We start from the raw sequence: 243,793 nt of genomic DNA, 5'->3' as shown, positions 1-243,793 counted from the left end.
GATAGTATTTTTCCTCCAAAGTGTCTTGTGACATTGCTAGTTCTGTATCAGTGAGAACCAGCTGCTTCTCTTCAGATTTTGCTCTATTTTAGAGCCCGTGGATAGCCCTGCCCCCTCTGCTCCTTGTTACTGTCCCACTCACTGCACCCTTGTGCGTGTTAAGGATCACACGTGGATTTAAAGTGACAGCTATCCAGGAAGCCCTCTGATTCTGTGTCACCTCCCCTTCCGCCCCCATCCCTGCTATTTCCAAAGCAGCCCTAGTGAGCCACACCTGCTCATATTCCATTCTTGTGTAATCCCTTCCCCCAAATCTATGCTGGCCCGATGTGATGACTTGCTCTTGACCTGCAGTGTGTGGCAGGGATGACTCTGTGTTACTTGGAAGGTCACTGAGGAGAACCATGCAGCATTTACAGGGACTACTTGCAATGTGAGCTCTGGGGGAAGCCAGTGCTATGCAACAGTCTGACCACGTGGGACCACCATGTTATGAGGAAGCCCAAGCTAATCGCATGGACAGAGATGCCCAACCAGCAACCAGTTGTTCCCGTCATCCCGGAGAAAGAGCCGGACATATGAGTGATGGATCCATCTGGAATATTCCACCCTGCCAGGCATTCAGATGAAGCCCGAGCTGCCATCTGAGAGCAGCCATGAGACTCCAGGAGAGAGCGATCACCCAAGCCCAGCCAACCTACATACCCATGAAGGATAGTAACTTTCCCTCCGAATCAGTAAGCTTTGTTACACTTTGTTACATGGCAACAGATGACTGCAGGACGCCCCGGTGCAGGACAGGATGGCCCTGAAGGGAGCTTTCCATGTCTCTCTCTGGTCAGTCTCCTCAGCTGAAGTGTGAGAACACACAAGACTTTCTTCTTTTCACATGAAATTTAGTTCTACGGATGGTCCTGAGGACTAAGTCATTCCATTCAGGGTCTTGATTGTTGGAGCATTTTGAAAACTCTAGAAACCATGCTCTAGAAAACACTCGGACCCCTCCCTTATTCCTCCTCTGGTCGTGCGGCAGTGTACTTCCTGGACATCAGATCACCCACTGGATGTGCCCAGGGCAAGGTTGGGGAGGTGCTTTGGCAGCTACATGCATCCAAGGCAGATCAACTTAAAGACAGAGGCAGTGTGAGAAAGGGGCTGAGAATCAGGGCGGGTTGGGTGGGGTCCACACGCTTGGCCTCTCCCATCTCTTGGCACCAGCTCTCCCCAAGGTCTTTTCCTAAGATCTGACCCTCCCACTGCCATTTCCATTTTTTCAAGGCATGTTAATTTCCTTCTCCATCCTGAGAAAGATGTTGAAGAACCACCTTCCCCCCAAGTTCAATGAGACAAGATTGGAATGTTTCAAAAGGAACATTTACTAGGAAACTAAAGGGAAACCAAACAGAATGCAAGAGAACAGAGGCAGAGTTGCAGATAGGCTCAGGGAGTTCAAATTCAAAAACAGCCTTTGGCCACAGCTGGACTGGCTAGGCAAAGCTTTCTAGACACAAAGCCACCTGCCTGCTATGTAAACAGGCTTCTTTGCCTGCTGCCCCTACAAAGCCACCTTCCGTTTTGTACCAACAAGCCAGTAACATGCTCAGTAGTATCCAGGGCTGCTAGCTCTCTGGGCAGGAAGATCTTTGGGGGGTGGGTGGGGGGAAATAATAGGCACAGCTGCCCCAGGATCTCCTACCCAGGCTCTCAGTGCCAAGGACATCTCAAAGTTTATTGGGATGGCTGCCTGATATCTCTCGGGGCCAGTCTGTTTCTCGGGGACCATTCTTCTGGGCTCATCTGCCTGGCTCTAGAGACAGTATTTCTGCTAGCTGTCCTGCTGGCACAAGTCCGTCATGCTTTGGTTCGAAACACTGCTATGGTGCAGGATGTGTGATGGGGAGGAAGAGGCAGGGTGGAACTCTGGGCAAGGAAAGATGAATTCTTCTCATATGGTCAGATATAGGCAGAACCTTAGCTTCTCTTTGGAGGCCGGTGGTAGAAAGCCAATCAGAGATGAAAATGCACTAGGCAGGCTGGGGAATGCGGGAAGCTGGAGTATGGTAGCACTGCCTCACACAACCAAAGGCCCCTTTCCTTTTTAGATGTGAGATCAGTGTCTTTCACCAGGCAGCTGCAGCACTAAGAACTTTCTGAAGACAGGCAATGATCCTGCTTCCACCCAGGTAGTCCCACAATGAAATGTTAATTCAAATGAAGACAATGAGCTTCCTAGGATGTTACCTTGGAGAAGTGGTGCAATGTGTGGTTGGGGTACCACCCATAATGGGAGAGAGGACCACTAGGTCACAGCCACCCCTCTTCCCCTGCCCCAAGGTACGCTAAGGCCTTTGGTTTCATTTGGATGGAGGCAGAAGCAATGAGGATGAGGAGCAGAGCTGGCAGTGGGCTGGCTGATGTGGTCACAGAGGAAGCTGAGTAATGAATGAGATACCCGGGGAGAGCCCTTGACCTTCACTCTTGTAGGTATTTCCGTTCCCCAAGTGCTATGAAAGTGATATGTGTCTGGAGGTGAAAGGAAGCTTGTCTTGGCTGCCCAGGGCTAATGCCTCCGGGCTGCTGCATATGGAAATACCCCAGAGAGCACAGAGGCCAAGAAGGCCCCAAAGCTGTGCCTTCCTCAGGGGGAGGGTTGTGTTACCTCTCCGTCAACTTATCTCATACAACAGTACACCTGTTCCTGCGGCTCTTCCCCCCATGGACAACCACCATGCCCGGGAAAGGGTATTCCAGAACGCTTATGCCCTTGAGACGTGGGCCTCTCTAACAGAGACGGCAGGTAACTTTCGTTTTAACATTGACAGCAGTTGCCGGGAAGTGGCTGCTGACCATCTAGAAAACACTGCCTGGGGTTCTGACTCCTCAGAATGTGGGTTTAGCACAAGAAAGGTTTACAGTCAACTGGTACTTTCTGCCATGTGCATGGGAGGGGGCAGTGAACTTGCTGTGAATCAGCCCTCCTTGCACTAGATTTTTTCCAGGGGAACAGCCTGCTTCTCCTCTTACTCTCCTGGGGCTATTCCTTGCAAAGCTGGAGCACTTCTTGGGGTAAAATTATTTTCTGAAGACAGTTATTAGCGCAAAGGTAGTCCAGGGTGAATTAGATCTGCTGCCTGTTTAGCACCTGGATATATGTTTACAGATTCGGTCCTTCCAGGGCATTCAAGCAAATGACATCGTGTCAGACTGACCCTGCCAGGGAGGGTGCTGTGACCCCATCACCAAGGGCCTCATGTTCGTCACTAAGAGTCCTAGCACTCCAGGGTACTCTTAGTTTTCCCACTACATCAGGTGGTTTCTTCCGTAGTCCGACCTTGGTTCTTGGCCATGACTATCATGCTCCCCCCCGTAGCACACCACCTTAGGCCACTGGAAGATGGCCAGACCATTCACATTCACCAAACCTAATCCAGAAAAAGGGCCAGTTATTGCTGTGGTTACAGCTCAGCATTTGGTCACTGGAGTCGTCCGGGTGTTGTTGGATGGGAAAAGTTACTTAAGATCTTTGTAAGGTGGGTGTCCCACTGTGTCCTTGGCACAAAGAATCTTCTTACCAATAGTCATCGTTTCTGTAGGAAGAAGAAACAAAAAGAATGCTTTGGTTTTCATCCATATATATATTTTTATTTTTTAAATTGAAGTATAATTAACATATAGGGTTATATTACTTTAAGGTGTACAACATATTGATTCACAATTCTATGCATTACTCCATGCTCACCAGGATGCATTATTTTACTATTCTGGACTATATTCCTTTTGCTGTACTTTTCATCTCCATGACTTCTTTATTTTATAACTGGAAGTTTGTATCTCATAGTCCTTTTATCTGTTTCACCCATTTCCCTACTACCTTCCCCTCTGGCAACCACCAATTTGTCCTCTGTATTTAAGAGTCTTTTTTTCACTTGTTTATTCATGTGTTCTGTTTTTTTAGATTCCACATATAAGGAAAACCATATGGTATTTGTTTTTCTCTGTCTGACTTAATTTCACTTTGCTTTGCTTTCTAGGTCCTCCACATTGTCACAAGTGGCAAGCTTGACTCTTTTTTATGGCTGAATAGTATTCTAGTGTGTGTGTGTGTGTGTGTACACACACTTGAGCTGCTTCCATATCTTGGTTATTGTAAATAAATCTGCAATAAGCATAGGGAGGCATATGTCTTTTCAAATTAGTATTTTCATTTTTCTTTGGAATTCTGAAATTTTCTTTGGAGTTTAGTGAAATTACTGAATCACACGGTATTTCTATCTTTAATTTTTTGAGGAACCAGCCTACTGTTTTTCAGAGTGGCTGCACCAGCTGGTATTCCCACCAACAGTGCACGAGGGTCCCTTTTTCTCCACATCCTCACCAACACTTGTTATTCCTTGTGTTTTTGATTCTAGCCATTCTGACAGGCATAAAGTGGTATTTCCTTATGGTTTTGTTGGGATTTCCCTCATGATGAGTGATGTTGAGCATCCTTTCATGTGCCTGTTGGGCAACTGTATGTCTTCTTTGAAAAAATGCCTATTCAGGTCCTCTGCTCACTTTGTAATAGGATTATTTGCAGGGGTTTTTTGGTGCTGAGTTTTATAAGTTCTCTATATATTTTGTATATTAACCTATTTTTGGACACATCATCTGTAAATATCTTCTGCCACTCCGTAGGTTGCCTTTTGTTTTGTTGATGGTTCGAAAACTTTTTACTTTGGTGTAGTTTCAATGTTTATTTTTGCTTTTGTTTCCCTTGCCTGAGGAGACAAATCTAGAAAAATGTTGCTAAGGCCAATGTCAAAGAAATTACTGCCTATGTTTTCTTCTCAAAGTTTTATGATTTCAGTTTCACATTTAGGTCTTTAATCCATTTTGAATTTATTTTTGTGTATGGTGTAAGAAAGTGGTCCAGGTTCACTCTTTTGCATGTAGCTGTCCAGTTTTCCCAGCATTCATTTACTGAAGTGACTATCCTTTGCCCTTTGTCTATTCGTGCCTTCTTTGTCATAGATTAAGTGACCATATAAGCAAGGGTTCATTTCTGGGCTTTCTATTCTGTTCCATTGAACCATGTGTCTATTTTTGTGTCAGTACCATACCATTTGGGGCTTAGAGAGAACATACGTCCACATAATAAAGGCCATATCTGACACACTCAGAGCTAATATGATACTCAGTGGTGAAAAACAGAGAGTTTTTCCTTTAAGATCAGAAAGAAGAATGTCTACTCTTACCACTTTAACTAAACATAATAAGAAAGTCCTAGCTGTAGCAATTAGACAAAAAGATATAAAAGGGGGCCCCTGGGTGGCTCAGTCAGCTAAGTGTCTACCTTTAGCTCAGGTCATGATCCCAGGGACCTGGGATCCAGCCCCACATTGAGCTCTCTGGCCAGCAGGGAGCCTACTTCTCCCTCCTCCACTCCCCCTGCTTGTGCGCTCTCTCTCTCTGATAAATAAATAAATAAAATATTTTTAAAAAAAGATATAAAAGGAATCAAAATTTCTAAGAAAGAAATAAAACTTTCATTATTTGCAGATGACATATCATATATAGAAAACCCTAAAGACTCCACTAAAGAAACTATTAGAACTGATAAATTATTTCAGTCATGTTGTAAGATACAAAATTAATATACACAAATCTGCTGCATTTCTATACACTAATAACAAAGTAGCAGAAAGAGAAATTAGAAAACACTCCCCTTATAATTATGCCAAAAAGAATAAAAGACCCAGCAATGAACATGACCAAGGAAGTAAAAACCTGCACTCTGAAAATGAAAGCACTGATGAAAGAAACTGAAGACAACACAAACAAATGGAAAGATATCTCAGTGTTCGTGGGTTGGAAGAATTAATATTGTTAAAATGTCCATACCATCCAAAGCCTTCTACAGATTCAGTGCAATCCCGATCAAAATACCAGTAACATTTTTCACAGAACTAGAACGAGTAATATTAAAGTTCATATAAAACCACAGAAGACCCCAAATAGCTAAAGCCATCTTGAAAAAGAAGAATGAAGCTGGAGGTATCAGAATGTCAGGTTTCAAGATCTACTGTAAAGCTATAGTAATCATGCATATATTTTTAATGTGTAGCTAACAAGTGCCAGGCACTGTGAAAGATGCTGGGGACACAGTGTTCCCGAGATGCTGGAGATGCCACGTGTAAGACACATACCCCACTTTCAACGGGTTTATCGGGAGAGAAGTTATAAGGTGAGAAGCTGAGTAACAGGCGTGCAGAGAATGCGCAGGAGCAAAGAAGGAAGAGGGTTTGAGGAGGTCCATAGAGAGGACTCCAAAAGATAAGTCAAGCTGGGCCATTCAGGCTGAAAGGGAGTCTATCAGGAGAGAAGAAAGGAAGGTCATTTGGGGTAGAGGAAAGAGCCCGCACAAAGGTACAAAGGCAGGCGAAGTGTATGGCTCACTAGAAGAACAGGCAGGCTTCGGGATGAGGAGTAGAGGGGGAGGATATAAGGTTGGGGAGCGGAGAGGGGGTATCTGTGGGGCGCAACCCCCATTCCTGGTTTCTAAGCTGTGAAGATGGGCTCTTCCAGTGGAGCCCGGCATTAGAGCAGCCGGATCTCTCCTGTTTCACACTCAGTGCAGCATCCATTTAATTTCAACTCAGGGCACGTTCCAGTACAGACTAAAAGTATTAATGCTGCCAGCCCAGAGAGAAAACCAGAGTCACTGCCAAGGACACAGCAATAACCAAATAGATATATATTAACCACGGGAAAGCCGCAAACATTTTGGAACTGGAATCGGTGGACTGCATTTCACAGATCAAATGCTCACATGTGAGGCTCCAACTTAACGAAAGCCAGAGCGGACACTGAAGACTGACAGCTATACCTGACTGTACCCCTCGACTCGGAAGTATGCCACTGGCTGTGGGAAGGGGAATGTTCGAGTCTAGAAGGAAAAGGTGAATGGATATTTGTCTTCTATTGGGATTCGAAATGACCTTCCCAGGCCAGCTAATGTTCTGGAGCACCCTCAGAATTGCCCTCTTAACCAACCCCCGACCCATATCTGGCAGGATCTTCCCAGAGCCCCTTCTCTCAGCTGTGAGACCCCTATCTGCAGGCCCAGCTTGTCAGTCCCTCAGTCCTTCTTGTCTGGGAAGGCAAAATGTCCACAGGCTTAGCCACCCCAAAGAGTTCGTTGTGCTGCTATTATTCCTTCAGTGTCAGTTCCTATCATGATAGGATATGAACTTTACAAATCCTTAAAAGGGCCTCATAGAGAACCTATGAGGTTTTTTACTGGAGGACACAAAGATACAGGAAGATTAATTTGCCCAAAGTCACACTGTTACTAAGTGTCAGAGCTGGGATTTGAACTTAAGACTTCTAACTTCAAAGTCTATGCTTCAGCAATTACATCATTTCTAAATTCACTCTGTAAGACCCGTCTATACATATGAGCTTCTGCCTTGGTTTTCTAGGTACTCTGAATCAGATGAAACAACGTTAAGCAACACCATTCTGAGCCAATAACATGCAGCAGGTGCCACAGCCCTCTTATGGCTTCCAACTTAATTATTCCATTTCTCTGGATTGCACCAGCTAGTGACCTGCATGTGTACCTAATTTGCACCCTCAGCTCTACGCACAACGTCAGTCTTCCCTGTTCTAACATTAGTTTCTTCTTTCCATTTAAGCAGGTCCTTCCCACTGCTTTGAGTAGGGCTTTCCCCAAATTCCCAGCCTTAGGGACCACCTCTGTACCTGATGTGTTCTGGCCTTATCTGAAGCCTGCTTAGATGGCTGGGCTGTTACTCTAGCCAATGTTTTACCAGTCTCCATTCCCAGGGCTACCATTAGCAGAGACCATGCTGCCAGGGGCCAAATTATAGTACAGCTCTGACTTGACCTCCATAGGTGGGTTTTGCTCACCTGGTGAGTTTCCTTGTACATGCAGTTAGCTGGAATCAAACTCAGTTCCTGGGAATAGTGTGGAGGGGCCTCTTCTTCTTCAGCTGGGTCTCCCTCTTCTTTAGATGGGTTTATTTTTTGGGCTCTGATCATGGCTGGTCCTAGTATCCTTTGTGTTCCTACTCTAGACAGTGACACCAGGACTCTAGAATATTTTTGCCAGCCCACAAGAGGATAAGACAAAGGAGTTTCAAGGTCTGGTGGAAGGGTAGGGTCATCTCTATCAGAGGTCTTGAAAGAGAAGCTTCTTGGAAATGAACTTCTCCTAGGGCATGTCAGATATACAATTCAGGTATGAAAAAAAGTAGTTGTTACAGGAGAAGGGCAATTTTGAGTGTGGCATGGGTAAAGTGTGCTGGGGCCCAACCCCTTCTGTCTTCTGCGGGGGGAAATACTAGAAAAACCCAACCAAAAACAAACAAAACAAACAAACAAACAGAAAAATAAGCAAATCACAACTCCTTTCCAAACTCTTATAACGGAATGGGCTGTTTCTCAGCCAAGATTCCTGTAAACTGAGGTATAAGGAAAGATTTTCTAGAGTTCAGAAGAGCACTGACCCAGTAGGGTTTTGGTGGGGAGATGGGGTGGTTACAGACTGTGGCCCCAGCACCAGAGAGAGCAATGGTGGTGTCAACGGGTGGCCAGAAGCCTGGCCTAGCTGGTTCGAGGGCTGGCACCAGACCCATCTCAGGGGGCAGAAGCAGCAGCGACCTTGTTATCTGACCTCCCAGGCAGCGCCAGGGGTTTGGAAGGCATCAGGACCTTCAATGGCATCAATAGGAAATAGTGGTTACAATCTTATCAGAACAGAGGGGAACTGAAGTGAATTCAATTGTCCGGAGACATACAGATCCCGTTTGAATTAAATTGAATTGAAACCAAAGATGAGAACAGTCTCAATGAAAACTGTAATGTGAAGTGGCATTTCGATCACGAAAATGACAGCTGATGTGAGACAGGCCAATGAAACTGACCCCAAATTAAGAACATGAAAAGATTGGGTGGATCATTAGATAATATCTTCCTGTGAATTTGAAAATGGGTTTTGATTACAGGAAGTATCTAAGGGCTTTGAACTAAGAAGCTTGTCAGAAATTGAAGTGACTCATTACATGATTCACTCTTATATGGGCTCATTATTGTTACACTCATATTTTCAATTTTTATTTAAAAACCATAAAAAGTCTCATGATTTTGTTGACTATTACTTAACCCAGTTTTGCAAAATATATTAGGAATCCTCATGCCTACCCCCTCTCTCCCTCCCTTCCCCCCTCCCCCCACTTAGAATCTGATTAGCTTCTTTTTCTTTCTCCAAAGAGGGCATTCTTTGTTCTTCATTGCCCCTCATCCCTTTAAGAATTGTGTTAAAGAAGTGCGAATGTGATTGTACTGTCAGTCAGGGACTGGGGCGACAGCTGGAAAAGGAGATCCACTTGGGTAACAGCTTCTCTGTGTGGCGCATTCGGACACTCTGCTCTACCCTAAGAGCATAGCTGATGCATAGCTGATCTCGTTCGATGTTCGTCTGGACCTCTGTGATGGACACTACACTTACGTTCTTTCAGAGCTGAGTCCGAGAAAGGCCAAATAGCAAAGGTAGAGAACAGCAGAGCCGGCATCTGCCATTGTGTGTTTATGGCTCCAAATGTACGCTTTAAGGACCATGCCCAGGATGGCAAGTTATTGCTCACCCCAACTCCATTACAGCATCTTTCCAAAAAGGATTTTCAATTCAGAGAGTAACTCGGAATAGTCCAGACTGTGTAGGAGAGTGTACTAAGACCCACTGTCAAGTCAACCTTCAGGGGAATGGCAGTGAGTATTGGTGTGTGTGATATGTATACTGATACTGAGAAGCTCCTCAGAAACAAGCAAGAAGTGGCTGTCTGTGATGGGTCATTAAAGAGGTTCGCAGCAGGGGGTGCTGTCAGAGTTTTCAGAGGGTGGGGCAGATCAGGGAATTGCTGCAAGGCAACAATTACTCTGCCTGGTGGAGTTGTATATTTGGAGTTTGTTACTCCAAGCTTAGAATTTATTACATTTACTCATTAATTCATTCTGCAAAGATTTGTTGAGCACCAGGCAAATGTGTGGACCATTAGAAACACAAAGATGACTGCCGCGCACCCTACTCTTGAAGAGCTTGTGCTTGTCGGTCAAGGACCAGAAAAACAGGACACTGAGCAAGTAAAGAGAGTAACTGAAGTCTCATCAAGAAGCTGGACTGTAGGGACACCTTCGTGGCTCAGTTGGTTAAGAGTCTGCCTTTGGCTCAGGTCATGATCCCGGGGTCCTGGGATCGAGCCCTGCATCCGGCTCCCCGCTAAGCAGGGAGTCTGCTTCTCCATCTTCCTTCCCCCACTGGTGCTCCATCCTTCTCTCTCTCTCAAATAAATAAATAAAATCTTTAAAAAAAAGGAAAAAAGTTATAAAAACAATTGGGTCAGGGTGAAAGTTGAAATGTTCCTAGAATATGTGAGAGGCACTGGATCGTGAAATGAAATCCCACAAAAAAGGCTGGCATTATCTCCCACTGACAGCACACCTGGCAGAAGCCAACTAGAAGAAGGGACCTGCCTTGTGAATGCACAGCTCTGGTGAAATTTTCCAGGGAGTAATCCAGCCCTTTCCCATGTCTGTGCACAGGTATCCTCCCTTTGTGACTGGGCACTTAGACCCCCGAGGGGTCATCCATCTGTAGTCTCAGTTGCTACTGAAGAACTGATAAATCTCTTCCTGCTCTTGGGAAAATTAACTTTATAACAAGAGAGAGGCAAACAAACAAGAATTCTAAATGTGAAGTAATAATGTTTTTGTGTAGGTTATGTTATGTTATGTTATTTATTTACTTGTTTAAATTTGCAATAACACGTTTGTGATCAAAATTCTGTTTTATGTTTTTAAGGTAAGTGCTTAATAATATGATACAGTAAAAACTACTGGATTTATGATTTTAATAGATACATTTAGGATAACTTGACTAGTTACATTTATTTAACCTTTAAATGCTCAGGAAAATCCAATATGCTAAGTTTACAAATTTATTTTCTAAGATGCTGAAATGCTTAAGGTAATTTAATCTCTATGCATAAGATTTTTTTAATATATTCGCATTATAAGAGTTAATAGTGCTTGACTGAAAATCTTAAAGGCAGTGAAAATACTCTGTATGACATATGCTGTTATGTGATGGATACATGTCAGTGTGTGTTTGTGCAAACTCAGAGCATGAACAACATCAAGAATGGACCATGATGTAAACTACAGACTTCTGGTGATACTGAGAGGTCAATGCGGCTTCGCTGCCTGTAACAACTGTACCGCTCTGTTGGGAGATGCTGATAGCAGGGAGGATGTCTGTATGTGGAACCACTGGTTATATGGGAGCTCTCTATACTTTCTTTTTAAAGACTTTATTTATTTATTTGTCAGAGAGAGAGAGGGAGAGAAGGAGAGAGCACAAGCAGGCAGAGGGGCAGGTAGAGGTGGGGAGATAAGCAGGCTCCCCGTTGAGCAATGAGCCCGATGTGGGACTCGATCCCAGGGCCCTGGGATCATGACCCAAGCCGAAGGCAGCAGCCCAAATGACTGAGCCATCCAGGCATCCTGGGAACTCTCCATACTTCCTACTTAGTTTTTTTGTATGAACCTAAAACTGCTTAAAAAAAAATAAAATTTATTTAAAAAAATAAGGAGTTAGCAGTGATTGAAAATGATTCTGTTTAACACCTACTGTGCTGGATGTTTGTAGTGTTGGACATAATCACACTTTAAATTTGTGGCTTCAGTTTGAAATGTTTAGGAAATTTAGCCAATCGATTCCTGAAACAGAGCTTAAATATTAAGAGAATTTTCTTTGCTAGATTATAAGGTTTTTTCCTTTAATTTAGAACATTCAAGAGAATTTGATTAAGTGTGAAATTAGTGTTTAACAGTTTAGGGAAATATAATCTGTCCAGTTAATGAGCTAACTGAGAATTAAACAAAGAACAAGTAAAAATGAGTGTTTTAATTTCAAAACAAAATGACGGGATTTATCAATCACTGTAATAGTTAATATTACATAGCACTTGGTATGAATTATTCTAAGACCATTACATCTATTAATTCACTTGTTCCTCACCACAGTTCTCTGAGGTGGTTATGCTATTATTATCTCCATTTTACAGATGAGAAATCAAGGTACAGAAATGTAAAATGACTGCTTTATCGAGTGCTATAGAATGAAGTTTGTACCCCACAAAATTCATATGTTGAAGCCCTAACTTCTAATTTGATGGTGTTTGCAGATGGCACGTTTACCGGGTAACCAGGGTGAGATGAGGTCCTGAGAGTAGGGCCCTCACGAAGGGCTTTGAGCCCTTAGAGGAGACATCAGAGAGCTGGTGCTTGCTGTCTTTCCACCCGCCAGGTGAGCACACAGGGAGAAAGCAGCCATCTGCAAGTCAGGGAAAGAGTCCTCACCAGAACCCAACCATGCCAGTACCCTGACCTTTGACCTCCAGCTTCCAGATCTGTGAGGAATAAATGCCTGTTTTTTTTTTTTTATTTTTAATTTTTTTTAAAGATTTTATTTATTTATTTGACAGAGAGAGATCACAGTAGACAGAGAGGCAGGCAGAGAGAGAGAGAGAGAGGGGGGAAGCAGGCTCCCTGCTGAGCAGAGAGCCCGATGTGGGACTCGATCCCAGGACTCTGAGATCATGACCTGAGCCGAAGGCAGCAGCTTAACCCACTGAGCCACCCAAGCGCCCCTAAATGCCTGTTGTGTAAGCCCCAGTCTATGCTGTTTTGTTACAGCAGCCCAAGTCAAGGCACCAAGTGCATCAGGGTCCTCGGGTTTCCATAACAAAATATAATAAACTGGGTAGCTTACAACAATATGAATCTATTCTCTCCCAGTTCTGGTGGCCAGAAGTCTGGATTCAAGGTGTCAGTTGGGCCGTGCTCTTTCTAAAGACTCTCCAGAAGAATCCTTCCTCACCTCCCCCTGACTCTTGGTGGTTGTCGGCAATCCTTGGCTGGTAGCCGCACACTGGAATCTCTGCTCCCCCATCGCCCTGCACTCCCCTTGTTGGCTCTGTGTCTTCACCACATGGTCTTCTTACTCTAAGGACACTAGTCTTTGGATTTAGGACCCACCCTCATCCAGTATGATGTCAATTTAATGTAACTGAATGTATCCGCAAAGATTCTACTCCCCAAAAAGGTTCTGTATAGATAAGAATTTTGGGAGGACACCACCAACCCAGTATCCCATGTCACCAATATCCAGCACATGGATAAACTCAAAGTCAGTTCTCAGTCCTCATCCTATCTGACCTCTTGGCAACACCTGAGATCTGATCATTTCCTTCTCCTGGAAACAGTATCTTCTCTCTTGTCTTTGGACGCTCCTAGTTTTCTTACAACTTCAATGATTTTCTCCTTCTCAGTCCCAGTTTTTAGTCCTTGGATCTCTTCTCTTCTCCATTTATATGTCAACCATCTTTACATCAGCTTGACCTTTCTCTGGAACTCCTGATTTTTGCATCTAACTTCCACTTGATGTTTCCCTATAGATACCCCCAATAGACACCTCAAACTCAGTAGGTCCAACTTCTGATTGCCCTGCACAGATGCTCTACCTTCTGTTTTCCTCAGCTCACTTCTAGCTGCTCAGGCGTAAAACGTTGAAATCATCCTCCACTTCTCTTTGTCATACCCTACATCCTGAAATCCTATTCTGTCTCCTTCCAAAAATGTATACAGAATGTAACCACTTCTCATCATTACCCCGCTTTTATACCAGTCCAAGACTCTACAGTTTCCATCTGGATAACAGCAGTAGACTCCTAGTGATCTCCCCCCCTTCCAGCCCTGCCCCCTACAATCTATTCTCAACACAGAATCAAAGGAATCAGTTGTAACCTCAGGTTATGTCACATCTCTCTATAAAATCCTGCAACAGCTTCCTCTTCTCTCAGATTACTAACCAGTCCTTATAAAGATCTATTAGGTTCAGGGCGCCTGGGTGGCTCAGTGAGTTAAAGCCTCTGCCTTCGGTTTGGGTCATGATCCCAGGTCCTGGGATTGAGCCCCGAGTCGGGCTCTCTGCTCAGTGGGGAGCCTGCTTCCTCCTCTCTCTCTCTCTGCCTGCCTCTCTGCCTACTTGTGATCTCCATCTGTCAAATAACTAAATAAAATCTTAAAAAAAAATCTATTAGGTTCTATGTAATCTGAGCCCTACACACCTGTTAACTTTCCTGATCTCATCTCCTATTTTTTTACCTCACTCTGCATCCCCCACATCGTTCTCAGGACTCCTTGTACAAATGTCCCTAAGGTCTTTGTACTGGCCACCTCTTAGCCTGCATATTTACGTGGCTTCCTCCCTCATATCCTTCAACTGTTTACTCAAATGTTTCAGTTTTCCATGAGACCTACAACACGTCTATGAAGATCATCTCCCCACTTTAAAAAAAACTAACCAACCAACCAACAACAACGACAACAAAAAACCCACTATGATACTTCTGGTCCCCCTTACTTACCCTATTGTATTTTTCTTTTCATTAGTTAGTGATTATTACCTTCAACAACACATAATATACTCATTTACAATGCTTATTTCCTGGTTTTCCCACTAGAATATAAACTCAACTTGGGCAAGAATTTTTGTCTATTTTTTCTCATAGATGTATACCCATCATAGGTACTCAATCAATATTTGTTGATAAATAAATAAATGACTGAATCTGCCCCATCCCTCTGCAAGGTGATTGTTTCAAAGGAAACTTGATTGAGCACCACCTGAACAGAATGCCATAATATCGACAATGAATGATGCAAATAGTGTGAAGAGGCATCTTGAAAGATTGTGGACATAAGCAGCTAGCATGAGGAGCCCAAACATGAAGAAATTCTGGAGAATATGGTCATGGTTCTTCTGACCAGTTTTTAAACTAAGATGGTTTCCTGCCCAGCCCCTTTTGAGAACTGTGTGGGCTTTTTTGTTGCCACAAATCCCATCTGAACAAAGACTGGGCACTGTGGTCATTCTCACGGTGCTGACTTGCACTTGGAGAACTGTGTGCTGGAAGGAAGGTAGAGCTCATTTGCTCTTCAAGAAAATAGAACTTCATTGGCTTTCAGAGTGAGCTAGCCCTGGGTTATTTTTATACATTAACAGAACCACTGTAGCTATAATTCTGAAAATATGATATGCAGAGTCCATCTAACAAATCAACTATCACTTCCTAAGTTGTAAGATGGAAGAAATTGGAATTCTATCCAACAAGAATTTATTCAACGCTGACTTTGTGCCAGGCATTTTGCCAGGTACTGGTTAAACCAACAATGAATATTAATTGCTATCCTCAAGGAGCAGTTGGATGGGCTGTGGATGACACGACCACGGATAATATCAAGTGGCACCAACCGCTATGGTAGGGGTAGGCCCAGGGTACCAGTGGGAGAGAACATGTACAGAAGACATTGAACTCATAGTAGGATGATCTGCAGAATGCCTCCTGAAGAAGGTGATAACTGAGGAGATGCTTAAAAGATGAGCTGGATCCGGCCAAGCAAAGAGGCAGAGAGGACAGCATGAAAAGAAGTCAAAGCGGGAGGAAGGGCCTGGGTGAATGAAAAGCATGAAGCAGACCACCAGAAATTGGGCATGGCTTCAAAATACAGTACAAGGAAGAGATGGAGGCAGGGTCACCAAGGACCAGGAATGGCAGGATAGGGAACCTGATCTTGGTCTGGACAAAGGGCAGCTACTGGAGTAGGGGAGGAGCATGGTCAGATTTGTGTTTTAGGACCTGGAGCCTGCAAGCAGGGCAGAGGCTGGACAGGAGAGCACACAGGAGAGCAGGAACCCAGGGTGGAGTGACAAAGGAGCAGCTGAAGCACCCCTCTTGCCTTCAGAGTCCTCATTCACGCTGGCCCTACACAAGTGTTGGTCAGTAAAGATGGGGAGGAGGTGGCTGGCTTTGGCTCCTGATAAGTCTGTTTGGCTGGTCCTCAAATAGGACTAGAGTATTTAAATTAAGCATTTCCTAAATAGGGACAAATGGAGCTCTGAAAAATAATGAAGGGCTACAAGCATAAATACCAAAGAGACAATGAAGAATCATCTATCTGCCTCCCAACTCACCAGTGTTTACTATACAATAAAATGGAGGCTCGATCTGTTCACCTATGACCTTAACTCCAGGATATCACCACTTATGGATGGTAGGCATTTTCTGGCTAAAGAGCAAGATTCCAGTATCCTCTAGCTCTCATTTCCTGACAATGGTAGGTAGGCGCATTCAGCCTGGTGTGTGTGTGGGTAGCTTGCCCCCTCCTCTGGATGCTTCTACACACTTTGAAGAGCCAGATGCAGACTGCCAGTGTCTCAACCCTTGCTTGGGACTGACTCATACCGACCAGTTCCCTCCTGCCTATTGAGGATCACATGCTAGAAACTTTTCTATGGACCACAGAGGAAAGGCTCAGTCACCATCTGTAGCGAAGGTCCAGCAATGAGCTCATGTCAGCTAAATACATCAATTGAGAGAACAATGAAAGCCCCTGCTTTTCAGCATGGGGAGGAAACGTAATCTCAGACCCTAAGGGCTTCACAGTCAAGAGAGAAGACATGAATCGCACTGTAAAGCAAAAAGCTAGAGGCAGTAAGAGACCAATATGAATCACCATCAGAGTATCCTGGAAGTACTTCATGCTAAGTGGGGTGTCGTTCACCGAGGCCTCACAAAGGAGTGGCATTTCAACTGAACCCTGAGGATTCCGTGGCATTTATATGGTAAGAAGGGAGGAAGGTGCTGTCGGTTAAGGGCACATCAGGAGAAAAGGTGAAAAATAGAAAATTAATTTAGGGAACATAAATAGCCATGGCCAGCCTATGGGAGATTTGGAAGGAGAGAGACCTGGTAAGATCTGAATTATCTTCCTAAGGAGGGTGGCTTAAAAAGAGAAGGAAACAGCCAAAGGGCTGCTGATGCTGCTTCCGCAGAGTACCTGAGGGAGAGATGGCAGGCCTTGGGGGCCTCCTTCCCGGACACCTGCGGGGACCAGTCTCACCCCAACCACCTGGTTGATATTCGCATTAGCAGATATGCCCCAGATGGTCATCCAGGCCCAGAGTTTACACAGGCCAGAGAGCACAGCTTTAGAATCTCTAGCTGGTGGTGATGCCCTGAGAGAGAAAGCGGCCTCCACTTACCCAGGCCCACCATGCTCTCCTTCCCTTCTCTAGGCGTGAGTATGGATGTGTTCCTCCTGGGAGAAATTCTCAGAATAAGCTTAAACTCTGGAAGGTTGATATATGGAATAAATACAGCTAACAGGTTGAACACAAACTCATTTTGAAAAGTCAGTTAGGTATGTGGTAATTTCAAAAAATGTAATATTTGCAACTTGCTTTCCTGTGTGTGAGTGAGAGAGAGATCCTCAAATGTGTTTGTTGTTTGAAAAGACTGTATGATAAAGATGCCTGGGTAGCTCAGACAGTTGAGTGTCTGACTTTGGCCAAGGTCATGATCTCAGGGTCCTGGGATCGAGCCCACCATGGGCTCCCTGCTCAGCAAGGAGCCTGTTTCTCCCTCTCCCTCTGCTCATGCTCTCTTTCAAATAAATAAAATACATATTTTTTTAAAAAAGAAAAGAGGATATGATAGAAGATACTTTCTTTCCCCCAAGGATTTAGAGGGCTTATATGAAGTTATAAATAATATCAACATTTTGGGGCATTATTTCTACCATTAACTTTTCATCTCAGCTTCCCACAATGTCAGAAAAAAAAAAAACCCTGTCAGCACAATTTTCTTTTATCTGAGTGTCTGTTCTCTTCTGAAAAATCTGACTGATAGTGGGCCATGGAAAGTATCTCCCCACAATGCTGTTAACACTGGGCCTTTGCGGGAATTAGAGACAGGAGCCCCTCCGGGCACACTCACCTCTTGGTGAGTGGAAAGACTGCTGACCTCAGCTTCGTGTCTCCCTCAGCCCAGCTCCCTGCTGCAGGAACCACCTAGAGAGTGTTTGTGAGGTTCTGAGGAGAAGCTCCTGGGGGCAGGGGTCCCTTGGGGGACTTGGATTATCAGGTAAAGCCCAGAACCCATCTTGGCCTGAGGCTGACATCACAGGAGGACATCATTATCCTGAGTAATGATGTGGTGTCTCCCTTGCGGGCAGCCTCCCAGGGGCAGGGACAGCTATGAATTGTGGCAGATGTTGCCTTCCCTGGCTAGCGAATTTTCAGGTTCCTATGATCTGTTTGTCTTGCAGTCACTCATGTCACCCTCAGCCCTTAGGAAAGTTTCATTAAATGCTGCAGCCGGGCACTAGCTGGGCCTTGGGGAACTCCAGAAGGGTTGGGCTCAGGCTGGGAGTAAGCAGCACAAGAGAGGCTGGCAGCTTGAGAAGCAGGTCTGAGACCTCTGAGGAGGACCAGCAGAAAGACCCAGAGTGCAGCTGGGGTTAGGAAGGATGAGCCACAGCAGGACTTGCGAGACAGGGACTTGCCAAGCCGTGTGGGGAAGGGAAATCATTGAGGGCGGACACAAAGTGTGGGGGCTCAGACAGGCCGAAGAGGAGGACCCCGGACTTGCATCAGGGGTTTCCCCGCTGGAAACATGGGGAGAAGGGGGGAAAGTGATGGCGGATGGAGCCAGGACAGGGGGAGGCAGCTCTTCCTGGGTGAATTAGGGGTTGGTGTTACCTGTGGAGAAGCTGAGCTCTCAGCTCTGCTTGGAGCACCGGGCCTGGGAGATGCGATGAGCTGGCAGAGGGGGCAGGCAGAGGAGATCAAGGTCAACTCCTGGCCCCTGGGGCTCCTGATGAGGGGCAGGGGAGCAGGGACAGCCGCCCTCCTGCCCTGGCCCTAGACTCGCTGGGATGCACGTGTCCTAGCCACACGGCCTCCTCTCTGCTCTTCCCAAGTCTTTGTTCTGCTGTCTGCTTCTTGTCCCAGGTTTCTTTCCCAGGTGTCACTTCCCAACACCAAGGTGGCCCCATTCACCCCATCACATCTCTCTGGTGTATTTTCATCCTTGGACTCATCATGACCTATTTCTGTTTATGTGTTTGTGGTTGGTCTGCCTCCTTCTGCCAGAACGCGAGTTCCACTCTCAAGGCTGCAATCCCAGTGTGAGGAACAGCATGTGGCCCGTGGCAGGTGCTCAGGGAACGCTGGCTGGACAACTGCGGGAGGGCAGACATCAGAACAGCCGAAGACTGCTGTGGGAACTGATAATAAATATGCTGATGGCCAGCCCCTGGGGATTGGAGGAACAGGGTCTGGAGGGTCTTCCTGGCTCACGCTGACAACACTCTCTCTTCTCCTATCACCTGCTGTGCCCCCCCCCCCCCCCTGCAGCAGGGAGTCCCGGAAGCCATGCTTGGGAGACACGGCTCTCCCTTTACGTCTCCCACCTGCACCCCACGGTCTCAGCTGTCCCGGCCACAGCGGGCACCCCACCCACGTGGGGGAGTGAGAGATCTGCGATGAGAACGTGGAGAAGGGGAAGAAAGAGGGAAGGAGAGAAATGAGGATTTGGAGGGAGACGGAGATGTGTATGTGCGCACGTGTGGACTGGGGGGGGGGATGTAGCGGAGGACAGGGCCGGAGGGAGAGAGGGAGAGGTGGGAGGGAGTGGTGCGGTAAAGGTACAAAGAAGAGAGCAGAGTAAAAGAGAACATAAATGTCCTCTGGTTTCCCAAGAGTTTCCAGGTGCTAGACCCAGACGTTTCTGGAACTTAGACACATTTCTGCTCTTGAATTCTAAGAATTTCCCTCTCTTTCCAAAAAATCCCAAGCTAGCTCTACTTGGTTTCTCTGACCTGTAATGAGTATCTACTAAAAGAGGACGACGCTTGGCACTGGCACCGTCCACACGCCGAGTGCCCTGGGCTCCCAGGCTCCCTGTAGCAGCCTGCACCTCCCGAGTCAGAGGCATGAGGGGGGGGGGCTGACTTACCCCCCTGCAGCCCCCCCTGAGCTGGGCCACCCTGCTCACCTGCAGGTCCCAGGGCCACCTACTTGAGACTGGGGCCAGACTCAGGCTGCCGCTTCTGCCCAGGGACTCTGCCTGTCTCTGTCCATCTTGAAACTTGCCCCTGTGGCCTGGGCCCTGTCGGCTACCCTTCCTGCACCGCCATCTGAGGCTCCCCACTCCAGCTGCCTGCTGTCACTTTTCTCTTCACCTTGTTGTGCTGGTCAGGTGCTGGTCACTTCCACCCTGAGCTGCTGAGTGTTGAGATGCTGAGTGCCATCAAGATGACCTTACAGTGTCTGAGGCTGTCTCTCCATCTCTCCCTCCCTCCAGACATTCAGACAAGGTCACCTGGACTCATGTTCATTTTCTCCACATTCTGACTCAGCTCTGCTTTGTTTTGCTCCATTCTGGGACAGGTTCTGTGCAATGGCGACATAGCAGTAGTGATGCCACACCTGTATCCTCATAGCTCCAGGCCCAGTGGGAAGATGTGACTCTTCCTGACAGTTCCAGCAAAATCCCTGGGCCTTAATTGGGTCATGTCCTCATCCTGAACCAAAGCCCGAATGCACCAACCAGCCACAGCCTGGGGCACCACAGATGTGCTCCTGGAGTGGAGGGTGTGGCTATGTCCCCCCAGAGCACAGGCACAGAGGGAGTGGGGTGGGTCTTTGAGGAAAACGGGGTCCTTTTGTCAGAAGGAATGCTGCAGAAGCAGAAGTTCACACTTCAGAACCTTTCACATTAAGAGAAAATCATGTTCTTATTTATAGAAATAAAGTCTTTGCTGCTACGAAGTGTAGTCTCATCAGGATACAACATTTAAAAACACATTTGTGGAAAAAACCCCATAGAACATGACATGATGGGGCGCCTGGGTGGCTCAGTGGGTTAAGCCGCTGCCTTCGGCTCAGGTCATGATCTCAGGGTCCTGGGATCGAGCCCCACATCGGGCTCTCTGCTCAGCAGGGAGCCTGCTTCCTCCTCTTTCTCTGCCTGCCTCTCTGCCTACTTGTGATCTCTGTCAAATAAATAAAATATTTATTAAAAAAAAATAACATGACATGATGGCTACAAAGAGTCTCCCGTTAGTTTTTAGTTCTTTTTTTTTTTTTTTTTTAAGGGTTTCAGTTAATCAGTTTTACTGCTTATTGTTCACTGCGTGTCCTACTGGTTTTTGAAAATTATGGTCAGTAGATGATTAGGTGGGGAAGAAGTGGCAGAAGCAACACAGCCAAAAGTAAATTAGTAAAAAAAAAACCTCTTTCATGACAAATCATTTGGCAATGTGACATCATGCGGGAGAGGGAATTAGTGCCAGCAGGATGAAAACAGAAGAATTTTGCAGAAGTTCTTTGGCATTGTTTGAGTTCTACATTCTTAACTGAGCTGAGTGCTAAGAGCACAGAGGGACAAAGCTTTGGGAAGCAGCAGAGCTGTGTGACCCATACACTGGCTGATGATGCGCAGGCGCCGCCGCCTCTGACAGCCACAGCTGCGTCTTCCGAGCTGACAGGCAGAGAAGTGGGTTTGAGAGTTTTGCTATGTGTAGGCACGTGCAGATTTTTTTCTAGGAAGAGGGCATAGGAAGAGAAAGAAGAAAGCAACTGGAACAGCTGTAGGCTGCCTGATTCAACTTGATGAGGAAAGGAAGACAGAGCCTTTCCTAAGCACTGAATGGGATCAGAAAAATCTGTACGAGTCAGCTTTTGCCGTGGTAACAGTCAACTCCCCAGTCTTAGCTGTTCGCAACGATGAACATGTATTTCTTGCCCGGGGGTCTGTGGGCTGGCTGCAGCTCTGCTGGGCTCAGCCAGATCTGGCCCCAGCCAGGTGGAGGTTTGCTTCTGCTTCTGCATCTTCTTGTGCCAGGACCTTGGTAATTTCCTGACAGAAGCCAAAAGCTCGAGGGGATGAGTAGAAACACGGATTGCCTCTTGAAGCCCTCACTCAGAGCTGTCACCCCATCTACGGATCAAGGCAAGTCAGAGGCCCACCTCCAGAGTAACCGGAGTGTAAGAGCCTCGCAAAGTATAGACAGGGCACGAAATGATGGACAAATAACACTGTCTGCCTCAGGATGCTCACTCTACCACTTCTTTGCCTCCAGATGCTGGAAAACTGAGTCAAGCTTCAGTGTTTTCGTCTGGGGCGATAATACTGATTACCTCCCAGAGTGAGGGTGAGATTAGATGATGCACGTACTGTGCTGAGCACAGTGCCCTGGACAGAGTCAGCGCTCGATGCAGGGGAGCTCTTAGGATGCTATCCCGCATCTGAGGCACCGTGTTATCGGCAAGGCACGCCCGCTTGTTAGGAGGGTGATGACCAGTCCAGGGAGAAGGCAGGACAGTGACAAACAGCTTACATGAGCACAGTCCAGGAGGAGGGGAGATGGGGGTCAGGCAGGCAGGGAAGGGTTTAAGGTAGTGGAAAGGGCACGGGCACACTAGACCCAAGACGCACAAACACCAGGTGATGAATGATGCATGGATGAGAGATGGCTCAGGTCAAGTCCCCCATGAATAGCTCTGGGAGGGCAGTGGGTCTGAGGGGGGGTTGTGACTTTATCTTCCCACCCCAGGACAACCTGGTCCTTCTGCCAGGGGAGGCAAATTTTGTTCCCTGGGGCTGGACCTGTCAGGCCTCTCTCCTTTGCCTTCTGCCCCCACTGTCTAGTCAGCTCATCTCTCCGCACTGTCCCCCATATCCTGCCCTGTATTTCCCCTTCCCCAAAGGAACGCCCTCTTTGAATCGATTCCAGCTCTCCTCCGGTGCTCTCTGCGTGCCTCATCTGCGTCCCTGACTCTCTGTTCACGTCTTCCACCTGCCTCCCCTGCCATGGGTTCTCCCTTGGAGCCACAACTCTGCAGCCCTCTCGGCAGAAGGCAGTTTAGGCCTGTGCGACCCCAGGCTCTCAGAGTTGGGTGGTGGCACTCTTGCTGCCCCCGATGCCTCTGCTCCTCCACCTTTTTGTCAGACCTCCTGCCTCCCCTCGACCTCCCTTCCCTGCTACCACCAGGAACATCCTTGGCCATCCCCCTTCATTCTATGGTGGCGAAGGCCCCTCTGCCCATCGCCCTGCACCGATAACCAGTCCAGGTGGGGGTCCCACGCTGGTGCCAGCCCATCCCACTGTGGAACCACAGCCGGCGGCTGGGGTCAGGGTGGGGACAGTGGCTCAGATCTCTGGAAAAGCTACAGGGAAGGGGCCTCTAACTCACTGTGCCCCCTGAAAATGATGTTGGAGGACTCATAAAAGGTGAGTTATTTGAGAGTCTCAACACGCTGAAGCAGAGATTTTGCCGATTTGTCAGATGGTTTCAGTAATTCTGGAAAACAAAACCACATACAACACAGCGCTGGAGATACAATGGGCACAGCTGCCGTTTTCAGCACAGCCTGAAGTGGGATCTCGCAGCACGGAAGTGTGGTAACTCAGGCCTGTCCAGTTGCTGAAGCTAGCGCGAGCACATGCACAGGCTGCTTTCTTCTTCAGGGCAGATCTCCGCCTTGGGGGTAGGCACCCTTTCCACAGGTGCCATTGAAGGCAATGACATGTCCCCCCTGCCCCAGCCTCCAGCCAGGTCCCCCGCTGAGGATACACATCAGACGGCTGGGGCTGTTGGCAGAATGGTCTCGGATGCCTTCCTGAAGGGCACAGCCTCTACCCACCACCTCTCCATCTCCTGCCTCCGCTGCCTCCTGAGCCAAGTCACCAGATTATCTCGAAGTGTGAGCTGCCCTGGAGTTGGGGGGGGGGGCCCTGATGCCCTGCTGTATTTCCTCGTAGGCCTTACAGACCTTCCCTGAGAGCCCCTCCACAGAGGGAGAGCCCACACTCTGGAGCCAGGAGGGGGATGTTGCCAGGGAGGGCTTCTCCATTCGGCTCTACAGTGGGTTTATGTGGAACCCTGGCTTCTGCTGAGACCACGCAGCGGCTGGCCATGAAGGACACCCAGCCTGGGAGCCAGGGAAGGCCTGGACACCTCCCCGGAGCACGTGCAAAGCTGGGCCCTCTGTCTCTGTCTCAGCCAGCCAATACCAAGCACCCACTCACTGCCGAATCCTGGGGACTCAGAGAGCCACTCCATTCTCAGGGAGTTCATGGCCTATTCTGGAAAACAAATACGAAATGGCGAGATCACATTTTGGGAACTATCACAAAGGTACAGATATGAGGAGAGGAGGTTATGTGTGGGCTGAATCCGAAGGAAGCACCCATTTGCGGGGAAGTTCTGGGGAGGCATCCCTGGGAGATGGAACAGCACACGCAAAGCAAAGGGACATCACAGAGCACTGTGCTCACATTCTAGAAGCAGCTTGTGTGGTTTGGCTGGGCATAAAACATCAAGGGGCGGTGAGTGCCTGGGCCTCCAGGCAGGGAGAGGGGCCAGGGTGTGAAGGCTTCTGTGTGCACACTCAGGAATTGGTGTTCTCCCTGGAAGCCTGGGAGAGCTGGAGGAAAAGACAGCATTGGGGTGAGGTGCCAGGGCGAGACCCGCTGAGGGCAGGCAAGTTCCCGATGTGTTCACTGGAGCACAGGGAAGCTGGCTGCCTCTGTCTCCTGCTGCGAAGGGGGCTCTGGGTACAAGATTGACACTGGTCAGGTCAGACCCCAAAACACAACATCCCACCGCACTGAATGGCCCAGTTCCGTCAGCCAGTTACATGTCCTGCAGCCTCACATACACTTCACGTGACCAGACCCCAGAGGTCAAAGCAGAAGGACACCAGGATATGTGTGCCCTTTGGCCCCAGGAGGACAACTGTGTTGCAGGCATGGTCAGGTTTTCTGCTGGGACCCAGGGTGGGCATCCCAGGTGATGCAGTGTTAAGGCATGCCCTATGCTTCCTCCTATCATTCTTCTCAACGACTGGGTCCTTCCTGTCCACAGGATAGTCATTTTATTATTCAAGAGTCATTGTAAGAAGCCTGGGAGAGGGACCGAGGTCAAGGTGGGCTCACAGAGGGAGAGGCAGGCAAGGCACCATCCCTCACATTAGCCAGGAAGAGGGGAGAAGAAGCTGAGAGGTACCGGCCTCGCGCTCCTGGATGGGGAGCTCACAGAACATCCTGCTCCTGCTTCTCCTTGAGGAACTCCACACAGAGGCCATGTGAGGGGCAGTGTTGGGGGAAGATGGGCAGGGAAGGCCTTTCCTTCTCTCCCTCTGGGCAGTGTCAGGATCCAGGTTCCTCAGGGACGACCCTGTGGTGCCTGTGATACCAAATGCTGAGTTTAGGGATCGGGAAGCTGTTGCGAGGACACTGCTTGGACACTCCTGGACAGGAGGACCAGCCCTTCCGACGGTTCCCAAAGCATGAGGGTCAGGGTTGGCCCAGTGTTTCTAGCCAGGACTGTGTAAGCCACGTGGAACCTGGCTTCTCCTTTAACAGTAAAGACAATGGGGGTGGCTGAGTGGCTCAGTGGGTTGAACGTCTGCCTTTAGTTCAGGTCATGATCCCAGGGTCCTGGGATGGAGACCTGCCTCAGGCTCTCTGCTGTGCAGGGAGCCTCCTTCTCCCTCTCCCTCTGCTGCTCCTCCTGCTTGTGTGCAACTCCCTCTCTGTCAAATAAATAAACTCTTTAAAAAAAAATAATGACAATAATAATTCATGTCTATTGAGAATACACTAGGCATCAGGTACTCTTATAAGAGTTTATTTGTAAACTTATAAAACATTTATTAACTCATTTAATCCTTAGAACTCTAGAAGGTGGTTAAAAAATAATCTTCACTTTGTGTCCTCTTAATAATAAGCACGATCATCTGTAAATGTCAGGACTGGACACCTCGCCCCGAGCCATCCGTGGGTGGGAGCTTCTTCCTTTCCTGCAGTCCTGGCTGTACAGCTGTGGATCAGGGGGTGTCCTCAGCCAGTCTGGCACCTGGATGGTGTTGCGCCTGGGGCTGCTTCCCAGCTTGGGGCTGCCACATAATTGCTGCTTACGCTGGGAGCAAAGCCAGCCCTGTGGTCAGTGCCCTGCGGGCCACATGAGTTAGACTTTTTAGCAACTTCAGGAGAAACGGCACATCTAAGCATGGAAGGGCAGGACGGGCTGAGCCCAGAGGCTGGAGAGGAGTGGGGCAGCAGTCTGAAAACATCGGCCTCTAAATGAGGGACATCCCCAGGGCCCCGTGGTACCCACAGTGCCTCTGGGATCCCTGCTTTAGGTACAGAGTCTCAAAGGCTGGTTTGGTATGAAAGCCCTGCCTATTAAAAGAAATATCTCTCTGGCCTCAGCTGTCCCACAAAAGCTGCTAGGTGTGGCATAGAAGAAACAGAAAGTGGCTTAAAACATAAACTTGGGCATGACTGCGTCCAATGGTGAGCCCACCAACTTACTATAGGAGACACAAAAGGGCAGTTAGAGGCGTAGGAGAAAAGCAGGCTAGTTCTGAGAGCCAGTGGGAGCCATGAAAGGGCAGGTTCAGCACAGAAGGGGCACAGAGGGAGGCTGCCATCAGGAGCTCCTGACAATGGGTCACCATGGAGTGAGACTGAAGCCTGAGGGCATAGCTGTGAAGCCCCAGCTGGGAAGCACAGCCTGAGGCCAAGGGCCACCTGCTCTCAGAGGCCACTGGACCTAGAGGGAGCACATTTTGGACAATCTGGTTTTTCCTTCTGCTTCTCTCCTTCCCCTGGGCATACTTGTATGTTAATTATCAAAATTTACCCAGCATCCATTAAGGGCAGAAACTGTGTTAAATAAACATGCTATGTGACTGTCTCATTAAGTCTCAAGCTGCTCCATTTGGGAAAGTTGATTACTGTGCCGTTATAGAGATGAATAATCTGAGGCTCAGAGAGGTTCAGAAAGATGCTCAAGGACACACAGCTCAGAAGCGGTGGACCCAAAACAGGAGCCCAGTGGTCTGACTCTCGAGCTTGTGTCTTTCATACCATGCTCTCCTGGATCCCCCCAGTGAAAAGACCTCAATCCTGGCCTTCAGTTAGTGGATGGGAGTCCAAGACTCCCAAAATATCCTTCCTGGAAGCCTGTGGGAATATGAGCCACCCTCCCATCTATCCCAAGCAGCTGACCTCTAGGTCCCTGTAGTAATCTTGCTCTAGAAAATCAGGAACTCCATGGCAGATCAAAGGCAGAGCTGGGCATTGCCCTCATGTCCACTCAGCCCAGAGGTCCTGGTCCCAGGTGGGACTTCTAGGGAGGCAGGACCAGAATATCCCTGGCTCTGCCTCCACCGGGGCGGGGGGGGGGGGGCACACACACAGGCCTCTATTCACTCTGGAAATTGGGCAATTTTTCACTTAAAACCATCTGAAAACAAACTTCATGCCTTCAAAATTATACATTCACAGAACATTTCTAGACTCTGGAATAGGATTAGGCGGTAATGATTTAATTGATGGTTAAGTGTGTAGATAAAATGAATGTGCTGAATCCTTTCTGTAATTATCTCTCCAAGGAACCCTGGCGGATGTAATTACTGTCTGAGGCCAAAATTACAAGCCAGCTGTAGATTTAAGCAAAATGTGTTGAAGCTCCTGGCAGACGGAGTGAAAGTCAGTTGTGAGCAGCCCAGGGGCCCCCTAGGACTCGTCCAAGGGAGCACAGCCCTTGCAGGGAGAGGCTGGTCTCCTGAATCTGGGGAATGTGTTCTCACAATCACACTGCACTCCTGGCCCCAAACTACACCTACAGCACCGGCTATACCCTGCTGGAGGCCAAAACACCAAATTAGGTTATAAATCCAGGTCTGGATTAACCAACATGGCCATCTCCACTGATCAAATGAGTCCAATCATGACTAAATGCTTTGCTTTGCGGAAGCTAAGCTCCTGCCGGGATAATTAAGTGCAATTCACATACTCATTCAACAACCACCGCAGAACTGGGGAGTGCCTCCTGTGGGCCAGGTGCTGCATGAAGGCCTGTGTATTCACAGGCGAACAGAGCAGACAGACATCACTCCTGCAATGGTGGCCCGTCCTGCTTGAATTATCCTTGACCTGACCAGGAATGTGATAAAGATCTCACTACATCTGGACCTGCCCAAGGAGACCAGGAGGGTGGGGACAAGACCGTGTCATGAAAAGGTGGGTGCCCGGAACTGAGAAGGAGGACCAGGAGCTGCTGGCTGCAGCATAGACAGTTGGAGGCAAAGGGTTTGGCTCTTAGGCTTCTGGTCCACAGCCTTTGTCAAGCATTCAGCACCTCCCGAGATGCTCACTGTGTGCACAGGCTGTGCTCCTCTCTGGTTCATTCCTTCTGCCCCCAAACTATGGATCCCATACCCAATCTTTGCTGTGCAGGACTCTTAGTAGATGTGAACAGGGTAGAACACAGCAAAAGGTAACGCTTACACTAAGTGTTATCAAACAATCTGATTACTCACTTGTGTCTATATCCTTAGACTCTAAATTCCATGGGGAATGGGGCTAGCATTTCCCCCACTTTATCCCTAGCGCAGAATGCTTGGCACATGCTCAGAAATCTCTGGTTTATCAATGAAAACAAACCATCACATGCTAGGGAAGAGGGCAGACAGGACTGGCACACTCTACTACTGGAGGAAGGTTAAAGGTCCCCAATTCCAGGCCTAATGGGGAAGGGGTGTCAGTTGCCGGTTCCCAGCAGTGGAGTCTGTGGAATGAGGAACAAATCCAGGCTTCCCCAGGGGTCCACTAGAATATACCCATTCCCATTCTTTTTCTCCCTACTTCTCCTCACTAGTCTGTGCTCCTGGAGAGAAAGTGCATGTGTTTTTATCGCTGAATCCTCAGTGTCTAGACATTGCGTAGTTCAGAGTGGCCCTAAATAAGTGTTTATTGAGTAAGAGCATCAGCAAAGCCATGGGAGCGCTGAAAGCTTTCCTGCACTGTCGCCGATGGCCAGGGGAGGGCAGCAAAGGGCAGCAGAGCTGATGGCAGATGCCCTGAAGAGGGAGGTTTACCCTTTGGGGATCACTTGGCATTAAGGCAAAAGTCCTATTATTCATATGAGTATTTGGGGACACTTGGAAGCACCAAGACAGGAGAATATTGCTGACTAAAATCCAATGAAGCCAGTGTCCTAAAGGAGGGAGACCAATTTGAGCAGGTGTCTAGAGAGACTAGGGGGGTCGGCGCCAGAATAGAGGTATGTGGACAGAGCGGCTATATGCGGGATCCCAAGGGAAGCAGTCCAGACTTGCAGTGCTGGCAGCATGAACCCCATGCAGAACAGCTCCCAGGGCTCCAGACCTACTCTTGGGGCTCTAGTTCTTAAAGTGACAAGTGTCCTGAAAGTCAGGCCTGATACCACCTCCCATGCTGGTTTGGGCTCAGGAACAAGAGGAGCAAAGGGCCAAAACCAGACTGGGCTGTGTGGAAGGATGCTCTGAAGATCCCCCATAGGTGTGGGAACTCACAGACTGCCAGACCATTGGAAGCGCTCCTTGTCTCACTCGATTTTCCCTGGTGCACAGCGTGTTGAGGGCACGTGCAGAGATGTGATAGGAAAGCAGGTGGGGGCACCAGCCACGGCTGCCTGACAGGACTGCCTCTCACCTGGAGAGGTTCTCAGTGGGGGCTGCTAGTCCAGCAAATGCGGGTTACAGATTTGATTTGCTGTGCTGTGGTACCCACCATAGCTAGAAAATGCTGTGTTTCCAGGACAGTGGAGCCCTATGCTATTGTGGGCGGACCTCAGGGGCATCTATTCCTTCAGGGGCGACAAGGAGATGGTGTTTCCTGTGAGTATGAAGGGAGTCTGCCTGAGGGTAGAAAACAGTGTCCTCCAAATCAAGGGAAGGCCTTTGTGCCTTGATCGTGTGACATGGCCAGTTAACCCAAGTGGAAGGTAGGACACACACACCCTTCAGGGTGCTCTGAGTGTCAAGGGCTTTGGGAGGTCCTTAGCCAGGGAGAATATGAAGAGGCACATAACCTTAGATTTTATACCAAAGCCTCCATGGAAGCAAATTTGCTGCACAATACCTCCAAGTGTCTGGGTGTGAAAAACAAGTGGCCCTGGGTCAAGTCCATGGTTCCTGGATGAAGCCCAGCTTCCTAGTAGAGAAAGAAGACCTGATTTCTAAGTACAGGTCTGGGACGGGCCCCTGTAGGGAAGTGGTGAGACAAGTGAAATCTATATTTCTAGAGAGTGGAAGTGCAGTGGAGAGGCAGAAGAATGAGGACTGTGTGAGGTGGTGAGAGAGAGAGACTAGGTAGTAATACAAAGACAGGAGTGCACCTTCCCTAAGAGTTTTTGTCAGCCTTTGTCCATGTCCATGTGGAACGTCAGGAAGCATGTCTTCCTCTGAGTCCTTCCTTTCCTATCATTTGTGACTACACAGTCAGAAAGCATTGTAAAGAGCTTTCCCAATATATAGAGTCTCTTCTATCTAGGCACCCAGCAACTGAAAATGCCTCCCTACTTTTTTTTTTTTTTCTGAGTTTTTGAAAATCTTCGTTTGAAAGCAGATGCTAGAATCTGACCATATCCAAACATAATCTCTTTTACTACCCTGATCTCAATGATGATACAGTAACTTTCCTCAAGGGCCTAATTACTCCTACTTTGCCAAAGAATTCTTGTTTTTCTACGTTTTCTTTCTTTCTTCCTTTCATATACATTTTTTCTGACCTGAACTCATGGTCTACATTTATGAGAAGATGTCTTATGAAGCACACTGTTAATTCCCTGCTGAGCACCCACTCCTCGCTAATTTCCTCCCTCCTAAGTGAACCCTGAGTTTGCCAGGTTTCCATTTCTCCTCATGTACCCATGTATCTCTGGGGAAGGGGACCCATCTCTGGAGTTTGATCTGTTTGGCCCACCTAAGCCCATTCCTTTTGCCAGTGACGGATTCAAAAATTGGCTTCCTCTGGCCAGTGACATGTGCAGGGAAAGTCTGTTGAGGGCGTAAGGAATTCTCCCCTTGCTCCCCAAAGAAAGTGAGAAGTGCATTCTCCTGTGGTTATTTTTATGTCTGGACACAATGCCTGGAGCTGCTTCCATCGTGCCACCAACCTGAAGATGGACAACAAAGGGAAGATGGCACAGCAGCCTGGAAAGAACCAGAGTTCCTGACCTTGTCATTAACCACTGGAGGGAATGGACAGTCCCTGAGCTCTGTCCAACTCTAACTCCTCAGGCAGATGATCCATGTCTCTTGAATTCAGTTTGTGGCAGGATCTTGTTCTTCACCTCCAAAGTCTTCTGATACAATCTGCCAGCAAAGTAACTCCAGAGCTTGCTAGATCTTCTTGTTTTTTAACTGAAGAAGACTTCCAGGACCTATCTCTTTGGTGGGCTTCTCCCTCATGAAGAGATTCTGCGTCAGCACTCATGTAATGATTTGCATTAGGACAGCACTGCCTAGCTGTGACCCTCCCTTGGTGGGCTCACTCTGCTAAGCTCCACATGTATCCTTCTCCATGAGTTTTTGGCCTCAGGTACATGGCTTTCCAGCTAGGTGCAGCACACGGGCCTGCCCGTTTCTAGTGGTCTCTGCCGTACCCACATGTCTGCGGCCCTTGCACTGGGTTATTATGTTTGTTCTTGGTGTGGGATACATTAGAACGCTGGAGGTCACTCAGGGCTGGGCTTCCGATCTCACTTTCTGCATATGGCTGATACTCCTGGTTCCAAAAATCTTTTCCCCACATCCTGCTTAATATCACCCAGGGACTAGTCTGGTATATTATCTGTTTGATTGTGTTGTTTCCCTTTTCCTCCATGAAGTCACTTTTAACTCCTCTTGATGGGATTAGCTAATCAACCGCTAGTTCCCCCAGGTCTTTGTAAGATCTGCATTCTTGGCTGAAAATGATTTCTTCTGGTATGTTAAACCATGGCTCACAACCTCATCTAAGTATCAGCCTGATTTTGTGAGGCAACCATTCGTCATCTTTGAGGCATTCCTACCAGAAGTAAGGAAAATACCACTTACGCTCTCAAGTCCTTCATTTTCCCACCCCAAAACCATTATCTCTGAAGATGTATCCATGTTTGGCCCTCGTGGGTTGTCTATGGTTCATAAGAAACAGTAAATTTGACCAGTCTCTGCTGACTCTCTATTACACCTTATTCATTATCAGGAAGCCATCTTGCCATCAGATTGTTTGGGTTCATCTGAAGCTGCCTCAGGACAGGGAATCACCAAGCAGGGTCTTTTTATGCTTCCCTCCATGCAGTTTTCTTCACACTCAAGATCTTGGGGTTTCTCTTTCAACTGTGCTTCTCTTCTGGAAACTGTGGCTTCTCTCAGTGGGATAGATCTCATTTCTCCTGCTTATTGTTCTAATCATTCTAGCTTCTTCTCTATTGAGGGAGATTTCCACCATCCTCAGATTTCATCTTAAGCACAGCTAGACTGTGGAAAAACTGTGTGACAACAAATGGAGTGGCCCAAATCCAACATCTGCCCAATGTACTTTTGGGCAGCCCTAAGTCTGCTTACATGTTCTGCTGAGTCTTTGAGTTGCAAGGAATAAAGGTTCACTCGAGGTAGCTCAATAAAAAGGTTTAGCCAGGGGTGGTGGTGGTGATTTATCATGAAAACACTCATGAAGCAGTAATGGAAATGGATTCTCACAGAAGATCAAGAGCAGGAACCCTGGTAGGCAGAGGTCCTATGATTCTATGACCAGTTGAGCAGGAGTTTTGGGCCCAAGGTAACTCCTAGAACCTCTGCAGCACAACTTCTGGATCTTGACTCTGGTCCACTATGAACTGAATTCAGCTGTGCTCTGTTCTCTTTTTACCGACTGGCTTTTTCATCTTCTACTGAACATATACTTCTACTCACTACAATTTCTGTGCACTTAGAATGTGGTTTTTCCATGGCCTGCCAAGACCTCTAAAGCCTCTATTTTATAGCCCTGCTGATGCCTCCTTTTCTTGACATATGCAGGGTCACTGGCAGTATCTAATGGGCACAAACCACCCTGGGGTATCATGTGACCATGTTGTAGGTTACTAGGCAGCCCATAGACTGGGTGCTGGGAGCATGTACCCTTCTTGACCCAGCATCTGTGGCCAAACGGTGGTGCTTAGGACTGCTTCTTCAACAAACAGTAGGGGTGGAGCTGTGTGTGCATTCAGGGGCAGCTGAGATGGGGCAGGCACTGTGAGCAACATATTCAATGCAATTCCCTTGCCAGGCTCTGCTTCCCACCTGCTCTGTGTCCCATCCTTGCTTCATTTTCCTGACCTCCAACCTTGAAGTCCAGCTTCTTGGTCTCTCTAATCTTGGCTTACAGCTCCACGTCTCACTTCCTAGCCTGTCTTCTGACTTACAGTTGCTTGTTCAAAGCTCCTGTGGCTTGGCCAGGGGGTCCATTCCCATCAACGTTTCCTCCCCAGCCTTGGTAGGGAGGACCCACTGAGCCCTGGTGCCCCGCAGGCATCAGCACAGGCTACATGAGATCAAACATGCTCCTCTCTATCAGCCCACACTCAACTCTGGCACTGGGTCCCCCTAGCCTTCTTCTCCTTGTTTTTTGGAACACAGAACCTCCCAAGAGGGTTAAATTCACATTCTAGGTGAAGGTTTTACACCATCAGGAAACCCCAGAGACAGAATGACCTCTCCCCTTGTATGATGTGTGTGTGCCTCTGTGCCTCCACTTGCTTGTGGGATTTCTTCCATTCTCTCCTGCAACATGGTCTTCTCTATTAAGCTGGGTTCTTAGAACATTTTTCAGGCTATTTCATCTCTTCCAGTGTCTCTGAGTTCATCTGATTAAAGCCCAAAGGGCACAGCAAGTGTTTTATTCTTAGTTGAGAGGGGCAGCCTCTTGCATCAACTTTGAGCCCTTTAGGACTTTAGAATAAATACTCAAAGACTGTCCACAGCAGGACCTGATGCAAGTGAATGGAGGTGGGGCTGTGATTTAGAGCCAGGACAAGAGGACTTAGCAGGAAGAAGCTTCTGCTTCAAGGGCTAGGCTGAGGTGTGGCACACCCATTCAAGTGTCAGGGGTGGGGATGTGGGAGGGACAGGGGGAGGACCGGGTGCAGCTGATCTGAAGGGTCAGTTTCAAAGTGAAGAAAATAGCATGGTGAAGAGGCTGGGCTGTTCCAGATAATCTGATCAAAGTTGACAGAAGAGTAAGAGCAAGGTCCAGACGCTGGCAAAAGTCTCAGCAGGATCAGAGGTGGAGAAGGAGGCCCTTTCCAGGTGGAGCCAGGTTGGAAAGGGCAGAGCTGCTTTCAGGACATGGAAGTGCACAGGGAGTATACAGAGGACACCTGGGGATCTGAAGACCCAGGAAGAGAGGATCCAGGGCATCATCTGCGCCCCAGTGCTGGTCATTAGGGAAGGTAGAAAGGGGCACTGCTTAAATCCTGGGTGCTCTGCACAAAGCTATTCCTAGCCCTGCCTGTGGAGTGACATCTGCTTCCATAGCCACTGGGGCAAGATGGAGCCATGCTGTGGCCAAGCCAGGAGGGAGGAGCATCTGTGGGCTCTGCCAGGGGAGCTGGGCATAGGCCCAGGACCATGTGTTTCCAGGTGAATGCCCACACATCCGTCATCCCTTCTCGCCCCTGTATCTTTGACCTTTCCTTCCCCACTGGCCTTTTCCTCTGCCTATAAAAATGCTCAGATTCTTGCTTCTGAAAAAGAAAATCTCACTCTTGAAAGCCTTCATTGTTGTCTAGTGACTGGCCAGTCTCTTGCCTTCCCATTTCAGCCAAGAAACATGAAAGAGTTGTTTGTGTTGATTAACTCCACTGTCTCCAGGCTGGATGCCAGCAGATACCACCACTCTGCTGAAACTGGTCTCCTTGAGGAGAGGAGACATGTAGACATAAGAACTCAGGGTAGTCAGCTCAACCAACTCATGCGTAAGGAGCCAAAGAGAGCTTTCTTTCTCTCAAGATATTTGAGAAATTTGAAGCAAAGCAGAGAGAGGCATAGTAGTAAGGAATGATTTTAAAGTATCATCAAGTTTAATTTGACAATGAATTGAACAGATTTTGATAATGGCCCAAATTTTGTCTTGGCCTGCTCCAAGGCTTGTCCTGACACCAGGTTGACACTAACTACCTTACTGCTACTCTGTCCCCTTGGGCTTTCTCCAGTCCTTGCTCCCCTACCCACTCCTTGTTTGGAGGACATCCATCTGTCTGAGCCCCTTGGTGATGGCTGTTCCAGAATTATCTATTCAGCCCTCACTCGAGACCTCAGTGGGAGAGGGCTGCACTAGAAGTCTCAGCCATGAATAGACAGCCTTTCTCTTCACAGTAGGTTCACAGTCAAGCTGGGATTCCCCAGTACTGATACACCACCTACTTGGGAAAACCTGCAACCTCCTTCAATTGAGGGAGAGCTTTCGATGGTAAAGCTCAGAGCTTTTGGACATGCTCTTCCTCAAGGGACCTGAGGCTTAAAACTCAGGCTAATTAACCTTTTTTTAAAAAAATATTTTATTTTCAGCATAACAGTATTCATTATTTTTTCACCACACCCAGTGCTCCATGCAATCCGTGCCCTCTCTAATACCCACCACCTGGTACCCCGACCTCCCACCCCCACCTCTTCAAAACCCTCAGATTGTTTTTCAGAATCCATAGTCTCTCATGGTTCACCTCCCCTTCCAATTTCCCCCAACTCCCTTCTCCTCTCCAACTCCCCATGTCCTCCATGTTATTTGTTATGCTCCACAAATAAGTGAAACCATATGATAATTGGCTTTCTCTGCTTGACTTATTTCACTCAGCATAATCTCTTCCAGTCCCATCCATGTTGCTACAAAAGTTGGGTATTTGTCCTTTCTGATGGAGACATAATACTCCATAGTGTATATGGACCACATCTTCCTTATCCATTCGTCCGTTGAAGGGCATCTTGGTTCTTTTCACAGTTTGGCGACCGTGGCCATTGCTGCTATAAACATTGGGGTACAGATGGCCCTTCTTTTCACGACATCTGTATCTTTGGGGCAAGTATCCAGTAGTGCAATGGCAGGGTCATAGGGAAGCTCTATTTTTAATTTCTTGAGGAATCTCCACACTCTTCTCCAAAAAGGCCGCACCAACTTGCATTCCCACCAACAGTGTAAGAGGGTTCCCCTTTCTCCACATCTCTCCAACACATGTTGTTTCTTGTCTTGCTAATTTTGGCCATTCTAACTGGTGTAAGGTGATATCTCAATGTAATTTTAATTTGAATCTCCCTGACGGCTAGTGATGATGAACATTTTTTCCATGTGTCTAATAGTCATTTGTATGTCTTTATTGGAGAAGTGTCTGTCCATACCTTCTGCCCATTTTGTGATATGATTGTCTGTTTTGTGTGTGTTGAGTTTGAGGAGTTCATTATAGATCCTGGATATCAACCTTTTGTCTGTACTGTCATTTGCAAATTTCTTCTCCCATTCTGTGGGTTGCCTCTTTGTTTTCTTGACTGTTTCCTTGGCTGTGCAGAAGCTTTTGATTTTGATGAAGTCCCAAAAGTTCATCTTTGCTTTTGTTTCCTTTGCCTTTGGAGACATATCTTGAAAGAAGTTGCTGTGGCTAATATTGAAGAGATTACTGCCTATGTTCTCCTCTAGGATTCTGATGGATTCCTGTCTCACATTGAGGTCTTTTATCCATATTGAGTTTAACTTTGTGTACGGTGTAAGAGAATGGTCGAGTTTCATTCTTCTACATACAGCTGCCCAGTTTTCCCAGCACCATTTATTGAAGAGACTGTCTTTTTTCCACTGTATATTTTTTCCTGTTTTGTCGAAGATTATTTGCCCATAGAGTTGAGGGTCCATATCTGGGCTCTCTACTCTGTTCCACTGGTCTATGTGTCTGTTTTTATGCCAGTGGCATGCTGTCTTGGTGATCACAGCTTTATAGTAAAGCTTGAAATCAGGTTACATGATGCCTCCCGTTTTATTTTTGTTTTTCAACATTTCCTTAGCGATTCGGGGTCTCTTCTGATTCCATACAAATTTTAGGATTATTTGCTCCAGCTCTTTGAAGAATACCGGTGGAATTTTGATCAGAATAGCATTAAAAGTATAGATTGCTCTAGGCCCTACCAAAAAGGAGAATTTCAGACCAATATCACTGATGAATATGGATGCTAAGATTCTCAACAAGGTCCTAGCAAACAGGATCCAACAGCACATTAAAAAGATTATCCACCATGACCAGGTGGGATTCATCCCTGGGCTACAAGGATGGTTCAACATTCTCAAATCAATCAATGTGACAGAACAAATTAGTAAGAGAAGAGAGAAGAACCACATGGTCCTCTCAATTGATGCAGAAAAAGCATTTGACAAAATCCAGCATCTGTTCCTGATTAAAATGCTTCAAAGTATAGGGATAGAGGGAACATTCCTGAACTTCATCAAATCTATCTATGAAAGACCCACAGCAAATATCATCCTCAATGGGAAAAAGCTTGCAGCCTTCCCGTTGAGATCAGGAACACGACAAGGATGCTCACTCTCACCACTCTTGTTCAACATAGTATTAGAAGTCCTAGCAACAGCAATCAGACAACAAAAGGAAATAAAAGGTATATAAATTGGTAATGAAGAAGTCAAACTCTCTCTCTTTGCAGATGACATGATTCTTTATATGGAAAACCCAAAAGACTCCACCCCCAAACTACTAGAACTCATACAGCAATTCAGCAACGTGTCAGGATACAAAGTCAATGTACAGAAATCAGTGGCTTTCTTATACACTAACAATGAAAATACAGAAAGGGAAATTAGAAAGTCGATTCCATTTAGTATAGCACCAAGAACCATAAGATACCTGGGAATAAACCTAACCAAAGAGGTAAAGGATCTGTACTCGAGAAACTACAGAACACTCATGAAAGAAATTGAAGAAGACACAAAAAGATGGAAGACCATTCCATGCTCTTGGATAGGAAGAATAAACATTGTTAATTAACCTTTATCAGCAGATTACGAGCATAGGTATTTTCACTTCAAAACTGGGAGAACAACCCTGCCTTCTTCCCATGGCCTTGGGCCCAGATTAGAATCTGACTAGCTGTCTGCTAAGAGAAGGGCAGGAGGTGGGAGCACAGTGTGCACATGCGTGCATGAGTGTGCGTGCGCATCTGTGCGAGGGGGAGGGGAGTGGATGGTTAAAATTGAAGTCACTTAGTGGTGAACACTATATATCTTCCAGAGGAGCATCCTTTAGAATGCCCTGTATCAAAGGTCACTGTTCTTGGCACATGTACTGAAACTCCTTCATCCCCCTCTCTCCTTGTCAGCGCTCCATCCTCTCATACCTGCCCCCCAACACCCTCTTTCTTCTCTACCATTCTGCATCCGCCGGTCAGCAGAGCCGCCTGGGCGTCACCCCAAACTCCTCTCTCTCTCTGGCCTTCCATAAACCCCAGCAAGACTTTCTTCCCACCCACCCCTTTATTTGCGCCCCCTTCAGGCCTGAGCACAAGCACAGCTTACCCGGACCCCACAGTCTCCCCCAGCCTCATCCCTCTCGTCCATGCTCCTCCAGATGATGGGCACGATTCTCTCGAAGCACGGATTTGGGTAAGCTGCAGCTCTTTTTAAAATCATTCCAAAGGCCCCTACTATCTACAGCAGAAAGTTCAAATTTCTTATCATGGATGAACAAGGCTTTCCCTCTGTTTCCAGCCTCATTTCCACCTCCATGGACCCTGTGTGTGAGCCATCCTGAACTCCCGTGCCCCAAGTACCAGCTGACCATCAACATCTCCATGACTTTGAATACAGTGGTCCTTCCTCTCCTTGCTCAGCAGGAAGATCCCTACTCACTTTGTGGAGCCCACCCCAGTGGGCCAGCGTATCTCTCTCTGGCCAGCCTTCTCCAGTGGGTGGCTGGGGACGCTCATCCACGCTCCCTTCCACATTTTGAAAACAACGATTATACAGTCTGTTGCCAGACTCCCCCACTAGCCTCCTTAAAAGTGGGTACTGGGTCCTTAGCACTTAGTTAGGACCGTACCCCACACCCAGCAGGGGTGAAGGAGTCCATGTGGACACAGTTACCCTCAGGAAACTCTCTCAAAGCAGCCACTCGCTTATCTAACACACTCTTCTTTCCTTCTGTGGCTTTACACAACAATCTTCTTCAGTTATAAACACACAGGTAGTATCTCTGTGCTGTTTAAAGCATTGCAAGGCTTAGTGCAGCGCCAAACCAGAGGGTTAAATATTTGTGATTAAAAATAACCTGTCTGTTCACACACGCACGTGAGGCAACACCAAGTCAGGCCTGCAGCATCCAATGCAGAGACGCTAAAGCCAGCGAATGGTGGTGTTTCCTGAGAAATACATATGACAAAAAGCCTAAAATCCAAGTCTTCTGGATGGCCTTAAAAAAAATGCATGTAGCTGGTTATGATTCTGCATTTCCTTCCTAAAACTCCCACACTACATCAAAATCGCAGTGGCTAAACGTGCATATCTTGTACTGCATTTTTCATAGTGTGAACTGTGACCTGTTGTGGGGTTGTAACATCAGTTTAATGGGTTGTGACCAGTATTCTTTTGTTAATAATAACAATTTTACAAAAAATGCATCACATGTGTAGTATTTCGTGAAACTTCTATTTCAGTTTTATATCTGGAAGGTCATGATATAAGATGTATTCCTTACTCTAAATTAGCTAAGATGATTTGAAGCCACTGCTCTATTCTAGAAAAATTGGGAGCTTATTGAAATATGGTGCTACCCCTTGTGTTCTTGACATTGAAGTCTCTACAAAGCACTGGAAATTCCAAAAGCCAGAGAAACGACAACTTGGAACATCCCTAGGACCAGTTACCTTATTTGAGCACGGCAAGATATTCAGCAACTACCAGGAACTGAAAGGCTGGGTGGGGTTGTGTTTTCCCACTTGTTCCATACTCGCTGAGCATCTTTCCCTGCTAGAGACTACGCGGGGCGTGTTCATCTATGCTGTATCATTTAATTGCTACAGCGGTTACTGAGGCAGTTCATTTCGCCTAGGAGGAAGCTGACCTGAGAAGGAGTAGGTAATTTGCTCTGGTGCAGAGTACCAGAGCTCTAAATGGCCAAGCTGGCATCAGGCTCTCCTCCCTGTTAGACTCCAGTAATGCAGCACAAGCCCTCTAGCCCACCGGAAAGTGGAACTGGTCAAGCCTTCCTCTTTGATTAAATGATTTTGCTCTTTGCCTCTTCTGTCTGTTTCAACCACAGTAGCGCTTACATGTATCTGTTTTACTCATTCAGTTTCCAGATCAGATTTGACTTCAGGAAATAATTCACCAAACCAAACCAAACCTTGCCAAACTGGACAGCCCTGTGTTAAACAACTCATTGAAGCCTTTGGGTTTGCTAGGAACTAATTTCTGAAATTTGCACATTTATAGGTGCATATAAAGAGCGGATTACAAATAATTTAGAATCATGTAGAAACTTCTATGGACTCTCCAGTGAGCCCCCCAAACCTCTCCCCAAGACCTACCCTACTCTTCTTTGAGCTGCTTCAACCACATGTAGGGCCCTTTTCCAACCTATACCACCCCACTCAACAGCTATTCAGCAGGTAAGACCCACTCAGCAATCCAGATCCTTAAAAAAAGAGGTTACCTAATGTTCTCCTAGTATGGTGGGGTGGGGATGGCGGAAGCTGCCAGCCTTAACCTTCCCAGCCCTCTCCTTGGATGTGAGTGGGTGAAGCCTGAGTCTGATCTGATCTGCTTATTCTTTCACAGCCCTGATTCCCCAGCACTCCCTGGCTCCTGGAGTCCCCTTCTGGTCTTTGCAGCTGATTCACTGAGCAAAGAGTTCGAGCAGACTCTGTCTGTGGTGGCTCAAAGACTCTCATAAGCTCAGAGCCATCCTGGCTGACGACAACCCAAGGCTCAGCACTGCATTTCCAGTACTGCTCCTGTTCTTAATGCCTTTCCCCGGTCCTGCTACTGAGGAAGTCCTTTATGCAGCGAGGCAGTCTCCTGGGCTCCCATGAACTCCGACACCATCTGCAGACAGTGAAGGAAGCTGCTGCATCTGTGCTGGGGGCTTTAGAGAATTAATGGCTTAAAGCAGTAAGAAGAACATCTTCTGGGCTGAGTAGTCCTTGAAGACTCCCATGTGATTCAGAAGTCCTTTCCTTGCCCATTATTTCCTTTCTTGCTTTCAAGCATGTTCTCTGGCAGCGGCAGCTGGAGCTAAAAGCTATTTCCCTGTAACAAAGCACAGCTTTCCCAAGGCCTTCGCTATTAACACTTTGGTGCCCACTGACGTGGGAGAACAGCAGTGGGATGGGAGTGGCGCAGCGGGCGCGTTGTGTGGGCCGGCTGTGATTCTGCTGGACTCAGTGTGCGACAGCGGGATCCCAGATTTCCCCTTGTCGTCCTGAGAGTGTAGGGCTGCCCTGAGTTACTATTTCTTTCCCTACAAGGATCCCTGGATCCTTAATCCTGATAAAAGGTTTTGTACGAGGCATGCCCACATTCACACCATACTTGAGAAGCAATGGAACTGTCACATTATCTTTAAGTAGGATCTGAGCCCTTAGTGCCAGTCCTAGGAGCGGCCATTTTGCAACTTGAAGGAACAAAAAACTTAAAATGCAAGTGAGAGATCAGATTCTGTCACTTCCAACTATTCACCTACGAATGCACTGTTGGCTTCACCTGCGGCTCCAGGGGGAGAGGCAGAACTGTAGCTCTGTGGCTGCCTTATGTGCCTTAAGGTCCTGTGATGCCATCTCCCAAGGGCTTCAAGTATCAACACATTCCTGGACCTCAGTGCAGAGCGGAGCCAAACTCCCACACCCTCTGCTTTCACCCCAGATAGACCCACCCTGCCAAGCTGAGATCCTGCTTGCATCCTACCTCAATTCTAAAAGTTTTCCATGAAGAGCTCTGCCATCATTCTAAGAGAAGCCCATCCTGATCCTTGCTTTCACTCTTGGCTTCTTTGGAAGAGGTTGAATCTGCAGTGACAGTCACTACCCCCGGAGGGGAACTCCGTTTATGACCCCTGTATGGAAGCTTCCAGAACTAAGAAGGGAGCACTGGTCACTCCACCTTGCAGTCTTAGTTACAGACCCTAAAGGCTCCATGCCCATCTTCCCCTGCAAATAGGTGTTGCCTGTTCCATTCAGCTCTGCTCCTCAATGTGACCATGACTCCAGGCAACAGAGAGGGAGAATGCAGGTAAGGACCAACTAAAAACACTCCGAATATGCATCTCCACACCCCCTTCAGGGACTTCATTAAGCACTAGTATTAGGAAGGACAATTCCAAATGTTTACATTGCTTAGTTTTAGTCAATTTGAATCTCTTTGAATGGCATTTTGTTGATTGGCTTTATGACCTTCTAGTAAACTTTCTAAATCTGGACACTTACCATCAATATGTACAGTATTTAAGCACACGCAGATCCTCAGCTACCTCATTCATAACTGCTTCTCCTTCTAATAGTCTGAGCACAACTCACGGTACCGCACCCTAAACCTTAGAGTTAAAGTCGCATTTTGTAATTACTCAGTGAGTTTTCCCCCCATTTCCTTATTTCCAAACATTTGAATGATCAATGTCATCACATTTCATGTGCTGAACTTGATTTGAAATGGGGAAAAGTATTTAATTCTACCACCACTGATCACAGGCTTTAAACATATAACTGAGCTTTAGCTCATAAATAAAAATAAAATAAATTAAGAATGGGATTAGACGATAATGTTAGAGTTGCTAAAATACTGTTATTAAAAGAGTAGAGATTTTTATTTTCATTCTTCACAGAGGAATTGTAGCACACGATAGGGACATCAATGGGAAACGAGAGGCATGGGACTGCTCTTCACCCTTGAACAACTGTGCCTTTATCAGCCCGAGGGGCCACCAGTTGCTACGGAGCAGCCCACAGGTCCTTCAGGTCCATACGGAGTTTGAATTTCCCTTTACAAAATAGGATACAAATACAAAAAGAAAGTAGTTTTCCCCCTAATGTTTTTTTTCCAAAGATCTCATCTACTTAATTGAGAGAGAGAGAAAGCGAAAGAGAGAGAGAGGAGCTGGGGGAGAAACAGAGGGAGAGGACAGTGGGAGAGCAGACTCCCTACTGAGCAAGAAACACAATATGGGGTTGATCTCAGGACCCTGGGATCATGACCTGAGCCAAAGTCAGGCAACCCTCCCCCTAATTTGATACAGTAATATTTGTGCCTTATTAGGAGTGGAGAGTCTCTCGTTTAGCTATAACTATTTCAAGAGATGAGCTAATCAACAAAACACTGATGATGTTTCCTTAGGAAAACTTCACTCAATGTCTACCATGTGCCACATACTTTGGTAGGTCCTAGACATACCACAGTGAGCAAGACAGAAGAGCTGATCTCATGGCAGCTTCGAGAATGGTTCTCTTCATTCCAAGGGAACACAAAATGGGTCAGGAGTAGGGTGGGTGTTTACCAGAGTCCAGTCTCTGTTTCAGACAACAGAAATCCTATCTCATATTGCTTACCCAGCAAAGGGAATTTATATGCTTACATATTCATAGTGGTTAGAGGTAATACTATATTCAGGAAAAGCTTGATCCAGCAGCTCAACCATAGGATCAAGGGTCTGCGTTCTTTTTATCTCTCTGTTTTGCCATCCATGGGGTTGAGCTCACCCTACACCTGGATCTTCTAGAGCTGCAAAGGGCCACAGCTGCTGCTGGGGTATATGCTTCTTAGTTTACATCCAAGAGGAAAGATAGCATCTATGTCCAACCACTCACACCAAATGTTCTCCAATGCTCTCTGACTGAATCAGTTTATGCAGTGCTAATCCCCATGGTTGGCTTGACTGGTTTAGCCTGGGAACAGGTCATAGTTTCATCACTAGAAGCAAGGATGGAGTCAGGCTTCCTAGAATCCCCAGTGAGAATCAGAGCTGTCAGAAAGAAGGGCTGATGTTGGGCAGGCAATTAATAAATGTTCACACTGTCTGTGGGCACCTATAGAACTGGGCAAAATTCTTGTCAGCTCTCCTGCTTCTTACTCTTGGGGTATGAGAATTAAAGCCATCTACCCCAAGACAGTTAACTGTCTAAAGAATATGCTCTATATTAACTTGACTTTATTCTTCTACTGTCTTCATTAACACAACTTTACTATTCCTAGAGACCTTTGCCAAGTGAGATAAAACTTGCAAATAATATCATTGCTCATTAAATGGAGTTCTCAAAAGACCATTGGTTGGTTCTTCCTTAGAGAGCATCAAAAGACAAGTTTATACTCCAAAACTCCTCTTCCTCCTCCTCCTCCTTCTTCTTCTTTTTTTTTTTCTTTGAGACAGAGAGCTCACAGGTGAGTGTGTAGGCTGGTGGGGAGGGGGTAGGAGGGGAAGGGAGAGAATCTTAAGCAGCCTCCACACTTAGCGTGGAGTCCAAGGTGGGGCTTGATCTTACGAACGACCCTGAGATCATGATCTCAGCTGAAATCAAGAGTCGGATGCTAAACCAACTGAGCCACCCAGACACCCCTACCCCCAAACTCTTTTGATCTTGGCCTCACAATCCTCACCTTGCTGTGTTTACTTAAACTATCACATCCTGATCTTTACCCAGTTCTAACCAAGCTCCCCTATTCTGTACCAGGCAAGCAGCAATAAACTCAGCTTTGCCCTACCAAACAGGTGATCTCGTGATATTTAGGAAGCAGCATTCAATGGGCGCAGCTCCTGACAGACCTCCACGTTCAGTGGCCTTCCAGATACCCGCCATCCTTTGCCAAGATGCACTATCCCTGCTCTAGGCCCCTTAACCCAGGAAGTTCCCTTTTATCCCCTCTTTCGGAAGTTGGCAGGAGGCATTCATTCTAGCACATTGGTCTGCAGGGGGGAAGAACTGGCCCACTGGCCCACTCTATAAACCATCACCTCTGAATGCGATTTCTGGGGATGGAAGATTGCTGAAGGTCCAAGCCCATTGTTAACCATTTTCTGATTTAATTACTATTCAAATGTGCAGCAGATGCACTCCAGGGAAGTGACTGCTGGGGCGAGGTCATTTTTGAATGAGAGGAGAGTCAAGATGCAGTTGACTTTTTGTTCAGGCAGAAAATGTTATTTTCTAACACATTATTATCTCCTATATCTCTAGAGTTGCTCCCAAATGTTTTCATGTTTTGTAAGATTATTATCTCTACAGATACTCAGAAGAATGCTGAGTTTGCATCCCAGTTAAAGGTAAGAAAATATTTGGTGTCTTTTCTTTCTTTCTTTCTTTCTTTTTTTTGTTTGGTATAGCTAATTCAATACAAGAATGAAGACTTGCTTGGGAGCTACTGAGTGCTCTTGCCTTTGTCTGCTGACTATTTTCCTTCACCAGCTGGAAATCCGATGCCCCATTAACACTAACCATGCCTACTTATCCCAGCGACATTCTGGCTGCTTGTAACAACTGGCACAGATTCTAAAAGGTTTGTTAATGTTTTTCAGATCCCAAATATGTAGGATATCTTCATGTTCTTTGCAATTGGTTTTGCTTCAGTGACCCTTTAGGTTTTATGGATACTAGCATGCTAAATCTCACCAATAAAAATAGTCTATTTTCTGAAAAACAATCTGAATTAAAAGTCCTTTATTTTGTCTAAAAATATTTTTCTGCTATTTTTTCCTCTTTTTTATCATCACAGACACATGGAGCGAATCATTACATTGTATAAAACCACTGCTAATGTGTTTCCCTGGTGAGAAAAGCCAACTATGGACTCACATCCTTGTCCTCCCGATCAGTTCTCATTCACCTGTTTACCACTCATCATAGATGTCTTTGTGGTGTTTCTGCTTCCTCTGTATCTTATATAAAGAAGACTCTGAAGTACTCTAGCATCCAGCTACCTACTCAGCTTGAGGGGCCTTTCATGATTTACTCTGGTGCCTCATTACTGTTCTGAATATTTCTCAATTGCACTCAAAATTATCACCAGATGGCAGTTAAAAAAACACAACTAAAGAAACAATAGGCCCCAAATGGAGTCAGTTGTGCTAAAAGCCCCACATCAGCAAACTAAGACTTAATACCTAACCTAACTGTAATTTCAACCTCTCCCAGAGGTTGTGGGTCACATCCCAGGGATGTGACCTTTAACCAGTCAATCCGGACTGACCTGGTCAGCACTCATGACGTAACGTGCCCAACCCCTCTCTCCCCTCAAAGGAAGGCAGTCTTGCTGGAAGCAATCCACTCTTTGCAAGAACAACTTGCTTGCTTCACCTCCTTCTGCCTCGAGAAGGCTTTCACTCAGAGCTCCTTTCCATCTGCCAGATGGGGTGCTGCCCAATTCATCAATCACTGGAAAAAGTCAGTAAGATCTTTAAATTTACTCAATGGAATTTTGATTTTTTAAATGGTGGGAACAAAGGGAGGAAATGACCTCTTCTCATATCCTTCTCCTAAATGGAGAAAAGTTAATCAAAACTTGGAGTTTAATAAGGGCCATTTTCATTTGAACAGCCCACTGCAAATTCAGCGTCAGTACCGTTTACTTCTCGCCCTGAACTGACTTCTACTTTGGACTCTGTTGAATGGAAAATTGTGAAACTTTAGAACTAAAGGAACCCAGATTCTTCCACTATATGTCTCATTCTTTCATTTACTCATCCATCCATCCATCCATTCATTCATCAATACTATCAATACGTATGTGACAGAGGCAGTTACATCTGCCAATCACGTGGTTCCAAGCAATGAATCCATGCCACGTATTCCTATAAGCCAAGGGCAAATAACACAATGTCAATCATCAGCAAGTCCCTCATGAAACAGGAATCTGGAAAGCCAGGACTTGTTGAGAGACAGGAGATACATCTAAATTCCAAATGTTCCCATGTTGGGAGGAAACCCTGGATGTCTGAACATAAGGCATAAGTGGAGAGGAATCATGCTGGATATAAAGGATGTGTAAGCACAAGGAGTCAGAGGTGCCCCCCCCAACCCCGCTGAAAGAAAGACAAGATATAGCTTCAGTGACCCAAGAGAAATCATTTTAGGTCCCCAGCTGTTTTCCCTGATCTACCATATCAGCCCACTTCCTGCACAACTTCCTAGGAGGTGGCAGAATTGGAAAGAAATGCAAAAACCACTCGTGTCTACCAGATCAGGAAACAGCCTGACCATATCAGAGACCATCAGTCACTGGTAAAACCCCCAGTGCTGTTTCAAAAGTAAGCAAGGCCCTGCTCTGTGCTCCAAGATAAGGAGCCCAAGACTCCAGTCGGCTTATATTGCTCTTGTGGCCCAGGAGCATGCCCACAGCCCCTTCTCCTTGTCTGACAGTTACCTCTGCTTCACTAGCTGATACATCAACGTATCAGCCCCTAGAAGGAGCACGAGCTTCACTAACACAGGATGAATGTATAGGCATGTTTTCTAAGTATGTCTGCACAACCCGTGTTCGCTTTTACAAGTGAGGACAAAGCTCCCCTCAATATTCATCCTAAACTTTATTTAACTTATTTTTCTTTTTATCCTAAACTTTAAATAAAAAGAACCTCCTCATCCTTGCTTGGTGGGGGAGGGCTTTGGAAGTTATGCTCTATGATCTTATTTGCTGCAAATGAAGTTTGCTTCACGTGACCACCCCCCAGGGTGTAGTCTCCATCTGTAAATCACCAAGGAGCAAACTCACATGAGTTTAGTTACAGAAGTTTCCACTAGCTGGGAGGAGAAAGTAGTCAGTCTTTGGCAGAAGAGATAGGGAGAGGGGAAGAAAGGCTCTCATGTGAGGTCCTGATTTCACCCCTCAGGCCCCAAATCCCAAGTTTCAGGTGGAGGAGGCTAAAGGTAGATGTGGTCCCTCTGTCAACACGGGGCCAGAGGAAAACAGAGAAATGGCCCCATGGGGTGCCTGGCTGGTTCAGTGGGTAGATTTGTGTGGTTCTTGAAATCGGGGTTGTGAGTTCAAGCCCCACACTGGTCATGAAGCCTATCTAAAAATAAAATCTTAAAAGAAAAATGAAAATAAATGGTGACATAACTAAATGAGCATGCAGAGGGTGCCTGTAGTGTCATCAAGACTCCTGTAGCTCCCATGTGTCCCCGATGCTTGCAGGGTGTGGAAAGGAGGTGACTGTTGGCTGCAGGGTTCCCCAGCAAGTGGGGAAGTGACCCCATACCAAGGCCTGCAAAGACTTCCCAGGTTTCCTAGGCCAGGCATCAAGTGAGAGACAGACCTCAGAGATCTATAGGGCTGGTAAGAGCCAAATCTGGGTTGGGTTAGTCTTGAAGGGGCCATACTCCCAAGAAGCAATCATGCCTGGCTTGTGCTGTGAGAACAGGTCACAAGTTCCATGAACACAGATCCTTAGCACAGACAGTGACAGTGGCATCTGATGGCCAAAGACAAGAAAGACGATATCCCCAGTGAGATGAAGGCGTGCAGTCTGCCCCTGCCACTGCGGGCTTCCCTACACCTGGACACCAGCTTGGGAATGATGAAGGAGAAGAGGCCTTGAGGAAGAAGGGAAAAAGCTATGGTAGAGAATTTGAACATGACATTTGACTAAATAAGCCAGGGAGAAATAATCTAGAAAAGACCAGAAACATTAATTAGCAATATCAAGATTTTTTTTTTTACTTCCTGTTCCTTACCAGGATAGTATTCGTTTTAGAGAATAAAGATATTTACATTTTTGTACACTATTTTCATGTACTTTAAAGGCTCCTTGTTCTCTCAGTTCCCACCCAGACCAAGCATCTTGTTTTAAGACACTGAGAGCTTCTGTAGGATTATGTCTGGGGGAGAGGAGGGTCACAACATGGGGAAGAGACTGTGCTAGCATGTAGCCCTCCAGGTGCCACTCCTTATTGCCTCCATTACTGCCCCTGACACACGCATTAGGCTCATGCTCACGGACCCAGTTCCTGAGCCACCCCTTCCGAAGGCAAAGCATGTGATCGCCAGCCTCAGTTCATTCCCTACTTATCAGAACTGGATTCATGGTATTTCCAAAGACCTGCAAGGGGGCTGCTATAGGCGCCTCAGCTCCTTCTGAGTGGCAGCACTTTCCAGCTCTCTCTGTCCTGTCCCTCAGCCCACAATCCACCTCTCCTTCCCCCCAACTCCCCACAAGCAGTCTCAGTTTCCTTCTCTGCTGGTCTAGTCCTCACTGGCATCAAGCCCTGCAATAGACCCAAACTCCTTTGATAAGAACCTGATCTCTTGCTCAGGTCTTTCCAGCCAATCCCTCCTCTTTCTGGAGAAACACTCCTGTTTCCTCAAAAAAAAATTTTTTTTTTTTTTTTAATAACAATTTGCCCAAAGCGCTAAAGCCTCTTAATTCTTCACTTCAGGCACTGGCTTATATTTCTATGACCTCTGACCAATGGCAAAGCAGGCCAGGGGAGACCCAACCAGGGTGATCAAATGGGAATGTGTGTACCTCAAAGACTCCAGGCAGGCTCTGCTGGGCACTTGATGAACACTTCCTAGAGCTGGTTCAAGGGCCTGTTCGGGTAACTCCCAGGGGAGTCTGGGTAACTGATGCTTGCTTTAGATCTAGAGCTGTAAGTTTAGTCCTTGAAGGAGGCTGCAGAGGGTGGTTGCTGAGTACTGTTCAAGCCACACCTGTCCCTCCGACCCTCAGCTGTATGGGACTGTTTAACTCTGAGTCGCTGGGGGCCCTGGGCTCAGCGAGGTGGCACTGTAGACCAGCAGACCAGCCGGGAGCAGAACCCCATTAACCTCAGACACGCATATGTATGAGATGCTGAGCATGGAAAGAGGAGACTTATCCACACCTAAGCACAGCTTGAGTAGGACTCTGGCATTTAGAATCTTATCTCTCTGCCAGTCAGGATAATGTTGCTGATCTTCACAATATATTCTGATTGGATATTTGTCTTCTCACTCTTTTAGAAAAGTAAAATTTTATTTAGCCCAATAGTGCCTATGTCTGGGCCTCCCATGAGCCCAGGTCACTACTCGACAGTACACAGGTTATGCGGCACTATGGTGGGAAGCGATGAAAACTGGGAACGGTTTTGATTCCTCTTGCTGGGGTTCATGATGGAGGCCAGCTCCACAGACAGGAGGATGGGAAAGGTGCTGGGATGGGGCCAGGCCAACACCACCTTCTCTGGGATATACCGGCGAGGGGGCTGCGATGGGAGCTCCAAGAGCTCGGTCCCCTCCCAAGGCCCTAAAGAGGGGCTACTCCTGCCCCCAGGTCCTGGGCAGCCAGCTCTGGGGAGTCTGCACTGCTTCCCAAGCCTTTGACATCATGGACAGTAAAGGGAGCTGTACTGGCTGACCTTTGAGTGTGCAGTGAAGCCATCCAGAAACTCTGCAAGAGAAATGGATTTTTTAACTCATTGGCTTTGAAGACTCCATCTGCCACCTGCCCTGGCAAGGTCAGGGCGTGTTGGAGGCAGCCTGGAGTCGGCTGCCAGATCTCTGCAGGACTCAGGGTTCAGCCCTGACCTGGTCCCTCAGCCCCCAGCAGTGAGGAGCTTCTGCCAGCTCAGCCTCCCTCTATACTAAATCCTAACTACCCCATATTCTCTCTCTTCCCTTTTTCTCGTTCATTCACACCTGCATGCTTATATACACATGCACACACACGGGACTGGGACTTAATCACTATTTTTGTCTCAAAGAAGAACATTTAAATATTTGTAGAGTGTCTAAGAAGAGAGGAGAAGAAACAGAACTTCAGTAGGAGCATCTGTGCCCAGTCACGCCTCAAATGACCCCTTCCCTGGTTCTGAGGTGATGGCTCCTCAGGATACCGGGGAAGGGGGGACTTCAGCCTCCCTTTCATGCTCTAGGACAAGCACTGTGGATGAGAGTCCCATGAGGACACATGGCAGTCCCTCCCCAGGTGGGACACACATAATAATGACCATGACAGAGAACCTCATGGAGTGTTTCTTATGTGCCCACCACTGTGCTCCCCATCTAGCCATTAGACTGTTTATTCCTCATAGCCTCCCTTGGGAGATACATGCTATTGTGGCCACCGTGCAGATGAGAAACTGAGAGTCCAACAGAAACCCACAGGTTGTGGGCAGCAGCACAGGGATATGAACCCAGGCCCATCCCAGTGAGCGTCTCCACTCTCGAGCTCCAGTCCTCCTGCCTCCATCCTCACAGCTGTCCACACGGCGCGGTGACCTCTCCAATCCTGCTTTTCATCTCAGCTGGTACTAGTGCCCCAATTCTGCTAGCTGCACCTTTATTTTTAAGAGGGAAAGTATGGCTTCTGCTCTGGGGATGGATATGGAGTCCGAGACACGTACTTTGAAGAGACAGGATGCCGTGGGACAGAGAGACTCTCACCTCCCAAAGGTGCCTGGGCACGTGGTTCCATGGCAGCAGGTGAAAAAACCCCATCACGCCAGCTAAAGCCATTCTATGTGCTGCAACAAATGACTCCCCAAGTTTCGGTGGTTCAACCCCAAAAGCAAGGATTTCTCACTCACACAGCTGTCACACACACATTTGTGAAACGCCAAGTGCTCGGAGTCTAGGGACTATCTCCTAGGTTTGCAAAGCCAGACAGCGCTTTTTCCTCCGCTGCCAAGGCAGCTTCCAAAGCATGCTTTCTAGACTTCCCATTGGGTACCATTTGTGAATGGCCACTCGGGGCTCATGTGCAATGCCCCACCTCTCTTTCCTCCCCAGCAAGGGTGTTGAGAGGGAGCTGCCTATGCACCAAATTGGGGCTCTTGTCTCAGCCCCACACCACACTCCTAAACCCCACTCCTTTCCCATCCTGTGTCCTGAGAAACGGAGAGCTCTGGGATACTCTGAGACCCTCCAGATTACAAGCAAGAATTAAAGTCAGCAGAGACTCTATAAGTGTGCAAAAAGTCTATTATAATTGCCCAGATGGCCATGCTACCAGCAGATGGAGGTGATTATGAGTCCCTACACGGTCTCCTCGGAGAGCCCCACCAAGAGCTGGAGAAGCAAGGGGCAGCTGGGTCAGCATCCCTCTCCTAGTTACTTCTCAGGTGGTTCGCAGGGATAGTGGGTCTCCCTGAGGGATTAATTTTGAATCCAGGAAAGAAAGAGTCCTAGCTTTGATGGCCCAGGGCAGAGGTATCCACAGGGACCTGTAAATTAGGGGACCTTAGGTGCTGCTTGAATACACCCAATGGTATATAAGTGCATAAGTGCATAAGGCCTACACTGCTCTTCTCCTCCCAGCACCGCCTCCAACAAAAGGAGACTGTCCCTTCCTCCCCAGGCCCACAGCCTCTCCACAGCTGCCCAGCAAGCCAACTTCAGCCTGGCTCTCCTGACTCTCAATGGCAGCAGAGCCCATACTGATGAGGCTCTTGTCTTGGCTGCTCAGGTTGACTTCTGAGAGAATAAGAGGAAAGTTCTCTGCCTGGAACCCATGCTCCTTGGAGTCTAGGTTCCCAGGGGCTCCCTGCCCTTCCCTTCCCAAGAACAGGAGGAAGAATGCTACATGGACAATCTCACCTCCCTCCTTTGCACTCCAGTAGCACCTGATGTGGATGTTAATGCTTATGACTGGGCATTGTAATGATCCGTTTGCCTGCTTCTTCTGCCTCTCTGGTATCTATAAGCTCTTTGGAGGAAGGTTTCTTATTCCCATCTGTTTTCTTTATCCAATATAGCATTTCACTCTCACAAATGTTACCTAATGAATGCAATTTGTTTTTGAGAGAATGAGTTAGTAAATAAATAAGAGAGTGAGTCAATGGGCAAAGACAGATGGGGGGGAAGCATAAACGAGAAGTAAGTGACAGGGAAGGGGATGGTGAGTGAATGAAGGAAGGTATGGGGCAGAATGATGACTCACTGTATGCAAGGATTCACTCCTCTCTTCTTCCCTCCATACAGAACCCAGGTTTTCAGTTGGGCCTATTTCCACCCAACAAAAGCATACATTTCCCACATGTGTCCAGACGACTGTTCTGTGACTAAGTTAAATACAGGTAGATGTGTTGCAGGAGACATCAAGGAAAAGCCTTTAAAAGAAAATGTGTGTGCTTTTTGACTTTTGTCTCTTTTCACCTTTCTGTGACCTGGAAGATATGTCATGGTTGGAGCTTAGCAGCCATGTTATTCAATGAAGTAACCCCAAAAAACAAAAAACAAAAACAAACCTGTACTGTGACAGTGAAGCAGAAAGACACAAGTCTAGGTCTCTATTGATCACAGAGCCACTGTAACATCCTGGATTGCCTTCTTCTGGACCTTTAAAAAATTTTTATTTTATTTTAAATATTATTTATTTGTTTATTTGTCAGAGAGAAAGAGAGAGAGAGAGCGAGCGCACACACAAGGAGGGGGAGCAGCAGGCTCCCTGCTGAGCAAGGAGCTGGATGTGGGACTCCATCCCAGGACCCTGGGATCAAGACCTGAGCTGAAGGCAGATGCTTCACAGATGGAGCCACTCAGGTATTCCTGGACCCTTTTTTTTTTTTTTTTTTAATGTAAGAGAGAGATTTCCATTGCATTTGTTGTTTTTGGGACTTTTGTCACATGTAGTTGAAACTGATTCTAAGCAGCTTGTCTAGGATCACAGGTTAATGCTAGAGCCGGTCTTGGAATCTGGGTCTCTGTTCTCCCAGTTTCAAGTTCTCTCTGATGCTCTGCATACACCTCCCTATGGCAACCTAAAACTCCACACTCACCTAGATCTTGCAGACACCTTCCAAATGTCAACCCAAAGCCACAACACGGAATCAGAGAATCCCGATCATTTTTGAAGACAAACAAAGGGATGAGTGATCAATGTTCAAAACCTACTAGATGGATGGGGCGCATAGATTCAACCTTAGATTGAAGGCAATTTCCAACAGCACAGGAAAGGCAGCCAGAGAAACCCATCGAAGATCATAGACCCTGGTAAACTCACACTTATGGTGGCCCCTGCATGTCAATAGCAAAGCATTTCTTCTTCCACAAAGTGCAACATGTGGGAGTAGGTTCTTACCTCCACCAGGGAATGCCAGTGTGCAATGGGCTTCCGAGGATATGACAGCATTTCACTCCAGTGGTCTCTGCCCAGCCTCTCAGCTTCGTTGCCTACTTGACACACGCCGATGATCTCATTATGACCTACACTGTGAAAATGGCCCACAATAATTTTTTCTTAAAATTCTGGTATATAAGAGCAACAGCTACTCAATTAAACTAGTAGGAATGAGGGGAAGGGTGGTTGTTTTCCCTCCCTCATTTAAAACTATAGGACAAGTTCAACAGCCAATAGAACTTGGGATCCAGTATTGTACTTAGGGGCACAGAGAGGAAGAGTAGAGTGTGGCCATCACACACCGTGGCTTTTGTAACATTGGAATGACTTAGCTTGTTCCTGATGCATGCTAAGGATGACAACTCTGGTTGTCCATCTTTGGTTGCCCATCTTTGCTTCTTTGAGCCTACTTGATTTCCTCCTATAGAATGATACTGAGCTCCTGTAACTTCAGGGTTAATATTTCTGAAAACTTCAGGTACATCCCTGACTTGGGACAGTTTTTCCCCCTTAGCAGTTTTTGGTTAGAAGTCATCTGACTAACTAGAATGAAATCCTTTAACTCTTTGGGATCCAAACTCATGGGCTTTCTTTTTCCTTCCGGCAAAGATGAGTGGTTTTTCTCCTACTTGAATGTAGGGAGTAAGGGTGAGACATGGGTAGGGGAGTGTGAAGGATATTCAAGTCCACACTCATTAAAATCAGTTGTATGCAGAAGCCCCATGAATTCTGCCATGGATTTTTCCAGGCAGATTCATGAGTTTACTGAGAATTGAATTGAAGCAGAGCTCATATAATCAGATTTGTCGATGCGGGAAACTTGGCAATCACTTGAAAAAAGCTGGCCTAGCTTTCCACGGTTGGTGGGCAATGGCCCCTCCTGTGGGCTGACACTATTGGTGTTGTGTTTCCTGCAGAGAAGACAGGATAAGGTCTATTGCCTGACGTGGGCTGTCACACCCCTGGGCCGCTGAGCTAAGCCATGTGTTCCCTGGGTTGGGAGACCGTTCTGCTTGACCTAGGCATCTGCTAGCAAGAGTGTTTGGGGGTGCTGAAGCTGCCTTACTGACATTTCAGGAGTATGTGGGAAAATTCTTAACTGCAAATAATATTTGTAAGATTATATTCGAAGTTAGAATGATTTTTTTTTTATAATTGTGCCCAGACCACGTGGGAGGTTTCCAATTAAAAAGAGACTTTGCATTTCAGTCTAATGACTGGTTTAACATGTCTAATTCCCTGTTGGTACTTCCTTTGCATATTAAAATGACTGTTTTTCAAATCTGTCCTTTAAATACACAATTGGCTACAATGCAAGCTATAAATATCTCTTCTGTGCTGTATTAATTAGAAAGTCGAGCATCTTATACATTTTAATGTACCCTGTCATCCATACTGATTCTAGCATTTTCAAGAGAACATTTCTGTTTGCTTTCAGACTTAAGTGGATGGAAATGATCTTTATTAGACACACTGGGAGAAGGGAAAAAAAATAACAGAGTTATGTATTTAGAAATGTTGGTGGTGTGGCTAAAGGAATCACGCTGCTATTTTGAGTGGAATCTTCCCACAAAGGCCAGGCAGGATTGCGCGGGAGAAGATTAAGACCTGTGGGGCCCCCGTTTCCCAGGGTGAGATTCTGGGGGGTGTGCAGGGATGCGGAGGGGAGGAGGATGGAAGGAGGAGAGGATGGGGAAGGAGAGAGAAATGGAAAGGGGGACAGTAAAGCAGCACTTGGGTAATAGGACTCTTCAGCATGGTTTGGAAAATGCCGATTCCTTGTCAGTCAGCTTTCCCTGGGGCGCTCCCCTGACTTATTTCCAGCAGCCTGGGATGCCAGCTGGGCATCTGAGGCCCCATCCCCCCCTGCCCTCCCTGCCCTCCCTGCCCCAGGTGCAGCCGACCTGCCCTGAGAGAGAGCTCCAGGCATCTCACCGGTCATAGTCCATGACAGCTATGGCCAAGTGGATTTGGTCAATGTTCTCCGGAGGGACGTCAAAGACTATGGCTTCGTTGTAAACAGGGTTCAGAGTGTTCCTCTTGGTGGATGTTTTCCTCTTCTTCAGTCGTCTGCCATCACACATCAGCGATACTTTCACATAGGGATCTGTACAACCAGGGGAAGCGGGGGGACTGTGAGGATAGATGTGGGTTCAGGGGGCAGTATCCTCACAGTGGGGTTCCAGAGGTGGTGCAATGATGAACTCCCTTACTCACCTGGGGCCTGCAGTTTGAGGATTTTAGTATATGTGCTGCCGAAGCGAGCACGCTGAGGATTTTAATTAATATGATGCCTGGGCAGCAACGACAACGAGAGTTAGGATAATGAAGGCATTCATTCAAGAAAAAGTACAGGACTCTGTCTCCTCAAAGTGTGTGGAATTTAAAAAGAACGTGAAAACATCTGTTATCAAATAAGAAAACGTTCCAGCTAGGCCTGCCTGGCTTTAACGGGGAGAGACGCAAAAGTATTTTCAAGACAGAGGAAAACAGGCTGCAGGCCCTGAGCTCTGAGCCACCCCAGAGAATCTTCCTAGACACTATGTCTTTGGGAAAGGGACAGGGAGAACACCTAGATGACAGGGAGAACTTTGGGGATTGCAGAGCTGCCCACGGCAGCATGGCAGGGAAAGAAACAACAATGGCTTGGTTGTGGTGCAACATGGGCAGAGGGGGACAGGTGACAAGGCTCTTTCCTGCTTCCAGTGAGACTTTTCTGGTTCCCCCTTACTCTCCTTCTGTTCAGTAGGGCAGTCCCTCTTTCCTCACCTGCACAACTACTGACTCCCCATACACTGTCCAGAAGGGGCTCAGAGGACCAGAAGGAGCCACATCTTTTTTCCTCTGGGAAAAATACTAGAGGACAATAAGCAGACTACATTGCATCCAGTGTCCTTTGATTTCTGTGATCAACAGCCAGTGGACTGGGTGTTTTATGACCACATTTTGGGAACCCCTGAGGAGGTTGTAAAATAGGAGCTGCATATAGGGGCATTTTTTGTTATGATTTAGAATTTAAATGTACATGTTTGATTCACTGGCAATACCAAACTACATTGTTCATTGATGAGTCTTTTATGAGGCTATAGATTATTTTTTTCATTTTCCATAGGCCTGAGATGGTGATTGCTTACATAAGAGGAAAGACCCAGTTAGATAAACTCTATCAGCATGTGCAAACTGTAGGACCACTTCACAATTATGGTGAAGAAGACCTAAGAGAGAATAATAATGATCATTCACATTAGGTAGCATTTAGTATGTGCCCGATACTAGTCTTACGTTTTTATGTGCATTAACTTAATCTTACAACAACCCAATGAGCCAGATACTAGTATTATCCTCATTTTACAGATGGGATATCCAAAATGCAGAGAGATTAAGGAACTTGCCCAGAGTCACACAGCCTAGTGCTAGGATTAAACGCAGGTAGTTTGGTTCCATGCACCTCGCGACTCTACCAGAGACTTTGTAAGGCTCTAGAACCTTATGAGGCAGTCTGAATTTGAGAATGTCCCACCTGAGGCTCCTGTTATGTCCATTGCCTTTAAATTCCTTGCTTTTATAATAGTAATGGTCAGCCTGCCAGCAGTTGGAAGATAGCAGAGGGAAAACATCAACTCTCCAAGATCCACATTGTCCTGTTGAGAAAGCAAAAAGGGACGGGTTAGAAAGTGTCTGAGCCCGGGGTGCATAAGGATGGCTACAGGGCAGCCCTGGAAGGGAAGCACTTCTCCTTTTGCTCCTCTTGTGAGTCCCCCGCTGTCTCTCCCTGACGTCAATCCCATGGAGAACCTATGCCTGGACTTTGGGGGTCCCGCCCCTTCGGAAGTCCAGCCCACGCTCAGAGAGCAAGGCTGTGGAGCCCACTCAGGGCCTCTACCACCCTCTACCCAGCCCTCTGTAGCTGCACACAGGTCCCTGCAGTCTTGAATGCAGCCCCCCAGAGCCTTAACTATTTCCCACATGGCCCCCCACATGGCTCCATTCATAGTGCCGCCACAATCCCCAGGGCCCCCAGGACAAAGCTGCCTGAAGAAGGGCTCTGTAGGACTGCATGGCCCCACCAACAGCCCAGACACCCTCTGTACACAGCCCCGTGCGGCCTCCTGCAGCCTCTCAAACAGGACCCCACCCAGCCCCTCCCCACTTTCTAGGGAACTCCCCCCATCCCCCGAGCTTTCCCCACAGGCCCCACATCAAGACAGCAAAGTCCTCCCAACAATCACCATCCCTATGCCGCCTTCCCTTACAGCCCTCCACACTCCCCAACACAGCACCCCCAGGGCGGCCATAATACTTCCACACACTCCTGCAAATGCACGCATGTGCATGCACACACATACAGAAACACACACGGACACAACCTTCCACCCGCCAGAGCACTGCACACAACCTGGTCACACACTAGGTGTGTAGCCCAACACACAGCACCTCTAGACCCTGAAATAGCTAATCCCTACCATCCGGCTCAAGATGAGGGCCCTGCAGAACCACACATGCCATCCAAACGCAGACACTCACCCAGCCCTGCCCATGTCCAGCCTCACACAAAGCTTGTGTGGGCTCCCTCCAGGGAGATGGGTGGTGACCCTCTGCTGCTGACCTTGGGACAGGTCGGGGGATTCCCAGTTAACTGTAGCTCTGGCCTTCTCTTGGGGTGTCCCTATGGAGCCCCTGTTGCCCTCTGAGGGGGAAGACATCACCACAGACAGTGTATAGCCATTCAAGTAGGTCAGAAGACATGGTTTTCTTTCTCCTTTTTAGCCCAAGGAGAGTGTTACCAGAAAGGGGGGAGGTGGGAAGCCAGTTTATTTAGTTTCAATTTCTATGATACCTAATGTTATCAAGCTGGGTGCCTGTGTCTAATTAATACAGTTTCATCCTGACAACGCTCTGGGGAGTCTGGGTTTTGCCTTCAACATCCACAGCTTCCCCTCCTCTTTGATTCTCCAAGGATGCTTCTATTTTTAGAAGCCAAGATTCAGCTTTGGAAGGTCACCTTGCCCAACCTCCCTGCCTTGACCGCTTCTGCAGGAGGATGAGGCAAAGGGAATCTGCTTGGTCGCTAAGGCAGATGGATTGCTCTGCATCTCCGTGTGTCACTTGCCTTGTGTAAATAAATGACCTCACTTGGCAGGCCAGGTTCTCCTGGATCCTGGAGCCCAGACCTCAAGAGACCCAGGTGGCTGGGCCTTTCTGTCTGGGGCAGAGTGAGGTGGACAGACAAGAATTCGATGGGAGTGGGGGTGCCACACACGACAGGCACTGGATCGTTTCATGCTGGTGGACTCCCCATCACAGGATGGGTGTCTGCTCTCCCTGACGAGGGAGGATCTGACCCAGCTTCCTGCTGGTGGCCCGGGAGAAAAGAGAAACAACAGCTGTCCCCACAAATTATTTTTCCTTCTATATTCCCTGCCCTACTCCTTTACCCTTTGACTTCTCCTGCCTGCCTTAAGCAGAAAAGGCAAAACACCTTTCCTCCCTCAGGGGGCTATTCATTGCACCTACCTCACCACCCCCTCTCCTCCTCCTGCCCAGAAAAATCTGAGTTTGACAAAGGAAAACAGGAGTGACTTTTTCTTCCCAAGATAAATCCCATTAATAAATACTCACAGTATGGCTCTTTTGCTCATGAATTGAAAGAAAAAAAAAATCAAGCTTCAGACTTTGGGATATAGTATTCGAAAGGTCAACTAGGGCTAAAGTCCACTTTCATACTTCCAAAAACAACAACAACAACAACCCAAAATTAAAGAGCAAATTAAGTTACCAAAGACAAAATGCTTGATTTGATTTCCAAGTGCTTTAAAAATAAAACAGTTAAGGGGCGCCTGGGTGGCTCAGTCATTAGGAGACTGCCTTTGGATCGAGTCATGATCCCAAGGTCCTGGGATGAAGCCCCCCCCATTGGGCTCCCTGCTCAGAGGGAAGCCTGCTTGTTCTCCCTCTCCCACTACCCCTCTGCTTGTGTTCCCTCTTTCACTGTCTCTATCAAATAAATAAATAAATAAATAAAATCTTTAAAATAAATAATAAAACAGTTAAGATTTTCTAAGCCATGCAAGTAAAAATGATAAAATTCAAGTACAGAAACTTTTAGTGAAACGGTAAAAATATGCTTTTTCTTATGTATATATACCATCAATGTCACTCCTTTTCCCAGAGTAACACTGTGAATAATCTCTATTTTTCTTTTTATCCACCCATCCATCCATCCACTCACTCCCTTATTCTTTTAACATTGGCTATGGTTGTAATGGTGGAGCACTGCTCTTTTCCAGGTGCTGGGAGCTATTTTAGCAGTGGGGGAACATCACACTCCGTCACTTAAGGACAGATGAGCTTGCAGGGATATGGAACAGGAATTGAAATGGCACCTAATGTTAATTTTGCTTTTTCCCCACCAGCTGATGTTGATTTGGGGTCAAGAACTTATAGATCCCGATGTCTGCCAACATTCCCTTAAACCACTGGTTCTCAGTTAGAAGCAAATGTTGCTCTCCTGGGGGACATCTGGCACTACCTAGAGAAATTTTTTACTGTCCCATCTGGGGAGGCAGGTGTTCCAACATCCAGCAGGTAGAGGCCAGGGATGCCGCTAAACATCCTACAATGTATGAGGCAGCCCCTCCCTGCAAAAAGCTATCTGGTTCAAAATGTCAATAGTTTCAAGGTTGAGAAACTGCCTTACACAGAGGTACTTATATTGTCCGTAAAATTTTTTCTAGAATGCTGATAAAAGTCAAATATAAAAGGGTAGAGGAGTATTTCGCTTCTTTTTTGCTTGACAAGAATCAGATATGCAGACTGTCACTGGTGGCTGTGTGCCCTGGGGGAGATAAGGGGAAAGAAAATGTCATGTAAAGAAATGCTTCATTTGCTCCTGCTTTGTGTGGCCAAGTTCAGTATTGTCAGCAAAATATATTGGGAATTTATAGTAAGTGGTGAGTGAATTTTCCACCTGCCAATCTGTAATGTGATATGTTTGCCTGTAGTGGTCTATGATAGCTCTAGTTTTTGTCTAATTAGTGCACTTTTTTATTCCTCTTCCTAGATTCTTCTGATGAGCTCCTTTCCAATTCCATTTGCTGCAGGAATTCAGGCTTAGCAAAATAGTCATGCCCATGTCTGTTGTTTTTTATTCAGGGATGAATATGGAACCCAAGCAAGGCCACTTAGGGACCATTCTGGGATTGAAAAATTGATGCTGAAATAGAGGAATTATCATTTTATTGGGATTATTCGTTGAGAAGATATGAAACTAGATTTGTAAGGTTTTTGTACTGTATATAGCACACATAGTATAATATTACTTTAAGTTAGGCTGTGTATGTTAAATATGTACATTATAAACCCAAAAGAAATGACTAAAATATTAAAAGGATGTATAGCTAATATGCCAAAAAAGAAGATAAAATAGATGCTTTAAAAATATTAGGTTAATCCAAAAGAAGAGAGAAAAGAAAGGGAAAGAGAATAAGATTAGAAGAGACAAATCTGACAGGAATAGAAAACAAACAATAAGATGATAAGTTTAAACCCACTATTTCCACAAATACATTAAATGTAAATGATCTAAGCATCCGGATAAAAAGCAAAGATTGATTCAGTAAAATAGCAAGACTCAATTTTCTCGTCTCTATAAGAAATTACTTTGAATATAAAGGTATAAGTAGATTAAAAGTAAAAGAATAAAAAAAAGATATTCCATACTAACACTAATAAAAAAAAATCTGGGGTGAGTATATTAATATCAAAGTATAGGTCAGAGCAATGAATACTACCAGGGCAAAAAGGATCATTTTATTATGATGAAGGGGTCAATTCATCAAAAGCATATAAAAATTCTAAATATTTATGCATCAGATAGCACATTTTCAAAATACACAAAACAAAAGCTGATAGAATTGTGAGGATAGACAAGTCAGAGGTTTGAATACTTGAACAACACTATCAACTGACTCGGCATAACCAGTGGCATTACAAAAGTACTCACCAAACAGAAGCAGAATACACATTCTCTCCAAGGGCACCCAGAACACAAAACAAGAAAGATGATATTCTGGGCCACAAACCAATTAAATTTGAGAAGATTCAAAGTGTATTTTCTGGCTGCAGTGGAAATGAATTAAACATCAGCAACAAACAGGTATCTGGAAAAATCTCCAAATATTTTGAACTAAATATCAAACTTCTTCTTTTTTTTTTTTTTTTAAATCACACTTCTAAATAACCCATGGCTCAAAGAAGAAATCAAAAGAAGATTTAGAAAGTATTTTGAACTGAACTGAAATAAAAAGAATGACATATTAAAATTTTTGAAATGCAGCTAAAGCAGCCTTTAAAGGGAAATTTATAGGACCAAAATGTCTCTATTACACAAGAAGAAAAATCTCAAATCAATAACCTCAGCTTCCATTCTAAGAAATTAGAAGAAAAAAAGGAACGAAAACTAAAAAGGATAAATAAAAACAAAGTAAGCAGAAGAAAGGAAATAATAAATAAAATACTGTAAAGATGTAGACGTCAAACAATATAGTAAGCACTAAAAAAGTAACAGGTATAACAAAGCAAGACCCAAGTGTATATGCTGTCTACAGGAAACCCACTTAAAATATCATGACAAAGCTAAGTTAAAAAGATTAAAAACAATTAGGCCATGTAAACACTACCCAAAAGAAAGTTTTAGTGACTGTATTAATATCAAAGAATATTTAAAATCAAGGAATAGTGCCAGGAAGGAAGGGTCAAATCATCAAGAGGACATAACCTTAAATTGTATGTAATCTACCAACAAAAATTAAAAATACATTAAACAAATCTGAGAGAATTAAGAAGGGAAATAGGCAAACTCACAAGTGGAGTTGGAGATTCAACACTGCCCTATCAGTAACTGACTGAACAAGCAAGCAAAAAGGAAGTGAGGATATAAAATGAGCAATAATATCAACTAACCTGAGCAATAATATCAACTAACCTCACCTGTCATCTACTTTACCCGTTATTACTCCATCTAATAACAACAAAATACATATTCTTTACAATTATATACCAAGCATTCACCAAGATTAACCATGTTCTGGGTCATAAAAAAGATTCTCATTAAATTCTAGAAGACTAAAATCATACAAAGTCTGTTCCAAATAAGACTAAAATGAACTAGAATGCAATCATAGCTATGTGGAAAATCTGCAAATATTTGGGAATTAAATAATACTTTTCTAAATTACTCACAGGTCAAATAAAAACCCCACAGGAATATTAAGAGTTAATTTGAATGGAATGAATATGATAATACAGTATATCAAAATTTGTAGGACACAGACAAGCAGTGTGTATAGGGAAATGTATAGCATTTAATGTTTACTTTCTGGAGCTCTGCTGCCTCTGTTGGTTGGGCCTCTGACTCTTGATTTCAGCATAGGTCATGATCTTATGGGTCAGGAAAGTGAGCCCCACTGCAAGCTCTGTGCTCAGTGGGAGTCTGCTTGAAGATTATCTCCCTCTGCCTCCACCCCACCCACCCCCCCTCAAATAAATAGATAAGTCTTTTAAAAATGCTAACATTCAAACAGAGGTATCTTTCAAAATAGTGATCCAATCTTCAACTTAAGAACACACAAAAAAGGGCGCCTGGGTGGCTCAGTTGGTTAAGCGACTGCTTTCAGCTCAGGTCATGATCCTGGAGTCCCGGGAGTCTCGCATCAGGCTCCTAGCTCCATGGGGAGTCTGCTTCTCTCTCTGACCTTCTCCTCGCTCATACTCTCTCTCAGTGTCTCTTTCTCAAATAAATAAATAAAATATTAAAAAAAAAAAGAACACACACACAAAACAGAAAAAACAGGAGAAAGCCAAACACAACATAGATAAAAGGAAGGAAACAATAAATGTAGGAGTAGAAAACAGTGACAAACAGAAAATGGAAACACCTAGAGAAAAATCAATGAAACCAACATCCTAGTAAGACTGATCAAGAGGGTCCCTGAGTGGCTCAGTAGGTTAAGTGTCTGCCTTCAGCTCAGGTCATGATCCTGGAGGTCTGGGATGGAGCCCTGCATAGGGCTTCTTGCGCAGTGAGTCCACTTGTCCCTCTCCCTCTCCCCCAGGTTGTGCTCTCATTTTCTCTCTCTCTTTCAAATAAATAAATAAAATTAAAAAAAAAAAGATGATCAGGAACAAAAATTAGGGAATATTATAAATTAGGAATGTATAGGAATAAAGGAAATCATTATAAAAATGGAATTGGGTACATCTACATAGATATTACAGATATTAAAATAATAATAATGAAATATTATGAACATTTTTATCCCAATAAATTTGACAACTGAGATAAAATGAACTAATTACTTGTAAGTCAAAAAACTACCATACTAAAGAAAAAAAAATAGATAAACTGAATTGTTTTATATCCACTAAATAAATTGAAATCATAGTTAAAAACCTTCTCACAAAGAAAAGTCAAGCCCATTTAAGAAGGAAATAATGCCAATTCTATGTAAGCTCTTCTAGAAAGCAGAAGAGGTGGTAACATTTCCTTACTCATTCTACGAGGATGGCAATAACCTGAGACTAAAACTGGACAAAGATATAAGAAAACTACAGACTAGCATCCTCATGGACACAGACACAATTATCCTTAACAACATTTTAGCAAATTAAACCCAGCAATAGATTAAATAGGAGACATATCCTGAACAAGTGGGATCTATCCAGGGAACACAAGTATGGCTTAACATTTGAAAATATTAATCAAAGTAAATCACCATATCAACACACTATAAAGGAAAAACCATAATGACAAACACAAAACGATCATTTGAAAAAAGTCAATACCCATTCAGGATAGATGTTCTCAGCAAAGTAGGAATAGAAGTGGGCTTCTTTCTATTAAAAAGACACCTATAAAAAAAACTACAGTTAACATTAAAGTTAATGATGATAGACTTTCTCCCCTAAATTAGGGAATGAGGCTAGGACATCTACTCTCACCACTTCTATTTGACATTGAGCTAGAGGGTCCAGTCGGTGAAATAATGCAGAAATGAAAGATATATACCTTAAAAAGGAAGAAGGGAAACTGCTTTATTTGCTGGTGCAATGATTGTTTATGGAGAAAATCCTTAGAAATCTATAAAAAGCTACAAAAACAAGTTTAGCAAGGCCAACAAGGTTAATATAAAAGCAACATTATTTCTATATATTAGAAACAAAACACTTCAGAATTGAAATTTAAAAATACATGTACATTTATTTACTTATTTTTTTTATTATTATTTCAAAAAAAATTTTTTTTTGAGAGAGAGTATGTGAGTGTGGAGGGGCAGAGGGAGGACAGAGAGAATATTAAGCAGATTCGATGCTCAGCACACAGCCTGATGTGAGGCTTGATCCCATAACCCTGAGATCATGACCTGAGCTAAAATCGAGTTAGATGCTTAACTGACTAAGACACCCAGTTGCCCCCAAAATACATTTACATTTATACTCACAGATAAATTTAGTGTATTATGTGTAAGACCTGTACAATGAAAACCACAAAACACTGCTGAGAAAAATTAGATAGGAAACACATAAATGGAGAGATATTCCACCTTCATAGATCAAGAGAGTCAATGTTGTTCAGATACCAGTTTTCTGTAATCTGTAAATTCAGTGCAATTCCAATAAAAAACCAAACCTACCTTTAGTAGATGTTGACAAACTGATTCTAAAATGTATATGGAACTATAATGAACCCAGAATAATCAAAATAATTTTGGAAAAGAAAAACAAAATTGAAGGACTTAACACTACCTGACTATCAGGCACAGAATAAAACCACGGTAATCAAGAATCAAGGAGGTGTTGGCAAAAGGACATACATACTAATGAATTGAACAGGATGAAGGGGCCAGAATTAGACCCTTGTTTATATGGCCAAGTGATTTCCTACCAAGAAACCACATAATTTAATGAGGAAATGATACTCTTTTTAAAAAATAGTGCTGGAATAGTTGGACATCTATTTGGAACAACAACAAAAGAAGTATGATCTTCCTTCACGTGACATGGAAGAATTTGACGGAAATGGATCATGTAAGAACTGAAACTATGAAAGTGCTAGAAGAAAGCACAGGAGAACCCAGTTTGAGTCTGTGTTAGATTCCTTAGATGGACATAAAAAGCACAAAGCATCAGAGAAAAAAACTGATATATTGTGCTCCATTAATGTTAAAAATATTTCGCTCTTCAAACTCATTCTAAGGAAAGGCAAAGGTTAAGTAAGCCACAGACTAAAGGATCATATTTGCATAACATACAACCAATAAAGGACTTATATCCAGAATACATAAAGAATTCCTAGAACTCAGAGAGAAAACCTAATGAAAATACGGGCAAAAGATCTGAACAGACACTTTGTCAAAATTACACTAAACCATAGTGACATACTACTACACACCCACTCGGAAAGCTAAAATGAAAGACTGACAGTATGAAATAATGCCCAGGATGCAGGACAGTGGACTCTCACAAGCTCTACTGGAAATGCAAATTTTAAAACCATTTTGGAAAAACTGTTTTGTGGTTTCCCCTCAGCTGCACATACACTTGTTGAATGACCCAGAAATATCACATCTGGTTATTTCCCCAAGCGCAACAAAATCACACACCCATCCAAAACTTGTATACACTTGTGAGCCCACACTAAAAAGAAACCCAAATGTAACATCAATTGGTGAATGGACAAAGTGTGGTATATTAATACGATGGAATACTACTCAGCAACCAAATGGAAAACTACTAATGTGAGAAACAACATGAGTACACCACGAAAAGTGTTACCCTGAGTGAGAGGATTTACACACAAAAGGCAACACAGTATGATTCCCTTTATGTGACATTCTGGGGAAAGCCAAATGACAGTGACACAAAGTGATCTGTGGGAATGTGGGACTGGGGCTGGGAGGAGGGGACTGATTGGAGGAGCACTGGGAAACTTCTGAAATGGTCTATGTCACTATTCTAGTGGTGGTTACATGACTGTATACATGTGACAAAACTTGTACACTTAAAATTGGTTAGTTTGTTATGTATAAATTAATAATGGGCATTAAAAATTCTGAAAAGACATATTTTGCAGAGGACTATACTTTTGTCTTTTACTTTTATTGCCTTGAGTTCAGAAAGTATGCCTTAATGATTTCAACCATTTGAAATATTTTGCTATTCTTTCCTACTCCTGTCCCATTCTCTAGTGCTCAATGTGCTCAATGCTTATTCTCCATTTACCAGGGCTGAATTTCTATGTGTCTGTTAAGTCAAGCTTGTTCATTTTGTATCTAAATCTTCTTCTTCCCAGAATTTAATTAATTATGCTTTTGTCTTTTAAAATACATTTTTTTGTTTTGCTTTGTTTTTTGTCTTGCTATTTTATTACAGTTCACAGCCAAATTAACAATTGTTTCAACTATGGTGAAAGTATTTCCATTTCTTTGCTCACTGCAAAACTGCAGTTTTGCACTGCAGAAAACTGTGGGTATCTTAAAATCCACATCATTCCCCCCTTTTGAGATACATTTTTGAGATACATTTTTCATTTTGCTTGAGTGTGTCCTGGAGAATTTTTTTTCCAGGAATGGTTCGCAGATAGTTAAAATAATCTTTTTTAAAAGGATTTTTTAAAGATTTTATTTATTTATTTGATAGACAGAGATCACAAGAAGGCAGAGAGGCAGGCAGAGAGAGAGGAGGAAGCAGGCTCCCCGCTGAGCAGAGAGCCCGATGCGGGGCTCGATCCCAGAACCCTGAGATCATGACCCAAGCCAAAGGCAGAGGCCTTAACCCACTGAGCCACCCAAGTGCCCCTAAAATAATCTTTACTGTGTTCTAATTCTTAAAAGAAGTTGGCTGGGCACAGATTTTAGGATAAAATTATTTTCTCTTAGAATCATTTTACATTGTCACAATGTCTCCCATGTACTTCATGTTCCAGCTGGGTGTTTGATGCCATTCTTTTGTTGATTTTTTTTTTTTTCCTTTCAAGGAGATTTTAAGATTGTCACTTTGTACTTTTACTTTGTACTTTACACCTTCTGAAATTTCCCCAAAAGATATTTAGATATCTTGTTTTCACTGATCTTGCCAGGTCCTCAGCGATCCATGTTAATTAGAATTCTTTCTTTCCTTTTAATGTCTTTTCCTCCAGTGATGAGATGATCTATTTGTTTACTTTGGGACATGATGGTGGTTTTCCTAAGATATCCCTAATTGCCTATATTTATAATTAAAGGGTCAAAACAAAAGTCTTCTACTGCTTATGCCCTTCATAGTTCCTTAACTATTATTTTATGAGGGGCCTCAAGAGGGAGTGGAGGTTATCTCATATTTTTCATCTGATGTATTTAGATAGAAATTCTGATGACCTGTTCCTTAAGACTACCTGTATGATACTAATATCACCGAAATTATAGAACTTTGACTTTATAGAAGTTTATGCAGTTAGGCAACAAGAATCATTATCAACAGACTTTTGATACTGGTTTCCTCAATACTGGTGAGTACCACTGTACTGGAGGTCCCCAAGGCCACCCTCAGGTTTGATGAGTCAATAGAAGGACTCTTAGGACCCAGAAAGGCTGTTATTCTCAGTTACAGTTTATTACAGCATAACAACTCAAATTAAAATCAACAAAGGAAAAAGATATAAGGGTGGAGTCCAAGAGAAACCAGTTGTTATCTCCTAGTGGGGTCACACTGACAGCACTTAATTTTTCCAGTCCTGATGTGTGACAACACATATCAAATACTGACAACTGGGACACTTACCTAAACCTTGATGTCCAAGATTCTTACTGTGGGTGGCAAAGAGTGTCCACATGACTGACCTTAACTAGTGAGTTTTTATTCCCTTCATCAGAGGTCAAAAAGCATGGCTCAGGGCCCTAGGTGAACAAAAACAGGTGTTCACCATTATTGTATCATTAACATAAAACATCTAGTGTGACCCAAGGTCTTTTATATAAAGAACTCTTATCAGGCAGGATATTCTAAGGGCTTAGAGATTATCTCTCAAGAACCAGTAAAGAGCAGTCCTTTCTTTAAAACGTGTAGGGTTTGAGTACCCCAAGCTCACTTGAGTAAACCCTTTACTGAAGGCACACAGTGTTCTCATTTCCACTTGCCTTTTCACACTTATTTTTCTGTGCTGGAACAGGGAGAGGTGTTTGTAGTCCAATGCTTTTGTACCCAACCATAACCCAGAGATCAACAGTTGATGTGATGGAAGACACTCTGGAAGGAGGTTAATGAACAGCAGGGCCGGCAGAGACCTTAGGTAAGATGAAGGTTGGCTATGATGCACTTAAGCTAGAAATCTACAATAAAAAGATAATTAGAATGTTTCTATATATTTGAAAATGAAGAAATACACTTCCAAATACACCATGGATACAAGTAAAAATCACAATAAAATGAGAAGCATATTGAACCCAATAATAGCGAAAATAATACATTTCAAAATACGTACACTGCTGTAACATTACAACTTATAAAATGAAACATATATTCAGTCTGTGGACACCTTGGGACACAGAGTTCCTGATATCCTTGTAAATTCTTAAGTGATAAAGAGAACTAGGAGCATCTTTTGTTCTACTGAAGCAACTCTATTCGGGCTCCTGGGAGGGGGCTGGTGACCAGAAAGACCAAGCCATTGTAAGAAGCTTGGAATGTTCATCCCCACCCCCTGTTCTCCAGAGGAGAGTGGGATAGAAGGGGGTCCATAAGTGTTCATGCCTACGTGAGGAAGGCTCCATAAATTGCAATAGGCCTGGGTTCAGACAGCTCCCAAAATGGTGAACATATCTGTATACTAGAAAGGTGACACACCCCAACTCCACAAGGACGGAAACTCCTATGCTCGGGACCCTCCAGGACCCTTCCCAGTGTATCTCTTCATCCAGCTGTTCATCTGTCTACTTTATCATGTCTTTTAATAAACTGGTAAAAGTGAGTAAGTATTTCCCTGAATGGTACAAGCTGATCAGCAAATAATCAAATCCCAATAGAGGAGAGTCTATGGGAATCCCTGATTTGTAGCCAGCTGGACAGAGTGGTGAGTAACCTAGGGACCCACTAGTGACTGGCATCTGAAGTGGCAGGCAATCTCATGAGCCTGAGTCCTTAACATGTGGGATCTGACGCTATCTCCAGGTAGATAGTATCAGAATTGAGATAAAGTTTAGGGTACCAAGTTGGTGTCATAGAAACGTTTGGTGTGGGAAAACTCCACATGTCCTGTGTCAGAGGTGTCATGAGTGTGGTAGTTGTGTGAGAGTAAAGGAGAAACACTAGGAAGAGAATGGTAGGATTTTTTTCTACATAAATGCTTAAAAATTTGCTTTATGCAGATTAAGGAAAACTTTTTAGCTTTAAATGCATAACATGGAACAAAATAAGGCTGATCAAAGCATCTACCTGAAGAACTTGGGGGAAAGAACAACAAATTAAATTCAAAGTAGAAAGAAGGAAATAATAACTATAGGAGTGAAATTAATGAACTAAAAAACAAATATATTTAAAGCGAGTCAAAAAGCCAAACAAAGCCAAAGTTAGCTCTTAAAAAGCTAATGAAAATTGCTAACCTTTTTTTCAAGACAGACAAAAAAGAGGAAGACAAGGGAATTAAAAAAACACAAACAACCATGTAATGGTTGAAAATGCAACACCACTATAGATCTTTACTAAAAACATGAAAAAGACAAAAAACAATTTATAAACAACTTTATGCTTACAGATTTTAAAAATTAGACAAAAAATTAGACAAAATTGGTGAATTTTTCAAATCACAAAATTTATAAAATATAATAAGAATAAAAGACTAAATTTTTATTGCTTATTAAAGAAACTGAATCTGTAATTTAGCACCTTTCAGGCCCAGTTGGGTTCACTGGGGAATTTTTTAAATCCAATCAAGAAATGGGCAGAGGACATGAACAGACATTTTTGCAAAGAAGACATCCAGATGGCCAAAAGACACATGAAAAAGTGCTCCATATCACTTGGCATCAGGGAAATACAAATCAAAACCACAATGAGATCCCACCTCACACCAGTCAGAATGGCTAGAATTAACAAATTAGGAAATGACAGATGCTGGTGAGGATGTGGAGAAAGAGGAACCCTTCTACACTGTTGGTGGGAATGCAAGCTGGTGCAACCACTCTGGAAAACAGCATGGAGGTTCCTCAAAATGTTGAAAATAGAACTTCCCAATTCATTTTTGAAGCCATCAAATTTTAGGTACCAAAATCTGAGAGGTCCATTACAAGAAAGGCAAAATTACAGACCAATTTCACTCATGAACTGAGATTTAAAAAAATAATAATGAAATATTAGGAAATGAACTGCAGAAAAACATGAAATGATAACACATTACTAGCATATGTGTTTTATCTCAAATTCACAAGGTTAATTTAACATACGAAATTTAAAAAATAATTGTCCATAACAGAATAAAGAAAAAAAAATCACATAATTATCTAAATGAATGTAGAAAAATATGATAAAATCAAGTATCCATTTGTGATAAAAGCCATATATGAAAGGGGAATTTACTTATTTGATGCAAGGAATCTAAAAACAAGGCTATAGCAATGGTGTAGTTACTGGTAAAATGTGGAAAGTTTCCCAATTAAATTAGGAATAAGACAAATAACTATTTCTCATCTACATTGTATTAGACAATGTAGTGAAATAAAGCATGTAAAAAATATAAAGGGCATAAAGTTTTGCCATAAATAATTAATTCTGTCATTATTGTTAGCTGATATGATGTGTAAAATACCCAACAAACCCTACAGAAAAATTATTAGAATCAATAAGCATGTTTATTGGTGACTCATGGATTAATGGTCACGAGATCAGTAAACACTTTCTTTTAATATGCCAGAAAAAAAGCTAAAATAATAGAAAAAAAAAAACCGAGTTCACTTAAAATAGCATCAACCCCCACCCCCACCAAATACCTTGGAATATGTTTACCAAAAAATGACCAATTTTTTTTTTTTAGAGAAGAGAGATAAAGTATTACTGAGTAAGTTAAGGAAGATCTAAATAAATGAAGAGATAGTCTATGTTCATAGATTGGAAGACTCAATATTATAAAGATACTCTCCAAACTGGTCTACACGTTAAATGCAATTCCAATCAAATTACAATTTAATAAAGTAATCCTAAATTTTATGTGGACATGTAAAGTCCGAAAACAGTCCAGATTCTCTTGAAGAACAAATTGGGATACTTTACTGGATTACTTATTAGTAAAACTAATAAGTTTCTACTGGACTGGTGTCCAGAATGGACTGGAAAAGCGTAGCATTTGTGTAAGGTAAACAAACCAATGGAGTTGTAGAGAGAGCTCAGGAACTGACTCATGTGTGTGGACATTTGTTGTACATATTGGTTATCTTCTTTTGCCTCTCCATACCACTCTCTGCTCTATACCCCTAAAAAGCTGTCCTCTACAGTAAGAAATAAAACCTGATCTGTGTCTTAAGAGATTTAAATGGCTGACAGTGTTTGGGAAGAATGAGTGACAGGCACATGGAAACCCATACTCTCATATAGCAAATAAAACCTAGATAAAGCCCCAAAAGTTCATTTTTGCTTTTGTTTCCTTTGCCTTAGAGATATGTCCAAGGAATCTGCTGTGGCCAATGTCCAAGAGGTTACTGCCTATATTCTCTTCTAGGATTTTTATAAATTCCAGCCTTACGTTGAGGGCTTTTATCCATTTTGAGTTTATCTTTGTGTATGGTGTAAGAGAATGGTCAAGATCAAAAGCTTCTGCACAGCAAAGGAACCAGACAACAAAACAAAGAGGCAACCCACTGAATAAAAGAAGATATTCCCAAATGACACTACAGACAAAGGGCTGATATCCAAGATCAATAAAGAACTCCTCAAACTCAACACACACAAAACAGACAATCATATCAAAAAATGGGCAGAAGACATGAACAGACACTTCTCCAAAGAAGACATACAAATGGCTAACAGACATATGAAAAAATGTTCATCATCATTAGCCATCAGGGAGATTCAAATCATAACCACATTGAGATACCACCTTACACCAATTAGAATGGCCAAAATTAATAAGTAAACAACAAGTGTTGGAGAGGATGTGGAGAAAGGGGAACCCTCTTACACTGTTGGTGGGAATGCAAATTGGTGCAGCCATTTGGAAAACACTGTGAAGATTCCTTAAGAAATTAAAAATAGAGCTTCCCTACAGCCTTGCAATTGCACTACTGGTTATTTACCCCAAAGATACAGATGTAGTGAAAAGAAGAGCCCTCTGTACCCCAATGTTTATAGCAGCAATGACCACGGTCGCCAAACTGTGGAAAGAGCCAAGATGCCCTTCAACAGATGAATGGATAAAGAAGATATGGTCCATATCTACAATGGAGTATTATGCCTCCATCAGAAAGGATGAATACCCAACTTTTGTAGCAACATGGACGGGACTGGAAGAGATTATGCTGAGTGAAATCAGTCAAGCAGAGAGAGTCAATTATCATATGGTTTCACTTATTTGTGGAGCATAACAAATAGCATGGAGGGCATGGGGAGTTAGACAGGAGAAGGGAGTTGAGGGAAATTGGAAGGGGAGGTGAACCATGAGAGACTATGGACTCTGAAAAACAATCTGAGGGGTTTGAAGTGGTGGGGGGGTGGGAGGTTGGGGTACCAGGTGGTGGGTATTATAGAGGGCACGGATTGCATGGAGCACTGGGTGTGATGCAAAAATAATGAATGCTGTTATGCTGAAAATAAAATAAAAAAAAAAACAGTAGAGTGGAAAAAAAAAAAAGAAAGGATAAATACCAAGTTTTGTACCAACATGGACAGGACTGGAGGAGATTATGCTGAGTGAAATAAGTCAAGCAGAGAGAGTGAATTATCATATGGTTTCACTTACTTGTGGAGCATAAGGAATAATAGGGAGGACACTGGAAGTTGAAATTGGACATTGAGAGGAGAAATGAGTTGGGGGAATTCGGAGGGGGAGACAAACCATGAGAGACGGTGGACTCGCAGAAACAAACTGAGGGTTTTGGAGGGGAGGGGAGTGGGAGGTTGGGTGAACCTGGTGGTGGGTATTATGGAGGGCACGTATTGCATGGAGCACTGGGTGTGGTAACAAACAATGAATCTTGGAACACTGAAAAAAATTAATAAATTTTTTTTAAAAAGCCCAGTTAATTCATTTATTTTCCATTCAATAAGCATTTATGGAATATAATTATTTGCCAGGTACTCTCTGGGTGCTGGAGAGTAATATGATAATATTACTGAACCAAACAGACAAAAATCATTGGCCTTCATGAGGCTTGCACTTCTTGAGAAGCTAGAAAAGGAGCAAAGTAAACTATACGCATACGTTCATAAGTACACATGTAACACACACATAGAATGAAATGTAGAAAAGAAAAAAGTAGAGAAGGGGACTAAGTAGTGTTGAGGAGTTAAATAGAATATGAAGCAGGCGGCTTACATAATACCATGTCTTTTGAGTAAGGACTTGAGGAAAAGAGGCGAGAAAGTGAGCAGCAGGTAACTGGTAAGACTCCACACAGACCAGGGAGCAGGTGCCAGCACCCTGAGGTGGGAATGTGATCTGCTATTCTGAGGAAGGAAAAAGAGATATGGAAAAGGGAAGAGAGTAAAGCAGATGAGATGAGAGAGGCTGTGAGGGACCAGATCATGTAGGTTATCAAAGGATTCGGGCTTATGCTCTGAGTGAGAATGGAAGCCCTTAAAAGGATTAAAGTAGAAAATTAGCACCATATGACTTGATTTCCACAACACCTGCCAGGCTGCTGCACGGAGAACAGTCTGAGGGGGAAGTGGTGGAAGCAAGGCCCTGGGTTAGGAGGTTATCATCAGTTAGTGAGAGGTAGTGTGGCTTGATCTAGAGAAAGCAGTGGAGGCGTTAAGAAGTCATCATCGGCCGCGCAGCCCTGGGCTCTCCCAGGCTGCACTCCGCCTGCTCCGCGCGGGGCTCCTCTCAGCACCCCGGCGTGCACGCTGCAGCCCGGTGCTTCCAGCAGCTGCTGGATGATGGAGCAGAAACGACGGGCTTGTGGTTAACCGTGAAGGGCGAGCGAGAGCCGCTTGTCTTCGGAGCCAGAGAGGGGAGGTGTGTCCCGGGAGAAAAGACCTGGCAAGATTCTGGCAGCCGCTCCAAACCTCGCGTCCTTTTTCACTTCTTGGCACTCTGGCATTGCCGGCTCTTGACTTGGGAAAGATGGTTACAGTAGTCACCAAGCTGGTGTACTGCTTTCACTTCAGGTTTGCTTTTAACGAAGACTGAGAAAAAGGACTTTTTGTGTGATGTGATTTTAAAAATCCTTGGAGGATGAAGTTGAAATAAACGTCAGTGTTTTTTATTAAAAAAAAAAAAAAAAAAGAAGAAGTCATCAGATTTTGAAATTAAACAAGAGGGCTTTCTAGTAGATTAAATGATAGAAAGGGATGAGTCAAAGATGATTCCAATATTTTAGGCCTGATTAAGGGAAAAGTGGAATTTCTATTAACCCTCATTTCTGCACATAGAGGGAGAAGGCACTGGGCTACGGGAGAGATCAAGAACTCAGTTTTTTGTACATTAAATGTGAGATCCAAAAGGGGATGCCAAATAGCCAGTTAGGTATGAGTGTGGCGATCAGGTGAAAGAGCCAGACTGGAGATACAAATGACCAACTCCTGCGGGGAAAAAAAGAATATAATCCACAGTAGTCTACATGGTTCAGCTATCAGCCAGGTTTACAAAATAATGGCATAGACATAATTACCTCCACAAATTTAATCACTATTTTGAGAAGATGGGGAAGAGTCTGCAAGTGTAGTGAACTCATCTTCTGTAATATAATTCAATAGATGCTAAAACTAAAAATAAAGCATTTAAAAATACCCTAAAGATACAAATGTAGTGATCCAAAGGGACACATGCACCCGAATGTTTATAGCAGCAATGTCCACAATAGCCAAACTATGGAAAGAACCTAGATGTCCATCAACAGATGAATGGATCAAGAAGATGTGGTATATATACACAATGGAATACTATGCAGCCATCAAAAGAAATGAAATCTTGCCATTTGCAACAACATGGATGGAACTAGAGCGTATCATTCTTAGCGAAATAAGTCAAGCAGAGAAAGACAACTATCATATGATCTCCCTGATATGAGGAAGTGGTGATGCAACATGGAGGCTTAAGTGGGTAGAAGAAGAATAAATGAAACAAGATGGGATTGGGAGGGAGACAAACCATAAGTGACTCTTAATCTCACGAAACAAACTGAGGGTTGCCGGGGGGAGGGGGTTTGGGAGAAGGGGATGGGATTATGGACATTGGGGAGGGTATGTGATTTGGTGAGTGCTGTGAAGTGTGTAAACCTGGTGATTCACAGACCTGTACCCCTGGGGATAAAAATATATGTTTATAAAAAATAAAAAATTAAAATAAATAAATAAATAAATAAATAAAATCTTTAAAAAAAAAAAGAAAAAAAAAGAAAAAAAAAAAAGAAAAACAACTATAAAAAAAAAAAAAAGAAAACTCAATGTGTCTGAAATAAATAAACAGATCTTGGACTGAAAAAAAAAATATATGGAGGTATATTTCAAAAGAAATGGTTAAAGTAGCTGAAGTATTTGCTTCTGTAGAGTGGGAATTGGGACTGAAGGTATAAACGTAAAGAAGATGACGTAGCTGGTTAAAGGCCCTGAGGCCAGAGAGCAGCTGATGGGAGCTGAGTTCCAGTCTCAGTGACTCACTTACCATTACACAACCTTAGGCAAGCTACCTAATTTCTCAGCATCTCAGTTCTCTATTCTCAGTCTCTTCATTTGGAGACCGGAAGTGATATCTAAAGCACAGCGTTGTTAAAATGATTAAATGTGAAAACAGGTGTATGCAGTCGGTACTGAATACAAGGTAACTATTACCACCATTGTCCTTGATCACATGTTTCTTACTCTTGGGGATCTGTGTACCTTTCAGGAGAAGTCCCATTCACCTACCCCTCTCTGTGGCCAGCACTTAGCAGGAGCTTGGTCAGTATTCTTTGAATTAATGGGTTGACTCACAAATGAAGAGTTGGTGCAAGGGTCCTGGGCCAGCTGCTAAGCCTCAGTAGCCTAGCTCCCTAGGGCCTTTGGGTCATATTTCCCGTGAGCCACCATAGTAAAGGACATGGGATCATGACAAAGGCCCCATATTCTCCAGCACCATCGACTCCCTGAGAAAGCCTCTTACAGAGAGTCCCTGTGAGACACAGCAGCAAGAAATCATCATTTACCAAGTGGAGAGGAAATCCTAGTTGTAACATTTCTCTCACGGGTTATTAATCCTCAACTGTAATAATCACATGGATGGTCCAAACCTGCCCCACCTGTAACATGAAAGCTGCTAATGATTTGATCATCTTGTTTTCTCAGAAACTCCAACTGTATTCCTGATACTTGCCACAGACATGACAAAATTGGCAAAAACACCCTTTTCCAGTGACAGAGCCTACCAATAATTAGCGATGCACTGTTAAAGTAACTGTTGATTACACTTTATTTATAGATATTAACATGATTAATTGCACTGGCAGTAAGCCTGGAGGATGAGGCTCTCTCAGCGGTGCTGGGGCGCAAGTGAGCCCAGCAGCCCTCCCTGGGTGCTGGGAGGGGTTGTGGCCAGCCCCCTCCCTTTCCTTTTCTGAATGGCTTCTTCATAGGACTGCAGGTCACATTCCATAGGACTGGCCTGGCGTTAGACAGCATTTACTTGGACTAGTGTTGGTTCAGCTAGAAATGGACGGGACAATAACATCACATGTACATGTGTAAAGCACTTCACGGTTGACTACAACATTCTGTATCACTATCTTATCTGATCTTATCCAGCTCCCCGGTTTAAAACACACCTTCTGCACGGCTGACTCCAACATTTTCTCCAACCCAGGCTCTTCCCAGCATTATGGACTCATACATCCATGAGCTTCCTTTAGATGTCTAGTTCATTGCCTAATAGGCATCTTGACCTTGACAGTTCATAAATGGAGCTGCCTTCCCTCCCCTGCCCCCTGCCTCCCCCCCACACAAGTCATCTTCATCTCAGTTTGGTAAAAACATCCTCCAGAAGCTGAAGCTCACAATCTGGTAGTCAGCATATCTATATTCCTCCTCTTCTCTCACCCTCCCACATCTGCAAGTCATGTTATCTCTCCCTCCCAAAATATCTAGAGTCTGTCCAATTTTCTCCTTCTCCATACACTTCCTATTCTAGGATACCATCACCTCTTTCACATGAACTACTGAAGAACAGCAAAGGCAAAAGGAGAGGCGGGTCCTTGAGGCTGGATGGCTGCCCTACGCCCAGAGCACATGCTTCCCCTGGCGCACAGGCGCTCAAGGTGGGAGGAAGCCTCCACGGTCAGCTTACATATCCTCCCGTCCCCACAGAGACGTGACTCTCAGTCTGGGATTCCCAGTCTGGTCTGGGGTGCTGGTGACTACCTGGACACGGCTTCAGGAAAGGACTGGTCCCCCCAGGGGAGAGGACCCTGCAGTTCCCTACCTGCCGCCGTGACTGGCGCTTCCCCTCAAAGGCATCTATCTAGAGTAGACCTGTGGCTGAGGAGCTCCCACCATGCCTCCACCACATGGGAAGCAGCTGTACCCTAGAGCTGCGATGGCAGACAGGACTGGTAACAATAACAGCACAAGGGAAAACTTAATGATGAGAAGCATGTTAATAGTTCAATCTCAGCAACCTCTTCCCTCCTGTAAAAAAAGGGAGCTCCGGCTTGTCTCAAGTGACTGATGGCTGAGATTTGAGTCTTTCATATTTCCAAACACACCCCCACAGAGCCAGGGAAGATGTGGCGATTCGGCAGATGCTCTCTTCAATATCTCACTGAGGGCTTACTGGGTGCTCAGCTTTCCTCAGCACTAGAGGACAAAAGAAAAACTCGGTGACTGGCTTGTGCTCCATTAGGGCTGACCACCTGGAATGGTGGGTGGAGCTTCACCACAGGCAGCGGCAGGGTCCTAACTGGCAGCCGGGGAAGCCATAGGTCCAAAGTAAAGAGTTGAGCCGTTTTCAGGGGAAAGTAAACTTGCTGCTCATCTCATCTTCTTGGGATTGATTTATTTTAAATGAATGGTTTTAGAGGTCCTAAAATTTCATAGACTCTTCCTGGGCTCATTAAACATGGGGGACAGCAGACTAACATCACTTCCTTTTTTGATTTGGGCCACTAGGCTCCCAGATTTGTGTACTTTCATAAGCTGAGTAAAGTGGACCTCGGCACAGCATCTGGTGAGGTTTCTCCCGATCCCCTGGTATATGACCTGGATACATTTAGGATGGATTTTAGCAGAACAAGGTGAATTCCCACCCAGTTGGACAACCATACCAAAAGATACTGCTTAATTATCCAACAATTGGGTATTATCCAGTTGTATTACTGCATCAATAATTTGGAAAAAGACCTAGAATTTGGGCATGATACTATATGCACTATAAGAACACTGGAGCCCAGAACCAAGAGTCATAAAAATCGTGATAGCTAAGTGAGATGAATAAAGCCTAACAATATAAATTTGTTAAGATAAATTATTTGAGGGCCTACAAAGTCAGTGATGCAACCTCTGAAGTAGGTAAAATTATATGCAAATAAAAATCTTGAATGGTTTAATCGTACCTTGAATCGAAATGTGATATAACTACCAGAAACTGATTTTGTTTGGGGCCGCATCAATAGAGAGAGTCTAGAAAGGGAGGGTCTACACCAGCCACCACATGACCAAAACATTAACTCTGTTCTGGGCATCTCAATTTTAGAGATATGTAATCACCTGGAAGATGGTGAGAAGAGTAACCACATGGGAGAGGGTCGGGCTTATAGAAGGAGCAAAGAGGAGCTCTTAAACTTTAAGGAAAGGATTCAAAGCTCCAAGAAAGACAAGATTCTCATCAGCACACATTTGAAGTCATGTCACATAGAAGGACTAAAGTCATTCTTAACGGCTCCAACGATTATAAGTAGGACCCCAAAGTGGAAGCAGTGGGAAGATGTATTCTTCTCTATCACAATGCAAAACCACAGCCTGCTTATCTCTGAAAGTAGTAAATTCCCTTCCTTTTGGGCAGTTTCTCTGCTTCAGAGAAGAATGGAATATACAGATGGGGTTAAACAAATGTAAAGCCCTTCCCAGTCCTGATATCCTGCAATTCCCTGATATCAGACATGAACTGATAGGCAAGAGAGACAAAAGTTTTGGAGCAAGGCAACTGTGTTACCAGAAGCGAGATTAAGAAGACAGGATTTGGTGGAGTGTGCAATTGTATTTGAGAGAAAAAACTGGAGGCTGGGAGTAGCAGTGGCTGTTGACTAATAAAGCTTACTTGCGCATCTTAGGAACATGTACACTTTAAAGGGGGATGAGGGAAAGAGAAGGTGAGTTCCAAGACTTGGTGCACCTAGTATAGGAATACCGAGTACTGGAGTCTTCCTGCATCTTATTATTTCTCAACATGCTTCCCTAATAGATTCTTTGAGATTTGCACACGACTTTTTTAATGCTCCTATCTTCCCAGACAGCATGTCTAATCAAAGACTGTCCTCTGTAAAAACAAAGCAGATTTCAGAAGTTAAAGGGCCAAGGAAAAGGCTTTAGCATTAAATTTGAATGTAAAATGATTTATTCTGAAAGACTTTTTATAGATCTAGCAATTCTCACTAGGAATAAAAACCCAGAAGTAACTGGAGATGAAAATATGTTCTTATTAAAGCACAAATATCATTTTGGAATATCAGAGCATCCGTGGAAGCCTGGGCCTCATGCGATGGCTCTCACTGCCATGATGGGTTATCACCGGCTTCAGGAGAAAAGAAAACATTAAGACGAGTTGTAGATAATTATGCATTTACCTTGCATCCCAAACATCCTTGTCATCCTGAAAATGTCCATCAAAATTAAGAATTCGCATTTACTGGAGATGGAAGAATGGGATTCTCTGCTAAAAATGCTCTCTAAAGAGAAGCGTAGCAGTGAGTGAATGAAACCAACATGCTCAGTGGTATGAATAGTCATAAACATATTACTTTTATTCTACCACAGATGGAGACATACTCCAGAGAAAATCACAATAGGACCTGGGTGTTTTTAACCTTTTACTGGAGATGGGCACTGGGCATCCCACCTATTCTCTGTCCCCATCAACTGTTCCTTGGAGTTTGGTACATGGGTCACCAAGTCACTTTATTTGACCTTCAAAATGTGTCTTGATTGCAACACTTCCTCTCTATTCCTTTTGCATCAGTCTCTGAAAGATGCCTCAGGGGTAATTCTACCTTTTCTGATTTATCCTCCATGGAAACATAGATCCCATCACTCTACTCCTTGCTTAAAACCTTCACTGAATTCCAGATGCTCTGAGCCCATCCTGTAAATGATGACTTCTCCAGCTGCTTTCCTGTTATTTCCCCTAACATGTCCAATTCCCCAATCAGTCTGAACTATTCTTAACTCCCTGCACATACCTTACCCTTTCATGCCTTTGTGTGCTGTGGCTTCTTCCTGAATGATGGCTCCCTTCTCTGCTGGTAAAATGTTCTTTTGTATCTTTGAAGACCCAGCTTGCAAGTAATCCCTACTGTGCAAACCTCAGGTCCCTCTAAGCCTGTGCTCTCTGCTTGGGAAGGCTTTGTCCATATTTCTATTACTGCATGAAATTAGAGATATTTGTGTTATACTGTGAGATCCTGAAAGTAGGAGCTGTAACTTCTTCCTTTTACCACAATTTTATCAGGGCTCCTAAGACATTTGACAGAAGAGAACCCTAGGCCAGAGAGGTTAAGTAATCGGCCCAAGTTCACACAGCTAGTGAGTGTTGGAGTCCTGCGCCAACCAGGCAGCCTGACTACAGAGCCTACAGAGCTCCTAAATGGGAAGCCCCTGCCTAGCCCAAGAGGATCTTAGAGGCCGGTAAAGGAGAAGGTGGTCGAATTCTCCTTTCTTGTGCAGTGGAGAGAGACTTGAGGAAGCACGCTGGAGCTGAACTGGGAAATACAACTCTCCAGAACCTAAGGTTTCTCTTCTCAGGACTGACCCTCACCTTTTATAAGCAGGGACTCACTTCTGCCTTTGCAGCTAGTAGGGAAGAGAAAAAAGAAAAGAGAGAGCCGTGACCTTGACTGAATCCTATTTGAGAATTAGGGCAAATGAAGCTTTAGCAAAAGAGGATCTGCCTTTCCTTCATTGCACAAGCATCAGACCATTTCCCTCCATATCCACTAAATGTTCTTAAAACTCTTTAGGGAAATAAGAGATTTGGTTATAATAAAGGCAAATATAGGTGTAATTAGAAAGCATTTCAGATGTACTTCCAATACAGACAGTAATAATCACCTCTTTCTTAAAAACTATGAATATATGTAAAACATTTAGCACAATGTCTGAAGTATGTGTTAACTCATTATCTGTGTCACCCCCACACCTCTTAGAGCACTGTATGGCACAGAGTAGGTCCAGAACTACTAAGCACAATGTATCAGTGAATGAGCATCAGTCGTCTCTGCAGGAAGGGAAGAGAACAAAGGAAAGAGAGGGAAGTGACCTTGACTGAAGGTTTTTTTCTATCAGGGAAAGCTCAGAGAAAAACACCTCTCCAACAGCTCGACCCACATTTGACAACACTTACATCCTGATCTACTAGCTGGATAAAGGAGACACACAGATGCTACAAGAATTTCCTAGGTATGAAAAGAATTATACAGGATAGAAAACACAAAAAATATCCTTCTAAAATGCTATGGCTCTAGGAGCCACAGAAGGTTATCAATACCATCAGAGAGGCTGAAGAACGTGCCATGGTCATGAAGTTCACCAATGTCAAGGATGGGTCTGAAGATACTTTCTATCTTCCTGGGCTCTCTGTGAGCATCAGTCTTCATTCAAAGGTGGTGACTTCCAAAAGGTGTCAAAATGTCCTATCAGAATTTAGAACAATCCTCCCATTCCAACTCCCAGGACTTAGTAGAAAGTCTGCAGTTTACTCTACCCAACGCTCCAGCTGAGACTCACAGGCCTTTCTAGGGAGAATAAGTAAACAGCCACAGAGAATCTACTTCTTGGTAATGGTCCAAGGCCATTCCATGTATTGGGCTGTTCTGGGTGACATATCTGGGCCCCAAGGTTGCCTTGACGGCCTGAGGAATTCCCTGACTCCCTAGAGTCTATCTTCTCTCTGCAAAGGCATAGTTCATTCATGCAGGACAACAAAGGCAGCTTTGTGGGAGGCAGGGGAGACCTGGGCATGTTTTTAAAAAAGAGAGAAAGAATCTTCACTTTACATTTACTCATTCATCTATTCAACAACATTTGTTGAATGCCTACCATGTACCAGGCACTATATGAGGTGCTGGGAATACAAAGGGGGAGTGGTTAAAAGTGTAAGAATTCTTGCTGTGATAGGGTGGCCATTGCAGCTGATATTCTAGAACCCAAGACAACAAAATAAAAAAGTAAACTATATTGTACATTAAGTGGTAAAAATGTTACCCCAAATTATAAACAAATAGGAGGTCATGGAAGGAAACTCAATTTTAAATAGTATGGTCAGGGAAGGCCTCAGAGATGTTGACACTGAACAGAAAACTCAAAAAAAGTGAGGAAGCCAGGCATCTGCATATCTAGAAGTGGTTCAGGCAGAGAAAATGTTCTGGAGACAGGAGCGTCTAAACAGTAGAAGGAGCCTCCAGAGTAACTTGAGCAGAGAAAATATTTGGGAAAGGAATAGAGATGAAGTCAGAGATAATGGGGGACAAGGCCCAAATCTTGGAGGACCTGAGTTCTTATTCTGATGAAACTAGCAGCCATCAGAGGATTTGGGGCAAAGAAGTGATAGGAATCAGCCAAAAATTTAAAGGGATCTACTGGGCATTTACCCCAAAGATACAGATGTCGTGAAAAGAAGGGCCATCTGTACCCCAATGTTTATAACAGCAATGGCCACGGTCGCCAAACTGTGGAAAGAACCAAGATGCCTTTCAATGGACGAATGGATAAGGAAGATGTGGTCCATATACACTATGGAGTATTATGCCTCCATCAGAAAGGATGAATACCCAACTTTTTTTTTTTTAAAGATTTTATTTATTCATTTGACAGACAGAGATCACAAGTAGGCAGAGAGGCAGGCAGAGAGAGAGGAGGAAGCAGGCTCCCTGTTGAGCAGAGAGCCTGATGCAGGGATTGATACCAGAACTGTGGGATCACGACCTGAGCTGAAGGCAGAGGCCCTAGCCCACTGAGCCACCCAGGTGCCCCACGAATACCCAACTTTTGTAGCAACATGGATGGGACTGGAAGAGATTATGCTGAGTGAAATAAGTCAAGCAGAGAGAGTCAATTATCATATGGTTTCACTTATTTGTGGAGCATAACAAATAGCATGGAGGACATGGGGAGGTAGAGAGGAGAAATTGGAGTTGGGGGAAATTGGAAGGGGAGGTGAACCATGAGAGACTTTGGACTCTGAAAAACAATCTGAGGGTTTTGAAGGGGCGGAGGGTGGGAGGTCGGGGTATCAGGTGGTGGGTATTATAGAGGGCACAGTTTGCATGGAGCACTGGGTGTGGTGCAAAAATAATGAATACTGTTATGCTGAAAATAAATTTTAAAAAATGGAATTTAGGATTTAAGGACATTAAAATAAATAAATAAACAAACTGAAATAAACAAACTTTAAATAAATAAATAAATAAATAAATAAATAAATTTAAAGGGATCATTCTAGCTATTGCGTAGAGAACATCATGAAGCAAGGAGACAAAACAGAATCATGATGACCAGTTAGGAAGCCACTGCAATAAGCTTGAAACCTATGCTATTCAAGCTTCCATTGTTTTTAGCTTATTTCCCAAGATTATCTTGGATTTTATAAGGTATCCTTAGTCATTAAGTAGTGGCTTAATTGGTTATGGAATTGTCATTGCTTTTGCTGTGAAACTGACATTTCTGCTACTTATCTAGTCAGATGCTGTAGGATATGACAGGATAACTCCTTTTGCTTAAGAAGTTTCATGATAGGGACACCTGGGTGGCTCAGCTGGTTAAGCTGCTGTCTTAGGTTCAGGTCATGATCCCAGGGAGCCTGCTTCTCTCTCCGCTTCTGCCGGCTTGTGCATGCTCTCTCTCTCTGACAAATAAGTAAAATCTTAAAAAAAAAAAAAAAAAAAAAAGATCCACGATAGGGGCCTAAAAGATCAAAACATAACTCTCTAGGGGAATCCAGCAAAATGTAAAAAAATAAAAACCTTAAAAATATTCATCAGGAAACCTTTCCCAACACCGGGGACCCCAATCATACCTAATACAGACATCCACCTCTACACTCTCCAACAGAAAAGAGGTGAAGGCTTCCCCAGCCTCCAGGTGCTCTGAGATATCTGGCAGGAGAGTCCAGGTATTACATTGAATTATGTGAAAATTCCACTTTTGTAGGTAAAAAATGATGGGCTATTAGTAATTTCATATGATTCAATCTATTTCATGGTTCAGAGTCAGTGTGAGCTGAGCTTGCCACTGCCCTAAGTGCTGTCATAAACACTCTCTGACTTAGTACAGGAGAACTCATTCCAAAATACAATACGAGCTGTGGTGACTCAGGGCAGCCCATACAAAGGACACCACGAAGCCTATATGTGAGGCGGTCCGACCATGAGCCGGTCGACAGGGGGCTTGGGAACATCTGGAGTTCAGCACTGGCCAGTAACAATATGGGAAGAGGAGGTGTGAGCTTAAGGAACTCATTCAAGGGTAAAATGGGTAGGGGGATAGGAATGAAAATGTGACATACGTAAATGTTTTATTTAAAAATATGTTCCAAAGGAGAAAATAACTCTTACATTGAATCTAGTATTAGCCTGAGACTAACATCTGACAAAAATGCACAGAAGATACAAACACCTCTACCGAAACAGTAATAAATGAGCAAACCAACAAACCTATAGGCTAATTCTTATATGGATACAGTTGAAAAATCCTAAATATTAAGGAATAAAAGCTGTGGGCATTAATAGGGAATGTAGGGTATATTCCAAGATGCATGGATGTCTTAAAATTAGTAAATACATTAACTGATTAAAGAGGAAGCATCTCAACAGAAAGGTATTAGATAAAATTCAATATCCATTCCTAATACAACAATCATGTAACATGAGAACTATTATTGAATTCAAGGTCAGAACAAGAATTCCAGCTATCACTCCTGCTAGTCAATAGTTTGGGAAGTTCTAACCAATGCCATAAAGTAAGAAAAATTTGCAAAAGGTAAAATTATTACAAGAAAGGAGAAAATATGATTCTTCACAGAAGATGCAATTGCTTCGCTGGAAATCAACGACAAACATGTGAGTAACTACTGAAACTAATGAAATGGGTAGATAATAATATATACGTAAAAACCATAAAGCAAAAGACAACCCAATAAAAATGGGCAAGAAGCTAAAACATGAGCTTTATAGAAGATACATGGATAGCTAGAAAGGGTGCTTGATTTCATTACTCCTAGAGGAAAATCACAAGGAAACACCATTGCTAGAATGGCTAAAATATAAAGACGACACCACAAATATTGGCAGGGACATAAAGCAGTGAGATTTCACATGCACTGCTGGTGTGAAATGTGCAAAATAGAACACTGTACGAAGAAACTATATGCCTTTCTTATAAAACATATATTTACCTTATGACTAAAAAATTTTACTCCTAGGTATTTACCCAAGAGAAAGGAAACATATGTTTACCCACAGACTTACACAAGAATATTCATAACAGCTGTGTTCATATCAGCCAAAACAAAAGCAAACAAAGAAAAAAAACACACCCAAACTAGAAACAACCCAAATGTCCAAAAGCAGAAGAATGAATAAACAGATTCTGGTGTGTTCACACACTGTAATATTACTCAGTTAAAAAAAAAAAGAAAAAAAAAAGGAACGAGAGAACTACTGATACACTCCATAACGTGGTTAAATATCAAAAACTATGTTGAGCAAAAGAATTTCCCTCCTACACAAATTATTAAGTATAAGAACAGGAAATTGTGATGACAGAAATCAGAAATTGGCTGCTGTTAGGGTAGGGTGGAGGGACTGACTGGAACAGGACATGATGGAACTTTCTGGAACAATGGAAATGTTCTATACCTTGGTGAGGATGGTGGTTACGTGGGTGACCACAAATACTAAAACTCATTAAACTGAGGACGTCAGATCTATGCATTTTATCAAATGTAAATTATGTATCAATTTAAAAAGTCTTTTCTATATACCAGTGAAACAGATTTTGAAAATGAAAAATTGCCCATTCTCAAAGGCAGCAAAAATGTGAAGTACACAGAAACAATCTTAAAAAGAAATGTAAGGAATCCAGATAAAGAAATTTTACAAAATGTTATCAAATGACTTTTTGAAAATTCTAAAGTAAATGGAGATATTCTATGTTCCCAGAAGGGAATATTTAAATTTATAACGATGCTTATTCATACCAAAATTGTACATAAACATAAGTAAATCCCACAGCAATGTCGCAATTCAATTTTTAAACATCTTTCTGAAATCATATAAAGGATTACCTGCAAGATTATATCCATGAAATAACCAATCTTTTCACCATTTATAAGAAGGAGACATCTGTCTTACTAGATTGTAAAATACACAATTAAGAGACTGTAATTCTATATGTAAGACTGATGAATCACAGACCTGTACCCCTGAAACAAATAATGCATTATGTTAATTTAAAAAATGAAAAAAATTAAAAAATAATATAAAAAGAAGAGAGACTGTAATTCTAATACCAGTATACTGCTACCAAAAAAGGGAAGATGAGTGGGAAAAAGACCCATAAAGTACAAAAACAGACCAACTACTTAGGCAGTCCCCTACTTGGGTGCATACTTATCTCATTAATCATAGGGGATGCAAATGCACAAAATTCCAGAAATGTATTTGAATATTTGTTTATAAAGGGGTTTCTATTCTCTAAGAACTAAAAATTTTATTAAACCCTAATCACCCATTACTTTAGTAGCACAGTTTTTAACAACATGATCCCAATATTCTCTCTCATTCACAATAGATCCCAGAATCGACAGGTTAAGTGTAAGAAAGCATGTGCTTGAGGATAACAGTGAAGTGTTTTCAAATTCTATTATTTCCATATTTATCCCAATTTTATTACATTTTGAGGGTTATACTTTATGATTAATAATAGCACTTTTCAATTTCCCATCTTGTGTGTGTGCATGTGTGTATGTGTGTGTAGGTTTTTGCATTTCTTTTTTAACTGCTCTGCTAAAAATAATTTGCATCCCATAAAGTTCACCTGTTTTTTAGTGTAAAGCCCAGTAAATTTTAGTACATTTACAGAATTCTTTAAACATCACCATAATCTCATTTTGGGGCATTTCCATCATTCTAAAAAAGGAACCTCACACATATTTCGTCATTCCCTATCACCTCCCTAGTCCTAGACAACCACTTATCTACTTTGAATCTCTATAGATTTGTCTTTTCTGTGACATTCCATACTAATAGAATTCCATATTAATGGAATCATACAATATATGTTCTCTTGCATCTGGCTTCAAAATAAGGGCAAGATGATATATAATTTTTAAACAATTATTAAATACACAAATGAAATGAAGATGGAAACATTGCTGAAACTGATTTGTTTCAGCCATGCCACTTGTTTTCAAGAGCTTTATCAGCTGATGTATTCAATGTCAAATCTGGGTTACAAAAGCCAGTTTAGTGATGTCAGTATAGTATAGGGCTCAAAGGTGCAAACTGTACAAAAGTTAAAAATATGAGTTTTTGTTATATGACAATACTGACAGTTTAGGAAATGTTGACTTCACTAGATGGGGTTGAAATAACCAATTATTTGGGACAAAGTATTTGGGATCACCAGCTTGCATGCACACCAAATTCATTCCAAGTGGATTCAGATTTCAAGTAGAGAGTGCAGCTGAGATTGTGGCCTCTGGAGTGAGACTGTCTGGGCTTGATTCCACTGGCTCTGCCACTCACTATGTAACCCTGAACAAGTCACTTCACCTCTTCGTACCTCAATTTCTTCATTTGTAAAATAAGTTCTAATAAGAACATATGCCTTAGAGAGTTTTTGTGATGAATTGAAGAAGGTAGGTAGCATGTGCAAAGCTTTTGGAACAGGAGCTGGCAAACGGCTTCATTCGTCCTGGATGTCTCTGGTTGTGGGTATCAGCGATTTTTGTAATCTTAGGAATGAGGGCGGAAACGGGAGGCACTTTTGAAGCATATCTCCAAATGCAGAATTTTCAGTAGAAGAACATCATATATGTGAATATATAAATATTTACTAAGGTCAAAAAGCAAACAAAGACTGACACCTTTATTTTCAAGGAGATCTTAAAGACTACTAAGAAAAAAACTTAATGTAAACCCCATACAAAAACAAATAAAAGAGGGGCGCCTGGGTGGCTCAGAGGGTTAAGCGTCTGCCTTCGGCTCAGATCATGATCTCAGGGTCTTGGGATGGAGCTCCGCATTGGGCTCTCTGCTCAGCAGGGAGCCTGCTTCCTCCTCTCTCTCTGCCTGCCTCTTTGCCTACTTGTGATCTCTGTCTATCAAATAAATAAATAAAATCTTAAAAAAAAAAAGCAAATAAAAGAGACAAGTCACAAAGGGGGAAAAAGGTCAATTGTTTGTATAATGTATAAAATGATGTTCACCTTCATGAATATTGTAACACAAATTATATCAAAATCATCATGCTATACTTTGCCTGTTAGATTAGGAAATAATACAATTATGAAAACCTGTGAGGTCTATATAAACTAAAAACTGTAACAACTAAAAAAAGCAAAAATTAAAAACAGGTGAGAAAAATTCCTGAAAATGTCAGTAAAGAGAAAGCAAAGAGAATCAGAAGCCAGTTAAAACGGGTGAGAATACTCAGCAAGAGAAGTATAATTAGCTCATTCATTCATTTACTTAAAAAGAAAAGTTTTCACCTATGAGATGTCAAACATGGCACAAGGCACTAGAATTTGGGGTTTGCACAGGTGAATTAGAGTCCCCAGACCATGAGGAGTTCCCATCCCATTCCGTTTGCTTGGAAGTGCAAATAAAATACAACCAGCAATTAAACACGATGCAAACATTACCAGAACATGGTATACTATAAAGTCTTAAAATATTTTTAGGCTTGCAAAGACACAAAATGAGAAATGTGAATTTTTTTTTCATTTTTGGCTGACAAAAAAAAAAAAAAAACAAAACAAAACAGAGAACGTGCTTTTCCTCATAACATGGGAGGAGAATAAAAGCTGTACTTTTTAGACTGGGGTATCTGTTTTCCCCACAAGTCATCTGTTCCCCTTCTCCCACCCCCATCTGGATGGTTTCTAAGTTGTTTCTTCAGTTTTTCTTCTCTCCACAACCCTGATGACAAAAACTACATACACTCTATTATCACAGCTCTCCGTGTCATTGGGAACGGAAAGATTACTGCAGGGTTTCACTGCCCAAGCAGGTTGAGAGAGGAGGAGGGTAGGCCTGGGATGAGGGAGCCTGGGGGCCTCGACAGCATACTCACTCCGACACCCCAGGACACAGAGCAAGGGCCCCTAGCAATCCAGAAAACCCGTTCCAGGAGGCAAGTCCTTGCTGTCCAGTTAGAACGTTCAGTTTAGGACAGATCTTTTTTCTTCCCTTTCTCCCGCTAGCATTTGCTCCCTCATCCATCTGTCACAGCTGCAGAGTTCCCCAGCCATGAAGGAATCTGACCCCAAATTCTATTTTAGTCCTTGTGATGCCTTACATTTAACAGAAATAAATGTAACCACGGAAGACGCCAAATCCTGCTCGCACGGGTTAGGGTTTTCAACTGGGTCACAAAGGATCCTAAGGATCCATGTGAACTATGAATAGGCCAGTGAAGGACAGCAGAGAATTCCAACGAGCCAGGGAAAACTGGACGGGGGTCGGTTTGTCTGGGCCGCACTCTCTGGTGTTTCAAGTTAAAGTGTCAGCTGCAAGGCCAACAGATCAGGCTTCAATCCCAGCTCTGCCATCTACTTTGGGCCAATTATTAAATATTTGTTTCCACATCTCGAGGAAGGTAATAGCACTGTTTGTTTGTTTTTTAAGTAGGCTCCATGACCAGCACGGAGCTGAATGTGGGACTTGAACTCAGGGCACTGAGCTGAACTGAGCTGAGATCAAGAGTCAGATGCTTATCTAGGTTTCTGTGATTATTAGAATACATGACCCTGAGCGTAAGCTATTATTTACCAGTCAATCAGGCTTCCTACTCTTTTTCAAACCTCTGAAGTTTTCCTGTACCTCAATATCAGCAAATGACTTTGTTTCTTACATCTTGGGAAAAAAAAAGAAGTCATTAGACAGACAACCCCCCAGGTTGTTCCCTCAACATCCTAACAAAGACCTCTGTATCTTTATCCTCCTTCCTGAGCTGGAAACCAGGCTCCTCACCCGATCAGGCAGGACTCACATTCCACACCACTAAGCCCTTTTAAAAACTTAATAAATTAACTCCGCTCTTCTCATTTTTCACCCCTTTCTTCTCTAATGCATCCCATGTATCATCAGTAAACATACTCTCTAAATTTTAAAATAAATCCTTTTTTAAAAGATATTGGGACGCCTGGGTGGCTCAGTTGGTTAAGCAGCTGCCTTCGGCTCAGGTCATGATCCCAGCGTCCCACATCGGGCTCCTTGCTCCGCAGGGAGCCTGCTTCTCCCTCTGACTCTGCCTTCCACTCTGTCTGCCTATGCTCGCTCTCGCTCGCTGTCTCTCTGACAAATAAATAAATAAAATCTTTAAAAAAAAAAAGATATTATTTAGTTGAGAGAGAGAACAAATGGGGGGAAGGGCAAAGGGAGAGGGAGAAGCATACTCCCTGCTGAGCAGGGAGCCTGACATGGGGCTAGATTCCAGGACCCTGGGATCATGACCTGAGCTGCAGGCAGCCGTTCAGCTGATTGAGCCACCCAGGTGCCCTAAATAAATCTCTTCCTTGAAAACATGGCCCTCTTCCCAGCTACTGCCTGCCACTTTTTTGTTTGGCCCAACTCCTTCAATGGTTGTTTAGACAAAATAGCTTCAATTCCTTACCTGCCTGCCACTTGCTCCTCACCCCACCTCTACCTGGCTTACGCATCCAGGGCTCTCTCCAAACTGCTCTCGGAAATCTACTACCACAGTGGACATTTCTCCATCTTCATCTTGACCTCTCCGAGGCATTTGTCACAAATGTTCCACATACTCTTGGTGAAAGCATTCACTTCCTCCTGGTTCCAACATTAAATTTTCCTGCTTTTCTTCCTTCTTTCTGACTCTACCTTTTCAGTTTCCTTTGGAAAGGCTTCTATTCCACTGGATCTTTAAACATAGAAAGAAAGGTCTCACAGTTTGGTACTAGGATTACTCTCTTCCTTCTAGATTTCCCATTGCCTTCAATATGCTCAGGTCAACCCTACCTTTCAGTTTTATACCCACATATTTAAGGGCCTACCCAACATCTCCATTTGGATGGCCCACAGACACCTCCCATTCACTATGTACAAAACTGAATTCATGACCTACCACTCTAAACACATTTCTAGTATTCTTTTTTTTTTAAATTTATTTTTTATTTATTTTCAGCATAACAGTATTCATTATTTTTGCACCACGCCCAGTGCTCCATGCAATCCGTGCCCTCTCTAATACCCACCACCTGGTTCCCCCGACCTCCCACCCCACCACCCCTTCAAACCCCTCAGATTATTTTTCAGAGTCCATAGTCTCTCATGGTTCACCTCCCCTTCCAATTTCCCCCAACTCCAATTTCTCCTCTCTACCTCCCCATGTCCTCCATGCTATTTGTTATGCTCCACAAATAAGTGAAACCATATGATAATTGCCTCTCTCTGCTTGACTTATTTCACTCAGCATAATCTCTTCCAGTCCCGTCCATGTTGCTACAAAAGTTGGGTATTCGTCCTTTCTGATGGAGGAATAATACTCCATAGTGTATACATAGTGTATATGGACCACATCTTCCTTATCCATTTGTCCGTTGAAGAGCATCTTGGTTCTTTCTACAGTTTGGTGACTGTGGGCATTGCTGCTATAAACATTGGGGTACAGATGGCTCTTCTTTTCACTACATCTGTATCTTTGGGGTAAATACCCAGTAGTGCAATTGCAGGGTCATAGGGAAGCTCTATTTTTAATTTCTTGAGGAATCTCCACACTGTTCTCCAGAGAGGCTGCACCAACTTGCATTCCCACCAACAGTATAAGAGGGTTCCCCTTTCTCCACATCCCCTCCAATACATGTTGTTTCCTGTCTTGTTAATTTTGGCCATTCTAACTGGTGTAAGGTGATATCTCAATGTGGTTTTAATTTGAATCTCCCTGACGGCTAGTGATGATGAACATTTTTTCATGTGTCTGATAGCCATTTGTATGTCTTCATTGGAGAAGTGTCTGTCCATACCTTCTGCCCATTTTGTGATATGATTGTCTGTTTTGTGTGTGTTGAGTTTCAGGAGTTCTTTATAGATCCTGAATATCAAGCTTTTGTCTGTACTGTCATTTGCAAATATTTTCTCCCATTCCGTGGGTTGCCTCTTTGTTTTCTTGATTGTGTCCTTTGCTGTGCAGAAGCTTTTGATTTTGATGAAGTCCCAAAAGTTTATTTTTGCTTTTGCTTCATAAAATCTATCTATGAAAGACCCACAGCAAATATCATCCTCAATGGGAAAAAGCTTGCAGCCTTCCCGTTGAGATCAGGAACACGACAAGGATGCCCACTCTCACCACTCTTGTTCAACATAGTATTAGAAATCCTAGCAACAGCAATCAGACAACAAAGAGAAATAAAAGGTATCCAAATTGACAATGAAGAAGTCAAACTCTCTCTCTTTGCAGATGACATGATTCTTTATATGGAAAACCCAAAAGACTCCACCCCCAAACTACTAGAACTCATACAGCAATTCAGCAACGTGGCAGGATACAAAGACAATGTACAGAAATCAGTGGCTTTCTTATACACTAACAATGAAAATAGAGAAAGGGAAATTAGAGAATTGATTCCATTTACTATAGCACCAAGAACCATAAGATACCTGGGAATAAACCTAACCAAAGAGGTAAAGGATCTGTACTTAAGGAACTACAGAATACTCATGAAAGAAATTGAAGAAGACACAAAAAGATGGAAGACCATTCCATGCTCTTGGATCAGAAGAATAAACATTGTTAAAATGTCTATACTGCCTAGAGCAATCTATACATTTAATGCCATTCCGATCAAAATTCCACTGGTATTCTTCAAAGAGCTGGAGCAAATAGTCCAAAAATTTGTATGGAATCAGAGGAGACCCTGAATCGCTAAAGAAATGTTGAAAAACAAAAATAAAACTGGGGGCATCACGTTACCTGATTTGAAGCTTTACTACAAAGCTATGATCACCAAGACAGCATGGTACTGGCATAAAAACAGACACACACACCAGTGGAACAGAGTAGAGAGCCCAGATATGGACCCTCAACTCTATGGGCAAATAATCTTCGACAAAACAGGAAAAAATATACAGTGGAAAAAAGACAGTCTCTTCAATAAATGGTGCTGGGAAAACTGGGCAGCTATATGTAGAAGAATGAAACTCAACCATTCTCTTACACCGTACACAAAGATAAACTCAAAATGGATAAAAGACCTCAACGTGAGACAGGAATCCATCAGAATCCTAGAGGAGAACATAGGCAGTAATCTCTTCAATATCAGCCACAGCAACTTCTTTCAAGATATGTCTCCAAAGGCAAAGGAAACAAAAGTGAAAATAAACATTTCAAGTATTCTTCATTCAATAAATGATATAAACATTTACCTAGATGCTAATTTGAAAAAACTAAGGATCATCATTTTCCTTTTATGACTTCCTGGTGTTAAAATTACTCAATTGTGCCATGTGGGTGAGCTGGGAGAATTTAAGTTAGTTGTTTTCTTACTAATTTCTCTATCTAGTTCTGTGAAATCACTCAGAAGTAGTAGCAAGAGGGGATTCCAGGAGGCCAATTAGGAGACTAGGTAGAGAGATGATAACAGCTTGGGCCAAGATAGTAGCAATGCAAATTCAAGCTAAATGTAGAATCTGAGATTTACAGAAACTGGTGATTGATGGAATGTTGGAGGAAAACAAGAAAAGGGTAGAAGGGCGATGTTTTCAGTGCTAATAGAAGTAGCTGGTGCCAAAAAGTACAGTGGACAACAAATTAGTGGTCAATCCAATAAACAACAAGAAAAAAGCCAGAGGAGGCAAAAAGCAAACAAACAAACAAACAAAAACTTACAACCATGTTAACCAGAAAGTGAAAAATAGTAAGACAGTGAAATAAATTCATACATATATAAATAATAGCAATATATGTATGTGGATTAAATTTTCAAGTAAAACTTAATTCTCTCCTATTTAGGAGACATCCCTAAGATGTAACAACATATTACTTTTGAAAGCAAAGAAATGAAAAATATATGCAAGGTAAAAACTAACCAAAAGTTCACATGATATTAGACAAAGGTTCTTTTAAAGTGAAAAACACTATTAGGGATGAAGCAAATATGGCATACTCAGATGATTTTCTACCAAATATGCAATCTTTCCATTTCCTGACTAATGGAACCCCAATTTTGTTTGAGGCAGCAATGGGCCCAGTTAAAAATACTCAATTTTCTGGACTCTTGCAGCAAGGGATGATTGTGATCGTTTCTGGCAAAGAACGTATAGACGGAAATCTACTGGATGGTACTCTTGAGAAGGCTATTATTTTCCTGATATAAAAGAATGGTCTTAGCTGACACTTGTCTTTCAACTTTCTATCATCTTCTTATATGTAATGCTGAGCTGATACTGTAGGTTGAGCAGACATTCAGTGACTACAAATTTGAAAGTACAAATTTAAGAAAGTAGGAAGTTAGAAGAATCTGGGTCCTTGGAAACTTCTTTAAATAGTATGACCAGCCCTGAGCTATCTATTATCAGATTTCTTACTTCTTGAGAAAAATTATATTCTGTCACTAAGACACTCTAGCTGGTTTTCCATAATATGCAGCTGATTTCGTTTTCAGCAGACATAATGATACAAGGACCAATTCATCAGGAAGATATAATGATCCTGAACCAGCATATATGTACCAGAAAGAGATACCAAATTCATAAACATAGTAGGACATTTTGACATACCTTTTTCAGTAAATGATAACCCAAGCAAATAAATTATGTGTAAGTACAAATTATTTGAAGAATACAATTAATAAGCTTGATCCAAGAGATATGGAAGTTTGAATTCAATAATAGCAGAAAACTTTTTTATACAGAAGCACACACAATAAATTACATAGTTCTTATTTTGAACAAATGGTTATCTGTGAATTGATCTGATAGATCAATTAAAAATAAGAAAAATCAAAGTTTTTATTTTAGCTTCACTTAATTCTTCCTTGATGTTCTTCCCTTCTTCATACAAAACCAATTTTCTGACCTATGTTATTTTCCTTCTCTCTGAAGAATTTATTTTAAACTTTTTTTGCAAGCTAGGTCCACTGGCAACAAATCCCCCTCAGTTTTTGTTTGTCTGAGAAAGTCTTCATTTCTCCCTCACTTTTGAAGGACAATTTTCCAGGGTATGGAATTGTTGGTGGGTGGTTCTTGCTGTCAACACCTTCAATATTTCACTCCACTCTCTTCTTGCTTACATAATTTCTGAGAGTAAGTCTGAGGTAGTTTTTTTTTTCTTCATTTTTTATTTTTTATAAACATATAATATTTTTTATCCCCAGGGGTACAGGTCTGTGAATCGCCAGGTTTACACTCTTCACAGCACTCACCAAAGCACATACCCTCCCCAATGTCCATAACACCACCCCTTTCACCCAACTCCCCCTCCCCCCAGCAACCCTTAGTTTGTTTTGTGAGATTGAGAGTCACTTATGGTTTGTCTCCCTCCCAAACCCGTCTGAGGTAGTTTTTACCTTTATTTCTCTATAGGTTAAAATGGTTTTTCTTTCTGGCTTTCAGGATTTTTTTCTTCATCTTTGGTTTTCTGCAGTTTGAAAGTGACATGCCTCAGTGTAGTTTTTCAGCATTTATCCTGTGTGGTGTTCTCTGAGCTTCCTGGATCTGTGTTTTGGTGTCTAACATTAATTTGGGGGAAATTTTCAGTTATTATTGTTTCAAATATTTCTTCAGTTTCTTTCTTCTGGTAATCTTGTTACATGTATGTTACACCTTTTGTAGTTGTCCCAGTCTTTGAATATTCTGTTCCTTTTTTCCCCTCAGTATTTGTTCTCTTTGCTTTCCAGTTTTAGAGGTTTCTATTAAGATATCCTCAAGCACCGAGATTCTTTCCTCATCTGTGTCCAGTCTACTCATAAGTCCATCACAGGCATTCTTTGTTCCTGTTATGGTATTTCTTATCTCTAGCATTTATTTTTGGTTACTTCTTAGCATTTCCCTATTTCTGCTTACTGACCATCTGTTCTTGCATGCTCTGTATTTTACCCATTAGAGTCCTTAGCATATTAATCATAGTTGTTTTAAATTCCCCGTCTGACAATTCCAACATCCCTGCCATGTCTGGTTCTGATAGTTTGCTCTGTCTCCTCAAGTTGTGCTTTTTTGCCTTTTGCTGTATGCCTTGTAATTTTTTGTGGATAGCTGGACATGATGTACTGGATAAAAAGAACTGCTGTAAATAGGCCTTTAGTCATGTGGTACTGAGTTGTGGGGGGAGAGGAAGCATTCTATAGTTCTATGAATAGGGCTCAGCCTTTTAACGAGCCTGTGCCTCTGGACTGCGAACCTTATAAGTGTTTTTAATTTTGTTTTTTCTCCCATCTTTAGGGGGGAGAGGATGGCCAGAACTGACTGGAGTTGGATAATATCCTTCCCCCCAGTCATTTAGGCTCTGATAATATACCAGCAGGTTAGGCTCTGGTTAAACACTTTCTCCCAAGGGCAGGTCTTGTTAAGTAAAACAGAGTACCCTGGCACAGTTCAAAATGGTTCTAGTCCCCTTCTGCCTTCCAGAAGCAGGAAGAGATTTTTCTCTGATATTTTACTATGGAAACCTCGTTGAGCTGGAGGTAAATTTCACATATTTGTGAAGTTCCATTGTGATTGGATCCCCTGGAGTTTTTAGTATTGGGTTGTCTACACTGAGCCTTTAGCAATTCATCAGGTTTTCCTACCCTGGCACTAGTTCCAGCAGTGGTTTCCATTAGTGAGTTCTTACATCAGAAGTTGTTATGCTCTCTACTTGCCTGTTGGTCTCCCCAGTCTTGGGGTTTTGCCCTGCATCCTCACCTCTCTTTTAGATTGTAAAAGAACTGGTGATGCTTTTCAGTTGGTTCAGCTTTTTACTTATTGTCAGGATGGAGAGGCAATTTCCATGTTCCTCACATGAAGAACCAGAAACCAGAAGTTGAAAATATGTTCTTTTTAAGGAACCATGAAAGAGTTATCAGAGCTGACCACATATAAAGCAGCAAAGCAAACCTCAGTAAACCCAAAACACTGATATCTTTCAAATCACCTCTGAGCAAAATGCAATAAGGTTATAAATCAACAATAAAAAGCTAAACAAACCCACAAATTTAGAAATTTAAAAATCATATTTCTAAATAATTCACCAGTCAAAACAGGTTTTATAATGGGAATTAGAAGCTACTTTGAACTGATGACTCATAGGATGCAACCAAACACCACAAAAGTGTAACAGACTAACCACACCAAAAACAAACACAAGACAAAAAGGGAGGCGGGGAGAAATACCACAAATAAAGACAAAAGGATTAATAATAAAAAACTGGCTCCTTGAAAACTCTAACAAGTCAGTAAATCCTTGACAAAGTTGGCCAAGAAAATAGATATAAAGAATAAATAATGTTAGAAATCATTAAAAAAGCCATAACTATACCTATGTTAGAAACTTTTAGAAAACTTAGAGAATACTGCGACCAACTTGATGCCCAGAAATTTGAAAAGTTAATGAAACAGAAAATTATCTAGAAAGATATAAGTACCAATATCTGAATCAAGAATGGATAGCTTGAAAAAATAATAACCATCAAGTCAATCAAATCAGTCATTTAAAGTCTACCTCAAAAAGCCCTCTATGATAGATAATTTGACAAGTAAGTTCTACCAAATCGTCAAAGAATCAATATTCTTTATCTTGCACAAATTTTTCTAGAAATAGATTTAACAAAGAAACTTCATCCAATTTATTTTGTGAAGCCAGTATAATCTTGATATCATAACCAGACATGGACAGTCCAAGAGAGGAAAATAATAGGCAACTGCCTTTATGAATATAAATGAACATACTACAAAAACAGTAAAGAAATTATAAGAGAGCAAAATAAGGCAATATATGAAAGGAAAAACCATCATGACAAAGTTGGGCTTATCACCAGCACTCAAGAAGAATAACCTTATAGACAGGATAATCCTATAACCCACCACATACAATGATGGAAGTGACATACGGAAAACTGTATTATCATCTTAACAGACCCTGAAGAAACACTAAAATGTAACAGTCATTCACGAAAAAAATACTAGTAAGCAAACTGGGAATCTTTAGTCTCATAAAAGGTGCCTATCAGACACTCTCTGAGACCATCACACTTACTGGTGAATGCTAGAAGCCTCCCTTCAAGAAGAAAAGAAAGGAATCCCTGCTCTGTTTCTGTACAATGCTATATAGGAGGCTCGAACCATATCCCAAATATAAGAAACAGCTAACAGGAGGAATGAAAAGATACAAGGTTGTGTTGTGTTGAAATTATAACCTAAAGAGAGTCTGTAAACTCATTTAACTAATAACCAAATATAAAAGTTTGTTTGACATAAGATCAATATTCAAAAAATCAATAGCATTTTCATTCACCAGCTAAAACAATTGTGTTTTAAAAGACAACTTTCACAGTGGCATAAAAAAACTATGGTGTGCTGAGAAATAAATCTATAAACCATATAAAAAATTTAAGGAGAACATTATTACTGAATGACAAAAAAAACCAGAATGACCTATATAAAATAGTACTAACCTTACTGTCATTCTTTATTCCTTTGCATACCATTTTTAGTTCTTCATGCTACCCTTCACCTCCCAACATATGTATTTTTTGTTTATTGTATTTTTCCTCTACTAGAATATAAAGTCCTCGAAATTAGTACTCTTTTCACTTTTATTCTCTGCTGTGTAAGTCTCTGCAATAGTGCCTGTTACACAGTATGGCTCAATAAATACTTTCTCAATGAATTAATGAACATCGAACCCAATGGAGAAATAAAGTATCTAAGGGTAGAAAAAAAATCAATATTGTAAGTATGTCAGTTCTAGTCAAGTTGATATATCAATTCAATATAATTTAAATAAAAAATGTCTACAGTTTTTCATGAAGCTGAATAAGCTGACCCTAAAATTCTTAAGGAATAATGAAAGGCTAAAAATAGCCTATCCACGTAAGAGGGAGGAGAGGAAAATTCAGAACAGAGTTGAGTAGGAGAAGACTCACACTGCCGGATTCAACAGTTACTAAAATGCTATGGAAATCGATGAAATATAAACTGATGGAAGAGGGAAGAGTGCCCAGAAGAAAAACAAAGTATGTCTGAGAATCTGTCATATGTCAAAAGTAGACTTAGAGACTCATGGGGAAAGGATGGACTCTTCATAAACAGTGCTGAGACAGGTGGCCCTTATGGTGGACTGACTGTAAAAATGGCGCCAACGCTCTATCACTCTCTGCATATACTTTTGGCTAAGCCGGGTTTCAACTCCTCCATAAGGAGGTGGTCTATTTCCCCACCCATTGAATCTGGGCTGGCTCTGCCACTGGCTTTGGCCAATAAAATGATACAGAAGTGCCCGCATGTCAGTTCCAAACCTAGGTCTCCAAAGACCTTATGTGCTTCTCCCTTCTCTTCTACTCCTGAGCCTCTGCTGGGAGAATGAGCTTGGGGAACCAGGTGGAGCAGAGCTAAATACTGTCCTCCCAACAGAAGCCTCAGATGTGTGAAAGTGCCCAGCCAAGATCAGCAGAGCTGCCTAGCCAGCCTCCAGCAGACAACACAGCCACGAGCGAGGCCCACGAGGCCCAGCTCTGATCAGCACAAGTCGAGCTTAGGAGCAAAATAATTACATCACTGAGGTTTTGCGGTTATTTGTTATGTAACATTACTGTGACATTAAATAATGGATATAGATATCTTTATGGAAAAAGACTTCTTTCAGAGAACACTCACATTACACACATAAAAGAAAATCGACATAGTCCAAAGAATAAACTGCAAGGCACAAAACTTAAAAAGTTTGGAAGATAGTCTAAAAGGTTCTTTTTATAAAGCTGGGGGGTAAAGAAAGATTTCTGAAAGCAGTCTAAACCTGCAGACCATTAGGAATAAAGAGATAATTCTGACCGTATTAAAAGTAAAGGCTTCTGTAAGGCAAAAGATAGAACACACAAAGTTAGAAGCTAAGCTTTAGAATGAGAGAAGGTATTTACAACACGCATAACTGAAAAATGATTTATAACTAGAAAAAAATCCAAACAATTAACGAACAAAAGTAATTCTAAAGAAAAATGGCCAAATTATATGATTAGGCAATCTGCAAGAAATCCTAATGACAATACATATAAATGTAACAAATATATAGGGAAACGTAACTTAAAATAATGAGTTACAACTGTCAAAATTAACCAATCAACCATATTTTGGGGACCATATCCCGATACTGAAAACTATACTTTTCTGTTGGGAATATATATTGGGATAACTACCTGGGAAAGCAATTTTTAAATACCTAATAAAAACCATATTATGTGTCTACCCAACCCTTACCAATTTCATTTCCAGTAATGCCCCAAAGGGACATGTAGAAGGATGTTCATTATAGATTTTTTTTTTTTTAGTAGAAAGTGGAATCGATTCAACTATCCATCAGGCATAAGATGGATAAGCAAACTAATTTATTCACAAAATGGAATTCTAAATAATAATTAAATAATCTATATGTCCAAGTACCAGTGTGAAATAAACCTTGAGAAAATAATATTAGAAGAAAAAAAAAAACAAGTTACAAAGAGACAGACAAATTGTAATGCTACTTGTAAATCATTTCAACATGTGGCAATATTTTATTTATGGACATAATCACATAGTAAAATACAGTATGCATAGAAAATACACACACCAACTTCAGCAGTTAGGTCAGGTGGTTGGGAGGACTTTGATTATGTCTACACTGTTTTATAACTATAAAAATATCAGAATCAATTATGGCAAGATATTAACATATGAACATCTGTTTTTTGCATTTTTCTGTATGTTTAAAGACAATGGAGGGACACGTGGATGGCTCATTTGGTTAAGCATCTGCCTCCATTCAGGCCATGATATCAGGGTCCTGGGATTAAGTGGCTTTTCTTGGGTTGTTTTGATTTTGTTAGCTCCTGCCAAGGTGCCCTTAAAAAATGTAGGAGGAATAAGTTGGAGGTCTCTCGTTATCCAGTTATCTGAAAACCATTATTTCAGGGGTTTACTTCTCATGGCTTCTTTGTCTTTAGGACCCTCTCACCCAATTATAATTCATTTGTATTACCTTGCTTGGGAGACAAAGTTTAGTAATACCAATAATGAAAAAAAATTTTATTATTAGGTCCTAAGGCCAGTATAAGCATAATATTGCTTTTTTTTCTTATGATGCTGGTATTCATGTCCTGTATTTCCAAATGAGAAGGCTTTGGCTCCCTTTTGTAATCTTGCAACATTAAGAAGATACCAATATAGTCCTTGACAATTTCCCTAGACACCTTATAGTCTCTTCTTCACGTAACAGCCTGAGGGTTATTTTTAAAATGCAAATAATTTCATGTCACTTTCCTCTTAAAAATCCTTCAGTAGGTTTCTACTTGTTGTTTCAGGGAGGGGAAAAAAATCCCAAACACTTCACATGGCTTGTTTTTTCATCATAAAATGCTCTTTCCAGAACTACTTCTTCCTCTTTTTCTTCAGGTTAGCTTTGATTCACACTCTGCCCTCAGCATTAACACTACTTCTTTGGTAAAACCTTCCCTCAGGCCTCAGACCAAGTTCTGCCCTCTTGCTCCTGGTTCTTGGAGTATCTGATAGTTTTTCTTGTGCCATTTCTCACACTTTCAATTAAATAGCAATCTGTGTATTTAGTTACTGAATATGTACTTCCCTCCCCTCCTAGTAGAAACACCATGAAGGCAGAGACCCTCAGATAGGGCAACCCAGTGCCTGGCACACAGTAATCACTCAACAGATTAGTGTGGCATGGATGAATTATCATGTTTTCATAGTACAGCTGGGAAAAAAGTGAATTAAAGATAATGATTCTCCAAATAACAGAAACTGCAAGTGGAGTTTTAAGTATTGATTATTGTAATTTACTTTTCATTGTAGTTACTGTGAAATGTTGATAGTTGTCTATAAAGGACTCATTTTAGATGGTTCAAGAAGAACTTACAGGCTTAAGTAATTCGATCTCAAGAGGAAGGTAGCATTAGTGAAGTCCAGGGGGTGAGAACATCCTCTTCTTCCTTCCCCGGGGGGTGGGGGGGCTGCATTACATAGAGTCAGAGCCATGCTGGGAAGGAGGGACAGGAAGAGCGGAAGAGAGCAAGTCCCCAGACCAGCTCAGGTTAGGCTATAGCCTGGATGCATGCTGCTCTTTTAGATCACTGAAATAGAAAAGTGGCCATTTCTCCTAAGGGAGAATCTAGATGCTGATCGTCAGAGTTGCAAAGGGACTAAAATTAAATTTCAAGAACAAGAAAGATGACTCAAGTTTGAAGATGCACACAGTACACTCACCAAACAGTTCAGTCTTTCTTTCTGTGCTGGAACTATATTGGGATCCAGAAAACTGGCCTCACAGGACTGCTTCTTCCATCCTTCCACCAAGCTCATTACCATTTGTGACATGAACTTCAGCGACCAATCTCAGCTCCTGGATAAGCTCAAACACACTGTCAGTCATCTCAGCCCAGACCTGAGACTTGAGGAGCATAAGAGAAATCACCATTCCAACAGAATGATTTCAGTTTGATTCCCAAATAAAATCCAAGGAAATGACTTGGGTGCAACCAATAGAGTTCAGTAAGATACATTTCATGAGCTCCGACTCATACATTTCTGGGACCTGGCCCAGGTGGACACAAGGCATTAAAGAATGGGCTCCCAAGCAGCTCCTGAGGTAACAGGGGAGAGAAGACACAGCAGGAGGAATGCAAACAGCACAACTGTGGACAAGTTATGAGAACCCTGGCACTCCAGTTCCAGCTCCAAGTGACTGAACAATTCCACTGATTCTTGATAAGGCTCCTCTCTGTCTGGGTATCATTTGGCCAGATGATGTCTCAAGTCAATCGCATCCATCTCACTGTGCCCTCTCAACTCTCTAACCTCAGATATGCATGTAAGAGATGTCCCAAGGCATCAGTGGGATATTCTTCAATTGTCTAATTGAGGGATCAGGCAGTAATGGTGGTAGAAGTATATGACAGAAGGGGGGATAATCTGCCCCAGATGGATACTCTATTCCTTCTGGCTGAGGAAGGTAGGAGAGAGTTTACAGGAAAGGTGGGACTTGAGTTGGGCTGAAAGGAATAATGGGAGAGATAGGAGAAGATAAGAAGGTAACCCTAAAATGGTGCCTCCCTAATAGTTTGCATTGTGGCAAACCAAGAAAGCTCTATCTGTAGTGCACCACAGAGTAAACCCTCCAGGTGGGGGGAACCCATCTGGCCTCCCAGAAGCTGAGAGAAATCAGCGTGTCAGCACACCTGGAGGCTGTCTGGGACCCCTGTGTCCCACGGCGCGTCAGCTGAGCAGGCATCTGGTGGTGGGAAGGAGCAAAGTGCCCCTTCAGGTTTCGAGTAGGGTCAGGTGTGGAAGTATAGAGGCAGAGGAGCAAGGAAAAAACCTGTGGAAAGGTACTTTTGTCTTGGTGTGGCCCTTGAAAAATGTGGCCCAAAAAAAATTTATTGAAATGTCTACTCTAATACAGGTACCAGCCCAAACACTAACTCATTAGTTCTCCATAACAACTCTTTAGGTAGATATGAGGATTAGTATCTCTTCCATCTGAGAAAACAAAGACATAGGGAGAAACGGTGACCATGGCACTTACAGAGGAGCAACCTAAGAGAGTGTTCCCAGGCGGCAGTGTTAGCGCCAAGACAACGGAGGTATTTTCCACAGCCCCTGCATGCCAAAGGCCACCACCACCGCCTCTGACAACAAATCATAAAGCATTACTGTGGGCCCAGCACATGGGCAGCTTCTCCCCGAGAAAAAGCGGAGAGTCACACTGAAAAGAGGGAGAACAGATAAGAATACCATTCAGCTGAGCGCACGAGGAAGTAGGACCTTGAATGACTCACTCAGAAGCTTTTCAGAACTGAGGAAGGGGTGATGTGTCTGATCAGAGGAAGTGTTCATTCCTGACCCTGGTTTGCGGAGTCAGTGGGGGCAGGTGACAAGGCTGGGAAGAAGAAACATGTTGGTCCTGCCAGAGTCTAGACCATCAGATTCACCACGGCCCGGGGACATACATGTTTGCAAACATGGCCTTCCCCAAATGGTCTACAGATAGGTTTTGTAGTTTATCATAAGAGCAGTGGGGAGTCAATGAGTGTCTGAAGCAAAAGAGTGACATAGGTAATGATCTAGAAAGGAGATAAGGAGGCAATTTAGACTTAATATAAAGACAGAAGTGGGCAGCCTCTCTCAATCCCAATCAGAAACATTATTTGAAAGGTAATTATTTACAATTATTAATGATTAACCATGCTTGATCTATACTGAGATATCTAATGAAGATGGTATAAAAACCATTATAATTAACAAGATAGTTAAAAAACAAAATTTCAAATATAATATTTCACCTTTGTCTTACTAAAATTCTTGTGTATGTTTAACACATTTATGAAAATTAGTAAAATAGTACATGACTATAATTGATAAATAAGAAAACATATATTGGCAGTGAAGGTCCCTTTTTTCTTAAACTAACAGAAGTGCACTTATCAGTCTGGGTCCAGACAGGAGAGAGAAAACCATCCAGTCATTTGGGCAGGGAAAGTTTAATATGCAGAATTACTAACTGTACCAAAGGACTGGAGTAATGAGGGAGTGGCTAGCAAGGAGGAAAGATAACACTCAAGAACACGGGAAAAGCAGGTAGAAGGAGCAGCCATTTCCCCAGGGCTGAGTTGGAGCACCCAACGATGAGATCCTTCCTACCCTCAAGGAAGAGTCCCAGACATTGTTGGAAAGGGCAGAGCTGTCACTCACTGAATGAGAGTCGCCGTGGAGCTGCACCAGCAGAACTTACGGGGTATCCATCCTCTGGGACTAGCCAGGAGTTAGCCATCCAGGCACCAGGAAGAACTGTTCACAGGAAGGTGTGAGGCTCTCTGCTACAAAACCAACTGAGGGCTGCCAGGGGAAGCTGCTGGCCCCTGAGTGCTGGAGAGGACCCCTGTGTTGGGAGCCTGGTGATGAAGCAGATGCTCTCACTACAGGACCAGGGTGCTAGGGCTGCAGCTCACGCTGCAGGAGCTGGGTGCTGCAGAAGCCCGGCCACCTGGTGGGAGCCTGAGAGGAGAACACCGGACCTAGGAAGACAAATCCCTTCCTCTTGCATTGTCTGTCCAGCGCCCTCTACTGACAGAGTTTAGCATTGCCTCGTGGTAAAAGTAAAATATGTAAAGGTTCCAATTTACTTTTCCAGAGCAGGTGATGAAGGATGAATTTGGAGTTGGGAGGAAATACGTTTATAACTGGCACATGCAGTATTAAAGAGTTTTGGGCATTATCCTCCACATATGTATATTTGCTTATGTATAACTTACATGCAGAAAATTCCAACAAATTCTATATAATAAACATACAGCAAAAAAGAGAAACCACAAAGATAATATAGAGATTCTCATATTTTATTCTTGAACCTCAATGTACTTCAGCCAGTCAAACCTGTCAGAGACCACAGCCAAACGACTTACTCTGTGGTACTGCTTACTCTCGTAGCTCTGTAGCTCACAGCGATCTCTGCAGACGTGCCATACCCGTATGAATCCCGCTCTGTACAGTGCCTTCAGTGTCGCACAGGTGCACTTCACCCCTCCCAACAACCACGGGGGTACATGTCACACTAGTCTACACAATTCCCCACAGGGCTGGATGAAAATGACACAGACCTGCTGATGGTTGAGTTACTATTCTTTTTTCTTTGCAAAACTACTTTATTGATGTACACTTGACATAAAAAAACCTAAACAACTGAATGTATACAACGTGATAAGTTTGAAGATAAGTATACACTCATGAAACTATCACCCCAATCTATGCCACAAACATATCCATCATCACCAATGGTTCTTAAATAACATCAATATCTACCGTACACCATTCTCCTTTATTATCTGGGTAATAATGAGCCAGGGGCAGTAGGTGTTTCCAAAATTTAAACTATGATGTCTGGGTCTTGTTTTTAAACTCACTTCCTCTAAGGATACAAGGTGAGAGCACATTTAACAAAATGCTCTTGTTATTGTCAGCTTGAATTTTGTTGTACAGTTTTCTGATGAGTTTAAGGAAATAGTCTCTCAATCCCTGTACAGGCATTCAGGGCAGCTGTGCAGACCTGGTTGTCTTACTGGAAAGACCTTATCTCTTCATCTCTGAGTGCTTACACAACACTTGTATAAAACTCCTGTGACTCTGAGATTGTGTTTGCACATCTTTAAGAAGGAAAAAGCCCACTTCCTTTGAGATCATTTATGTCATAAGTCTAGAGATTGCTCTACTGGGTAAAAATCTCACAGCATGTCTCGCATACACACATTTCCCAGACACTCAGAGACAGCCTGTCATGTCAGTTGGGATTTGGCCAAAGAGCCACACAACTGCTCACCAACTAGGCCCTCCTCAAGCTGATGGCGGACCTAGACCTGCAAAGAAAAACAAGGTCTGGTGGTCCCTCTGCTCCCCTCACTCCATCCTGTCCCCACTACTCCTATGAGGTTTACTTCCTGGAAAACACATTTACAAGCCAGTCACCCCAGCTCACCCATATAGCAAGCTCTGGCATGGAGTGCTGTTTGCTCATTATTTTTTTCTCCCTTTCTGCTCATTCTCAGACCTGTCATACTCCTGGCAATGTTTGTAACTTAGAATCTTTCCAACCCTGGGTATTCAAATACCAGCCTATCTCTCAACTAAGCCCACTGTTTGTCTGAGGATACTTTGCTTAACAGAGTGGCCAACTGTTGACAAAACAGAGCTTAGCCTCATCTCAAATTTCCACTTCCATCTTCAGAATCGATGAGCATTCTGGAAAGTGCATCATTAATCCCATTACATCATCTTATTGAAGACGCTGGTGTGGTGTTTACAAAAGGAAATGCTTTCTTTCCCCATAAAATCAATGATGACAGGCTAAGGGTCTGGGCAGGGAATGAGCAGTCTGGAGCTCCCGTCCAACACACAGCCCCCACACGGGGAGCCCAGAACTCAGGAGCTACTCTCAAAAGTAGGCCAGCATCACCACTGCATTGAACATTAGGGGACTGCCATCAGATAGACTGCCCAAAGCCACAGGGCCCTCCTGCACCAGCTGCGGGAGCTTGACCCTGGCTAGCCACATCCCTGGCCAATTAGCACAGATGGCAGAGTCTTGAAAATGTAACCACTGTCCCAAATGACACACAGATAATAATTTGCTTGAATTACAGGTTTTAGGAACTGTGGAACTATTAGTTTCTTCCCACAACAAAGTTCATCATATTCAACTATTAAAAATAGGAAATACATACCACTTTATTTGTTTCAAGGTGCAAAAAAAGAAAATCACTAAAGATTATTTTTAAAACTCTGGCTATTCATACAGGAACAGGACTTTTTAAGGTGGCCATTTTGATCTGGATATTTTTAAGACAAGAGCGTCATATCCTAAAAATCACTGGTTTTATTACCAAGTGGGTACTTACCTCATCTTACACCCCACTTCCAAGTGATCATCACTCACAAACAGGAGGAGGGATAGAGACAGGGTCAGAACTGGGAATCTTCTAAAAACAGTTGCTTTATACATTTTTAGACAAGTTTATAAAAGCTGTAAGTTGATCTGTTTCTTTTTAGGCAGTGTCAAAATACACATAGTATTTACTTCTTTTTTTTTAAATAATAATATATATATTTTTTTTTTTTAAAGCAGGCTTCATGCCCCATGTGGGGCTTGAACTCATGACCCTGAGATCTGGAGACACATGCTCTACCTACTGAGTCAGCCACTACACTCCATGTAGTGTTTATTCTCTACCTCATGCCCCGCCCTCATTTATTTTGGAAAAATCAAGCTCTCAGGTTGAAAGTTGGTAGTGGCAACAATATCACTATCAATATCATAGAAGGAGCTAGACAGGGGGCACTGAGGGAGGAGGGATGGAATGAGACACAAGGAAGATGACAGAAGGTCAGAACAGGCCACGGGATGGAAATTTGAAGGTCCAGGTCTTCGAGGCAGATGTCTAAGCCTACGGAACAGACCATGGTGTGTGGGCAGCTCAGGCAAGAGTGATGTGCTATCCTTCAAAGTGGTATTGTTTATATACCTCTTTGACACCATCAGAAAACAGGATAGGAAGCACTCCCTGCAGTCGGGGCTATTGGGGAATGTCAGGGCTCTCCCTCTGTGGCTTACTGTCTTGCTCATTCCAACTATGTTGAAGATTCTCCTGGAGAGAAATTTTGATTAATAGTTTCCTCCACCAAAGTGTTTTAGCGTCCTTTATTGATTACTTCTCTGGAAATCTGTCTGGCCAGCCTGCTCTTATTCAAGCTCTGGCATATCATCTATTCATCAAAAACGACACTGGGAGACAAGGTGCTGGGGGTGGGTCCCACCGGCATGAGTGACTCATGAGGTGGAGGGGGTCTGTGACGAAAACACCAGGAATGCTAGCAGTTCTCATAAGTGTGCCAGAAGCAAATCAGGATACAGGGGCATTCTTATTCCACAGTTGAGAAGGCATTGTTCAATGCCTATTTTTACACTGGGACAGATATTTGGAAGTGTGGTATAATGGAAACTATAGGTTTTGGAACACAGGTGTTAAATACGCTTATATTCAAATTTTGTTTTGCCCCTTATTACCTGTGTAATTACCCTAGGCAAGTAATGAACTCGTTTATGCTCAATCTCCTCTTCTGTAAAATGGGCATAACACCTATCTCACTGTATTGAAAATTCGTTGGGAAACGTGAAAGCCCCGAAGCCGGGATCTGGTAGCTAGGACGCATGCATTACTCGAGTTCCCTTCTCCTGTCCCTCCCTCTCCCCACTCCCATTTGGAAACTGCTGGGGGATCAGCCCCAAGTAAGCACTGAGTGTGAAGGGTTCAAACTGCTGTGCAGCTGTCCCTTGAGCACTGCAATGATTTCTGGGAAAGAAAAACCTTTTTTAATGAAGACTTTTGTTTTTTTTTTGTTTTGTTTTGTTTTTTTTATATTCAGCACCCAGGAGAAAGACTTCATGGATGGCGTGGTGAGACAAGTGAGAATCTGAAGAGAATGAAATAAAAAGAGTGAATTTTGTGAGGACCAGTGTCCATGGGTGATGAGCCAGGTCCCAGGAGCTGAGGAAAGGCCAGCTTGCACCTCCTGGAGCCCTTGCATGCTGGAGCAGTCCCCGCTGCAGGACTGTCCCAGTTCCCAGCCGAGGCAGGGAAGGGCAGCCCTGTCTGCTCTGGGCTCTCCTCAGTCTCTTTCGCATGCTGGTAGACGGGTGTTGCTGTTCTGTATTTTTTTTAATAGTGCAAAAAAAACACATATCACACAAAACCAACAATTATAACCATTTGTAAGCGTGTAATTCAGTAGTGTTAAGTATGTGCCCAAGGTGCCCCCATCACCACTGCCCATGTCCAGAACTTCTGCGTCATCCCATTCTGTATCCATTAATCAGTAACTCCCCCTCTCTTCCTCCCACCCCCTAACAACCCCACCAAGGAGAGTGCATGGTGGTGATGATGGGCAGGAACCCGCTGGAAATTTCCTATTCCAAACCCACTTGTGAATTTCCTGACCCCTTTACAAGACTTTCCAAAAGTTGTGATGAGTTCAAAACCACATCAGGGCTTGGGCCCCCTCGGCACAAAAGGTCTGCTGTACTCCTCCTGCCCCCCCCACCAGTGTGCCTTGTTCCCTCCTCAGTTGTGGAGAGCTGAGCTCTCTTCCCTTCTCCAGGATCAACCTGACATCAGTTACTTTTTGATAACTGCTAGAATTAAGAAATAAGTAGACGACAGCCAGGACCAGACCCGATCTGATGTCCATGGCTGTGTATGAAATCTAAAGAGACGGTAAAAGAAAAAAACATTTTGAAGAAGGACTAGCTCAATTTCTAAAAACCACCCATCCACAATCTGAAAATACAGAAGGATTCTCTTCTTTAAAAAAAAAAAAAAAAAAAAAAAAACCAGAAAGAAAGAAAGAAAAAAAAAAAAAAAACAGGTCTGGTGGCTCTGATACCTGAAAGGGATTAAATGCTAAAAATAGCTCAAGGTATTAAGAATGCTGAGGGAGTACACAGTTCAAGAAGCAGAGGGCAGAGGGCAGTAAAACCGGGCATTAAATGCTAACAAGAGAGGAGTTCTTCCAAAATGTGAGTCACTGGAACCCTCCTCCATTAAATGCAAAAGCAATTTTCTTTAATAGCACAGTTATGGACCTTACTGTCTAACCCAGTGTGTTAACAATATACTAAATGCCTAGGAAAGGATCCAAAACTGACCTGAAATGAAGAAAATGAACAATGGATTAGATTCTCTGATGCCTCCCTGTTTTGGGTGCAGCCATGCTGATGGCCAGGTGACATTTGCAGGGCCATCTGGTGACATTTCTTTTTGGGAACATATTAATAGAGACTGGTGAGAGTGGTATAGAGGCTAAAACAGATTCTCAGGTGGCTTGCTGGAGCTTGTGTAGGTCTTGGGGGGAAATCCCTATTTTTTTCTAGAAGAGTGTGGTTAAGCTACAGTTATTAAGCACAATCTTATGGAAGACTCCTTCCATGCAGAGAGTATCCCTTTTAATTCTGAAAGCACCTAGTAATATGACCCCAGGTATTAAGAAAAGTCCCTCATTAGGAAATACGCTTGCTTCCTTTTTCTCACTCCTCCAAGATGACAGAGGAATGACTTCAGCTAGAGGTGAATTTCTTCTTCTTGGAATGGCTTCCCTCTCTGATGCCACAGACCTGGCCTCTGCCAGACTGCGATCTTATCCTTCAGCTTCCGTGGGCCTCCTGGTACCTGCCATCCAGCCTAACTACCAATGCTTGTTGGAAAACAAAGCTTCCCTGGACCTGGGGCCCTTCTTTCTCTCATGCTCTGCTCTCACTGAGCTGTGGGTCTCTGGCTCAACATGACAAGACTCCAAAATTTCCTGTGGGGCCTCCATCCCTTCAGCAAGCTGCTGTCCACTGTGAAAGAACAGTGAGACCTCTCCCTCCGGGCCTCCGTGGAAACACCGCACGGCTGCTACTTTCCTGACTCCCCAGGACCAGCAATGGCCCCCCAGTACCCATCCCTGAGTCACCCTACTCTGAGGGGAATATTTGCGTGAAGTGGTATTGGCTCATTGGTGTCAGCTCCTTTTCAGACACACTGACGAAGACCCCTTGGCCTCCAAAGAGAGAGGGAAGGAGCCAGACCAGCTTCCTCTGGAGGCTGCACGCTGGATTTGGGTTTGCCCGAGGCTGCCTGGCTGACCTCAAGACACATGGACGAAGGGAACAGAGGCCTCAACCAGCTGCAGAGGGTGCCCTCTGAGACACACTACTGCGCATTCCGCTGCTTTCCTGAGACACGAAAGCAAAGAAGCGGGCCGAATCATCTCATGGCCATGCCAAAATGGCCAACGAAGAGCTGTGGACCGAGATCACGTGGGAAAGACACATCCAAACCCTCGCTCTCCTGCACCTAGAAGCTCTTCCTCTTTACCTGCTCTTACCTGCCAGCATTTCAAGGGTCCCTTCCATCTTGACAAAACCGCCCTAGCTCTAGTCTCTCTTCTTTGCAGACAAATGAGTCACAGAGCTATTTAAACATAGGGCCTCCCAGCTCCATGCTGGCTTTGTTCCTTACTGCTAACTTCCCTTACTAGAATCACCAATATTTCTTGGGGCACCTGGGTGGCTCAGTGGGTTAAGCCTCTGCCTTCGGCTCAGGTCATGATCTCAGGGTCCTCGGTTCGAGCCCCGCATCGGGCTCCCTGCTTGGCAGGGGAGCCTGCTTCCCCATCTCTCTCTCTCTCTGCCTGCCTCTCTGCCTGCTTGTGATCTCTCTCTCTTTCTAATTCTGTCAAATAAATAAATAAATCTTTAAAAAAAAAAAAAAAAGAATCACCAATATTTCTTAATGCAGACTCCAGTGGGTTCTTTTTGGTCCTTTCTTAATTGACATCGGGGCAGCTTTTGACATACCTGACCACTCCCAGTTCCTCGGAACATTCATGTAGTGACTTCTGTGACACAACCAACCAGTGTTCCTTTTCCCTCTTCGGCTGTTCCACTGCCATAAGTCTCAGGAACTGGTCCCATACTCTCTCTGCTTCACTCTAGATTCTCCTATTAACTCCCTCACCCTCTATGACTTAAGGAGCATACACAGTACGCCTTGCACTTAATGTGTCACTGGTGGTACAAAGTGCACATGCTGGGAATGTCATGCGTGAACTTGTCAACGCAGAGAATATAAATACCAATTCTTTGTCTAACGATTCCTGTCTCCATAAGTAGCAACACCTTCTTTGGGGGTTGCTTTCTCTGGAAAACAGAAAATCATTTTGACTATGGCCATTCTTCAAGTCTCAGAGAAAATGAGGGAGAGACAAGGAAGTGAATCTATCTTCACATCTTAAATAACTAAAAATATGGACACAGTATACAAAACAGTGATTTCCAAAACACTGAACACCAGGCATGAGGACAAGTGATATGTGAGTGACAGGAAAAAGAGGAGTTGAATCCTAAAATGAGTCCAGCTCACTACCTGGATGCAGGTACTCTCGGCATTGAGGAAAGGCACTTGGGAACCTGGAAAGACCAACCCAGCTAGAGTACTGGGAGAAGAAAGATGAAAAGAGAGGGCTCCACAGAGGTATACTAAAACATTGCTGAAATAAATTAACAAAGATGTATTAAATGGAGAGACATATATCATTTGTGGTTGGCAAAACTCAGTATTTTTAAGATGTCTACTCTTTCCAAATTGATTTTATAATCAATGAAACTCCAATCAAAATTACAACAGTGTTTTATACGTATGTGTGTGTGTTGAAAGGTAACAAAATTCATATGGAAATGCAAAGAACTAGAATAATAAAAACCATTTTGAAAAAGTAGGATGAAATTGGGTGCTTACATTATCTGATCTCGGGACTTAAAAATCTACAATAATCAAGACACTGTGGAATTGGAACAAAATAAACAATGGAAAAGAATTGAGTCCAGAAATAGACCCCTATATTTGATCAACTGATTTTCTTCAAAAGTGAAAAAGGCAGTTAATATACATGAATTACAGTCTCGTCATGGTGTTGGAACAGTTGAATACCATATAGAGAAAAAAAAAAGAATTCCAATTCATAGCTCACACTATATATAAAAATTAACTCAAAATGTATCGTAGTCACAAATGTAAGAGCTAAAGGTATAAAGCCTCTCAAAGAAAACAGGAGAAAAACAGACTGCATAAATTTGAATTAGGTGAAGATTTCTTTGACATGTCCATCAGTGTACGCTCTCTGAAAGATTAAATGGACAAAATGGACTTGAGCAAAATTAAGAACTTTTCCCTTTTAAAAGACAATATTAAGAGAATGAAAACACAAGCTATAGCTCTAAAGAAAATGAATTTATGAAAGAAAATGAATTCTGCATATCATATATTGATAAAAGAAAGACTGGCATCCATCATATATAAGAACTCTCGCAATTCAATAATAAGAAAGCAAATAACCCAATTTAAAAATGGACAAAAGGTGTAAACAGATGTTTCATCAGCTAAGATAAGCTGATGGTAAATAAGTATATGAAAAGATGTTCAACATCATAAATCATTAGGGAAATACAAATTAAACCCCAGTGAGATTCCATTTTACACCTGTTAGAATTCATACAATTAAAGACCAGTTCTACCAAATGCTGGTGTAGCACAGAGCAGCAAGACCTTTCATATGCTGCTGGTGTGGATGTAAGTGGTACAACCATTTCAGTAAACAGTTCGGCACCTTCTTAAAAGGTAAATATCTAACTACCATATATATGATCCAGCCATTCTAATCTTATATGATTATGCAAGAAAAAGGAAAGCAGATGCCCATACAAAACACATGAATGCTGAGAGCAGCTTTATCTGTAATAGTCTCACACTGAAAATAACCCAAATAATCCAGTAATAATCCAAAGAAGCAATGGAAAAATAGCAGTATATCTATGTCACAGGATAGTACTCAGCCATAAAAAGATCGAATTGTTACTACATATAGCATGGATGAATCTCAAAATAATTATTTTGATTTAAAAAAGCCAAGCAAAGCAGAGAACATACTATATGGCTCTTCTGTATATAAAATTCTAAGAAAATCCCAACTATCCTATAGTGACAGAATCCAGCTCAACAGTTGCCTGGGGCATGAGGGATGGGTAGTAGGGAGGGGACATAGGACATAGGTGACAGTATGTTCATTGTTTTGATTGGGGCAGCGGTTTCACAAAATACATGCATGTCAACAAACTTATGCAGTTCATTGTAGACCAATTATTCTGCAACAAAACTATTCTTTTATTTTTTTATTTATTTATGTGCTTTTTAAAAAGATTTATTTATTTATTTGACAGACCGAAATCACAAGTAGGCAGAGAGAGAGAGAGGAAGCAGGCTCCCCACTGAGCAGGGAGCCCGATGCGGGACTCGATCCCAGGACCCTGAGATCATGACCTGAGCCGAAGGCAGAGGCTTTAACCCACTGAGCCACCCAGGCGTCCCTATTCTTTTATTTTTTTAGTGTTCCAAGATTCATTGTTTATGTACCACACCCAGTGCTCCATGCAATACGTGCCCTCCTTAATACCCACCACCAGGTTCACCTATCCCCCACCCTCCCCAAAACCCTCAGTTTGTTTCTCAGAGTCCACAGTCTCTCATGGTTTGTCTCCCCCTCCAATTTCTCCCAATTCACTTTCCCTTTCCTTCTCCTAATGTCCTGCATGTTATTCCTTACGGATGGGACTGGAGGAGATTATGCTGAGTGAAATATAGGTCAAGCAGAGAAAGTCAATTATATGGTTTCACTTACTTGTGGAACAAAACTATTTTTTAAAAAAATCTTAGAATGCTACTTTCCTCCTCCTCTATTACCACCGGCCTGGTGGGAGAAATCACCGTCTCCCTCCTGGCCTTCTATAGCACCCTGACCCTTTCCCCACTATCCTCTTGTCCATTCTCTGTGCTGTAGCCAGAGTGATTTTTTTAAAGAATATAAACCTATTTGTGTCGTATCACTGTTCAAAATCCTTCAAAAATTACTCATAAAATAAAGACCCAAAGACTTGTTCTTGCCTGAATTCTAGTCTCTTTTCCATTGTTTTTCTCTTTTTAACCACTCTTCACTTTCTGCTCCTGAAACTTGCCAAATTGTTTCTGTCTCAGGGCCTTTGCACCAGCCAGCTCTTTTTCCTATGACTTTGCCCTTTTCCAGGTGAACCCCTAACGTTCCTTTAGTTGCAGTTTTGATGGTATCTCTTCTAAGCACCCTTTTTTGATGCACTGATGAATTAGGTCTTAAAAGTAACACTTGCCTATGTCCCCTTTGTGGCACCAAGCACACATGTAAGTAATCAATTGTCTCTATAATTTTCAGTTTACTCTCCCTTCTTCCCATATTCCATCTCCCAAGACCAAAAGCTCCAAGAGAGTACCTGATGCTTAGTACATTGCCTTGAACATAGTAGGTAGTCAAAACATTTGTTGAAAAATGAAACAGACCAAGAACTCACACCCTGAGTTCCAAATTAGATTTTTCTCAACCCACACACACGCAATCCATCCTGTCTGACAGCCAAGTATACTTTCTCTGTAACTCCTGAAGTCTCAAATTGGTAAGAATCAGATAATGTAATGACAGAGTAGCTTAAGTATTAAATACTATTTTTAAGTATTAAATACTTTAAAATCAAAATATTAGAAAGTTTTGCAATGTTTGACACAGCTGAACTGATAGATCAGTTGAGATTTTTAAAAAGTCAGTCATGCTCATTTTAATGATACATTTACTCTGAAAGTTACACCCCAAAATAGTTTCAAAGTTAGTTAACCAGACAGTTAACAAAGCATGAAGGAAATAGGAGGGAGATGAGGTAAGAGAGGCAGGACCTTGCAGGAAATGAAGTCACAGCCTCCTGCTGAAAGCTGACCAGTGACCCAGCACCACCACATTTTTTAGCAAAGCAGTGGCCTAGATAGACTCTCAGGGTAGCCGAGTGTGGGGCTGGAAAGATAAAGATTGCAAACATGGCCATTTTCCAAAACAGCTTCCTAAGAAACAGCCTACCTTCCCCTCCCGTTCACTCCCCCACCATGTTTATAGACTCCCCTTAATTAGAGCATTTCAGATGGAAGCATAATCCAATCTGAAAGAATATTTCCCTTGAGAGCCATCTGTCAGAATTAGACTACACTTAGCTGCTGGACAGTAAGGCTGTATTGTAAATACCACAGACTGCTTTGATTCTCCAAAGGCTCAAAACTCATTTCTAAGCAAGCAAACACCAATCCATGGGATAAGGCTTTCTGTCAGGAGCTGGCTTCTATTTTGGACACTAATGCGTCCACAGGTAGAAAATCATTAAAAGCAGTCCCAGAGGAACATTCTACCTGACTAGTCTCACCTTTCTTCAGGGATGAAACTGCTGCCCCTTGACAACTACATTAACTTTTCCTTTAGTTATTCACGGTTGCAGAAGATTTCCATTGAACTAAGTAGTCCTGCATGTTCAACCATGGACTATGTAAAGGGGGGACGAAGTAGAGTCCACTTCAGCTTCCTGAAAAGCTGCCTCCCTCTCAGGAGCGCCCAGCTCACCATGCAGACACCTGCCTTTGGTACCCTAGCCCAGGCAGCAAGCAGATTCTTGGCTGCAAAAAGAGCACACAGGGTGGGGTGATGGGAAGAAGAGGGTCCCCTCTCTCCTTCATCATCTCCCTCCTCAGAGATCATAGCAGTCGGGGTTTCTCCTGTGTCCCCACAAGCCCTCTCCCCCTGTGCTGTTCTATCACACTGCAGTAGACCCCCTGCGTCTTGCCCAGATCCCCTTCACCAGGCTGGTGCGCCCATTTCTTAGCTGCTGTGAATGCTGGCTGCTAACAGCTCATGGCTGCATCCTTTTTGGGAGAATTTCCCTCAGCTGAAGGCAGCCACCTTAAAAATGACTGGCAACTTATGCCCTCTCCCCAGAAATGGCCTGCACCCAATAACAAACTAGTCCAGGGTTTAAAGGCTGCCCATTCCCCTTGGCTCAGGATGGGACACCTCTGTGTGCTCTTATGCTCCATAGCTGCCTGTGGGATCAGGCTCTAGACCGGTTTTAGTCAGACCTTTGTCTCTGCCTCCCCTGCTCCCCTGACCTCCCTACGGACTTCCCTTCCCATGAGAGCAGTGCCTCAACAACCACCTGCATAGGAATCCCTCCCAGCCTCTGCTTTGAGGGAATCCCTGGAATCCCTACGTAAGATACACACACTAAATGGGAGCTATCCTCATTTCGTTCATTTATCCATTTTTTTCACTCAAAAGCAAAACAAAAACAGAGTCACAGACTTTGTCCTCAGGGGCAACTAGTTTCACGGGGGTGGGCCAGGATAAGCAGACACTTAAAATTGAATGGGTTCAAGGCCATGAAGAGGTGCAAAAATGGATATTTCACAAACACACAAGGGACACCTCATCGGTTCTGAGTGGATATAAGGAGGGCTTACTTAATGAGGTGATGGTGGAGTGTAGGAGTTCTAAGTCGAGTAACATTTAGTTGAGCAGAGAGGAGCAGAAGAAAAGGTCACTGCAGACAGAGAACAGTGTGTATACAGAACACATACATGAGTGAGCAATTAGAGAGAATAAGCTGGAACAGCAGGAGGGAATTGGACGTTCATTGCTATTGGATCCTGGTCTTCTCATTCGCCGGGCTGTGATATTGCTCCTGAAACCTTCCCACGGCCCACAGGTGGTAACCAGCTGCTTAATCCTGGTCCTACACGTGAAAACCCCTTGCCCTTCCTTTTGCACAACAATTTTTATGCTTTATCTTCCATTACACATCTCCAACTTTACAGACCTCCCTGCTTCTGCTCCCATACTCACTAACCCCTGTGATGAAGAAAATGATGCCTCTGTGTTTATCTCAAGTCAACCCCTGTACCTGTCTTTTGGATTCTGCCTCCTACCTTGTCAGAAACCTTGTTCTAATGATCATCCCACTCTCTCTGTATCTTCAAACTCTACCTTTTTTGACTTTTCAGCAGATTTTTTTCCCACTCATTTACTTACTTATATTCTCCCTCAAAGGTGATTTTTAAATTTTTATTAATTTGTTTTTAATTTAAATACAGTAAAATTCACTGTTTTTGCTAGACAGTTGGATGATTTTTGACAAATGCACAGAGGCTTATGCCCACTCCCACAATTACTATGCACAGCTCCATCAGTTCTCAAAATCTCCCTCTTGTCACCCTTTTGGTAGTCACTCCATTTCCTTGTTCCAACTCCTGGAAACCAACGATTTGTTGTTGGTCCCTGGAGTTCGGCATTTTTCATGATATCATATAAATGGAATTATACAGCATGGAGCTTTCTGAGTCCGTCTGTTCTCACTTAGTACACTGCATCTGAGATTCCGCACACACTGTTCCCTTCATTATTGAATAGGATTGTATGGATGTCATGTTCTATCTCCTTACCCACTGAAGGACATTTACGCTATTTCCAAGCTTTGGTAATTATGAATAAAGCTGCTATAAACCTTCACATGCAAATCCACAGAGATTTTTTATATGTGTTTTCCTTCATCCTATAAATGTTCTCGTTTCCAAGTTCCATGTAAAGTAATGAAAATATGGGTAGATTTTGTAGAGGAAAATATCAGTACCCGGCTATCTCTTTTGGGCTGTGGTACTGTCCCCATGTGCGTACCCAGGAGCCCTGTCCTCCTCATTGTGGATCCCACTGTGTATAAATGGGCTACTGCAGTTCACACTCAGGTTCAATGTGAGGTTCCTGAGCATCTCCTTCTGGGCCATGGGGGAAGACCCCTTAGACTGGCTAACTTAACATTAATTTCTAACCTCCTAATCTGGCCACATTCCAGCATAGAAGACAAAAAATTGAAAATATCTTTTCAATTAAATATCTTCAATTTTCAAATTAAAAATATCTTTTCAATACCATTCTTAAATGTGAATATGGTTTTTTGACTCAGCTTTGGCCAATAAAAAATAAATCACATTGGCGTGAATTTTAAGAAAGCCTTCCCTTCCCAATGGAAAATTTGAAAGGTAGCAAGTACTGCCCTTTCTTCTTGATGCCTTTCTTTTGTTTCAAATGCAGAAGCGATGTCCAGAATCATATTATTTTATAATTGTCTGAAAGTATTATATAAGTAGATTGATAAGCTTAAAAGATTTTTAAACAGATATCAAATGTGTGAAGGAGGACAATACAAATGACCAAAGCTTTGGAAATCAAAGCTGCTAGGAATGAAAACTGCATTAATAAACTGGGAGACTCAATGGAATCATTCTATAGCTAACAAGAAATTGCTAAATTAAAACCACATTGAGATATCACCTTACACCAGTTAGAATGGCCAAAATTAGCAAGACAAGAAACAACATGTGTTGGAGGGGGTGTGGAGAAAGGGGAACCCTCTTCCACTGTTGGTGGGAATGCAAGTTGGTGCAGCCTATTTGGAGACCAGTGTGGAGATTCCTCAAGAAATTAAAAACAGAACTTCCCTATGACCTTGCCATTGCACTCCTGGGTATTTACCCCAAAGATACAGATGTAGTGAAAAGAAGGGCCATCTGTACCCCAATGTTTATAACAGCAATGGCCACGGTCGCCAAACTGTGGAAAGAACCAAGATGCCCTTCAAAGGACGAATGGATAAGGAAGATGTGGTGCATATACACTATGGAGTATTATGCCTCCATCAGAAAGGACGAATACTCAACTTTTGTAGCAACATGGACGGGACTGGAAGAGATTATGCTGAGTGAAATAAGTCAAGCAGAGAGAGGCAGTTATTTGTGGAGCATAACAAATAGCATGGAGGACATGGGGAGATAGCGAGGAGAAGGGAGTTGGGGGAAATTGGAAGGGGAGGTGAACCATGAGAGACTGTGGACTCGGAAAAACAATCTGAGGGTTTTGAAGGGGCGGGGGGTGGGAGGTCGGGGTACCAGGTGGTGGGTATTATAGAGGGCACGGATTGCATGGAGCACTGGGTGTGGTGCAAAAATAATGAATACTGTTATGCTGAAAATAAAAAATAAATTAAAAAAAAGAAATTGCTAAGGAGAGATTTACTGAACTGAAAGACAGATCTTTAAAAATTACCTAGGATGCATCAGTAATACAAAAAAAGAGTAAACAACAAAACAAACATAAAAGACAGAGTGATAGGTCTAAAAATATCTATATCCAGGAGGAAAAGAAAGAAGGTGTCAGGGAGAGACAATATTGGAAGAGATGGTGGCTGGGAATTTTCAGAATTGATAAGGCACTCATCCCCAGACTCAGGATACCCTGTGAATCCTAAGCAAGATAAACAATAAGTTTTTAAAAAGATTTTATTTATTTATTTGACAGACAGAGATAAAAAGTAGGTAGAGAGGTGGGGGAGGGAAGCAGGGTCCCTGCTGAGCAGAGAGCCCGATGTAGAGCTCCATCCCAAGACCCTGGGATCATGATCGGAGCTGAAGGCAGTAGCTTTAACCCACTGAGCCACCCAGGTGCCCCTAAACAATAATTTTTTAATAAAAAATCCACAACATTCATGTTGTCATCAAGTTGCAGACCAAGAGAAGTCTCAAAACAGAAAAGAGAAAAGTATATTACAATTAGATTGCAGCTGATTTCTTAGACCCAGGAATTTGGAGGCAAGGAAATAATAGATTCAATGCTGAGAAAAAAATTATCCACAAAAAAACATGTCTACTCATTTTTTTTCAATTATAATTGCAAGAGTGATACTTTCAAAAAAATGAAAACTGAGGGAGTTAACACTGGCAGACCCTCTACTGAAACAATATCTTAAGGATGTACTAAATACGAAAAATAATCTTTAGGGAAAGCCTGAAGAAATGGCAAACAAAAGTGGTGAATATGTGATAAATGTAAATAATCATTAACTATATGAAACATTAATTATAGTGTCTAACTGAGAGGGTAAAAAAGCAAGGCAAGACAGAAACAAAACACTGGGAAATAATAACATGTTAGCTAGAATGGGGGTGACTGGAGCTGAGAGTTCCAAGAAAGAAGTATAATTTTGATTTACTTCTTCCTTTATTCAATTAACCATACATGTTACAATTTTTAGGAAATACTAAACAAACAGAAATGGAGAGTATAGTTTATAAATTAGTGGAAGGAAGAAAATGAAACAGGAAGAAAACTTAATTCAAAACAAAATAGGAGGGCACTTGGGTGGCTCAGTCGGTTAAGCAGGTGCCTTCGGCTCAGGTCATGATTCCCCGTCCTGGGATTGAGCTCTGCATGGGCTCCCTGCTTCAGCAGGGAGCCTGCTTCTCCCTCCCCCTCTGCCTGCTGCTCTGCCTACTTGTGCTCTCTCTCTCTGTCAAATAAAGTCTTTTAAAAAAAATAGGAAAAAATATCAGGACTAAAATGAGTGTAATATAAGAGAGTAGAAATAACCCCAAACTACTAATGTTCACAGTGACATAAATAGACTAATCTCACTTGTTAAAAGTCAATGATTTTCAGAACATATCTTTTAAAATCCAGCTTTACCTTGCTTACAGTACTCATATTTACAATATAAGGATATAGGAAATTCACAAGTAAAAGAACAGAAAAAAATATGTAAGACAAAACTAACTGACAAGAAGATTTTATAGCTCTATAAATACCAGAAGGCAAATTTTTTTTTTATTTAGGTAACAAGAGATACCAAATAATGATAAAAGGCTTAAATGGCCAGAAAAATATAACAAGTGCCAATATTATAAATATAAATACACACACACACACACACACACACAAAGCAAAGACTGATAGAACTATAAAAAGAAACTGAAAATCTATGATCATAGTAGATTTCTAAGCATGTTTTATCAATAACTGGTATGTTAGAAAAAAATATCAATCAGGATATGGATATGAGTAATGTATAACCTTTTCAAGCACATATAGTATATTTATAAAAACTGAGGTAATAGAGAACATAAAGCAAATCTCAACACATATCAAATAATATGCAAAATGTGGTCTGTATTATCTGATCACATTCTAATTAAGTTAGAGCACTAACACTTAAAAAAAACTATTAAAGTTTTTAAAGATTTTAAAAACATGCTTTGAAGTAAAATATATAAATCAAAGAAAAAACCATAATTGATATTAGAAAACCCTTAGATCTGAATGATAATAACAATGGTAAATATCGAAATTTGTGGACACCCAGTTAAAGCAGTAATTTGAAGGAAATTTAGAGCCTTCAACGCATATTTAAAGTTTCAGTTCCACAAGATGCATCAGCCCTGGAGCTCTCATAGGCCCCCTGTAGCTAACAACATTGTACTGCATATCTAACATCTGCCAAGAGGGTAGATTGTACACTGATATTCTTGCTACACGAAAATACTATTACCACTATTCATAATAATAAGAACAGAGAAGGTGGGAGGAAACTATGGGAGGTGAAAGATATGTCAATGGCCTTGATGGAGGTAATGATTTCATGAATGCATACTTATCCTCAAACCCATCAAGTAGCAGACATTAAATATGTTCAGTTTTTCACATCAATCATGCCTCAATAAAATGGGCTGAAAAAGACTGAAAGTCACTGACCTAAAGATATAAGTGAAGAAATAAGAAATAAATGAATAAGTCCAAAGAATTAAAAAAAAATCACAGTCAAAAGAAGGAATAGGAAACAAAAATTAAATATAAGTAATAAAACTAAACATTGGTTCTTAGAAAAAACTAATAAAAATTGACAAACCTTCAACGATACAGATCAAAGAAAAAGAGAACAGGAGAAAATAGTTAATATTAGAAATGAGAAAAAGAACCTAACCACATATGAGGCAGATAATAGAAAGATAAAATTACTAATAACTCCAAATCAATGCATTTAAAACACAGAAAAAATCTAAATCCCTAAATCAGATTTATAAAGAAATAGACAATTTGTGTAGTATAGTAACAGAGTAATGGAATCAACTTTCCCCAAAGTAAACACCAGACCCAGAAGGTTGTGTGGGCCAATTCTGCTAAACACCAAAAGAAAAGATTATTCCAATTGTACACAAATTCCTCAAGAGAACAGTAAGAGAGAGTGGTTCATCGACTCAGTTTGATCATGAAACCAGCTAAACAGAACACAAGAAAATAAAATCAGAGGATGATCTCACTCATTAATTTAGTTGCAAAAATCTTTAACAAGATATTAACCAAGGGACGCCTGGGTGGCTCCGTAGGTTAAGCATCTGCCTTGGGCTCCAATCATGATCCCAGGGTCCTGGAATCGAGCCCTGCATTGGGCTCCCTGCTCAGTGGGGAGCCTGCTTCCCTCTCTCTGCCTGCTGCTCCCCCTGCTTCTGCTCGTTGACTCTCTCACTCTCTCTTTCTGACATATAAATAAAATATTTTTTTAAAAAAAGATATTAACCAAATAACTGAACACATATATATTTATGTATATCTATGTATATGAAAACTAACACATCATGAACAAGTTGAATTTATCATAGAAATGTAAATTTTTACCAAAATTGGAAAATAAAGCAATATACTTTATCACTTTAAGAGATGAAAGGAACATAAGATCATCTAGATAAATTCATAAAATTCATGGATAAAATTCAATACCCATTCAGGTTTTCAAAGCCTGTAGCCAAAGTCCCACTTACTATGGAAATTCAAAGCATTCCTTTAAAAACAAATATTTATTTATTTTGGGGGAGGGCAGAGGAAGAGAGAGAGAGAATCTTGAGCAGGTTCCACACTGAGCATGGAGCCCGAGCAGGGCTTGATGCCATGACCTTGAGATCATGACCTGAGCCGAAATCAAGAATCAGAGGCTTAGCCCACCCAGGCGCCCCTCAAAGCATTCCCCTTAAGATAAGGAACAAGGCAAAGATCACTTTATGGGCCTTTGTACTGGCAGTCCTAGCAAATGCAATAAAGCAAGCAAAAGGGATGGTGTGGGGACAAAAATCAAAAGGAAAAGAAAAAACAAAACTGTCCTTACTCATGCATGGAATAACTGTCAGCGTAAAAGAATCTGTGGTCAATTAATTAGAGAGCGGAGCAATACCACGTGTTGGAGAGAGCGTAGACTAAGATGGGCTCAAACACTGCTGCTGGTCAAACCTCTTTGAGATAGAATGTTCCTTATCTGGCAACTACATTCCCAGGTATAGATCCTAACAGAAATCCTTGCACATGTTTACCAGGAGGATGTACAGAAAGCATACATACAGTAGCATTTCCTAAAATAGGAAAAACTTAAATTAATTCTAATATCCATTGACAAGAGACTAGATAAATAAGGATGGTACACCTCACAATGGAATGCTAAAACACCCCTGACCAAAATAAAAAAAAGTATAGTATCTACATAAACATAAATGGTTCAAAACAAAAATACTAAAAATAGCAGTTTGCAGAAGAATATATACAATATAATTTCTCCACATAAATTTCAAAAATAGGCAAAACTGAACAACCTATTCTTATGTGGTAAGTAATTTTAAAAACAAAGGAAGTATATATATATAAAAGTCAGTTTATTGGGGCATCCGGGTGGCTTGGTCTTAAGTTTAAGTGTCCAACTCTTGATTTTTGGCTCAGGTCATGATTTCAGTGTTGTGGGATCGAGCCCCACATTGGGCTCTGCACTCAGCAAGGAATCTGCCTATGATTGTCTCACCCTCTGCCCCTCCCCTCCACCTGCTTACTGTCTCTCTAAAAATAAATAAATAAACATAAAATAAAATTCAGTTTATGAATTATCGCTGGGGTAATCTGGAGGATGGAAGAAGGGCACAGAGAGAGCTTTAAAGAGATAGACAATGTTCTCTTTCTTGACCTAAATTCTGGATGGATATAGATTTTGTTATTATTTTTAAATCATACATATACATTTTATATACTCTTGTATGTGTCATATATGTCATGTAAAAAAGCAAGTGCTTTGCCCTCTGTAAGGATAAAACCTATCTAAATCTTTGTCAGAGACCTGCAGTTTTTTTTTTTTTTTGTTTTGTTTTTTTTTTTTTTTATTTTTTATTTTTTATAAACATATATTTTTTATATACATATATTTTTATCCCCAGGTCTGTGAATCACCAGGTTTACACACTTCACAGCACTCACCAAATCACATACCCTCCCCAATGTCCATAATCCCACCCCCTTCTCCCCAACCCCCTCCCCCCGGCAACCCTCAGTTTGTTTTGTGAGATTAAGAGTCACTTATGGTTTGTCTCCCTCCCAATCCCATCTTGTTTCATTTATTCTTCTACCCACTTAAGCCTCCATGTTGCATCACCACTTCCTCATATCAGGGAGATCATATGATAGTTGTCTTTCTCTGCTTGACTTATTTCGCTAAGCATGATACGCTCTAGTTCCATCCATGTTGTTGCAAATGGCAAGATTTCATTTCTTTTGATGGCTGCATAGTATTCCATTGTGTATATATACCACATCTTCTTGATCCATTCATCTGTTGATGGACATCTAGGTTCTTTCCATAGTTTGGCTATTGTGGACATTGCTGCTATAAACATTCGGGTGCATGTGTCCCTTTGGATCACTACATTTGTATCTTTAGGGTAAATACCCAATAGTGCAATTGCTGGGTCATAGGGCAGTTCTATTTTCAACATTTTGAGGAACCTCCATGCTGTTTTCCAGAGTGGCTGCACCAGCTTGCATTCCCACCAACAGTGTAGGAGGGTTCCCCTTTCTCCGCATCCTCGCCAGCATCTGTCATTTCCTGACTTGTTGATTTTAGCCATTCTGACTGGTGTGAGGTGATATCTCATTGTGGTTTTGATTTGTATTTCCCTGATGCCAAGTGATATGGAGCACTTTTTCATGTGTCTGTTGGCCATCTGGATGTCTTCTTTGCAGAAATGTCTGTTCATGTCTTCTGCCCATTTCTTGATTGGGAGACCTGCAGTTTTAATAACTGTTTCCTTCAGATGTTCTCTACAGTTCTACCACTTCCCACTACTTCTGAATAATCTTGATGTTAAGGGGATAGCTGACATCATTTTTTTTTTTAAAAAAAACCTCTTTATGATCCTCTTCCAGAAATGCAGCAGGAGCCCTAAACCCCAGACATTGAAAAGGCAAAGCACAAAGACCAGCCCTGTTTGTGCTGCCACCATAGCTGCAGAGCAATGTCTGGCAGCAAGAAATGAAGTTTGTTTCAGTCACTACATGGCTGTAGGTACACGTGGGTGGGATTCAGAGATTTTCACGATGATTCAGCTCATGAGAGACCCTAGGGAGGAAGGCTGACTCCACCCACATCCTCATAATGGAAGGAAGGTGGCTTCCACGTCATCACCTGGAAACTAGGGCTTTCTATGGGGTTTTTCAAATTGCTGTTCCCTTAGGAACCATTGTACAACAAGTCTTAGTATTTTCAGCCCTAAATGCAGAGTTGTATTAAGCCAGCTTTTATTAACTGGCACCAGCTTGCAAAAGCCAAAGTGAGCATCTTCTGCCAATTCCACCTTCAGTGATGTCACAATGGTAGCTTGAAATCAGCTCTGCTAGGAGCATATACATCATAGAAATAGACAAATGCTACAAATCAGGTCCCCCTCTACTCCCTCCACCCCCACCAGCCAGATGTTACATATCTAGCACTGAATCTGACATAGCCATACAATCATGACAGTACTGCAGGACTAAGGGTGCACTGGAATGAAACAGGATTAAATATATAAACTTCTTTAGTAACTGAAGACTGCCTGCCCCATTTGCATTCGACTGGCCTTCCTGAATACTTATATTTCCTCCTGAGTGGTTCCAGGTATCCACTTCTTTCAGGTCTAAAAATGGCCTCAGGGAGTTGGAAGACAGGACAGGAAAATTCCTCCCTCAGCCACTGAAAAATACAGGACTTTTCAATGACCCACAAAGTCAAATTCTGATGGAAATGTAAAGTTTTAAAATTCCTAACATTAAAAGAGAGTCTATGCTATTGGAAACTGAATTAGGGTCCATATTGGCATGGAGGGAACTACATGAAAACTCTGGCAGCTCCCCCAAATTAGAGTCTAGCTGGGATGGTCACAGGTTTCCAGAAAAGGTCTCTGAATCAGTTTCTAAGAGTGCCACTGAAAGAGAGAATCCTTAATGCTCAATGCCTATTCGCCAGGAAGTCAGTGATGACTGGAGTATACAAAAATGTCAAGATTCAGACATGACAACCAACATTCACCCAGATGGCTAAATTCAAGCTCTCCCAACTCTGAATTTCCCCCAGATGCAATCTTCTCTTTGTTGACTGATACATGTCCCACAGAGATGCATCACACTATTACTGATTAGTATGGCTTCAGTTGAGAGATTTAATTAAACTACTGTTTTTATACTCAATAATTGCCATTTTGTTCCTTCACAGGAAGGTGTGAGGATTAGCTTTTATTTGACTGCTAACTTTTATAAAACTTATAAACTCCTTGGAGAAACAAAGAACCAAATTTTTTAAAAATGAAAAGATTATGGATTTCGGCACTGCATAACACTACCCAACTAAGTCAGTCCCTAGAGCCTCACCAAATTAGTCCCTCCTAAGGGGCTGCATTGTATTCAGTAAGTGCATATTAATTATTTCACTTCCAGGCACCATTTTAGAGGTTGGGCACATAGTAGTGAACATGCCCGATATGGTCTATGTGCTTACAGAATAGTCTAATGGGGAAGAAATGAAATCGAACAAATACATACAAGAAAGTGCAAGGAGGAATGACAAAAGTACAGAAGGTCATGGAAACAAATACCAAAAAACCTACCCTCCTAGTCCAGGTCTGAGAAAGTGTGGTATTTAAGCTAGGATCTATGAGCTTAGTGGGAGTTAGCTAGGTAAAGAGAAGTAAACCAGCATATATGATAATTTTGAGACATCTTTTCATGAATTGACTGAATCAGCTGTTGAAAACCTTAGTCCTAATTCCTGTTGGGCCATTACTCAGCTGTGTGACCTTGGCTGAATCTCCTAAACGCCTCCACACCTCAGTATTATGTGCCAAAGGAGGATTTCAGATTACAAGACCTCTAAGGATCTTTCTGGCTATTCAATCACAAGGCAAACCTATGATACACAGATTACTACTCAGCACAATGAAAAACTGCTTTTTTGAACAAACTTTGAGCAATATAATATAGCACATGGTATTTCCAGCAAGAGGGGAGATGTTCACAGAAACTGTTCCAGGTAAAAATACTGGATTACAAAATCATTTTTAATACATCACAGAGCAAAAAAGCAAACAAGAACTTTCCCCTTGCATAAGTAGATGCTGGACTTGGTCTAGATAAAGCAGGGGAAAAAAAGTCTCCCCCCTGCCAGTTTCTAACCATTAACGCAAGCCTGCAATTACACATTAGGAGCCTGTATTCACCCTACCTCTCTGTTGCCCCCAAATCCTCAAGCTCAAAATTTAGTTTAGAATGGTTCCATGTTGGTTAACTCACAAATCATCTCTGAAGGAATGCACTTTAAACCCAGAGCTTGAAATTTTCCACTGACAAAGTTCCAAGCCAGATGAGCTCACAATCACAAATCACTAAATACAAGTGGCAATAAGGCAAGATGAGTTAGAGTCAACAGAAAAAACAAACAAAAAAAATCAGAGCTGCAAAGTTGGAGTTAAGAGTAAAAGAACATAAAAATGACTATGTATAGAATGATAAAAGAAATAAAAAAGGGACCTGAAAGTATGCTGAAAGAAACAAAGACTATCAAAGATATTAGGCAAAGTAAATGGGTGAGAATTTTCCAGAAATGATCAAAAGAAACAGTCTCATATTCAGGAATCCCAATAAATCTCAGTCAGGATAAATAAAAAGAAATAACCACTTAGCAACGTTCAACTACAGAACACTAAAAAGGAAAGCAAGATATTGAATGCAAGAAGAAAGAAAAAAATTACAAGGGAATAAATATTCTATGAAATGTCAGCTTCTCAAAAGCAACTGGAGGTCAGAGGGCTATGGAATGATGGCTTTGTAATTCCAAAATCAAAACAGCTGAGAGTTTCAAGCCCCCCACTTGTTATACCCAGAAAAACATTCTAAGAACAATAGCAAAATAATGACATATTCAGAACTGTGGCTTTCAGTTAAGGTTATTGCCAGCCCACAGATACCCTAAGGAGGGTATCTAGGGGAATAAATATCCCAACCTCACTCTCCTCCCTTGCAAACTTCCTAAACCTAAACAGAAGCCAGAGACCAAAAGAGCTCTTTTTAGTTCAAAGAAAAATAAACAAAACCCACCAAAGCCACTAGTAGCACCAAGGAGGAGCAAAATTAAAGTATCCAGAATAATCTCCCAACTGATTTTATAAATCAAGAATTACCTTGGGGCACCTGGGTGGCTCAGTGGGTTAAGCCTCTGCCTTTGGCTCCAGTCGTGATCTCAGGGTCCTGGGATCGAGCCCCGCATCGGGCCCCGCATCGGGCTCTCTGCTTGGCGGGAAGCCTGCTTTCCCCTCTCTCTCTGCCTGCCTCTCTGCCTACTTGTGACCTCCCTCTCTGTCAAATAAATAAATAAAATCTTAAAAAAAAAAAAAAAAGAATTACCTTGACTCCGATCCAGATAAGGACCATATGAGAAAGTAAATGACATGTATCACTCATCAGGACAGATTAAAAAAAAAAAATCTAAACAACATATTTGCAATGTATAAAACAGGTGATACATCAAAGCCTGTTTCAATCATACTAGGAATAAAAGATTGTTTCAAAATTAGAAAACTGATCAATATATTGAAAAACAGCAAATTAAAGCAGAGAAAAAAACTTTACAGGATCATAGCAAGTTAAAGCAGAGAAAAACCTGGGGCACCTGGGTGGCTCAGTCAGCTGAGCACGCGACTCTTGATTTCAGCTCAGATCATGATCTCAGGTTCGTGGGATCAAGCCTCATATTGGGCTCTACACTCAGTGTGAAGTCTGTTTGTCCCTTTCCCTCTGCTCCTCCCCCCTACTCAAGCTGTCTACCTCTAAAATAAATAAATACAATTTTTAAGAAAAATAAAGCAGATGGGCATGGGTGGCTCAGTGGATTAAGCCTCTGCCTTTGGCTCAGGTCATGATGTGAGCCATGCATAGGACTCTCTGCTCAGCAAGAAGCCTGCTTCCCCCTGCCCTCACCTGCCTCTGCCTACTTGTGATCTCTCTGTCAAATAAATAAATAAAATCTCAAAAAAAAAAATAAAGCAGAGAAAAGCTTCACAGGATTATAGCATTTGACAAAACAAATGTTTATAATAAAAAGTCTTAGTCAACTAAGAATGGAGGGATATATTCTTTTCTTTTTTTTTTTTTGAAGGATATATTCTTAAATGATAAAGACATCCACAAAATATCTACAGCCAAATTGTACTTCATGAAAATGTTAAAGACATTTCACTTAAAAGTAGGAATAAGCCAAGGATGACTACTACCATAAATTATTATGTGGTATTATATTGGAAATCTTAGTCTGTGAACTAAATTAAAAAATAAATAAAAGCATAAAGATTAGGGAAAAAACAAACAAAACTATTACAATTCACATGTCTAATTAGCTACAAAGAAAATTCAGAAGATTCTGCAAATTATGAAAATTAGTAAGAATTTTGCAAGATTGCCAAATTGAAGATAAATATATAAAATTTAAACTGCATTACTATACAGCAGCAGAAGTTAGGAAATGTAATTTTAGAAAAAATGCTACAGTTGACCCTTGAGCAATGTGAAGGTTAGGGATGCTGACGTCCCAAGACTTAATTATTAATAGCCTACTGTTGACTAGAAGCTTTACTGATAACATAGTTAATTAACACATATTTTATATGTTACCTGTATTATATATTGTATTCATATAATAAAATAAGCTTGAGAAAAGAAAATCATTAGAAAGAGAAAATACATTTACAGTCTTGGACTGAATTTATGCAGGGAAAAAAAATGCATGTGTAAGTAGATCCACACAGTTCAAACTCGTGTTGTTCAAGGGTCAGCTGTAGCTGAAATAATGAAAATTATAGCAACTACCAATACATCTAATAAGAGACATGCAAGATCCTCATGAAGAAAATCATAATGAAAGAATGAAAGAATTTTAGTTTTTCATAAATAGACTCAATATCATAAAACATGCAAAATTTTCCTATCAATCTACAGACTTCATACAATTCCAAACAAATACCAGAAAGAATTATTAATTTGATGGTTTGATTCATTGATTCTTTGATTTGAAGTTAAAGGTCAAGTATCAGCCAAGACTGAACTGAAGGAAAAGCAGGCTAGAGGACTGTTCTTTCAGATATTATGCCTTATCATAGAGCGACAGTCATTTGCAAATTGTGCTATAGTTAGATACAGTCAAAAAGAACAAAATAAAGAAAAATGATTCCAGAAACAGACTCTTCATATATGGAAACCTATATAGGACAAAGCATGCACTGCAGACTACTGAAAAAACTATGTCAGAAAATTGATTATCCATAGAGAAAAGCATGATGTATCAGGGACTGAATGTTTGTGCCACCACCTCCCCCCACAATTCACGTATTGAAGCCCTAACCCTTAACTCGTGAGGGTATCTGGAGGTGGGTCCTTTGGGAGGCAATTAAGTTTAGATGGGGTCATGATGGTGGGGACTGCATGATGGGATTAGTGCCATCATAAGAGAAAGGGGTGCCTGGCTGGCTCAGTCGGTGGAGTGTGCAACTCCTGATCTCAGGGTTGTAAGTTCAAGCCCCATGTTGGTGGTAGAGATTGCTTAAAAATAAAACCTTTAAAAAAAATGAAAAAAAAAAAAAAGAGAGAGAGAGAGAGAGAGAGAGATCAGAGAGCATGTGCGCGCATGCTCTCTCTCTCTCTCTCCTCCACATGAGGACACATTGACAACGTAGCTGTCTGCAAGGCAGGAAGAAAGCTCTCCCAAGGAACTGAATCTGCAAACACCTTGGTCTTGGACTTTTCAGCCTCTGGAACTAAGAGAAATAAATTCGTGTTGTTTCAGCCACCCAGTGTATGATATGCTGCTACAGCAGCCTGAGCTAACACAGGGTGCCTGCACTCCACTGTACAAACACTTTCATTCTGGGTGGACTAAATTCATAATTAGGAAAGTCAAAACTTTAAAACTTATAACAGAAAACACAGGAGAAATATCTTTATGACATAGGGTAAGGAAGGATTTCTTTAAAAAGACACAAAAGCATTAACTTATGAGGGAAAATTTGTTATGTTTTACTACATTAAACATAAGACCCTCTATTGATCAACAGATACGGTCATAAATTGAGAGATGATGTTTGTTAACACACATCACCAACAAAGGATTTGCCTCCAGCCTATACAAAGAACGTATATGAATCAATAAGGAGAAAAAAATGAGAGGAAAAGGTGCTGAATAAGCATTGTGCAAAAAAGGAAATGTGGATGACCATCCGAAGATGATCAACCTTGACAACCAAGGAAATATGAATTACTTATCATGTCACAGGCAGGCACATACACACATACTAAACAGTGTGGCAACTGTAAGGGTTGGTGAGAATGTGGAGCATGAGGAACTGTCGTACCTCACCAGAGGGAGGATGAAATTGGACAGTTGCTGTGGAAAGGAAGTCCGCGAGGCCTAGAAAAGTCCAACACGTGTGCACCTTACCTCTATCAGGGATACATACTAGAGGAATTATTACATATGTAAACTAGGAGATTTGCACAAAAATGTTCTCTGGAGTATTATTATAATTATTAAAAACAAATAAGCACCCAAATATCATCAACACGAGAAAGCTAATTTGTCATCTACAATCAATGGAATATTATATAGCAATGAAGACACATGAACCACCGATTTACTTATCTCTCTTGTTAAATGTCACAAAGTGGGCTGAAAAAAAGAAGTCAAAGAAGAGCTATGAAAAGCAGAAACAGACAAAACCAAACACTGTATTGTCTTACAAATATGTCACAATATATATAAAATTCAGAATAGTGCTTTCTGCTTGGCAGGAGTGGACCTAGAGGGAAGGAGAGGAAGGAAGACATTCCAAGGGTCAGCAGAAGTACTGGTTCTAGTCTATTCTTCAGATGAACAGTGGGTTCATGCCTGTTCATTTAATTATTCCCTTATTAATCTGTTCCTGTCCATTATATACATTGTGTTGTATACATGCTATATTATAAAGATTATTTATCTCCTTTAGAAAGAGAGAGAGCATTGAGTGGGAGGGGCAGAGGGAGAAAGAATCTAAAGCAGACTGTGTGCTGAGACGAAAGCCTGGAGCAAGGCTCGATCTCATGACCCTGAGACCAAGACCTGAGCTGAAACCGAGTCAGACCCTTAACGTACTACGCCACCCAGGTGCGCCCTAGTGCTATATTACAAAAACAGAAACTTGGCAAGCCTCAGACCTTCATGCTCAGTCCCTATACAAAGCTACAATCAAAATAGCCTCAAATAATAATTTTGAAAATGGAATTTTTAAAACTACACGGTCGTTTTTAAAATTTTTTCTCACAAGACTGTGAGCTTTTTTCTCACAAGAATGAGAAGCCTGAAATGAATTTAACATTATTTGTCAACTATACTTCAATAAACAACAACTATATGGCAATTATAAAATAATCTGTAATTCCATTCTCAGAACCTGCCCTCTCCTCAAAATATTTGTTGTTCTCCTGAGGAAAGGGCTGAGAATTTTGAAGCCTTTACCTGTATCAGTTTTCCTCCTCATAAATAATTCTACAGTCTCCTCAACTCAGTGGAAATTAGGATTTTCCAACACAGACACGGGCACTTTTACTCCCGGGAGAGTGCTAAAATGGCCACCATCTCAATGCCTGGAGGTCTCTGCAGGCTGCCGTTCTATACTCTCATCCCCTGGAAACTGGCCTACATGTTTCCACCACTCAGTGTTGCTCTGCCTATAAAGTCTCTAGAAGTCCGCTCACAGCAGGATCCCTCTTGAGCTTTGTGATAATCATTCCAGTGATTTTGCGGAATCCATTTGTCAAACAATATAAATGGATGTCCTCTCAGATTGTGTGACCAACCCTGGTCAAGGAGTATCCTTGTTGGCCAGCAGTATCTCAGCTCATTTCCCAGGGGACTCAGTAACTGCTCCAGGAAACGAGTTCCTTCTTGAGCCCCTCATATCTTAGTATACGCAGTCTGCCCATTTTGTTACCTCCTGATTTTGGCAACTGGGATTGGGAAACAGTCTTTGCTTTCCCCAGCACCCATTTTTGGATTTACCGATATCAACCTTTACAAGATTGACGAGATCTGTTCCTTCTCCAATCTCCCAAATCATCTTACTTTCATCAACTGCTGTTCCCCGCGCCTTTTCCAGCTCTCTCTTTCCTTTCCTCATCGTTATGATAAAGGCCAGCCAAACTCCATGCTACAACTTTGCTTCTTTGAGTAGCAGGACACACCTGGCACCGGGATCTCATGGCACGTGAAGAGAAGGCGTCTCTTGGAACAGCCAAAGTGCAGGTGAGTTCCCAGTTCGCAAAGGCAGCCAAGCGTGAGAAAGTACTAGTATGGGGATTTGGCCATTGGGCAGAGATTTTGTGTGTTCTCTTCCTGAACGGAAAGGGAGCCTTTCCCTGACTGGACTCCAAACTCAAGCTGGATCATCATTTGAGCTGAGGAAGGATTGTGGTGCTTGGTGCCTTTGGATGCCAAGGCAGAGAATGAAAATTATCCTGGCCTCAGAAGGACTTGTATTCTAGGAGAAATGTGAACAGAATTGCCTGAGGCAATCTGGATGGGAGGAAAGAAAAAAGTGGCTTTAAAATATCAGAGGTACTGGGGCGCCTGGGTGGCTTAGATGGTTAAGCATCTCCCTTAGACTCAGGTCATGATCTCAGGGTCCTGGGGTCGAGCCCCAAGTGGGGCTCCCTGCTCAGCAGGGAGTCTGTTTCTCCCTCCCCCTTTGCTGCTCCCCTGCTTGTGCTCTCTCTCTCTCTCAAATAAATAAAATTTAAAAAGTAAAATATCAGTTACCTAAGAGGGTCCCTCTTTCTTCTCTATAAGGAGTGTCAATACACATGTGCAGGATGGTGAGAAGGATGGAAATGGAGTAGTAATATCACCACTGCGATCTCATTTAAAATGTAAACATGGGTATATGGTGTTACTTCATAGCACTTCTGCCCTCACTCCTGAGCTCTAGATTGGATGTGACCTTCCATAGATGAGCTTTGTCAATATCTGCAGATCTTTTCAGACTGAACTCCTTACCGTTTTGATTCTCTGCTTAAAAATGTGGTGCCAACTCTCTGCAACCATTCTCACTTCTGGGATTAAAGAGGAAGATCTGATCATGGCAAATGCAGCTGAGTTGACCTGGGAACATGCTCAAGGACTTAATGCTCTCAGAGAGTCTGGCAACCGTCTCGTAGCTGAAGATTACAGTTAATAGGATGCCAGGATCCATTTAGCACAAATAACCTAAGAAAGCTCTACAGAAAATGTGGTAAGGAGGGCAGATAATATCTCCTGCCAATTAAGGAAGAACTAAGAATTAGAAAGCAGAGAAGAGAGAATGTTATGCTTCATGCTGTTTTCATGAATAATTCTGGGAACTTCTAAAATGAATATTGTTAAAGACCTGTTTCTGGGAAGGTACAAGAAAGTTCTGAAACAACAGCTATCCAGACACTGATGTGAATTTTATACTTCGTCCCCACAATAAATAAGGTGTAAATAATCTGTTTGCATGCAGACAGAGAAGCCGCCCCCAAGATGGAGAAATGCTGGACTTACATTGGTGACATACTCGATATCCTTCCAAAGGATGCACTCCCTGGGGAAATCGGCCAAGTCTAAGAAGTGCTCCACCACCACTTGGCCAATTAGGTCATGGCGAGAGAACCTGTCAAAGTCATACACAGAGAAGTGAAGCTTCCGGGCCGCAAGGTCATTGTAGGGAACTGGAAACAAAAACACTTCATCAAACACGGGGTTCAGGGTCTTCCTGTGAACTTTAGTCTGGTGTTTGGTTTTCCGATCGGGAAGCAAATAGATCTTGACATAAGGATCTGAAGTCCCGGAAAAGTCCTTGGCAGGCAAATTGACAGCTTTGTGAATCTTCACTATGAGCTGCTCTAAGTCACAGTCATATTTTAAAATGAAATTCAGTTTCCCACAGGCTTTGCTGTTACCCCTTGTCCCATCATCAGTATCCAGTGACCTCTGCTTATATAACTCTGGTTTAATTCGACCAATTCCAGTCAACTGTTCCTGTTTCTGAAGCTGCTGGATATTGAAGTCCGGGTTTGACAGGTTGAGTTGTCTTCGGATTGAATTATGCCTTGAGTGAAGAGCAAGAGAGAACAAAGTTACGACCTCATTAGCCACAGCTCTTTCAGAAACTTGTGCCTGGGATGTAGGTAGCCTGCTATCTGTTATGTGCTGTTAAGAGCTTAGATATGCGGGCTTTTTTTTTTTTTTTTTTTGGCCTAAATTCAAAATGCTCATTAATGTGAGTAAGCTGCTCCCCAAGGCTTGAAGCTCAAAAGTGAGGCTTGGTATCAGGAAATGAACCCACTAACACATGACCTTGGGAGCTTTAAAGGTCGAATGCACTTTGAAGAAGAATATGGCATTAAAGAAGCTCATTCAGCCAGCAGAATGGAAAGGTTTGTACAAATCGCTTTAAAAATAAAATTGTCCACCTTTACGTATAATGTCATCCTGAAACTGAAACACTAAGCTACTTGTTATCTTAGGGAGAATGCATCCATCTCTAAAATCACATAGAATTTCCTGTCACTGGCTTATAACTTTATTAGTAAGTAAGTTCTTGCTGGCTCAAATCAAAGCATTTCAGCGCAAGAGCACAGTGTTTGCTCTCGTGAGAATGTGTGTGACAGGCTGCGTCTGCCTGTGGCGGACTGCGCTGGCTCTGACAGGTACAAATGGCAGCTCCGTGACAGCATTTCCATCACACCACGTGGGGGATTAGTGATCAGGGGGAGGGGTTTTATTTCTGTCATAAACACGAACAGTATAAAAATTAAAGGTAAGCTACCCTCAGTGTACATAGGGATTCAGAGAAGGTTGAATACTGATATTTGCAAATTAAATATTTGCTGACAGAATCTACTCTTCACCCTATAATCTTATTGCTTTGGGTTAGTGGTTTCCCTGGAATTCTCTTTGAAACCTACCTTACCTGTGTGAGTCCTCATGAACTGAGAGAAGTAGTCATTAGATGCAAGGATGTTTTTAATGTTATTTGTGTTTGTTTTCAGCCCAGCGTTCAGAGTCACTGTATTGTATCTTCTGCTCTCTCTCAATAGCCTTAATTAAAGTAGCCTCTCTCCACCAGTAGGTGGAAGGGGACAGCCAGGCTCTCTCTGAGGGACTGACAAATTACTGGAGAGGCAGAGAAAACATTTGAGTTTGTCTTCTTTTCCTTTATGAAACAAAGATGTAAAATGGCATTACTAGACCCCCAAACATGTTTGTGATATAGACACTGTTATGGTGAACACTCCTCTTCATCCTCAAATATGCTCCTGGCTACTCATCACCCGTCGGGTACAACAGGAACCACCACAGAACTGTCAGGTGCACCTGTCACAGCCAACACAGCCCACTGCAGGCGGAAACACCCAGGCACGTACATTCTCATATGTGCAAAAACCATGTGGTCTGAAAGTCTCTGTTGTCAGATTTTCTTTCTTTTTTTTTTTTAAAGATTTTATTTATTTATTCGACAGAGAGAGATCACAAGTAGGCAGAGCAGATTTTCATTTCTTACAAAGAAATCCACCATCTTAAGTCTTCTCAGCATCATATGATTTCTTGGGGGAGGGGGGAGAGCAGGGGTTGCTGTTAAACACCTAAAACCGGTCCCCTGTGCTAGTACAGCTCGGCCGTTCCCTGTCCAGACACTGACCCTTTATACTGCTGGAACAGAGCTCCAGTCTCACTCTACTAGAATATCTGGGCAAAAGGGACTGGCAGGGAGCAGTCAGCGTCCAGCGCTATGAAGAGCCCATAAGGGGCTGGGGCCCATTCTGGCCTCTGCTATTGACTTTTCCCTCCAGGCTGGATTCCAACAAGGGCCATGCTTGGGTCTGGTGTAAACGGTTGGAAAGATTCCAACAAGGGCCATGCTTGGGTCTGGTGTCAGTTCCCGCCTACAAGAGGCCATTCCAGAACTGTCTAGTGATGCTGTTTGAATACTCAAGTACTCTCTCAAGGCCTACAAGACATATTTTCTTTGGGCCAATGTCTGACGGAACATCTGTCCTGTGTCAAGGCTAGACCCAGAGCCTGCCACTCAGCTACCACTTGTCTCCCAAGGTGGGTGCTAAGCAGACTCTCTGCATAACAACTCATCTCTGGGTTTTCTGAGTACTGGCTTTAGTCTTCTCACAGCAACATTTTGTCTTAACCCTATCTGTAGGACTAGGCCTGCTGAGTAAATTTAAAAATTTGTAAATTTAAAATACACGAGGGGCGCCTGGGTGGCTCAGTGGGTTAAGCCTCTGCCTTCAGCTCAGGTCATGATCCCGAGGTCCTGGGATCGAGCCCCACATCGGGCTCTCTGCTCAGCAGTGAGCCTGCTTCCTTCTCTCTCTCTCTCTCTGCCTCTCTGCCTACTTGTGATCTCTGTCTGTCAAATAAATAAATAAAATCTTTAAAATACATGAACCTGACTGTTTAGCAATAGAACATATTCCATTTTACTTGTACATCTTCTAAACAAGAAATCTGAACAGAAATCAGTCTCATGTTCTCTGCTCCTCCTAACCACAGTGGATTGCCAGGGGGCTGAGGGGGTGGACTGGGGAGGGCATCATGAAGAGATCTTACTTCAAAGACCAAAACAAGATCCCAACTGCACAGGATGCATCCATTCAAAATTCCAATAGAGCCGAAGATTCTTTTTAAAAATCAAGCAAAGATATGAACATTATTATCTACCCAAATGGTTTCCTTCACTAGTTTCATTCCCAACATTTCCGCCTCCATTCAGAGTCACACTTACTAGTAGGAAAACAGTTGAATCCCACTCTAAGGCGGTGGCTTAAAGCAGACAGCAGACTGTAACAGGCCATGACAGTTCTCGCTCCCTGGGGCTCTCTTTCAATCACTTTCAATTTCCTTTCAGAAGAGAGTCAGGGATTATTGGAGTTGCGGGGTGGGCGAGCAGACTGGAGAAGCTCAGAGCAGTCAGAGAGCCAGGGTAATTCACCACCTCCTGGCGTAACCTCTGCCTCTCTCTGGACTGAGACATGAGCAAGGGCTGCCCCCGGGATGGGAAGACAAGGGGAGGAAATGGAAAATCAATATCCAATCGCTCTCATAGGCAGCTCACATGGAAGCAGGCAGGAAAAGCAAGTATGAAGCAAGAGACGGTAAGGAGAGGGTGGTGGGGTCATGGACATCGGGGAAGTTATGTGCTATGATGAGTGCTGTGAAGTGTGTAAACCTGGCGATTCACAGACCTTTACCCCTGGGGCTAATAATACATTATATGTTAATAAAAATTTTTTTAAAAAGTATGAAGTAAGAGAGGATAGATATGGACCAGAACGTTTTGATCTGGCTCCTGCCAACTCAGGCGAGATGGTTCTAAAATGGTCAATGGAGGTGGCCCTTGACTATAGTAAACTAGAGGCCCCAGGGCAAGGGTTTGGAATTTTAATGTCACAGAGTATGACAAGGAGGGATCTGTATCTGAAGCAAGAAGTCATCTGAGTGGGTCTGGGGAATCCAGCATTTTGGTGACCTTAGGACTTAATGTGCAAAATGAAAAGAAGGGGGAAGAATGGTTTCCAAAGACTGGGAGCAAAAAGGAAAGCCTAGAGACAGGGTCCTCTGGAAATAAGTCACACTCTGACACTGTCTTAGAGAAGCCAGGCACTGGGGTTGAGACCCTCAGCTTTACCCACCTCCCATCCCCGCTTAGTGCAGGTGGAGGACATTTTCCTGTTGTGGAAGAGAGCTGAACGTTTGGATGCGGCTGTCCCAGATCTGAGTTGGAAGACTGGTGGCTGAGCCTGGAGAAAGCCGAATTTCAAAGATGATTAAGAAAATCTGTAAAGCAGATTTCCCACAACAAACTCAAAAACACTTTAATGCCTAAAGGAATCTCAGCCTCACTGGTTGCAGCCTCAGGTCAGCAGAGGCAGGAGCCCAGATACAAAAAGCTTTTCCTCCTTTCCTTTCCTCAAATTTGAATTAACCAGTTCCAGGGGTCACACGTTGAGTTCCCGAACAAATTCTTGGTCCCTGAACCATGACCCCAAAGCCCACTACCTCCACTGGGTTTTAAGAAAGAGGACAATACCACAATTTACCAAATAGGAATGTGCAAAGCAAGAAATCAGGTAGGATGGAAGGTCCAGAGGGGCAAAGCCTACTGCCTGCAAGGAGTTGGCTAGCCAGGGGTGTGATAAAACAGTCAAACACCAACTACATAGCAGGTTCAGAAGAGGATAAGAACTGACCAAATATTAAGGAGCCACACAAACAGAGACAGAGGCCCCTGGCTGGGGTAACAGTCATGAAGGAAATGGTATTCTCACCAAGCCTGGCTACTTAACTTGGCCTCATATTATCAGCCTGTGAACTGATGCTATTGACTTCATAGGAAATTAAATAAAGTTTCCACATTAGCTCCCAGCTCTCCAGCAAGATAGGATCTTCAACTCTTCTGCCCCCACAGCTTTCTCCTCACATACGCCTACATCTTCCATCCAGGCTGTGTGTGAGAGCCAACGCTCATCATTCCCACCATCCCTTCCACCTCTGGGTCTCCCATGCAGCTACAGGCAAGTGTGGGCTCTTCTATCCATCACCTCAGTGACCCCATCTCAGAGGTGAAACCTGGCCTATCCCTTCCCTGGTTCTGGGGCACCAATGATTACAGAGTTTAGGGGTTCAAGGAGAGGAAAGAGAGAAGAAAACTGTGATTTCAGAACCACATGGCTTTCTTCATGAGGTTTAAGTCAAGACAGGGAAGTTTGGAAACAATGGGGATAGGACTGTTTCCCTTCTTGGACCCCCCGCCCCCGCCCCCAGGTGATAGAGAGGAGAGAGTTAGGTTGTCCTGAGCCAAAGGCAGACACGGAAAAGGAAGTCTCGGACAGGGCAGATGCAGTGAACTGATTATAGGGCAGAAGGAAATGGGGTTCTTTCTTAGCACAGGATTCAGAAGTTTCTGGAATGAATGATATAAGAAAGATTTAAGCATCACACCTTGGCCAATGGAGGTGTGTAGTCAAGTGTAGTCGGAAACTCTGAGGCATGACCTGCTTCCTCCTACACCTCCTACCCAAATTCAACAAGTTTGAACTCTTGGGGTCACTTCTAATATTTTATTCCCTATTTCTAAGAGCCTGTGTCCACCAATACCTTCTCAAAAGTAGCTCACAACTCTTGCCTGTCTCCCTCCACTCCCATTGCTTCCAGTGAGTACAGGCCTGAATCAGCCTCTATAGCCAGCCTTCATCCCGTCCCAAGCATCTTAGACGCTCCTGCCCAGTTAATCTATGAGAACAATTTGAGCACTTCATATTCTTGTCTATTTCCCCAACTAGGCTATGGACCTTTTGAGGTCAGGGCTGTATTTTTTTTATCTCTTTATTACCAGTACATGATAGAAGACTTTGCACGTAGCAGATGCTTAATACAACTGTCTAGAGTAAATACATAAATGCCAAGGACATAACAGTTTCCAATAATTAAATCCCAGTAGAGAAAATACACATTTACATCAAGTTTCAGAATCTCATAGGAGCTGAGGGAGAGCTAAGCAGCTTCCATTTTTGAAGCCATCAGTTTATTAAAGCCTGAAGAAATACCTCAGAGGTAATTCAAAAAAAAAGTTGTGTTTAAATGTTTTCATCTAACCAATGTTTTCAACACACCACACATACACAGGCATACCAGTTACTGAAGTTGTGGCCAGCAATGGGACCCAAATCTAAAATGCAATGATTGTCATCTTCTTTCAACTCTGTCAGAATATTTCTGTGACTCTAGGGATTGCTTAGTTCAGAAATAAGGCCAAAAGTCTATGTGTAAGGCTCTGAATGAAGGTAAAACCTGAAACAAGAGGCTTTCCACCAACCTCATTCCATATAGGCCCTTCCTCAGTTTATACTGCTGCCTTATGCCATTCTTGTCAGCAGAACACGAGACTAGTGGCTGGATACTGATGAAGGTATTTTGTCAGTCATTGATGCAAAAAGTCTGCTCTATGCCAGGGGCTGCACTAGGTGTTACATATATAGGGAGAAACAAAGAAGATGCAGTTTCCAAGCTCACAGAACTCACAGATGAGAGAGGGAGTAGAGGCAACAAGCCAACAAATAATCATTGAGTTAGAAGAGTTCAATCCAGGAGCACCTGGATGGTTCAGTTGTTAAGCGTCTGCCTTTGGCTCAGGTCGTGATCCCAGGGTCCTGGGATTGAGCCCCAGGTTGGGTTCCCTGCTCAGCGGGAAGCCTGCTTCTCTCTCTCCCTCTGTCCCTGCTTGTGTTCCCTCCCTTGCTGTCTCTCTCTCTGTCAAATAAATAAAATCTTAAAAGAAAAAATAAAAAGAGTTCAATCCTGTGAAGAAATGCAAGCAAGGCAGCTTGTGAGAGAATGAAGAGTGGGAAGGGGTAGAGGAAAGAGCACATCCCTCAGACAGGGTGGTCGGGGAGATCTTTCTGAGGAGGTGATGCTTTAGGTGGGTATTAAAGCTGCAAAAGAGCTGTAGAGGAAAAGGAAAAGCATTCTGGGCAGAGGGAACTTCGTGTGTGAAGGCCTCAAGGTGTGAAAATACAGGGATACTGAAGGCACTGAGAGAGAGGCTAGTGCAGCTGGAACGCGATGAGCTTTCCCAGGTAAAGCTTCCTAGTGAGACTGTGTCCGCCAAGGTAGGGCTGTGTGGCACTGAGGCAGAGAGCTGACAGAAGGAGACTGTGGCAATAATGTGCAGACCCTAACAAGCCTGATAAAAAGATGGCAGTGTGGTAATTGAAATTTTTGTAAAACCGAAGTGTTACCTAGGTCCCATCTTGGGATATGAATCAAGAAATGCCTTAGATTGCCTGTCAAAGTCCCTTCCATTTTGAGGACCCAGGGATTTTTTAAGATTTGGAATAGAGATCTTTAAAAGGTTCTGGTATTGAAGTATTCTGGGGGAAAAAAAAAAATCCGTATTCCCAGGATATTACACAGAACAGATTTCATCTAAATTGAAAAGAATGAACAGGAACTTCGAAGGGTTCTAATAATAACTGAGCCAACTAGAAAGAGAATGTTAACATGACTGATCTTGAGAAAACAACAGAAAGTCATCCTGACCAGAAGCCTTCCAAGGAGATAAAAACAACGCCCATCCTTAGGGCCTTCCATAGACATTGGTGGGAAGCACGCATATTCAAGCTCAAGAGGCCAGGAGAGGGTGAGTTTCCTAATGTCAGTGCTGTGGCAGAAGCTATGCCGATGGGTCACAGGGACAGCAGGGGACACCCTTAATGGAGAGTCTAAGCCTTAGGTGCTCTGGGTCAAGGAGGTGTCCTGGGCCCCTTGGGGCAAGGCACAATGGCTGCAAGCAGTAAGAAAGAAAGAGACAGCACTGAGGAAGTAAGGAGCATCATGAGAGGGTAAAAAAGGAAGAAATAAGAACTAGCGGGGCAGACTGCTGAGAGCCGTCTCAGCACAGAGAGCCCTCCCCCTGCCAAAATCAGTATCAAAAATGTTACTAAAAAAAGAATGTAAAAATGTTTTGGAACATGAAGGAAATTTCATTCATTTCTCTGCTTTCATCAGTAAAAAAGATTTTTTTGATTATAACATAACACAATCCCTAAAGAATTAGAAGACCATACACCACTCATTATGATGAGACCATGAATCATAGATATATATTTTCAGACATAACCCGTAAACTGGGTCAGTAGCAATTTAGGTAAGAATGTTTTAAATGCATAATGATGCAAATTATTAGTATTAGGTCAAATGTAGCTAGAAAGAGTTTAGTTTCTTTATGGTCAGATATTACTAAACTTGATTTGGTTATCAGAAAAGATAATTACAAGACTCCAAAAATCTAAATGTAAAGTTCATTTTATAGGGATCATTCTTTTGCTTTCCTCTTTTTATCTTTTTCTCCTTCTACTCAATTTCCATAAATCAGTGGTGAAGATAGCAGTTTTTATTTTTAAATTAAATCTATTTCTTGATTTATAGAGTACTTGTACATATTTTCTAGAATAAATATTGTGATAATAAGAGTGATATGACTGCTATCAAGTCATCAGAATTATGGTAGAGACCTCAGATCCATAATCTAACAAGAGCACAGTACTATCACCTTGCTGCGATGGGACACAGATCAGAAAAATAAACATGCAGAAGAAAACCAAAAAGGAGACGCTTTTTATGGATGCCCCACCTGAAAGCCTCTGGTTATTGAAATACTGAAGGAATTTTGTTCCGAGTTTGCACCCCTGTGCGAACGCCATGACAGCATCAAACATAGCTCTAGCTATATTTAAGTCTACATCTAAAGAGAAATCCTAGTGATAAAGTCTGAGAAGTTCTTCTAAATCAAATGGCAAACAACCATCCATTTCCTCACAGAGGAATATTTTAGGTTTAGCTCTTTGATTCAGATTTGGAAATGATGCTAAAATAGGTTTGTGGAAAAATTAAATTATAAACTGTCAGATTCCATCCCACTTAATGTGAATGTGCAGACTCTAGGATAAACTCGATTAACATAAAAGAGGGTAAAATCTTATTTCTGTTTCTCAGGAACAAATAAAAAAGATTTTTTTCAAGAGGCCCCCAAACCACACTCATACTTTCCGAACGATGGGACATGCTCTGCCTCTGGCTATCGCTCAAAGATTTTCATTTAGAAAAAGCTGCTTCCTGTATCTCTCTTCCTGAAATCTCCTGTTAAAAGTAGATCATTATATCCAGATATTGGATATAATGATATTGGATATTATATCCAGATTCAGAATTGACTGTTTAACCTCAAAACCATGTCTGTGCCACATCTGAGTCCTGGGAGAGCCAGTCACAGTGAGAATGATCAGGACAAAATCAAGTACTGGAATCAAAATGGCAGCTCAGGCTTTGGAGCGTGTACCAGGTGCAGCCCATGTGAAGCGTATGATGTGCATGTTCCTGCTTCATTCTTAAAACTACCCAAATGCTGCTATTCTCACTATCCCTCTCTCACAGAAGAGGCAATGGAAACATGGAGGTAAGTACTATATTCAGTGTCATGCATGTAAGTAAAGCCAGTTCACTGACCCCAGAGCCCTTGTTTTTTATCACTGCCTTACATGATTTCTCTATTGCATAAAGCACAGGGCATCCGGCCCACTGACAGAGAGTGACCCTCGGCCTGGGTACTCTAGGCCTTGCAAAGGCTGAAGATGGACAAAGACCTCCAGCCACTCTGCAGACCACAAAGACAACCTGTATGAGACAGCTAGGCTAGGTCAGAAGCATGGAGCACAAATTCAATAGCACTAGGAGGGCAGCAGGAAGAGTAGTTAAGAGCTCAGGCTCTGGTGTTGGTTGCATCAGGGTTCAAAACCCGAGTGCATGCCAACATGACTTTTTTACTTAACCTCTTTGACTTAAGTTTCTTCTTCTGTGAAATGAAAATGTTAACATCTGCATCTCATGCAAAGTTGTAGACTATCATAAAATAATGCACATGAAGTTCTTAAACTTGACAAGTCTTGGCAATGTAACTATTGTTATTATGGACTAAGCGGAGACTACTTAGAGAGCTCAGGAGAGGTAAGGAACCTCACTGGAGCAGAAGAAGCACCTCGATTTCCCATATTTATGTCTCTGTCACTGAAAGGAGGTGGGAAAGGTTGCAAGCTCTGGGGCTCATCAGTGCTACTACTGGCAAGAGAGGAAAGCGAGTGGTCCCTGCCTTGCATTCAGAAAGGAAAGGGGTATTACTGACCGGGCCGACGAGGTTGGCTCTGTGACTTGGCGCTGCACACGGACGCCATGGGCACAGTTCTCCTGGCCCCCGGTCTGGGTCGAGAGGGGAATGTCAGGGGAGGTGTGGCTGATCTTCATGGAGGCGTCCGGGCAGGGGGTGGGAGGGTCTAGGAAGCCCTCACTGTTCTCCTGCTCATTGGTTTCTGTGTCCGTGTAGTTAAGAGGTTCCCGATTGTTTTCTTTGCTACCAGAGAGCAGGCCTCGTTCTCGCCACGGAACCCAGCAGAGTTTCCAAGACACAAAGAGAGACACGCCAAAAAGCGCGAGGCCACAGGCAGTGACCACGAGGGTCAGCAGGCTCACCGAGATATCTGCAAAGAAGCAAAGGTCAAAGGTCAGTGTGATAGTTCTTCCTGTGCAATCCATTGCACGGTGTGGGTAGAAAGACCCATTCATCCCTACACCCCTCACGAGCCGGCCGCAGGGTCACCTGATTCTGGCGCAGGGAGACTGAGAGGCAGACACAGCACAGAGCATGTAACATGCAGGCAATATTTCAACAATGAACAGTCTAAGTATATCCAGGGTATATCCAGGGAGACCAGGAATGCCCCCCAAGTCACTGAGAGCCTACACCACGGCAATACAAATCCCTGAGGTTTTGTGAGCAGGGCAGTTTCAGCGGTCATTTCAGAGAGCTGTAGAGTTGAATTTGGGAACTCTTTAAGTAACAGTTTTCTAAAACAAGAGAAACTAGAGTGCTTTTTTCCTCTTTCTGATCTTGATTTTGAAGGGTCTAAGCAAAATGAAGCTCATGCCCTCTGAAGCCTCAAGAACACCGTCCCAGCCAGGGCCCAGGGGCCCAGGCCCCTAACCATGAGGGTTTGGGTTTCTTAGTAGCAGACCCTGAGACAAGTATTCAAGGGCAGGTGGTTTATTTAGAAGGTGAAGAAAACACAGGTAGGGGAGTAGGGAAGCAGTCCAGGGAAGGCAGCCAGCAAAGGGGTCTTCCGCAAGCCTGTTACCATTGATGGAGGTGACACCTCCAGGGCGAGCGTCACACCTCAGTCACCCCACACAAGGGGCAAGGACCTGGGCTCTTCATAATGTCAACTCCCTTCAGTCACAAACTGGAGGACAGCTCTCAAGGGGCATTTCCCACTGGCAGCATGAGCAGCAAAGTAATAAGCTTTAGCAGCCAAAAAAAATCCCACATTCAAATAAACACCGTGGCAGGCCTGTGGAGGTCAGCAGGCAGGTGCCAAAATGGTGCGGGTGAGTGGCTGCAGCAAGGCAACCCGGGCACTTGTTAGCTGGACCGTGCAGCCTCAGCTAGGCCTGTGGCGGTGCGATGCCTGTGTCCCTAAGTCTCAGAACAAAGTCCGGCCTCCTCCAGGCTTCCGCCCCATGCAACAGCCAGGCCGGGAAGGCTAAGGCATCAACAGGAACCCGCTGCTGGCACCAGGGTGGTTGGAAAGTCCTTTCGTTCAAGGACACTCCCACCTGCCCTTACAGTGCTCTGTTACACTCAGGAGCTCCGAGGGGTCTCCCAGGTTTGGCCTTTACTGTCCACCATCAGCATTGGCATTGCTTCAGCCCAAGTTTCCCAGCTATGGGCCGGGCACTGCACTAGTTTTGGAGATACTACAAGGGGGAACGTGACAGCCACATTCCACGCTTTCTTCACAGACCCATATTCTTGGGAAGGGGAGAATTAGGAATAAGTTAATTTTCACAGTATCAGTTATCCGCAGCATGCCAACAATCCGTGACGCGAGACAACTGGTATTCCTGCTGGGGCATGCATGGGAGCCCTGACTGCGAGTCACTTACTAGGGAGCCAAGCTGACCACCCACCATCCATGTGCTTTTTGACACGACTCTGAGGGTACTTCATCATTCTTATGAAATGATAAAGCAGTTTCTTCATGAAAAATTGCTCTCAAGAGAATGCCAGCTGCCAGGGCTGGTGATAGAGCTAATGTATCTCCCCCAGGCCTCCCCATCAGTCTTTGTCCTTTCGGCAAAGTAGTATTCCATCTCTACGTGACAACGCTGGAGTTTCACATGGCTCAGTGAGCTCAAATCTGCTACCTCTCTCTCCTCAGGTCCCACTGCAAGGGGGTTAGCAAACTATCCAACAATAGAAAACAAGGATGGGTTCCATCAATCCATCCGTAAGCCAATAGCACTGAGGAATTTCTGGAATTGTTTTATTTTATTTTTTATTTTTTGAAAAGATTTTATTTATTTATTTGACAGACACGAGATCACAAGTAGGCAGAGAGGCAGGCAGAAGGAAGCAGGCTCCCCGCTGAGCAGAGAGCCTGATGCGGGGCTCGCTCCCAAGACCCTGGATCATGACCTGAGCCGGAGGCAGAGGCTTAACCCTCTGAGCCACCCAGGCGCCCTTGGAATTGTTTTAAAGGAAAAGCCAGTTAGTACTGAACACTGAACACAAGCAAATGAAGGGACACGAAGGAGACAATAAAAATTAAAACTCCCAGGTGCAGAGCAGCAGGGGCAGGGATGAGGACAGGAAGGAGCCTCAGTGGGAGCAAAGTAAAGGGCCCCAGAAATCACACCTCATGGAGCCCCAACATGAGGTAGGGAGAGGGCATGGTCTGGCCACAGGCTCCACTGGGTCCTGATGGCTCATACGGGAGAGCGGCAAATTTCTCAGTGCTGACTTCCAGGACAGGTGGTAGAACTAGGGGCACAAAAGGGAGGAGACCCTGTCACAGTTAATCAGGCTGCCGCAGCAAACATCAACTCCACCTTGTCCAGTAAAATCTAAAACCAAAACAGGCTCCACACCATACTGAAATCCCTTCAAACATTCTGTAGTCCAAAGGGAGGCCAAACTCATCTGTGTCCTGTCAATCTCTTGGGTGCTGTCCTGACACAGACACTGCTACAAGATATTGGCAAAGGCTGGAGTTGGGGCACGCTGGAGAGCAGTAGGGTTTAGAAGGGCAATGTGCTCATCATATTATTCACCAAATAGGGGCTCTCCCCCACCACAGCACCCCTTATGCCGAGGAAGGAGAATCAATCCTATTCCCTAGATGGTGTTTGTCCCTATGAGTTGCTCTAGTCAATAAAATAAGAGTAGATACGGTCCATGCTGCCTCTAGCCAGAGGGACTCTTGGATCCCACCCTTTGCCATGAAAAGAAATCTCAAAGCTCAGTCTTCCAACTTAGGTGCTATAATGGGAAGGCTTGCGGCACAGGCCCAACGTCCAGAATAAGAACCAAACTTAAACTGGATTCCCAGACTCGGGCAGAGCTACAACTGATCCACAGATCCATGAGCAAGATCTAAATAGTTGAAGTTTTAAGTCACTAACATTTTGAGGGTGTTTGTTACCATGGCAGAAAAATATGACTAATACACATGACCATATAAATTCACTGCCCAAAGCTGGGAAACATTTAAGAGAGAGAAGGGGTGGGGGCACCTGGGTGACTCAGTCAGTTAAGCATCCAACTCTTGGTTTTGGCTCAGGTCATGATCTCAGGGTCGTGGCATCGAGCCCTGCATTGGGCTCATTTTCCCTCTGTCTCTGCCCACCCCCATCCCTCCAGCTTGTGTGTGCCCTCTCTTTCTAAACAAATCTTTAAAAAAAACCAAGAGAGAGTGAAAGGGTGATGTTAATGACTGCTTGGGACAGGAGACTTCACCCAGTATCCAGGGTAAAGCAGAGCATATGGTCACTCTGACTCATCACCTTGGTACAACATAATCTCCCGGGGTTAACATGGCATAGACAACACGCCCACTTTTGCTAGTAACTACAGGGCCCTAACCCAACTCAAGAATGACCCCAGCTTGTCAAGTGACTCTCAAGCTCGTGTACCCAAAAAACCAGCTTGCTCCTAAGTCCAGGCATGGGGGATCCATGAGAGCAACCATCTTGTCTATCTCAGCACTGAATGCCAAACAACTAAAAGAATGCCTGGCACATAGTAGGCATTCAGTAAATGTCTGATGATACCCATCTGAGGAGCCCTGTAGCCACCTGCTACATTTACCATGACTTATGCTTGTGGCCTGCAAACTCTACTCACATTCATAATCATTATCGATTTTTGTGCATATAGGTATTACAGAGAATTGCTGGCAAATGGCAAAAATGATTTTTTTCTTTTTCACACAAAGGTGCCCTATGGGTTAGCAATGGGCCAGGGAATACCTTCCTGGAGAAACCAACGGTGACCAACACAGACACACCAACCACTAAACACAATAATCTGGGCTTCTATTTTGCAAACAACTCAGCGTACCCTCTGGACACTTTTCTCTCTTTCTTCAGAACAAAGTGTTAGAAACTGCTGTGGAGTAACCAAGTGGTAGCTACTACCCACCTCAGACTCACGACCTTAGGAAAGGGAGAAGGAGAATCGGCTCAGAATCACATAATAGTTCTGCTTAGAAGAGAAGTTATATCTTAAGTTAGGGGGTAAGTACATGGCCAATTGTTTTATGATTGATCCTGAAACCATATGTATTCACTATATATATTCTTTGGCATTTATGGCATACTTCATAACAAAAAGGAAAGAAAATAGTAAAATCAAAAAATAATTATTCTAAAGATAAATTTTCTAAAAAATGGGAAAGTATGCTTAGTTCTTTTGACCAAGAGCCAAGAGAATAACCAGATGGTTATTTGGGGATGAAATGGCAACCCAGTTCCGATCCAGATCCCTGGACGTGCTGCTGCTTAAGGTGACTGTGCATGAAAACTATCCAGACCTGACAGAGGGTGACATTCCTTCAGGGAGGATGTGGCATAGAAGACCCTGCCATTAGGACTGACCATCAGAACTCTTATTCTCCCTGCAATCAGGTGTAGCGATTAGACATGACGTAGTGTGGCAAGACCCACAACACCATATCCAAGACACCATGACTTCCCTACACTCAACAGATATCCCAGTTATATACCTATAATCCTAAGGGATCCATGCAAGCTCAAGACTTGTTTTGGAACAGCAAATATTATTGTCCAATGAATGCAAGGCTAAGCGTCCATCCACTATATAGGGACAGATGAACAGCAGTTGTTCCCCTAAACTGAGGTGGGCCATGAAGAACACATAAACTGACAACCAAAGAAAAGTCATGGGACAAAGGAGCAGCTCAAAAGAAGTTAGCCAAGCTGGGCATTCAGAATAAACTGGCCCTTGGCATTAAACAAATCAATGCAAGAGGCAAATTAATTCTTATACCCAGTGAGATAAGTAAAATTGTGACTAAAACTAAGAAGTATGGCTGCAGTAGTGATCAGAATCAGACTGGTCTGAGATCCCACCTGATCTAAGAAAAGAAGATCATAGTCCTAGAATTCTAAAGCTAGCCACATTATCACAAAAGAGGGGAAAAAAGCATTTTCAAGCAGTTGATGACTCAGAAAATAAACCATTCTCCTTTTTAAGGATAAAACCTTTCCTGCATTAAATCCAAGGAAATTCTCCAAATGAACAAATTAAAATTTATGTAAGAATAGAGAACCCAAGAAAGGAAGGACATACTACATAAGATACATAGTTACATACTGTGTATCACAAAAATTAGTGATAAGCAAAGAAAACAACACAAAGTGCATTAAATCTAAATAATTGTTGGTTATGAGGTTATGAGTTTAATGTAAGAGCAAAGAAATGATGCTACACACACAACTTAAATTCCACCAATTCCAACAAAACATGGGAGGCAGAAGGAGGAAGGAAGTAAAAACAAATTGAATGTCCTATATTGTTAGCATGCAGAGATTATCAATATTTCAACTTGATATTAATAAGGAAGTACAGGTATATAAGTAATGAATCTTGGAACACTGCATCAAAAACTAATGATGGCTCCTGGGTGGCTCAGCTGTTATGCATCTGCCTTTGGCTCAGGTCATGATCCCAGGGTCCTGGGATCGAGTTCCGCATCTGGCTCCCTGCTCAGCAGGGAGCCTGCTTCTCCCTCTCCTACTCCCACTGCTTGTGTTCTCTCTTTGACTGTCTCTTTCTGTCAAATAAATAAATAAAATCTTAAAAAAAAAAGAAATTCAAGTGTGCATCCTAAACTTACATATATAAAAAAAAAACTAATGAAGTATTTTATGGTAACTGACATAACACAATTTTTTTAAAAAAGGAAGTACGGGTGCAATTATGTATAAAAAATACTTAAGGGGAACTTTGATTCATAATGGTACATTTGATATATATTATTAACCTCTCCTTGAGAATCACACTAAGTGATAGGACATATATTAAAAAATATAAACAACAATCACAAGGAGTACAGCATAAGACAATCAACAAACTAAAAAACTTTTCTGGAAGACTATGTAGATAGAGAAACAGCAGAAGATGCAGATGGCAATATACCTAAGGGTGTAGGCCTGACCTACTGAACTCAGCCTTAGGACACAGACATTTCCAGTATGGCAGCAGCTAAGACTGAGATACAGAGCTAAAAATATGGGCATGGATTGATAATCTTCAATAAAATACTGTTAAATCTCTAGGGAGAAAACAAGGCAACTAGTGCGAAAATTAGTACCCAAAAGCAAAATCCTCCACATTCTTGCAAAAAACATAACCTCTTAAATCCCCTTAAAGTAGATTTGCCTGTTGTGATGAGCACTGGGTGTTATATGCAACTAATGAGTCATTGAATACTACATCAAAAACTAATGTACTATATGCTGGCTAACTGAACCAAAAAAAAAAAAAATTCAGGGGCGCCTTGATGGCTCGGTGGGTTGAATCTCTGCCTTCGGCTCAGGTCATGATTTCAGGGTCCTGGGATCGAGACCCGCATTGGGCTCTCTCCTCAGCGGGGAGCCTGATTCCCCCTCCCTTCTGTCTTCCTCTCTGCCTGTGATCTCTCTCTCTCCCTCTGTCAAATTAAAGAAAAAAAAATTTCATAGTGGGGGCAGAGAGTTTCTGATTTAGGTCTGCCTATCAAGTTCCTAGGTGCTGCTGCTGCTGCTGCTGCTGCTGCTGCTACTGGTCTGGGTATACTCTGAGAACTACTTGGCCTGTTGTTGAACTTCAATGAATTAACCACTAATTAGTATGTGTATAGTGCAGAGAAGCATGAAGAGAAGACATGCCTCCTCCTGTCCTCAAGAAGTTTAACTCCTGGCTGGAGAATTGCAAACTGCATATTCAGGAACCATGAGCAACAAAGGAGAGATGATACATTGGAAGTTCTAAGAGGAGATGCTAAGTAGACTATGGACCACTTAGTTGGATACTCTGCAGATGTGTATAGGGAGCTGCCGCCCATGGAACCAACCTTGTCCTACTAGTGATGGGAGCTGATCAAGAAATATTTTTTATTTTTGTCTCCTGGATGAACAATTCTTACATGGCAGGCTTCTCAGAAGACTGCAGAAGAACAAGAAACAGTTGCTTGCCTGTGTGCCAACTGAAAAGCTAATCCTTGCATTTGTTTTCCCTTAGCTCCTTATTCATCCCTCTGTCCCTCATATCATCTCTCTAGGATCACATCCCCAATAAGATATCAGCACACAATCCTTTTTCTCAGTGTAATATTGTGATTTATAATAAAAGATATATATTGGAAAAAATGTAATAGAGGATAAAGTCAAGGATCATCTACCTGAAGTGGACCAACAACACAGGAAAACTAAGTGAAAGATATGAGATATAGAGCTTGCATTCAGAAGGTCTAATATCTATGATTTCCAGAAAGTGAAGACAGAGAAAATGAAGATAAAAACCATCAATGAAAAAAAATTTTCATTCCCTAGAGCTGAAGGACAAATTATAGGAGTCCACTGAGCATGTACAATAAAATCTTAGAAACATTACTGTGAAGTTTTGGAACAAAAAAAAATTAGGGAAAAAATAACAGAAGCTTGAGAGACAAAAATAACATGAACACAAAAAAATTAGAACCACACTGGTACTGGCCTTCTCATAAAAACAACAACAACAACAAAAACAGGGGTGCCTGGGTGGCTCAGTGGGTTAGGCCTCTGCCTTTGGCTCAGGTCATGATCTCAGGGTCCTAGGATCAAGTCCTGCATCGGGCTCTCTGCTCAGCGGGGAGCCTGCTTCCCCCTCTCTCTTTGCCCGCCTCTCTGCCTACCTGAGATCTCTCAAATGAATAAATAAAATCTTTAAAAACAAAACTAAACAAAAAACAAAAAAACAAACACCAGATAACAGAATAATGCCTATAAACTTCTGAGGAAAACTTATGCTCAAGTTAGAATTCTATACCCAATCATAGTATCAGTACAGTATGAGGGCCAAAAACAGCAGCAAGATTACTTTCTATGTACCTATCATAGGGAGTTACTTGAGGATAAATGTATGAGATGAAAACAAGAGAGAAGAAGACAGAGTGCACAGCAGAAGTGGCAACTCCACTGGGAAGACCAGTGACGGCACTGCGTGAGAGGTGAGCGGCACACTTAGAGAGGGGCCAGTCCAGCCTGGAGCAGGAAGACAGGGCTGGAGAGAGGAGGCCTCCTCACATAAAGAGGATTTCAAAATATAAACAACATTATGGAGAGTTTAGCTTCTAATGACATCATTATTTGTCTTTGAATGGGGGGGGGTAGAAATTAGGAATTCCACGAGGGAAACCCTTTGGGAAAAGGAAGAATAATCACAGTACACCTTTTGGTTCTGTACTAAATAAAATTTTATATTCATGATGACATGAAAATCATTGATTGACTTTCAACTCTTAGAATCAAGTAATAGACAAAGCATGGAAGACAAAAGTGCAATGGTAGAACAGAATGCAAATTCAACTCTAGCAATTAAAATTAATAGAAAAGATTTCAGAAATTAAGAGGCAGGAAAAGGCAAGAAGCAGAAGGCACGATTGAAGGTTGCCTTTCAAAATGAGGGAAACAAGATATATGGTCTGTAATCGATAGACCTGTGTGTATCGATATTTTCACACTCACAGTATTTATTTATTTATTAAAGGCTTATTTATTTATTTGACAGAGAGAGAAAGATCATAAGTAGGCAGAGAGGCAGGCAGAGAGAGGGGGGGAAGCAGGCTCCCCGCTGAGCAGAGAGCTTGATGCGGGGCTTGATCCCAGGACCCTGAGATCATGACCTGAGTCGAAGGCAGAGGCTTAACCCACTGAGCCACCCAGGCGCCCCACAGTATTTATTTTTACATTAAAAACCATGCAGAGACTCAGCAAGCCATTTCTGTGGGGATGAAATTAGAAAGGACTTTACTTCCATATTAACTTTTTATAAAGAACAAGTGATACAAAGAAGAAAAAAATGATTTTTCAAGCTACGATAGTATGTAATGCATATACGGCTAAGTACATTCTGGTGAACTTGGGTCTTTAATCCCAAAGAATTTGTTTTTGTTTTTTGGGGTTTTTTTGACTTGTCTGCTTTGTTTTTTTCCCTTTTTTCTTTTATTTTAAATTTTTTAATTTATTATTTTTTTTTATAAACGTATCATGTATTTTTATCCCCAGGGGTACAGGTCTGTGAATCGCCAGGTTTACACACTTCACAGCACTCACCATAGCACATACCCTCCCCAATGTCCATAATCCCACCCCCTCTCTCGACCTCCCTCCCCCCAGCAACTCTCAGTTTGTTTTGTGAGATTAAGAGTCACTTATGGTTTGTCTCCCTCCCGATCCCATCTTGTTTCATTTATTTTTCTCCTACCCTCCAAACCCCCCATGTTGCATCTCCACTTCCTCTTATCAGAGAGATCATGTGATAGTTGTTTTTCTCCGATTGACTTATTTCACTAAGCATGATACCCTCTAGTTCCATCCACGTCGTTGCAAATGGCAAGATTTTATTTCTTTTGATATCCCAAAGCATTTCCGAAAACAGTCCTTATTTAATTCTGCTCCTTGATATATAAGGAACAAATGAATGAAAATCTTGATAATCATTATAACAGTGAACTTCTATGTCCTTAGCATAGTTTTCCTTCCAACTTAAACCTATAAAAGATATCCATCCCTGTCTACTCATCTTTGTTCAGACTTCTTGGTTCATGAAAAATATATCAAAGGACTGACACGGCTTATCAACTTTTCACTTTGCTAATACTGATATTAAAATGTAACTCGTTCACTATCATGATCACGTCATACAAGAAAGAGCACTTTGGGGTGCCTGGGTGGCTCAGTGGGCTAAGCCTCTGCCTTCAGCTCAGGTCATGATCCCAGGGTCCTGGGATTGAGCCCTGCATTGGGCTCTCTGCTCAACAGGGAGCCTGCTCCCCTTCCTCTCTCTCTGATGCCTCTCTGCCTACTTGTGATCTCTGTCTGTCAAATAAATAAATAAAATCTTTTTTAAAAGAAAGAGCACTTTGACATCAAAAACAAATGGCCTTCCCTTAAAATACTGTATTGAACTTTATGAATAAGGCTATTCCACTGTCCTTACTTTGCCAGTTCGCTTCAGACCTGTGTGAGCCTTGTAAAGGATACACAAGGCACCAGAGATTGAGAACCACTCTCTTAGTCTCTCACATGTCAGGCTGGCCCCATCTCTGTTTCTTACTTCAACAAACACAGCTCAGGGCAAAACTGTGAAAGGGATGATGTTTTCAATCCCACCCCAGGCTTCCTGTCCCAAGCTCTCCTTTCAACTGCCCTCCCAACCTCGCATTGTCCCAGAGGACTAGAATTTTCAAAGACGTTATGTTGGAACCTAAAGATTTAGTGTCTGTGTCTAGTCCTTTCCTGTCCAGAGGAAATGGACAATGAGGACACAGAAGTGCCAGTCCAGGCTCAGGATGAACAAAATGTGGTATTTCCAGGGTAGGCGAAAGAAGCTGGCGATCACAACTGAGGAGGGAAGCAAAAAAGATCAGAACCAGAAAAATGGTGCTGAGCACTGGGCCTGAGATGGAGTGGGCCGTAAAAAAGAGGAAAGTCACGGTCAGAAGTTCAGATGATAGGACCTGGCTTAAAAGACTGGTGCAAGATGAAGTAAGGCAAGGGGCTCAAGGTCACTGATATGCTCATCTACATACAACTTACCTTTTAATAAAAGGATCAGAGGCAGCTTAAAAATATATATATTGCCCTGGGCGCCTGGATGGCTCCATCTGTGGAGGCTCAGGTCATGATCTGGGTTGTGGGATCTAGTTCCGCATGGGCTCTGTGCTTGGCAGGGCGTCTACTAGAGAATCTCCCTCTGCCTCTGCCCCTCCCCTTGCTCATGTGTGAATGAGAGTTCTCGCTCATCCTCTAAAATAAATAAATCTTGAAGAACACACACACACACACACACACACACATACACACAGCACAATAAAATAAACATGGTGAGGAAATTAGGAGTGAAGAAAAATAAAAGTAAAAAGAAGTTGAAGTCAGGAGCAAGATACATAGCCAAAAAGCATGCATGGAGTTTGGTAAAGTTGCCAGAAGTGGCTACAGAATTGTCTCCCAACATCCCACTTGTCAGAGAAGAGAATGAAACATAACTAATTATGTGATTCAGCATCCAAAACAGTCTACAAGTAAGAAACATTTGAGACAAGGAAAATCTGAACCAGAAATGCAATGATACTAGAGATTACTGTTAATTACTTTCTAGATAGAACACTTACATTCTGGTTATGTTGTGTAGATACACAGAAAAACACTCAAATGGTATCTCAAATTTGTTTCAAATTATAGATGAAACAAGACTGACCACGGGTTAACAGTTGAAACTGAGTATGTGGAGTTTTTTACATTTTTCTCTCTACTTCTGACAATTTCTTAATGAAAAATAAAAAACAAAACGGGTTTTGGCCAGGAAAAGTGTTGATCCCTGACTCTAGTCTTAGACTTTCGTTTTTAACAGGTCCAGGGTGAAGACCTTTAATCTCCATTTTTAATCAGCATCTCAGATCTCAGACCAACCTAATGAAGATGGTACACAGACAGCACTGAGCAGACCAGACCAGACCATATATCTGCAGAGTGCCTAGATATACACACACATGCACACAGGTACTGGTTTGGAACACAAGACACCTTCCTAATCCTTAAACAATTGTGTCTTGAGGGCCTAATAAAGATAACACTGGGAAATTTTGTTAGACAGTGAGACCACAGAGAACTGGAGGCCATCACCCAGTGCCTGGTAGGGAAAGCAGTGATGTGATTAGATGGAGGAAACAGGAGACCAGTCAGCGCTGGGGAGAAGCTGTCAGGTGTTTCAGGGAATGGAACCAACATGAAAACCCTGTACTGCAAGAAACCTCAGAGCTCACCCAAACAGCCCACATGAGAATTCCCTCACCAATAATCCCTTCCATGTGACCGTGAGGCTTCTATCTGAATACGTTATTTACTGCCTTTTTAACCTTAATACAATGAACATGTACTACTCTACTATTTACAAAGATAATAATAATAGTTAAATTGTTGTGTTAAAAAATCAGAGCATTCTGGACTTATCCAGTGAAGGGGGACATAGCCCCGTACACATCTCATTAGCCCAGGGGCATCTTCCGGATGGAGATCCTCAGGAGTCTTGATGAGAAGCATATAATAGATTTTAGGCTACAATTAGACGTGTTGGTGTTTAAATGACTGCACTTAAGTTATCTGGGAAATGCAATCTTTTTTTTTTTTTTTTTTTTTTAAGATTTTATTTATTGGGCGCCTGAGTGGCTCAGTGGGTTAAGCCGGGTCATGATCTCAGGATCCTGGGATTGAGTCCCGCATCGGGCTCTCTGCTTAGCAGGGAGCCTGCTTCCTCCTCTCTTTCTCTCTGCCTGCCTCTCTGCCTACTTGTGATCTCTCTCTGTCAAATAAATAAATAAAATCTTAAAAAAAATATTTTATTTATTTATTTGACAGAGAGAGATCACAAGTAGGCAGAGAGGCAGGCAGAGAGAGAGAGAGAGAGGAGGAAGCAGGCTCCCTGCTGAGCAGAGAGCCCGATCCCAGGACCCTGAGATCATGACCTGAGCTGAAGACAGCGGCTTAACCCACTGAGCCACCCAGGTGCCCCTGGGAAATGCAATCTTGCAGACTTTTCTCTTTAATTATACTGCAAGCATCATAGCACAGTAGTTAGGAGCACGTGTTCTAGAATCACATGGTCAAGGTCTGCAGGCCATCAGTGGTGTAACCTTACTTAAAACTCTCCTTATCTTGTTTCTCTTTGTAACACTGGTATAATAATAGTATTTACCTCTTGGGGTTGTCGTGAGTGCTTACAAAGGTCCTGGCACTCAATAAATTGTTTGTTGTTTTTTCAGGATTCAGTCACTCCACATCCAGTCTTATTCTTAAGCCAAAAAGTGGTCAGCTTGGTTAATAAATAGCGAGACCTCCTATAGCTTGGGTTAATAAATAGCGAGACCTCCTATAGATGCTTAATGAGCTGAATTACTGAGGACAAGAAAAGGAGCTCCTATTGAATACCCAGTGCTTGCTCAGGACTAAACCAGGGTATAAAATAAATAAAACGAGCCTTCGTCCTCAGGGAACCACTAGTCAAGAGAATTTTCACAATATTATTCATGAGTCACAGAGTGCTACTGAAGCCCAAACATGGGCTTGGGATTCACAGCCCAATCTGGGTTTTAGAAAAGGCTTACCATGAAAGAGGAGTGAACCGAGTCCTACTTATAACCACTTCTCTTATACAAAGACCAAACTCAGGTCACTTGGCCCTGTGGCCAAAAGACTTCACCAGAAGAAAGGTCAGGGTTTCTGTGTATGGTTACCCATGTTGTAGAGAGCACAAGTGCTCAGCTGTACATGGAGGCCTCAGGAAAGAACCACCATGTTCCAAGGGCTCCAGGACCTGCTTTGCCACCATTTATAATTTGTGACCTTGGGTAAGTCACTGCCTCTCTCTGGTCTTCCTCATCTTTTATAAAGGTCCTGGGCATGGCTCTCATATTCTGTGGTTCTTGTGAAAATGCCAAATGACCTTGAGTTCACAGTAATGTCTGTATCCAGAGCTAAGGCCATTATAAAAATTCCCGTTAGTGACCATAAGCCAATGGGTGCAATCCAACTGGGGGCTATGGTTTGGGGCTATTCCTACTTTTCATCACCCCAGCAGACAGGAGGTTCTCTTAGCACTAGCTAGCTCATGGTGCAAATTGCAAGGATTAGGAAGCATTAACTTGGGCCTGCAGGGGCCATGCCATCATTAAGGTACTGAACCAGATAAACGGAGCCCTTCGCTGCCTTAACCCCAAGAAGCCTGTGGACGAGTAAAATGAATCAGAACATAGAGTTTGGCATTAACTGCATTTTCCTGTGATTGATACAAAAGGTGGGGCATATTTAGTAGGACTGTGTCTCTGGCCCTCAAATCCTCTCCTCAGAAGGCGGCCCCAACGATCCTATCTGCCTGTGTGAACTAAACAGCTGGCCTAAAATTAGCACTGAGGGAACACTTTCTGTTGCACCTTCTATTTGCAAAATGCAGCCTCCTCAGTGTGACCAGCTCCTCTTCACACCGCCATCACCCCCTCTGCCCCGGCGACATGGGGCAGGGGCTGCTCAGAGGATGCTATGGCTGCAGCCGCCAACACCCACAGCTGGGTTCTGCCTCTGGTACCCCTGCCCTTCCCATCCTGGTGTACCTGAGCTCCTACTTTTTGCACCACAGGAAGGCTCAGGAATTATCAACAGGTTGACTGCTGGGTTCCCAGTTTCTTTTTACTCTCTACAGAAATGATTTAATTGGAAACAAAATCTACTTAAGAAAATATTTTACCACCCACCGTAGCTTCACTTGCAAGTGCCTGCAAATCTACAGTGTTCTCCATTGCATGGGATTCTGGCCCATACAGAGTAATTGGAAACACACAGATGTACTAAGATTCCTGCAAAATAATAGAAAATCTGATGAGCTGGGTTTTAGGCAATAGGGACTTTTTGCCTGAAAAGAACACCATGAAACGGAACTCAAGAACATGTGTGGGGACTGGGCACAAGCCAAAGAGGTCAGCAACCCTTTTTGGTTTGTGTCTGTGGAAAATGGGAGCCCTGGCCCATCCAGAGCATGAGCACAGAGGTGAGCAACTGGAGAGCTGAGGTCCACTTATTTTTCCTTCTATGAGACTCTGAGCTGCCTGCACCCTCTCCTGGGCCTTTTTTTTTTTTTTTTTTCTTTTTACTTCTAAAAGGGGTGAGGGGAGAAGTTCCTGCTTGCCTGGCTCTTTTGAAAGCTAGGTATCTCAGCATATGTCTAAACACCTGCCAGATGCTCTCATAGTGCTGTCTGAGATTCCTCTCCAGCCTGGCGTTGCTGCATTGACCCGATAATTCACACCTCCCACAGGACCCCTTTCCAAACCTCCTCGAAGTCCCCGTCATTTCCTAGACCAGATCTGGTCTTGCGTTGATCCAACTAGCATTTAAATCTCTCACCAATCCTGTGGTACCAGATCAAAAGGTTGCTGATGACCACCATTGCGAACCAGCCTTTAGAAAAACCTCATAAAGCAAAGTGGAATGCTAGGACAAGAATGCTTCTTCCCATTCCTGGCTCCCACAAGGAGTGACTTTTCCCCTACTCTACCTCTTCCGTCACTCAGAGGTAAAGTGGGTTCCCCCATCAGAAAGCATCTTTCATTTGCCACCCCCAATTCATCTCCTTCCCTCTTTACCTCACTTTTGGGACGTGGAAGCTGACCCATATGGACTATATCCAGGAAGGAGGTCTCCTGCCTTGGCTTCTGTTGAGTTCGGCCCAGAGGAGGCCCTGGGAGGAAATCAGAGGGTGAGGAGAGAAGGTAGACAGTTTTTATTTCCCCAGCCTTCTTCCGGCTAGGTTTCCATGCCGCATGTGTCCCTCTAACTAAAAGCCACAGCCCCTTTTTTGGATTCTTTCAGGCCCCCTGGGTGGCAATGGCTCCTTGCTATTTCAAGCCATAGAGTACTGTACTCTCCCTTGCTGGTTTCCCTGCATCCTGACCATGCCTTTGTTAAAAAGTCCCTTATTAGGGGCGCCTGGGTGGCTCAGTGGGTTAAGCCCCTCTGTTCGGCTCAGGTCATGGTCTCAGGGTCCTGGGATTGAGCCCCACATCAGGCTCTCTGCTCAGCAGGGAGCCTGCTTCCCTCCCCCCCCCCCCCGCCTACTTGTGATCTCTCTCTGTCAAATAAATAAATAAAATCTTAAAAAAAAAAAAAAGTCCCTTATTAAGCTCTCCTCAAATTACCTAGTTTGACCACGGTGCATATTTCCACTGGGAACCAGGCTGATATGCTGTAGAATGAGTTGTTTTCTATTCTAGGCCCCATCTCTTGTCACCTGAGTAACCTCAGGGAACCTGAACTCATATTTGGGCCCAAGTTTCCTAATATATAAAATGAGATGCAATGAGATGGAAGAGCCCTTCCAGATCTCACATCCTTGAAGTGAGAGGGATCTTATATCTAAAGTCTCTTCTACAACTTAGCATGATGTCTGGCACACAGGAGGCACTCAATGTTTGATGAATGATAAAATTCTAAGCTGTGTATCATTTCCATTTTTATATCCACTAAAAAATGTGCTTCAGGAAAAGAAACTGCCAAAGAACTCATGTGTTTCAGTATATATAGAGCGAGCATTAAGATAACCTTTTCATCGTGATTGAAAATGGTACAATATTTCATGTTCTCTGAACATTTAAGACTCCACAGAGGCAGTACGGTGCGATGGAAAGAGCATGGGCTCTACAGACAGACCTCAATGCGGAACTTCACCAATGCCTGGTATGGAGCTGCCTCGATGAAGAGATTACGCAGCTGGGGGTAGAGTGACCTACCCACAGTGCGCCGGAGAAACTACATGTTCAGGAGCCACTCTTAAAGCCAGATAATGTCTCCAGATAGGCTTGCTTTTAGGGCAACACTAACCCTAGTATCCCCTCTCCTAAGAAACAGTTCCAAGCCACAGGCTGCTTAAAGTCAGAACAGAGAGCCAGCTCCTGGCTCCAACTTTCCCTATCTTTTGTTTGTTTGTTTGTTTTCCCCCTTCTGTCTGGCTAGAACCCTGGTCCAGGGCTAAAACCACAGGCCCTCTTCCAACATCTAAGCTTACTTACTAGTTTGGCCCTCTCTATATGAAACCCTAATGCACAGCCCAGGTCATGGTTCTGCCTGTGCTTGCACAGTCAGGCTTACATGATTGGCAACTGGTTAAACACATGGGCTCTCATGTCTTTGTAGGTAACTGGTAATTTTCTACAAATTATAGTTTTTAAGTCAGTTTCCTTTCAGTAAATATTTCATGCTGCTGAAATGAAGATGGTTTCTCTTAAATCATTCATTTTCATTAGTAGCTGTGCATAGAAATTGGCACCTATTCAACATCAGAATGATTAATAATACCGGTATAGAACCCCAAAATGTAATAATTGTTCTAAAAAGCACTGGCTAATAAAGAAAACAAAATACTTTAGATTTCAATACCAGTTACTCTTCATTCTAATTGGAAGATACAAAGAACATCAATGCTTCTCAAAAATGATCTCCTTAGGCCTGCCTCTCCTTGAGTCACAGAAATTCTGCCTAACAGGCAATGGACAGAACTACAGCTATAAGCAGGCACAGACGTTTATTCCTAAGACATTTCTGTAGTTCTCACTTCTCTTATATTGGGTATATTCTTTTGTATTGTGGTAAAATTCTGCATAATGGAAAATTCACCATTTTTACTATTTTCATACATAACTTCAGTGGCATTCACACACGCACACTGTGGTGCAGCCATCCCGCCATCCATCTCCAGAACTTTTTGTTACCTCATACTGAAATTCTGTACCCATTACACAATAACCACCCATTCACTTCTCCATCCCCCCCGCCCCGCAACCACAGCTCTACTTTCTATCTCTGTGACAAACCACACAGTTTGCTTCATTTTAATGAAAGTTGGTCACTCACAGGCTCTGCACCTCCCAAAAGTGCAGAGGGAACGAAAGACAATGCCAGCCAGAGAGCACAGGCAGGTGGCTACCCAAATGCTGAGTAAAGGGGAAAGCCTAGGGGGCCAGACCACATAATGCTTCAAAGACTTAAGTGGGAAAGAGGGCCACATGTAAGTGTTGGGCCACATGTAAGTGTTTTGCTAACATTCTCCAGATCCTCAGACCCTGGAGGGAATGGGCCCTCCTGTAGCTGCATAGGACTTCCCCCACTTCTCAGGCATTCGTCAGCATCCTATATCCCTAGCGGTCCAAGCAGCATCACCGTGAGACACTCTGTACAAACAGGGCTTGAGATAGGGGAAGTATTTTCCTAAAGACCAAAAACATGAGTGTAGGAGACATTCTAAATAGCAAGTAGAAAGGGCACAGTTCTCACACAGAAAGGGGTAGAAGAAATTGAGGCTAGATCACTAGGAGTCCTATGGACACAGCAGATATTAGCAGGCAGCCAATGCCAGGAAAACAGGGGCAGCAATGGAAGATGGAAATAGCAAAAGCACCAAGTATGCATTAGAGGGATGACACGAGCACCAGGTTCAGCTGAAAGATGGCAGAGCCGAAGGAAGTAGCTCATTGTAAGTGGGATATTATCATCTACCATAGTCCCCATGGGAGACTCATAGGAAAACACAAGAAGTGGGAGGACAGGAGTCGTTCCTATCCCTTAGAAGAGAAAGGACGATGGTCCAGCAGGCCTAGGTATAAAATGTTAAAGTTGCCTCACAAAGCCCATGAGATATTTATATGAATAATCAGTTAAAAGGAAATAAGAATTATTGAAATGATTAGAAAGGATGAGAACTTACCATAAAAGTACAAGAATTACTAGGCCAGGAGCTGGTTGAAGAAGAGTTAAATTCCTAACAAATACATCTAACTCTATAGCTTTACTAAATACCAGTAGTAGCCAGGCACACTGTTTCTCTCAAATCCTTTGCCAAAATACTCTTAATGGAGTATCGCCCACCCCACATTTTGGGGTTCCTTCCACAGTTTCCCAGAGCCCTAGCACTCACTCACTTATTCCCATTGTTAGGACTCTGGAGTCTGTGTCACAAGAGCCTTCAACAATCTTGCAAAATCAAGTCTGGGAAGCATCTTTGCCACTTGCCATGAAGTCATGATGTTTCTTTCCACTGTGAACATATGGACTGCTATATACCACTTGGAAAATGTGGCACATCAGAGCCTAAACAATTCTACTTCCATAAATAACTTATAAAATATATAAGGAAATGGAATGAAAGCATAAAGTGTTTGGTTGTCTTTATAACTTGCATACTATTTTGGAAAATTCTAGATGTTTGCTGTCTTATAATTTGTTGGAAACTAGAAGGGGGCCCCTATCTCATTGTCCCAAAATGAGAAAGAAAAAGTTGCAATTAGATATCATCATTACAAGTTAGGTTTAAAATAAGAATGCAGACTATCTCAAGGTGAAGAAGGTTATAATATGAGCGTGACCCTCTTCCAAAATGGGGAGTGACTCAATTTCTGCTCAGATCTTTGGACAAGTAAGGATAGAGACCACAACCACCACCAAACTGAGAAACCAATGTGGGTAATTATAGCCAATCATTACTCAATGTTATCTTGGGAAGAAGTAAGTGGACTTTGCTGAAAACCCCTTCTGACTAATGTTGATCACAGAGTTCTGAACTTTACACTCCTAACTTATAAAAAGAACCATTAATTTAATATGGGCACTGAAAGAAGAGAGAAGCCTGGCTGATCGTCAGTCTCAAAATTCCCTTAAGATAGGTTGTAGGGGTGGTTTATACTATAGACTGTGTACTCCCAACTCACATATTAAATCCTAACACCCAATGAGTTAGGAGGTGGGTCTTTGGGAGGGTGGAGCCCTCATGAATGGGATTAGTTCCCTTATAAAAGAGACCCCAAAGAGCTCTCTAGTGCTTTCCACCAGGTAAGAACACAGTGAAAAGATGACCATCTATAAACTAGGAAGTAGGCGCTCAGCAGACACTGACTCTGCCTACACCTTAATCTTGAACTTCGCAGACAACAGAATTGTGAGAAATAAATTTCCATTATTTATAAGTCACCTGGTCTATGGTAGTTTGTTATAGGAACCCAAATGGACTAAGACAGCTTGGACCCTTAAGGATGTGGAAATAAAATCCAATGGCCTGAGTAAACTCACACTGAGTTATCTTTCTCTTTCTCCATGCTCAAATTCCATGATTAGGTGAGAGGGAGAATGTGGAAAATTATGGTGAAAGGGTCACATAAGGGTAGAAAAGTATGGAGAAGTGAGTGGAGGAAACAAAAGATTCCCCACACTAGACTATTCTGATGTAAATTTTTGCCTTCCAAGACACTAATAAGAGTGTAGAACAGAAAGGAAAAAGCTGCAGAGAAGCTGAGAAACAAAGAGGATTAATCCAGGAGGCCCTGCCCCCCCAGGGAGAAAATGAAGAGAAAGAAATTCTCATAAAAATAACATTTCCCAGAATGAAAGAAAGACATATGGTTTTGGATTAAATACCGCAGAAAATGCTGAGCAAGATGAATGAAAAAAGGCATATATTCAGACACATTGCCATGAAATTTCAAAACCCCAAGGCTAGAGAGAACATCATGAAGAGATCTAGAAGCAGGCACCTTTAGACTTCTAAGCAATTCTGTAATGCACAAAGACCATGAAACAGTACCTTTAAATATCCAAGAGAAAATTATTCTCATTATAGAATGTATGCTTAGCCAAATCATCCATAAAAATGAGGGCAAAATAAAAGCATTTTTAGAATGCAAGGATTCAATATCTATATCCTATGTCCATCTTCTGAAAAATTTACTTGAGGATGTTCTCTAACTAAATGGGGAAAAAAGGGAATTCGAAAAGGAGAAAGTAGGGAAACTAACAAACAGTGTCCTTACCCTTCAAGTGCCAGTGATATGGGGTCCCAGGACATCACCTCTGTCTAGGTTAGAAAGAATATTTCTAGGGCACCTGGGCGGCTCATTGGGTTAAGCCTCTGCCTTCGGCTCAGGTCATGATCTCAGGGTCCTGGGATCGAGTCCCACATCGGGCTCTCCACTCAGTGGGAAGCCTGCTTCCCCACCTCTCTCTGCCTGCCTCTCTGCCTACTTGTGATCTCTGTCTGTCAAATAAATAAATAAAATTTTAAAAGAAAGAAAGAAAGAAAGAAAGAAAGAAAGAAAGAAAGAAAGAAAGAAAGAAAAGAAAGAATATTTCTAGATGAGAGCAGGAACTCTTGGGAAGAATACCATCAAGAAGAAAGTAGGTTCCAATAGCACATATAGAATCAAAAGGCTGCCCATTTTTAATAATAATGTGAAGAAAAATGCTTCCTTTTATTTACATACTATCCTAAGTATTTGGTGAGAGAAAATACTATAAAATAGTGTAAGAAACACAAAATGTCACAAAAGGCAGTAACAGTCAAATATCAAGGCAATTAAAATATGACAAAATTGTGAAAAAGAGATGGCACATAACTGAACACTTTGGATACAAGGAATCGAATTCTTCAAGTGGCACAAGACTAACAGAAAACTGTGTTTCCCTTTCTGAGGTCCAATCCCACTTCAAGAAGCAGTGTTACTAAGTTTAACAAAAATCACAAAATTACAATAACAATTAACAATCGCTCCACCTCTGAGTGCCTAGCAAGGGCCAATGCTGTGATAAGCATCCCCAATGTGCTAATTCACTGGTAACTACAGAAACCCTACAACTACCACAGTGTAACAGATGAGGAAACCTACACACAGAAAGGTAGCTTGCTGATGGCTACTCAGTCACTGCACTTCCACTAACATGACAAGCTAATTGCACTTTGAGCTCATGTGGTTGTGCCAGTTAACTGAAAAAGTCAGTTAAAGGAAAACACCTCATACCTCAAATATTTAATCTTAATGTAAACATTTTATTTTAACTTAAGCTCTTAATTCACCAATTATTTGATAAAGGGTAAAGTTCTTTTCTTTGAATATGGGTCCTTGGATTATAGTTTTGTGTTTTCTTTCTTACATCACAAATAACGCACAATACAGTCTGTGTTCAACTCAAGTTTGTTAAAGTAGAATAAGAAATTAAAGGTATTTGCGAGGCAATCTGAGAGGAGAGTCCTAGGTTTTTACCACTGTTTTCAGTCTTTCACGGTGGCTCCACCATTCTTACTTTGCAAGCGTTTAAAAAAAATGACTCACCTTTAGTAAGCCTTAGAAAGCATTTGATTCAGTTTTCACAGAAAACTGTGAATTCATTAGTATTCATAATTCACCAGCATATGTAAGATTTAATTAAATTACATAATTGAAATAATAAATATAACTAGAATAAACAAGTTCTGGAACAAAAATAACTGCTTCCTGGGAAGCATTCATTTTAATTTACGGAAGCCGAAATAAACAGGAATAGTAGTGAAAAGCCTGCTGTCTCAGAGCACTCAGCCTCTCATGGTATTTACTGAAATGTTTTCTAGAAGAAATGGAAAGCCCTGATAATTCCAGCCAACCAGACAATTGGAAGTTGGTTAAGAAAGCCTCAAATGTACCATAAAACAATTTGTTGGTATGTAATATTTAGGAGTAACATATGGCCCAAACAAGGATGACTTCATGATTACAATACAGAATGTAAGAATTTTACCTTCACAGTAACAACAGCATGATAGCCGGCCAATTTACAAAGCAGAGGACTTAGAAAGCAGAGGACTCGGAAACAGTGTCTAAGGTTGATATAATAGGAGATGGAAATTAAAATATTTTTTAGAACTTAACATGTAACCAGTAAAAGGATCCAAAACATAGTAAAAAATAAAAATTGGGACTGGGAAAATCCCTCACCCTGTCTACATATATTGTAAAACTGATAAATAAAAAACTGAAGCACAAGTATTTTATTTACATTGTGAAGGAAACCTAAAATTTGTAAAGAGTCACCTTTTCATTTGTAAAATGGTCACCTCTGAGAGAGGACCCACAAGTAAGAAATAAAGTTTTTCTTTCTCTTTTTTCCGAGTATTGTGTGGTTTCTTGAAACACTTTTAAACGTGTGTGTGTGTGTGTGTGTGTGTGTGTGTATATGCATATATATTTAATTATAATTATCTAAGTAATATATCTGTTTAAATTAAAAACTGGAAATAAAATGTGGAAAAGTTAAATGTAGCACTAATTAAGCAAACATGCTTTAAATTAGGAAGCTGAAACATTCCCAGTTCTGGTGAAAAAGGATCATTAAGGACCCAGAGGGGCTCTATTTCAACTGAAACAGATGCCAAAAACACACAGAAGCACCTGGGAAGATCTCTGCTCTCTGAAACTTCCCACAGAGCTGCCTCCAGGTAACACTGGGGTGGGGGACCCAGATGGCTGCCCAGGAGTCCCGGGGTCAGCGCCTGCGCACAGTGCCTGGGAGGTGCGCCCTGGAGGAGCTGTAATTAGGCACCGCCTGTCATCTTGCACGTGAAGCCCAGGGTGCCTAGCCTGCCATCTGTCTACCTGCCTGCCTCTGTGAACTCACACCTCGATACATACCTGGCCAAAGGGTATTTTAGAGAAGCCCTCGGTCATGGTTCCACTTTTTGCCCTGAACCAGAACCACAGAATCATCTGCGCACCCAGGAAGAAAGCATCTATGAACATGGATTTGGCTTGAAGAGAAAAATAGAGGGACGTCTGGGTGGCTCAGTTGGTTAAGAGAAAAATAGAAAGATGGTGTCAATACTGTGAAATGGGTTCAGGGTCTTCCTCCAGCCAGAATATTGCTGGGTTTCATCTTATGTTTTTTTTTTTTTTTAATATGAAAAAAAAATGTTTTTGTTCATTTTGTAAATGTAAACTTTTACAGGAGAGACACTTTCTTACTCCAACTAAGAATTGTGGGGTGACCTAAGAATTTTAACTTGACATATTTGAGAGCCTGAGGAAGAAGTCTTATGACTAAAATAGCAGCCAGGTTCTCGGATGATATAGCCAATATCTATAGCAGGAAAGAACAATTAGCAACTTAAAGCAATTTTGCATTTATATTTGTTAGGCAAAAGTCTGTTTAAGTAGGTCCCAGTGCCATAATTACAAGGGTCAGTACAGAAAATATTGATAGAGCCTAGGTCCCTACAGTGGGAAATTGAAACGGACTTCAGGAAATGCTCTTGGGGAGAAGGATAAAATTACAACAATGTGCTTGTAAGCGTAACAGTGAGAAAGCAGGAAGAAAGTATATGATTGTGCACTGGAGGCATATTACTTCCTCCCTGACTATCCAAAAATTCTATCAAAGAAACAGCACTACACAGCACTGTCAGTTTTAATAAGAACTTAGGTAAAAGTGCAGCTAAATTCTAATTACCTTTGGATATTGAGGCAGATAGCCTCAAACTTCCAGTTCCAAAAACTTACAAATTACAAACAAATTTTATATCTGGCTTTGGGCAAATGGCTCCAAAAATCTACTCTAATGCCCACAGCCAGCCCACCATCAGATTTGATAATGAACTGACTGCCTGTTTACAGAACAGGTGTAGAAGCAAATGGAAAAGAAAGAAATAATATCATAACATACTTGGGTTTAGAAGGTCTTCCTGACTGGAGAGTGTCAAAATATCAAAAACAGTTTTGCTGGAATCAGCAGGATGCAACACAAGAGAGGTACCCTTACATGTTAGAATATCTACTGATGCAAAACGCGAAGCTGGCAAAGAACATGAGTCATAGAGTTTCCCAGACATGACGGGGAAACCTGTTCTATTGGATCTGAACTCATCTGTTTAGGAATTCCTTCTCACTCTGATGCCCAGGGGCGGGACACATTTGTCAGGCATGTTACTGCTATGCTCTGGCTTAGAAGACCTGCGTTTTATGCAAATATGAAAAGGTACCTGAGTGTGTAGTCTGTACTCCTGCATAAATGCAGGAATATAACCAAGTAACAGATCTGTGGGTTCAGATAATTTGCCCCTATTCAGCAGGAGACTAGAGCCAGCTCACAGAGCTCATAAGGGCCAACTGTCAAATTTTCAGGGATTTTGAGAGCTGCTTATTAAAGATAGCCATTATTTTAAAATTAAGTGACGTAAACTTACAATTGTGTAAATTAGATTCACGACAAAAGAGTAAATATTCACAAGTTGCCATTTCCTACTCATTTTACCCCATTTACTATTTTCTGTGATCCCAAGGTTATTTACATATATTGCATCCGTATGGTGGAAATCCTATATAACCATGTGTCACTGCTCATGCCTTTCAGCTCTGAGTTCAGTGATGTCATACTGGTAGGTTGAGATGGATCATGGTTAGAAATACATTCACATCATGGAGATTTCACACATGAAAAATCAGGGCTTGATTTCTTATTTTGTTAATGGACTAGATTTCAGAGAGTGATGGGAAAATATCAATAATAGAGATTAAAAGTGTGCCACGTTCGTAGCCATTACACTGTGAACAGCATAAGAGATTAAAGATACATTCTTCCAGTATTCAGCCTGTTACCTGATTCAACAAAGAGGCTGCTCTGGTTATTGAGGAGTGAGTGATGTTAAGACATGTGTCACTGTTGTTCACTTTAATCTTACTTGATCAACCACCATGCATGTTGGACCCACACTCATTTGTCAACTGCAACCAAAGGTTGCTATGGATACAGATGTTTGACAAAAATCACAGAGAGCATTCTGGAAGAATCGATTGTAATGCAATCAATAAAGTATAATATGTATCATGAATTGTGTGCTGTACTTCCTTAATATCAGTAACATTTATAATAAACGTATGTGTATATACTTATGCAAATATTTTTAAATCTGGGCATCAATGGTTAATATATATAGGGCAGCACCCCAACTCAGGCATCATGGAGACTTTCTTAAGGAATTGTACAGAGCTAAGTTTCTTCAAGGATGCCCCCACGGCTCTTTACATAAGGTCTTTACCTAATACAGAATTCTTATTTTAGTGCTCAAAAGGTTTTCTTCATCAGCCCTACTTTTGCAGCATAAACAGGTTATCACCAGATGGCAACTGAGTTGGGTCTGACCCTGGGCAATTAGATATAGAGGAAGTTTGGAAATTTCTGGGTCATAACCATATACAAAAAAGGAATCTGCTTATAAAACAACTAAAAAAAAAATCCCTTTACTTCTCTAACTGGATAAATTTCTTGACAGCAGATGAGCTTATCTTTAAAGCAATAGTTCTGAAATTTATGTGCACTTGATAATTGCCTGAGCAGCTAATTAAAAGTACAGATTCCTGGGATGCCTGGGTGGCTCAGTGGGTTAAGCCTCTGTCTTCAGCTCAGGTCATGATCTTAGGGTCCTGGGATAGAGTCCCACATCCGGCTCTCTGCTCAGGCTCTCTGCTCAGCGGGGAGCCGGCTTCCCCCACTCTCTCTGCCTGCCTCTGCCTACTTGTGATCTCTCTCTCTGTCAAATAAATAAATAAAATCTTAAAAAAAAAAAAAAGTACAGATTCCTGGGCTCTGCCTCTGAAGATCCTGTTTGTGAGTGAGGCCCAGGAATCTACATTTAAATGAGCATGGCCAAGTATCTCTGAAGGCAGATGGCTCCCGGCTCCCTGTTTAAGTAATGCAGTGCTAGGGGCACTCTGGACACAACAGCTTGTCGAAGCTCCCCACTCTTTCTCAAGCAGACTCTGACTAGCTGTCAAGCTGGCTACAAGGCAGTATCATCCTGCCTCTCTGGCTTTTCTCCACAGCAGAGAGGAGCCTCACCTTACACACCCTTCCCCCAACTCTGTTTCTTTGTTCTCAGTGAAAAAAGAACTTGTGTTGGGTGTCATAAGCAGCGTCAGGAAAAAATCTTGCTGAAGTTAAGAGTGATTCTATCAAGAAAGAATGCACAGAAAGAGTACTATGACTTGGTTTTAATAAAGCCAATTCTGGGGCACCTTTCTTTGCAAGGTGCTCACAAACCATCTGCTAAATTGGCTTAGGACTTTGCCAGAAATGGACACCACACTCACAAGCCTTGAATTTCTAGATTCCACATATCCTCCACTGTGAGGCCCGGGCCATCTGCCCGGCTCTCTCTGCTGGTATGGCTTCTGCTTCTATTGGATGTCTCCTGGCATCTGTTATTACGCCCTCTCCCCAGGCAGGGAGATGTCTTCCTTCTTGGTTTGAACATAAATTAAAATAATACACTTCAGATTATTCCTTGGGTGTTTCCAAAATACCGATTCATTCTTGCCACTAGCATTCCTGGAAACATCTTTGTTGGCATATGTCTCCTTAAAATTCCTGGATCGTATTTGCCCGGCCCCTTTAATTTTGTGCTCACTGGCCCTAGTGAGATGGTGGGGTCTTCCCCTTTTCCTCTACTTTTAGAAGTTAGAATGTGAGAATCTAGGAGCTATTCTATGTTTTTCATTCTTCTTAAGCTATTTGGAATCTGACTACATGAAATTATACCTAGCTCTGTGCACTTGAAATTTTTACTAAGTTATAGAATACAAGCCCAGCCAAATCAAGCCATGTACAATTTGGAGGGAAATCTGATTTCCAAACCACCCTCTATAAACCAGATACCAGTGTTGCTGTTCTGGTACAGTGGGAGTGACGGGCAGCTTCCCTTTCACCCCTAGGTCCAAGTGTAGCCAAGACCATGTTGTAGAATCTCAGGGCTCACTAAAACAGAGTTTTAAAACCACCTTGCAGATTTAAGCGCTTACCTCAGTTTAGGACTGACTTTCCTCTGCCATTTAAGTTATGTGCAGGTTTCCTAGCTCTGAATGAGTTTACAGTATCATTGGCACACTGCCTTTCTTGGTGAATCTCTCCGTGCCACTGACACAGAACTGTTCAACTCAAAAAATTCTGGGCATGAATTCCAACAAGTTGATGATAAAATTCTGCAACAGAAACATTTATTTCCACATTGAAAACTCCAATCCAGTATGTGCTCTAGGGGATGCAATAGTAACTTTCAGCCAAGCATACTCTAAGTCCTTGAGAAATTGTCCACTAACCCATAATGTCCATGTGGCTGACACAATACATGTTATTATAACACCATTACTTCACCCCTGCAAAAAAGTGTCCTTTTATTCTTGTTTCAGAAAACCCTTCAGATTCATACGACACAGAAACAAATGGATGTAATCTTCCAGGGGCCCCCCTTTTTTTTTCTTTTCGGTTATTGTTGATTTGGGGTCTTAATAGGGCAACAGGGAAGATAAGACATGGCATTTTCTGAGAAGCAAGTATAAGGAGAACGTTAGAACGTTCTGTAACACAAAGCACAAGATGAAGCCCCTCCTGCATATTACTCTAATATTTTTCACGTTTTGAAAATGCAATTCTGTGCCATCACTTGATGACAATGACTGGACTTCAGCCAGAAAACACCCATCTTGACAGGTTATTCATTCTTTCTTTCATCTATTCAAGTATTCATCAAGTACTTATTATGCTTCAGCCACTGGATTAGACGAGGGGAACAGAAAGATGAATAACACACAGCTCTTTCCTTCAAAGCATTCTCAATCAAATGAAAGAGGCAGATACATGGACAGATAATGTTTTAAGTGTAGGTACCGTGATAGTGGGACAAGCACAGAGAATGCACACAAAAGAGACCCAAAGCTGAGTGCTAACAGAAGGATGCTAAAGACTCCACTAGAAGGGAATGGGAGAGTCATTCCAGACTAAGAGGACAGCTGAAGTAAGGGGGCAAGGAACTGCATGGCACACTCTACTGTTTGTGTAGGGCAAGGGACAGCACACTGTGTGAGTGGAGGGGTCTCTCAGATGTCCTGCCAAGGAGCTTGGACTTGATCCTGTGGCTCATCAGAACCAATGAAGAGTTTTTCAAAGGAAGACAGCAGGGTCAGATATGCTTTTCAGAAAGACCACTCTGGCTTCGGTAGACATTAGATTTGGGTGGTTAACAACAGAGGCAGGAAGCACATTAGATGCTCCAGTATTGCAAGAGGGAGGTCTGAGGCCTAAAACAAAGTGGCAGAGAAATGGACTTGGAAGACAGATTTGAGCAACTAGCTGGAATTGCTGACTGTTGGATAAAGGAAGGCAATGATGTGGTAATAGTGAACAAAATTTCTAGAATGATACCCACGTTTCTGATTTGAGTGAGAAGGGATGGGTGTGGTGTCACCCATCAAGATAAAAAAAAAATATACAGAAATCAGTCTGGGAGCAGGGATGGAGGGAGAGGGATCATTTATTCATTCACTCAGTATCTGGGTACCTATTATGTTCCAGAAATTGGTCCAGGTCCTACAAATATAATCCTGAACTACATAGAAAAAGAGAGCTTACATTCTAATAGGGGGAGGCCAACACTAAACAAGTAAAAGTAAATCTATCATATCAATTCAGATTTATGTGCTCTGAAAGAAAAAATGTCTGGGAATAGGTAGATGTGGGGTGTTTGTGAGAAGAGTTCAATGAGCAGAGAGTCTCGATGAAGAGAATAGTAAGCCCCAAGGGACCAGTGGGATGCATATTCCAGGCGGAAGAGCATCAGTGTAAAGGTCAAAATGATGGCTCCAGTTTTGGACATGCTGAATTTGAGGTGACCTTCTTCTATCCAGATGGAGACGTCCAAGGTCCAAGGTAGTGAAATACACAGAGTTGATGCTCAGCAGAGTCTGTGCTAGAAGTCGATTTGGAACTACCAGCATATTAGAGACTGTTGAATCTTGAAAGTAGAGGGGATGACTTGGGGAAAATGCAGGAAGTGAGAAAAGCAGTGGCCAAGCTAGGAATTAAGAAACACGAATAGTTAAAAGGCAAACAGAAGTAGAAAAAACAATGAAATGAAGGAGGAAGAAAAGAATGGGTTCGGTGTTGCAAAATGCAAGAAGGAGGAAGCAGTGAACACTATGTCCAAAGGAGCATCATTCCAGTAACTGCAGTGTAGCTGCTGGGATCAGCAATCAGCAGGTCCTTGATGACTGTAGCAAGAGCAGCCTCAGAGGATTGGGGGTGTGGAAACTGGATGATGGGGGTTTGCAGAAGACAAGAAGGAAACTCAGCGAGGATAAGGCATCTTAGGGATTGTGGCTGTTAAGAGAGAGAGAGGTCATATGGAGAGGGGACAGGCAGCAGAGAGAATATCTACATTGGGAGATTCCAGAATCTGTTAAGTCTGGAGAAATCAGCTGGGGCAGTGCTGGCAGGCCAGGGGCATGCCCTAAGCTGGAACGGAGGCCATTCAGGCTTTGCCAGCTGGCTTTGTGCAGTCCTGCCTCCCAAGAACTCATTCCAGCCCGTGCCCTGGACTTCACAGAACCAGGATAGAGCTGTTAGATCACCTAGCTTTCCTCACTCCCATGGACTATAGGAACCTTTAGGAAGTCCTCCCAAATCTGTATGAGGAAGTGGGTGTAATGGAAGACACTGTAAGCAAAACATAACAAATGATGTTCGCCTGGCCAGGAGAAAGGGTTTGGGAAGCCTGGGCTTCCTGAGAATGTGGCCTTATGTGTGGTGCTGCCTTCTGTAAGGGAAAACTCCTCATTCCTCCATTTATACCATATGGCATCAGCCCCTGAGGCCAAGGTCAGATCCAGTTCCATGTATCAGGTGGGATGTGGGAGGTGTAGAAGGGAAATCTTGAGTAGTGATGGAAATGAGAACCCACCTGTATGGGAAAAAAAACAACCACACAAAGTAACATCATAAAAATATGAACTTACAAAGGTATGACCAAAGATTATACAGTCAGGACTGGTGTAAATTACAGAAATATGCATGTGGCCAACAAATTCTGAAGTATCAGAAGCAAAAGAGAAGCACTAGAAAGCAAAGAAGAGGTCAGGCTCTGACTAATCAAAGGCAGCTCTACACAGCTCAGCAGGTAATAAACTTACATAGGATTTCATCTCAAAGGACACAGAGGCCAGAAATAAAAATAGATTCTAAGCATCTTTAGATAAATTTAGCAATAACATAACCACAGTTGTTTCTTAAATGAAATTAGCTGATTTCAAAACACCTCTCATTTTGAAGGTTGAGTTTAGGCAGGATAAGACCTCACTTATCACCTACTCCCAAACTCTCATTCATATACTTCCCTTGGGGCCACCATCGGTCCATGTTTCTGGCCATGGGACTCACTTAGAATGGCATTTCTGCTTCTTTAAAGAAGCCAACCTCCAAGTTCCTGTAAGCAACTCCTATGATCCCAGGGGTTGCACCCTCTCTATTTTATTCTAGTTGCCTTCACAGAAAGTACGTACTGGACTCTCTCTTCCACCACAGCTATGCTCTCACACTTGGATCCTGCTTGGATACATATAACTGAGCCATTATTACCCAGCTGTGCATACCAAAATATAAAGACAGGCAGAAGGACCAGAATCATACAAAAAGATACAAGAAAACTGCTGGCAATAACAAACATGATCGGTACCATAATTTCAAAATAAGATTTTAAATCACTTTTTCATTTCAGACCCATGTTTATAACTAATATTTACTACACATCACAACACACATTCCTCAACCTGCTCCTTCTTGTGCATTTGTATAACCTAGCTGCCTAATTCAGAAACCTCAGACTTCCTTTATACTACCTCCCACTATACTCCATGCCCTACAGATTCTATTGTAAAATAGATCACCATTACCACTAGAATAAAATCTCAATACTTAACATGGCCTGCAAGAGCCCTACTTACTTTTTTGAATTTATCTGTCTTCATATAGCCCCACTCTAGCTCCCAAATTCAACTCCACCAACTCTAACTCATTCAGACTCCCTAAGGTCACTCCATACTTCAAGTATTCAAGCCTTTGCACATGTTATTTTCTTCCCTAAAAACTCTTGCTCTGAATGCTTTGCTTAGCCTCACACTTCCATAACATGTCAGAGCTTATTTACTTCTTATCTGGAGATGCTGTTTTTGACACCACTCCTGGCAAGTTTGAGTTAGGTGCTCCTCCTATGTGCTTCCGTAACACACCACACTTTCCCTTATTACACTAAACTGTAATTGCCTGTTCACTTGTCTATATCCTCCCCGGGAAGGTCCTCTCCCTGAGGCCAAGGACTTCATGTTTCTCAAGCACAATAATTCCAGCACCAAGGACAGCATCCAGCACAGGATAATTTGGTGTTAAACATAGTGAATGATTAGCCAACTACATCACAACCTCATCTATGAAAAGCAGCACAAAAAAGCCAAAAACAAGTTTGGAGCATAAAATGAAGCAAGGGGGAATAAGAAGAAGAAAAAGGAGAGAAAACACTCATGGATTAAGGCACAGAAGGTAAGTGGAAAACAAAGAGATTAATGGAATAAGTAAAAGAAGGCAAAAAGAAAGGATGGCATCAGAGTCACTTGTACAGATTTTCATGAAGTTCACACAGGTCTTTCCAGAGGGGAGTAATAAGGGAACTAACACCTTCTGAGCTCTGAAGGCCAGTCCTGCCCCAAATCCATGATCTCTTTTATATATTAGAGTCCCTCTACCAACATTACTATCTTCCTTTTGCAGATAAGAAAACTGAAGCACCAAGAAGTAAGGTAACTATCTTCAAGTTATACAAATATAAAGTGGTGAAGCAGTCCTTGAACCCACTTCACATGCACTACCCAGGAAGTATTTAACATTTAACTGTAGAACAAAGGTAGATTTGAAGGTTTAAAAAAAAATTTAAGGAGCAAATCTTTTTTTTTTTTTTTAAAGATTTTTAAAAATTTATTTGACAGACAGAGATCACAAGTAGGCAAAAAGGCAGGCAGGGGCAGGAAGCAGGCTCCCCACTGAGCAGAGAGCCCAATGAGCGGCTTGATTCCAGGACCCTGGGATCATGACCTGAGCCGAAGGCAGAGGCTTTAACCCACTGAGCCACCCAGGGGCCCCAGCAGCAAATTTTTTAAACGAAACTGCGATTTACCTTGTGATAGTTCAGTTCCTGCTTTTCTTCCTTTCTCACATAGCTCCTCCGAGGGCAAGCAGACCATACTGAAGTCAGCACTTGCCAAAATCTGATATGGAATGGATCTCAGGACCATCCATTCCTCCTCAGCCTCCTTTAGGGAAATGTGTGGCCTGCAGGGGCCTAGGTCCCATCTCTACAATGTGGTTGTGCTAGCCCCTCCCCATGCTATAGGCTCCAAATATGGGGTGGTTGTAGTGCTGTTATCACAATAACTAGCAATTCTGCCCATGCTACATGGTCCGGCACCACATGTCCATGTTCTAGCAATACCCCCCAAATGTACATTTTCTGGAAATGTGTGATTTGCAGCAGCTATAGGCCTCAGCTAGGGTACCCATCGGGACCAAAGGAAAATTCTTCCTAAATTGACATTAAAAATGTGCTTGGAGCTAAAATATATATTGTATTATTTTATGTGGGGGGAAAAACTGTTCTCTACCTTTTTCCAAACATCTTTAACAGTAAAATAGCTTTGTCGTGACACCATTCATGGATACGAGAGAAAGAAGGCTACTTATTCCTGTAGCTGAACAAAAGCTCACACTGTGGCTATTATGCTTCAGGTTCTTTCATTTTAAATCGTCCCTCTCCAGGTAGAAGCAGAATCCTTACAGGCAGAACCCTTGCAGGCTTCCCTCATCTTCCCCACTTTTTGAATTTACTTGGCTTTGCAGATTTTTATCAGACATTATCCATATCTGATGAGATACACACATACACATACATATATACACATACGAATTTCTTGTGCATCTAAATATCAAAGCCAATACTTTCTCCTAGAAGCAGATTTTCACAAGAAATTAATTTTAACTGATTCAATTCATCATCTAACAGTGGTTACCAAGGATACCAAATAGCCAAAATCATTTGGCTCCAACTTGCTTGTTAATCAGAAGATATTAACAGAAAGCTGCGAAGAATTATTGTTGCCATTATTAATAATGCCCCTCAGTCCTGAACTCAGTAAAAACATTCCAGTCTGTAATAATCATTAAAAACATGCAAAGTTTTTTCTAGGATTTGAAATTCAGTGATTAGAAGATTTTAGAAAAATGACCACTAATGGTTTCACTTTAATTCACTTCCTGATGAAGCATGAAACTGAGAATGGCTACTGATTTGATCTTCTCCTTCTGAAAGCAGATAATTCTCACCATAGCAGTTAATTGAGCATTCAGGTAATCTAGCTGAATCTGCCCTAAATCAAATAGCCCAGCAATGTATGTGTATTAATAGAGGGTAGCATCAAACAGAGGACTCTAGTATTATCCCTTGAGGGGCAGAGAATTAAAATAAAAACACGCCAAACCAAAAAAAAAAAAAAAAAAGTTTCTCCTTGGTCAACATGTTTTTTAAAAGAGTAGGCATAAGATTAAGTTTCATCTCGTCTATAATGTACATCTAAAGAAGAACCAAAAAATTGATACTTTCTCTCTAAAAGGAACAGGCAATCAAGTTTTTTTACTAATTAGTATATTTGCTTACATTTTAAGAATATTAATTACATGTCATTCGTTGCAATTATTCTGTCTCATTTTGTGGCTTGTTGTTATTTTGTTTATAATGCTTTTTGCAAAAGAAAATACTGTTGCTACTGTGTTTGCCAAAATCTGTCAAGCTTGTCTTTTATGGTTATTGGCTTTGGGGTCACACTAAAGAAGGCTTCAACTACCTAAAATAATGCCTGAAACTGGTAGGTGCCACCCAATACCTATTTTTCCGTTTTCCCCAAAACAATGAAACTTAAATTGCATTTGGCTTGACACCAAAAGACTACGTTCCCAGGTTTGGTATGGCCATGTGACTAAATTCTGATCAAGAGATGACAGCACAAGTATTGATTGACAGGGACTTCCAAAAAGATTACTTAAGAAGAGCAGACTTGGGCTGGAGGTGGACTCTTTTGTCTCTCCCAGGAATGTAAATGTGAGTGCTGGAATTCCAGCAGCCATCTTAGCCCATGAGGTGATTTTCAGTTAGAAGCTGTGTATGGGCAAGTGGGTAGTAGTCAGTTGGGCATCTAATTCTTGGTTTTGGCTCAGGTTGTGATCTCAGGGTCATGGGATCAAGCCCCAAGATGGGCTCCATGCTCAGCATGGAGCCTACCTGTTTGGGATTCTCTCTCTCCCCCTCTGCCTCTGCCTAACCCCCTGATCATGCTCTCTTTCTGGCTCTAAAATAAATAAGTACTTTTTTTTTTTAAAATGAACCCTCTGTATTTAAGCCACTATTATTAATGTTTTCCTGTGACCTGTAAAGAATCCTGATTATAAGTTATCTTATACTTTTCTTTAGAATTTTAATGATTTTATTTTTTGAAAAATTTAAAACACATGAGAAGTTTGCATAATAGAGCAGAAATACAGTGCTTTTCCCAACACCACTTACTGAATAATCCATTTCTTCCCCCCACTGATTTGAAATGCCATGTTTACCAAATACTATAATGCCATGTCACTCTATGTCTGTTCTATTGCGTTTGTTTGTTTTTGCTTAGTCTTTATTTTCTCTGAGAAGTGGAAATTGAGAGTAGAGGTAGAGCTTCAGAGGAGGGAGAGAAGGGCAAGGAAAAGGGCTGATGACAAGTAAGAACAAGCAAGCAGCACTGAGGACCCAAAATGAGATTCTGTACATCACAGCATAAGGATTAACAGGGTGGACTTCGCATTCAGTTTCCAGCTCCATGACTTACTGGTTGTGCAGAGGGAGACAAACCACTTATTCCACGCTTTGGCTTCCTCTTCCTCTTCCGTAAAGTGGGGATAGCACTAGAACCTACCTACCAAGGTGGCTATGTTAAATGAATGATTATATGAAAAGCTTAGAATGAAATCTGGCATCAGGTTCTATTATGTCTCATTGGTATTATTATTAATTAATAATTTAATAATCACTGGGTACCTGTGTGGCTCAGTGAGTTAAAGCCTCTGCCTTTGGCTCAGGTCATGAACCCAGGGTCCTGGGATCAAGCCCCACAACAGGCTCTCTGCTCAGTGGGGAGCCTGCTTCCTCCTCTCTTTCTCTGCCTGCCTCTCCAACCTTGTGATATCTCTCTCTGTCAAATAACTAAATAAAATCCTTTAAAAAAATAATCACAACTATTAATAATTTATTAATTATATAATTATATCAGTAATATTACTTAATAGTTATATTAAAATAAAACAAAGGGAATGAGAAGAAGGATTTAATAACATATATAGAAGATATTACAAGAAAATGTCATATATGCCAATGATGTGGAGCAGGTATAGAAATAGGTGATTGGTTTCCTAGTGCTTTACCATTCTTGTATTCTCAAAGTAAAAAGTTCCACTGGGTTATACTACATCATTCTTTTTTTTTTTTTTTTTTTTAAAGAGAGAGCACACGCATGGGGCAGGGGGCAGGGGGAGGGGCAGAATCCCAAGCAGACTCCACACCCAGTATGAAGTCCAACATGGGGCTCAATACCATGACCCCAAGATCATGACCTGAGCTGAAATCAAGATTCAGATGCTTAACTGACTAAGCCACCTAGGTACCCCTATAGTAGATCATGCTTTTAATACAAAGCTGTATTTATTCTGCTATTTAACATAGCTCTTGGGCATTTATGTGCTTAACTCATCTTTTATGAGAATATTGTCTTTGATAGATTTTATACCAGCCTCATAAAATTAATTGGAATGCTTTCCGTATCTTTTCTATGGTTGAAACAGTTTTAAAAGTATGTGAATTGGGGCGCCTGGGTGGCTCAGTGGATTAAGCCGCTGCCTTCGGCTCAGGTCATGATCTCAGGGTCCTGGGATCGAGTCCCGCATCGGGCTCTCTGCTCGGCAGGGAGCCTGCTTCTCTCTCTCTCTGCCTGCCTCTCTGTCTACTTGCGATCTCTCTCTGTCAAATAAATAAATAAAATCTTTTAAAAAAAAAAAAGTATGTGAATTGTTAAATCTTTCCAGAGGACAACTTGATAGTTTTTTTTAATCAAATATTTAAAGTGTATAAGCCTAGATCTAGCAATCCCACTTCTAATAAAAAGAAGTTAACAGTGACTCTTTCTGGACAGTGAAAGTGATAGTGACCTTTATTTAATCCTTGTGCCCAAGTAAAGTATTTTTTTATAATGAGAATTTAAAACAAATTTACAATGACTATTATGAATATTGCTATATGACTATAATGACTATTATGGTTCCAACATAAGAGAGGACGATGCATTACTTGACATTTTGATAGACTTGACCCTATATAAATACCTGGACCTATAGCTTTTAACGGGGAATAGCTCTTTGATCACATTTCAGTTTCTTCTAAAGGTTTCTATGCCTGCTCTAAGATGTTTATAACTTCCACATAATTGGCATATATGGCATTTTCTCTTAATCTCTTCTATATCTATTATTAAAATACTTCTCATCCCCTTTATTTTATATTTGTGTTTTCACATTCTTTTCTTGGTCAGAATAGCAAATATTTACTTATGTATATTTAAAAAAACACATCTTGGTTTTACTTATTAATACTGCCTTTGTTTGTGTTTTTTATTTTTTACTAATTCATTAATATGTTCTTTTGGTTTTTACTATGGTTTTGATAATGCTTTGTTGCTACATGTTTTTAGTTTATTTTTCCATTTCCAAGTTCATAAATTTAATGCTTGGTATATTCATTTTCTATCACTCTATTTACTACAATAAACTAAAGTTATGAATTGTCACCTAAATACAGCTTTGGCTGCACTCCACAGTTTTAACATATGTGCTTTCATTTCCATAGTATTTTCAATGTCTATAATTTTAGTTTCCATATCTTATTTCTTAATTAAAGAGATCTCTGGAAGAGTTCATTGTTCAGCTGTTTAGGGTTCCGGAGGTATTGTGACTTGTTACACACTTATTGATAGTTTTATTATATTATGGTCTATAAATGTGTCCCATAAAATTTAATTCTTTGGAATTAAAAATAATAATACCTTTTATTATGTTACTGACACTTTTTTTTAAAAAAAATGTCCCATGAACATTTTTTTTCTCTCTTGGTAACTAGAAAATTCCATTGGTATTTCACATAAATCAAACTTTCAGTGGCATTATTTCTATCCACTTCTTTTATCTATTGATGTGTTATTATTGGAGAAGTATGATAGTCTCCCTCTATAATTCTGACCTTTCTAACTTCTGAAATTTGGACATACTTCATGCATTTGAATATTACTTCATTCATTAAAAATTAATGACTGATATATCAGAATTGTTTATGAAGCTATTCACCATTGTTTATGAAGTTATTACCAAGCTAAAATAAGTCTTATTTGATGAATTTTAGGTCATATGCAGTGTGTTTATTTATTTATTTTAAGATTTTATTTATTTGAGAGAGAGAGATCACAAATAGCCAGAGAGGCAGGCAGAGAAATGGGGGGAAGCAGGCTCCCTGCTGAGCAGAGAGCCCAATGTGGGGCTTGATCTCAGGACCCTGAGACCATGACCTGGGCCGAAGGCAGAGGCTTAACCCACTGAGCCACCCAGGCACCCCTGCAGTGTGTTTATTACAGGAATGTTAGTTTGATTAGCATGAGGCCTTAGAAAAAGAGCAAAAAAAAAGATAACATAAAATCTACAGGGGGTGCCTGGGTGGCTTAATTATTTAAGCATCCGCCTCTTGATTTTGGCTGAGGTCATAGCCTCAGGGTTGTGAGATCCAGCCCCACATCTGGTTCCATGCCAAGCCTGGAGTCTCCTCAAGATTTTTTCCCTCTCCCTTTACCCCTTCCCCACCCCCCGCTCCTGTTCTTTCTCTCTCTCACACAAAATAAATAATAAAATCTTTTTTAAAAAATCCACAGATGTCTTGCACTTGCTATTTTAAGATTTTCAATGAAACCATTTCCTGAACATTTAAAAATCAGGTAGTGGACATCCAACTCTGATCCTCCTCTGACATTTCCCCATGTTCTAAGCTGCATCATTAAGGCCACTATTTAACACCCACTTCCATCCATTCCCCAGATCAAATCTGATGACTGTCCTTAGGGCTGTCACTGCAAGCCCTAAAACATCACCTTTTACTATCAAGACATACGCTATGGGGCCCTCCTTTCATGAATCTATCCAATTCAACTTTCCATTTCCCACATACTGAGGTACTGGGAAGAGCACTGTGATTGAGTTACTGACGTGTAAGACAATATAAAAATTAAAAGATAAAAAAAAAACCCGAATATAATGAAAAAGAGCTGTGATTTTAATCTTTATTGGCCTACTGAGTGTATCCTCTCAAACTGCACCTATGGGGATTCAATGCCCCCAGAGAAGCCTGTAGTAATCCACACAGAAATGGCCTCGGAAGCAGTTTGGAGTTAGAATCAAAGGATGCTTCTCCCAACAGCGTGAGGAAAGGAAAAAGAAATACTTTGGGGGATTTTCTAGCTCTCTTTGTAGACTCTCTCTGAAATAGCTTCCATAACATGATGAGTTTTGGCTACCTCAAAATTAAAGTAATACACACAAAGTACTTTAAAAGCCCCAGAAGAAGGATGACCTATAAATTCAGTATATTAGTGACATTAAATCTCAAGTAGCAGTCGTGGTGGAACAGATTACAGAAGAGCAAACAACAGTCTCCTTCTGAAATAACCGGGGAAGCCTTTAGAGCTCGCTCAGTGATGCTATCAATTGGCATTCATATTATTTGAAAAAAAAAATCACAATTGAAAATAGGTTTGAACTGAGATTTTCAGCATAATGTGTTAAAAGTGGTTCAAATGTGGCCCCTCATTTATGCCTCTTTATTTGTTCCCCAGGTTTTTCTGATAGGAAAGGAACATATCGGCAAGAACAAGGGACAGACTGCAGCAATCAAGCACCATGGTCTTCTCTAAGCTCACAGCCTAGCTCAAGCTTTTAGAGAGCTTATTTACAGTATGGCTATCTAAGTTAAAAATAAGTGGTAATCACATTACATGTCTAGCAATAAAGAAGACCATGATTTTAGTTAGTACCAGGGTGCTACAGTTACATCCTATGGCAAGATTTTCTACAGAATGTATTATTAGTTGTGCCAACAGCAGCTGTACTAATATAATCTGAGATAACTCCCACTGTGGTTAAAAAAAAAAAAATAGAAAAAAGAAGGATCAATGATAGATAGTAAAAGCATTTCCATGTTTGGATTTCCTTGCCTAATGTAACAGTTTTATATGGATGGTTGAAGCATTTACTTTTGACAATGGGGTTGTAAAAAATAATTTCAATCCATAAAGACCATAAATGCATGTCATTTGCAACCCCAAATGCATACCAGACTTATGTGTAGGGGTACTTTAGGAATCACCCCTAAAGATTCTGATTTAGTCAGTCAGGAACTGCGCAATTGTCTTCAAAAGTTCCTGCAGTTGATTCTGATGCACAGCCGGAACTGAGAATCATTTCCCCAAACCCTTTAAGTTGGAAGGAGCCTTAGCATTCAACCAATCCTCACCCTCCCTGATTTCTAGTGTCTCCCTCCCTAAGGTCCACCAGTCAACTGTCCTGGATGTTTGCATCAGATCTCCTGTACATCCTCAAACTTAATGCATTTAAAATTAATCTTATTTTTTTCCCCCATAAAACATGCTCAAGGGGCACCTGGGTGGCTCAGTCGGGGTTAAGCAGCTGCCTTCGGCTCAGGTCATGATCTCAGGGTCCTGGGATCAAGCCCCGCATCTGTCTCTCTGCTCAGCAGGGAGTCAGTCAGCTTCTCCCTCTCTCTGTAATCTCCCCACCCAAATAAATAAAATCTTTAAAAAAAAAACAAAACTTTTTTTTTTAACCATTCTCAACTTCTTGTCATAAACCTAATAAATCACATGACCATCCTCCCAGGTGCTTATGCCAAAACTTGGAGAATTAGGATCCTTCTACTTCGTATTGGTGTACTGATTAGTTTTACCCCTTAAATATGTTTTACATCAACCCTCTTGTCTCCAACTCCATCACCTTAAAACATTCCTTCAACATTTCTGCCTAGACAAATACTAATAGTCTACTACTTCTGGTATTTCTCCAAAATCCCCAGCTCTGAACCTCATAGGGCCTCACTGTACCACTCCACCACTGCGGCCCATCTTTGTCACAGATGTCTACATTCCTCAGGCTACTTTCCCACTCCCCCTACCCCCATTCCTGGCTTGTAGTCACTCTCTCCAGCACTACATTCATCTTAACCTGTGGTTAATTCAATACTTCCCAAACCACAGTCTTTCTGTTCTTATCCCTGTCTCCTTTAGTAACTTGTCCTTCATGCTACCGTAGGACCTCACTCCACAATCACACCTTGGACCTGGTTATACCAGCCACTGCAGACCCTCCTCTTCACTGCGTTCCCAATAATCATCCCACACCAGAGGGCCTACAAGCCTCTAATCCCAACAACTCTTCACTACTTCCACATGTCCACTTCTCCCTCTTTACTCAGATGAGATTTCAGAGTCAACCATCCCAATCACTCCATTCTATAATCCCTCAATTCTTTTGCTCCTCTCTCACTGTCCTATATCAGTGTGACCCTTCTTAAACACAACCACTGTCTCTTCATGCCTGCACAAACACAGGTACATGTGGGGGAAAACATGCAAGCCTGTAGTGGTGGTGAATGTCACTTTAATTCAAGATCACTACCTTCAAGTGGGCCCTTAATGATGCCCGGCAATGACACTGCTCTTCTCTGATCCACTCACTCTCCCATCTTCTGGCCTTTCATTTACACCTCTCCTATTTTTACCTCTCACCCTATGCTCACTCTCAGCTGGTAACCTTGCTGCTTCCTTTTCACTAATAATGGAAGAGCAATCGTAAGACAAACTTCTTTATGATCTCCAAACCATATCTGCCCACCAGGGCTCATATACTCTGCCCTGACTCCTTGACAATGAATGTACTGTTGAAAGACCCACCTACTCAAGTACATTGCTCAGGAAATTCAATCCCCTACATCATTTTTTTTCTTTTTTTTTTTTTAATTGAAGTATAATTAACATGCACTGTTATATTAGTCAATATGCTGATTCAACAATTCTATACATTCCTCAGTGCTCATCACAATTAAGGGTCCTCTTGATCCTCTTTACCAATTTTACCCATCCCCCTACCCATCCCCCCCTCTGATAACCATCAGTTTGTTCTCTATATTTAAGACTTTTTCTGTTTTTTTTCTTTGTTAGTTCATTTGTTTCTTAAATTCCACATATGAGTGAAATCACCTGGCCATCGTCTTTCTCTGACTTATTTCACTTAGGATTTTACCCTCTAGATCCATCCACATTGATGCAAATATCAAGGTCTCATTCTTTTTTTTGGTTGAGTAATATTTCAGTGTACCATGTCTTCTCTATCCATTCATCTATGGATGGATACTTGGGTTGCTTCCCTATCTTAGCTGTTGTAAATAATGCTGCAATAAAAATAGGCATGCATATATCTTTATGAACTAAGTGTCTCTTTTTCCTTTGGGCAAATACTCAGTATTAGAATTACTAGATCGTACGTAATTCATCTTAAATTTTTTGAGGAACTGCCATACTGTTTTCCACAGTGGCTGCACCAGCTTACGTTCTCATCAATAGTGCATGAGGGTTCCTTTTTTGCCACAACTTTGCCGACACTTGCTATTTCTTATCTTACTGATATTAGCCATTCTGACAGGTGTAAGGTGACATCTCATTGTGATTTTGATTTGCATTTGCCTTGACAATAAGCAGTGTTAAATACCTTTTCATGTCTGTTGGCCATCTGGATGTCTTTTTTGGAAAAATATCTTTCAGGTCCTCTGCCTATTTTCACAGATTTTGGTGGACTTTTTCAGTTTTGTTTTTGTTTTTTGGCATTGAGTTTCATAAGTTCTCCATCTACTTTTGGATACATCAAAATATCAATAAATACCAATATCAAATATATCAATCGCAAATATCTTCTCCTATTTAGTGGGCTGCTTTTTTGTTTTGTTGATGGTTTCTTTCATGGTGCAAAAGCTTTTTATTCTGTTAGAATCCCAATAGGTTATTTTTGCTTTTGTTTCCCTTGCCTGAGGAGACATCCTCTGCATGATTTTTAACTTCTCTCTAGCATCCAATTACAAATTACATAATTATGAATATGTAATTATTTTTTCCTCTCTTTAAAAACCATCTTTTGACTTATCTTCTCTTCCATTTTCTTTCACAATAAAACTCAAAAATGTAGTATATGTTCTCTTCAATTTTTCTTATTTTTTCCTAAAGAGACTGTAGCCAGACTATCACTAACTCCATTTGCCCACAACTCCTTCAGAATCCCTCAGTTCAAGGTCACCAGTGAAGCTACATGTTGTTAAATGTAATCATCAGTCCTGGGTTCTCATCTTACTTGACCTTTCAACTACATTTCACAAGAAGGATCACTTCCTCCTTCCAGGAATACTTTCTGCACTTCCAGGCCACCATACTCTTGATTTTTCTCCCACTGTCCTTGCTGATCTTTTTCTGTCTGTTTTGTTGGTTCCTTCTCATCTCCCTAACCTCTAACTAGTTGTTTGACTTCTTCTTTTTTTAATCTTCATTCATGTCTTGGTAAGTTCATCTAGTCTCTTAGCTTTAAATATCATCTGGATGCTGATAGTTCCTAAATGCTTAACTACAGGCTACCCTTTTTTCTTGAGCACCTAGGAAGGATATCTCAATACCCACTCAAGAATACTGCTTCAATTATTGTTCTCCTTTGTCCTATATCATGTATTTTTGTTTTCCACTAGATCATTCCCATCACATTAGTGATGTTCTCTTTTACAATTTAAAACAAAAATAAAAACAAAAAACCTCTGATCTCATTTCCCTTACCAACTACTTACTCATTTCTCTGCTATCTACAGAAAAACTTGAAATAGTCTATATTCACTATATGCCCCACTTTTGCCAGTCAATTCCTCGTATAGCCACTCCAAGCAGGCTGTTATCTCTGCCTCTTCACTAAAGCTGCTTATCAAAATCACTTCCGATGGCCCCTATGTACTCATATGGCTCAGTACTCAGTGTTCATTCTACTTGACCTAATGGCAGCATGGACACAACTTTTATGCCCTTTTCTTTGATACACCACTTTCTTGGCTTTTCATTTTGGCTTTCAGGTCAACACTCTTGGATTTTTGGTTCATCTTTATTAGTTTTCTTTTGCTGGTTCCTCAACCTGTCACCATCTTCTTAGTATTGGAGAGCTGCAGAATTCAGTGCTGGTCCTCTTCTCTCCTCTGTCTTCCTAGATCATTTTAAATGTCAGACTCATTTTAAATGTCATCTCAATGCCTACAATGCTCCCATTTATATCAGCAGTCCAGCCATCTTTCCTCAACTCCCGGTTCATCTATCCAGTTTACTAATCTGTAGTCCCAACTGATTCACTAATAAGCATTTCCAACATAACACATCCAAAACTAAGCCCTTAATCATTCCACTCAAACTTAAATCTCTTACACTTCTACTCCCTTGCTCAGGCCAAAGTTTCAGGAGTCATTCTGATTCCTTTCTCTTTTACACCCTACATCCACCTATTGGTAAATCCTGTCAGCTCTACCTTCAAGCTGCCTGGAGTCTGACCACTATTCACTATCTCTAAGGCCATCACTCTGGTCCGAGCCACCATTATCTCCCATATAAATGATTATAAGGTCACATCACTTCCTGACTCCACCCTTAGTATTCTATAGTCTGGTCAGAGTGATCCTTTCTATTCTTAAGGCAGCTATTATTACTGCTCTGCTTTCCATTGATTTCCCATCTTACTCTGAGTAAAAGTCATGTTCATTACAATGGCGTAGAGGGCCCTATGATCACCCTGCCATCACCCTTCCAACCTCACCTACTATGTCTCTCTTTCTTGCCCCTGGCTAAAACCTGGCATGTACCTGTCTCAGGACCTTTAAACAAGCTGTTCCCCTGCCTGGAATGTTCTTCCCCTGACTTGTGCATGCCCTACCCTTGTCATCTCCTTGTGACCTCTACTCATCAACTTCTCAGTGATGCCATTTTGGTCCCCACACCTGTGCTCTTTACATGTTTTTTTTTTTTCCTCCTTAGCATTTATTACCATCTAACATACTATGTAATTAGTTAATTTATTTATGCATTATCATTTTCCTTTCAGCAACATGCAAGTTCCACAAGAGCAAGCTTTTCATTTTGTTTGATTCCATACTATATGTACAATGCTGTATCTAGGTATGTAGATATGTACCCTACCTAGAACAGAGCCTTGCACACAGGAGATGCTCAATAATCAAATCACTTGATGAGTAAGAAAATGGCATCTCCAATCGTGATCTCTCCAGTCAACCTTCATTTTGTCTCCAGAGTGATATAATTAGTAGAAGATAAATCTGTTTACCTTCACTTTCAGCTTAAAACCCTTCAATGGGGGGCGCCTGGGTGGCTCAGTGGGTTAAGCCACTGCCTTCGGCTCAGGTCATGATCTCAGAGTCCTGGGATCGAGTCCCGCATCGGGCTCTCTGCTCAGCGGAGAGCCTGCTTCCCTCTCTCTCTCTGCCTGCCTCTCCATCTACTTGTGATTTCTCTCTGTCAAATAAATAAATAAAATCTTTAAAAAAAAAAAAAACCCTTCAATGGGTCTGCTGTGCCCATTACTTGGCAGCCTCTGTACATAAAATAAAGAACCCTCTCCACAGCCTGGCTTGGTAGGCACAAGGCAGGCCTGCCATGCTTACTCCCTCCTGGGCCCTATAACATCAGAGAAAACAGACTGTGCATATCCACAAACCGAGTAGTTGCAATGCAACTGAACACTTTGCTTTTTCATTATTAAATAAACAGACGAGGAAGCAAGATGTCACTGTTGGCGTCGTCTGAAATTATATCTGGAGCCCAGATGTTTGAACCAGATGACTAAACTTGCTAAAGGCAATTATGTGAGGTAATTATACCTGAGTTTCAGGGTAACATGACTGGGGATCTAAAATAGGTGATCTCCCATTCAGTGATTCTCATCTCTCAGCAACTTCCCTTGGACAGGAAGAGCATCATCACCACCAACTTAAGCTTATTTCTTGTTTCTCAAGGAACCACAAAGACTTGAGATGTGCACTCACAGAACTTCCCTCATCCTGAAATCTCCCAGAGTACTCTGCTGAGAATGGGTCCTTTGGACTCATTAAACTCATTACTCAGTAAACTGTACTTCTTTCACGATTTCTATGTCTTCTGCAGGACTTTGACAGTGGCATACAAGATTTCCACGATCTGACCAGTGTTCATTTGAACAGACTCATCCCTCAACAGTCCCAACACATACTTCACTTACCATTACTACCAAAGATCCATCCTTTCTGTCATAGGACCTTTATAAATTCCTAGAATGTCCTTTCCACCCACACGTTCTAGGCAAAGGGCTCCACCCAAGAATCAACTTCTTTAGGAATCCTCTGCAAATCCACTCAAGCCAGCTAACTACTTCTCTTCTCTTTCCCTGTACTGTATCCCATATATATCTCCCTTCCTGTCTTCATTTTATTAATTTTAATTGCTGTTTTATCTCAATTCCATAGGGGCAGTAACCACGTCTAATGGATCTTTGAATTACTGATGCCTAACCTAGTACCTGGCAATTATGAGGCAATCCAATGTCTTCTTAATTTAACTTAATTATAATTAGAAAAGAGTGATCTGGTCAGTGTGGCTAGCGTAAGGCTTCCTAAGTGCTAGGAGGGAAGAAGGAGTTGGAAAGAGGGAAAGAGAACACAGAGAAAAAGAGATCCAAGTTATATTAAATTTTTTTTCATATTTCACGTAAAAAAGGCAGTACTTTGCATTGGAAAGAATGTTACACTGTGTCAATTTTTTCTTTGCCCTCATGGGTAGAATGTGAAAAACTCTAAATTCTCAACAGTACTCAATTAAAGCTTAACTTCTCCCCCACAAAAAAGAGTATTACAATGAATCCCTATTTGTTGACGCTCCCTTAAAACTTTAAAAGGCAGTCTAGTATAAAGATTGATTGTAGTCAGGCAATGAGAGCTCATTACTGTACAGTGACCTAATCTTTCTGTGAGCTAATCTGACAGAACATTTATATTCCAAATAATGCAAATTAGCAATAAAAACATTAAGATTCTCAAAAAATAAACTGCTGCATGATAGTAAACACAGAAATTTCACATAAGAAATATACGTAGTTTTAAAGTATTAAAAATATTCAATCCCACCACCACCAGCAAAAAAAAAAAAAAAAATGCAAATTGAACCAGTTAGTCACTTAAAGCTTGTTACATTAGCAAGTTTTTGTTCACATTATTACCACCACCTAAATGCTAGTGGATATATTGTTGAATCGTAGCAGGGATAGTTGGCATAAATCTTGTGAAAATTAATAGTGGGAAACCTTCCTAAAATGGAGTCAGGAGGTGTGGGAAAGGTGCTCCCACACCCTGCCACGCTACCACTCTTAACTGACAGCAGACCCAATAGGAAGAGATGGACTTGACCCTGCACATGGATGCTACTTTACTGTCCCAGCTGACGCAGACATGCTTTCCTATCCTCCCACCCACTCAATGGCTCAGCCAATGAGAAGCCATGGCACTTGGAACCCAGTTTACTCCAGTGGACTTTGAGTTTCTAACAGCCTTCCCAACTGACATCTTCCCTCCTTAGAAAGTGTACCTTTGTTCTCCAGACTTCCTATGGTTTTGCCAAAGCTTGTTCGTCCCAGATGGCAATTCTCTTTTATTCCTGAATAAACCCATCTTTTGCTGGTGAAATAACTAGAAGCATCTATTTTTAAGGTTGACAACATACAGGAAAGAAATTTGAACCCATTGCTGATAACTTCCCATTAAGAAATTTTCCACCTCTTCCTCTTTAAGGAGGTGAAGGTGCAGATTGGTGGCCATGGTCTTGTGGCAGATGTTGAGATGCAGATCTTTGCGAAGACCCCGAGGGCAAGATCATCATCCTTGGGGCTGAGTCCAGTGACACCACTGAGGATGTCAATGCCAAAATCCAAGACAAAGAGGGCATCCCACCTCACCAGCCTCATCTGATTCTTGCAGGCAAACAGCAGGAGGATGGCTACACTCTCAGACTACAGTATCCAGAAAGAGTCCACCCTGCACTTGGTGCTTGGCCTGCAGGATGGCATCATTGAGCCTTCCCTCCGTCAGCTGGCCCAGAAATACAACTGCCACAAGATGATTTGCCTTAAGTGTTGGGCTCACCTGCACTTTTGCACTGTCACACAAGAAGAAGTGCGGGCACACCAACTCCCTGCACCCCAAGAAGAAGGTCAAATAAGGCCCCTTCACTGGTTCTTCTTTTACTGGAAGGGCAGCCTCCTGCCAAAGCCCCAAGGCCCTGGGGCCATGATATAGTTTCTTTTTCATAGACCAGAGAAGGAAGTAAGGAAGGGAGGGAGGGGAAGAGGGAGAGGAAGGGGAAGAGGGAAAGGAAGGGAGGAAGGAAGGGAGTGGGGGAAGGAAAGAAGTTAGGAAGGGTGGGAAGGGGGGGATGGAGGGAAGCAGAGAGGGGAGAGGGAAGGGGGAGAGAAGGGAAGAGGGAGGGAGAGAGGGATGGAAGGAAGGATAGAAGGGAAGGAAGGATAGGAGGAAAAGGAAAAAAGAAAGGTAAAGGGAAGGGAAGAAATTTTCCCGAACGGAGTAGGATACCACAGATACATCACAGTATTTTTAGGTAATAAAAAATTAGAAGCTGGAAATGCCCCCCAAAACATGATTAAATGAAAAAGATTTGCCTACTCTTCAGAAATATAGATATACAGTTATCCTAAAAATTTCACAATGACTGTTCATCATGGAAAAAATACAATAATAGTAATAATGGTTAGTTTTTATTGAGCATTTACTATGTGCTAGGTACTATGGTAATTTTTTTTTTTTTTTTGAGTAGGTTCCACACCCAGGATTGATCCCAATGTGGGGCTTGAACTCATGACCCTGAGATCAAGAACTGAGCTGAGATCAAGAGTCAGACATTTAACTGACTGGGCCACGCAGCCACCCCTATGGTAAGTATTTCACATGCATTATGAGATAGGTACTAAATAGGGTTTCCAGATTTAGCATATAAAAATATAAGTGCACAGTTCAATTTGAATTTCAGATAAATAACAGGCATTTAGTTTACATCCATCCCATGCAATATTGCTCATCTAAAATTCAAATTGAACAGGGCAGTCTTATATTTTATCTGAATACTGGCAATCCATTTTACTGATGAGGAAACTAAGACACGGAGATCGCCTAGGGATATACAGCTCATGAGCAGTGACAAGATAATGAGCATATGAAAGAAGTAGAATGGAAACTTTTGTGTCTGATTACAAATGGGTAAAACATATGCATGTGCAGAGACCACGGCTAAGAGGAAAGAGTGACAGATGACAACACTGCCACCAAAGTTTCTGGAGCACTTGGTCTGGGCACCTTGCTACAGCAGCCTCCACTCCCATTTTATAAATGAATCAACTGAAGAATTAAATACTGTGCTCAAAGTCATAACACTAGCAAGAGCAGGATCAGATTCTGACTCTAAAGCTCTTGTTTTATTCTACTTTGTCATCTGGATTTCCTGGGTGAGTTTTCGTTTTTTCCCTTCAGGTGTAGTTCCATCAATGTTGATATAAAAGTTTTTGTGTGATAAAGTACATGCACAAGGACATGTGAATATTTCAAGATCTGCAAAACCTAGTCATTAATGGTCTGCTTTGGTTTAAAGCCGTTTCTAGAACCCAATAAAACACTTAGAAGAAAAAGTCACGATGCACAGTATGGCTTAATTTGTGATTTCATTTAGGAAGTAGAAACACATACTCCATACTTTTCCTTCTAAAAGTGAGAGTGCAACTCCCACTTATGCTTCTTGCTAAGCTCCTCCTCTTTCTCTATATATTCAGCAGGTGAACTTGTTAGTCCCTTCAAGTAACTCAGTCAAGAAAGGAATCTGAATTTTTGCAGGCCAATCATATAGGAGAGCACACGTACACACACACAAACACAAAAGTGCCAATACGTTTCACAGCGAAAGCAATGGCTACGCTCTAGCAATGATAGGAAATTTTAAGTGATTTCCCTTAGGTACTGGCTTAATATTTCCTTAAGAGGTTAGCCCACATCAAAAAGTTTGTGCTTTTGATTGTTTATTCTGAAAGAGGCAGCTGGCCACAGGGCTGCCTGCAATGCTTTTACCACAGTTTGCTTTTGTTTTTCCCTCTTGATAATTACCTCATGACTAAACCACTCACTGGTCCATGCAGAAGAGTCCCACAGAGATGAAAACACACTTGTTTAAATAAAATATTTATGAAGAAGCCCTAAAATGTCACTGAAGTAAATGCAAATTATCTTCACATATTGTGCATCCAATATGCCACTCGTTCCTTAGAAGATTATTTCCTGATTGCAATTAACATTAATTTTTAAAAATTAATCCCATTGTGCATAATCATCCCAATGTCTATTCATAAAAAACCTAGTGTTTTAAGGTTAACTCTCTTTTGACTATCTTTGAAAGTTTTAATAAGACTAGTATTTAGTCTTGAGGATTATTTTTGAAGATTTTTCCTTAGAAACTATATTTAATTATTATTTTATATGTACATCTTCTAATAAATGATTTCATTCTAATTCAATACTAGGTGACATTCGTGAAAGTTCCACATTCTGGTCTTTTAATGAAATACTATCTGGACACAATTTTCTCAGTTCTTTTTTTTCCCCCCGAGTCAGGTGAACATAATGGATTCTCATTATATTTTTATAGAACATTCAAAATAAAAATTTGGAGTAATATTATCAAAAGAAAGTTAAGAATAGGTCGGTGTGTGTTAATAACTGTTACAAGGCCCCTGACTTTCGAGGCCATCTTCCCCAAGTTTTCAGGAAAGAGATATGAGATGAGCTGAGAAGACTAGGTGGTTTCATCCTTTGCTAGATGGTCTTGACAGCTGTCCTCTACTTGGCTACACTTTAGAATCAACAGAGGAACTTAAAAAACATATAGATACCAGGCCCTACCCCCAGAAATTCAGATTAAATTTGTCTAGAATAAAACTCAGTCATTGGTAGCTTTTCATTCGTTTTACTTTTGCTTGACAGAGCTCCCTAAATGTTTTTAATGTGCAGCCCAGGTTGAAAACCATTTGTCTAGAAAAAGCGTTCCTAAAAGGGTTAAAGTCCATTTGAAAAGAGGAGTCATTAATGATGAGCCATAAGGCTCTGCTTCACACCCAGACCAGAAAAATGAAGAAAAATCTCTAGAAATACAAAGCCAATATAAACCCAGTATCCTGAACAAAAAAATGCATAACCTATAAACTAAGCTGAGTCTTCATAACTACATAGAATTTAACCTTCAGTTAAAGATTAAATCCTTTATAGAAGAACAGAATAGACAAAGTGGGTCTAAAGGGGGCTCTTATGAAAAAATACCTAGGAAATTTTCATTGACAGTAACTCTCAGATTCTTAGTACATGTGGTGGGTTTCCCTAAGAAGCTACTTTGACTTAAACTCAAACCTGTGGAACCCACGGCCTTGCTGCTAGTTTTGCTCTGAGCTTCAGTTTTCACCCATACATACAAATCTCTCTCAGCCACATTTCTCCAACTTGAACATCCCTACAAATCACCTGGAGATCCTGTGAATACATAGGTTCATATGCAGTAGGTCTGGGTGAGGCCTGGGAGTCTGCATTTCTAATAAGCTCCCAGATGCTGCTGATACTGCTGGCCTGCAGACGAACATTGGGAGCAGCGAGGTCTTGGGAAGACATCATGAGGATTAAATGAAATGACCTACATAAAACACTTGGCACAATGTGGCTGGCATCCTACAGAAGAAAAGCCTTACCAAGGAAAATAATAAAATGTGGTGAAAACCTAGAGGTCACATGATCCAATTCTTCCTCCTTTTCCAGATGTGGAAATGGGAAGTTAAGAAAAGTTAAAATCTTTATCTCCTTATAGCCAAAGGGGGAAAAAAAAAAAAAAACAACATTGTTTTTAACTGCAAAAGAGTGCAACCAAGGTCCACGAGTGGAAGTTAAACAGAGCTCTTCATTCCATACCAGGAAAAATCTTCTAACAATAAATGCTGTCCTACAATCATTTGGCCCTCTTGAGGAGGGAGTGTGAAGTCTCCAGTTACAAAATGTGAGCACAGACCAGTTGCTGATTGAAAGAACATTCATGTTTCAGGTGACTGTTGAACTAACTAAGAGACATCACACACTTAATATGTACAAAAGCATTTTTTTTTTAAATTAAAATAGAAACCTCATCTCTTTCCCCACTCCCAACTCTGCTCTTCCTGAAGTCTTCCCTTCTGCAGTAAATGGAGTTACTTGGATCAAAGAGTGCTGGAGTCTTCTTTATCTCTACTTCTCTCACCCCTCACATCCATTCCATCAACAAATCCTCGCTTGCACTATTACCTTCAAATGTGTGCACAACCCAATTACTTCTCACCACTTCCATTAAGATAGCGCTGGCCAAGCCACTTTCCTCTCTGTCTGGATCACTATAACAGCCTCCTGACGAGTTTTTCTGTCTTTGTCCTTGATCTTCAATAGCATTTTCTCAGCAAGCAGCCAGAGTGCTGCCACTTCTCCACCCCTTCCTTCTCCTTGGGACTAAAACCCGAAGTCCTTCTACAGGTTGACAAGGCTTAGCGTGATCTCTCCGCTCCAGCCCTCAATCACATTTCTAGTCATTCTCAATCTTTTTCTCTCCCAAGTCACCCTTAAACTCACTGTTCCTTAAATCACATCCAGGACAACCCCATCTCAGGACCTCTGTCCTTGCTCTTCCGTCATGAAGGCTATACTCTGGGATTAGCATGTGTATGCCCCACATTGCCAATACATGAAAAAAACATAAAAACACTATGTTGGATTCTAACTGCTCCCTATGGAAAAAGAAAAAGTGCCCACACTCAGCTTAAAGATCAGCACTTGACTTTCCATAGTTGGTACAGATGAAAGGCTGGGTGAGGCATTCCAGTTCCAACTGTGACTCAGCTTCACTTTTAAAAATTGCCCCTTCATCAAATCCTCTTTTAAGGGAAGACTAGGGGCTGTATTCCCACCTCGGAGCACCGTAACACCCTGGGCAGAGGATAACCCTTCCAGAAAGCCCACTGGTCTGTTCCCCCAGGGTAGTCCACCTCTGAAAAAATGAACAAACATCCTAGATGCAGTGTCCTTCTGCTGCCCACAGGGAATTATGTCCATTTTCTTCTTTTAATGCCAAAGTTCTGCAGTTGAGCTTGAGAAACTGAACTACCACGGAGTTAGACATGGACGGACAATGGACAGACAGCACTGGTACATGGCCTTCAGGTGAGTTCCTCTGCAGAAAAGGAAGTCATCCGCTTCCAGAGAGGACTATGTGTGCCAGGGACCCATGTCCCAGGGCTGTGGCGTGGGCTTATTCTGGTTCACATGAGCCAACGGCATGGCACCATGCATATCGTTGTGCAATGCAGCTACTCCAGCCACTCAGCTTTTAGGGCTCAAAATGAAAGCCACTCTTGGTTTGGACAATCAAACAGCATCAGAGGGATGGAGATAAAGGCATGTAATGTAGGAATTACTGCAGACAAGAGGAAGGAGGGAGGTGAGGAGAGATTCTGGCCTGAGCTAAAGTGCCCTGGAGAGAGGATGCACTTTGGCTGTGCATTTTGGCCTCAGCCCCTCTCACCCTGCACTCACAGTGCTCCCCACTCCTGCCTCATGAACAGGCTACTTCCAACCCAAACTAAAGATCCAGAGGGGCACGGGCTATCAAAAAATCACTGTGCCCCAGTGAGAAAAGCAGGACAGTGCTTTCGGGAACTCAAAGACTAGCAAAAGGCTTTCTCTTAACTGTGGCTCTTTCTCAGCCAAGGAATCAGATTTGTTTCTTGCAAGGAGTTTTTTTTTTTTTTTTTTTTTTTCTGTGACTCTTCCTCAAGGGTGGCCAGGTTACAAAGGTTGAGCAAAGCCCAAGAACATGGAATCCAGCCCATGCATGAAAAGAAGCAGAGGCATAAAATCAGCCAAAAAGATGTAGAGTGTTAAACAGGAGACTCAGCAAGAGGCCTCATTCATCTTCTCTTTTAAAGCCAAAAAGCAACTATTCCCTTATGTGGGATAACAATGGAAACTTATGGAGCAGTCACAGGCAAGGAAGTGGGACATTTCAACACTAGCATTTGCTTTGGGTGAAGCATACTAAATAATTTTCTTGTTCCTGCAGCTTCAGGAGAAAACTTTGCCCCCTTAGGAATCATCCAGGACTCCCAGCTGATAAAATAAGGAGCTCTGATTCCTATGTGTGGCTCTGCAGCACATCACAGCCAGCAATGAGTCACGCAAAGGCTGGGCATTGAACCTCCAGGGAGATCATTTGGGATCAACATTTATTTCTTGACTTAATTCTGCACTTTGAAGTAACACATTAGGGATTATCTGATAAACCTAATTAATGTAACCACAGGCAATGGGAAACAATAATCTTTCTTTTTCAATAGAGAAACAGATTTCCAATAGGGAAAATCTGATATCAACTTTTAGCAGATGATTTCTCTTCACCCCACAGACCCATTTTGAATACGCTATCAAGGAAATGTTATTTAAGTCAGGCTCCGTGTATATCTCTTTATAAATCAAACAATTCCCTAACTTATCCTTCCTGTAAGTAGACTTTAAATAACATATATATAATATATAGGCAAATTTGTCCTGGATAATGCAATAGCTCATTTCCAATATTTATACACAGGAATATCAGGGGCAAAGGCCATTTTCTCACCCCATCTTTAACACAGTATTTTTTTTGTTTGTTTGTTTTTAGGTTGAGAGAATATTCGAGAAAATGATTTCTCCAGGTAAGAAGAATCTCAAGTAAACGTATGGAAGCAATGTGTCTTCCAGTAACCAGTAGTGGGTGAGATGCAGGAGACCCAGGGCCCTTAGGGAAAGCAAATGGCTCCACTAAAACTCCTTCTTCCAACCTTAATTGGTCAAATGCCAAAATAAACGAACTTTCCAAAGTTAGGAGCTATGCAACTTTCACTAGGGATAACTGCAGGTGCCCCGGCCACGACCAGCCAGCCCACCGAGCCAGGTGTGTCCGGCGGCGCCCAGGCCCAGGCCGCCTCCACGCCAAACGACCCGCTGGGAACCGGTTCAGGCCCGGCTGCCCAGGACCCGGAGCTCCTGGTTGCCGGCCCAGAGCCAGATCCCGCCCCGCCCTTCCCACCCCAGACCAAGGAAGGGAAATGGGCACTCCGAAGCAAAGGTGAGGAGCGCCCAGCGGGATTCAGCCGCAGCCGGGGCCGTCCCCAACTCCCAACTTCCTAGAGTTTCCTCCGGCCTCGTCCCCCTTCCCACCGCTGGTGCAACGGCCGCGGCCTCCCCTCGCCCGGAGCGCAGAAACAGGGAAGTGGAGCACAGAGCTCGGGAGCCGCCCCCCCCCAAGCCCGGGAGACCGGAGCGCAGGTGGCGGGCGTGGTCCCTCCAGCCCTGCCCCAGCCCCCACCCCCTGGATTCGGCCTCCGCCGGGGTCCCCGCCGGGGTCCAGCATCAGGCCACGGCGTGCCGCTCCCTGATCCCCTCCTCTAGCTCCGCGGCCACCCCCCTCCTCGCCCCAGTCCGCGTCGCTCTTCTGCCCCAGGCCCCGGTGCGGCCCCAACTCCCAGCCCAGGGCCCTCCGGTAGCGCCCGGCAGCGGCGGCGGCACTCACCTGGGTCGCGGAGCCGGGGTCTGGCGCGGTCCCGCAGGTGGTAGATGAAATCCTGGCAGCTGTCGTGCTCCAGGGCCCCACGGGCACACAGCTCGGCCAGCAGCTGCAGCGCCTGGTGACAGAGCGCGTCCCTGGCCCCGGGCATCGCCCCCCCGCATCCTCGGACCGCGCCGGGCAGGCGGGCGCGGGAGACAACCCTCCGCCTGCCAGCTCAGAGCCGCCGCCTCCGGGCCGTCCGCGCTCGCCGTCAGGGAGCCGCCGAGGAACGGCCCGCGCCTCCTCCCCGGCTGGCCCGGCCTCCCACCGGTTGCATGCAGCTCTCCCGCAGCCGGTCGGTCGGGCTTTCTCTCTCTCCCGCCCGGCCGCTCCGTCCCTCCCCCGGCACAGAGGGGAGGCGGCGCCGCACAGCCCCGCACGCCTCTCTCCCGGCGCCCCGCCCGCCACACGCGGCCGCCGGGGGGCGGGGCTGGGTCAGGGGCGCGCGCCGCGGGCCGGGATCCCGGTGGGCCCGGCTCCCGGGCGAGCGGCGGACGGGGGGCGCTCTCCCGCTCCTGGAGGAGCGCGGGGCTCGGCTCCGGACCAGGCGCTCAGAGCGGCTGCGCCCAGGCTTGGAGAGTGGGAGCGAGGCGCTCTCCGGGCATTCTCGCCAGCCCACCCCTCGGTTCTCAGGCAAACCAACCCCTCCACCACCGTCCCTCGCCGCCTGTGTTCAAAGCGCGCGTCGGGTGCGTGGCGCTAGAGGTACAATTTGGACCACACCCGCCCGATCTGGAGAACCGAGTGGTGGCTTCGAACTTGAAAAAGCGCCGTCTGGGCAAAACCCATGGGCCTAAGGGTGCTAGATCCCCAAATGCAGGTTCGGCGCCGAGATCTGCCAACAAAGGAAGGATTTCCCAAGGGCAGGACCTTTTAGACCACGGCGGTGTTCTGGAGACGGTGGAGGCTTGCTCGTTAGAACTAAGGTCAAATACTGGCTTCTGGAAAAAGACGCCGGGACAAGGATCCTGGCTGGTTTTCTAAACAACTGATTAGAAATCCGGGGATTGCCAACGCGTCTCTCATAACCACCAAGTTAGAGTATCACAGAATCCGAGCTTTTTGGAAGGGAACTCTGGGCACCTCTCGCACACCCACCTCTTCAGCATCTCAGGCAATAAGCCCAGAAATAACTTCGAAGTACTGAACTCCTGGGGAGGCGGGGGTGGGGGGGCAGACAGGAGAGGGTTCGAGGCACTATGCCACAGTCTTTTTTTTTTTTTTAATTTTATTTATTTGGCAGACAGAAATCACAAATAGGCAGAGGCAGGCAGAGAGAGAGGAAGGGAAACAGGCTCCCTGCTGAGCGGAGAGCCCCATGAAGGCAGGGGCCTTAACCCACTGAGCCACTCAGGTGCCCCTGCCACAGTCTTTTAGATATCTAATCTCATTTAATTCCCTTGATAGCCCAGCAAGGTCTATATAACTTATCCTCATTTTAGTAATGAAAAACCTGAGACTCAGACAGGCATCACCTGCCTGAGTTCAGACTTGGGGAGGCAGGGTAAGGTATTATTATAATAGTAATAATAATAACAATTATATATTATATGTATATATATATAATGTTATATGTATAACATTATATACTAGATCATAGATCAGGTAATATAAATATATTACATAAAATTATATAATAATAATAATAATAATTAGCTTTAAGAAAAAAGAAAAACTAGTGTTCAGGCCCTACACAAATGATTACCGCGGACTCTCTACAGCTGGCATTCAGCCATAGGTCGTGCTGTTGCTAGGGACACCTCACAGCAAATCATACTGTGCAGTAAGGTATTTCAGGATGCCACAGAGTGTTCACCCAACAGACAGGCTTTGAAATCCTGCTGCGAATGGTGTCGGGGCCTCAAGGATCCGATATTAGAACAGTAGAGAAAATGCAGAGTTATAAAGATAACTCCAGAGAGTGAAGAGAGAAGTAAACTCTCAGTCCTGGGAAAACTAGGAAGGTGAGGAAGCCAGCTGAAAGGAACCCTTGGAGGAGGAAGAGCAGAAGCTGGTCCTTGAAAGGATGGAAAAAACAGTGGAGGAGGAACCAGAGAGAGTGGGATGCTAGGGCTCCCACAGTCATGATGGGGACAAGGGTGTGTGTTCAAGCATGCAGAAATATACCACTGATATGACCACTTCAGAGAGGAACTGCAAATGGGAAATCCAGTAAAGAAAGCACTTTGATAAGCCAGGCAAGATATGATGAGGGCCTAGATCAGGCTAAAGGGGGCCTAGATCAGCCTAAATCAGCATGTAGCTGATTGTCAAGAACATCTAAATTTGAAAAATATTTCTAGTATTAACTGACAAGATTGCACCCAATGGAATGAGACAGAATGAAAGACCAGAAGTTTCACAAACTGACCTGGGTCATATGTGATGAGTAATGAAAAATGCTTAGAATTGGAAGCCTAGAATTAGGAGAGAGGGGAGACTGGCAATCAGCCATAGAAATATTGAAATTGAGTTGTCATGTTGGATGGATTTCTCCAGGCAAGGAGAGCTTGGAAAATGGGAGAGATCGCTGTCATTTAAAATGTGGCTCAGTAAGGAAGAGATTGAAAAGCATCAGTGATGAAGAAAACATTGAACAGAGGGGAGTCATGGGGGCCAAAAGAGGAAGAACATTTGATGGAGGAGTGATCTACAGTATCAACAACTGTCAACAGAACCTACAGTGACAAAAACTAAGAAGTGCCCTTTGGATGTAGCAGGTAATGAGACATTCATGATTTAGAGGGAATAGTTACTCTGGAAACTTGCGGAAGTTATTTAAAATTTTTGTGCGTAAGATTTCTCTTCAGATAATACCAATACATGCATTAATGAATTGTTATACAGATTACATACTTAGAATACTTGGAATAGTGCTGCCACATAATTCGGGCTCAATTAACATATGTTTGTATTGTTGCTATTGTGCATCTACTACAATGTACTAGATGCTAACTAAACACACTCAGGTCTGATCTCAGGATTGTGAGACTGAGCCCTGCCTCTGGCTCTGTGCTCAGCGTGAAGTCTGCTTGAGATTCTCTCTCCCTATCTCTCTGCCCCTCCAGCTTCATTTGCCAATTATTCCTCAATAAAGCTGGGAGGAAATATATATATTTTTAAATCTGTAAGTCTTTCATGCTGCTCTTAGACCATATCCTTACTCCTGTGTCCAAGACACAGATTCTGTTCTTGGGAAATAGTTCAGCATTCCTAATGGCAGAACTTCCTATTCTTTGGCCTTTTGTTTGATTCCATCCCATGCCAGGTCATTGCCTCTAACGAAGTAAGATTCAACTGGCACTTGCTTTTGGAGAGCCTGTTCTATTCCCCAGAGATTACTGCTCCTATGAAATACTCCCAGACCTCCTGCTTAATTAATCCTGATAGGAATCATCCTCACACCTGGTTTAGAGCCTGCACTGTGAATCACCTAGACCAGGAGACAGGAAGCGAAATCATGTCCTGTGACGAGCATTCTCTCAACTTGGGCACCAATCTTCTTTTAAATCTGTGAGCCCTGTTTGGAGTGAATTTTTCCTGAGAGATGAAATTAAAGCAGATTTTGTATCGGGCAGCCCGACTTTGCCCCTGCGTCCGCTTTCATTGCACCAATTGGCAGGTTGCGCTGGGATGTTCAAAAGCTTTACTCTTCCTTCTTGAGCTGTGCCGTTCCTTGCCAGTTTTATGATTGCCTGTTACAAAATTATAACTCCAATTTCTTCGACATTAAAGAAAGTAGAGATTTATTGGCTTCAGTATGTAAAAGATGCACCATAAAAGGAGTATATTAAAAGGAACAGAAGGCAATGTTCCGGGTCAGAGGGCCTGGCACTCCTCTGCTGTTTCTTTTTAGTAGACACTCGTGGTTCTACATTTGTTCATCTTTTCTGAATGAGGACAGGGGAGAGAGCAGAGGTCATATTTCTGATGACTGACAAAAGGCCACACCTAAGTCCCTTCTGCCACCGAGTAATTTTTGTGTAATAGTTTTTGTGTCCCTGGAGCTCCCTTTCAAAGTGGCTGATGTCCCTCACCCTAGACAAGTCTGGGAAACTGCTGGAGTCACTGTGGATGCTGGAAAGAGAGAAAAGGATGATGAAATCCAAAACTGGCTAGACTGTGTCACAGTGGTTGTGAAATAGCCAACTAGCTAAAGAGGTGTCAGAAGAAAAGACTCCAAATAGCCAATACTTTTCCTTGCCTTCCACATTAAACTCCCTTTCATCTTCAGTGTTAAAAATAGGTTGACCTGCACCCAAGGGCCTGCTTATTAAGAAAAGGGGTCAATGTGCATATTTATGGACAAGAATGTAAGCATTAAACGTGTAAGGAAGAGTTTCAACAATCCCATTCTTGATCTTTGGTAGCAACAAATGGCTTGAACAAAAATCTCTAGTTATACAAAGACACAGAGAGAAAAGGAAGGAGGAAGAAGAGAGGGAGGGAGGGAATCCATTTCATTGTTTCTCTAGCCTTATTCAGAAGCCCATAAGAAGGTACACTTTTCTCAGCCCTCACTCTATCCAAAGAACCAAGCTTCGGGTTGTCTGCTGCAAAGTTCAGTGTTAAATCACATTTAATCAACCGATCAATTAATCGTATGTCTACTGAGTGCTCACTAAATGCAAGGGGTTTTGGAGAGAACTTCCGGGTTGAATATTAAATTTCCATACTTAGTGCTCGCTTCGGCAGCACATATACTAAAATTGGAACCATACAGAGAAGATTAGCATGGCCCCTGCACAAGGATGACATGCAAATTCGTGAAGCATTCCATATTTTTGTGGTGCAAAAACAATGAATACTGTTACACTGAAAATAAATTAAAAAAAATTTTTTTTAAATTTCCATACTTAAGCTTTCTTCTTGTATCTTTTATTTGTTAATTAAAACTTCACCCTTGGTGCTGCTTATACTTTGAGTTATCCGTATTGCAAATTTTCCCGTCTTCCTTTCCCTCCTCTAACCCACCTGCTCCTCATTCTCTTCTCCCTCATTTTGTTTCCATGAGTCCATCCTGTGAAGCTTTTGTCAGGAGGCATAGAATGTGGAATCCCTAAGGTCTCCTTCAAAACTTTCTTATAATGATGACATTATTTTTACTATAGTTTTTCGAGCTCATGCTATGTGCCAGACACTCTAAAAAATATTCCAAGTGTATTGCTCATATGATCTCCATAACAAGCATAGGAGCAGGGCATTGTTATTAACTATCTCTGCTTTTCAAGTGAGGAGACATAAGTACAGAATTTAAGTGGCCGGCCCAAGGTCATAAAGCTAGTCTGTAGTCATGATGCACTGGATGACTCCTGAGCCCTGCCTTGGACACTGTCCTCTTCCGCAGGGGGGTACACTGGGTCCAGGTGAGAGCACAGAGCCCACGTCCTGAAGCTTAATGAACCCAAAGGCCAAAAGCAGACCTGGAATTGTGGTTCCTGGTAGATACGATCTGATCTATACCTTGATTTTGTTTTCCACAACTGAGGACAGGCAGGATCTGACCAATGTATAATGACATAAACAATGACGTAAATGTTTATGTCCTGTGGCGTCTTTCCCGACTGGCCTAAGTGTTCATTTACAGCTGATTTTCACTGAACAATTGCTCCATGCACTTGGCTTAACTGAATCACAACCATTGAAATAGTTGTTGTTATAGTCCTAACTTTAGAGATGGTAACCCTAGAACTCTGAGGTCTAAGTCACCTGCCTAAGGTCACACAGTTAGCAAAGGATTAAATGAAAAGTCAAACCCATGTTGGGGAGACTCCAAAGACCAAAATCTAACTGTCACACAATATGCCTCCCTATGAATTTCTTATCCAAACTGCCTCACAGGAGTTTTCAAGTTTTACGTATATTCTTGGAGACTCTTACGACCCCCTTGGACAATGACAGGAAAACCAAATCCACAGTGTATAATGAATTACATGTAGCTGACTAAAGAACTGATTAAATCCCAGGCAACTACATGTTAAACTACAAGCAAAACTCTCTGATCTCCTATTATTCTGCTAGTCCACTCCCACCTGATTATAAAATCGATCCCACCATAGTCTGAGTGCAGATCACTGGGTTTCCCCTCGTGTGCATTCTCTCACTACTTTTCTCCTGCACTTCTGCCTTTCACATCAGCATTAGAATCACTTTTTTTCAGTCGCAGAGACCTCAACTTTTCCATCTGTAATGTATCAAAGTTCAGAATTTGCATCAAGAATTTCCACAAACCATTCGGCTCAGGTCATGCTCTCAGGGGCGGTGAGATCGAGCCCCACATGGCGCTGCATGCTCAGCCTGGAGTTGGCTTGAGATTCTCTTTCTCCTCTCTCCCTCAGCCCTTCCCCAGCAATCTCTCTCACAAATAGATAAATAAATAAATAAATCTTTAAGAGTTTCCACTAACCAGACATAAGCTTTCTTCCTATTCAATAGGTGCAAAATAACTACTGTCCTCTACCGCACAAATACTTTTTTTCCTCATTGTATCTGGGCAGTAATTGATTGTTTCTCTATCATCTCATTTCTCTCACTTTCATGTGGGTCTCTAAAATACATGTTGTGCGTGTGCATGTGTGTGTGTGTGTTAAATAATCTCTGTTTTCTTGTTTGAAAAAGAGGAACTCTTTTCAGGACTTGGCCAGTAGAGGAAGTAATAGATTCTGTTGCAGTACAAAACAGCCTCCCTAGATATATATGGATGTAGCAAATAAGCTATTTTCCCCCTTTTGAGCCACGTTATTCCCTATGAAAGAGTATGTGTTTCAGGAAAAGGTTGGAATTCTTCAGGTTCGTCCAGGCACAACAGTAAGCCAGGGTGAGAGGGTTATTTCACATTTCTTTTTTTAATTTTTTTTAAGATTTTATTTATTTATTTGACAGAGAGAGATACAGCAAGAGAGGGAGCACAAGCAGGGGGGGTGGGATAGGGAGAAGCAGGCTTTCCGCTGAGCAAGGAGCCTAATGCGGGGTTTGATCCCAGGACCCCGGGATCATGACCTGAGCTGAAGGCAGACACCTAATGACTGAACCACCCAGGCACCCCTATTTCATATTTCTTAAAAGGTCTTTTGAAATCAGACATCTTCTGTGAGAGTGCAATGCATTGAAAGAAAAGGAAACTCATTAAGTTGAGATAATGAAGGTTTTGCGCAAAATCTGAACTTTAATGAACTGTGGATGGCTGCCTGGCTTTGAGGGTTTAATTAGAAGAAGAGGTGTACCTTTTACATCATAACTTTAACTTGCATTGATTAAAATAAAAGCATATGCCTTAATTTTCTTTGAAATCTAAAAACAAGGGGGTCATTATATATCTGTTGTCCTATTCGAAATAGTTCTATTTTAATCAACATAATGTTATTTGTGAACTACTTTAAGGATACTGACTCAATAAAATAGCAAGAGGTAGTCTTGTTTATTTTTTGTTTTAAAGTGGCTTAGAATGTTAAAAGATTTATTCAAAGCTTGTTTTGTGATTTTTTTTATTAGCCTTTCACTATGCCATTTTGGAGAGAAATATCTTGCATATATTATTCAAGAAAGAAAAAGTAGACAAGTTTTTTAAGTATTTTTTTCTCCCTCAGTTACGTTCCTATTTTCCTTTGATTTTCAGTAGCTTTTAGGCTCAATTGGGGGAGGGGGTGTGCAACTCACTTAAAGTGAATCTATTTGATGGAACTTCAAACACAGATGCAAGTTAAAATGCAAAAGATGGCGTTGCCTTTGAACACAGGCCTCCAGAGATAGAGTTAGGGTTGGGGAGAGGAATTTGGGCTGGATAGGCCCAATACCTGGGTATCCTCAAGACATGGCAGCTGGGTACCCCAAAGCGAGTTACCTAAGAGAGACACAGAGCCCAAGAGATAACCCACAGTCTTTCACAACCTTGTTTTTAAAGTGATGTACAATCACTTCTGTCCTATTCTATTAGTTACACAAGTCAAACCCTGGTACTGAGTGTGGGGGACCACACAAAGGTGTGAATCACAGCATGTGGGATCACTGGAGGCCATCTTGGAGGCTGGTCACCACAGCAGGAAATTCTCCAAACACAGTAAGAGTGTGTAAAACGAGCTTGATGATCAGAAAACATGAAAAATGTTCATAAGTGCTGTGCTTTCCAATCTTTTCCGCGTTGTGGCAGACATGGAAAATGATGCTATTTATCCAGTAAGCTCAGGTTAATGTATGAGTCTTGACTGTAGACAGACCAACCCTGTGGCTTTGGCCAGCTCCATCCTCTCCTGGTTACACTTGGGACTGAAGGAATCAGTATCTTTTACACCTATAACCTGTTTATGTGCTAAAACATTCTTCTCCCGGGGCGCCAGGGTGGCTCAGTGGGTTAAAGCCTCTGCCTTCGGCTCAGGTCATGATCTCAGGGTCCTGGGATCGAGTCCCGCATCGGGCTCTCTGCTCAGCAGGGAGCCTGCTTCCTCCTCTCTCTCTCTGCCTACTTGTGATTTCTCTCTGTCAAATAAGTAAACAAAATCTTTAAAAAAAAAAACAAAACAAAAACATTCTTCTCCCTTCTTCCAGTTTTGTGCCTTCTACAATCCTTCCTCCTCAGAGCAGCTATAGTGATCTTTTAATTCATTTTAATTCATGAATTAAATCACATCGATTCATTACTTAAGCCTCAAACGGCTTCCAACTGCAGTGGAAATTAAAAATCCAAACTCCTTTGTTTGATCTATAGTGTCTAGCAGAACTGAGCAGAATTGCCTCTACCTTTCTGATGTCATCTTGTACTAGTCTCCCCCTTGCTCAGTCTGTGTCAGATCCATTGTTCTCTTTCTGTCCCCAAATACAATCAGTTTGTTCTTAGTTCAGTGATGTTTTTCACTTACTCTTTCCTCTGTCTCAGACATGTGTCCTCAGCTGGCTCCTTTCTTTTCTTAATATTTTAGCTTAAACATCACCTTCTTCGAGAGGCCTTCCATGTTGATCCTACTTAAATGCTTTATTTCACACTCATCTATTTCCTTATTACTTATCACTATCAGAAACTATCTTGCTAATTTTACCAAATCACAAATACTTATTGAACACCTACTAAGCACCAGAAACTGTTGTAGGTGCCAAGTATCTGTTTGCTTGTTTTCTCCCTGTTTCTATCCCTCATTACTCATGAGGTAGGGACGTTGTCTGTCATCGCTGAGAATCCAGGTTCCAAGATGGGGTCTGACTCTTATGAAGGATCCAGTGCATAACTGTTAAATGAAAAAAGGTGGGTGATGACAGGCAGCACTCAAATCCAGATGGGCCAGGGTACTCAGGACAGCATGGGTCAACAGCTTGGAACACATGAGAAAGAGTCAAAGAGTCACGTGGATCAAGAAATCTGAATTCCAGGTGAGCAGTCTGGATCTGGGTCTATGTAGGACAGGGAGTAAGACTATGGAGAACCAGAAGCAAGATGACAGGAACTGGTTCATGCAATCAAAGTGAAGCTTCCCTCCATGGCCATCTCTTTCACTGTCAGTCTTGTCACTGCAGACCCAAGAAAGCAAAGTGCAATGACAGCTATTGAATAGTGTCTCCCCAAATTCATGCCCAGATGGAACCTCAAGAGTGTAACCTTATTTGGATCCAAGGTCTTTGCAGATGTAATCAATTAAGGATCTAGAGGTGAAATCACACTGTATTTAGTGGGGGGACTCCTTCTAAGAAGAGGAGAGGACAAAGAGAAGACGACAGAGACAGAGATGGGAGTGAGGCAGCTACAGGCCAGGGAAGGTCAAGGAATTGGCAGGAGTCACTAGAAGCAAGGAAAGGGCAAGGGAAGATTCTCCCTAGAGCCTCCAGGTGGAGTGTAGCCCTGCCAACACTTTGATTTTGAACTTCCTGCTTCCAAAATAGTGAGAGAATACATTTTTGCTGTCTTTCTGTCATTTCTGGTTACAGCAATGGGTTACAGAAGACCTGGGAAAATAATACAACACCGTGCTGTTTTATCATTTTTTTTCTCAGCATAAAGTACATGTTCAGTAATTCAGCCAGGAAAATTTGTAGCCAACAACTTGCCCAGTGTTTGGCATGATGATTTTAAAAAATTCTTGCTGAAATAAATGTTCGATGACTGGGTAACCTGGTATCATTTCAAAAAAACCCTTAGGAGAAATATATCAAAACCTTTCAACAATTCTATTGTGAATATAAAGAGTCTAAAACACCCTAAGGATCCTGACCTTTTCCTGCTGGCTGAAATAAAAATGCATTACCTTTGTCCATATAATCACACAAGACCTGAGGTCAAAACGGTAAGAAAACAGAAAGGCTTGGAAACATGGCTGTAATTTTTATGCCAACTTTGAGGTATTCTACCTTGAATATGTGCCCAAGATTCAGTTCTTTCCCACCTGTGCTGCTTTCTTGTGTAATGCATGCAGACTTGCGCCAACAGCAGAACTACCTAGACTATGTCAGATCACTTTAGGCTAATGAGCACCTTTTGGATAATTATGACTATGTCAGTCACTGTGAGCTTTGAAAATGTGTAAGATCAGCTCTTACCTTGTGGGACCTCCCAATTCTGGAAAAGGAACAGATAGTGGTACCTAGTTAAAACACAGAACCATGGTGAAGTTGTTTGTATATATATACATATGTATATATATATATATAGTTGTTTTATATATATATAAAACGGTGCAGAGGGATGGAGAGAATAATTCTATCAAGAAGCATTTGTCTAACATCTGGTTGTGTGGCCATAAGTAAATGACGTTCTGGACATTGGTATCCCAGTGCCAAAATGAACGTGTTTGACAAGACCAGGTCCTTTTAGGCACTGACAGTATAACCTTGACCTTGGATTATCTGTTTCATGTGTGTTGGTTTCATCTCCCTGTTGGACTACATTGGGGGTAGGAATCATGTCTCAGTCATCCCTCTGTCCCAGATCTCGGGGCAGGGCCTGGCTGACAGGACCACACATTAAATGCATGTTAATTGGTTGAGGACTGACATTCATCTTTCTCTCCTATTATAATATCTCAGAAAAAGGTAGAATTTCTTATCCTAAATTGAAATATTTTAAATAACTGAATTTATTTTTTTTTTAAAGATTTTATCTATTTGTTTGTCAGAGAAAGAGAGAGAATATAAGTGGGGGGAGCAGCAGGCAGAGGGAGAAGCAGACTCCCCACTGAGCAAGGAGCCAGATGTAAGACTCGATCCCAGGACCCTGGGATCAAGACCTGAGCAGAAGGCAGATGCTTAACCAACTGAACCACCCAGGCATCCCCAAACTACTGAAATTAAAGACAAAAAATAAATGCCTTCAGGGAGCTCCTCCTGCCTAGCACTTGACCCTCATGAATCCTTACAAAGAGAGCAGTTGAGAGCGGTTCTGTGAATCCATTTTACTTTGATAGTAATCTGTCAAAAACTCCCTTTTCTGAACTGACAGAAGCTCCGCACCCTCCAGGATCCTCTCTGACTCAACACCCTAGAAAATGACCACCACGTATGTGCCCATATTTGTGAATGTGTCTTGAGGTATGAGTGTTTATAGGTGACTACAGAGAGAGTGTGTGTGTTTGTGTGTGCGCACGTGTATACATGCATACACATATACATAAAACTTTAGAGTAAATGTGACATTTAGTAGTGTGTGCATGCAAGATGTATGAGAGAGACTAGAAGTGTGCACTTGTGTGTGCTGGTTTGTTCCATGAGAGGAAGGGAGTTCTCTATGCCCTGCAGAATTCCCTTGCCCCACTTCAAACCAGAAGCCTTCCTCCAAGTTAGCTGAGTTTAGCCCAAAGAAAAGGCTCTATGGAGGTGGGGGCTCATGGTCTTGTTAGTCTTTGGGCCTCCATTCCCTCTTCTTTGGAGTCATGAGTCACTTCACTGTGAAGCTTTAGATAAAGATGACCATGGAAAAGCAGCCACTCTCAGGGGTGTGGTTTTTGGGTGTTTTTAGAGTATTAAAAAAGTAATTGAGCAAGCTTGGCTTTTTCTACTGAATAGATAATGTCCTATCTGTTGGAAGAACTGCTGTCTGGAAACTTCTTTTTTTCTACAGACATTTGTTTTCAGTTTATGACCTGCTCTGCTCCCAGAGGGGCAAGAGAATAAATCATCTAGTTTTCAAAAGAAAGAACCAGAAAATAGAAAACAAAGGCCCAAAAGCTGACTTATCCCCCTCAATTTAAACCATTCTGTCTGAGTGAATATCTTCAAGTTAAGGCCCACCAAGGCTAATGTGTAAGCAGGTCCAAGTCTAGGCCTCCAAAGACTATCCCATGAGGTTAATATTAATCTGGGATTTTCAGGGAACACAAAACAGCCTTCTGTCATACCACTTATGCTGTTTCTGGGTCAGGATGACTCCTGAGGCAAAAGGAACTCTGGACTGGGCAAGCTTAAAGTTTCTCTTCTTGTCCACCAACACCCCTCCCTCCCTCATCATTTGCTGTTCTATTACAAAACTGATGGCCAACAGAGAGCAGACCCATTTGTGGAGCTGTTGCTGTTCTAAGCACTTTCCAAGCATTGACTCATTGAATCCTCAAAATAATGCTATCAGATGGGTGCTATTATTATCTCCATCTTATAAGCAAGGAACATGAGGCCTGGATAGATTCAGTCACTTGTCCAAGGTGACACAGCCAGTAAGTAGGAAAAGTGGAGTTCAAACCTAGCCAGTCTGTCTGGAGACTGCTTTATGAACTGCAGTTCCACACTATCTGACTAACCGGGCCTGTAACAGCCAGCTTCTAGACATAGACTTATCATGTTAACATTAAATAAAATCACAATTTAAAATAGAACAGAACCTTGGCAACTATGGATTTAGACATTGATTGATTTTTAGGATGATAACAAGGCAAATGTAAGGATAGGAAACATGGGAATGTATTGCAGCAACCCATGGCTAAAATAAAAAAAATATACGCTGATGAGAATAAGGAGGCTTTCTCTGCCTCTACGCTTGTATACTATGAACCTGATATCTCCGGATACAGTGCTCCCCCATCTGTCTATATTATGCCCTTAGCTATGTTGAATCCTGGGGCCTGAATTCCCTAAAAGTATCCAGAAAGAGCTATACTAATGAGGACACTGTTGTGTATGGCTGGAGTGGGGAGAGGTCCAAGGAAAAAGGTTCTTCGGCAATCTTTGGTAGGTGAATTCCCTGGACCTCTTGGATTCTCCTCGTTCAAGGCCCTCTCTACATGCTGGAGATTGGCTCTACTTGGGATCTACTAGATTTTTGTGCAGTATTCCTGCCTAACTCTCTGTATTTACAGGGTACGTCACTGGGAAGGAAGGGAAGACAAGTCAGGGTTGTCTTGCTAGGCTCCTCCTGAGCCTTAGAGTTGTCTGTTCTAAGACAGATTTACATATTTATCTTACAAATCAAGTGGAATCATGAAAGCAGAGGCTTTGGTATAATATCCTGTGGCATGCTGCTTTATACAAGGATGCATCCTTGAACATATCATTGGGTTTCCTACACTCTGACTCTATTAAACATTTAATTCCATTCAGAATTCTAAATCAGAGTCCTCTCCCAAATTTATCAACTATGTGTCAGATATACTTGATTATTTCTCCCACTGAATTAATTATCTGTTATTGCATAACAAATTACCCTAAAACTTAGGAACTTAAAGCAACAAATGCTCATTTTCTAACCATCTCTGTAGGTCAGGAATCCAGGTGCAACTTAACTGGCTCAAGGTTTCTTGTGAGGTTGTAGTCAAGCTGCAGGTCATGGCCATGGTCTCATCTGAAGATCTGAAGGGGGGAAATCCCTTTCTAAGCTCATGCATGTGGTTGTGTACATGCTTCAATTCCTTGCAGGCTGTTGAATTGAGGGCCTGAGTTTCTTGCTAACTAGTGGCTGGAAACCTCCTTCAATTCTTTGACATGTGGGCCTCTCCATTGGGCATCTCACAGTATGGCAGCTGGCTTTCCTCAGAGTGAGTGAATAAGAGAATGCCTAAGCTGAAATGTGCAGTCTTTTTGTGACCTCGTCTTAAATGTGACACCCCATCACCTCTGCTGTGTTTTACTTGCTAGAAGTGAATCACTAAATCTAACCCATAATCAAGGGGAGGGATATCCACAAAGGTATGAATACCAAGAGATGGGGATCAATGGTGTCCATCTTAGAGGCTACCCACCCGCCCCTTAGAGCAGGGTCATTCCAGCTGGGAATTATTTATACTCAAGCCTTTGCAATCTGTACTTCCCAAATTCTCCATCTTTCAAGTCTTACTCTATTGTCCAAAAAAGATGGTTCATGCAGCCATCCTAAAACTGTACAAAGTGCACGTACCTCTGCCACTGGTATTTGCCCCTTGGATTTCCAGGGAGGGCTTATTATGTTCTGATGTTATGTTCCATCCTGAATCCCACTGCCTCATCACAGCCTGCTCTTGAAAGCTTTTCTTTGTTTCTGGGTCTGCATAGACTCTTTTCCTCTTCCTTCATAACCACAAAGTACCACAAACATTAGATTATTTTAGAGAACAGATTTATGCTGAAGGTTTAGAGACATTAGAAGGTAATTCTAGTCAGTAAAGGAAATACACTCAAATTTGATAGCAGACATCATTGTTCCTAGAAATATATTAGCTATTCTGCATTCTTACAATTCTTTCACTGGCTGGAATGCTCTGGGCTGGCTTAGCCTCCTGACATGTTGCTGGGGCTACATATATTTCATACATCTCATACTTCTTCATAATCTTCTAGAGACTCAAAGTTTCCTCTTCGCTTGTTTACTTTGGGACACTTGTGCTAGGTTGGGACCACCCTAATCCATCTCTGAGATTTTAGGAATGTTGACTTTCGAATGGGAAGGGGTTGAGGAATTTGTCTCTCTTTTGGGGCATCTTCATGGCTCCTATGTAAAATTTTCCACTTTCTACTCAAAGATCAGAGATGTCTGCATACTTAAGAACACTTAGAAAAGGCAGCCTTGGCAAACACACAAAAGTCTCTATTGTCTCTTTTTCCTAAGGCAGCTAGTGCTTACTCTTCTAATAGCTACAAAATCAAGTAAGAGCGTTCTAGCAGTAGGTCAAGAAAATCTCTTTCAATGTGAATCTCTGTGTCCATCTATACAAAGAAGAATTTGGCAGCTTCTATTACTAAAATATTTTTGAAGTTCTGCTCTTCCAGGCACCTTGTTATAAGAATATGATCTCATTTTAGAAAAAAAGAAACTATATACTCATATAAATATATAGAAGCAAGCTTGGAAGAAAAACATAACCAACTGTTCGAGTAGTTAAAGCTGAGGAGTGAGGTTATTTTGGAGGAGTTCTATGAGAGGGGAATAGAAGGACAAAGTAGTGAGAGGTATTTTCACTTTATGTAGCACATGTGTCTGTATAGTCTTAAAGACTCAAATGTATTGTTTTTGTCACTGTGTTTAAAATTCAAGAATAAAGTAAGCTGGCATTACACAAAAAAGAAAAGTTTGTAGATGAAGAAACTAAGGCCAGCTTCATAATACCCTTCAGCAATGCTAAGTACCAGGAAATAATGGAACAATATATTATAATTTTGATGGGGAAAAAAGTGTATGAGAAGGATTGTTGTCTTCAGCTATTTTCCCATTCCTGACAGCAACAGGAAGAAACCTTCAGATAGTCAAAAGTTCAGCAAGTATACCATGCTCATATTCATATGGGGAAAAAATTGTGCATAATATATGTACTTCTCTGTCTTATTCCAGCTAAACAGGTAAAGACTCAAAATAAAAAAAAATTAAAGAATGTGTAATTTGTAGTATAAAATGACTGAAGAAGAGGGACATCTGGGTGGCTCAGCCCGTTAAGCCGCTGCCTTCAGCCCAGGGTTCTGGGATCAAGTCCTGTATTGGGCTCCTTGCTCGGGGTGGAGCCTGTTCTCTCTCTGCCTCTGCCTGCCACTCTTCCTTCTTGTGCTTTCTCTCTCTGACAAATAAATAAATAAGTAACATGATTGAAGAAGAATGTAAAGATCAATAAAAGAGCAAATTCATTAATTCAGGAAATATTAATTTAAATACCATTTAAATACCATTAAATTAAGTGTGTCAGGAACACTTCTAAGATCTTAAATGCATCATCAACAAATGAAACAGGGACTTCTGCTCTTCTGGAGCTTTCATTCTAATTACATAATATACTAGATGATCCCATTATTTATTTATTTATTTTTAAAAAGGAGCGATGCCTGGCAAAAGGCATCTAGAGTATGGGGAAGGCGGTAGCCAGGTTGTAATTTCCATACTGACATTTTAGAGGTAGATGTAAAAATCTGGAATTAGCCAATGAAAATAATGTTATACTATATTAGAAGAATAATATGTTCAGAATAGCATGCAGAGTTTATTCTTAGAATACAAGTTTATTAAGGGTCACGTAGTGGCTCAGTTGGTTAAGCCTTTGCCTTCAGTTCAGTTGGTGATCTCAGGGTCCTGGGATCCAGCCCCACATAGAGCTACCCACGGGGCTCCCTGCTCAAGGGGGAATTTGCTTCTCCCTCTGCCCTCTCCACTGCCTGTGTGTATTCACTTGTTTTCTCGCTCTCAAAAAAATAAGTAAAATCTTAAAAAATAAAGGATACAAGCTCATTTATGGCTAGTAAATGTATTAATATTGCCCATCAGTAATAGGTTAAAGGAGAAAAGCAACATGATCACCCACACAGATGTCTTAATATCATCCCATAAAATTTTGTATCTATTCCTGACAAAAGTCTTGGAAAATAATTAAGGGAGAAAATTTCCTTAACATTACAATGAATATAAAAATCTAGAGGCAACATTCTGAATGCTGAAACAACAGAAATATTTCCTTTAAAATTCAGGAACAAAAACAAAAATCCTAATGTCATTACTATTTAACAATATTTTGTAAATTTTCAAAAACAATGTAAGAGCTAAGGGGAAAATACAGTATCACTATTAAAGTAAGGGAAAATATTTTATAAATTACTGCTTTGTTGATTTAGAAGACTTGAGAAATTTTAACAAAAATTATTTGAACTAATTAGAGAAGATAGGAAGTTGTCCAGATGCAAACATATATATAAAATATTAAGGTGCTTCTTTTTACAAGTAATAATCTAGTCAAATTTCTGATGGTGAAACTATTTTACTCTATGCTATCAAAGATAATTAAGCACATTTGCAAAAAACACTAATAAGACATCTGTGAAGGGGCACCTGGCTGGCTCAATCAGTTAAGTGTCTGGCTCTGGATTCTGGGTGGCTTCCTGTATTAAGCATCTGCCTTTGGCTCAGGTCATGATCCCAGGGTCCTGGGACAGGATTCCACCTAAGCCCCTTGTTCAGTGAGCCTGCTTCTTCCGCTCCCTGCTGCTCCCCTGGCTTTCCTTGCTCTTTATTTCTCTCTCTCTCTCTGACAAATAAATAAATAAAATCTAAAAAAAAAAAAAAAGTATCTGACTCTTGATTTCAGCTCAGATCTTGATCTCAGCATTGGGAGTTCAAGTCCCTCATTGGAAAGAAGGAGGGAGGAAGGAAGGAAGGAAGGAAAAATAATTTAGAGAATTGTGTGTCAAAGTAAGAAAACAGACAGAGATATATAAATGGAGAGATATTCCATGTTCCTGAATGGGAATACCAAATATTATAAAGGTGATTATTTAATTTTTCTGAAATAATTGAAAGGCTTGATGTGATTCCAATAAAAATCTACTAGAAGAGTTCTCTGATTTTTACTTGACAAAGTAATAATATAGCTCATTTTTGAAGTATATAGTTTTGAGTAGTAAAAAAGTTTCAAAACGATGAAATAAAACAAGATGGAAAGAGTAATGAAGAGAGATTTGTCTTATGAGATAATAAAGCCTACAATAAACTTTCAGTTATCAAGATGCTCTGTCTCCAGGGCAAGAATTGACAGTTTGATCAATGGAGCAATATAAAGATTCTAGAAACCAACACTCTTCTATGTAAGAATTTAAAATACAGTTAAATGTCCATCATAAATCAGTATGCAAAGGGAGAAGTATTCAGTAAATGATGCTGGAACAATTGGCTAGGTATTTGGTAAAAAACAAAGCTAGATTGAAATGACTTATTATTGTGCTTAAAATTAAGACAAAATAAAACTAAACAAAAGTAAACCAAACTAAACTAGAATAAACAATAAATGAGTATTCTATAGACTACAGGAAGGGGAATATTTCCCAAGAATGAAAGTTACAGAAGAAATCACAAGGTGGAAAAACAGTAGATTTAATTACTTAAAAAGCTAAAACATGTTTCTTATAAAATACTGTAAAATAAAGTTCAAAGAGGGTGCCTGGGTAGCTCAGTTGGTTGGGCATCTGCCTTCGGCTCAGGTGACGATCCCAGGGTGCTGGGATCAAGTCCCACATCAGGCTTCCTGCTCAGTGGGGAGCCTGCTTCTCTCTCTCCCTCTGCTGCTCCTCCTGCTTTTTCTCTCTCTCAAACAAATTAAATTTAAAAAACTTTTTAAAAATAAAGTTAAAAATTTGACAACTTGGAAAATTACTTATAGACAAAGTCTTAGTCTTAAAATATTTTTAAAAAATTTCTGTCAAATCAAGTGGAAAGGAAAGACCAAAGTGACAAAGGCAAGAAAGAAAAATCTCAGAAAAGACAAAACAAGTAATAAAATGGCACTAAATACATATCTACCAATAATTACTCTGAATGTAAATGGACTAAATGTTCCAATCAAAAGAGGGTGTCAGAATGGAGACAAAACAAAACAAAACAAGACCCACCTGTATGTTGCCTAGAAGAGACCCATTTTAATCATAAAGCTACCTGCAGACTGAAAATGGGGGAGGGGAGAACAGAGAAATACTTATCATGCAAATGGACATCAAGAGAAAGCTGGAATAGCAATACTTCTAAGAGACAAACTAGCCTTTAAACCAAAGATTGTAACAGGACATGAAGAAGGGCAAAATATCATAATAAAGGGGACAATCCAACAAGAAGGCCTAACAATTGTAAATATTTATGCAACCAACACGGGAGCACCCAAATATATAAAACATTTAGTAACAAACATAAAGGAGCTCATTGATAATAAAACAATATTAGTACGAGACTCTAATAGCTCACTCATATCAATGGGCAGACCATCTACACAGAAAAGCAACAAGGAAACAATGGCTTTAAAAGGCACACTTGGAACAGATGGACTTAACAGATATATTCAGAAAATTCCATCTTAAAAGAGCAGAATACCCATAATTTTCAAGTGCACATGCGACATTCTTCAGAACAGATCACATACTAGGTTGCAAGTCAGGCCTCAACAAGTTCAAAACAATTGAGGTCATACCATGCATCGTTTCTGACCACAACACTAAAACTTGAAGTTAACCATGAGAAAAAATCTGGAAAGACCACAGATAAATGGAGGTAAAAGAACATGCTACTAAACAATGAATGGGTCAACCAGGAAATCAAAGAAGATATTAAAAAATACATGCAAACAAATGAAAATGAAAACACAATGGTCCAAAACCTTTGGGATGCAGCCAAGGCAGTCCTAAGAGGGCAATATATAGCAATCTAGGCCTACCATAAGAAGCAAGAAAAACATCAAATAAACAACCTAACCTTATACCTAAAGGAGCAAAAAACAAACAAACAAATAGAGCTTAAAGCCAGCAGAAGGAAGGAAATAATAAAGATCAGAGGAAAAATAAATGATATAGGAAAAAAACCCAATAGAGCAGATTGATGAATCCAGGAGCTGGTTCTTTGAGAAAAAAATCAATAAAATTGATAAATCTCTAGCCAGACTTGTCAAAAAGAAAAGAGAAAAAACCCAAATAAATAAAATCACAAATAAGGGGGAAATAACAACCAACACCACAGGAATGCAAACAATTATAAGAGAATATTATAAAAAAATGAAATGCCAACAAATTAGACAACCTGGAAGAAATGGAAAAACTCCTAGAAACATAAACTACCAAAACCAAAAAAGGAAGAAGTAGAAAAACTTGAAAAGACTGATAGCCAGCAAAGAAATTGAATCACTAATCAAAAACCTCCCCAAAATCAAAAGTCCAGGGCCAGATGGCTTCATAGGTGAATACTACCAAACATTTAAAGAACAATTAATAACCTATTCTTCTCAAACTATTCCAAAAAATAGAAAAGGAAAGTTCCAAATTCATTCTTTGCAGCCAGCATTATCTTGAGACCAAAACCAGATAAAGACTCCACTGAAAAAGAGAACTATAGGCCACTATCCCTGATGAACATGGATGCAAAAATTCTTAAAATAAAAAAATAAAATACTAGCAAACCAAATCCAAGAGTACATTAAAATAATCATTCACCATGATCAAGTGGACTTTATTCCTGGGCTGCAAGGATAGTTCAATATTCACAAATCAATCATTGTGATACACCACATTAATAAAAGGAAGGATAAGAACTATATGATCCTTTCAATAGATGCAGAAAAATTATTTGACAAAGTACAAAATCCATTTATGATAAAAATCCTCAACAAAGTAGGTTTAGAGGGAACATCCTCAAAATAATGAAGGACATATATGAGAAACCCATATATGAAAAGCTCAATGGGGGAAATCTGAGAACTTTTTCCCTAAGGTCAAGAACAGCACAGGGATGTCCACTCTCACTACTGTTATTTCCAGTACTGGAAGTCCTAGCCACAGCAATCAGACAACAAAAAGAAATAAAAGGCATCCAAATCAGCAAAGAGGAAGTCAAACTTTCAGGATATGCAGATGACATGATACTCTATATAGAAAACGCAAAAGACTCCACCAAAAAATTGCTAGAACTAATAAATGAATTCAGGAAAGTTGCAGGATAAAAACTCAATGTACAGAAATCTGTTGCATTTCTATACATTGATAGTGAAGCAGCAGAACGAGAAATCGAGGAATCAATTCCATGTGCAATTGTACCCAGAACTGTAAGATACCTAGGAATAAACCTAACCAAGGAGGTAAAAGATCTATACAAAACACTGATGAAATAAATTAAAGATGACATAAAGAAATGGGAAAACATTCCATTCTCATAGATTGGAAGAACAATATTGTTAAAATGCCCATACTGCCCAAATATTCTACATATTTAATGCAATCCCTACCAAAATACCACACGCATTTCTCAAAGAACTAGAATTAAAAAACCTAAAATGTGTACAGAACCACAAAAGACCCTGAATAGCCAAAGCAATCTTGAAAAATAAAAGCAAAGCTAGAGGCTTCACAATTCCAGACTTAAAAGTTACATTACAAAGTTGTAGTTATCAAGACAGTATGGTATTGTCACAAAAACAGACACATAGATCAACAGAACAGGATAGAAAAACCAGAAATAAACCCACAACTATATAGCCAACTAATCTTTCACAAAGCAGGAAAGACTATCCAGTGGAAAAAAGACAGTCTCTTCAACAAATGGCATTGGAAAACTGCACAGCGACATGCAGAAGAATGAAACTGGACCACTTTCTCACACCTTACACAAAAATAAATTCAAAGTGGATGAAAGAACTAAATGTGAGACAGGAAACCATCAAAATCCTAGAGGAGAACACAACCTCTCTGACATGGGCCAGAGCAACTTCTTACTAGATATGACTCTTGAGACAAGGGAAAAAAAGCAAAAATGAACTACTGGGACTTCATCAAAATAAAAAGCTTTTGCACAACAAAAGAAACAATTAACAAAATTAAAAGGTAGGAGTGCCAGTTAAACATCTGCCTTCAACTCAGGTTATGATCTCAGTCAGGGTCCTGGGATTGAGCCCCATGTCAGGCTCCCTGCTCAGGGGTGAATCAGTTTCTCTGCTCCTTCTGCCCCTCCCCACTGCTCATGATCTCTCTCTGTTGTGTACTCTCTCTCTCAAATAAATAAATAAATTTTTAAAATCTTAAAAAAAAAAAACCTAAATGGCAATCTACAGAATGGGAGAAGATATTTGCAAAGACATATTAATTAATTGTAGTTCATGTTATTATTATTTTTTTAAGATTACCAATTTTTTTTTAAGACTTCATTTACTTATCTGACAGAGAGCAAGAGGACACACAAGCAAGAAGAGTGGCAGACAGAGGGAGAGGGAGATGAAGACTCCCCACTGAGCAGGGAACCTAATGCAGGACTCGATCCTGAGACTCTGGGATCATGACCTGAGCCAAATGCAGATGTTTAACCAATTGAGCCACTCAGGTGCCTCTGGAGTTCATACTATTAAAATACGTGTTATTTTAAAAGTTTAGTTATCTAACAATAGAAAAGAATCATTTAAAGTTGAAAGATTAATATGTCAAAAATTATAAATCATAATCTTTATTTTTTAAATTTTTTATAAACATATATTTTTATCCCCAGGGGTACAATGAGATATCACCTCACACCAGTCAGAATGGCTAAAATAAATAAATCATATTCTTCAAGAAATTAATAACATTCAAAAACATTCACAAGGCAAATAAAAAAACTAGAATGCGAGAACTATCATATGATCTCCCTGATATGAGGAAGTGGTGATGCAACATGGGGGCTTAAGTGGGTACGAGAAGAATAAATGAAAGAAGATGGGATTGGGAGGGAGACAAACCATAAGTGACTCTTAATCTCACAAAACAAACTGAGGGTTGTTGGGGGGAGGGGGTTTGGGAGAAGGGGGTAGTATTATGGACATTGGGGAGGGTATGTGTTTTGGTGAGTGATTCACAGACCTGTACCCCTGGGGCTAAAAATATATGTTTATAAAAAATAAAAAATTATATTAAAATTTCAAAAAAAAAAAACTAGAATGCAAAACTTTTTATATACCATGACCATAAGTTTGTGTCTATCTGTACACACATACATACAAATAGCAGCACGTGTGGGGAACATGTCAGATTCAGAGCTCGAGAGGAAGTGGGACCTGGTTAGTTGACAATAAACATACGGAAGATACAGTCCAAAAGTAGGCATTGGTTTTGGATTATGACTTGTTTTCTCAATTAAGCTTCTTTCAAAGAAGAATGTGGCCAGTAGTCTTTGGTTCTGGGATGCGATTGGGAATGGGCTACTCCCAACTGTCAGCATGATTTCCAGACTCCATTATCTTCTACATGGAAATACGTCAAGGAGCAGGGGCAGTGACTTACACCTGAGAACATCCCAGGAATGATGGGATGATGGGAATGAGGAAAAGAAAAATCATGTTTATTCCTCAGGAATACTGATGGGCCCTAGAGTAAGCTGACATTCTTCTGTAACAATGTTATTAGTAGTATTGTAAACTCCAGCACAATGTTTATGTATTTGAAACAAGTCTGTTTCCTGTTTTGTATTTTCTCTCTGTAAATTGTAAGGTGGTGGACTTAAGCAAAATAAATTAAAGGTAGGCAGCCAAAACAAAAACAAAAACAAATACCAACACACGTGCAGACATAAAAATGCTACAGGAAAATATTCAAAACTTAATTTCATCTTTATGGGTGGATTATGAATGTGTTTTCTTTTATTCACTTCCCTTTTTTTGTTAATTTTGAAAATACAGAAAATGTTATCTTTTTATAATAATTAAAGAATTTGGAGAAGGATAAGGTGATACTCCTAAAACTAGGAGACATTCATTCATATGTGCATTTAACCAATATTACCAAAGGTCTCCTGGTACCAGTCACTGTGTCAGGTCCTCAGTGTCCACGCCAAGTGTGAACAAAACAGGCATGATTCTTTCCTCCAGTGGCCTTACAGTCCCTGTGTCTCTCAAAGATTTGTATTTCTGGTTTTCAGCCTCTTCTTTTCTAGTATTATCTCACTCAGAATAAATAAATTGCATTTTCTCATACTCAGCAAAAAGAAAAAGAAATTAACTTGCTTTAACTGCAAAGAAAAGCTGGCAATCAATTCTCTTAACTTGCTATCCTTTTGCTCTAATAGGCAGCCCTCCCTGAAGCTAACTTTCTTCCTGAAAGATGACGGTGTCATCAGCAGCCTCCAAATTGCCAAATGACACCTTCCTTTCTCTCTGATGTGTTACCAGCCCAGGAGCTCAGTTTAGGAGAGTTCTGTGCTGAGGCCCAAAAGGAATGAATCGTTTCTTTTAAATAAACAGTAAGATGAGCTCTAGGAAGAGCTACAGTGAGCTACATTTCCCCCCAAGATTTTGCTGATACTTCTACAATATAGCGTGTGTGTGTTTGTGTGTGTGTGTGATGCACTAATGCATAAGGCTGTGTATGCATAATATATGTGTACTAGATCTCTTCAAGTGAAATTTAACAATTAATTTAAAATATATTTAATAAATGATTCCAAAATTAACCTTCAGTAAAGCTACTGCCCTTTAACTCACTGATTGGCTGGACCCGAATTTTAAAGCATTATTTTCCCTCCAGTTGGAAACACCTTCTGTCACTTAGAGAATCCCTTCCAAGTGGCAGTAATGATCCCAACCGCTGGGGGAATTGAGATGAATGAGGCAGTCTTTAATCTTAACCCCCTTACACAAGGGTGAGCAGAGGTGTAGAAAATATTACAGTACTGTTAGCTAAGGGCCATGTTCCAGGTATTTTCACGAAGCTTTGGGAGCCAAAGGAGAGGGCATCTCATAAATTCTCATGAACATATGCTATTTGTGTTACATTTGCTCACATGTAGAAGCTCAGATGGCACACGAAATGAGGGCAGGAAAAGAAAAGGCATGTGAAAATTGAGGAGCCAACAAGAAAACTATGGTGTGAGTGAGGGTAATGTATTGACCTACTAATGGTTAGTTTGTTTCTGCTGCCGTAAAAGCATTGAAAAGGATGTGAGCTCTTGTATTTTTTTCATGTCTTCTCTCCTCTCCATTCTGACAAGTTATGAAATGCTACTCTAAATCCCTCTCTTAGCTCTTAGTTCAATCCTCCTGAAAGCACCATGAGAGAGGAACTACCATTCTCTCCAGTTTACAGATAAGAAAACTGAAGCACAGAACAGATAAGTAACTTACTGCTTAATGAAAAACCTGAATTCAAACAGAGATTGGGTCAAAGACTATATTCTACAAAAACTGCCCAAAGGATTCATAATATACCGGATATAGAAAGATCTCCTGCAATTCAAGGAAAAAAAAACAAACAAACATAGAAAAATCATCACCGTAATCACATTCATAGAAGAAATCTGATTGGCAATAAATATGCAAAAAGATATTCAGCCTTATTTAGTATTTTGCAAAATAAAACCAAGTAAAGCAACAACATTGTGCCATTTTTCTGTCATCAAATAGGCATATATTAAAAAGTCCTACAATGTCAATTATTTGCAAAGATTTAGGGGAAATGGAATTGTCATACATTACGGGTAAGAATATGAATTGGCAAAACAACTTCAGAGAACAATTGGTAGCAGCTGTGTAAACCTGATGATCCAAACTAGAAAAAATTCTCATATGTACACACCACAAAATATATAATGACAGCAAGTAGTCTATTGTCTTTGATTTATTAAATCTGACAACCTAAATGTCTATTACAAAGGGAACAGACAAGGCCTAGGTAGCTCAGTCAGTGCATCAACTCTTGATTTCAGTTGGGTCATGATCTCCAGGTTGTGGGATGGAGCCCCCTGTTGGACTCTGCGCTCCACAGGGAGTCTGCTTGGGAGTCTCTCCCTCTTCCTCTGCCCCTTCCCCTGTGTGCAAGTGTGCATGCATGCACTCTCTCTCAAATAAATTAATAAATATATCTTTAAAAAACAAACAAACAAACAAAAAACTCAAAAGGAACAGACAAAACTTGTTAGGTTGATAATCATGTTGTGAAATACCATATAGTGAATAAAAAATTTGAGCTCTATATAAATTACCTATGTCTGTAAGCAATTAACCACAATTAATTCTGGGTTGCAGAAGACTAGTTATTTGTTATATTATTATTCTTATTTTGCCAAATCTTTAAAATTTCTTAGAAAACACACACACAACCTCCTAGGCAAGATATCCTAAGGATCGTTCCAACCCTTAGAAAAAGATGATCTCTCTTTCTGTCTCAAGGAAGGAAGCATAAATTCCATAAGATACTGTATCTCAGATACCAGTTCTATTTCCCACTTTTTGTCACTTTCTTGACTTTGCAGAGGCAGATAATTAGGGTTTTTTTCGAAAGATTTATGATTCTTAGATCCCCTCCCCACCTCCTCTCCATGGATTTGGTATGTTGGTTCCAGGGCTAAAGGGTATCCTTTTAAAAAAATATATTTTATTTATTTATTTGAGAGAGAGAGAGAGAGAGTGAGCAAGAGAGAGAGAGAGAGTGCGCATGCACACAAGAGGGGGAGGGGGAGAGGGAGAAGCAGACTCCCCATTGAGCAGGGAACCTGATTGATGCAGGACTCAATCCTAGGACCCCAGGATCCTGACCTGAGCTGAAGGTAGACACTTAACTGACTGAGCCACCCAGGTGCCCCTCACTTTTGGTTTTAATCAGAATGCTTTAGATTATGTTAAAACCTTGGTATTAATCAAAATGCTGTGGATTGTGTGCTTTGATGTTATTTACAGATAAAAGAACCTCGAATCAAACTGTCTTAAACCAAAACTGAAGCCCATTGGTTCATATACTTGGGAATTCCAGGGGTTAAAGTTTCCTTCAGGCATGACTAGACCCAGGAACTTAAATATTAGATTCTTCATCTTCCTCCTCTTCTCCTTTTCATATTTCTGTTCAATTTTTCATTCTGCTCTTGTTGGCCTCATTTTATCCTACTAGACATGGACTTTTCTGTGCATTTAGGGGAGGTGGCTGCCAGCAGCTCCAAGTTTACATCCTCTGAGTTTAGTAACTCCAGTGGAAAGGTAGACACTTTTTCCTCAGTCTCCATAAATCAATCTCAAGAAAGCATTTTGATATCATTGTTTGGGCCAAGTATCTTTCTTTTGGAAAGTATCTTTCTTTTGCTGTTGCCATGATGTGTGGGCACTATGACAATACCTACCAGAACAAAATGGAATGGGAATGGAGCAGTTCCCTCAACGGAAGAAGGGTGTGAATACCAGACAAAAAAGGAACAGATGCTGAGCATCAACACTAATTGGTACCACAAGTCCACTGTAAATTCTTTCTACTTATCCCTAAATTTATGTGGAACATCTTTCCATTAGTGGTTTGGTGGAGAATTAAAATGGAACTTAAAGAAAAATGGCTTTCTAAGATACATGCACCCCTGTGTTTACTGCAGCATTATATACAATAGCCAAATCATGGAAGTAGCCCAAGTGTCCACTGAGTGATGAATGGATAAAGAAGATGTGGTATATATATATAAAACAGAATATTACTCAGCCATAAAAAAGAATGAAATCTTGTCATTTGCAATGATGTGAGTGGAGCTAGAGAGTATAATGCTAAGTGAAATAAATCAATCAGAGAAAGACAAATACCATACCATTTCACTCATATGTGGAATTTAAGAAACAAAGCAAATGAACGTGTGTGGGGGTAAAGGGAGTAAAACCAAGAAACAGACTCTTAACTATAGAGAATGCATAGATGGTTCCCAGAAAGGAGGGGGCTGGGGGGATAGGTGAAACAGGTGATGGGGATTAAGGAGTGTGGTTGTCATGATGAGCAGGAGGTGATGTATGGAAGTGCTAAATCACTATATTGTACACCTGAAATTAATATTATACTGTATGTTAACTAACTGGAATTTAAATAAAAATTTTAAAAATAAAAATGGCCTTCTCTGAATCATCATCCTTCTGTGGAGGTCAGCATGGTAGTGGCAGGATCAACATGATGGAGGATGGCAGTTCCAAAGCCCAGGTGATGGCCCTGGAGCAAAGTGAGTGGGCACCTAAGGCTTGTATGAAATTAGATATGGGAAACTAGAGGATAATAGACATATCTTCAGCATCAAGTAACCTAGAAGTAGATATGAGACAAAATCCTTCTTCCCTGAGATAACACAGAAAAGGAAAAGTCTAGGATGTATATTAGTCAGGATAACACAGAGAAACAGAACCAATAATATATATATATATATATATATATATATAGAGAGAGAGAGAGAGAGAGAGAGATATCTCTATCTCTATCTATCTATCTCCAATAGGATATCTATATCCTCAACCACTTTCCCTATGATCAGCTCCTATATATAGTCCTCTTTATGACCTGTGGAGGGATATCTATATCCTATTGGAGATAGATAGATAGATAGATAACTCTGATACAATATAAGAATATGTTTATCAATAGGTATTAGATTATGCAATTATGGAGGCTGAGAAATCCCCATATCCGCACTCAGCAAGCTAGAAACCGAGGAGAGCTAATGTGTAATTCCAGTCTGAGTCTGAAGGTCTGAGAACCAAGAGAACCAATAATATTAAGTTTTACTCCAAAAGTCAACAGACTCAAGACCCAAGAACTAATGTTTCAGTTTGAGTGAAGGCTCAGACTGAAGTCTAAAGACCAGCTCAGTAGTCAAGCAGGGTGAGTTCCTTCTTAAGTGGCCATTTTATTCTTTTCAGGACTTCAACTGATCAGATGAGGACCACCCACATTAGGAGAACAATCTGCTCTACTCAGTCTAACACTTCAAATGTTAATCTCATCCTGAAATACTCTCCCAGACATACCCAAAATAGCATTTGACCAAATGTCTGGGCACAGCATGGCTTGCTCAAGTTAGCACGTAAAGTTAACCATCACAAAAGGACACAGGGAGATGACTGTTTTTATATGCTTCAGATTTTCAGGTGGTATACCTCTTCTTACCACTCTCTTCTCACTCCCTTCTGCTGCTTTGTTTGGCTCTTTATTCCCACCTTCATTCTTCTTACCTCTTGTGCCCTCTTCTGCTCCTTTCTGACATGCTTTTTTCCTCATTTTATGTTTTCTTGTGGAAATTAAAGATTTTTTTGGTAAAAAAAAAAGACAATTACAGACTTTTCAGGAAAGACAGTTATCATGTTGATTCACTTACTAAACATGAGAAAACTAACTCTCCTACAGCTGTGAATTGTCCCTCCTGTTTCAAAGGATGTGATTAAAGATGCCTATGAGGAGAACAGAAAGATACATACAGCAATATTAGGACATATTTAACATCATAAATATATCTCCTTGGAAAAAGAAAACTCTGGAAAATCCATGGGAGGAGGCCACTTCCTTGAGTATCTTATCACAGAACTGATGGGCACATGATCAAAAGAAACAAATGCCTTCTGAAGGCCTGAATGAGGAATGGAGGGTGTCTTGAGTGGTTAGCCCATCTACTCTCACCAAGCCGGAGGACTTGGTAGGCTTTAATACTAGTATTTATACTGTGTCTGGCTGGCCAATCTCCCACTTGTCCCCAAAGCTTAATTTTGAACTCAGTCATGCTGGCAGTCATCCCTCATTTCCTGGTGCAGATTTAGTTCCAGTGTCCACAGTGGGAAAGACCAATGCACACAGTTTTCCTCCTATTTTCTATTCGGGATGTATGCTGTAGGCTGATCCTGACTTCATGGCTGCCTAGTCAAATGGAAGTATGAGTGCTTTTTCAGTCTCCCAGGGGAAACATCTGCCCTCCCTGAGTGTGGCCGTGCTGTGAAATGAGAGACTGTAGACTATCACTCCATAGCCTCTTCCCCAGTAGCTGATCACAAGGCAAAATGTCAGAGCAGCTGGTGCTCATCAATTCACCCTCTGTGATTTCAAATACCAATTAGAACTGTGAACTCCTAATTGCCTCATTTCTATCCATTTTAAAGTAATTAATAAGTAATTGAGTAATGCGTTAATAATAGCCTCAACCACTTTCCCTATGATCAGCTCCTATATATAGTCCTCTTTATGACCTGTGGGGAGCACTACACTCAGGTCATGTCTTGTTAATAGCCCCCAAGCTGGCCCTGTAACGCAATCATTTCTTACCAGGGAAATTTGCTTTCATCCACCAAAGCAGTTAAAAAAAAAAACCTAAAGCCAAAAACCAACCAATAAACAAAAACACCCAAGAACAAAAAACAAAACAAAACAAAATAAATTCAACCTTTGAGCTGTGATTTGTCAGACAGCTTTTAAATTTTTTTTCCTTCTCTTGCATGTCCTGTCCCTTCCTCTCATACAATTTATTCTTCCACTTAAACTCAGAGGGAGGTGTTAACATCCAGGAGTGATTTCTAATTGCAGTGAAGCCTTATCACATGACGGCTCCCAAGCACACAGTACCTTCAGCGGTTGCAACATTCACTTGGACTCCCAGTTTTATTTCACCATAATTATAGCTTATATCTGCTGTGAGATGTGAAGGGACTTATTAACCTTTGGGTTTTGATTCAAGGGGAAGGATGACCACTGCAAAACCACCCAGACCATCAGGAGAGCTGTAAGCAGGAAGCACAGTCATTATTTGGTCTCCCAAAGAGATTGAAACTTGCTGGTCTTGCAATGACCCCCCAGCAGCTGAGAGCCAGGGTGACCAAGTCGTTTAGATATGGGTCGTGAATGCACTGGAAGTCTCTATCAAATATCACCAATCTTCAGTCTGAGGGGCTTGGGGGTTTGGAGATGGAAACTCTCATTCTAAAGATGCAGGATAAGAGTTCTTACTTTCTGAGTGTGGACATGAGACTACTAGAAAATAATTTACAGGGCTTGGGTGGGATAAGGTCTTTTCAAGCAAAGTGCCCTTCTATTAATTATTTCTTCTTTCTCCTGGATTCATAACAGCTCTCTCTCCACTGGCCTCTTTCATCTAGAATATTAATATAGTAAAGTACCTCCCTTAAACAAAAACCAAAACTGCTCTCCTCTGCCCTTTCCTCTCTCCTCTAGGGACTACCTTGTGTCGCAGACAGGCTTTCCATTTGCAGTGCCTCACCTTCTTCAATAGGTCCAACCCAAAGTGCAGACAGCTCCACAGTATAAAAATAGTGTATTCTCAAAAAGGTGGTGGGTGAGTGTGGGGAAGAAATATAGGGTGGACATAGATGGGCACAGCCATGGGACATACCCATCCTATCTCTAACCTCTGCTCCCAGATGGGAACTACTGCTTTAGAATTATGTCATGTGAACTTCTCATTTGGGAGCCTTTTGATCAGGCGTCTAAAAAATGAAATCATTTCATTGGATCCAAGTATGGAAGAAATGAAGAGCAGATTATAACATATATAGTCACTCCCTTAGGTTGGGTTCCCCAGGAACAATCTTTACCACAAGCTTTGATGCAGGATGCTTACCAAAGACTGTCCTTGAGAACAATACCTGTAAACGAGTAGGACCAAACTGGATTTTGCTAAGAGAGGTTCAAGTGGTATGTAGTTGCACTGAGGTTTCAGCCAATCTCATAGGATCTCTGAAATTGAGATGGCTCTTCACAGACATCCTGAATTGAGGGAGGAGTCTGGGCTCTGATATCCCTGCATCAACAAGTCAATGAATACAGACTGCCCCTGGGAGGAAGCATAACCTTGGACAAGGACAATTTCTGTGGAAAGACTCATCCATGAGCAAACAGCACTCAACTCTCCTGACAACTGGAAGAATAAGTACCTCACTCCTCGAAGATGGATCTAGATGATGGGCCTCACATGCAGCATATTTACCCTTCCTCCCTCAAAGTTACCCTCCTCAAGCCCTTTCACGTATCCCAAACTTGCCCATCCCTTCTTGTGTAGAAGAATAGTAGGCTTCCCGAAACACCGAGGTGACTTTGTTCATTCTTCACAATGCCTTCTGTGAGAGCAGGATTTGTTTTATCCCTTCTCTCCCTAGCAAGTGGGCTCTAGTCACCTCCAACAACAAGCAACCACAACCATGCTCTTTCTTCCCAAAGAGTTTCTTCTAATCTCAAGTACTTCTTCTAAAACCTGTTCAAAAGGTTTTGACTAATCAAAGTCAAATGCAATTCTAAGGAAAGGGACTGGAACTCTTCCATACCCTTTGTCTATCCTTCCCTTTAATTAAAGTTTCAATGAATTGCCAAAGCACCCCCCCTAATGTCCATAACCCCACCCCCTTTCTCCCAACCCCTCTCCCCCCAGCAACCCTCAGTTTGTTTTGTGAGATTAAGAGTCACTTAATATATGTTTATAAAAAATAAAAAATTAAAAAAAGTTTCAATGACTTCCTAATTATCAAAATCAAAGGGCAATTTTAAAAAAATTTTATTTATTTATTTGACAGAGAAATCACAAGTAGACAGAGAGGCAGGGAGAGAGAGGGGGGGAAGCAGGCTCCCTGCTGAGCAGAGAGCCTGATGTGGGGCTCAATTCCAGGACCCTGAGATCATGACCCGAGCTGAAGGCAGAGGCTCAACCCATTGAGCCACCAGGTGCCTCTCAAAGGGCAATTTTTATTCTTCAATTCATTTGACATCTCTAGAGTATGAGCTTACTCTACACTTTGAAACTACTTTCTCTCCCTCCCCCATGTTTTTTTGACCTCAGATTCTCTTCACATTCTGTTTACTTCTGGTTCTAATCTCTGAGATTCTAGACTCCTCTTTCTGTCTATCCTTGAAACACCAATATAGTATCTAGATCATACTAAAAACCCAGAAATTGTATTTACTGTTATAGTCTTTCTTTACACATCAACCATATGCTATTGATGTCCATATCTATAAATCTAGCTCATATGTCCTTAATGAGCAATTTTGCTAAATATGTGTGATGTGTGGTGTATATGTTAGATATATTTGGACATTTACATTCAAATGTCTTAGACAAATCGTATACAATATGTCCTCTTTTTCTCTAAACCTAAACCTCCTCCTACATACCCTGCCTCAAGAAATGTGTCACTAGACATACCCATCACCAAGCCATCCTAGGCTCTGGCTTCTCAGTTCAAGTGTAATCAAACAACAAGTCTGTTTATTCTACTTGCTAAGTAGCTTTTGAATCTCTCCACGATTCTTCCCATTGTTATGGCCCTAGTAGAAGCCTCTTGAATTCCCACCTAAACCTCTTTGAGAGCTTCCTAATGGCTTTCCTCTCTCCATTCTCCCCTCCTCCAATTCATTTTCCACACTGCTAAGAGAATGCTATGCTTAAAACACACATCAAATCTTATTGCACCCTTCCTTAAAAGCCTTCAACTTCCGATTGCCTTCTGGATAATGTTCAAATTCTTTGTCATGGCATTAAAAGAAAACCCCAGTTGAGTGCTTGCTCAACTCCCTAGCCTTATCTCTTGCCACATTCCACTGCAGACACACAAGACCTTCTGTCATTTCCATAATTTTTCATGCTCCTCATACCGCCATGTCTTGCTTCTGCTGATTCATTTGGATCCTCCTTTCCCACATATGGAAACTATTTTTCAGAAATGAGTTGTGTGTCCATAGCACTTTCATCTGACCACACCGTCCAAGGAGAAGAACTATAGGGGTTAGGACTGGTTGGTAAGTTTTACCTGAGCTTTCTAGAGCCCATACAATTGGAGAGGTAGAAATAAATGGAGATAGTTCCTAGAGATGAAGAAGTGTACCTCCATCACTTCAAAATTACAGTTAGAGAAAAATAAAACATAAAAGATATTTAGGATTCTGAGAAGATAGGAATCTAAATTCGATTTGCTATTGAGGCAGCCCAAAACATGGTGAGGAGAAAACATAGAAAAATTATTATTATTGGAAAAAGAGGGGGACAATACCAACACACCTGCAATGTTAGGTTCATAAAACACATTCAGAGGAAAAATGGATTTAAAAGATAAGCACATGCCCACTGCCTGGAATTAATCACTGCATGCAAATGAAATCTGGCTAGGTGGCAGCTCTCTGGGCTTACTGAGGTCCCTGCTACCTGACTGTGGCTACTCTACTTTCATGGAAATAGATAAAGCCAAAATGAGCCCAAAGCACTCATAGGTGCCTGCCTAGATTGAGGTTCCTTCATGGCAGTGAGATTTCTGGCACCTCCATCCTTTGTAGCCACCCAAGGAATTAAGATGGTGACTGGATGGAATTCCCACAGTCACCTATATGATCTGAGGGGGTCTTATAGTCATTTACCTCTTAGAAGAGACTCACCTGAGGTGAAGATCTATACATTGCCTTGCATGAGAGGGCCGGTCCACTTCCCATCTATGGTCTTCTAGGAAATAAATCCAACTGCTGCTTCTCTAGGTCTATAGATGCCAGAATTACACAGGATTTGAAGGAATCTACCCCAGTGGGGGAGGTGGGGGTGAACCCTGTAGCTCTTCAAGGGGTAACAAAATCATGGAGAAAATAAACTAGCACTTCAAAATAGAGTATTAAACAGCATAATCAGGGCAAATAGGCCAACATTTTTCTTTTAAAGTTAATGTAGAAAATAGGAGAAGACTTTAAAGAATGCTAAACCCTATTCTGTGTTTTCTTTTAAGATTTATTCTACTTGTTTATTTGAGAGAAATAAGATGAGCAAGTTTAGGCAAGCAGGAGGAGGGGCAGAGGGAGAGAATCTCAAGCAGACTCCTGGCACACCCTGACAGGGCTCGACCTCATGACCCTGAGATTATGACCTGAGCTGAGACCAAGAGTTAGATGTTTAACTGACTGAGCAACCCATGTGCCCCTAAATCCTATTCTCCATTAATGAGGTATTAGATTGATAAAACCTAGCAGGCTGCCATACCAAAGAGCAACTTGACAGTAAAAAAAAAGTGTTTTTCAATATAAGCATTATATTTGCCAAAATAAAAAATTCAACAGAGGCAATGAACAGAAGAATGTATGCTACCAAACACTGAATTAAAGAGTTTAATTACTAAAATGAACATTCTTCCCAGAATGAGGAGCAAGAGGATCAAAAAAATATTATGAGAAAACTCATAGAGGACAAATCCAGGTGCTGCAATGTGAATAGTGAGAGAATTGAAAGGGCAGAAAAGAGCTGATAGGAAAGAAAGGGCAATAAAAGTTGAACCGGAAGAAAATTTCTCTGAGTTAAAAAACCAAATACTGGCCAAGATTATTGAAAAAATATCTATATATACTTAGACATATCCCAGTGATGTTTTTGGAATCAAAAGATAAAGTCCTGAAAGCTCCCACATAGAAAAGAGCAGTTACAAAAAAAAAATTAATCAGGTTGGCACCAGTATCTTCATATATAATACTGGATGTACAGTATCAATGAAGCAATATCTGTGGATCTTTTTTTTTAAAAAAGAGAGGGTGATTCTACATTACCATATTCAACTGAATTTTGTTCATTTGTGATTACAAGGAATTTTTAGACATGCAAGCACTTAGAAAGTATCACATCCATATTTCCTTTCTGAAAAAAATTCATAAAAGTACTCTAGCCAAATGAAATTGCATTAGCATAAAGATCTCAAGATGGTGAAAATTTAATATACAAGAAGAATACAGTAGCAATCAATGAAACTAGTGGTAATTTAATCCAAATAACAGTTGGTACTATGGTCCTGAGATATGTACAAATTGTTAAGAAAGATTTCTTGAAATAGAAAGGACATAATGTAAGAAAAAATGAATAACAATGTAGGAATAAATTCAAGAATGCCCATCCTCAAGCTTAACTGCTACTTCTATCACTTTCTAGCTGTTATAATTAAGAGCAAATTATTTAACCTCTTATGCCTTGGTTTCTTCCTCAGTATAATGAGCTTGATAATAGCATCTGCTTTGTAGGGGTGTTGTGAAGAATAAATAGACTAGTAATCATATTAGCTTTGGCAAAGTATTTCCCCATATAGTAAAATTAGTAAATATAAAGGGCTTAGAAAAGTTTTCAGCAAAGAGTAAGTGCCTAATAAACATCATCTCTCATCATTTTCATCATCATCATCATCATCATCTCTATTGTTATTGTATCATTGAGAGGACAGAAACATAATTTTTATCTAACTCTGAGCACCACTAGAAAAAAAACATAAAGGTACAAAATGTTCGTTTAAGTTAAGGAAACCAGGGGCACATGGGTGGCTCAGTGGGTTAAAGCCTCTGCCTTTGGCTCAGGTCATGATCCCAGGGTCCTGGGATCTAGCCCTGCATCAGGCTCTCGCTCAGTGGGATCCTGCTTCTCCCCCCACCATCTCTCTCTCTGCCTGCCTCTCTGCCTACTTGTGATCTCTGTCTGTCATTGCTTCTCGGCCTTTTGGTTAAGATGAAGTGTGATCTCTGCCAAATAAATAAAATAATTTTTTTTTAATCTTTAAGTTAAGGAAGCCAGTAGAAGATTTGAAATAGGTTACAGAACTTTGAAATCAATTGAAGGAAAGAGGAACAAACATTACTTGATCAATCCAGCTAATTAACCAGGATGACAAATCCAAGAAAAGTGGCTTTTTTGAGAGGATGATGATAAACCAAATTTTGGCCACACTGAATTTGAGTTGATCCTTGGACAGTTAATTGAATATCTGGGACTAAAGACAGAAATCAGGACTAGAGATATATATTTCTGAAAATGAAATTCACAGATGTAGTTAAGGCATGAGAGGATTTCAAAAAGAATTAGGGTAATGTGCAGCGGCAAAGTCTGATACAATAGGTTTGGCGACAAGATCATCTCTGGTAACTTGATGAGAACAAGCTTGATGGCTACAGATTGAAGAGGGAACTGGTGCCCTGGCATCATGGAGAATCAGAGGGCTAAATTTAATACCACCACCTGGGAAATGCTATACTTAGGGAAGAATATATTCATCTCTATGCAGAGGTGGAAACTTTCCCACATGAAATGACATTCTAGGAATAGGACAGAGGCCATGGGGCAAAGAGGCAATCATAACTTTACTCATCCAACAAATGTCTATTGAAGCTCTCCATGCCAGATCCTGGGCTGGACTCTGGGGAAGCAGTGATGACTAGAACATACCTTCCTTCCCCCATATGGTAGTAAGGGCCATAGTCAGGAAGAAGTGAAGTCTTTCCTCAACCCACAAGAGGAAGAGGTTTCTCTCTGGATGTAAAACCAGCAAGATCAGTGCTGAGCTATAGGGAGGCTCCCACTTCTTCCTTTACCTTGCCAGAGAGAAATGTTCCTTTTTGTCAGCATTTGGTACATCCTGAATATAGGCTACACTGTGGATACAGGAGATAAAGGGAAGATACATGATGTCGGATGTAAACTACATGACACTTCATGTCCCAGAATCCTGTGCATCCCTTTGAAAGGGACTCCTTTCCACTTGGATGGAGACTACCCACATATGATCCATTCTTAGAGAAGCAAACAGCAAGAAAGGCCTCTCTTTCAAGCCTTACCTACAAACTGTAGGTTGCTTATGCAGGAGAAAATCTGGGCATTTCCTATGGACACTTCTTGCCCTCCCTCCACCCCAACCACCTTAAGTTCATCTTGGGAAGAAGACTGGGTCAGGGAGTTCCTTTTCTTGCAATTCTTGTGAATACTCTTACCATGCATTCCAACTTCGTCATTGTCAGTTGTGTGAGGATGGCAGTTTCCTGTCTGTGTAAGCTCTTCTCCTCACAAAAGTGCCCTGTGCTCCCTTCTGCAAGGGTAGTATGGGGACCATTTCTCTCAGTTGCCTTGAATGAGTCACAGAAGACTGGGAACTCAGAATTCCATGTATAAATTCTGAAGATCTACTATATTATACGACTAGGAACTGGAACAAGTTAATCTCTACTCAAAAATGTATGGGGGAGGTACCAAAATCAAAGCCATGCATACAGCCCAGGTAGGAATGCAGACCCTGAAGAGAGGCAGAGGCTCTGTCCTAATTTATTGAAATCAAATGGGATTAGGATTGATATTAAATTTGGGGTCTGTGTTCAAGAAACAGAAATTAGGGATGAAAAAAGCAAGAGCACATGCACAAAAGTGTTGGTGATTGCCTTTAAGAAACTGCTTACAGTTTATGTGGGTAAGATTTGCAGAGTTTCTGAGATCTATTGAAACTGCATGTGACTTCCATGGGCACCAAGCAATTTTCTTGGGGGGATTAAGTCAGAAGAAATCTATGTGGGTTGGAGAAAAAAATGAGGACATATATTTGCACTAGCTCCAATGACCATCCCTTAGATTCAGTCTGCTCTGGTTTCCTGGAAAATTATTACTATTGGAGGCTTGATATTCCATTGAATTATACATTATAGTCAACTTAAACATTCCCTTATTTTTGGAAATTTTTACCATTTCCATTTTTCCCTCACATAGTACTGTGATTTACATCTTCACACATGCATTTGTGTTTCTATTAAACTATTTTACTATATCCTTAGGATAGACGCAGTTGCAGAATTTTAAGAAGTAATTTAATCTGATGAGTATCTTAGAAAAATAGTTCTTATAGGGCACCTGGGTGGCTCAGACGGTTAAGTGTTCTAGTTTTGATTTTGGGTCAGGTCATGACCTCAGGGTTGTGAGATGGAGCCTTGCATTGGACTCTGCACTTAGCAGAGAGTCTCATTGAGGTGATTTCTCTCCCTCTGCCCCTCCCCTTGCTCGTGCTCTCTCTCTCATAAAAATAAATAAATCTTAGAATAATAGTTCTGATGAAAAGGGAAAAGAATTAGACATAGGGGAACAAAATAGGAGACTGTTAGCAATAATTGAGGTAAAAATAGTAATTACCAAACTAAGGAATTGGTGGGGCAATGACTATTTAAAAGAAGAACTGATAGAACTGGATGTCTGAGCAGATACAGTAGGGAGAGAGAGGAGGGACTCAGGTATTTCCCTGGTTTTGAGGAGGTGCATGACTGAGTTTAAGGTATCTCTGCATCTTCTTGAGGGAGATTTCAAATGTTTGTTTGGACTGTACAGCTCTAGAGTACAGAATATTTACCAAGTGGAAGAGAGAGCTGTTATTTGTATGCACACAGGTGATAGTTGAAACTGTAATTGCATATGATTACCCAGCAACATCACACATAGAAAAGGGGCCAAGAAAGGTCAGATTCTCAGGACACATCAAAACAATATGGGAGGGCAGAGGAAAAAAACCTTTTGTTCTTTCAAAATAGAAGTCAATGATATAGAAGAACCAAAATATTGTGAAATATTATGAAACCAAGTGGGAGAGTTTCAAAAACACAATAATTGTGTTTTCTAAAAAAGGAAATACACTGAAGAAAAATCCTATAGGATTAAAAATTAGAAAATAACTGGTATTAAACTCTCTTCTGTCTCCTAGATTCCTTCAGTAGCTCCTATTTCCAAATTGGATAGGATTGGATTCCCAATGAATTACTGAAAAATGAAATGCATACTTAGAAGTGGTGCTTATCCTATGTTTAAAATTCCCCAAATTATATTTACTAAATTTAGTTTTGGTAATCATTTTGATTATTGATTTATTTTATATATTTATACCATATAACACATGCTTATTTGCTTTAGAACTCATGTATAAACTTAATATTTGTTAACTAGGATTCCTTTTGGTCCTTTACTGTAACTACTAAAATTCTTTGTCTATTATCATTTATTATCAAATATTTACTGGATTTACTCAATTGAATCTAAGACATAATTTGAAGCACCTAATAGACACTCAATAAATGCTATTGAGTGAATAAATTAGTGAATCGATGAGCTTAAAGTCCTAGTCCACAGAGACTAAATATTTTGTCTTCCTTCTTTTAAAGATATAATGCTATACTACATAGCCTTCAAGACTTGTAGCTGGAAGCAATGTGCTATGATTGAATGAGGCAATAAACATTGATAATTAATCACTTACTATGTGATAGTCATTGGGCACAAGCATGTAGCCTACATATCTCCATCTACTGGAATGTGCACCTTTATTTACTCTCCCTTTTATCTCCTACTGATGAGCACTTTATGTGCTTACTTATCTAAGGCCCCCTCCCCACTGACAGAGTCAGTGGTATGCTCATAGATATTAACATCCTGCTCTGCTTATTTCTGTGGTGTAAATAGTCCCAAGATGGCCTATTTGATGTCATTGAACTTAGAGCTGGGAGGAGATGCTCATAATCTGGTCTTCAGAATTTGCATGAGTAGGACTCAAGAACACCACTAGAAGTGCTAGATCTCACCTTCTCTTGTCACTTAAAGACATCATTCTTGTAATTTTTCCTTCTTGCTCCTGAAATAATAATTTCCCCTCTCTTCTGGAACTTTCTTACCTATCTGTGAACATACTATTATTTTACCCATTTAAAAAAAAGGAAGGAGGGAAGGAAGGAAGGAAGAAAAGAAAGAAGGGAAAGAAAAGGGGAGGAAGGAAGGAAGAGAAAGAGAGAAAGAGAACTCTCTTAACCCTATTTCTGTTTCCAGCTACTATGCCATTTTCCTATTCCCCTTATAGCAAAAAAATTTTAAGGAGCTGTACATACTCACTAATATGGTTCTTCTCTTTCCATTCTCTCTCATACTCACTCAGTTAGACTTTGCTTCCACTAAACCACTAAAATTACTTTTTTTCAACATTAATAATGACCCCACTTTTGCCAGATTCAAAAATCCAATGTTTAATTCCGTACTTAAATTCCATTTGAGCCAATATTTCATTCCACATCCTCATATTACTTGACTAATCAGCAGTACTGGACCCTTTGCATTCAATACTAGTTTTCTCCCAGTTACTCTTCACCCTTAATGACCTACTCCTTCACATCCTCATTCCAAGCTAGTACTGGGTCTTCCTCCACTCTAGATTTCTCAATGCTGGAGAACCTTAGGGCTCAGTCCATGAACTTCCCGTCT

General features: G+C 42.0%; 1 protein-coding gene, 1 non-coding gene and 1 pseudogene across 2 annotated transcripts; 2 read left to right on the top strand and 1 right to left on the bottom strand.

Moving 5' to 3' along the window:
- Positions 1-1,356: 1,356 nt before the first annotated feature.
- SYT9 (synaptotagmin 9) lies at positions 1,357-203,537 on the bottom strand. The gene is made up of 7 exons (XM_059134964.1): positions 203,155-203,537; positions 147,579-147,930; positions 137,390-137,936; positions 57,348-57,468; positions 55,763-55,934; positions 53,789-53,918; positions 1,357-3,587 (listed from the first exon to the last, which is right to left on the bottom strand). Exons 1-7 carry the CDS (start codon positions 203,297-203,299, stop codon positions 3,579-3,581), a joined length of 1,476 nt encoding a protein of 491 aa, XP_058990947.1. The 5' UTR covers positions 203,300-203,537; the 3' UTR covers positions 1,357-3,578.
- On the top strand, positions 195,094-195,708 carry LOC131808836 (ubiquitin-ribosomal protein eL40 fusion protein-like; annotated as a pseudogene).
- A 4,332-nt stretch (positions 203,538-207,869) lies between the features above and the next one.
- LOC131822848 (U6 spliceosomal RNA) lies at positions 207,870-207,976 on the top strand. Its single transcript, XR_009350335.1, has one exon. It is a non-coding gene; the product is annotated as a U6 spliceosomal RNA (small nuclear RNA).
- Positions 207,977-243,793: the final 35,817 nt, after the last annotated feature.

Source organism: Mustela lutreola, chromosome 1, assembly GCF_030435805.1.
Source record: "Mustela lutreola isolate mMusLut2 chromosome 1, mMusLut2.pri, whole genome shotgun sequence".
Taxonomy (NCBI): Eukaryota; Metazoa; Chordata; class Mammalia; order Carnivora; family Mustelidae; genus Mustela; species Mustela lutreola.
The sequence above is the reverse complement of the archived record's forward strand: the minus strand, read 5'-3'. Positions and strand labels throughout refer to the sequence as shown.

What these genes read in the sequence shown, in the direction of transcription:
- SYT9 (XM_059134964.1), bottom strand. Translation starts at nt 203,299, where the DNA reads ATGCCCGGGGCCAGGGACGCGCTCTGTCACCAGGCGCTGCAGCTGCTG. An exon ending in GAGCCAACCTCGTCGGCCCG is followed by an intron (nt 137,937 to 147,578) that starts GTCAGTAATACC and finishes TCTTCACTCAAG; the next exon opens with GCATAATTCAATCCGAAGAC. An exon ending in GCTGTCATGGACTATGACCG is followed by an intron (nt 53,919 to 55,762) that starts GTGAGATGCCTG and finishes CCATTTTCACAG; the next exon opens with TGTAGGTCATAATGAGATCA.